The sequence below is a fragment of the Phoenix dactylifera genome, chromosome 8 (assembly GCF_051530095.1).
Source record: "Phoenix dactylifera cultivar Ajwa chromosome 8, Ajwa_hap1_PhDact_Kaust_v1.1, whole genome shotgun sequence".
Lineage (NCBI taxonomy): Eukaryota > Viridiplantae > Streptophyta > Magnoliopsida > Arecales > Arecaceae > Phoenix > Phoenix dactylifera.
This window is the reverse complement of record NC_143197.1, coordinates 15,496,716-15,785,073: the sequence shown is the minus strand read 5'-3', so window position 1 is coordinate 15,785,073 and position 288,358 is coordinate 15,496,716. Positions and strand designations below refer to the sequence as shown.

The window sequence follows — 288,358 nt, the reverse complement described above, 5'->3', positions numbered from 1 at the left end:
ATAATGCCCTTGTGTTCAATTTAGCAAAACCTTGGCCAGGATAATCCTTGTGAGGAGTCACAGGATTTGTAAAGTTGAAACATATTTTTGGATATACTGATTAAAGAGTTGACAGAACTCTGAAGTCATCCTAGGCATTTGAAGTTATAGAGATTAATTATATGGTAACCATAGTTCAAGGATTCCATAATATTGCTTTACAATTATTCGGCCCATCCGGACATCGGATACTATTGCTAGATGGTCACTTCGATTAGTACAGAAAGTCGTTCTTGTGCTACCGACTTAGGTTCGAACCTATGGGGTCACACGCATAGAAGTTTTTAGGTTGATCAAATGGCTGATCGACGATTAAGAATTGTTCAAGGGTACATCGGTCAATTCGATTGATAAATTACCCTAAGCAAAAGTTGCAGTAAAATAATTATTGAAATATTGAAGGATTAATTAGCAATTAGATTGCTAATGAACTCAATTGATTGAATGATTGAGCTTACGTTAAGCAAAATTAAATAAGATTCAATTTGGGCTACATCATGGTTTGACCTAATTAGATTAGGTTCGATTCGAGTTGATTAGACTCGACCCAATTAATCAAACTTGACCTAATTGGATTGGGCTTCACCCGAGCCTATTAAAAGTTCTTATTTGATAAGGATTCTAAGTTCAAAAATTCAAAAATTGATAAGAAGAAGAATTTCTAAATTTTAAGACCCTAACTTTTTTTCTTGGAGAAGAAAGACACCTCATCCTTATCCCTAAAATTAGTGGTGCCTCTCCGCTTTATTTTTAGCCAATTGTTGCCCAAGGTGACAACCCAAGAGGGGGGGTGAATTGGATTTTTCCAAATTTTTAGTGCTTTAAAAACTTCCTTAGTTGAGTGCGGTGGATACTTTCTTAAATTACTTCAATGAATTAAACTATAGCAAAGATGAAAGATAATGCAAGAATAATCACAAGTGAAGTCACAACACAAACACCACGATGTATAGTGGTTCGGTGCACCCCAAGGCACCTACGTCCACTTTCCAAGCGTCCCCTTGGAAATTTTACTATAATCCCTCATATTACAGTAGGATTGTTTTTTGGGCTCACAATCTAAATCTTTACAATTTGGTTTTCCGAAATCATCAACAACCTAACGTTGGTTTTGCGGGCTCACCAATAACCTACACTGTTGGTTTTTGTGGGGTCACCAACAAACCTTACAATGAATAATAGAAAAGAAGTTTAAAGCTCCTAAATGAGCAAATATAACAAATATGCACAAAAAGAAGAGAGTAGAAAATAATTGTCGCTTTGTAGATTGCTCTTCTCTTCTTTTCCAAGGTTGCTTCATTCTTCAATGAATTGGTTGAGCTCTTGAAGGCATTTGAATTCTACTCAACACACTTCTTTTAGGTTTGAACTTGAAGCAATATCCTTAACTTTCTTGGATTTTCTCTTTCTCTTGAATGCACACTTAGATTTCCACCAAGATACCTTCCTTTGATGAATAGTGGCTCTTAAATACTTCTCCAATCTCCAAAGATGACTTCCTAGCCATTAGAATGGAGAAACTAGCCGTTTATAGCCGTTGGAAGGTCAAAAAGTACTTCTGTAGAACTAGCCATTATGCTGTCAGCCGTGCTGGGGTCGACCCGAGCAAATCTGGGGTCGGCTCAAGTAACTGTTCATCAGGCTAGGGTCGGCTCAAGCTTTTCTGGGGTCGGCTCAAGTTACTGTTCATCAGGCTGGGGTCGGCTCAAGCTTTTCTGGGGTCGGCCCTCTCAGTCAATTCCAGAAAGCTGTTTTTGCAGTGGCTGAAGCTGGGATCGGCCCGAGCTTTTCTGGGGTCGATCCGAGATCTGTGCTATTTGTGCAATTTGTGCCAGAATGTGCCAAAGTATGCCAAATTGTGCCAGGGTCGTCTCCATCTCTTTTGGGGTCGACTCTAACCCTGTTTTTCTGCATCTTTAAGTTAGATTTGCATATTAAACATATAAAAAAAGTAACAACATTGCAAATCATTTCTTTCTCCTTAAGATGCTTGGCACATTAAAGTTTAAGCTCATTAAGCATGTAAATGATAGAGTTAAGCTTCAATCAAAAGAACTTGACTCTAAGGTATATTAAACTCTAAATTAGTTCTTTCCTCAAGTTCTTCCAATATAATTTGTTTTAGATGTGTTCTTGAAAGTTCTCTTAAATATATCAAGAAAAGCGTGTCAAGGATGTATTAAATCTTTCTTCCTTACTTATGTATTAGATCAATTGAATTGAAAGTATTAGTATTTTCATTTGACCTCAATGGCTTTGTAAACATCAAAATCACACTAGGATCCTCACAAATTTTTAGCATGAGGAAAGAGGAGGCGTGGGGCTATTTTCTGAAGAAATATGGTGCCTCAAACCTTCCTAAAGAGATTAGGATGAAATCCTTAATTTGTAGGGATGTATGGCGCAAAAACAGAAGATGGCATGCGACTGAAGTCGGGGCGCATGAACCCCCAATTTTTAGGGATTCAAAGTGCACCAAAAAGAGGGATATTCATCTCCTCTTAGCTGCCATATTTCACAAAATTTTTGGAATTTTTATCAGCCAAAATTCGATGGTTAAATGAGGTGTGAGGCGTGGGGGTCTTTTGGCTATAAAAGGACCCCAATGCCTAAGGTTTGGGCGTGAGAATTTTTTGAGAGACCTAAAGATTCTAAAAAATTCTGAAACCAGCTGCCTCCACTTTTCTCCTTCCTCTCCTTCATCTCCATCCTTCCTCCCTTTGAAGAAAAATCAAAGATTGAGTGCTTTGAAGGAAAAAGGATCAGCTATTGCAGCACCTCTGCATGAGCTAGCACTTTCGTGGAGGAAGATCTTCCTAGAGCTTCACGTGGACTATCCGTAGAGGGTGGATGCATGTGCGGCTACAGAAGGTGATCAAGGCATCATCAAAGTCCTCAAAGCAAAAAAGTATGAGATTTGATCTCATTAGAAATTAGGATTAGAAATCAACTAGGTTGCTAAAATTCTGCATGACTACATGTTAGACATAGAATCATGCATTCTTATTTAGGATAAATGTTTAAAATTCTGGATCTATTTTTGTTATAGAGATATTATCTCTATGCATAGGAATTAAATAGTTTAATTCATGCTTCTGCTGTAAAATTTTTAAAAATATATGCATGCAACCACTAGGGTTCCCAACAGTGGTATCAGTGCCATAGGTTCAAAGTAGTTTAAACATTTATGCCTAAAACAAGTTTTCTAATTCTAGTAAAGTAATCCGATTGAAATGATCACCAAGCCGTCCGATCATAGAAGAAAGAAGAGTTCATAACCCTCTTTTTCCATTCAATAGGATCTCTTATGGCGTGTAGGGGTGCTACTGTGATCTAATGCTTAAAGATGAACCACGAAAAGAAGATTAAAAATAGTTTTAATCTTTATAATTAAATCTAAAATTATAGATATATTTAGATTAGATCTAAAAGAGATTTTTGATTTATTTAATTGCTATTTTTATATATGAAATCAGATCTAAAAAATTAGATGCATATGATGTATGTTGTTTAGATTAAATTCATGTTAGTTTGTATATATGATATATGAACATAAACCAAATAAGATTTAAACATGAATTAAATCTGAAATCAGCATGTTTAATTGACAAACTCAGATCTCAAAATAAGTTTTAATAACTAAAAGTTTGTAATTAACATGTGATTCAAGACTTATGCAATGATCTGAAATTTTTTATAAACCTACACTTAATTGAGAATTAAGTGATCTAGAATTGTGAATTGAAATCTAATTAACATTGTATAAATCTTGGGGATATTTGGGTTAGCTCAAATCAAGTTTTAGTGAACTTAGTTAGACCTAGGGTTAAAATCAAAGATGAACTAATTGGAGTAATTGATCAAATCTAACTAAGTAGTAATTAGATTAGGTCAAAGATACTCAATCAAATACAATAGTTATACTTGATCAAGTCCATGTCTTTGATTAGACCAAATGGAACTTGATTGAGGCTCAGTGGTTGAGCCCGAGTCATTAGGATGGTCAAAATCAAAATTGATTAACTAGTCGGTGTCTAAGGTAAGTTTGGCAGTTTTGACTGGTGGTTTTTAATTGAGCGCTACTCGCATTGATTCATCTTTATCGAGTTAATGGCATATCTCTCCCACCGATCTCACTTACCTGACCAACTTGATCAATCATTTTTGATTAGATCACTTAATGATTCGAGTTGACCCATGCTTGTAAGAAAAATCAGTATGACTGATTTAGGTGCCTAAGAACTGGGTTGAATCTAGTTTCTTTTTAATCTAACTTGGTGAAGTTAGTGGGAGGATCAAGATTAACCGGTTCTTCTCTTCTCTTCTTCCTATTAAATCAAATCCTCTAAAATTATTTGGTCCCTAAAATGAAATAGTTATAGAGATAACTAGCTCAAAGCCTTCCATTAAGTTGAATGATAATGGATCCAATGGTTCGATAATCATTGGAGGTGCCACATGCCTGATGCTTATCGGCCATTGAAATTATTATCCATAATATGATGTTCCAATTGTGCTCTCTGATAGGTAATCAGGTTAGCCGAGCCACACTCGGGCCTGGCTATTTGTTAGTGAGTTACATTGAATTCTGTCATGTTAATGGTTGGACCTAACTAGAATTTTCAGTGGAGGCGCCACACGCCTGCTGAAGAGGTGCCTGGGGCAAAATTAACACTAGAAATTGTTTAGATGAAACAATTGGTTAAGAACCTACTCATTGATACACATGGATTAGCCGAGCCACACTCAGGCCTAGGGGTGGCAATCGGGTCGGGTCGAATCATAAACGGGTCGGATCACATCCAGGTCAGGTTAGAAAATCATAAATCTGAACCGAACCTGCTTATTAAATAGGTCAGAAATTACAATCTGAACCTGTCATGTTTAATAAACAGGTAATCCGACCTGACCCGTTTAACTTGTTTAATAAATAGGTAATCTGTTTGCCCAACCCGATCCAATCCGTTTAACCTGTTTGCCCAATCCGATCCGTTTAACCTATTTAGACTTGTTTAACCTGCCCAACCCGACCTGTTTAGACTTGTTTAGATTCGTTTAATCTGTTTAGACCTGTTTAACCCGTTTAACCTATTTAGACTTGTTTAATCTGCCCAACAGTTAAACGGATTAAACGGTTTAAACAGGTCAGACATCTAAAATCTGTATCCGACCTAATTAATAAACAGGTTAAACGGGTCGACCTGTTTACGACCCGAACCTGTTTAGGCCAAATCCAAACCTGTTTATGGCGGGTCGAACACAAGTCGGATTAGCGGATCGGGTCATATTTTGCCACCCTTACTTGGGCCCATATGCGATTTTGTGTATTCTAGTGCCCACTAAAGGATTAGGGTAATTCTTCAAATTGAATATAGAGGTTAACAATTTGTATAAAAAAGTGGAAGAATCTTTAGACTAAAGTCCAAGTCTTTAGGTCTAATTAATTCATATACTAATAAGGTTCATAATTTTTCTTTATGCAGAAATGGCCACAAATTTGTCGCTCTGATCCCTGTTAGATAGCGACAAGCTGACAGGACCAAACTTTAACAACTGGCTTAGAAAACTTAAGATAGTCTTAGAGCACGAACGGACTCTGAATGTTTTGATAGATCCGGCACCTGAGCAGCCCGCACCCAATGCCCGGAGAATGGTTCGAAAAATTTATCAAAAATGGCTCAGTGACCGATTCACAATCCGGTGCATCATGTTAGCTGCGATGAGCAATGAGATCAGTCGTAGATTCGAGAACGCTCAGCCCGAAGACATGCTTCAAATGTTGAACGAGTCTTTTGGCATTTCCGACGACGTTGAAAGGCATAGGACTAGTTGTGCTATTTTCAGTGCCAGAATGAAAGATGGTGCTTCAGTTACTGATCACGTACTATACATGATCGAGTTAATTGAGCACCTAAATACTTCGGATTTTTCCTGCATGATCAACTGGGAAAGGATGCGATTCTGAATTCCCTTCCAGGATCTTACCGGTCGTCCTTACTCATTATAGAATGACAAAGCCTGCAGTTAATTACCATGGATTGCTGGGATTACTGCAGACCTTTGAGAAGGACTATCAACTCCAAAAGAAGTCGGTGCATGTGGTGGGAGGATCATCGGGAGGGCGTCGTCCCTTTAAGAAAGGGAAGAAGAAAAAAATAAGAATAATAAAGTGCAACGTGCTAAGACATCTAAGCAGAGTCAGATCAAGAAGAAAGCTGACCAGAGTCATGTAGAATGCTTTTATGGCAAGAAGCAGGGACACTGGAAGAGGAACTGTCCTCAGTACATTGCCTCACTTGATCCGAACAGACCAAGCAAAAGAAAAGTACAAACAGTTGCAGATCAAGGTATTTATATGATAACACCTTGTAATTTCTCTATTTGTAATAATTCGACAGGGATATTGGATACTGGAAGTCCGTTTATCATTTACAATTCGTTGCAGGAACTTCAGATCAGTGAGAGATTTGGAGATAGCGAAAAATTTCTGAACGTTGGGGATGGAAGATCAGTTCCAATTCTAGCTTTAGGAACTCTCAAATTAGTTTTTAATTTTAATATAATTGTCTTGAGTGACTGTCACTTTTGTCCGACGTTTTTATTGAATATTATTTCTATAGGTCGTTTGGCCAAGAATAATTTTGAAATTTTAATAAAGAAGAGTTATTGTGATATCATTATGAATGATGTTACTATAATGAATGGACAATTGAGTAATGGCATTTACAGATTATCGCAATCTGTTAATATAATGTACACGTTATGTAAGCGCCCTAGAATAGATAGTGTCTCCGATGTCTACCTTTGGTATTGTAGGCTAGGTCACATTAACAAGAAAGGGATAAACATGTTAGCTTAAGAGGGTATCCTCAATGTTAATGATTGTGAATCATTGACCACCTGCGCATTCTATCTTCTTGAAAAGATGACTAAGTCACCTTTTACTAAAAAAGATGAACGAGCCAATGATATATTGAGCCTTGTACATTCTGACGTATGTGGGCCAATGAGCACAAAAGCCAGAGGTGGATATTCTTATTTCATTACGTTTACAGACGACCTATCTAGGTATGGATATGTCTATCTTATGAGACATAAGTCTGAATCATTTGAAATATTCAAACTATTTTGTAATGAAGTAGAGAAACAAACTGAAAAGAGTATTAAAACTCTTCGGTCAGACCGAAGAGGTGAATATCTCACCAGTGAGTTTATAACATATCTAGGAGAGAATGAGATCCTCTCTCAGTGGACTCCTCCTGGAACACCTCAATATAATGGAGTGTCAGAAAGGAGAAATCGAACCTTATTGGATATGGTTCGATCCATGATGGGGTATGCTAGTCTGCCAATATTTTTCTGAGGATATGCGCTCGAAATAGCTTCCTATATTCTTAATAAAGTTTCGAGTAAGTATGTGTTGAAAACACCACATGAGATGTGGACAGGGCGAAAATCGATGCTCACTCACCTTAGGGTTTGGGGGTGTCTGGCCTACGTCAAACATTTAAAAGCAGACAAACTCAAAGTTAGGTCTGATAGATGTTTTTTTGTCGGCTATCCAAAAGAAACTAAGGGTTATTATTTCTACCTTGCTGAAGAACAAAAGTTGTTCGTTAGTAATAGAGTTGTCTTCTTGGAGAAGGAACTAATGGCTCTAATGTTGAACTTGAAGAAATTCAATATGTAGAAGAATCGACACCACCCACTGAACCATTAGAACCTGATTTGACTAGATCAAGCCTAGAACCCATTATAGAAACATCCTTAAGGCGATCGGGTAGAGAACCACGTCAGCCAGATAGATACTACGGTTTCTTGGTCCGGGATGGAGATCCTATTGAGCTCGATGAAAATGATGAGGATCCGATCACCTATATGGATGCAATGCAGAGGAACGACTCTGATAAATGGCTGAAAACCATGCATTCCGAAATGGATTCCATGGAGGTCAATAATGTATGGACATTAGTTGACCCACCCGAAGGAATAAAACTCATAGGGTGCAAATGAATTTTCAAAAGAAAAAAGGGCGCAGACGGAAAGGTGGAGACCTACAAAGCTCGTTTGGTTGCCAAGGGATATCGTCAACATTATGGTATTGACTATAATGAAACATTTTCTTCCGTGGAAATGCTCAAATCTATTCGAATTGTGCTTGCGATAGTAGCACATTTTGATATGAAATCTGGCAGATGGATGTGAAAACCGCTTTCTTAAATGGAGATTTGGAAAAAGAGGTGTATATGATACAACTTGAAAGTTTTACATCTGCAGATGAATCAAAAGTATGCAAGCTTCAGAGATCCATATATGGATTAAAGCAAGCTTGTCGGAGTTGGAACATACATTTTGATAAAGTGATTAGAACGTATGGCTTCATTAAGAATGAAGAAGAACCTTGCATATATAAATGGGCTAATGGTTCAGTGATTGTATTTCTTGTTTTGTGTGTGGATGATATTCTCTTAATCGGAAATGACATCCCTGCATTACAAGGAATAAAAGTTTGGCTATCATCACAATTCTCCATGAAGGATTTGGAAGAAGCATCCTACATTTTAGGGATGAACATGGTATGCTGTACCGGTCGGTACCAGGCGTATGGTACCCGTACCGATGGGTACCGGTATCGGTACGCCAATGTCGGTACGTCTGGCATACCGCGTACCGACACTCGGTACGCCTATACTAGTGCGGCACTGGTACGAGGTTCGGTATGAAAGTCAATCCTAAGTTCTTCGGTGTTAAGCATGCTGAATTTTTTTTTTTTAAAACCATGGCTGAACCTGATCGGGTTGCCTACGTACCCCTTCATAAGGGGTATCAAGCCATACGTAGTTCTTTTTAAGTTTCAAAAATGCAGCGGAAAAATCGAATCAAACAATTTAATTCGTGCATGCTTATATGATCAAATCTAAAAATCAGCACTGTAAGAATACATAGAATTATACCAGAATTGTTTAAATAATTATACTAAAACTTTATGCATGATTCGCCATCAGATCTAAAAGTTAAACACTCTATTCCGATTAATCTTCGAATATCCATCGAATGGATTTTGAAGATAACTCCGTGAGGAGCCCCAAAGGAGGGTAAAATTTCGGGGAATCGAACCTAGACCCTGACACCAAAATAAAAGATTGATGTGGGATTAATACCTTTTATAATGGATGAAACTTGTGGATCTGATCCTTGACTTCGCAGCCACGCACACGAATGGCATCTACGAGAAGTACACGCGAAGTTCCTGGAGAGATCCAATCCTGCGGAAGTGCTAGCTTGCGCAGAATTTCTTGAGGCTGAAATTTGATCTTTCCAACGCTATCAACTTTTGATCCGCCTTCTTGGAAGAACTTGGAGGAAAGGTTTAGAGGGATTGAAGAGAACTTAGATCTAATCTAAAGACTCTTATCAGAGATCCCTAACAGCTATGGCAACATGAACTTAGTAGATGAACTAATGGCGAGTGGAAGGCTGATTTTTCTTTTCATGCACTAGGCTCCTTCCCTTTTTTTTTTCTTTCTTTCTTCCATCCTTTTAATTCGACCACTATCTGATGGAGATCCTTTTAATGTTGCTATCCCCTCTAACGTCATGCCAACCATCCCATATTTGGGGAGGATTTTGTGGGATTTTGAATTTTGAATTCAAAATTCAAGTTCATGCACCATCACATGATGAAGCTTGATCTAATCTAAACCATTCAACATGTCTTCACTTCCCTCTTTCAATTTCGAATTCCTATGCCCACAACCAGATTATAGAGTCATGTGGTGATTTTGTGGTATTTAAATTCGAAATTCAAACTTAATTAGAAGTGAGATAAAGATAAAGATGACATATGCCATGAAGAGAGAGAATTTGATCTTATCTAATTCTTTTCATGAATTTATCTCTCCATGTCACCCCATCTGATGATGAAGAAGGTCCTTGATGTGTGCCACATGTCCCATGGCACCATTAAATAAATTAAATTAATTTTTAATCATATTAAAAAATCAGTTTATGGCGCCATGCATGGATATGTGACATGTGGATTTCAAGATCCGAACAGTTTCAGATCAAACCCATTTACTTAAATTAAATCCTAACAATTAAGATGGTTCAATTATCTTGGGTTGAACCTAATCCAATTAGGTCAATCCCTAATTAAACACAAATTTAATCTAATTTAATTTGGTCAACCTAAGTCCTCTTGATTCAGACCTAATCCAATCAGGTCAAAAATCCTGATTGAGCCTAGAATTGAATCTAATTCAATTTGATTCATCCTTAGTCAAATTACTCCATCCAATTGAGTTCATTAATAATCTTGATGAGAGCACAAAAGTGCGATCTAAGTACCAATTAACTTAGCCTACTGCTAGCAAAATAATGATAAATAATAGTTGTTAACATTTATATGATTAAATATTTTATCCTTAGCACTTATTATAATTTTTATCATTATATAAATTTATCTCTTCCCAGCTGCAGAACAGAGCCCACATCAGCCCTCTTAAGGCCCGTCCGCATCTCAGGATCCGTGATCGAATCATGCCGCGATCAGGTCTTTCTCCCGTGCGTCCACGAAGCATCCAGCATCATGCGTCTCCCAGCGTCCGCGTGTGATCAGATCCACGCGTCTTCCGGATTCGTTCCCAGATCTCTCCTTGCGTCCCGACTTCAGCCATCTGAGATCGCATCCAAGATTCCAGCATTCCCCAACGATTTCATCTCCCGCATTCGTGATCATCCCAGCGTCCGCGTGTAGGTCGGCATCCCGTGATTTCAGCATCGGCGATCAAGCTTCCGTGCATGCATCCCAAAGCTCACCGGCCATCCATGGTTCAGCTCCCACGCATCCTAACCGATCCCGAGCATCTCCACGCTCCAGCACTCTTCAAGATTAAGCTTCCGAGTCCACGCCAGCATCATCCGCGTCCAGCTCTCAGCGTGATTCTCCCGCATCCATGAGCCAGCAAAGATCCCGCTTCATCCGCACGTTACCAGCTGCGATCAACTGTTCGTGATCAACCCCCCAGCTCTCGGAATTCACGATCAGATCTCCCTGATTCCCGACTTCATTCCTCGATCGGCCTTCTTCCCTTTCCATCTCAGCCGTCCACGCCCCAGCAAAGATCCTTTTCTTCCGCGCCTCGCAGCATCCCAACAAGCCTCCCGCGATGCAAGCGATCACAATCAGCTCCCGAGCGTCTCTGTGCATCCATTTGAAGAAGATCAGGATCTCACACATCTCAGGTGTTTCATCTTCAGCGTCCACGTGTAATATTCCGAATCCCATGCGCGTAACAGAGGGAATGGGGGGATGAAGTCGTATGGGAGGATATATATATATCATCATCTTCCTCGGTTGAAAGAGAGCTCTCATTCAAGAAAAACAGAGGAGCCAGCCTCAGCCGGCTATTCAAAGAAAGAAAAAAAAAAGGGGGAAACAGAGTATGCTCTGTTTCCAAAAAGAATAGAAAAAAGAAAAGAAAAAAAGGGAGTTTTCTTTTATGTTAATGGAGGGCTGATTTCTTAGGGAGGGAGATGGAGGAACCTTTGATGTATTGCTCTTTGAAGTAAACTCTAAACTTTTGCATTGAATGAATTATATTTACTGATATGTTTTTGATCCATGCATAGTTATTTCGTAGATAGCTCTTTAATGGATTATGATTATTGATATATGGATTGCTTTAGTATTTGATTCGTCGTAGATGTAGAAAGCACGACGAATGCTTAGAAATTGAGTTCATATGTTCATGAAACATATACCATGATTAGATCTATCCTACCATTCATTTTTAATCAAGAACCATAGAGTTTATTTCTTGGATGCAATATCATCAAGGGGGATTCCAGATCCCTACCATCTTTATTTTATTGAACTTTGTTTATTGCTATATTGTTCTCTGATTTTAATTTCTGAAAATCAAAACATAATTTTAATCCACAAATTTATTGAATTAATTAATCTAAAATTATATTAAATAATCTCATATATATTTCGTTCCCTGAGGATTCGACCTCGGACTTCCGAGAATTTACTACTTGTGCGATTCTCCTATACTTGGGAGATTAGTTTCGCGAAAACATTTTTGCAAACGCGTCAAATCTAATTACTAATTAATCCTCCAATAATTACTTTAATTATTTTATAGGATAATTTGCCAATCGAATTGACCAAATTATCCCTGGATGATTCTCAATCATCTATTAGCCATCTTGATCAATCAGGAAACTTCTATACATGTGACCTCATAGGTTCGAACCTAAGCCCGTAGTATAGGAACGTCTTCCTATACTAATCGATGTGACCATCTAGCAATGGTACCCGATGTCCGGATAGGCCAAATATATGCGAAGCAAATATTCTAGAATCCTAGACTATGGTTACTGTATAATTCAGTCCCTTTGACTCCTAATGCCAGGATGACTTAGAGCTCACTGTCAACCCTATTATTAGTACATTCATTATGTGATTAACTTTAAATATCCCGTGACTCCTCACTGGGATTACCCTGGCCAAGGTTTTGCTAAATTAATCACAAGACATTATCTCCTATTTATAGGAGGGGTCAATTCTATCTTGACTCATAACTGACTACGCAAGTACTTGACTGCACCCAGTGACCTTCCGTCACTGAATTAGAAATTCAGGTAGTCCAGTACCAAAGTACAGTGAGTTGCTTGCTAGTCACAGATTACGGTCTCAGGTCAGAAGGCCAAACTTATACCCATATCCACTCAAAATATCTCTTGACAGTAGAGTATTCTGGAGAGATGTACTCCTACACTTCACCTGTGTGATATATCAATGTCTCCACACTTCTTGGTTAAGAGGACAACCAACGTATATGTCACATAACGACCTAATCTCGATAATGCTATCGTCCTAGTAACAACATATCATTTGGTCGCGAACAAGTTTAAGGACTCAAAGATAAATCCTCCTTTATCATAACTTAATTCCTAAGGACTTCATCACATAAGAATTCATTTGAAAATGAAATGATGAATAATGCCAAATAACACTTTATTAATTTGTCAATTCATTTACAAAATTCAATCATCAACATGCTGACGATTGACATTTAGGATACAATTCCCAACACGGTATCGGTACGGCGAACCTTGGTGATGAAGATCTATAGAGATAGATCTAAAAAGTTGCAGTGGAATAATATGTACCAGACCAGACATGTAGCAGTGGAATCTATTATATACATAATGACATGTACCAGACCAGACATGGCATACTTACTAGGGGTAGTGAGTAGATACCAGTCTGATCCAGGTAGCAACCATTGGAAGGTTGTAAATACTATTCTTAAGTTTTTTAGAAATACTAAGGACCAGTGGCTTGTCTATGAAGATACTGATTCGAAATTAGTGGGATACACTGATTTCAATTTTCAGTCAGATCAAGATGACATCAAAAGGGTGTTGGGTTACATCTTTACCTTGAAAGGTGGTGCTGTCTGTTAGAAAAGTTCTAAGCAGTATACTGTGGCTGATTCAATGTGCGAGGTAGAGTACATTGCTGCATCCGAGCCGCCAAAGAAGCTGTATAGATGCAAAAGTTCATCTCGAGCTTGGAGTGGCACTCTCTATTGATGGTCCAATTCCACTATTCTGTGATCGCACTGGAGCCATTGCTCAAACGAAGGAACCAAAAGCACATCAGCGGACCAAGCACATTCTGCGACGATATCATCTTGTTCGAGAGATAGTATAACGAGGTGATATAGATCTTCAGAATATCGATGGAAAGAAAAATCTGGCCGACCCATTTACTAAAGTCCTCGGCACCAAAGAGTTCAACGATTACAAGTCAAAGATGGGTATACAATACTGTACCGATTGGCTTTAGTCTAAGTGAGAGTTGTTGGAAATTGTGTCCTGAAAGATAATCGTCAGCATGTTTGAGGATGATAGTGTTATTTTGATGATTAACAAGCAATTATCTAGAGTATGTTATAAGCTAAATCGATACTTCATTTATAAGTCTATTACTCTCAGTATATTTTGTATAAATTGATATAGATACATTTCATTGTTTATATGAATGAATCTAACCTTGAGATGCAGCAAAGTATGGATTGAGTCGACCCAAAGGATGATTGGGTCGACCCCGGCACATCAAGAACTCATTTGGCACACTTCTGCAAAAATGGCACAGATGAACAGTGAGTTGGGTCGACCCAAGGAAAGCATGAGTCGACCCAAACATCAAGATCCTCAAACAACTCAGAAAATGGTTCTCTGGATTTACTGAGAGGGTCGACCCAAGATGAAGTTGAGTCGACCCAAGCTTGAGTCGACCCAAAGAAAGGTTGAGTCGACCCAAGTGAAGAAAGGCTGAAATTCAAGGTTCTGAATTTTCTGAGCTGACCCAAGGTTTGGGTCGACCCAAGAAAAATGTTGAGCTGACCCAAGGTTTGGGTCGACCCAAGAAAAATATTGAGTCGACCCAAGCTTGAGTCGACCCAAACCCTGTGTGAGTCGACCCAAGCACGGGCAGAAGCATAACGGCTAGTTGTGCAGAAATGCTTTTTGGACTCCCAACGGCTATAAACGGCTAGTTTCTTCAATCCAACGGTCAGGAAGGACTATTTGGAGGTTGGAGAAGTATTTAAGAGGGAGTATTCATCAGAGGAAGTAAGATTTGGAAAATACATCAAGTGCATTCAAGAGAGAACCCTAGCAAGGCAAGCTTCATCCAAGTGCTTCATTCAAGAATCAAAAGAAAGTGGTTGAGCAAATTCAAAGAGTCATCAAGAGCTCCATTCACCCTTGAAGAGTGAAGCATCCTTGACAAAGAAGAGAGAAGTCACATCAAGCGATAAATATTCTCTAAACTCTTCTTTGTAGTTTATATTGTTTCATTTGCTCATTTAGGAGTTTAAATCTTCTTTCTTTATTTGTTAAACAAATTGTAAAGGTTGGTTGGTGAGCCCGGAAAACCAACGGAGTAGGTTGATTGGTGAACCCGGAAAACCAATTGTAAAGGTTCGTTGGTGAGCCCGTAAAACCAACAAAGGTTCGTTGGTGAGCCCGTAAAACCAACAAAGATTTTTGGTGAACCCGGAAAACCAAAGTGTAAAGGTTTTTGGATTGTGAGCCCGGAAAACAATCCAACTGTAATCCGCGGGATTATAGTGAATTCCCAAGGGGTCGCTTGGGGAGTGGACGTAGGTGCTAAGGAGAGCACCGAATCACTATACTTCTTGTTGTTTGCATTGTGATTTGTTTAAGTTCACTAACTCATCATTTAACACAAGTAAGATAGTTAAATTTAAAAGAAACCAATTCACCCCCCCCCCCCCCCTCTTGGCTTGTCACCTTGGGCAACAAGTGGTATCAGAGCAAGGTGCTCTAATAGTACTCATTGATCTCACAATCAAGAGTTAAAGATCATGACAATCCAAGTGGGATGTTCTATGAGTGAGGGACAATTAATTGATAGACCTCCACTATTTGATGGTATAAACTACACACATTGGAAAGCACGCATGCACATTTTCATTCAAGCACATGACTACGATTTATGGAGTATCATAGTCAATGGGCTACATACAAATGCTAATCATGATAAGAAAATGGCTCAGCTAAATGCAAAAGCCATGAATATTCTATATTGTGCATTGGATGATAGTGAACTTAATAGCATATCTTTTTGCATAACTGCTAAGGAAATATGGAATATGCTTGAAGTTAAATATGAATGCACTAACGTTTCTAGTGAATTTGAAACTAGTTCCGAAGAAGAAGAGTATCAAACTGAAACTGAAAATCTATGCTTTGTAGCACATGAAGATGAGGTATGTACTCGAACACAAAGTGATTTCTCATTCAAAAATCAAGTACATACTGAAGCTCAATCTGATTTTACATTTGATGAACTTCATGATGCTTTTTCTGATTTATACTTAGAATATAAGAAGCTTAGTTTAAAGAATAAAAAGCTAAATCAGAAAAATCTAACTCTTGCTGAAAGCTATGATATAACTCAGAAAAATAATAAATTACTTTCAGAAGACAATGAAAGGCTAACTAAAGAAGTTAACAAATTTAAGCCTATAGTTGAAAAAATTACTATCAGCTCTGAAAAACTGAACTTAATGATAAATAATCAAAGAGCTGAATTTGAAAGGCTGGATTAGGATATCAATCTTGGTACACACAAAAATCCCTTAATGATATATGTTACGGGGGAACTTAGCCACCATGCCCCACGTGACCGGCACGCGCGCCCAGGAAGACTACGGCTGCCCCTTGATCCAGCAATCTGACCTCGGGTCGGATATCTTCGGCTCCGCAGCCCGACCCCGAGTCGGCTGCCCCTTGATCCAGCGATCCGACCCCGAGTCGGATATCTTCGGCTCTGCAGCTCGACCCCGAGTCGGCTGCCCCTTGATCCAGCAATCCGACCCCGAGTCGGCAATCTCTGACAACAACAGACTGTTCCCCTGAGGCACGCCGCGGCCCCCTGCTCCACTACTCCCTGCAACGGCCGTATCCGGCGCTGTTCCACGATCCCATGTAACAGCCGTACAAAGCGGAGCTCCACTACGCCCTGCCATAGCCGTACCCAGCGCTGCCCCACGACGCCCTGTAACGACCATGTCAGTGGCAACCCCATCGCGCCACACGATGACCAATCCCCAAAAAAAACCCCCCAGCCTGATATATATGCGGCTGGGGGGGAAGGGGGAGGGTAAGCAAGATTTTCCAGAGTATCATCTTACCTACTACCTCTCCTTCTCCTTCGATCTTCCCTAACTTGATCGTCGGAGGGCCCCCACTACCCCGGTGGTGGTGCGAGGCTTGCTTGCAGGTTTCCCGGCGGAAGGCGGAGCGCAATCGAAGCAATTCCAAGGGAACCCCGTTCACACCGCTGTGCCAATCGTTCTTGGTTTGGACCCCCAGCAACAGTTGGCGCTAGAGGAAGGGCACCTGGATCTCAGAGCGATCGTAATGGCACGGCGAGGTGGTCGTGGAGCTTCCAATGCTTCCGGTCGCGGGGCCTCTCGCGCCTCTGGCCGGAAGGCCGCTGCATCTCCAACACACTCTCAGCAACACTCCACCTCCCCACCGCCCGTTCAGACGGTCGAAGCCGCCCAGTTCGACCAGCTAACCCAGCAGGTTCGCACCCTCGCGGAGGCGGTGCAGAATCTGCAGGGTGCGATGTCCCGGGCGCCGCAGCGGGCTCAGGAGCCGCCGCTGCCTGAGCGTTCGCCTGTCCTCCTCAACCCGCGCTCCTTCCTCTCCCATGGGGAGGAGCGCCGGCGCATGGAGGATTCTCGAGCACGCTCCATTCTGCCGGGACCTTCCCACCGGAGCTGCGCGGGGTCCGAGAGGCGGGCCCGGGCGCGTTCCCAGACCCCCCAGTCCTCGAGGAACCCGCGCTCCAGTCGGTCCCCCTCTCGCTGCTCCTTGTCTCCCACCCACCGGTCGCGCTCCCTGGACCAGCGGGTGGACGATCTCCACCGACAACTCCAGGTCCTGAAGGGCCATTCCAAAGATCCCTTCGCCGACTTAGAGATCTCCTCCCAGCCGGCGCTTGCCTCGAGGATCCTGCGGACCCCAAATCCGCCGGGGTTCAAAATGCCGGCGATCGAGCCCTATGACGGGGCGGCGGACCCGCGGGATCACGTCGAGAGTTTCAGGACCCTTATGCTCCTCCACGGAGCATCAGATCCCCTTCTCTGCAAGGCTTTCCCGGCAACCCTCCGTGGCCCGGCGAGGGCGTGGTTCGCCGGGCTGGAGGCTGACTCAATCCGGTCCTTCGACCAGTTCACTCGCCTCTTCGTCACTCATTTCGCCGTCAGTAGCCGGCGGCGACTGGTCTCCGACTTCCTCTTTGATGTCCGGCAAAACGAGGGAGAAAGCCTGCGGGATTATCTTACCCGCTTCAACAGGGCTACGCTGGAGGTCCGGAGCCTGAGTCAGGAGGTAGCTCTTTCAGCCCTGAAGCGTGGCTTCCGGAAGGGCAGACTCACCTTCTCCCTGGACAAACGCCTGCCGCGGAGCTTCCCAGAGCTGTTGTCCCGGGCGAACCAGTATGCGGACGCCGAGGAAGCGGCCGCCCACCAGAGCAAGGAGGCCGCCGAGATCCCTCCAAAGCTTGGGAAGAAAAGGCGGAAAGAGGCACGCCAGAGGAGGAGCCCGACGCCCCAGCGTCGGCGCAGAAGCCCGTCGCCGGCGAAGAACCATGGCGCCCCACGCCCTCGTTCTCCGCCCCGACGTTTCAACCGGTACACCCCTCTCCTGACTCCCCGGGCCAAGATCCTTATGGAGATCAAGGGGCGGGAGGACCTCCCGGCCCCGAGACAGATGCGGAAGATCCCTGGGAAGAGGCCCTCCCGGGCGTACTGTGAGTACCACCGAGACCACGGCCACGACACAGAAGACTGCTTCCAGCTTCGGGACGAGATCGAGGCTCTCATCCGCCGGGGGCGTCTCGGTCGATATGTGAGCGACCGACGTCCCCCCGCAGACCCGCGTTCGGCCGACCCGGCTCCTCCGGGGCCTCGGGAGCAGAATCGACCCGTTGCGGGCATGATCCACACTATCACTAGGGGCTGCCCCCGGCCCGTGAGGAACGCAGGGGGCTCGACGGAGGCGTCAGGGGCGGCCGTCGCAAAGAGGCAGAGGGTCGGCAATGTAATCACTTTTTGTGATGAGGATGTAAAGGGGGTTCAGACCCCCCACGACGACGCCATGGTGATCTCCCTCACCATGGCAAACTATGATGTAAGGCGTGTTCTTGTGGATAGTGGAAGCTCAGCTGATATCTTGTTTTACGAGGCCTTCCAAAAGCTGGGCTTGTCCAGACAGTTGTTGCACAAAATATCCACCCCCCTCATAGGATTCACCGGTGACGCTGTCCCGGTGGAAGGTGTCGTTGAGCTGCCTGTGACTGCGGGCGTCGCACCCGCAGAAGCCACGGTGCGACTCGGGTTCTTGGTCGTCCGTGTTCCCTCGGCTTACAACGCTATCCTCGGACGACCCGGGCTGAACGCCCTTCGTGCGGTGGTCTCCACGTACCACTTGCTCATGCGGTTCCCCACGACGGTCGGGATCGGGGAGGTCCGAGGTGACCAACCGACCGCACGGCAATGTTTCTTAGCGACCCTCAAAGGGAAGAAGCCCGCAGAAGCCCTAAGCGTCGAGTCCCTTGATGCCAGAGACGAGGTGGCCTTGCGGCAGGGGGAGCCGGCCGAGGGTGTGGTCGAAGTTCCCCTCGAGGAAGGCCGCCGGGACCGGGCGGTCCGGGTTGGCGCCAATCTCGACCCGGGAGCTCGGGCCCGGTTGGTGGAATTCCTCCGAGCCAATGCCGATGTATTTGCCTGGTCGGCGGCCGATGTACCTGGGATCGACCCGGAGGTCATCTCTCACACCCTCAACGTCGACCCGACCTACCGGCCAGTGAAGCAGAAGAAGAGACACTGTGCCCCGGATCGGATCCGGGTGGTCGACCAGGAGGTAGACAAACTCCTGGAGGCAGGATTCATAAGGGAGGTGAGTTACCCCGAGTGGCTGGCAAATGTCGTACTTGTCCGGAAGGCGAGCGGGAAGTGGAGGATGTGCGTCGACTATACCGACCTGAACAAGGCGTGCCCTAAGGATAGCTTTCCGCTTCCGCGGATAGACCAACTGGTCGACGCGACTTCCGGATATCAGCTGCTGTCTTTCATGGACGCCTTCTCCGGTTACAACCAGATAATGATAGCCACAGGACGAGGAGAAAACTGCCTTTATAACAGACCGGGGGCTGTACTGCTACAAGGTAATGCCCTTCGGTCTGAAGAATGCTGGCGCCACTTACCAGCGCCTCGTCAATAAAATCTTCAAAGAGCAAACGGCCGGAACATGGAGGTGTACGTGGACGATATGCTGGTGAAGAGCCGCCAGGCAGACCAGCACATCGTGGATCTGGAGGAGACTTTCACCACCTTGCGGAAGTTTCGCATGAAGCTGAACCCAGCGAAGTGCGCCTTTGGCGCTTCGGCCGGGAGGTTCCTCGGTTTCATTGTCAACCAGCGGGGTATCGAAGCCAACCCGGACAAAATCAAGGCCATCCAAGGTATGTCCCCTCCGATCAAAGTGAAGGAGGTTCAGGAGCTCGCTGGAAGGGTCGCCGCGCTCGGACGATTTGTGGCAAAATCGGCCGAACGCTGCCAACCATTCTTCAAGGTGTTAAAACGCCCGAAAGACTTCCTCTGGACGGCCGAATGTCAAGCAGCATTCGACCAGCTCAAGGAATACCAGGCGTCTCCTCCCCTGCTGTCCAAGCCGCAAGAAGGGGAGATGCTCTACCTCTTTCTGGCGGTCTCCCCAACCGCGGTCAGTGCGGTGCTGGTTCGGAAAGAGGCAAAGCTCCAGAAGCCCGTGTACTACATCAGCCGGGTCCTACGGGATGCCGAGGCGCGGTATACGAAGGCTGAAAAGATCGCCTTCGCGCTGCTGACCGCGACCAGGAGGCTCCGCCCCTATTTTCAGGCCCATTCTGTCACCCTCTTAACTGATCAGCCACTACGACAGATCCTCAGCAACCCCGAGAATGCGGGACGGCTGGTGAAGTGGGCAGTAGAACTCGGTGAGTTCGACATCCGCTACCAGCCTCGACCCGCCATCAAGGCCCAGGTGCTCGTGGACTTCCTCGCTGAGTGCACGGTGGCGGAACCTAGACCGCCGGAAATGCCCAGCCTCGACCTCCCGACCTGGACGCTTCACATCGATGGGTCGTCGAACCCCGAGGGTGGAGGGGCCGGGCTGGTCCTTACCAGTCCTGATGGAGTGATAGCCGAGTATGCCTTGAGGTTTGGATTTTCAGTGACCAACAACGAGGCGGAGTACGAGGCCCTAGTCGCGGGACTCAAACTCACCGGGGAGCTCGGCATCCGGCGTTTGAAGGTCTTCACCGACTCCCAGCTGGTGGTCGAGCAGGTCCGTGGGGAGTTCGAGGCCCGGAGCCCGACCATGCAGAACTACGTCCGGAAGGTGCAAGCACTCATTCCCGACCTCGGTAGCGTCGACCTCCAGCAGGTCCCCAGAAGCAAAAATGCCAGGGCCGACAGGTTGTCCCGCTTGGTGGGCGCAGAGGCGCACAACCTGTCGAGGGCAATCTACCTGGAGACCCTGGATGCCCCGAGCATCGGCGAGGCTGGGGCGGTGATGGCGATTGATCCGGAGCCGTCTTGGATGGACCCGCTCGTCGCCTACCTCGCCGAAGGGATCCTCCCTGAAGACAAAGATCAAGCTCGGCGACTTGTCAGGAAGTCCGCCCACTACGTACTCTATGAAGGGAGGCTGTATCGGACCTCGTTCACCGCCCCCCTCTTAAGGTGCCTCCGCCCCTTGGAGGCGGCCTACGTCCTCGGCGAAGTCCACGAGGGCGTCTGCGGATCGCACTCGGGGGCTAGGTCCTTGGCGCACAAGATCATGAGGCAAGGCTATTATTGGCCTACCTTGTTGGAGGACTCAAAGGATCACGTACGGAAATGCGACGCCTGCCAGCGCCACGCCAACGTCCAGAGAGTCCCTTCTGTCCCCTTGGCACCAATCACCGCACCCTGGCCCTTCGCACAGTGGGGAATGGATATCCTCGGACCATTCCCCGTCGCTTCCGCCCAGCGGAAATTCTTGATTGTTGCAATCGACTACTTCACCAAGTGGGTGGAGGCAGAGCCGCTGGCCACTATCACGGAGGCGCAAGTCCGGAAGTTCGTGAAGAAGAACATCATTGTCCGATTTGGGGTACCCCGGGTCCTCATCTCGGATAATGGTCGACAGTTCGACAACAAGCATTTCCGTGACTTCTGCGAGGAGTTCGGGATCGAGCATCAGTTCACATCTGTGTCGCATCCCCAAACCAACGGTGAGGCCGAGGTGACAAATCGGACAATCCTCCAAGGAATTAAGGCGCGAATCGGTCGGACGAGGCAAGCTTGGGTCGAAGAACTCGAGAACGTCCTTTGGGCGTATCGGACCACGCATCGGACCCCTACCGGGGAGACGCCTTTCGGCCTAACCTATGGCACGGAAGCGGTCGTCCCCGTGGAGCTCGGACTCCCCTCGCCCCGGGTGGCCGCGCACCGACCCGAGGCCAATTCGGAGCAGCTCCGAGGGAACCTGGACCTCTTGGAAGAAGCGAGGGAAATGGCGCAGGTCCGGATGGCGATGTATCAGCGGAGGGTGGCCCGATATTATAACTCCAAGGTCCGACCAAAACTTTTCAGAATCGGAGATCTGGTGCTAAGGCGGGCCAAAGCATCTCAACCCGCGGAAGGTGGGAAGCTGGCGCCAAATTGGGAAGGCCCGTATAGGGTTCGCTGGGTAAACCGACCTGGCTCCTACCAGTTGGAGGCACTAGATGGTCGAGAAATTTCAAGGAGCTGGAATTCCGCTAACCTGCGGGTGTATTACCAGTAGAAAGACGAAGCCAGAAAGACAGTTCAAAAAAAATATATAGTTCTTTTCATTTCAATAATTCCTGGTTACAATGGCGTGTTCGTGTGATTACAAAGAATTCCCAGAGGGGGATTGGGGAGTAAAGAAATTAAGGAAGAGGTGGGGACTCCGTGGAGCTGAAGATCTGGGATCCCGAACCCTCCGCCCGAAGCAGCTGCAATCCCACTGGCCGTGGGTGCTTCCCCCCGGAGGCGCCATCGACGCCTCACGCAAAAGACGAAGAGCCGGCGCGGACGAAGAAGAAGTTCACACTGCTTCTAGAGGAACGCCACCTCCAAGGGATATTCCGGTCCTCCCCAGGAGAAGGGGAGGAAAGGAATATAAGGGAGAAGAGCGCGAGGAGGCGTGATCCCGGATGAAGCGTCTAGCGCAGAGCTCCATGGGGAGGTGGGACTGAAAAGAGGGGGGATGTGATCCCGGATGAAACGCCTAGAGCGGAGTTCCACCGGGGAGAATCTTCCCGTTGATCCCAGATGAAACGGCTAGTTGGTGGAAGTCGCGAGGGGCGCGCCTCCCGTTCCTCCGGCAGGGACTTCCCAGCCACGTGCCGGAGAGGAGGTCCACGATCCATGGCAACCTGGACAGCTCCGGCTTGGCAGGCTCCACCGCACCTGCGCTTATATTTATAGCCAAACTGTGGCCCCCCGGTCGTTCCGATGCGGGTGGCTCCAATAAATGCGGGCACATCGAATCCGGAGCCGTTCTGGCTCTCGGGGTTTATCCCCCCACGATCTCCTAAGCGTCGTTCTCCTTAATTGCATTCTTCGTGCAGGACACTCCGGACGGCGTGTATCCCGCGGCCCACGTATCTCCGCACGCGCCCAGGCCGCATCCGCCTCGAAGAACGCGCGTATCGCGGCCGCTTAACTGGCACTCCTCGCAAGCAGCAACTGGCCGGTCCGATTTCCCAGGTAACGCCTCAATTAGCATTTAATGGCCTTCTGGTGTTCCCCAGGCGACGCTTCGAGAGGAGGAGAAACACGATCGCAGCTGGCCACGGAGAAACCCCGTCGAGCGGCAAGTGACAGGCGCGTGGCCAACGAGCGGAATTCCCCGAGGCTCGGCCCTCGGATGCCAGGCTAACCCGATGATCATCCCGGGAGCAGACTAGCCTGAAGCCCCGACCGGTCGCCTCGGCTTGCGCCAGCCTTGGCCGACCAACGAGCGGAATTCCCCGAGGCTCGGCCCTCGGATGCCAGGCTAACCCGATGATCATCCCGGGAGCAGACTAGCCTGAAGCCCCGACCGGTCGCCTCGGCTTGCGCCAGCCTTGGCCGACCAACGAGCGGAATTCCCCGAGGCTCGGCCCTCGGATGCCAGGCTAACCCGATGATCATCCTGGGAGCAGAATAGCCTGAAGCCCCGACCGGTCGCCTCGGCTTGCGCCAGCCTTGGCCGACCAACGAGCGGAATTCCCCGAGGCTCGGCCCTCGGATGCCAGGCTAACCCGATGATCATCCCGGGAGCAGACTAGCCTGAAGCCCCGACCGGTCGCCTCGGCTTGCGCCAGCCTTGGCCGACCAACGAGCGGAATTCCCCGAGGCTCGGCCCTCGGATGCCAGGCTAACCCGATGATCATCCCGGGAGCAGACTAGCCTGAAGCCCCGACCGGTCGCCTCGGCTTGCGCCAGCCTTGGCCGACCAACGAGCGGAATTCTCCGAGGCTCGGCCCTCGGATGCCAGGCTAACCCGATGATCATCCCGGGAGCAGACTAGCCTGAAGCCCCGACCGGTCGCCTCGGCTTGCGCCAGCCTTGGCCGACCAACGAGCGGAATTCCCCGAGGCTCGGCCCTCGGATGCCAGGCTAACCCGATGATCATCTCGGGAGCAGAATAGCCTGAAGCCCCGACCGGTCGCCTCGGCTTGCGCCAGCCTTGGCCGACCAGCGGAAGAATTTCTTGAGGCCTAACCCTCGGATGCCTGGCCTAGCGCCGGAAGAATTTCCTGAGGCCTAACCCTCGGATGCCTGGCCTAGCGCCGGAAGAATTTCCTGAGGCCTAACCCTCGGATGCCTGGCCTAGCGCCGGAAGAATTTCCTGAGGCCTAACCCTCGGATGCCTGGCCTAGCGCCGGAAGAATTTCCTGAGGCTTAACCCTCGGATGCCTGGCCTAGCGCCGGAAGAATTCCCTGAGGCCTAACCCTCGGATGCCTGGCCTAGCGCCGGAGGAACTTCAAGAGTCAGGAGTCGGCGAGACGCTACCAAGAGTTAAAAAGAGGAAGGACGAAAGTGAAATGAGGAAACACTTTGTTTGCATTAACTTTCGTTGCATCAGGGCCGAGACCCATACAACATGGCAAAACGCCAACATACAAAGAAAAGAACAAAGAAAAGTACAGCGAGTCAGCTTGGAGGAACCCCTGGGTCGGGAACGGCGAGCACGTCCGCGAAGGGTAGGGAGACGGTTGGAGAATCGGCAGGCAATGGCATCGGAGGGGAGTTGAGGAGGGAGACCCCACTCAGGTCAATTCCGGGGTATTTAGCGGACACCCTTGCCAGGCCTTCATCGAAGCCTAAGGCAAAGGAGTCGGACCCCGCGTCCGACATGTCACGGATGAACTCGGCGGACTGACGATAGGCCTGTACCGCCTGACGCCCGATTCCCGCGCTCTTCTCGGCCAGCGCCGCCTCCGCTCGCTCCGTAATCTGAGCTTTCGCTTCCATGACCTTCGCCACAATCCGGTCGTCCGCCTCGAAGGAGACCCTCAGCAGATCGGCCCGAGCCTCCATGTGCCTCGCCTCGGCAGCGACGCGAGCAGCCTCAGCCTCCTCCAGGCGCAAATGAAGCTCCTGGTTGCTCGCACGAGTCCCCTCCAAGGCCGACTCCAATTCGGCCAGCTTGGCTTCAAGAGATCGGGTTCGGTTGCGGGCATTGTCGGCCGACTGCTGGGCCTTCTCCCACCTCTCCCGGAAGTCGGCAGCCTTCCGGGACTGCTTTTCGGCCCGCTCCTCCGCCTTCCTGATCTCGCTTTCGAGATCCAAGGCAACCTTAAGTTGCTCCTGAGCATCCAACAGTTGCCTCTCGAGGACGGCGAAGCCGAGTGCCCGCTCTTCGGCCACCTGGAGCCTCGTTTCGAGGTCCCTGGTCGTCCTCCCCGCCGCAGCCTGGCCTCCCTCCTCTACAGCTTTCAGTCGGCTCTCGGTCCTCGCCAGAAGCCTCGCCTGTTCCTCGTGGCTCTCCTCCAGGCGGATCATATACTGGGCGAGCTAAGAGATAGGAAAAATGAGAGCGTCAGACGGGGATCAGCAGAGCCTATAAACGACGAAAGCGACCAAAAGAACACTCACCGACATGAGACAGACGCAGCTGGCAGCTCCGACTTCAGGGATCCTCATCTGCCGGACCTGCCTACGGTCCCTCTCCAGCAGCACCGTCTCGACGAGGTTTCGGGCGCCGGCGAAAGTGAAGGCCGACCCCAACTTCGCCCCGGAGCCGGACGGTGGTTCTGCAGCCTTACCCTTACCCATCGCTTGGGAGAGAGTCATGCCGACCGTGCGCGGGGCAGGGGCCGCGCCAGAAATCGACAGGGTCCCGCTCGGCCTGGGACTTGGCGCGCCCCTCCTTCTCGTATCATCCGAAGCCGACCGAGTCGAAGGTCGGGCTGGGGACCGACTGCGTCCGACCCGGCCGCCTCGGGCGCGCCCGGATGACACCTCCGGAAAAACGATAGTCTCATCACCGGAGGGCTGATACGGCGTCAACTGTCGGTCCGAGCCCGCGGCGTCCCCCTGATCGGTGGGCCCGGACCCGTCTGTCGGCGTCGGAGTCGCCTGCTGGCGGGGCTTCTTCGCCGGTGGGACCCCGCTCGGAGGAGTCCGTTTCTTCCTCCGGACCGCTTCCAGTAGGGACGCCCTACTAACAGCCATTGCCTCGTCCGACTGCATGACGTCGTCGATTTCTGCAAAAAGGACGAGATGGTTAGAAACTGAGAAACTGATGGAAAGAAGAAACGAAAGAGGAGAAAAGAGCTAAAAAAGAAGTGGTGGCGGGCTCACGGTCGGCGGGGACCGAGCTCAGACCGACATTCACCAAGGCATCCTCGGAAATAAGGCTAGCCACCGGGGGGAGCCGGCCCTCGGCAACCAACCCCCTCAAGACGGCGACGCCATCGGACTCCTCCCTCGACAACCTCGATAGGCCGATCGGGGACTTCATCAGCGTCTCCCAGGTTGTCCCGATTCCCCAAGAGGGATCTACGTCGATGAAAAAGAAACGCTCCTTCCAGCCATGAATGGAGGAAGGAGCCTCCTTGACGAGGCCGCACCCTCGCCGCGCCGCAAAGCACCACCACCCTCTGTCCCGGGGGTGGCCGTTCAGGCCATAGCATTCCCAAAAGACGTTCAGGGTGGCGGGAACCTCGTGCATGCGGCAGAGAACCTGGAAGGCCGTCAGGGTACGCCATGAGTTCGGCACCAGTTGCGTCGGCGCCACTCTTAAACCTCGAAGCACCTGCACGACTAAGTCCGAGAGGGGAAAGCGGAACCCAGCCCGAAGGATGTCCTCATTGATGGCGACCTTCCCTAGAGGAGGATGGGACATCCTCTCCTCAGGCCCCGGGAGCGTAACATTGCAGGTTTCGGGAAGGTGGTACCGGGCCACGAACCTATCTAGGTCTTCGGGGACCAGCTCCGACTGAATGCGGTCTGCTCTTACTTCGTCCATCCCTAACGGCCAGTGAATCTACGGTTAGGACGGGGTCAAGAGGGGAGAAGGGACCGGAACGACTGGGGTACACTAATACGAAAGGAGAAAGTACGGAGGGCCCTAAATTGTAGAGTGGGGCAACTCACCGGAAGGGAAGGAAGAACGGCTCCGAGAGCGTCAAAGGAGGAGCGAACGAACAGTCCGACGGCAACGACAGCAGCACAAGGGAGAAACTCGAGGATGCCTGTGAAGAGAGAGGCGGACGGGGGAGGGCCCCCGGTTAAATAGGCGGAAAGGCGGGTGACGCCTCGGTGACGCCAGAGGACGCCTGGCTGCCGAAGGTTCGTTCGCGCCCCAAAGGTGAATCGACGCCATTAAGGAAGGATGTCCGCCGAAATCCGCAGACCGCCAGATCAGCGACAACCGCCATACGCCATTAAGAAGGCGGGGAGCTCGGAGCGCACGCGCCTTTCCGAGGGATGGCGGCAATCTCGAAGCGTCACTCCCTTCACCCGTTCCCCTCCTGGTTCCAGGCTCGGAAGTGGGGGGCTACTGTTACGGGGGAACTTAGCCACCATGCCCCACGTGACCGGCACACGCGCCCAGGAAGACTACGGCTGCCCCTTGATCCAGCAATCCGACCTCGGGTCGGATATCTTCGGCTCCGCAGCCCGACCCCGAGTCGGCTGCCCCTTGATCCAGCGATCCGACCCCGAGTCGGATATCTTCGGCTCCGCAGCTCGACCCCGAGTCGGCTGCCCCTTGATCCAGCAATCCGACCCCGAGTCAGCAATCTCTGACAACAACAGACTGTTCCCCTGAGGCACGTCGCGGCCCCCTGCTCCACTACTCCCTGCAACGGCCGTATCCGGCGCTGTTCCACGATCCCCTGTAACAGCCGTACAAAGCGGAGCTCCACTACGCCCTGCCATAGCCGTACCCAGCGCTGCCCCACGACGCCCTGTAACGACCATGTCAGTGGCAACCCCATCGCGCCACACGATGACCAATTCCCAAAAAAACCCCCCAGCCTGATATATATGCGGCTGGGGGGGAAGGGGGAGGGTAAGCAAGATTTTCCAGAGTATTATCTTACCTACTACCTCTCCTTCTCCTTCGATCTTCCCTAACTTGATCGTCGGACGGCCCCCACTACCCCGGTGGTGGTGCGAGGCTTGCTTGCAGGTTTCCCGACGGAAGGCGGAGTGGTGCAAAAGTAAAACTGCTCTCCCAAGTGCAGGAGAATCGCACAAGTAATATAACTCGGGAGTCCGAGGTCGATTCCTCAGGGAACGATCTATAGATTATTAGCGTAATTTGTAGATGTAATTTTCAGTTGATTTTCAAAATTTAAAAGCAGAGGATTAATAGATAATTAAACAAAGTTCAAGAATATAGAGAAGGCTAGGGATCCGGAATCCTCCTTAACAATATTACTTTCAATAAATAAACTCGGTGATTCTTGATTAAAGATTAATAAGATAGAGTAGTTCTAATCATGGAGTATACAATCTGAAAACATGAATTAAATATCCAAGTATTTATCGTGCCGGTTACGTCTACGACAAATCAAGCATCGAAATAATCCATGCATCAATATATATAAACCATGCAAGATCTATCTAATAAATAAATATGCAAGAACCCAAAACATACCAATGGATATAAAACAATTAGAATTAAAGTTTGGAGTGTACTTGATGAAAGCAACATGACAAGGGTTCATCCATCACCCTTTGCCAAAGGTGTTAGCCTCCCATTACAAAAGCACTAGCCTTTCCCTCTCTTATTCTTTTTTTTTTTTCTTTTTCTTTTCGGAAACAGGGCATACCCTGTTTCCTTCTTTTCTTTTCCCTCAACCGCGGAGGCCGGCCGCTCCTCTTTTTCTTTCCTTCTTCAAATCGGAGCCTTCCTCCCCCCCGAATGCCCTCCTCTCTTAGCCTAGAGGGAGCTTTATAGATAGTATCCGATCCCCCCTGAGCGCACGCGGTGAAGATGGGCGGACGGAGAGGAATCTCGGACGTTGATCGCGGAAGAGGGATTCGTTGCTGGGGCGCTGCAGAAGGAAGAAACGGGTGCTGCAGAGGCGGAGGGTGTCAATCCGTGGCTGGATTTCGGGCTGGAGGTTGGCACGCGGACGCGGTTGGACGCGGTTCACGGACGCGTGATGCTGGGAGGTGATCGCAGGATGATCACGGAAGATTGCTCGCGGGGGAGAAGCTCGGACGCCGTGGATCTGAGACTCCGGACGGTCGCTGATGCTTGGGATTACGGGGAAAGAAAATGATGTGGGGTGCTGCTCGCTGGTTCCGCAGGAGAATCAAGAGGAAGAGGATGCGGTGCTTTGGGTGTTTTGGGATGCAGACTGATGCGGAAGGATGGGCTTTGGATGTTTCTGGTGCATTCCATGTGGATGGTCGCCAAGTGTCGCTCTAATATGGTCAGGCCTGGCTGCTGCCCATAATTGTGAGTTTGATAAATGATGGCGGGTTCGACTAGGATATGGTGGGATTGGGTGCGCACAGCTTGGGTTAAGCATCTTCCTGAACCAAACCTGTACCAAATGTGCATTTTATCTCTGATTTACGATAAGACTATGCGAAACACAAAATACAATTTAACTCGACGATATTATCATCATCTGTTAACAATAAGACTAATTTAAGTGGTATGTAGATCACATTTTTGTGCTCTCATCACACCCCCCAACTAGCTTATTGCTAGTCTCTAGCGATTCAGAGTAAATAATAACATGAGAGTACAAAAAGTGTTGGTCAGTTCTTTGACTTTTTATTAAAGCTAAAGACATAAAACTAAGATATGTACCCACTTTCGTAGGGCATCACGATTGCACTTAGCACGTGCAACAAGCCGTTAAACCCCTAGGTTACCCTAGTGGACGAGTGTTGTCTCGTGAAGGTTTGTAGAGATGTTACCCACAAACATCATGAATGATCTGACATGAGGTCCTAAATTCTAAGCTAATACCCATGTAATTAATATATATTTTCAAGCATGGCAACTATCAAAGCAAGGGGAAATATGAAAGTGTAGTGTGCATAAAATAGTATGACTTTCTCAGAGTACTAATACCTCCACCACAACATGGTACCGCTTGAATTTTAGGTGTACTACTCAAGTTCACAAGTGTTTACTACAGTTTATTAGAGCCTGATCCATCAAATTTTCGGAGTATCTCATGTTGTCTAAAATTGTCAAGAATAGTTCGCATAAAAAGAAGGAGCTATCAATCCCAACTAAATATCCAAAGTACACAAAGGTCCAATACAATGGAGTCAAACCAGCCATTACCACATGTCACTGGGTTCAGCCCGACCAACCCTATTCATGCTTTTTTTTTTTTTTTTTTTAACCAATGGTGATTACAATAGTCCAACCCCTTTAGGCTCTAGCAAGGTCCATGTAGCGAGTTTTCGGCCAATGACTCCTGATCCAGTTGGCTCAAGGCATTAGGTGAAACACCCCTCGGGCTTAATTACTCGAACCAGACTACGCCACGAGGTTAGACTTGTCATCTCCTCATTTTATTATTATTATTATTATTTATTTATTTATTTATTTATTTTCAAAATAGAGAAGGTAAACTAGACCACATAATGTGACTGCAACGTGACTATAGGTCAACCAAGGTCGGAACATAAGGTACTTAGATGATCTAGCCGGGGTATTCAATCTCTATCTTTATGTGAAAACCAAATCAAGAACCTTTTAGTACGGACAAGGATACTCGTACTTCTTTTACAGATATGGCTTAATAAAAATGCATTAAACAACTGTGAACTCCTGAGGCCTTCCTATAATCATTAAATACATGTGCGGGGATCTAATAATAGGTCTCTGATCAGTCATAATATGCATGTGTTCCTTGCCGTAATAGTTGCACAAACTCAATATGAAAATACATGTGCATTTGCTTAGAAAAGAAAGTAATAGAATAAATTAAATGCAAAAGCAAGTTTTTTTTTTTTTTTTTTTTTTGCAAAATATTTTCCTCCCCCCAACTTAAACATTGCATTGTCCTCAATGTAATAGATACAAGAAAACTATATATGAGAGACAGTAGAGAAAATAATATTGGAGAGAAGAGGAATACCTTGAGCTGTTGATATCTAGAAAATAAGACCTACAAAATAAGAAGAAAAATAGAAATAAAAGAAAATTTAATTCTAAATAATATATACATACCTTTGCCATCATGCTTTAGTCATAAGAAGGCTCCTCCAAGAAAAAGGAGTCATCTTCATCTGCAAAATTCTCAAGAAAAGGTTTTAATCTATGTCCATTTACCTTAAAAATTCTACCATCCCGTGGATTCTCAATCTCAACCGCCCCATGTGGAAAAATAGTTTTTATAATGTAAGGACCTGTCCATCTCGATCGCAACTTACCAGGAAACAGATGTAAGCGGAAATCATATAAAAGAACTTTTTGCAAAGGTTCAAAAGATTTTTTTAAAATTGATTTATCATGTAAGATCTTCATTCGTTCTTTGCAAATTTTAGCGTTGTCATAAGCATCTCTGCGAATCTCATTGAGCTCGTTTAATTGCAATTTTCTAGCTAGACCGGCCTCTTGTAAATCAAAATTTAATTTTCTAATTGCCCAATATGATTTATGTTCTATTTCTACGGGCAAATGACACGCTTTTCCGTAGACTAGCCGGTAGGGAGACATGCCAAGATTGGTTTTGTATGCAGTACGATAAGCCCATAATGCATCTGATAGTTTCAAGGACCAATCTTTCCGTGATGGGGTCACCGTTTTCTCTAAAATATGTTTGATCTCTCGATTGGCTAACTCTACCTGGCCACTGGTTTGCGGATGATATGGGGTAGCAATTCTATGGGTGACACCATATTTTTTCAATAAGGTTTCGAAAGGCTTATTACAAAAGTGTTTTCCACCGTCACTAATTATGATTTTAGGCATCCCAAATCGTGAAAAAATATTTTCTTGTAAAAACTTCAGGACAGGTTTGTGATCATTGGTCTTACAAGCAACAGCTTCTACCCATTTGGACACATATTCGACACCGACTAAAATGTACTCATATCTAAAAGATGGTGGGAATGGGCCCATAAAATCGATGCCCCAACAATCGAAAATTTCGATAATAGTAATGGGTTGAAGAGGCATCATTTGCCTACGAGTTAGACTTCCAATACGTTGACATGGATCACATGTTCTGCAGAACTCGTGGGCATCTTTGAACATAGTAGGCCAATAGAAACCACATTGCAAGACCTTTGCAACAGTTTTCTTAGAGGCAAAGTGTCCACCACAAGCATCAGTATGGCAGAAAGAGAGTATGCTTTGTATATCATGATCCGGTATGCATCGTCTAAAGATTTGATCATTGCAATATTTAAATAAATAGGGTTCGTCATAGTAATAATTCTTTACTTCGCGCAAGAAAATTTTTCTATCGGTCGACCCCCAATGCTCCGGCATCCGACTTGTAACAAGAAAATTTACAATATCTGCATACCATGGTATACTAGAAAGTGCAAACAACTGCTCTTCAGGGAATGAGTCCTTGATGGAAAATTGTGGCACTGAATCATGAAAAACTAGCCGTGATAAATGGTCAGCAACCACATTCTCTACTCCCTTTTTATCTTTAATAGTGATGTCAAATTCTTGGAGTAGAAGTATCCATCGTATTAAACGTGGTTTGGCCTCTTTCTTATCCAACAAATATTTTAACGCTGCATGGTCTGTGAAGATAACAATAGGAGCACCAAGGATATAAGAGCGAAATTTATCTAAGGCAAATACTACTGCAAGCAATTCCTTCTCGGTGGTAGTGTAATTCATTTGAGCATCGTTTAAGGTTTTGCTTGCATAGTAAATGACATATGGCTTATTATCCTTGCGTTGTCCTAAGACAGCTCCTATTGCATAGTCGCTAGCGTCGCACATAATCTCAAAAGGTAATGACCAATCGGGTGGTCGAACGATGGGTGCAGTGCTAAGCATAGACTTTAACTTCTCGAATGCATCTTGGCAAGTTTCAATCCAATTGAACGGTGTATCAAGGGATAGGAGATTACATAATGGTCGAGCTACGACACTAAAGTTCTTGATGAACCTCCTATAAAATCCGGCATGACCCAAAAATGATCTGACATCTCTAACCGTCTTGGGTGCAGGTAGCTTAGCAATTAAATCAGTCTTAGCTCTATCTACTTCCATGCCCTTCGATGAAACAATATGTCCTAAGACAATTCCTTTTGGCACCATGAAGTGGCATTTCTCCCAATTCAGTATCAAATTCTTTTCTATACATCGAGCTAAGACTGCTTGTAAATGTGACAAGCAATCATCAAATGAGTCACCAAAAATGGAGAAGTCATCCATGAACACTTCCAAAAATTTTTCGTTCATGTCTTCAAAAATGCTGAGCATGCATCTTTGAAATGTTGCGGGTGCATTACACAACCCAAATGGCATTCGTCGGAAAGCAAATGTGCCAAAAGGACAAGTGAAGGTAGTCTTCTCTTGATCTTCTGGTAAAATTTCAATTTGATAATATCCCGAATAGCCATCAAGAAAACAATAGAAATCATGCCCTGCAACCCTCTCCAATACTTGGTCTAGGAAGGGTAGAGGAAAGTGATCCTTTCGTGTGACTAAATTCAACTTTCGGTAGTCAACACACATGCGCCAACTCGTCGGGACACGAGTTGGAACTAGTTCACCTTGTTCATTTTCTACTACCGTCAAACCCGACTTCTTAGGAACAACTTGAGTAGGGCTTACCCACTTGCTATCGGAAATTGGATAAATAATACCCACATCAAGCAACTTGAGGACTTCTGCCTTAACCACATCTCTCATCGTAGGATTTAACCTTCGTTGCATTTGCCTTGTGGTTTTGGCATTGTCCTCCAAATATATTCGGTGCGTGCAAATTAAGGGGCTAATTCCCTTCAAGTCGGCAATAGACCACCCTAAGGCTCCCTTATGATTTTTTAGAACACCAAGTAATTTTCTTTCTTGGATATGATCAAGTTCAGACGAGATAATTACAGGAAAAGTGTCATTGAGTCCAAGAAAGGCATACTTAAGTTCCTTTGGTAAGGGTTTTAATTCGAGCTTGGGTGCTTGTTCATGGGATGGTACTATTTTCACCTCTTGCGGCGACAACTTCTCAAATTCTCCTACTTTTGGTCTCCACCCAGTGACCATCTTGATATCCAGATTATCCACAATAGGTGTGACTGACAAATCATCGTCATCGGTTCCATTAGGACACCAATCAATTAAGCTATCATTGGATGGGTCGTTAATTGCTTTAGCTAACAAATAGTCTTCTGCGATGGTTTCAACCCAATCAACCTCTTTACTCTCTTCAGAATCATTGGGTTGTTTGCACACATTAAAAATGTTCAGTTCTAAGGTCATATTACCAAAAGAAAGCTTCATGACGCCATTCCTACAATTAATCAATGCATTAGAAGTTGCAAGGAATGGACGTCCTAAAATGACCGGAATCTGAGACTGTGAGTTCGAAGCCGGATGTGTGTCCAATACAATAAAATCGACAGGAAAGTAGAACTTGTCTACTTGGACTAATACATCCTCGATAATCCCCCTTGAAATTTTAACTGACCTGTCAGCTAATTGCAAAGTGACGGAGGTTGGCTTCAACTCACCTAAACCAAGTTGCTCATATACAGAATATGGCAATAAATTCACACTCGCCCCTAAATCTAACAATGCTCGCTCTATCCTAAAGTCACCTATGATGCATGAGATGGTTGGGCAACCTGGATCTTTATATTTAGGGAGAATGTTGGGCTGCAATATAGCACTCACATTTTCAGTTAAAAATGCCTTCTTCTTAACATTTAATCGGCGTTTGACAGTACACAAGTCCTTCAAAAATTTGGCATATGAGGGTACTTGTTTGATTGCATCAAGAAGAGGTATGTTGATCTTTACTTGTTTAAAAAGCTCAAGAATTTCAGAATTAGGTTCGAGCTTATGCAACGGCTTTAACCGTTGTGGAAAAGGTGGAGGAAAAGGACATTCAACTTTCTTAGTAGAAGTTGGGACCTCAACTTCTTCTTTGTCCCTTTCATCAACTTTGGGAGCATCAGAATTAGAAGTGACCTGCGGTCTCAATGGGACGGTTTGATCAATGACTTTTCCGTTACGCAAAGTCATGATGCTCTTTGCATGTTCTGTATGCGAACTAGAGGGAGCCGTATTATTAATACCGTGCACTTGTGGGTTAGGTTGGGGTTGAGCTGGAAGCTTACCCTTCTCTTGGGTACTTAGGACGGTAGTCAACATTGACAATTGGTTCCTTATGTCTTCAAAATTTTGAGTATTTTGAGCATTGATATTAGCTTGACCTTGTAGAAAAGTTTGTATGGATTGCAAGGTATCCTCGATATTTGGCTTTTGAGAAGGTGATGGTGCATAAGTAGGATGTGCAGGTGGAGGAGCTGAATGGTGTGACTGTTGAGGATGATCGTTTCTCCATCTAAAATTTGGATGATTCTTCCAACCAGGATTATAGGTATTCGAGTATGGATCGTTATAAGGCTTTTGGTAGGAGTTCATAGCATTTGCTTGATCGTGCAAGACTTCTTTGAATGCCGGTATGGTGGGGCAATCTGTAGTGGTATGACCCGACATATCGCAGATACCACAACATTCGTTTCTAAGCTCTATAGTCTTGACAGGCTCAACCTTCCTAAGCTCAATTTTTTCTACCTTCCTAGTGAGGGCTGCCATTTTAGCATGAAGATCATCCTCAGTTCTGAGGTTGTAAAGGCCTCCCTGTACAGAGCTAGTAGGCTTAGGCAAAGACTTGTTGTTTCTATCTCCGTTATCCCAAAGTTGGGCAGTCTCAGCAAGGGAATCCAAATACTCCCATGCCTCATCAGGTTGTTTTTCTAAAAATCTACCATTGCACATGGTCTCTACAAACTGTTTCAACTGTGGAGATAAACCTTCATAAAAGAAGCTAATGGTTCTCCAAGTTTCGAATCCGTGATGAGGGCATGAGAGAAGAAGGTCTTTAAATCTTTCCCAACATTCATAAAATGTTTCATTATCTTTTTGTTGGAAATTGCTGATATGTCTTTTCAAAAAGTTGGTCCTTTGTGTGGGGAAGAACTTCTTTAAAAATTCTCTCTGCATATCTTGCCAATTTCTTATTGATCTAGGTCGCAAAGAGTTTAGCCATGTTTTGGCCTTATCCTTTAGAGAGAAAGGAAACAATGTCAACTTGAGGACATCCTCGGTGACATTTGGCACTCTAAATGTAATGCTCAATTCTTCAAAATCCTTTAAATGAAGATACGGACTTTCGGACTCTAACCCATGAAACTTGGGCAGCAATTGAATTACCCCGGGTTTGATATCAAAATGTCCTACATTATCAGGAAAAATTATGCATGAAGGCTGACTAGTCCTAGCTGGTTGTAGGTATTGTCTTAGAGTCATAACATGGGGTTCTCGTTCTCGATTGTGGTGACTCCCCGCATCTTCATTTAAATCAGCCATCTCACAAGGTGTGAGATATTGCGAAGGAATTTCAGAGGTATGTCCTAAGGGATGATCTAAAGTTGTACGACTTAATCGACCGGTGTCGTCCCTATTCCACTTTAGCATGCAAAATAATTCCCTCTTTTTTTTTCTTTCTTTTTTTTTTAAAAAAAATAAATAAATAAATATAAGTACCAACTAAAGATATCCTAAAACGACACCTTAATTCAAAAATCTATTCTCAATCAATCATGCAACAAAACATTACACCTCAATTTCTAATGTTTTTCTTAAATTTCTAGACAGCTCCTAACTGGTTTGAAGAGGACACCTAAGCTTCCAATCCGGTCTAATGAACCTAGTTGACCAGGTAAGCTCCCAGGTAAGTGGAGGGGTCACGATGCGTTCGCAAAGGTCCCACTTAAAACCCACTTGCCTCGAACAGATGAACTGTCTCCCTTATAGGGACAAAGCTTGCCTAGACATCAACTAAGCCACAGAGCAAAATTGGTGCAACTTTTGGTGGTCTTCGTCCTATTGAGCTCGAATGTCCTTAGGGGCCAACGTCTAGTTGATTTTAGTTAAGCTTGGGACATTTATGCACTGGGGTGATTTTTGGGCTAAGGACGAGTGATGAAATCCCGACCTTATCTTTTTAAATAGGTTCAGCCCTTAGAATATTTTATGTTGATGCCTTACACTATATGCAACAATCAAGAGATTTTTTTTAAATATTTTATGGCATGACATTAAATTTCATTGAATAGGTGATCAAGCAAATTATTTATTTTTTTTTTTTAAATTTTATGAGTTGAAGTCTGAAATTTGAAATTTGAATTCTAAAATTTGAAATTTAAAATTTGAAATTTTAGGTTTTCCCTCTTTTTTTTTATTAAATAATCACCCTTGATCTTTTCTTAAAGTTTTTTTTTTTTTTAATTTTCAATTAGCAACAAGGGTTAATGAGATATGATAACAATAAAATTCTGATTCTAAAAAAAAATAAATGCAAAAAATTTAAAGTAGAAAGCAGCAAGGTTTCGTATTAATCTGATGGTCTTAAAAATGTCAGAATGTCAATCAGACCGTTCAGATTATCTAACAATGTGTCTTGCACTAGCTGACCAAATTTGAGTCAAATCAGACGGCTAAGTTATATGATATCAGAGTTTGATGCAAACTGTGCAGGGAATTAAAAATAGTAGTAAAGATGCAAATTTTTTTTTTTTTTCAAAAGAAAAATACTAACTACTAAAGTAAAAATTAAATCTAAATTTATACTAATAACTCAGCCGTTCCCCGGCAACGGCGCCAAAAACTTGGTGCAAAAGTAAAACTGCTCTTCCAAGTGCAGGAGAATCGCACAAGTAATATAACTCGGGAGTCCGAGGTCGATTCCTCAGGGAACGATCTATAGATTATTAGCGTAATTTGTAGATGTAATTTTCAGTTGATTTTCAAAATTTAAAAGCAGAGGATTAATAGATAATTAAACAAAGTTCAAGAATATAGAGAAGGCTAGGGATCCGGAATCCTCCTTAACAATATTACTTTCAATAAATAAACTCGGTGATTCTTGATTAAAGATTAATAAGATAGAGTAGTTCTAATCATGGAGTATACAATCTGAAAACATGAATTAAATATCCAAGTATTTATCGTGCCGGTTACGTCTACGACAAATCAAGCATCGAAATAATTCATGCATCAATATATATAAACCATGCAAGATCTATCTAATAAATAAATATGCAAGAACCCAAAACATACCAATGGATATAAAACAATTAGAATTAAAGTTTAGAGTGTACTTGATGAAAGCAACATGACAAGGGTTCATCCATCACCCTTTGCCAAAGGTGTTAGCCTCCCATTACAAAAGCACTAGCCTTTCCCTCTCTTATTCTTTTTTTTTTTTCTTTTTCTTTTCGGAAACAGGGCATACCCTGTTTCCTTCTTTTCTTTTCCCTCAACCGCGGAGGCCGGCCGCTCCTCTTTTTCTTTCCTTCTTCAAATCGGAGCCTTCCTCCCCCCCGAATGCCCTCCTCTCTTAGCCTAGAGGGAGCTTTATAGATAGTATCCGATCCCCCCTGAGCGCACGCGGTGAAGATGGGCGGACGGAGAGGAATCTCGGACGTTGATCGCGGAAGAGGGATTCGTTGCTGGGGCGCTGCAGAAGGAAGAAACGGGTGCTGCAGAGGCGGAGGGTGTCAATCCGTGGCTGGATTTCGGGCTGGAGGTTGGCACGCGGACGCGGTTGGACGCGGTTCACGGACGCGTGATGCTGGGAGGTGATCGCAGGATGATCACGGAAGATTGCTCGCGGGGGAGAAGCTCGGACGCCGTGGATCTGAGACTCCGGACGGTCGCTGATGCTTGGGATTACGGGGAAAGAAAATGATGTGGGGTGCTGCTCGCTGGTTCCGCAGGAGAATCAAGAGGAAGAGGATGCGGTGCTTTGGGTGTTTTGGGATGCAGACTGATGCGGAAGGATGGGCTTTGGATGTTTCTGGTGCATTCCATGCGGATGGTCGCCAAGTGTCGCTCTAATATGGTCAGGCCTGGCTGCTGCCCATAATTGTGAGTTTGATAAATGATGGCGGGTTCGACTAGGATATGGTGGGATTGGGTGCGCACAGCTTGGGTTAAGCATCTTCCTGAACCAAACCTGTACCAAATGTGCATTTTATCTCTGATTTACGATAAGACTATGCGAAACACAAAATACAATTTAACTCGACGATATTATCATCATCTGTTAACAATAAGACTAATTTAAGTGGTATGTAGATCACATTTTTGTGCTCTCATCACGGAGCGCAATCGAAGCAATTCCAAGGGAACCCCGTTCACACCGCTGTGCCAATCGTTCTTGGTTTGGACCCCCAGCAACAATATATGTGTTAAATCCTCCACTATCTATCCTAAAACGGATTCTAATTTATCTGATGAACCTAATGAACAAAAACAGAAAATTAAAAATCCATCATCTACTTATATTAAATCGATGTTTGTTAAATTTAATAAGAGTATGCAGAAATACATTCCTTATAATCCTAAAATCTGCAAGCCTATGGACAAAATAGCCATTAAGAAAATATGGGTTCCAAAAGGAACAATAATAGCTAACCTACAAGGACCCAAAAGAGCTTGGGTTCCTAAGTTGAAAATCTGAATATTTTCTGTAGGTGTGTCTAGCACTCAAGGCTCCAACAAAAGATGCTAATTTAGAAATTGGGTGCTCTAGACATATATTAAAGAATGAAACTTAAAATATACTTTAGAAAAATAATTGAAATGAAAAGAATAATGAAATTAGTAATCCTTGCATCTCATCATTCTCTTTGCCTTAGTATCTAATTAAAACATAAATTGGAGGTATTAATCAATTTTGTGATATAGGTAATATTTTTAAAAAATTTAATCAAATCACTTCATTTTATAGTATGCCTTACTTACTGCTGGATAAGTTGCTAAATGATTAATCAATTTATTAAGAATAACTCTATGAATTCTCTATATGCTTGATTGAGAGTTTTTATCAATGGTATTATCTTATTGATCATAGACATGAGAATGTATACTTGGTATGCCTTTAAATATATGCACTATGAATACCAAGATTAAAGAAACCACTTTTGGCATATAAAATCAACTCATACTAGTATGGACTTAATCTCAAAAGACCTTGTCATTGGTTCACTTAGATTAATTTTTGCAAGGTCAAAGTTTGCTATGTATGTCATCTAGAAAAATAAACTAGAATCATTTCTAAATTTGAAAATATTGTTTCCACCTTTTAGCCGTTGGAAATTCTCCATAAGAACTTATTTGGATCTCTAGGATTGTGAACCTAGGAGATAAGCTCTCTAATTTTGTAATTATGGATGATTTCTCAAAGCTAATGTTGGTTTTATTCTTGGCACTTAAATTGAAATATTTTTTGCTTTGGCACAAACTTACAAAAGGTTTCAAATGAAAAAGGTTTGCAAACTGTGAAAATTCATGGCACAGCCTTGAAAACCAATTTGTTGATAAAACGGTATTGAATACAATTGTGCTTGCACCAAGAACACTATTGCATATATGGGTTATAAAAATATATAAAAAAAAAAATAGAACCTTTGTTGTGTAAGGACAATGCTTTGTGATAGCAGTTGATTAATACTATCATCACAGCTTGTCATATTATAAGGTTTCTATTAAATCTATTTTTAAAGAAAACCCCATGTGAACTCATGAAAAACAGAAAATCAAATGTTGCATACCTTCATGTTTTTCAGTTATACATATTATGTTCTCAAGAATGAAATATATGCCAAATCTGATAAAACAAGTATTTCTTTGGATATTACTCTTTAAGCAATGCATATAGAATATTCAATGAAAAGATACTAGTTGTAGAAAGATCAATTTATATTATTCTTATTAAAACTAGATCTTTTATTGAGAATATAGTTTATCACTTTGATTCTATGTAACAATCTGAATTTTGATAGAAACAACTATTTAAGATAATTTGATTAAAACTTAACTGGTATATCTTATTGATAATTATCTTAAGCAAATAGAATCTATGCTAAATTGCTTTTGAAAATAAGAAATTGGTTTGACTTTGATAAATCTTCTTATTGCCTCACATGGGTGTCCTTGAACCATATTATTTAATAAAGTTATCTCTTTAGTTCAAGTGACTTGTGCTTGCTTATATTTAGGCAATCTCTTGAGTAAAGTGACTCAAATTCAATTATTGTCATGTCTCATGTTGAGTCATCTAGTTAAGAGATATGTTGTATGAATGTTTTTGTATCCTAGAGAACCTAATGAATTGCCTTCAAGAAAAGAAAAAGATTTTGCTAATGATACAGGATTTGTGAGCAAGAAATTTCAACTTGAAGGACACCTCGATGAAAGATACAATAAACATTCCCTTGGAAACAAAAAAAAAGGAAGATTTTCTTCAGCCAAGGGTGTAAAGAATCTAAAAGGTATTTGGCTTGAAGAATGCTAAATGCACTGGTAATCTAAACTCTTCTCTTGTGAGTTAGTTGAGCAAAATCAATAGTCTGAAATTATATGGTAGCATGATTAAACCTTTAATTGCTGATCATCTTGATATCATGCTTCATTCTCATGCTAGTGATGATTGTTACATGGTGTGATTAAATTGAAGTTTACTTTTTCCTATATAATGCATAACCATGAAATACACAAGTTTATGCCTCAAATCTCTAATTCAAAATAACTTGTGATAAGCTATGAATCATTGGGCATAATGAAAATGCTGTTTGCATGATATACATTTATATGCAGCATATTAGATTAATTCTTTATTCTGCTCTTTCATGTAAATTACTTGAGAATAACAAAAAGAGGGAGATAAAGAAAAGAAAATGAACAATTATTCAAGGGAAGTAAAATCTAAGTAAAGGCAAATACTCCAATCTTTAGGAAAAGCAAAACAAGCATAATATATTTGGCACATTTGTGAGACTAATATGAACATTCCTTTGGAAGAGATAAAATCCGTAATAAATTACACTTAAACAGGGAGAGTTTGAAGTGAACATTTTAACATTTCTATATTGCTCATCATAGGGATGGTGCCAATGGGGAGGCTAGTGGTAGTACCCGGCACTATTTGACCCAACTATTCGGTGTAGGGTATATTAGGGACGGCACAAGAGGGAGGCTAGTGGTAGTACCTCGTGCCCCTTCCAACTCCACCGGATAGGGAGCAAATAGAGTATAGAGCATAAGAAGGTAAAAATGAAAGTATATAAGAAGAATCAAGTCAAATTTTTAATCACTTGAAAACACACTTTAAGGATGAAATCAGTGCAAGATTATATTTAAATAGGAGGAGTTTATTTGAAAAGAATTGATTTTGATCATTGACATGCTTGCTCTTAATATTTTAATGCATGACTTAACACATAATATATTTTGCATATGGCATGATGTCTTGAATTATGGGTTCTCAATATTTTGTAATGCTCCAATCATCTTTAAAATCTGAAAGTTGAATAAATTTGTAAAAAGGAGAAGAGAAGGATATCTCTATTTAGGCAAAATGAATTGATTTTGTTTTATCCTTCAACTTGCCTAACTTTGGTATATAATGTTCAAATTCATACCAAAACTCAACATAAATACAAATATTCTGAATATGCTCTTATATGTTTGAAATATGTGTTTTCAATCGTAATGATTTAAGATGAGCTACAATGTGAAGATACATATCTCAAATTACAACTTTGAAAGCCTCCTTGAGAATCTTTATGAAATTCAGAATCTGATTTTGTATAAAAGCTTAAACTCAATATGAATTTCTAGATAAAACTAAAGCTTAAGAAAAATAGAATAATTCTGATGCCTTGATTGCTTGCCCCGATACGCATCTGAAACATATCATTTCTTATCTTCAAAGTGTACTAATATTGGTCTGAATGATGTGTCTTTCGATGATCTTGATTGCAAACAAATATTTTTAATATATGATTTTATTTTGATATTGAAAAGATTATTGTGCTGAAAACCTTTGATTAAAAAAATTGAGTTCTATAAATATATATACTTCAATAATCATCTATATATTTTTTTTCCTCTCCTACATTATTAAAACCTTCCATCAAAATATATATGTATATATATATTATTAAAAGAGTGAATGATCTTAAGTCTAGAAATATTTCAGCTCACTCAAATGATTCTTAAAGAAAGAAAATGTAAATGCTTTTGAAAGAATTTGAGCTTCAAATGAATCATTTTCTGATTAATATTTCAGTACATTTTCTCAAAGATTAAGAGAAAGCATAACTTGTTCTTAAAAGATTAAAAAGAGTGATTGCTATAAATTTTGAATAATTCTAGATCACTCTACATTCTTGATATCATAAAGTTTCAGTTTTATTCACATTTATCATTAAAATCTGAAATTCAACAAAAGATAAGAATAATTAAAGAAGAATGCATCTTTTAAGGGGGAGCTTTAGATATTCAGTATCTTACCCTAAAGTTACCTTAATTTGATGCATACTTTGAATTTTATGGATTGATTTTGATGAACCTCCTTATATTGCAAGACTTGCTTTAATTATATAATAAGTTTATACCTTGAGATGAGTTCTATAAAGGTTGTCTTATCTCAAACCTTGAGTCTTATGAAAATAAAATATATTTTCGAGATTGACAATTTTATTGAACATTATCTTCAAATTCTAAAACTCTCAAATGGAATGATTAATTAAGGGGGAGAAAGAAAATTTCAGAGGGAGAGATCATATAGAACTTAATCATGTAAATTCACAACTAAAGATGAGAGAAAGAATACTAAATGTAAAGTGGTATTAAACTTTGTGCTTCATTGAATATCTTTTGAAAGTTGGATTTTCATCTGTACCTAATTGGTAAATCACTTGTTTTGAAAACTAAGTGAAAAGGATTCCAGTTGTCTTAGTATTGAAAATTTACTTTGGAATCCACTAATGAGCTCTTATTGGCTTGCACTTTAGTGTTTCAATCCTGAGCCAATTCATTTTAATTGATTTTGATGCTATGATCTTTAAAGGAGTAAAAGAAAGTCTTTAAGAGAGCTATAAAAGAACTTTCAAAGTCCCGAATTTTATGTATCCTACATTGCATAAATTCATATTTTGGTATCTATGCTCCAATATTTTTATATCATGAAAGAACTTTGAAATCATTAAGAATTAAGGATTCAACATAATCTTATGTTTTTCGAGTATATAAGTTTTGATCTTTATCTGCTCTTATACTATACTCAAAAAAAAAAAAATTAATTAGATTGCTCTCATGTTGCTATATACTTAATATATTAAAAAAAAAAGGTATTGGATTTTCATTCGTGCTTTCTTTGAATATTATTCTTGATACTCCTTGAAATAACTTGAAAAGGATTCCATCTACACTTGATTTCAAAACTATCTTTGGAATCTACATTTAGAGATCACTTCTGGCTTACATCCTAAATATCTCATTCCTAAAGCCAAACACATAGAAATAAGATATCATTTTATTAGGGATCATGTGCAAAATGGAAATGTATGTATTGAACCTATATGCACTGAAAAATAATTAGCCGACATATTTACAAAACCCTTGAGTGAAGATAGATTCTGCACGCTAAGGAGAGAATAAGGCAAATGTGATCCTTTTTATTGAAGAAATATAAAAGGGAGCAAGTAGTCTCATGATACATTCCTCCAATTTCTAAAAACCCATGAAACATGAGTCAAACTTGTCATCTATAGATTCCCTACTCATGTATCATTGTCCTAGAAAGAATTTATAAGGATTGGAAGCAAGGATAATTTTTAGAAGCAAAAAGGAAGAGAAAAGAAAAAATTCTGCACTTGGGTCGACCCAACCCAGAATAGGGTCGACCCAACGTTGAGTCAACCCAAGAAAATTCTTGAGTCGACCCAACGTCGGGACCCGTGAGCTATCTAGGGCACTGTTTACCCTTTGTCCTCTTCCGAAAACCCTATCCCCACTCTCAAATCTTCTCCAATCATCTCCAAACAGTAGATTACTTCAAGATCTTGGAGAAATGGGACCCAAGAGAGCCGTAGCCAAGCGATCCGGGAGAGTCTCATGATCTTGTTTAGAGCCTAGGATATGTATCTAGTTCTCATATGTATTTTGTGTTTATCATGCATCTTTAAACTTTGATTGAGGAACATTGTATTTGCTTTTGCTTTTGATATACTAAAATGTTCCTATTTTGATCAATGAAGTTTGAATGTTTGTTATTTATTGTGTCTTTTCCCATGCACCTATTTGATGATAACAAAAAGGGGGAGAAGTAAAGAAAGAGTAATAGGGGAGAAGTAAAGATAGAGTAATAAGAGGAGAAGTAAAGATAGAGTAAATAGAGTAACAAAAAAAAAGTAAAGATAGAGTAATAAGAGGAGAAGTAAAGATAGAGTAAATAGAGTAACAAAAAAAAAAAGAGGAGAAGTAAAGAAAGAAAAAGAAATAATTTGTAAAACAAATTGAAATTCATATAGGAAAGCATATACATCCAAGGGGGAGCAATTTGCAACAATGAAAATGATCAACTCAAAAATTTATATCAAATTTCAGAATTTGGCACACATAATTTCAGAATTTGGCACGCACCTTTCACACCTCGATACATAACCTGAAACTCATGTTTTATCTCAAATTTTTGGAGTTTCATCTTTAATTAATTATAAATGAAAGGGGGACTAATTCAAAAAGTCAAATTGGCAACATTTAAATGATATAGGGGGAGAATTCACTCTTATATATGAAAAGCTGAAATTCAGCAAATTAAGCCCTTTCAAAAACTGAATTTAAGATAAGTATCAATAGGCTCATACTCTTTATTTTGTAATCATCAAAAAGGGGGAGATTGAGGATGATAGTGTTATTTTGATGATTAACAAACAATTATCTAGAGTATGTTATAAGCTAAATCGATACTTCATTTATAAGTCTATTACTCTCAGTATATTTTGTATAAATTGATATAGATACATTTCATTGTTTATATGAATGAATCTAATCTTGAGATGCAGCAAAGTATGGATTGAGTCGACCCAAAGGATGATTGGGTCGACCCCGGCACATCAAGAACTCATTTGGCACACTTCTGCAAAAATGGCACAGATGAACAGTGAGTTGGGTCGACCCAAGGAAAGCATGAGTCGACCCAAACATCAAGATCCTCAAACAACTCAGAAAATGGTTCTCTGGATTTACTGAGAGGGTCGACCCAAGATGAAGTTGAGTCGACCCAAGCTTGAGTCGACCCAAAGAAAGGTTGAGTCGACCCAAGTGAAGAAAGGCTGAAATTCAAGGTTCTGAATTTTCTGAGCTGACCCAAGGTTTGGGTCGACCCAAGAAAAATGTTGAGCTGACCCAAGGTTTGGGTCGACCCAAGAAAAATGTTGAGTCGACCCAAGCTTGAGTCGACCCAAACCCTGTGTGAGTCGACCCAAGCACGGGCAGAAGCATAACGGCTAGTTGTGCAGAAATGCTTTTTGGACTCCCAACGGCTATAAACGGCTAGTTTCTTCAATCCAACGGTCAGGAAGGACTATTTGGAGGTTGGAGAAGTATTTAAGAGGGAGTATTCATCAGAGGAAGTAAGATTTGGAAAATACATCAAGTGCATTCAAGAGAGAACCCTAGCAAGGCAAGCTTCATCCAAGTGCTTCATTCAAGAATCAAAAGAAAGTGGTTGAGCAAATTCAAAGAGTCATCAAGAGCTCCATTCACCCTTGAAGAGTGAAGCATCCTTGACAAAGAAGAGAGAAGTCACATCAAGCGATAAATATTCTCTAAACTCTTCTTTGTAGTTTATATTGTTTCATTTGCTCATTTAGGAGTTTAAATCTTCTTTTTTTATTTGTTAAACAAATTGTAAAGGTTGGTTGGTGAGCCCGGAAAACCAACGGAGTAGGTTGATTGGTGAACCCGGAAAACCAATTGTAAAGGTTCATTGGTGAGCCCGTAAAATCAACAAAGGTTCGTTGGTGAGCCCGTAAAACCAACAAAGGTTTTTGGTGAACCCGGAAAACCAAAGTGTAAAGTTTTTTGGATTGTGAGCCCGGAAAACAATCCAACTGTAATCCGCGGGATTATAGTGAATTCCCAAGGGGTCGCTTGGGGAGTGGACGTAGGTGCTAAGGAGAGCACCGAACCACTATACTTCTTGTTGTTTGCATTGTGATTTGTTTAAGTTCACTAACTCATCATTTAACACAAGTAAGATAGTTAAATTTAAAAGAAACCAATTCACCCCCCCCCCCTCTTGGCTTGTCACCTTGGGCAACAATGTTGATAATTGAATTATATTTGAATTAATGAAATTAATAAAAGTTATTTGGCAATATTTCATTACATATTTTGCATCTTCGTGAACTCAAGTAATGTAATGAAGTCCTTAGGATTCTATTAAACGATAAAGAAGGATTTATCTACGAGTCCTTAAACTAGTTCGTGACCAAACGATATGCTATCACTAGGACAATAGCATTATCAAGAATAGGTCATTGTGTGCCATATACGTTGATTGTCCTCTTAACCAAGGAGTGTAGAGACACTGATATGTCATATAGGTGAACTATAGGAGTACATTTCACGGAACGTGACCAGTTCCGGAACGCTCTGCTATCAAGAGATGTTCCGAGTAAATATGGGTATAAGTATCCCTCAGACCTGATATCACAACGGTAACTTGCAAGCAACTCATTGTACTTTGGTATCGGACTATCTGAATTTCTAATTCAGTGATGGAAGGCTACTGGGTGCAGTCAAGTACTTGCAAAGTCAGTGTGTGAGTCAAGATGTAATTGACCCCTCCTGGTGACAGGAGATAATGCCCTTATGTTCAATTTAGCAAAACTTTGACCAGGGTAATCCTTGTGAGGAGTCATGAAATTTGTAAAGTTGAAACATATTTTTGGATGCACTGAATAAAAAGTTGACCAAACTCTGAAGTCATCCTAGGCATTTGGAGTCATCAGGATTAATTATACGGTAACCATAGTCCAAGAATTCCAGAATATTGCTTTGCAATTATTCGGCCTATCCGGACGTCGGGTACCATTGCTAGATGGTCACTTCGATTAGTATAGGAAGTTGTTCTTGTGCTACCGGCTTAGGTTCGAACCTATGGGGTCACACGCATAGAAGTTTCTAGGTTGATCAAATGGCTGGTCGACGATTAAGAATCGTCCAGGGGTACATCTGTAAATTTGATTGACAAATTACTCTAAGCAAAAGTTGCAGTAAAATAATTATTGAATTATTGAAGGATTAATTAGCAATTAGATTGCTAATAAACTCAATTGATTGAATGATTGAGCTTAGGTTAAGCAAAATTGAATAAGATTCAATTTAGGCTACATCAGGGTTTGACCTAATTAGATTGGGTTCGATCCGAGTTGATTAGGCTCGATCCAATTAATCGGACTTGACTAAATTAGATTGGAATTGACCCAAGCCTATTAAAAGTCCTTATTTGATAAGGATTGTAGGTTCAAAAATTCAAAAATTGATAAGAAGAAGATCCTAGCTTTCTTTCTTGGGGAGGAAAGACACCTCATCCTTATTCCTAAAATTAGCGGCGTCTCTCCTCTTTGTTTTTAGCCAACTTAAATTAATCTGGTTGTTCGGGTTAAAGGGAAGGGCCTCGTCGAAATCATCGGCTTTTTGCCCAACGCCACGGTCGTGACCCGGTTATTGAAGAGAATTTCCCAGCGGAAAGAGGAGGTGTGGGGCTATTTTTTGAAGAAATATGGCGCCTCAAACCTTCCTAAAGAGATTAGGATGAAATCCCTAATTTGTAGGGATGTATGGCGCAAAAAGAGGTGGCATGTGGCTGAAGTTGGGGCACATGAACCCCTAATTTTTAGGGATTCAAAGCACACCAAAAAGAGGGATATTCATCTCCTCTTAGCTGCCATATTTCACAGTATTTTTATCAGCCATATTCATCTCCTCTTAGGAATTTTTATCAGCCAAAATTTGTTGGCTAAATTAGGTGTGAGGCGTGGGGGTCTTTTGGCTATAAAAGGACCCTCACACCTAGGGTTTGGGCGTGAGAATTTTTTGAGAGACCTAGAGGTTCTAAAAAATTCTAAAACCAGACGCTTCCCCTCTTCTCCTTCCTCTCCTTCATCTCCATCCTTTGTCCCTTCGAAGAAAAATCAAAGGTTGAGTGCTTCGAAGGAAAAAGGATCAGCCATTGCAGCACCTCTGTGCGAGCTAGCACTCCCGCAGAGGAAGATCTTTCTAGAGCTTCGCGTAGACTATCCGTAGAGGTTGGTGATAAGTGCTGATTAATCTATAATTTAATATTCGTTTTCCAGCACTTGTCAATGTTCTTAAACGGATAACTACTTATTTTACTACAAAATAGAACAATCTTTGAAATAAATTTAAAATATGGTAAGAAGTAAATAATTCACATGTCCTCGCCTTCCGAGCATACCAGCCAGCACGTTTCAGTTCAATAACACTGGGTTCGAGCCCAATGCCCAACTAACATGCATGCACCCAAGCACTGTCCACCGTCCGTGGCTCTCCAAGTGATCTAACAGTTCAGAAATTTCCGTCTCCGCATCATGTTTCCAAACTAAGCAAAATAGGGGAGACCTTTGTTTTAAATCCATATATGCCCATTTTCACGTTAAAATAGAGCAAGAAAAAGAGTTTTTTTCCCACATGCTGAAAACACTGTTCATATGAACAGTGTTCCGAGATGACACTGTTCATATGAACAGTGTTCCGAGATGACATTGTTCTTATGAACAGTGTTAAAAAAAAAACAAATTCCTTTCACTGTTTATCTTCTTCCTCCCTGTAAGCATCACGACCGTCCACGGCGTCCTCCCGATAATCCCGAGACCAGATCCTCCGGCCCTTCTTCCGCACGTGACGCATCCGAAGCCAATCCCATCTTCCTGCGATCCGGCCTCCACCGAGAGCTCGTGATCCATTTCTTCCACCATCTCCAAGCCTGTGATTTAGCCTTCACCGCGTCCATGCCACGCCCATCAAGCCGTAATCGGCTCCTCCCAGCTCCATTCCGTCGATCTCGCGGTCATCTCCTCTTCTTCCATCCGCACGTCAACATCCCGTCGATCCAGCGGCCCGCTCCATTGATCCGGCCATCTGCAACCAATCTGGCGCTCCACGGATCACGCCCTCCTCCCGAGATCCAGCCATTTGACGCCCTCCATCCTCTTCGTCCGCGATCTGCCCTCCAGCATCACACCCCAGGAATCAGCAGCCTGTGATCGTTTCTCCCTTTCCGAATGAGCACCCTGGACGAATATAAGGAGGAGGGTGGCCATCGGCTGGAGGGGGGAGAGGGGAAGAGCTCGGTTTGGGAAGAAAATAGAGGGAAGGCTCTGTTTCGGTGAAGAGAAGAGAGAAGAGAACCGAATCAGAGAAAGAAGAAAAAGAAATAAAAAAAAAAGAGAAAGGAGTGGGGGAGAGAGAATACTTTGGTGTATTTTGGGAATAGAGGGATTTGAATGGGAGCAGAAGATTTTTATATGAAGATGGAAGGTCGTCCGGAAGCCATGCGCGGCTGAGCATCTAGTCTAGGGTTGGATGAAGCCCTAGCAATGTAACAGGGCATTTGTGGTTCTTACTTTTTTTATTTTTTTTGGAGCTCGTTTAAATTCTTATTATCAATGAAATTTTTTTTTATGATGTTTAAACTTTGAGCATGCTTTTTACGATTTATGTTTGCTAAAGTAGTCTAAGATGATCTATGCCTAGGAAGATGAGGTGTTCTACACTCTAGGTTAGTATAATTAGGTAGACACTTCATGCTATACCTAAGATGGATCTTCCTAAAACTCTTTATGCTCTTATTTTAAAAGGCTTATAGCCAATTTGCATGCCTCTCCAAAAGATAAAAAAAAAAATTAAGAACACACACCCTGATGCAATGCTATGCGGTGGACTCCAAACCCTAGATCCATTTACTTTGATAAATTCTAATTCGTACTCATAGATTAATTTAGTTAAATCAAGTTTGCAGATTCTTTTTCTTGATTTATTTTTAAAGAAAAATAACTTATTCTCCAATCTCTGTGGACCGACACCCGTAATTACTATCCTACAGGATACGTGCTATTGCATGGTTTATTTTCGAAATTAAAAGAACCGATCAATTTTTGGCGTTATTGCCGGAGATTGCTAGCATAGTTATTTTTCTTTTCATTTAAAAAAAAACTTTCAAAAATATATATATATCTAAAATAAAATAAAAATATTTTCTATTGTTGTTACTTTTCTTATCTTTTTTTTCTCTCTTACTAATTTTTAATTTTTCTTTTGATATTATTTGATCAGGAATCAAAGAGAAAATCTGGGACGATCAAAAAGGGGACTGCAAAAAAGGAATGCTGTAGAGGTTTGCTAAAAAAAAAAAATTGCTGGGAAAATTCCCTTTGGTAACCTCTAAACCTTTCTTGTTTAAATTGATTATTAGCTTGAAACTTTGTGGTGATTGTTAGATTTTAATTTCAGCAAAAGTGTGAATGCATGCTTGATACACGTACACCAATTAACCTGCACTTAGTAAGGGCAATTATCCCAACAAGATAAGAGTCGGATTTCATCACCGGACTCTTGGCCAACTTAGGTGAACTTAATCTCATATAGTGTCAGCTTAATTAAAATCAATTAGACGTTGGCTCTTAGGGACATTCGAGCTCAATAGGACGAAGATCACCAAAAGTTGCACCAATTTCGCTCTGTGGCTTAGTTGATGTCTAGGCAAGCTTTGTCCCTATAAGGGAGACAGTTCATCTGTTCGAGGCAAGTGGTTTTTAAGTGGAACCTTTGCGAACGCATCGTGGCCCCTTCACTTACCTGGGAGCTTACCTGGTCAACTTGGTTCATTAGACCGGATTGGAGGCTTAGGTGCCCTCTTCAAACCAGTAGGAGCTGTTTAGTGATTTTAGGGCGAATACAAGGATTTGATGTGTTTTTCTTTTATTGCATGTTTGACTAATCAAGTACTAGTGTATGCAAGGGAATCGTTCTAGAGTACGTGACCTATTACCTTTTGATCCTGAAATAGAACGGACCCTTAGGAATATTCGAGCTGAGATCAGAACATTAGAATCATCCCCACCTCCTAAGAGGGCTGAAGAACAACTCAAACTCCTGAGAGAGTACTTTACTCCCACCATTTACACTTCCCCATCTTGCATTCGATTACCTGAAGTAGTAGTAGTATAATATGAAATAAAGTCTAATGTGATCCAAATGCTCCCATCTTTTTATGGGCTCACCAACGAAGATCCATATAAACACTTAGATGATTTTTTGAGATTTGCACCACTGTCAAGATTCAGAACTTCACTAATGATGCTCTGAAACTTAAATTATTCCCCTTCTCCCTTAAAGATAGAGCCAAATAATGGCTGAATTCTTTAGAAGCCAATTCGATTCGTTCCTGGGATCAAATGCAACAAGAATTGCTTAAAAAATACTTTTCCATAGGAAGAACGAACCAGTTTAGACATGCCATCACGAGCTTCTTCCAAACTGAGGGAGAAAAATTTCATGAAACTTGGGAGAGATTTCGGGACCTAATCCATAAATGCCCACATCATCAAATACCTAAATGGCAGCTAGTGCAATGTTTCTATGACGGATTGACTGAACGAAACCGTCAGATAATCGATGCTACATGCAGGGGGACTTTTATGCTTCAAAATGAGCATGAAACATGGCAATTATTTGAAAATCTTAATAAAAACTCCCTCCACCATGCTTCCTGTTCTCGTCAAGCACCTCCGAATTCTCAAAGAAAAGGGACCATTTGTGAAATAAGTCATTCTAATGACCTGTCTAGCAAGGTAGATGCATTGTCCCATAAGATTGACCAACTGATGATAGGAGGACATTTCATTAACTCTTCCCAAGCACAAGTGTGTACTATCTGTTCTAGCCCATCCCATCCTATTCATGAGTGCCCCTCAGCGCCCCAATTTCCCGAACTCATTCAAAAACACATCAATGCTGCTCAAACACAGCCCAGACCGGGCAATGACCCATTTTTCAATACATATAACCCGGGATGGCGGAATCATCCAAACTTTTCTTGGAAGCAGCAAGCTTCGAATACTGCCCAACCCTACTCCCAAAATTTTCAAAACCCTCAGAATTTTCAAACCCCACAAAATATTCATCCCTACCGTCCCTCGACTCAATTTCAACACACTCCTCCTCCACCCCAAAGAAACACAGCCTTTAAGGAGAAAGTTTCACTACAGGAAACTGGACCTTTCCCGACGCTTTTTTACCGACGCTAGGATGAAGCGTCGGTAAAAATTCCACAGCTCATACATTTGCCGACGCTTTCATTTAGCGTCGGCAATTCTTAGGAATAGACGACGCTTATTAGCGTCGTCGTATTTTCCGGCCTAATACGATGCTTATAAGCGTCGCCGACGCCCCCTTAAACCCAGCGGCCGAACCCGAGCCCCCATACTTGCCCTAGCTTCTCCCGAGCCCCCCATTCTCCTCTCCGGCGCTGCCCTATAGCCTTCGTCTTTCTCGTCTCCGGCGCTGCCTTAGCCCCCATCTTCCTCCTCTCCGGCGCTGCCTTAGCCCCCATCTTCCTCCTCTCCGGCGCGGACCGTCCGACTTCTACCTCCCTCCTCTCCGGTGTCGACTAACCGACCCCAAGGTAGTTTTCTCCTCCTCCCTCCTCTCATTTCGTCTCGCTTGTTCTCCTCCTTCTCCTCCTCCTGTTGTTCGGGTGTTCGTGGGTTTTTCTCCTTCTTTAATTTGTTCGAGGTAGTCCCAATCGATCCAGGCCCGCCTCCGCCCCACCTCCGCCCCGCCTCCGCCCGAGGTATTTTCTAAAACTAGTCTGTCATGTTTCTATTGCAATTTAAGGTTCTATAGCACTTCATGTGTCCCTTCTCTCTGATTACATCTTCGCCCGAGGTAGTCAAATGATACTGACTTTATTATATGGTATTACTGGTGGATGCTTCAATTTGCCTTTAGTTATGAGCACCATATTGATGTATCTGCATGCGTAATTTTTGCTTATAAACTTTCGATCTCAAGATGGTAAAAATTAATATTGAAATCTACCTCACATTCATGTTTAGCTGACTTTGGCATGTTTATGTGAACATATGATTTGATCTAGTCCATTTGCAGGGTTTCTACTATGATGCATTCTATGATGACTTGACCTTAAATGAGGAGTATTTTGATCAAATTAAATCTCGTGCAAGCAAAGCTGCTGCGGTATGATTTTTACCCCAATATTACTCCCAATTTCCATGTTGTGTCCAAAAACTTTTCATGCATTCTGATAGTGCTTGATCTTGTTACTTGTATATAGAGCGATCCCTATTTTCAATGCTTAATAATGGAAAGCTCTCTAGGAAGGGTCTGTGACAATTTTATTTGTCAGTTGTGATATTTCTAGAGGCATTCACATGCATTATTTGATCATGTTTACATAAATAATCAAGGTAACATTGCACTAATGCATTAGATTATCCTTCGTGATAGCCTATAACTTCATGTTATAGGCTATCACGAAGGTGTAGTGTGAAACTTCGTAAATCATTTAGAAAGTATGTATCTTCACATAGTCTGCATCTTATTTTACGTAAATGATTACATTGAATTTCTGGTGTTTGAGAAGTTTCTCTTCCCCATTGTCCATGATGTTTCTGAAATCTTTATTTCTAACTAAAGTTGATATAGCTTATTGATTTCAAATGGTGCTTGGTTACATGAATACTGTTATGGTTTATATATCTTTATTTTATGTAAATGATTAAAATTTTCATAACTTTCTTATCTTTTCTAATACTTTATAGTACGTGAATTCTAAAATATACATGCTTTGAGTGGCTGTTTTGACATCCAAATTTATCAATGTTGAGTCATCATAATTTTAATTTATGTCAATGTATCAGCAGGGACACGATACAGTAAATCCTAGACCAGCAGGTATAATAATTGATCATTGTGAAAGTAATCCTTTATATGACGCATAATTGCATGTGTTTTTTCTCTGGATTCTCTGGTTTCTGTTTGCAGCTAAGAGAAAGGCTGAGGACGCGAGGATCAGGCAGAAGTATTCAGATAGGGTTTCGGTGAATATTATTGATTTTCCTGAGTTTTTTTCCCGTAATTTCTTTGTTTAATTTGCGATGCTTGTATTTCTGGTTTGGTTCCATCAGCAAGTTTATGTTAATCGAAAGGACCTGAAATTTTGTTATCTGTTATCCTGGAGAAATGTTTTTTGTTGAATAGAATTGATTTATCTTCTAGTTCATAAGGTTGGAACCTGAAAGATTGTGGGTTTTTGCTTTAGAATTGATTTCCCAATGACTTATAGCTGGATGGTCCATATAAAGTTTTGTTCCTGCTTTTTGCTTTCCCTTTGAGTGTCTGTCTACCTTCGCTATATGGATTGTTTGGTTTCCTAGTTTATTGTTAATTATTTCTTTTCTTCCTGTATTTTTCTTATTATTCGACAACATAGTAGATTTTATGTATACAATGCTAATGCTTTTATATAGTTTATTGTTAATCCGGGTTTTAAATTGCAGAAGTTCCTTAGAAAAGGTAGGTTTTGGATATTAATTTATTTGTTTAAGAAGTGGAGGTATTGTAACAGAATATTAATGTTTGTGTACTATTGTAAATAATTTGTCTTTATGGTGGAACAAAGCTTCAAAGTAGTTCACAACATCTTTTTTCTTTTTATTTTTTTCTTATCTTTTTTCCTTTTTTAAAAAAATCCTATGGAATCTCCGTGTTATCTTTTCTTGACCAATTAAATTGTAATATTAAAATTTAAATTCTCATAACTTGTAATATCCAATCTGTGCACTTGTGCTTCTGTCACATATTTGATCCATTTCACCATTTGGGCCAATATTGTGATTCTGCTCTTCAGTGTGTGTATACCTCAGTCTGATTGAACCAAGTGAGCTTGTTACTGCTATAAAATTTTAGAAATTCATCAAGGCAGGATGTTTAGAAGGCTTTCAGGCTTCGTCATTGAAAACCCATATAAGTGGTGGTTTTCTGAACTGAACAGCTTAAGTAACCTGAGTCATATTTCTGCATGGACAAAAAACATGGAGAGCTTAGAATTCAACTCTTTTACTGTTAAGGTTAAGGTTATTTAACTTTCTAAAGTCGACAGGTTAAAACCTTTTAATATCGAATGGTCTATCGCCTTTTATGGAAATTCAAATACATTTTCTGGTGGTAGTTTTCCCGTTAAGGATGCTTTTTCAAATCATAGAGTGGAAAAGTTTGACTTGTCTAACTTAGAATGGATTGAGAAGATCCCAGAGTGCCCTGTATTCTCCTCCTCCTCCCTCCTCTTCGGCGCCGTCCGAGCAGGCCTCAAGACTCGATCGAGCGGTATCCCTCCTGTCCGGAGACCTGCGTCGACCGACCGGCCTGAAGCAACGAGGTAATGCATTATGCTCTTGTATTGTTCTTTCTACGTGTGTTTCTGTTGGATTTAAATTTTGTTATTTGAGAAAGGATTGGACATCCATATTAGAATGGTTTTAAGCATATTAGAATGGCTTGTAGACAATAACCTCGGTGGTCTAGGGGTTAGGGGTGCAAATGGGTCGGGTCGGGTCGGGTCCTAGGTGACCCCGATCCGACCCGGTTTTTTGTTCGGGTCCCAATTTTGGACCCGGACCCGACCCGGTTGAAGATCGGGTTGGGTCGGGTCGGGTCCGAGTCGGGTTCGGGTCTGATTCGGGTCGGGTCCGGGTCCGATCGGGTCCAATTTTTTTGTGCTTTTGGGAAAAAATTTGGGCAAATCTAATTTGGTCATATCATAATTATGAGGTGCTGGGTGACCCATGACTTGAAAGACTTTGCAATTGAGCTCCAGTCAGAACAGATGACCCATGACTTGCTAACTAAGTCGGTCTACAAGCCAAATTTCATATCACACTATTTTTTATCTATATGACTGATTGGACGGAACTCGGTGTCTCCCAGCTCCCCTCTCACGAGGACAAAAAAAATCCCAGACCTTCTTCCAAAATCTAATTCCATTACAGAAAACTGGCACATGACCCATATTCAGTTGCAGTGTTCCCTCACTTTCTCCCTTCAAAAGTTAAAAGAAACAAAAACCAAAAAACAGAAGGAAAAAAAAAAAGGCAGCTACCGAGACACCAGAGGTCTCAACAGTGTAATAGATCGAGAGAGAATCCTGACGGGCCGACGTTCCTTTGGATTATGTGAACGTTGCTAACTTGCTATCCTCCCACACTGACCAACAGTACCACAACCCACGCCAAAAAAAAAAAAAAGAAAAAGAAAAAGAAAAAGAAAAGACTTTCTTTTGCTTTTCCTCTCTCTCTTCGGGTCCATTCGGGTCGGGTCGGGTCCGTTTGGTAAACCCAGACCCGACCCAGAAAATGATTCGGGTCCAATTTTAGGACCGACCCGGACCCGCGGGTTCTAAAATTCGGGTCGGGTCGGGTCTACACGGATCGGGTCGGGTCGGGTCACGGGTCGACCCGACCCATTTGCAGCCTTACTAGGGGTTGATAGTTGTCTAGGGGTGGTCTAGGAGTTAACTCCAGGTTCTTTCTTTTTGTGGCCCTGGTTTCTCAAACAAATGCTTGGAATGGTACTGTTTTGATGGTTTGTTTTGCTCAAATATAATGTATGGGTTAGAAACAGCATATGCTTACGTGCCAAATAGAAAAAATAACTTTTGTAGCACCTTTTTAAATAGTACTATCAAGTATGCTGATGTAAATGTATAGTTCAGTGATATGTAAGGTGTTGATCAAATTTAAGCCATCCGGGTGTTGATTGCTAATTCAAAATATAGAAGCTACTCGCTTGGTTATATTTCTATTATAGTTTCAATGGACCGAACAATGGTGAATTTCACATGGGGTATTTAGAATGGTACTCTCATGACCGATGATCCACTCCTTTACTCATAATAGAAGGTTGTCAACGATTTCTGAAGCACCAGTCATGCAATTCACTGCCTGTCAGTAGGTGAAAAACATGGTTAGAGCAACCTATTATTGCAGGTCAGTGGAGTAGATTGTCGTATAGTGGCAGTGGTAATATAGCTATATTTTCTGATAATTATGATTTATAATTCATGAATACATGACACCTGCCATCAGTTTACTTCTCTTCTGAGTTCCTTTTTTTCCTTTGATATAATTTATCTAGATAATATGTTTACGACCATGAAAACATTAAAATTTCTAGCAAGATGATGATGCCTCCATGGCAATGGAACTTTATTTAGTATAAATTTATCATTTAACCAAATATTGATTCATTTTGTGCATACCAGGTAACAATATGCCCCGAGGGAGACGATTTAGAGATGTGGAGTTCCAGCATTCTCAGGTGGGATCTACTTCTGAGCAGTCCCAGCAGTCCCAGCAGCCATGTGAGCATCAGCAGCACGAGTCAGGATCTCAGCGCGAGCCTCCTGCTGATTGCCCGGAGGATGAGCTCCGGATCCAGGGTAATTCGATTTAAAGTTCATATTTTATGTTCATATTTGTCTTCAACTTTTTAAGACATATTTTAGTTAATTTTAATAGATGGACAAGGGACGGTGAGGACGAGACGGGGACCCACTCAAGCAAAGGATGTGTGGAAGCTTCCTCCGGGTGAGAAGATCATCATCCGATGCAACGAATTGGGGCAGCCCATCAATAGAGCTGGAAGTCTACTATCAAGCTTTTTAGGATCGGTTGCACGCAAGGGTCAGCTGTGTCCACTCAACTATACGAAGTGGAATGACATGCTTCCTTCGTATAAGGTTGAGCTTCTTAGACTTATACAGGTAATGAATTGAATTTATTCTTTTTAATTCGACACCTCCTGTATATTAATTTGCTTAGTATCATAATTTTATTTTAGATGTTTAATATTATTATAACATTCTGAATCTTGTTGTAGGGTAAGTTTGTACTCCCTCCAGAGAGCCATGATTGGGTGCTAAAGTCCCTCAATCGCAAATGGAAAGAATATAAAGCAAAATTGAAGACGGACTTCAAGCGCGAAGGTATGACAGAGGAGGAGGTTGCTCGTGTGACTCCTCCTGATGTATACCCTCAGCAGTGGAGGGAGCTTGTTCATTACTGGTTTTCTGAAAGAGGACAGGTCACGTATTATGTTTCAATATCTTCTATTATCTTTATTATTAATATAGATTGCAAATATATACATTGAATCATATTATACTGTGTGCTTTTATTTTGGCAGACATATTCTAATATTGGTAGAGCTGCACGAGCATCTCAAGCAGTTCCTCATACTTCAGGTTCGAAGAGTTATGCGAGACGTAGAAATGAATTCGTAAGTTCTTTTGAAACTATTTGAAACTCTACTAACATATAGCACGTATCATGATATATAGTTTGCCCATATACTTTCTGTATGTGTAGATAGTAGAGCATGGAAGGGAGCCTGGTGAGGTAGAGTTTTATAAGATGACCCACACTCACCGAGATGGCAGCTTTGTCCGGGACGAGTCGAGAGATATAGTTGTATGTATTATGTATTCATTTTTTATTTTATCATAATTTTTTAATTAATTTTACTTCTTTTAAATTATTAATGTGACTGTTTATTTTTTTGAGAGAGATATAGGAAAGAGCTACAAATCTCATTTCAGAGCGCGTCGGGGAGTCATCATCATCCGACGCGGCCAGTCGCGTCGAGGCTCAGGTCTATGCAGAATTGATGGGCCCAGAACGTTATGGTCGCGTGAGGGGTTACGGTATCGGAGTTACCCCCACTCAGCTGTCTGCAGTGAGCCGATATACCCAAGATGCCAGACAAGGTACTAGCACTGCAGAGGTTTGTAGTTTGAAGACAGAGATGGCACAGATAAAGCAGTCATATGAGACAAGGATAGAGGAGATGAGGCAGAGTCATATGACTGATATGGCGGAGTTGAAGCAAAGCCAAGAGTTGAAGATACAATCTTTGCAGGACCAGCTTGACCATATTTCATCCTTTTTGCAGAGATTTGCTCCTCCGGTACATAACTAAATCTATTTGAATATTTTATGTAATTATAATGTATTCTTGTATGAGCGTGATGACTTTCGTATTTTTAGTTTCTAAAATATTTTTTTTTCTTGTAGGTTGATGATACTTCATCTACTCGTAGAGATGATGATGCCGACCCTTGATACATATTGTAGATTGTGTACTTAGGTATTTGACTTGTATGTTTTTAAAATTTTGGAGATTCCTTTGATTAATCTTGTATGATGATCATGAGATCTTTTTTGAGCAACATGATAAGTAGAATCTATCAAAACCTATGTGCCTTCTTCCGCTTCCCTTCATTGTTAGAATGGAATGCAACATCCATTCATTTGCTTTTCTAATTAATTGCTGTGAGTTCATTTTGAATCATATTTTATTCTATGAGCAGGTCACTTGACAGCTAGGAGTGATGTCTACAGCTTCGGGGTTGTCCTTCTTGAGCTCTTAACAGGACGCCGGTCTGTGGAGCTTAATGACAATATTGTAGAGATGATGATGCCGACCCTTGATACATATTGTAGATTGTGTACTTAGGAATTTGACTTGTATGTTTTTAGAATGTTTTTGAAGTACAATGTAATCAAATATGATAATATGAATGTAATCAAAGTTCTTGTTTGTGACTCGTATTTTGTTATATATGTGATTCAGTGTATTTGTTTCTATTGTTTTGTAAGAATTTAATGTACACAGAGTATTTAAAAATTATTGTCTTCACCTCCGATGTGCTATGAACTGATGTTTATGTACAATCCTTGATGCAATTTTGTGCTTCTACTGTTCTACTTCATGGCAGAAGTTTGAATGCTTGCTTGTTTGAGATTAACCATATCAGACTACCATTGGACCACGTAGACTTGCTTAATTTAGATATATGATTGTTTCCCTTCTTCGAATTATTATTAACTATAATTGTGTTTCATATTTTTTATGCATGTTAGGATAGTTGATCATTCTCGTTCTTCATCACCAGGAAAATGTGCAAATCGATTGCTTTCGACATCTGGCTTGCCACTGCTAACAAGACAGATGAAGGTACTTAGCTTCTAAGGATACAACTTACTGGAAGCATTCTGATACTACAAACTATTAGGGTTAAACAGGCGTTCAAACTGAATAAACAAATATTTCTGATTCAACTTAATTTTGGTGTTTGTAGAGACTGGAACTGAGTGCTGTCTGGGCACTTCTTGCAGCATTTAAAGATCCACTTTCAATTCCTCATAATGGAGCTTTTACAGACTTTGAAGGAGCTTTTGTAAAGGGTGTTGATTCTCTTTCATGGATGGCCAACAACACCAGCAAACTTTTTCCTTTACACAGTGACATGCCTCAGTGTTGGACTTTTTTCAGCACGGCTGCTTATGGAAAAAGGAATAAAGTGCCACAGGTTGACAATTTACTAATCTTTTCTTTTATTTTACAACAATTAATGGCAAGGAAAAATCCATAATCCTGCATTGTTAGTGTTTTGCGAATTTTTGAGAAATTGTAATCCCATGGTAATGTTATAGGTGTTTTCTAATGGAAATTTTCATGTTCATCAGGAGAATATCCCTAAAGTCACAGCAGAAAAAGTAAAGGAGGACTTGCTTAACGATGTAGAATTTGCTCTTGGACTGTCTAAGGGATCACTTCAGTGTCCATTTTATACACGAGTCCAATTATGGTCTGCTTCATTCTTTTCTCACAGTTGTTCATGGAAACTTTATATAAGATTGCTAAGGATTTATTGATATTATATGCTTGGTTCTCTTAGGGGTGCTGCTCTTCCAACCAACACTCCAGGGATTCCTTGTATCTTCGATCCACATGTTGCTGGTCATGATATTGGTCAGTTTCCTGGTTTGAATTCTGAAAAGCAAGTGCTTGAACCTCAGACATGGACGGTCTGATCAAAGAGATACGTTAAGGTCTTCCTCGTCAGTGAAGTCCATAGCCTCTCAGACCATCCAAATTCCATTTTGATCTATGGATGTAACGAAAGGTCAAAAAGCAGATCAAACTATGTCGCCCTGGTGATTTTCACATTAACAAGTGACAGTAAAATACATTTTCTGTGATACTAAATGATCTGACGAGATATATTGGCTGGCACCTTGAAGTGGCTATCTATGACATTTCAGTAAATCTCTTAAATGTGAGAGAGCGATTGGAATTTAAAGTCTCTCTCTCTCACACACAGATTAACAGATACTCATGACATCCATAAGCTTTGATGGAGAAATGGATAATGATCTTAATAGATGATTTAAAGCGCAGGATGAATGGTTTGACAATGGTACCTCCATCTTACTTCTAAGCAAGACAATAGCTGATAATATGATATTTAACGACGCTTTTAAGCGTCGGCCTAAAACCATAGTAACCAACCCTTCTCGCCGACGCTTATAAGCATCGGAGTCTGATAAAAGGAACGACGCTTAAAAGCGTCGGAAAAAGCAACAGGAACGTAAACTGGCACGCCTTTAACGACGCTTTTAAGCGTCGGCCTAAAACCATAGTAACCAACCCTTCTCGCCGACGCTTATAAGCGTCGGAGGCTGATAAAAGGAACGACGCTTAAAAGCGTCGGCATAGACCAACGACGCTTTTTTGACGCGTCGGGTTAAATCCGACCCACGCCCACCTGCCCGACGTCTGACCCACGCTTTGCGAAGCGTGGGCTGGGAATTCGCCGACGCTTATAAGCGTCGGTAGAGACAAAAAAAAGCGCCGGGAGTTATTCCTTCTTTTGTAGTGTTTTAAACGCCCTTCAAGGTTTGGAAATCATTACACAATTGGTGCACTCTCACACGCAATCCATCGCCAAGCTAGAATCCCAAATGGGGCAACTAGCTAATGCACTGAACAAGCGAGAGGAAGAAAAGTTTCCAAGCCAACCACTAAGTAATCCTAGGGGACAATACATGACTCAAGAAAATCAACTAAATGCAATTCATCATGAACAAGCCAATGCTTTGACTACCCTAAGGAGTGGACGTGTAGTAGACAATAAGATTGGGGAGGACAACAACAAGAAAGGTGAAGAAGAGGATAGAAATGTGTCAAATGAAAATCTAAAACCTTCTTCTTCTTCTTCTTCAGCTAGTCCACCTTCTGCCAAAACTCACACCCCAAAGGCCCCATTTTCTGAAGCTCTTAATTCACCCTCTCCCTTTGACAAAAAGGAAACTTCACTAGAGGAGATGATGGAGATTTTTAAACAAGTTAAAATCAACCTTCCACTTCTTGATGCTATTAGACAAGTTTCCTCCTATGCCAAATTTCTCAAAGACCTTTGTACCTAAAAGCGAAAATCTAGGACACATGTGCCTAGAAAGGTCCTCCTAACTGAGCAAGTGAGTTCTATTCTCCAACACAACACCCCTTCAAAATTCAAAGATCCTGGTGCTCCCACCATCTCTTGTGTCTTAGGAAATAATTTCATTGATCGAGCACTCTTAGATCTAGGGGCGAGTGTCAACCTTTTACCTTATTCAGTTTATGAGAAACTTAGGTTAGGTGAGTTAAAACCAACCTCGGTATCCCTTCAATTGGCTGATCGATCTGTAAAAACACCACGTGGAATAATTGAAGATGCTCTTGTCAAGGTAGACAAATTCTCTTTTTCAGTAGATTTCATCGTCCTTGATATGGAACAAGAACCTAATCCTAAGAAACAAATCTCCATGATCCTTGGGCGCCCCTTTTTAGCAACAGCCAATGCGTGCATCAATTGCAGAACGGAGGTAATGAACATATCATTTGGGAACATGAAGGTAAAATTAAATGTGTTCAATGCGGTCGACCAACCCGCGAGGGAAGTTGAGTGTTTTATAATGGACAAAATAGATGACCTCATAGAAGGAGATGCAAAAACTATCTCACTATGTCTGGCTGAAGACAATAAACTTAGTGCTTCTTGGGAGAACCCAATTCTCTTAGATTTCTTTAACATTGAGGACAATGTTAGGTTTAGATTTGGAGGTATTTTTAAGTATTTTTAAGCATTTTTGTGTTGTTTGCATCTCTTGCTTCGTTTTCACTTTACAATGTCAGGTTTAGGTTTGGGGGTCTTCATCTGGATTTTTATGAAAAAAGAAAAAAAACTTTTAGAAAAAAAATGGGTTCATTTTCATTCTTATAAAAATAATAATAATAATAAAATAATAATTAAAAAAAGAAAAAAAAGGGAGGTTTTAAAACCTAATTTCTATACATTAATGCGAGAATAATAAACACACAAGGTATATACAATCTAAAAAGCCCAATGACTAGTCGAAAGTAATGCAAAATTGAGTTCTTTTTATTAAGTCTCTCTTAGTGAGTTGTAAGCTAATTAATTGGAATTTCACTACACACTGGCCGACTCTTCTAAAGTCTAGGCTCGACATTATGTTGAGAGTATGGTAGCAACCTTGGACCCTGATGAATCATACTTATCTAATCCAAAAAAAAAAAATCATCAATAAAAATAGATTTAGTCAGGAACATCGAAAAGGGCTACCTATTGTCAAAGATCAAGTGGGCTTGTGATGAGGACTCCGAGCATAAGTCCGTAGGGAAGTCTTGATGCCCGACACCTTATGCCAACTGGTGTGAGAGTTGTCGACTGATTGCTCGTTACACGGAGAAATCACCACATGAGTAAAAGTGCATAATTTATATATCTTTCTTGAAAAAAAAAGTACTCCTCTATTGACCTTGAAAAAGACAATAGTGTGAAAGCCATCGTTGTAAAAATTCGAGTAAACTGGAATATTATAGATAAAGCCCGTAAGGTACTGAAGTAAACAGCCACAACTCTCGAAATCCTGCAGATAAGATGATTTTGAATCAGTGAGTAAGTCCCTTCGACCAATCCTTGGAAACTATTAATCTTAGCAATATTTTGGAGATCCGAACTCTTAGTTGATGTACGGTCCGATTTCACCGAACACTCCAGTATAAATAAGTCTTACAACTTCCTAAACGAAAACTTAATGACTTCAACTTAGATTGCATACTAACCTAGAATTTGGGCTGACTTAGTAAATAAAACCGTGTGTGCTTTGAAACTCTTATCATTTATGTATCTTAAATTAGATTTTAATAATAATAATAATAATAATAATAAGGGACTTATTTTAAGATTAAAGTTCGTGGGTATCTTTACTGAAAACTCTCACGAGACTATAACTCGTCCACTAGGGTAACCTAGGGGTTTAAAGTCTTGTTGCATATGGTAAATGCAATCGCGATGCCTATGAAAGTGAGTTAGAATTTTTTTTCTAGTTTTATTTTGCTCGAGGACTAGCAAAATGTAGGTTTGGGGGTGTGATAAGTGCGGATTAATTTATAATTTAATATTTTTTTTCAGCACTTGTCAATGTTCTTAAACGGATAACTACTTATTTTACTACAAAATAGAACAATCTTTGAAATAAATTTAAAATATGGTAAGAAGTAAATAATTCACATGTCCTAGCCTTTCGAGCGTACCAGCCAACACGTTTCAGTTCAATAACACTGGGTTCGAGCCCAATGCCCAACTGACATGCATGCACCCAAGCACTGCCCACCGTCCGTGGCTCCCCAAGTGATCCAACGGTTCAGAAATTTCCATCCCCGCATCATGTTTCCAAACTAAGCAAAATAGGGGGGATGAGGAACAGCATGAGAATAAGGAAGATCATTCTTATCTTACCAAATCAATAAAAACTCGAATTTCAATTTTGAATCAAAAAATCAAAGTAATAAAAGACCGTCGAAATACAAGACTAGCCCTCAACCGAGTACCGAGCTCGATACTACTAATGCTTGCTTTACTAAGAGCAGCACCTGCCGTGGGCTTTACTGACTAACGAGTTCTCTGACGGCACCTAAGCGGAAAGAGATAGGTTTTCTTCATCTGCCTTGGAGCCTGGAAAGAAAGAATCTCTCAATCTGCCTACTTCCTTCTCGCTACCAGCACGAGATAATTTTTTGATCCACTTGCTTTCTCGCTTGACTTGAAAACTCCACTTTTTTCTCTATTTTGCTTTTCTGACTTATATAGGATGTTTCTCGATGTGATACAGACGAGTGACGTCCGCTCTTTCTTCAAAGAGGTCAAACTCCAACCATGGGATCTAGCCTTCGCCGACTGAGAATACTTGCTGTGGGATTTAGCGGCTCCAGCCGCATTGACGATAGTCCTTCATTGCGACTTAGATTGCATGATCAAGATCAAAGTGTCCGTCCGTTCAGTGGCTAGTTGGTGTATGTAGTCCGTTCGGTAAGTTAGCCAGTCGTGATCACGCCGAGCCTGCCGAAGAACTTTCCCCCAAGTTTGTTAAACCGAAGAAAGATGCTCCTCCTCCTCCTCGTTCTAGGAGGGATATGATGGTGTACGGTATTGTCGCTCACGTGAAGAAGATCCCTGCTCTGATGAGCATTAAGGATTAGCTGCGATTCTCGTCTGGGGCTCGTCTCGTTTAGCCCTCGAAATGGCATTAGCCGAGAATGGCCTACCACGAAGGCGAGGCGCAGGAAAGGGTGAGATCTTTATTTTAAATCCATATATGCCCATTTTCACGTTAAAATAGAGCAAGAAAAAGAGTTTTTTCCCCAAATGCTGAAAACACTGTTCATATGAACAGTGTTCCGAGATGACACTGTTTATATGAACAGTGTTCCGTGAAAACACTGTTCAAATGAACACTGTTAAAAAAAAACAAATTCCTTCCACTGTTTATCTTCTTCCTCCCTGCAAGCATCACGGCATCCTCCCGACGATCCCGCGACCAGATCCTCCGGCCCTTCTTCCGCCCGTGACGCATCCGGAGCCAATCCCATCTTCCTGCGATCCGGCCTCCACCGAGAGCTCGTGATCCATTTCTTCCACCATCTCAAAGCCTATGATTCAGCCTTCACCGCGTCCATGCCACGCCCATTAAGCCGTAATCGGCTCCTCCCAGCTCCATTCCGTCGATCCTGCGTTCATCTCCTCTTCTTCCATCCGCACGTCAACATCCCGTCGATCCAGCGGCCCGCTCCATTGATCCGGCCATCTGCAACCAATCCGGCGCTCCACGGATCACGCCTTCCTCTCGAGATCCAGCCATTTGATGCCCTCCATCCTCTTCGTCCGCGATCTGCCCTCCAGCATCACGCCCTAGGAATCAGCAGCCCGTGATCATTTCTCCCTTCCCGAATGAGCACCCCGGACGAATATAAGGAGGAGGGTGGCCATCGGCTGGAGGGGGGAAGAGGGGAAGAGCTCAGTTTGGGGAGAAAACAGAGGGGAGGCTCTGTTTCGGTGAAGAGAAGAGAGAAGAGAACCGAATCAGAGAAAGAAGAAAAAGGAATTAAAAAAAAAAGAGAAAGGAGGGGGGTGGGGGGGGGGGAGAGAGAGAAAAATTTGGTGTATTTTGGGAATAGATGGATTTGAATGGGAGCGGAAGATTTTTATATGAAGATGGAAGGTCGTCCGGAAGCCATGCGCGGCTGAGCATCTAGTCTAAGGCTGGATGAAGCCCTAGCAATGTAACAGGGTATTTGTGGTTCTTACTTTTTTATTTTTTTTTGGAGCTCGTTTAAATTCTTATTATCAATGAAAAATTCTTTTATGATGTTTAAACTTTGAGCATGCTTTTTATGATTTATGTTTGCTAAAGTAGTCTAAAATGATCTATGCCTAGGAAGATGAGGTGTTCTGCACTCTAGGTTAGTATAATTAGGTAGACACTTCATGCTATACCTAAGATGGATCTTCTTAAAACTCTTTATGCTCTTATTTTAAAAGGCTTGTAGCCAATTTGCATGCCTCTCCAAAAGATAAAAAAAAAAAATTAAGAACACAGACCCTGATGGAATGCTATGCGGTGGACTCCAAACCCTAGATCCATTTACTTTGATAAATTCTAATTCGTACTCATTGATTAATTTAGTTAAATCAAGTTTGCAGATTCTTTTTCTTGATTTATTTTTAAAAAAAAATAACTTATTCTCCAATCCCTGTGGACCGACATCCGTAATCACTATCCTACAGGATACGTGCTATTGCATGGTTTATTTTCGAAATTGAAAGAACCGATCAGTCGGACGCGTATGTGGCTACAGAAGGTGATCAAGGCATCATCAAAGTCCTCAAAGCCAAAATGTATGAGATCTGATCTCATTAGAAATTAGGATTAGAAATCAACTAGGTTGCTGAAATTCTGCATGATTACATGTTAGACATAGAATCATGCATACTTGTTTAGGATAAATATTTAAAATTCTGGATCTATTTTTGTTGTAGAGATATGATCTCCAGCATGCATAGGAATTAAATAGTTTAATTTATGCTTCCGCTGTAAAATTTTTAAAAATATATACATGCGACCACTAGGGTTCCCAATATAGGGCATATAAAATTGAACATCAAGAGCGAAGCCTCCTTTTTTTTCTCTCTCACACACACTCAACAGTACAAACCCCCGCTCTAAATATACAAAGCCAAAAACCATAAGTCGAAACCTCTCTGGGTAAACGGTGTGATAGATATCTCAATAACGTTCTTTGGGAGAATACATCAGATACACGTGTTCACTTGAAGCCAAACTTCTTAAGTTTCTTTGATCTTTGATCTCATGTGGCCTTTCATCTCCCCTCTTGCGATATATTATGCATTAGGAGAAGTGGAAAAAAAAAGAACCGAATACAAAAAGCCAGACTCTAATCTTCCATTCCAAGCTACATTTTGTTTTGTTTTTTTGATTTTTGTAGAGTAGGGCCTTGCTCGCAGTAAAAAGAGAGGGGAAGTTTGGATAGAGAAAGACTTTGATTTCTCTCCGCTTCCCTTTCTTAGAAAGGCACGTGTATAGCATATGCCAAGTAATAGTCAAACATAAGGCAACAATCTTATCGATTTTAAGTTATCCAGGGATACAAAGTTGATGCATCTAAATATGCTCTAAGGTGGCATTTGGTGATCGAAATAGGATCACCAAAATGACCTTGATCATTGGTTATGCTTATCCCGAGGTAATTCGATCCTCAATGATTTAAGATCACCGCATTTAATATTCTATGTTTCAGTGATTAAATATCCCAGGAGATTCACGAGCAGCCTATTTGGTATTCTATAAAATTCATAATCACTAACCATATAATACCAAAACTATTCCTAATTTATTCCATAAAAATATATTTATTAATCCTATTACCTATTAATCTTATAAAAATATATTAATGGTTATTATAGATTTAATATTTTTATTTATACTTATAATATATTATTTTTAATACTAATATTTATTTGATTAGGTAAATATAATTAATATATTAAATATTTTTATTATATAAATATAATGTATAATAATATATTTTTATTATAATTTAAATTTATCATTGAATAATACTATGAAAATAATACGATCAACAATATATTATGATATAATATATCATAAATAAATATATATAATATTTATAATATTGATATAATATATCTTTGTTTTTGCTGGACCGAGGGATATTTTTGTTAGATGTATGCCCTAGAAGCCAATCTGGCTGACACATTATTAATTCTAGGGACATAATTTTGTACTTGACTATTTATTATTAAATAAATAAAAGGCATCTTTTTCATTCATATTGTTTATGTGTCTATGAATCGTCCAAGAAATTAATAAGATGATGATACATATTCTCAAGAGTTGAGAATTTGAGCCATGTATCATTGATGATTAATTTCTAAATGCTCCTGATCAAAGGATCATCACGAGGACGGTGATCGATCCGATCAGTGCACAGATTACTCTCCTTCTGGATGGACGAGACTTGAGTCCACAGTGTAGGGACACTGAAGTGATAGTGCAGGTGCTTGTTAGAGAACAAGGGTACTGAGCGTGACCAATACAAGAAGTCACTTGGATGTCTATCCACTCGTCAGTGACTTGTTTGATGTTGCAGTAGTGTGACTGGTCCTTTGACCTGCGGTGCTTCGGCTACTCACAGTGAGGTTATTGTAGTTTGACTGCACACATACATGGTCTCTAGCCATATGGGTCCATGCAGTGTAGATTGGCTGCAGTAAGTTCACTGTAGGAGTAGGGTATGCACCTATATGGAATCTATCGACCTTGATAGATAAGGAGAGATCCTATGTGATTTATAAGACTGAGTTCGTAAGACCTCGGCCGGGGCAGTATGCACAGTGGAGAAAGAGTTTTTCACTATCGAACTCGAGTCGAATAAATCTTGACATATGACAGACGATGGGGTTTGACGAGTTGTCCATGACCTCCGTCCTGTAGGGATCCACGATAGTAGGACTGTATCACATGTTAACTGCACCTAGAGGTTCATCATTCCATTCTGCTGGGTAGCCACTACATGCTGCTAGGTGTCACTGGTGGATGGTGGGACTCATAGGGATTATCTTGATGATCGATAAACCCTAATGAGTTGAGTTGGAATCGTTCCAACCCATTGAAAGGAGTTTTCAATGATATAGTGATAGAGATCACAATATATCTCACTACCAGTCAGAATAGAACCTATGGGGTCACACACACTAGAAGTATTGACCGATCCGATGGTTGAAATCGTGATTAGGAATCACAAGAAATCAATTTGATTGATAAGAAGTTGAAGAAGAACAAAGGGAATTAATTAATTGGACTTGAAACAAGAATCCTACTTCGGGTAGGATACCTAGAGTTCTAATTGGATTAGGACTGAGATTCCTACTTGGAATAGGATTCCTCAATCCTAATGAGATTAGGAGTTTTGAATTAAAATTGGATTCCTACTTGGAGTAGGATTCCTAGAAATCCTAATTGGATTAGGACTTCGGATTCAAATAGAGTCCTAATTAGATTAGGACTAAAATTAAACAAATCCTAATTGGATTAGGATTCCTTAAGTCTAAATTAATTATTAATCTAATGAATCAACATGACTCCTAATTGGATTAGGATTGAAGAGTTCAATTGAGTCATGGTTCATTCAAGTCCTAATTGGATTAGGACTAGCATAGATTGAACCCAATTTGGCCAATCCTAATTAGATTAGGATGAAACCATGAGAGAGGCACCTAATCCTCTTTGGAAGAGGATTAGGTTAACCAACTAAGAGGGGCATCAGCCCCTCTCCAAATGCTTGGGGCGACAAGAAGAGAGGAGCTAGGGCCGGCGCCCCCTTCTTATTTGGTAGGTTGTCATTGGAACTCCTAAAAGTTAGGAGCTCCAATCCCTTTTTAAAGAGGACTAGAGGCCGGCGCCCTAAGAGAGCTTTTCATCCTCCTCTTGCTGCCGCCACCCTCCCCTCTCCTCTCTTGGTTCAGCCGCAAGCAAAGGAAGAGCAAGGTCCAAGCGTTGGCGTCTTCCTCTTCCTCCAATCCTTCTTCCAACGCAGGGAAAAGAAAGAAGGCTGCAGAAGCTGTGTTCTTCTTCCTTGAGTTCCTTCTTCTTCTTCCTCCTCTCAAGCACTTTCAAGAGTTGAAAGAAAGAGAAGAGATCAGCCATCAAAGGAGTCTTTGCAAGGGAGCTAGCACCCCGGGAAGACAAGAAAGCTTTGATCGGTTCTCTACTTCGTGTGGATACCCGTAGAGGCCGGACGTTTGAACGGCTTCAAACGAATCCTCTTCCAAAACCACGAATTCAGATTCGCGGTGATCATCTACCCGCGCAAGGTGAAGATTTGATCTTCCTATTAGTTCTAAAAGTTTTAATTCTTACCTAATTACGAAAGGTCTCGAAACAAGCGTTCATGCGATGAACGTCGAACCCGTGCATGCCGATTCCGCTGCCATCTGAAATTTTTGAAATATCAGCGGCATGGGCGGGTTCCCAACAGTGGTATCAGAGCCTAGGCTTCGTAGATTAAGGTAAGAATTAAATATCTAAAGGCATATTAGATCTGAAAATTAAATGATCATGCATGCTGAAAAATTCTGCATGCAGATTTTTTCAGGGGTGCTGATTTTTTTACATGCTGATTTTTATGTGATAAAAAGATGATTCTAATTGCATTGTTAATGGGATTACAAAGTTTAGAATCATGATTAGCATGATCAGCGACCTATGTCATGATATAATCAGTTAGTTTTCAGATCTGAAATTATAATTGTAGCATACGGTGATGATCATAGGATTCAACCCCTTTTGGTATCAAATGTAATGACCTGCGATGTGATCTGCGATGTCATGTAATTTTTCAGATGCTTGCATGCATCTTATTTGATGTTTTGAGAGGCCTGCGTGCCTCCTAAAAGGAGATGTAAATTATTTTTATTTTTATTTTACATCTGGTTGTATTTCTGTGATGTGATGTACATCAACGATCAAGTTGAAGCAAAGGCATGAGATGAAAGGTGATCTAAGCGGTTGATGGCGATGGGATCAAGAGTTGATCAAGGATCGAATCAAGGAAGCTTGGAATCAATTCAAGAGTTGAAGACCACTTGATCGATTGATGTGCATGTGCTTGTAATACGACCTAATTAGAATCCATGATCATCACCTAGTTAAAGTTTAGCTTTAATTATTGCCGCGATTATAACTGCCTGCAATGCGCCGTTTGCATGTGATGTGAATGAGAGTCGGGTAGATAGGTCTACATATGATGTAGCAAATCCAATTGAGACCTAAATCAAAACCTCCTCAATCAAGTCGAGAGTGAACCGACATGAGCAAGTCATATTAGATTAATTGATCTAATTGGTGTCTAGGAAAGCATGAAAGGTGGTTACTTAATTAGGACCTTACTCTCTGAGTAAGGGGAGCCTCCTACCTGCTTACCTGGCCAATTGTTCGATTACCTCTTATGAAAGGCTCAAGTTGCAAACACTAAGACCTGATTAACCAATATTAAGTCAATAGGTCTTCCACTGTAGTAGAGCTGCTAAGGCCTTTCTGATGTTGACTTGTCTCGGCTGGATACAGTGGTCAAGTTGCATTGGGGGGCTGGACCTCTCTATAGACATGAGATGTTGTAGGGTAAAGGTGGGGTTGGGCACCAATAACTGTTAGGTGAGGACCCAATGACGACTTTATTCCTACGGTTATACAGTGGGCCTGACTTAACTAAGAAATGGGACCAATAATTGTTAGGTGAGGTCTTCATGGCTTAGAGACCAAGTTGCACTGCAACATGCTTGATAAGTATTGTACAAAAGTTGTACACTCATCCATCTATGTGTCACCAATAACTGTTAGGTGAGGTGGCATGTAAATCGGTGGGACCGCAGTACCCACTAGAAACCCTAGTCGTGTGGGATTTCCGTTTTCCTACCAGGGGAGTGTGAGGAATTCGAGAAAATAGTGGGAGTCACAATTTGTTCTAAAAGACCTTAGGACAGATTAGGATCAAGTACAAAAGTCTAACTAGAATCTTTACTCTCTGCAGATACAATGTCGGCTTCAAACCCTTTGACCCGTATTCTTGAGACCAACCGACTGACCGGAACCAATTACAAGGACTGGCTTAGAAATCTCAAAATAGTTTTGGACTGTGAGAAGATAGGCTATATACTCGATTCAGATATCCCCACATTACCAGCACGTCCCACTGATGTTCAGCGTGAGATGCATAAAAAGTGGTTGGACGATGACATTAGAGTAAAATGCTATATGATGGCATCTATGTCTAATGAACTCCAATGCCAGCATGAAAATATAAAGACTGCTAGGGACATACTGGCACACCTACAAGAGTTGTATGGTGAGCAGAGTCGCACAGCTCGTTTTGAAGTGTCCAAGAGGCTTTTCAAAGCGAAGATGCGCGAAGGGCAGTCTGTCCATGATCACGGTCTGACCATGATCAAGGACCTAGAGGAGCTTGAGAAGCTCGGTATGGACATGCACAAGGAATTGCAAGTGGATTTAATCCTACAGTCACTTCCTGATTCATTTGGTCAGTTTATAGTAAACTACCACATGAATAAGATTGAATGCACTAAGACTGAACTAATCAACATGTTGGTAACTGCTGAGGGAGCCTTGAAAGGTTCAAGGGGCAATGTCCTCGCTGCTGAGTTGACTTCTGGTTCCAAGAGAAAGTCTACTTGGAAGAAAAAGAAGCCTACAAAGAAGCAGAAGAAAGACAAGAAGCCAAAGAAGGAAGTTCAAAAGAAAAAGGCTAACGACAAAGGAAAATGTTTCCACTGCAATGTCGAAGGCCACTGGAAGAGAAACTGTCCTTCATACCTCGAGAGCCTGAAGAACAAGAAAGGTGACACACCTTCAGAAGGTATAGACTTGCTCATTATTGAAACTAATCTAACGGTTTCTTCTACTTCTAGTTGGGTTATAGATTCTGGTTCTAGTGCTCATTTGTGCACTACCATGCAGGGTCTAAAGGAAAGTAGAAGGCTGGCAGAAGGTGCGGTAACCCTTCGGGTTGGCAACGGGGCAAAAGTTGCTGCTGTGGCTGTGGGCACCTACCATCTGCGACTACCGTCTGGATTTAGTTTAATACTTAGAGACTGCTATTATGTACCTGTTGCTAGCAGAAATTTGATTTCTGTTTCATGTCTAGCACAGGAAGGTCATGTTTTTACATTTGACAAAGACTGCTGTTCTATTTATTTGAGAAATAAAATAGTCGCACGTGGTTTTATGATTGACAGTCTCTATCATTTACATATGGATGTATCTGTGAATGTTACCGAGCAAGATGTGAGTGCCAAAGGATCCAAAAGATCCAGGGATGAGATAAACCAAAGATATTTGTGGCACCTCAGACTTGGCCATATTGGAGAAGATAGAATGAACAAAATGGATAAAGATGGGCTCTTAGGCTCATTGACTTCCGAGTCATATCCAGTTTGCGAGTCCTGTCTTCAAGGAAAAATGGCTAGACTGCCCTTTGTAGAACATGGGGAGAGGACCACTGAAATACTTACCCTAGTACATACAGATGTATGTAGCCCATTCGATGTGCTAGCCAGGGGACGTTATTCCTACTTCATTACCTTTACCGATGATTATTCACGGTATGGGTATGTGTATCTTATGAGACACAAAGTCTGAATCTTTTGAAAAGTTCAAAGAGTTCAAGAATGAAGTAGAAAAACAAACTGGAAAACCTCTTAAGGCTCTTCGATCAGATCGGGGAGGAGAATACCTTAGTGGGGAATTCCGGGACTATCTCAAAGAAAACGGCATAGTCTCACAATGGACACCTCTGGGTACACCTCAACTCAACGGGGTGTCAGAGAGGAGAAATCGGACCCTATTGGATATGGTCAGGTCCATGATGAGCTTCACTGATTTACCTATGTTCCTTTGGGGAGATGCCTTACTCACAGCGATTTATTTATTGAATAGAGTTCCCTCTAAATCCGTTCCTACCACACCGTATGAGATATGGCATGGTAAGAAACCAAGTCTGGGTCATCTCAAGATTTGGGGATGTCCGGCCCACGTCAAGCGACTACAGGCGGACAAGTTAGAGGCTAGGACCATAAGTGCTCGTTTTATAGGATATCCTAAAGAGTCATTAGGATACAATTTTTACGTCTCAGAGGATCACAATGTGTTTGTGAGCCGTCATGCCATCTTCTTGGAAAATCAGTTTATCCTTGATAGAGGCAGTGGGAGGAAAATTGAGCTTGAAGAGAAAGTCTCTGAAAAGCAACGAGTCATGGATCCTATAGAACCCATTCATACAGAGCCAGTACACGATGTCCCTCGACCACCTCGTAGATCTAGTAGGGTCTCCCATCCTCCCGATAGATACTTAGGTATACTAGAAGAGGATACCGAGGAAATGTTCCTAGTGGGAGATAGGGATCACATACAGGATCCCAAAACCTACAACGAGGCGATATCTGATGTCGATTCTGAGAAATGGTTGGAAGCTATGAAGTCAGAGTTAGACTCCATGCATTCCAACCAAGTCTGGACCTTAGTAGACCCACCAGAAGGTATTGTACCTATTGGATGCAAATGGATCTACAAAAGGAAGATAGGTTCGGATGGAGAGGTAGAGACCTATAAGGCAAGGCTTGTGGCGAAAGGGTATAGTCAGCACGAAGGCATTGACTATCAGGAGACCTTTTCACCTGTAGCCATGCTAAAATCCATCCGAACATTGCTTGCCATTGCAGCATTTCATGATTATGAAATCTGGCAGATGGATGTGAAAACTGCTTTCCTGAATGGATATCTTGATGAAGATATCTATATGGAACAGCCTTTGGGTTTCACTTCCAGTGATGGAGATCACAAGGTCTGCAAGCTGCAAAGGTCCATCTATGGACTAAAGCAAGCATCTCGGAGTTGGAACACTCGTTTCGATGACGCAATCAAAACGTTTGATTTCATCAAAAACGAAGAGGAACCGTGTGTTTACAAAAAGGTTAGTGGGAGTGCTGTCGTTTTTCTCGTACTGTACGTAGATGACATTCTCCTGATTGGGAATGATATTCCCATGCTAACCTCGGTCAAGGTCTGGTTGTCAAAAGAATTCTCCATGAAAGACCTTGGGGAAGCATCCTATATTTTGGGAATAAAGGTCTATAGAGATAGATCTAAAAGAATGCTTGGCCTGTCACAGAAAATGTACATAGAGGAGGTGCTTAAGAGGTTCAGCATGGAAAACTCCAAGAGGGGTCTCTTACCCCTAAGGCATGGAATTCATCTCTCCAAGAAGATGTGCCCCAACACATCTGAGGAGATTCAACGCATGAGCAAGATTCCTTATGCATCGGCAATAGGAAGCCTCATGTATGCCATGCTATGTACACGACCTGATATAGCTCTTGCTGTGAGTGTCACAAGCAGATATCAGTCGAATCCAGGTGAAGAACACTGGACAGCTGTGAAGAATATTCTTAAGTACTTGAGAAGAACTAAAGATTTATTCTTGGTTTTTGGAGGATCATCAGAGTTAAAGGTAGAAGGGTACACAGATTCAGACTTCATGACTGATGTCGATGACAGGAAGTCAACATCTGGATACGTGTTCTTGTGCAATGGTGGTATGGTGAATTGGAAGAGTTCTAAACAACCGATCATTGCTGATTCTACTATGGAAGCTGAATACATCGCCGCCTCTGAAGCTGCTAAGGAAGGCTTCTGGTTCAAGAAATTCATTGCAGAGTTGGACGTGATGACATCAGATGCCATAACACTCTACTGCGATAATAATGGCGCCATAGCCCTTGCTAAGGAGCCAAGGTCTCATCAGAAGTCTAAGCATATAGAGCGGCGCTTCCATCTCATACGCGACTATGTTGAGAAGAAATATGTAGAGGTGCAGAGAGTAGACTCCGCGGATAACGTGGCAGACTCATTCACTAAGCAGCTAAGTCAGCAAAAGACTGAAGCCCACCTTGAGAAGATGGGGCTTAGATATATGACTGATTGGCTTTAGTGCAAGTGGGAGATTGTTAGATGTATGCCCTAGAAGCCAATCTGGCTGACACATTATTAATTCTAGGGACATAATTTTGTACTTGACTATTTATTATTAAATAAATAAAAGGCATCTTTTTCATTCATATTGTTTATGTGTCTATGAATCGTCCAAGAAATTAATAAGATGATGATACATATTCTCAAGAGTTGAGAATTTGAGCCATGTATCATTGATGATTAATTTCTAAATGCTCCTGATCAAAGGATCATCACGAGGACGGTGATCGATCCGATCAGTGCACAGATCACTCTCCTTCTGGATGGACGAGACTTGAGTCCACAGTGTAGGGACACTGAAGTGATAGTGCAGGTGCTTGTTAGAGAACAAGGGTACTGAGCGTGACCAATACAAGAAGTCACTTGGATGTCTATCCACTCGTCAGTGACTTGCTTGATGTTGCAGTAGTGTGACTGGTCCTTTGACCTGCGGTGCTTCGGCTACTCACAGTGAGGTTATTGTAGTTTGACTGCACACATACATGGTCTCTAGCCATATGGGTCCATGCAGTGTAGATTGGCTGCAGTAAGTTCACTGTAGGAGTAGGGTATGCACCTATATGGAATCTATCGACCTTGATAGATAAGGAGAGATCCTATGTGATTTATAAGACTGAGTTCGTAAGACCTCGGCCGGGGCAGTATGCACAGTGGAGAAAGAGTTTTTCACTATCGAACTCGAGTCGAATAAATCTTGACATATGACAGACGATGGGGTTTGACGAGTTGTCCATGACCTCCATCCTGTAGGGATCCACGATAGTAGGACTGTATCACATGTTAACTGCACCTAGAGGTTCATCATTCCATTCTGCTGGGTAGCCACTACATGCTGCTAGGTGTCACTGGTGGATGGTGGGACTCATAGGGATTATCTTGATGATCGATAAACCCTAATGAGTTGAGTTGGAATCGTTCCAACCCATTGAAAGGAGTTTTCAATGATATAGTGATAGAGATCACAATATATCTCACTACCAGTCAGAATAGAACCTATGGGGTCACACACACTAGAAGTATTGACCGATCCGATGGTTGAAATCGTGATTAGGAATCACAAGAAATCAATTTGATTGATAAGAAGTTGAAGAAGAACAAAGAGAATTAATTAATTGGACTTGAAACAAGAATCCTACTTCGGATAGGATACCTAGAGTTCTAATTGGATTAGGACTGGGATTCCTACTTGGAATAGGATTCCTCAATCCTAATGAGATTAGGAGTTTTGAATTAAAATTGGATTCCTACTTGGAGTAGGATTCCTAGAAATCCTAATTGGATTAGGACTTCGGATTCAAATAGAGTCCTAATTAGATTAGGACTAAAATTAAACAAATCCTAATTGGATTAGGATTCCTTAAGTCTAAATTAATTATTAATCTAATGAATCAACATGACTCCTAATTGGATTAGGATTGAAGAGTTCAATTGAGTCATGGTTCATTCAAGTCCTAATTGGATTAGGACTAGCATAGATTGAACCCAATTTGGCCAATCCTAATTAGATTAGGATGAAACCATGAGAGAGGCACCTAATCCTCTTTGGAAGAGGATTAGGTTAACCAACTAAGAGGGGCATCAGCCCCTCTCCAAATGCTTGGGGCGACAAGAAGAGAGGAGCTAGGGCCGGCGCCCCCTTCTTATTTGGTAGGTTGTCATTGGAACTCCTAAAAGTTAGGAGCTCCAATCCCTTTTTAAAGAGGACTAGAGGCCGGCGCCCTAAGAGAGCTTTTCATCCTCCTCTTGCTGCCGCCACCCTCCCCTCTCCTCTCTTGGTTCAGCCGCAAGCAAAGGAAGAGCAAGGTCCAAGCGTTGGCGTCTTCCTCTTCCTCCAATCCTTCTTCCAACGCAGGGAAAAGAAAGAAGGCTGCAGAAGCTGTGTTCTTCTTCCTTGAGTTCCTTCTTCTTCTTCCTCCTCTCAAGCACTTTCAAGAGTTGAAAGAAAGAGAAGAGATCAGCCATCAAAGGAGTCTTTGCAAGGGAGCTAGCACCCCGGGAAGACAAGAAAGCTTTGATCGGTTCTCTACTTCGTGTGGATACCCGTAGAGGCCGGACGTTTGAACGGCTTCAAACGAACCCTCTTCCAAAACCACGAATTCAGATTCGCGGTGATCATCTACCCGCGCAAGGTGAAGATTTGATCTTCCTATTAGTTCTAAAAGTTTTAATTCTTACCTAATTACGAAAGGTCTCGAAACAAGCGTTCATGCGATGAACGTCGAACCCGTGCATGCCGATTCCGCTGCCATCTGAAATTTTTGAAATATCAGCGGCATGGGCGGGTTTCCAACAATTTTTATTCTTAAATTTCAGTCTAAAATCACTGTCTTGGATGATCTTGGATACCTGTTGTCCAATTTCTGTCTACCTAAAAATATGCTAAACAGATCATTGTTAGAACCGACAAACAAAGTTTTAAATTAATTTTACTCTTACCTGTTCTACTCGAAGAATAGTGGTCGTAAGAGGTCGATCCACAGGAAAGCGATTGGAGTTGCATAAAAATTAAAAAGTTCACTCGAATTCGAAATCAATTTTTGAATGATAGAAGAAAAAAACTTTGAGGATGTTTGAATGATTCTTTGGGCTACCAGAGAATGTTTTCTACTTGAAATTGATAAAAAGACAGGTATTTAAATTCGAAAGGCATTTATATATTGAACTAATTGTTCGTTCGATTCCTGTCTACCTAAAAATATGCTAGACAGATCGTTGATAGAACCGACGGACAAAAGTTAAATTTAAATTTTACTCTTACCTTTCCTACTCGAAGAATAGCGGTTGTAAGAGGTCGATCCACAGGGAGGCGATTGGAGTTGCATAAAAATTAGAACGTTCACTCGGATTTGAAATCGATTTTTGAATGATAAAAGGAAAACATTATTTCGGAGATGTTGATGGATTCTCTAGTCCACCGGATTATGATTTTTAATTGAAATTAACTAGAAGACATGTACTTAGAAAAAAAGAGCATTTTTAAATTTTCATGAAATATTTATCTATTCAAAGAAAAACGTTGGTATGGATGAAAACAGTGATTAAGAAGATTAAAGCCTAGAACCTAGATTGCATGAGAGAGAATTTCATATATTGCATGAAAAGAAAAAAAATTATAGAATGTGAAAAACATAAATTAAAATTGCAAATCTAAAGCTCTTAAAATAAAACTCTCCAGTAAAATTGCAACAGAAAGAATTACAAATAAAACTCTTAATTAAAATTAAAAACAATACTGCTCTTAATTAAAATAAAACAAAAAAAGTAAAAAGAAAAAGAAGAACAACGTGCTCTGTTTGAAAACAGAGCACAACTCAAAACTCTTTTTTTTTTCTTTGGAACAGAGCTTCCCTTCCCCTGTTTCTTTGGCCCACAACCGAGCGCCTTCTTCTTCCTTGGACCAGCCCCAACCGAGCACACCTCCCTTCTTCTTCCTCCTTCTCCTCTTATAGCCGCGGACGGATGCCTGATGCGGAAGGGAGATGGCAGACGCGGTGAGGACGCGGGGAGGAGTCGATCTTGGCGTGATCCGGGCGCTGTGAGGAGCTGGATGCGGTGATCACGGGCGGAAGCTTCGTGGACGGCTGCTGGGAGGAGCTGGATGCGGTGAGATGGACGGCTGCGAGGCGGAGGAGGAGCGATCTTGGCGTGATCCGTGGAGGAGATTGACACGGATGCGGTGGATGCTGATTCGGGAAGCGGTGAGATGCGGTTCCTTGATCACAAACGGAACGAGATGCGATGCAGACGCGGTGCGAGATCGCCGGAGATTGGATCTCGGTTGGGGCTTCCTTCTTCGGATGCTGGGATTTCGGGATAATGGGATTCCGGGCGTTGCTGGCACGGTGGCTGGCACGCGGAAGGACTTCCTTCTTTGGTTGCTGGGAAGGAGCGGAAGGTGTGGCTGGCTGGCGGGCTGAGATGCTGGTTTCCTCCTTCACGGGTGGCTGGGATGGATCGCGGAAGGAAGAAACGCGGGAGAGGAGGAAATGGGGATGCTGTGGCTTGGATTCCGGAATAGGATCTGGACGCCGTGCGGGATCGCCGGATGAACGCGGACGGGCGCTTGGATCACGGAGGGGGGCGCGGACGCGGTGGCTTGGATTTTCCTTTCCCTCGTAAGATGGGAGCTGGGAGACACCAAGTTCTGTCCAATTAGTCATATAAAAAAATAGTATAATATGAAATTTGGCTTGTAGACGGGTCATCTATCCTGGCTGGAGGTCAAGTGCAATTCTTTCAAGTCATGGGTCACCCAGCACCTTATAGTTATGATATAGCCAATTTAGATTTGCCCAAAATTATTTTCCAAAGGCTCAAAAGAAATGGATCCGATTCGGACCCGAACCCGACTCGGACCCGATTTGAAGTCAAATTTGTAGTCAATGTGCATTTTATCTATAATTTATACTAATCTATGTTAAATCCAAATATAATATTAATCTAGTGAATTTATTATTATCGGTTAACAATAACACTAATTTTAGTAACATGTAGGTCGCACTTTTGTGCTCTCATCACACCCCCTAACTAGCTTATTGCTAGTCTCTAGCAATTCAGTGCGAAAATGATAAAATGAGAGAGCAAAAGTGTTATTTATTATATAAATATCCTAAGATAAATACTCACTTTCGTAGAGCATTACGATTGCACTTAGCATGTGCAACAAGCCGTTAAACCCCTAGGTTACCCTAGCGGACGAGTGTTGTCTCGTGAGGGTTTGCAGTGAAGTTACCCACAAACTTCATCAGTCAGGAATTTCCAAATTTTAACTCAAAATTTGAACAAGTATTACTGTATGAAACTAGAATTGCAAGGACAATAGAGACTTGTTGTTATCATATTTAAACAGACTCTAACTCAAGTTTCATTACACCCCATCTATCTGCTAACAAGTCAAGAATGTAGTGAGGTGCAAGATAGTATCATATAAATGAGTGGCTTTCACTTACTTCCAACATGATCACTCCAATTTTCAAGACTTTCTAGAGTTAAATGGTAATGAACACCCCGGATTTATTTATTCCTTTTTTTTTTTTTAGACTGAATGCTAAGAAGAATGACTTGTGCAATATCTAGCCTTATTAAGCTTTCTAGCTAACCCATGTAGCGAGTGTTAGGCCAATGACTCCCGATCCAGATGGCTCAGGGCACTAGGTGTAGAGACACCCTAACAGGCTTAATAACTCAAGTTAACTAGGCTTCAAGGCCAAATTAGTCACTCAGAGTTTAATCTCAATGTCCTCACCTTTTTACGCGAACACTCGCTGCTTGCCAGGCAAAAGGCCCGGTTACTCAGTGAGGAGACTTAAATTAAACTCATTATTTTATTTTATCTCTTCTTTTTTTTTTCTTTTTTTTTTCTTTTTTTTTTGGGTTAGGTTAGGGTGTTCATCACACATATAACTCTAAATTATCCCGAAGATTAAAAGTATTCATATTAGTCGTAAGTTTACATACCCCACTATTCATGTGCTTATGTGTAGGTGCTAACTCATCTTGTATCATGTTAGCAGAAGATAGGTGGGACGACAACTCAGGCTAAAACTGCTATCATATTCCTTAACTTAAAGCTATTGTCAAAGCAATTCCTACTTTATACAGCCAAAAAGATTAGATTTTGAGTTAAAAATTTGAAATCCCCTTTTTTTTTATTATTATTTTTTTTAAATTTTAATATTTTTTTAATTGCATCAAAAATATTCTCTCCCCCACACCTAAATCTAACATTGTCCTCAATGTGAAAGAAAATTTAAAACAGTAATAGGATAGAGGAGAAATTACCTGATATGGGTAGGTAAAGTGACAATAGGGGCAAAAATCACAAACCTGCAATTTTTTTTTTTTTTTGAAAATATTTACATGTTGGGTTGCCTCCCAAGAGCGCTAAGTTTTATGTCTTCAGCCAGACAAAATCTCTATTTTTTCAACCATTATCTAAGAATGGTTTTGGAAGAGTCCAAGGAAGAACAGTTGGCTGGTGACGATCTATGCTTATAAGAGGAACAGAACTAGGGGGTGCATGCTCGACCACTTCCTCAGAATGGGCAAGGTAAGCTTCTAAAGGGTCCTTATTATAAGTTTGTAAGAAAGTCTCCTGAACCAGACTTTCAATCATGTCAACTTCATTGATTTCTTTGTCGTCTGGTGGTTGTTTACTTATATTAAAGACATTAAGCTCGACTTTCATGTTGCCAAAAGATAACTTCAGCATCCCATTTCGACAGTTGATCACAGCATTTGCTGTGGCTAAGAAAGGTCTACCTAAAATTATAGGTGTGTGACTGTCTGGATGTATTGCAGGTTCAGTCTCAAGGATAACGAAGTCCACATGATAGTAAAACTCATTTACTTTCACTATTACATCCTCTACAATCCCCTTGGGGTACTTCACTGTCCTATCTGCTAAGGAAAGGGTAATATTTGTAGGCTTTAATTCCCCCAAACCTAATTTTTGGTACACATAGTAGGGAAGTAGGTTTACACTGGCTCCTAAATCTAATAGAGCTCTTTGGATGATCGTCTCTCCTATTTTTATTTCAATAGTTGGGCAACCAGGGTCTTTGAATTTTGGGGCAATCTGTTGTTGAATGAGAGATGAGGCTTGTGCAGCCATAACAGCTTGCCTAGGAATACTTGTTTTTCTTTTGACCGTGGTGAGGTCTTTCAAGAATTTTGTATAGGAGGAAATTTGTCTTATGGCATCGAGAAAAGGTATATTTATTTGAACAGTTTTAAAGACTTACCATGATTTCATCAAAGTTAGATTGTTTCTTGGAGTCCTGAAGTCTACTGGGAAAGGGAACCTTGGGTTTGTATGTTTCTATAGGTTCTTCCCTTTTTTCCGGTTTGTCCTGTTCTTGACCCCTCTTCTGAATAGGGTTCTTATCGGATTCAGATTTATTTTCTTTTTCATTTTCAGGAAGTTGGACTTTATTGTCCACTTGCTTGCCAGACCTTAAAGTGGTAATTGCCTGGACTTCATAGGTCGGATTTCCATTAGAATTGATTTGATACTGACCTATCTGACCTTGATTTTGTTGTCTACTAGGGTTAGGCACTGGTTGACTAGGTAGTTCACCTTTCTTCCTATCCCCTAGAGAGTTAGCTATTTGGCTCAGACTAACCTCAAGTTTTGCAATTGCTTGCGCATGGAATTGGTTGTCTGGGCTTGGGCTGTATTGGTCTGTTGTTGTTGCTTGATAAAATCTTGTTGTTGTTTCATCATATTAGCCATCATGGTTTCTAATTGTGAAGGTTGCTGTGGGATAGGGGCATTATAAGGCGGTACAGATGGAACCAAAGGTTGGTTCATTTGTGGTGGACCTATCCTGGGGAAGTTGTTCTGAAAACCTGGTGGACCACCTTGATGCTGAATAGGTTCATTTTGCTTATATGAGAAATTTGGGTGGAACCTATTATCAGGGTGGTAAACTGGGCTGAACGAGTTGGGAGTGGGCTTCTTAAAGGCACTATATGAATTTAGAGCATTTGCTTGCTCGGTCTTTATGTTAGGCAGACTAGGGCAGCACTCCACTAGATGCTCAGGACTGTTACACAAAACACATAAACTATATGACTCGTGATCCACTTTCATGACGGGATTTGACTCTTTGTATGAACTCGAACTAGTGGAAACAGTGAAAGCATCAAACTTTTTACTCAAGTTGTTCATTCCAGCCACCAGATTGGACATGACATTTTTGAGTTCTGGGTCTGCTTTCATTTCATAATTACCTGGTTTTCTAGACCCAAACTCATCTCTAATTACTTCCTCACCATAGCTACTCCAATTTTGGGCGTTCTCGGCTAAGTCAACAAGAAATTCATAGGCTTGATCCGGGGTTTGGTCCATGAACCTACCTTTGTGCATGGACTCAATCATGTTTCTATGTGCCGGAGGTAGTCCTTTGTAAAAGAAATGTACTAGATCAGCCTTATCAAGCCCATGGTGTGGGCATTTGACAAACAAGTCATGGAACCGTTCCCAAGTTTGGGAAAATTCCTCCTCAGATTTTTCTCTAAAAGTTCTGATGGCATCCTTAATTTTTTCAGTCTTTACCATAGGATAGAACTTAGCCATGAACTTCCTAGATAGTTGTTCCCATGATGTGATGGAATTTGAAGCTAGGGAATACAGCCATGCAGCAGCACGATCCTCTAAAGTCATGGGAAATAACCTTAATTTAATACCCTCTTCATCTAAGTTTTGATTTCTAAACGTTTGACATATTGTCAAAAATTTGTTTAGATGAATATAGGGTTGTTCACTCTCGAACCCATGAAACTTGGGTAACATGTTTATTGTTGCAGCCCGAATTTCAAATTGGGTTGCATTATTTATTGGCAATACTATACATGTAGGTGGACTAGCGGATGCAGGAGCGAATAATTCATTCAGGGTTCTAATATGTTCACCCATTGTAGAGATCGACGGTTGGTTTACAGTTTGCAGGTTATGATGAAAAGTTCTGTCAATCTCAGGATCAAATGGGGTTAACTTATCCCTTAATGACCTTCTACCATGCATACATTTTCCACAACTTAATTAGACTCAATTTTTTTAAACGAAATCCTAAAAGATAAGAAGAAGGGCTAGACCAAGATGACCACAATCAACACCACACAACAATTTGACCCTATTAGTCTTAGAGCTAAGTGAGGTTTAGTAGCTTCTTAAATCTAGTTGCACAGAGACTTATCAGGTTAAAAAATTCCTGAAATTCTCTCTAGATTAGACAGCTCCTAATCTCCCTTCCAGATTAAGCTTGAGCTTACCAGTTAAGTGATCCAGTAACCAGTGACCAGGAAAGTCCCGGGGTGTGCGGTGGTGCCAGAAGGGATACACCGATACCACAATACCCGTAACAGTTCTCACTGTTGTAAAACTTTCCTAGACATCACCAATTACTAAATTCTCACTGGAGTGGCTTTCAGCCGCTTCTTTCCAAGAGCCTAATTGAGCTCGAAAACCCTAAGGCCAACGTCTAATTTGATTTTAATTTAATTTGGCTTAGGATAAATATGCAAGGTGGTGATTTTTGGGCTAAGGACAGGTAATGACTTCCCGACCTTATCTTTTTAATGGGTTTTGCCCTTAATTACTTTATGCAAATGCTTAATACTAAATGCAGCAAATAATCAATATTTTTTTTTTTAAAGTTTATGCAATGTCATTAGGTTGTATTGATTAAATGAGCAATCAATAAATTTTTTTTATTTTTATTTTTTTATATAATTTTTTATTTTTATTTATTATTTTATTATTATTATTATTATTTTATATATAGCAATAACTTGAATGTAAACTAAACACAATTCTTATGCGTCAGTCAATCTCCGAATGCCCGTTGAATAAGCTCTGGAGATTACTCCGTGAGGAGTCCCAATAGAGGTATGATCACCTCGGGAGATTGCGCCTTATCAATTACTAACAAAAATAATATAGATTTTTTTTTTAAAATTTTTTTTAATTTTTTTTTTAATTTTTTATATATATATTTTTTTTAAAATTTAAATTTAAATTTCAAATTTCGAATTTCAGAATTCAAATTTTGAATTTAAATTTTTGAATTTTTGAATTTTGAAATATTTTTTTATATTTTATTTTTTTTTAATTTTTTTTTTCGAATTTCAAATTTTAGAATTTAATAACTACGAAATTATTAACTGAAAATAATCAAAATAATAAAAATAAAAACTTACTACCGGAGTGCGTTCACTCCGGGCATCCAAAATCCAAATTGATCTTCGTGATCGTTCTTGCTTCTCGATTTGCCTCCCCGGCAACGGCGCCAAAATTCTGTTCGTCCGATTCCTGTCTACCTAAAAATATGCTAGACAGATCGTTGTTAGAACCGACGGACAAAAGTTAAATTTAAATTTTACTCTTACCTTTCCTACTCGAAGAATAGCGGTTGTAAGAGGTCGATCCACAGGGAGGCGATTGGAGTTGCATAAAAATTAGAACGTTCACTCGGATTTGAAATCGATTTTTGAATGATAAAAGGAAAACATTATTTCGGAGATGTTGATGGATTCTCTAGTCTACCGGATTATGATTTTTAATTGAAATTAACTAGAAGACATGTACTTAGAAAAAAAGAGCATTTTTAAATTTTCATGAAATATTTAACTATTCAAAGGAAAACGTTGGTATGGATGAAAACAGTGATTAAGAAGATTAAAGCCTAGAACCTAGATTGCATGAGAGAGAATTTCATATATTGCATGAAAAGAAAAAAAATTATAGAATGTGAAAAACATAAATTAAAATTGCAAATCTAAAGCTCTTAAAATAAAACTCTCCAGTAAAATTGCAACAGAAAGAATTACAAATAAAACTCTTAATTAAAATTAAAAACAATACTGCTCTTAATTAAAATAAAACAAAAAAAGTAAAAAGAAAAAGAAGAACAACGTGCTCTGTTTGAAAACAGAGCACAACTCAAAACTCTTTTTTTTTTCTTTGGAACAGAGCTTCCCTTCCCCTGTTTCTTTGGCCCACAACCGAGCGCCTTCTTCTTCCTTGGACCAGCCCCAACCGAGCACACCTCCCTTCTTCTTCCTCCTTCTCCTCTTATAGCCGCGGACGGATGCCTGATGCGGAAGGGAGATGGCAGACGCGGTGAGGACGCGGGGAGGAGTCGATCTTGGCGTGATCCGGGCGCTGTGAGGAGCTGGATGCGGTGATCACGGGCGGAAGCTTCGTGGACGGCTGCTGGGAGGGCTGGATGCGGTGAGATGGACGGCTGCGAGGCGGAGGAGGAGCGATCTTGGCGTGATCCGTGGAGGAGATTGACACGGATGCGGTGGATGCTGATTCGGGAAGCGGTGAGATGCGGTTCCTTGATCACAAACGGAAGGAGATGCGATGCAGACGCGGTGCGAGATCGCCGGAGATTGGATCTCGGTTGGGGCTTCCTTCTTCGGATGCTGGGATTTCGGGATAATGGGATTCCGGGCGTTGCTGGCACGGTGGCTGGCACGCGGAAGGACTTCCTTCTTTGGTTGCTGGGAAGGAGCGGAAGGTGTGGCTGGCTGGCGGGCTGAGATGCTGGTTTCCTCCTTCACGGGTGGCTGGGATGGATCGCGGAAGGAAGAAACGCGGGAGAGGAGGAAATGGGGATGCTGTGGCTTGGATTCCGGAATAGGATCTGGACGCCGTGCGGGATCGCCGGATGAACGCGGACGGGCGCTTGGATCACGGAGGGGGGCGCGGACGCGGTGGCTTGGATTTTCCTTTCCCTCGTAAGATGGGAGCTGGGAGACACCAAGTTCTGTCCAATTAGTCATATAAAAAAAAATAGTATAATATGAAATTTGGCTTGTAGACGGGTCATCTATCCTGGCTGGAGGTCAAGTGCAATTCTTTCAAGTCATGGGTCACCCAGCACCTTATAGTTATGATATAGCCAATTTAGATTTGCCCAAAATTATTTTCCAAAGGCTCAAAAGAAATGGATCCGATTCGGACCCGAACCCGACTCGGACCCGATTTGAAGTCAAATTTGTAGTCAATGTGTATTTTATCTATAATTTATACTAATCTATGTTAAATCCAAATATAATATTAATCTAGTGAATTTATTATTATCGGTTAACAATAACACTAATTTTAGTAACATGTAGGTCGCACTTTTGTGCTCTCATCACTAATCAAAGAAAAGCTTTGGCATAAAATGGATGAAAATAGTGCTAGAAAAATTGCAGACTGGAATATAGATTGCATGAAAGAAGATTTAATGTATTGCAGAACAGAAATTAAAATTGCAGAATAAATACAACTTTCTACCCAAATAAACTCTCAAAAATTAAAACTCAAAACAAAACCTAAAATAAAACTAAAAATAAGAACAACATGCTCTGAAACTCAAAACATAACTTCTTAATTAAAACTTTCAATTAAAATAAAACTAAAAAAAATACATTGCTCTCATAAACTCAAACTAAAGAAAAACATTGCTCTCATAAATAAAAAAAACAAAACTCAAACAGAAAACTAAAATACTCTCTCTGTTTTTTCTTTCTTTTCTTCCCCAAAATACAGCTTCCTCCCCTGTTTCTTTGACCTCAAACCCAACCGAGCACCTCCTTCCGAAAACAGAGCTCCCCCTTTTTTCCACCTTTCCTCCTCCTCTTTTATAAATCGCCCCCACCTCTTTGGCCAGCCGATGGATCCCCTGATTTCGCATGGAGAGGAGGAGAAATGGGCGCGGGATCTCGGGAGGTGGATCCGGATGAAGAGTGCCGCGGGTGCTTGGATGCAGAGGAGGCTGGACCGACCGACGTGATCCATGGAGCTCGGACGCTTGGGATTTCAAATCTGGAAGAGATGCGGAATCCGGAAGCTTTGTGGATGCCGGATTAGAAGCGGGCGTGGGATCCTTTCTTCTCCCTTGTTTCCGCACGGGATGAAGCTGTGGATCTTTGAAACGGGCGGCCGGAATCGGTGCTGGGAGGCGCGGATCCGTGGATGATGAATACGGACGGGAACTTGGGCTGCTTCACAGGCTACTGGCAGTGACGCAGACGAACGGATCGTGCGAAAGAGGCTGGGATCACGGGAGAAGCTAGGAGGAGCCGATCATGGCTTGATGGGCGCTGGGAGATTCAAATCCGGAAGAATTTGGCTGGATGCTTACAGTCGGAAGGAGTCGCACGGGCGGCTCGCGGAACAGGCTGGGAGAATGACGTGGGTTTCCTTCTTTGGGCTACGGGAGGATGGGATGTTGATCTGGAGGAGGGCTATGCGATGCAGGGAGATTGCAGAGTCTTTGGATGCGGGGCTGATTTGGAAGGTGATCCGATGGGCGGCGCGGATGCTGGGACACGCAACGTGTTGAAGACGTGATGCTGATGATGAACCGTGGGATGGCTAGCACAATGTGGAAAATCACTCGGGGGCAAATGTGCTCGACCAGGTCATGGTAGGATTGGGCCTGCGCAATCTATACCAAATGCGCATTTAAACTTTAATTTGTAATAACCTATACCAAACGAAAATATAATATTAAACCGGTGAATTTATCATTATCAGTTAGCAATAACACTAATTTAGGTGATATGTAGATCGCACTTTTGTGCTCTCATCACACCCCCCAACTAGCTTATTACTAGTCTCTAGCAATTAACAAGCAAACGATAAAATGAGGGCACAAAAAGATGTAGTCTAACTTATGACTTTCTTTTTTTTTTTAATTGAAGCTAAATACACAAAACTAAGATATGTACCCACTTTCGTAGAGCATCACGATTGCACTTAGCACGTGCAACAAGCCTTTAAACTCCTAAGTTACCCTAGTGGACGAGTTTTGTCTCGTGAGGGTTTGCAGTGAAGTACCCACAAACTTCATCAGTCAGGGATTTTCAATGTTTAACTCGAAATTTGAGCAAGTATTATTGTATGAACTTAGAATTCCAAGGACAATAGAGACTTATTGCTATCATATTTAAGTAGACTCTAACTCAAGTTTCATTACTCCCCATCTATCTGCTAACAAGTCAAGAATGTAGTGAGGTGAAAGATAGTATCATATAAATGAGTGGCTTTCACTTACTTCCAACATGATCACTCTAATTTCTAAGACTTTCTAGAGTTAAATGATAATGAACATCCAAAATTTATCTTTTATTCAGACAGAATGCTAAGAAGAATGACTTGTGCAATATCTAGCCTTATTAAGCTTTCTAGTTAACCTATGTAGCGAGTGTTAGGCCAATGACTCCCGATCCAGATGGCTCAGGGTACTATATGTAAAGACACCCTAACAGACTTAATAACTCAAGTCAACTAGGCTCCAAGGCCAAATTAATTACTCAGAATTTAATCTCAGCCATCCTCACCTTTTTACTCGAACACTCGCTGCTTGCCAAGCAAGAGGCCCGGTTACTCAGTGAGAAGACTTAAAATAAACTCGTTTTATTTTCTTCTCTTTTTTTAAAATTTTTTTTTAATAGGGTGTTCATCACACATATAACTTTAAATTATCCAGAAGATTAAAAGTATTCATATTAGTTGTAAGTTTACATACCCCACTATTCATGTGCTTACGTGTAGGTGGTAAATCGTCTTCTATCATGTTAGCAGAAGATAGGTGGGACGAAAACTCAAGCTAGAACTGCTATCATATTCCTTAACTCAAAGCTATTGTCAAAGCAATTCCTAGTTTGTACAGCCAAAAATATTAGAATTTGAGTTAAAAGTTTGAAATCCCCCTTTTTTTATGATCTTTTTTAGTTAGAGAAATCAAAAATATTCTCACCCTTATACCTAAATCTAATATTGTGCTCAATGTTAAAGAAATTTTAAAGCAGTAATAGGACAGAGGAGAAGTTACCTGATATGGGTAGGCAAATTGACAATTGGGGCAAAAATTCCCAAACCTGCATGTTAGTAATTTATTAAATTTTATTATTATTATTATTTATTTTTGTTATTATTATTTATTATTATTATTATTATAATATATAATATTTACATGTTGGGTTGCCTCTCAAGAGCGCTAAGTTTTATATCTACAGCCAGACAAAATGTAGATTCATTTTTTTCAACCATTATCTAAGAATGGTTTTGGAAGAGTCCGAGGAAGAACAGTCAGCTGATGACGATCTATGCTCATAAAAGGAACATAATTAGGGAGCGCATGCTTGACCCCTTCCTCGGAATGGGCAAGGTAAGCCTCTAAAGGGTCCTTACTATAAGTTTGTAAGAAAGTCTCCTGGACCAGACTTTCAATCATGTCAACTTCATTGATTTCTTTATCGTCTGGTGGTTGTTTACTTATGTTGAAGACATTAAGCTCGACTTTCATGTTGCCAAAAGATAACTTCAGCATGCTATTTCGACAATTTATCACAGCATTTGCTGTGACTAAGAAAGGTCTACCTAAAATTATAGGTGTGTGACTGTCTGGATGTATTACAGGATCGGTCTCAAGGATAACGAAGTCCACAGGATAGTAAAACTCGTTTACCTTCACTATTACATCCTCTACAATCCCCTTGGGGTACTTCACTGTCCTATCTGCTAAGAAAAGGGTAATATTTGTGGGCTTTAATTCTCTCAAACCTAACTTTTGGTACATATAGTAGGTAAGTAGGTTCACACTGGCTCCTAAATCTAATAGGGCTCTCTGGATGATCGTCTCTCCTATTTTTATTTCAATGGTGGGGCAACCAGGGTCTTTGAATTTCGGGGCAATCTGCTGTTGAATGAGAGATGAGGCTTGTGCAGCCATAACAGCTTGCCTAGGAATACTGGTTTTTCTTTTGACCGTGGTGAGGTCTTTCAAGAATTTTGTATAGGAGAAAATTTGTCGTACGGCATCGAGAAAAGGTATATTTATTTGAACAGTTTTAAAGACTTTCATTATTTCATCAAAGTTAGATAGTTTCTTAGAGTCTTGAAGTCTACTGGGAAAGGAAACCTTAGGTTTGTATATTTTTATGGGTTCTTCCTTTTTTTCTGATTTAATCTTGACCCCTCTTCTGAATAGGGTTCTTATCGGATTCATTTTTATTTTCTTTTTCATGTTCAGGAAGTTGGACTTTATTGTCTACTTGCTTGCCAAACCTTAAAGTGGTAATTGCCTAGACTTCATAGGTCGGATTTCCATTAGAATCGATTTGATACTGACCTCTCTGACCTTGATTTTGTTGTCTACTAGGGTTAGGCACTGGTTGACTAGGTAGTTCACCTTTCTTCCTATCCCCTAGAGAGTTTGCTATTTGGCTCAGATCGTTGTTAGAACCAACAAACAAAGTTTTAAATTAATTTTACTCTTACCTGTTCTACTCGAAGAATAGTGGTCGTAAGAGGTCGATCCACAGGGAGGCGATTGGAGTTGCATAAAAATTAAAACGTTCACTCGGATTCGAAATCGATTTTTGAATGATAAAAGAAAAACATTACTTCGAGAATGTTTGAATGATTCTTTAGGCTACCAGAGAATATTTTCTACTTAAAATTGACAAAAAGACAGGTATTTAAATTTGAAAAGTATTTATATATTGAACTAATCAAAGAAAAACTTTGGCATAAAATGGATGAAAATAGTGCTAGGAAAATTGCAGACTGGAATATAGATTGCATGAAAGAAGATTTAATGTATTGCAGAACAGAAATTAAAATTGCAGAATAAATACAACTTTCTACCCAAATAAACTCTCAAAAATTAAAACTCAAAATAAAATCTAAAATAAAACTAAAAATAAGAACAACATGCTCTGAAACTCAAAACATAACTTCTCAATTAAAACTTTCAATTAAAATAAAACTAAAAAAAATACATTGTTCTCATAAACTCAAACTAAAGAAAAACATTGCTCTCATAAATAAAAAAAACTAAACTCAAACAGAAAACTAAAATACTCTCTCTTTTTTTTCTTATTTCTTCCCCAAAACAGAGCTTCCTCCCCTGTTTCTTTGGCCTCAAACCCAACCGAGCACCTCCTTCCGAAAATAGAGCTCCCCCCTTTTTTCCTCTTCTCCTCCTCCTCTTTTAAAGATCGCCCCCACCTTTTTGGCCAGCCGATGGATCCCCTGATTTCGCATGGAGAGGAGGAGAAACGGGCGCGGGATCTCAGGAGGTGGATCCAGATAAAGAGCGCCGCGGGTGCTTGGATGCGGAGGAAGCTGGACCGGCCGGCATGATCCATGGAGCTTGGACGCTTGGGATTTCAAATCTGGAAGAGATGCGGAATTCTGAAACTTTGTGGACGCCGGATTAGAAGCGGGCGTGGGATCCTTTCTTCTCCCTTGTTTCCGCACGGAATGAAGCTGTGGATCTTTGAAACGGGCGGCCGGTCGGTGCTGGGAGGCGTGGATCCGTGGATGATGAATACAGACGGGAACTTGGGCTGCTTCACAGGCTGCTGGCAGTGACGCGGACGAACGGATCGTGCGAAGGAGGCTGGGGTCACTGGAGAAGCTGGGAGGAGCCGATCATGGCTTGATGGGCGCTGGGAGATTCAAATCCGGAAGAATTTGGCTGGATGCTTACAGTCGGAAGGAGTCGCACGGGCGTTCGCGGAACAGGCTGGGAGAATGACGTGGGTTTCCTTCTTTGGGCTACGGGAGGATGGGATGTTGATCTGGAGGAGGGCTGTGCGATGCAGGGAGATTGCAGAGTCTTTGGATGCGGGGCTGATTTGGAAGGTGATCCGATGGACGGCGCGGATGCTGGGACATTGCAACGTGTTGAAGACGTGATGCTGATGATGAACCGTGGGATGGCTAGCACAATGTGGGAAATCACTCGGGGGCAAATGTGCTCGACCAGGTCATGGTAGGTTTGGGCCTGCGCAATTTATACCAAATGCGCATTTAAACTTTAATTTGTAATAACCTGTACCAAAAAAAAATATAATATTAAACCGGTGAATTTATCATTATCAGTTAGCAATAACACTAATTTAGGTGGTATGTAGATCGCACTTTTGTGCTCTCATCAATACCCAACCTTAAGGATAAATATCTCATCACTAGGTTAGATGGTGATTTAAGAAGTGGAGATGATTGAGAATGACTGCAACGTAGGATTACCGTGATGTAATCAATATGATGATCCCATCACCTCTATCCATATTATTCTTGGTCTTGGGATGATCATCTCATACCAAATTCCCCCTAAAGGTAATTGTAAACAACAACCACCTAAAAACTTAGCTACATCTCTTCTTCAAACTAATGAATCTTATTTGCTCCAGAAGAAAAGAGTGGAAAACGTGTCCATTTTTTTTGAATTCCATATAAATATTATATCCACATTTTATGAATTACCTTGAAAGTAAAATGAAACTTTTAAGATCTTGAAGAGGTTGAACCATGTATATTTTCACTTCTGAAATGCACTTTCGGCCGTAGAACCCACAAAATCCACAGTGCAAATCCTTTTGGTGCAAGAATAGGATGAAAGAAAGTTTTTACTTGATGTTTCTCTCTTTTGAAACACTTAAAGTTGCTCGGGCAGTATTTCGGACATGAATTGAGTTAGGAAAAAACTCAAACATGAGAGAAAGAGGAGAAAAAAAGAAACAACCCATTAGTTTCTTATCTTATCATAAATATTATTTTATTTTTGAATATTAAGTGATCTAGCCCATTATGGGCGGCCCAACCACATCCAAAACCTAACAAACGGGTAACTGGCGAGTCCGGATCCATCTTCCTTTTCGCTAACTCGCTACATTCTCGAAACTTCGTTCGTTTGCGCACTTCATACGGCCGATCCTAAACGGCGATGAAGCGTAGGTGTTCGATCGATTGAAGGGAGGGAGATGTCGAAGATGCTATCCAAGTTACGGGGTTTCTTCAGCTCCCGTACACTGGTGGGCGTTGACAAGGTCGGCAATCGCTACTTCACTCGGAAGGAGGAGATCGATGGAGCCAGTAAGCGTCCTCTCTCTCTTTCCTCTTCTTCTCTCATGTTTTTTTGGATTCTTTAGTTCGCCACCATTTGTGTAACTTCCTCAAAAGACGAGATTTTTTGAATGTTTAGCGATTTTTCCCCACAAAACCTGGATATTGCTATTTGATTCTATTTGTTGAATCTTTTGGGAAGAAATGTTGGATGATTTTGGTCGCTTAATTGTTGTGGCATGTAAATTTTTATGGTTTCGGACACAGTGGTGGTGTTTGAAATTTTCGATCGTGAATCTTTATCTGGCTTTGATAGTTGATTCTATTGATCGAGAGCATTGAACAAAATTGGGAAGGCTTGAAATAATGTTGCTGTCCTGTCTTCGCTGATTCGTCTTGGATTCTTTAGCTCACCTCCTATTGGTATTAACGCTACATGGCTTGTTCATAATTTGAATTGACGAGCTCTAAAGGTGCAGTTTTTGAGTCTTTAGTGATTTTTTTTTATAATCTGGATATTTCTATTTGGTTCTATCTCTCGAGTCTTATGGGAAAAAGTTGGATGATTTTGGTTTCTATATTGCTTATGTAAATTTTGATGGTTTCTGTCACAATGGTGGTGTTTGAAATTTTGGACCTTGAATCTTTGTCAAGAGCATTGGATAAAATTTGGATTTTTTCTTTTTGTTTTGTTTCTTCCAATGCTTTCAGGATTGATGGTAGTGTTTGGAAGGCTTGGAAAACAATGGATGTATATATTGTTATCATCTTAGTACTTGAAGTTGTGTATGAAGTATTGTTAACGGTTATCAAGCCCCGAAACATTCAAATGTGATAACTTTTTGTATGTAATGGATGTTATTTTTAACAACTGTGTTTGTGTCTTACATACAGTTTGGGTAACTTATCTGCATGTTATTTTCACTGTTATCTGTTTTGTGGGTAACTTATCCTTATTTGCATGTCATTTCCACTGAATCTGCTTTCTTCTAGTTGTGTCACTGGTATTTACCTCTCTATGGTGTGGTTGACTTTGACTTTGTATTCCTTGAAGTACTCAACAGAGCTTGGGTCATTGTTCATAGTCTGCAATCTTATTCTATATGACGGGAAGCGATGCAATCATAAAAGGCATGTAGCTTTGCGAGCGAGATTCAAAAATATAAATATACATATAGATAATAATGAATATATGATTCTAACATTTAACAATCAATTATCAATTCATGAACACAAATACAAAAATGAAATCTTTAAAATTTAAAATTATACACGGGAAAAAATATAGCATGCCCAATCAAAATTTCAAATATAATGATAAAAAGAGTAGTAGAAGAAGAAAAGAAGTGCTGTGTTTTGTGTTCATTTGAAATGGAAATGGATTGATGTTAATTTATAAGTTTGCCTGATGGGAAGTCAAGAAAATTGGGACGATGTGGGAGGTGATTGAGATAAAAATTGATAAATATCTTTGATTCAGTTTCTTTTTTATGAATGTATTTCATAAGTGCTGATGGTATTGTCTTAAAAACTACATGGATTGGTCTTTTTAGACACATTGACACTGAAAGAAAATAAATAGAAGATGAACCAGCCAACCAACTTAGAATAACATGCAGCAAAGTTTTATGCATGAGGTTGGAAGCATTTTGGTCAAAATTGAGTATTTTTTTTAGATACTGTTCTTGAAAGATCCCAAGACTCGTTTCAGAGCCTGAGCATATAAGGCGGGTGTCTCCAAATCCTGTAGACACATTTTGGGTGGAAAACAAAATCGGGGAGGAGTTTGAGCGGCGCGCGCGGGTCCCGGAATCGGCAATATCTGGCAAGAAAGCCCCGTGTTCTCTCCTCATGTGGCCCCCACGTAGGCACTGGGTGCGTAACATGCCCCGCACAGGCGGGGGTGTGACATTTGGTATCAGAGCCGAGGACGACTCTAGTTCGAGGGTGGATGAATGAAAGATCCCACATCGGGTAGACTCGTTTCAGAGCCTGGGCATATGAGGTGGGTGTCTCCAAATCTTGCAGACGCATTTTGGGTGGAAAACAAAACCGGAGAGGGGTTTGAGTGGCGTGCGCACGCGCGTGCGAGTCCCAAAATCGGACAATATCTGACAGGAAAGCCCCGTGTTCCCCCCTCATGTGGCCCCCACGTGGGCAATGGGTGCCTCAAGTGCCCGTGCAGGCGGGGGCGTGATAGTTCTTGGCTCTAATTTGATGATGGCTTGGAGTAAAGTTACTTAAAAGTAATTTTGTAATATAAACGACAATATTGTTCAGCAACAATGTCATAAACTTTTAGATAACTTCTCAATTTGCAAGATTATTAAAAGGAAAGAAAAGAAGGCTTTAAGGAATGATGAATGTGTGAGAGAGCATGAGTTGTAAATAAACAATTCATGACGATGTTGCTACCACTAGAGAGGAAATGTTGCTATTAGAAGCCTAGTATGGGAGTACCTATAGGAGGAGATCATTGTGGTGTGGAGCGGATCTGTATATTTTAACTCTATATTTTTTTGAATGCACTTTAGCTTCAACTTCAGATTATAGTGGACATATACGAGGTCGTTGAGGGCTTGAGGCGTTTCTATGATAGACGGTTCCTCTGCTTACTGTGAATGAGAAAAGAGATGGACCAGTTATGCTCATAACTACTCGACGAGACCATCTGGATGGCTAACCACCAAAAATTTTTGCTGACAGACCAAAATGAATCCACCATTTAACTGCAAAAGCATTAAAGAAAATTACAAACAAGAGAATATCATATTAGTAATTATATAATATACCTAGATTCATAGATTTCTTACTTACAATAGTTGTTGAGACTCCAAAGCTGTCATACCCTTTCGTCTGTGGAAAAGAGACATGTTATAATATGTTGATGATTGAAAACACAAGTTAACTTACACGCATGCCACTTAAGTTAACTTACCTCTTGTAAACATAAGGCCATGAATTCTAGAGTAGGCTCCATTTTCTAGATCACATTATGCATGGTGGCCATAAGTTCCTCATCCTTATCGTTTCTAGGTATAGTATACTAGAACCTCGAGTTCAGGTAGTAAGATGTCAATAGAGTTTGCTAATTGTTTTAGTACAATATTTACAAGTATAGGAGTAGTTGATGAATTGATATTTTAGATTTTTAGTATTCTTGCTTACCTACTAGATACAACTTCTTACCTATCTAGTAGTCCCACCGCTATTCCATAATATCGATATACTACCGGGTATGCTTCGGATCTACCTTCTTCATCTGAGTCTTTGTACTCTCCATTATATGATACAAGAATTTCATTTAGGGGAACCTTTCACTATCCGTGGCCCAAAGTACTTTATATAATGGCTTGATAACCTTTACTATCTTTTTGGCCTGCTGCCAGAAAGTTTGCATCATCACCAAGCTCTCCATATGGCTCCCTTAGTGCTGACCCTTGCATATCTGCTCTTTTGCCGCTTGACACTGACAAACATCTAATACAAGCTTGCTTTCCTCTCAAGGAGGCTATTAAGTGCAATATAGTTAGTAGCAAATCGTATGATAGGTGGTCTTAATATCTCCCCTCTTGAGTACTTCGCCATCAGTGATAGGACCTATATATAGTTATAAATAAATCTGGTGATGGATTGGGCTGTCTCCTTTATCTGTTGCATCTTATGAATCTTTCCAATCTCTAACAATATGAGTTTGATATAATGTGCAGCACATGGATTTAGAAAATACGTGGCCATCGCTCTATCAAGATTTTAGATTTATGTAACATCCTATCATGGATGCTGCATGTATTTTTCTCAGCTCGTGGGCATGTACGGAAGGCTACTTATTTCTCAATTTAATTCAAATTTGGGCCTATGCTTTTGTGCATGATCATGCCCAAACTTGAATAAATTGACACCAATTTAGGCCGAGAGTAACTTGCCTTTGATTGTCGAAATTGGGTTTTTCTTTTTTTTTTTAATATTTTTGTGGGATTTTTGAGGGAAGAATGAAGAGAAGAGGCATGAGAAGGCTCAGGAGCATCTCACATTCTCTCTTTTAAATGATTAAAGGGAGAGGGGGCTGAATCAACCTCGAACTGGTGCAAACTTCTTTATTTGTAGTGGTTCACACTGGTTTGGAGCCCTTTACCATTTTATTTGGGGCGGGGGGTGGGGGGGGGGACCGGGCACACTTTGCCTCAGTTCGGTTTGGTACATCCCGAACTGAGTGATTCGAGGCGAACCATTGAATAACTCTTGTGTTAAAATTACGTGTCATGTTCATTGTCTTCTTGAGGATTTTAGGGCTTCATTCGTGCCCTCATGGGTCACTTCATTCCTATCTAATGCACAGTAAAGCACATTCATTGCTTTGGCATTGAGTTGTGCCTTTCTCATGTCATGGTCATCCCAATCCTTTTCAAGTTTGGGTACAGTGACACCCTCTACATAGATGGATGGGATGTATGGTCCATTTAATATAATGGTCCACATCTCATAGTCTTGGGCTTGGATAAATATTCTCATCCTAGCCTTCCAATATGAGTAGTCGGATCCATTAAAGAATGGGGGTCTTTGGGTGGACTGACCCTCAATGTGGGAAGATCCAAATGGGGTTGTCATTTTGATCTTTTACTCTTAGGGTAGAAGAGTTTAGGCTCTGATACCACTTGTTGCCCAGATAGACAACCCAAGAGGGGGGGGTCAACTCTTGTGTTAAAATAACTCTTGATTCATACCCTTGTCTTCTTGAGGATTTTAGGGCTTTGCTGGAAAGTATCACCATTGAGGACAACAAAATCAGAAAAAGTCAAATCACTGAATAACTCTCATGTTACAATTACTTATCATAGCTCCTTTTAGTTTCAACAGTTCATTAGTTTCTGTTCATACCCTTGTCTTCTTGAGGATTTTAGGGCTTTGTTGGAAAGTATCGCCATTGTTGACCACAGAATCACAAAAAAAAAAAAGATAAGAAGATGGACTGGAGTAGGAGTAAATGTAGAAGATATACTAGTGAGTCGCGTGCACTTAATTTTCTGGTTTTATGTTCCTGTTGTTGGGACTAAAGTCTGGGAACAATTATCAAGGAGGTGCATTGCTGATCACTGCTAGGGTTGTCCTTTTTGTTGTGACATGAGCACAAAGTCAAAAGCCAAAACTAGGGAGGGAACCTAGTGAGGTGGATTTTTATGTCTTAGGGTCATTTTAGGCAAAAGATGGCTTCCCGTTAGTGTAACCTATATATCAAGTTCTATGATAAACTACGATAAACGAAATGAGTGTGAACTTGTTTCTAAGCTGTCCCTTAAAAACATATTTATATTAGAATGGACTTTAAATGGGTCTTAGGGTCAAACACCCTTTAGCATTGTAATAGGCTGTTAAACTTAACGATTGTATCCTTCTAGAACACCATTTTGAGTTTAGCATTGTTTTGTTCTGTCATATAAATATGTTGCTGGAATTTAGGATAGTCTATGAAAGAGGACTTATTAGGGTTTAGGAAGAGGACTAAATCTATATGTTGCTGGAATTTCAGGTTATGACCTGTGTTTTCAATAAAATTGAAACAGAAAACTACGTTCTTAAATAAAATAAACAATGGTTGACTGTAATCTATCCTAGGGCTTAGGATTTTAGGCCTTGACAGTGTTTTTAAGGTTTTCTACAATTGAACAATTGAAATCATATGCTCTTTTGAATTTCCCAGAAGAAATAATCTGAGATGCGTGTGATATGAAAGATCAATGGCAATAAAGGAGGTATTTTTGATGAAGAACAATTAGAAAAAACATTGATTACGTGTAGAGAAAAAATGAGAAGAGGAGAAGGAAAAAAAAGGCTAAAGGGAAGAGGAAGGATAATACTAGAGTCACTCTTGGAGCACAAGAGAAAAAACTGAAGGAGTTATCCTTTTCTTCATTAAACAATTATCCAACTCTGTTACATAAAATATTAAGATCCCAATTTATAACAAAAGAAACCCTAATAGGACTTTTGACTCCTTCAAATACCCTCAAAACATCCGGTTACTGTTCATAGGTGCTCTAGCTTGAACAGTATCATTAACGGTACTGCTACAGTAACTTGCTCATCAAGCTAACAAATAAAATCAGAAATCTTTTAATCTCAGCCACTGATTTTAAATTGCCCTTTTCATCAATAACTAAGAACATGTATAGATAAAAGGAAAATACATAGAATTGACAACTAAAATTAGTTCTAAGAAAAATCCATAAGTTGCAGCCTTAAATGCATCTAACATGATTTTGGATCTCCATCACTAAGATTACTCAATTAACATTACATTTATGAACTTCAAGTATAAAGAAAATACACTTGAAATTTATAGATGGCTTGGGATAAGACTAGTGTTTTTGTTTAGGGTCACACTTAAAACTGGAGTTTAATTAGATGAAGTTCCATTATGACCAAGATTTGCCATACCGGTCAGTTACGTCAGTATCTTACCATATCGGGCATACTGTACCGTACCAGTACACAGTCTCGTATGGTATCAACTTTCGGTATGTCTTACTGTATTGTATCGTACTGCATACCGACTCTGTAATAGGGTGGCATTGGTATGAGGTCTGATATTGAGATGACGAACCTTAATCGTGACTTTCGGTACGACCAGTGTTGTTGTTTAGAGTCACACTTATATCTTGAGTTTAATTACATGAAGTTCCATTGTCATATTTTGGTTTTAGCTTTTGGTATTACTTGTGGTTTAAAGAAGTTAACTAAGAATTTTGAAATGTATTTCAATATGAAGCCACTGGTTGATCTTATGTTATGCCCTTTGCTGTAATGAAATGCAGCCAGTGCATAGTGCAATTTCTGTATGAGGTCATCACATGTAATTTAATTATGACATCTATTATTAATGTATGTGAAAAAGAAGTAGCTTCAACTTGAATTTACTCACACAATTCCCTTTTGTTTTTCTCATTACTGTTGGAAACTAAATTCTGTTTTTCTCCTCCATAATAATGCTAGCGAAGGAGAAAAGATGGGTGATTTTCAAAGGTGAAGAGGACCCCACTTCCATTCCAGGTTAGTTTTGGAATAATTCTCTGATCATATTCTTATGCTTCTTTAAACTGAGGTTAGGTGTTGGGTTGAGTTATTGGGTGAAGTCGAACAGTGCATTGGACATATATTTATAGAAAAGTTCAATGTACTTCAATATGAAATTATTTCACTATTACCCTGCACTTAGCAAACTTAACTCCGATATCTTTGATGGTTGCAGTTGAGTGGATATGCTGGTTGAATGGCCAAAGAAAGAAAGCTCCAACTCCGGAGGCAAGAGTGTATTTAATTCCTCTCATTGAGTAATATAAATTTTGAAATTATTTTTTGAATCTTGACAAATGGCGGTTTCTTTAGTTGCAACATTTTACTTTTTTTATTAATTTTTGGCTCATTATATTCTATTAATTTGAACAACTCCAGTTTCGTTTATTTTTAGTTATAAATTATAACATTTACATTTGTCTAAACTGAGGATATTACTAGCAATACAAACCATGAAGAATTGCATCCTTGTGGGTGCTCCTCTATTCTAAATGTTGAGACCAAAATTTTCGTAATCTTTTAAAATATTGGAAGTTTAGAAATACTTTACTCTGAAGATTTCACTCCCATTATTTTTTCATACTATCTCTTCCCACTTTGATACAATTTTCGTCAACCTTATCGACAAAGAAATTAACTCAAAAATTTTCACATTTAAGACAATATGCCTTGAACACCAAAAGTCAATAATTTCTTTGGTGTACTTTGCAGAGCACTCCCTACATCTTCATGATGACATGTCAGTATCACTTAGGAATGGAACTCATCTCTAAAAGAAATCACATTTGTACCTAACACCATGTCACTTTAGTCTTATCTTTTCTACCACATTTATCTTCTACTTTGGTCTTTGTTAATGTTTAAGACTATGGTATGCCATCTTGGTAACGGGCTCTTAACCGGTGCCACTTTGTTATTGTGTTGGTACGCCTAGTACGGCGGCCAGTTCGACATACCGAGTGTCGGTACATCCCCCGTATTGCATTACTAGTACCAAACCGGTGTGGTATGGTATGCCTCGTATTGTCCGATTCGGTACAGTATGGCATACTTTGTTCAAGACCATAGAACTTTGTAGGCCGAGAATTTTTCTTTTATTGCAAGGCATGCAAACTTAGGGTTTTTCTGTACTTTTTTTTTGCATTCAGGTTAAACTTTATGATAGAAATTATGGTCTGCAGTGCCGGTAACGGGCATTGGACCGGTTGCCCGGCGGCATAGGTCAGTACCGACACAGTAGAGAAGACGAAGGAGAGGGACGAATGGGAGAGAGGAAAAGAGAGAGAGAAGGAAGAGAGAGAAAGGGAGAGAGGAAGGTGGCAGAGGGCCGTCGGAGGCTGATTTCACTTAAAAATCGCGAAATTAATAAGCGGTTAACCCCTGTTTCAAATGAAACAGGGGACCTAGCCGCGATCTTTGTCTCCTTCCCGGGTGGCAGCCTCCGCCTCCTATCCGGGCGCCGGCCTCCGCCACCCTCCTCTCTCCCTTCCTCCCCTGCTCGCTCTTTTTTCTCTCTTTCCTTCTCCTTCTTCCTTTCCAGCAACGGGTTTCATTTCCATTGCTGGAACCATCCTGGTCCGCTGCCGGGACAGCTTGGTATGACCGGAACCGCCCAATTCGAGATGGTTCCACCGACCCTGAAAAGAATCTAAGGTTTCTCGTAGGCACAAAAAATAGTGTTATTATAGTCATTATTGCTTACATTATGCTTTATTTTACATAAATAACTTATTTCCTTTCTTCTTTACAAATAGGACTAGAGCTTGCTTTTTACCTCCTTCAACTCAGTAGGAGCCATGCTATACAGAGCTTTAGAAATTAGCCCTATACCTGGTACTAGATCAATGGAGAATTCAATCTTCCTATCTATTAGCAATCCTGGCAAGTTCTCTAGATAAACATCCGAAAACTTGCACACAATAGTGATGTCTCTTAATTTTGTTTTGTTGAGTATCCCTCAAAGTAGCCAGATAACCTCAACATCCCTTCTTCAACATTCACCTGGCCTGCAAGCAAGGTATGCTATGCGGACCTATACTGGTTGTCCGATGGCATGGTTTGGTATGGTATGTGCTGTTCTGCACCAGGTTTGTACTGTTACAAGAGCCTTGTAGAGCCAACGAGGGATGGGGAGAGGGAGAAGGAAAGAGGTGAAAAAGATAAAGACAGAGGAAAGGAGGGAGAGGGAGGAAGAGAGGGAGAGATAGTGAGAGCGAGAGAGGAGAGAGAGGTGGAGGGAGGTGGAGGGAGCCCTCTGGTTCCCATGTTTCGAATGAAATAGGGACAAGAGGTGCCTTTTTTATTTTTTGAAGGGTTAAGTGAAGTTAACAAGGCTTGCCGACTTCACTTAAAGGTTCATAAAATAAAAAAAGGGCCACTGTTTTATTTTTTGAATCATTAAGTGAAGTCGGCAAGCCTTGTCAACTTCACTTAACCCTTCAAAAAATAAAAAAGGCAAGCCTTGCCGACTTCACTTAATGCTTCAAAAAATAAGAAAGGGCCCTCAACACTTGTTTCATTCGAAAGAGGGAGTCAGAGGGCTCCCTCCACCTCCCTCCACCTCCCTTCTCCACTCTTCCCCCTCCCCCTCACACTCTCCCTCCCTCTCTTTCTCTCTCTTCCTCTTTTTCCTTTTCCCTCTCTGCCTCGCCGGTTTCTTGAACTAAGGGGCAGAATCGTTCAGGTCTGCCCCCAGTACGGCTTGGTGTGCCTCAAACTAGGCGGTTCAGGGTGGTACAACATACGATGCCTGCAAGGCTGATACCACATGTGAAGGGGTAATTGTTGTACTTTTTGCAAAACTGAACTCCGGTAGATATGGAAGCTAGAAGTTCACAATCTTCTTGTGAAAATTAATCGAGGCATGATAGGAAGCGAGCCAATCCATTTCTAGTATAATATCAAAGTATCTCATTTCAAATGCCATTAGATCTGCCAACAACTCTCTATCTCCTATTTTAATAACACAAGACTTGCAAACATAAGCAGCAGCCAGGACATTACCAACCGGGGTTTCAACAGATAGCTCAATTTCTAAAGGTTCACAACTTCACGTGGTATATTATGTTTTTCAATAAAAGTAGTGCTGGTGCCAGGATCAAACAAAGCGTATGTATAAGTATTGAGTATTGGAAAGGTACCTTCCACCACAATATTAGGGGCCGGAGCATCTTGTCATGTGAGAGCATTGACTTGCCCTTGAGTCCTAGGTTTTTGTTTTTTGCCTATATTCTGTCTAGTAGAGGGGTTCTACTTGCTGATGGTTGGTCTGGCTGAGATGTTTGAGGTGTCGAGGTGGTCTGACTTTGTTGTCATCGGACATGCTGCTATTTTGTGACTTGCCTATCCACATCTGAAACAAGGACTAGTGTTCAAGGGAAATCCTTATCTGTGTGACCCCTCCCATTCCGGCATAACTCCTTTGCTGCTCTCTGGCCATGTTATGCCAGGTACCTTGCTTCTTTGATTGCCAATTTGAACTTTGTCCACCTGTAAAACTACCGGTCTGTACCTCTTCCTCTGGCTTTCCTTTTCTTTCTATCCTTGATTAAGTTCTCTTTGTATTATCAGTGCCTTGTTTACTATTTCTCTATAGGTGCTTAATTCGAATGATGCTAAACACTTTCTAATTTCTGCTCTTAAACACATTCGAACCTTATGTGCTCAACTCTCTTCATCTTCCACCAATGAAGAGGCAAATTTGGCAAGTTCACTGAACTTCGCCTTATATTAGGCCACTGTCATACCTTTTTGCATCAAAGTTATAAATTCATATTCTTTCTGTCTTTTAATGCTTGAAGGAAATAATTCTTCATAAAAAGCTTTACAAAACTTCTTCCAGGTAAATGGCTTTGTATCATGAGCATGCTTATGCTGCACCATTTTTCCTCCAATCAGATGGTTCTCCTTGTAACATATAGGAGGCGTATACTACCTTATCTTCTTCTGAGCATTTCACAACTGCAAATGCCTTCTCTATCTCACCCAACCTGTTTTCAACCTCTAAGGGTTCAGTAGTTCCCTGAAAGCTGATGGGATCACTTTCTTAAGTTCTGAGATACCCTGTGTTGCAATGACTGGGCCTCAATGCTCAGTGGTCGTTGTTACTTTTGCTGCAATAGCTGCTATTGTTGCAGTAGTTGCTACAACCATTGTTGAAATTGTTGTTGTTGCAACAATGTTGTTGAAACCACTTATGCAGCTCTAGTTGTTCTTAGAATTGTGGCTATTGTTGCTGCAACATACTAACTAAGTATCCATAAATTGGAGCATCCCAGGCTGCTGCTGGTGCTCAGTCTAGGTATCTCAAGTAGAGGTTCTGACACCCTTCTGCTGACCAGTGTCATCAGCCTGTTGATTTGAAGGTTTTCCGGTATGAGAGTCATTAGTAATATTGGCAACCTTCTTAATAGACTAGAGTGCCATTTTAACCTACACTAAAACAATAATAGAAGTTCATTATAGAGTTTCAAATTTACTAAAATTTAAGAATATGCAATGACTTATGGAATAATAGGTAATACAGGAGCATATCTAAGCATCTAATAACTACTCACCTACATTCATCCTATGTTATATCCTAAGATCTAGATTAAACCCTAAAGATTAAATTTATGCTTTTATATGACTTCAATTGTCACACCCTCGATCCCTAAATGTTAATTTAAGGGTATGACAATCACTGAATACTCGCACAAGTGGGGGTTGGCCCTATAGGTATGTAAGTTTTTTAACTTGTTAATGAATTTAACATAATTTGATAACAATATAGTTCATGCACAGGTAATAATGATGATCAAAACAACTAAACTCTAACTAAACTCTCAAGTTAAAATATATACATTCTTATGGATTACCAAAAGTTATAAATAGAGTACAACTCTAAATTTCCAATCAGTGATTGCCGAATTGACATGAACTAGACGGTTTGGTTTGTATCAAACCAAACCGACGACAAGTAGAAATGGTTCCGCGGGTTGGATTAGTTCGGCTATAACCTGCCTCACCCTTGGGTGCTTACGATGGTTTAAGAGCACCTCTCATCCCTCATTTGAGGGTTTTGATGGTTTGCGAGCCTTGACTGCCGTACGTTGCTCGCTCCCTTTCGGCTGTAGCTAGTAACCCTCCCCTCTCTCTCGCTCGCTCAGCTAGGATCATGGTTAGGGTTTAGCTTATGACCCTTCGTTTTGTCTGATTGCTCACTCCTTTTTGACACTGCTTCGTTGTCCGCTTATTTTGCTAGATCCAAAAAGCCGCCGGGAGGAGATTCACCGATAAGCCTCCTCCCTCTCTCACCTCTTCCTCTCCCTCCCTCTCTCTTTCTTTCTCTCTTTCTCCCTTTCCCCGATTTGCCCTAGAATGGTATGACATGAACTCGTACCTTATCGAACCGGTTACCACCTGGTACGATCTTCGGTACTGGTTTGGCAAACCTTGTTTCTAGTATTTTGTCTTCGGTACTGGTTTGGCAAACCTTGTTTCTAGTATTTAGTATATTTATACAAAATTCTCAAACAACACTTTAATACAAGCTGGCCCACTAGGAGTCGGACTTGCCTCTACTCGCTCTCCCCAAAAGCTGTTATTAGGCTAGTCCTTAGTTCTTAGATCTTAAAATAAATACGTCAAAATAATGAGCCTTATAGCTCAGAAATTAACAATCCACTTTATATAATTCATTCAAGCTATATAAAGTAATTTAACTCAATGATTCATACAAAGAAATTATGCATTTTTGCTAGAGTAAAATATAATATCCAATTTCATATTTTGAAACTATATTTGCGTTCAAATCATGGTACGCCGTACCAGCCGAATTGGGCGGTACGGAGCATACCATACTAGTTTGGTACCGGTATTTGGTACGGATGGCATACCGACACTCGGTATGCCAAAAAAATTCCATATCGTACCATACCAACATTGTGCTAGTGTGCAATGGTATGGGTCTGGTATCGAGACGACGAACCTTGATTCAAATATTCAATCATGGGTATCAAATAGTAGTTCCATGTTAATTCTACAATCAAAGACTATGGCCGCATTTAACCCACGTGACTAGGTCACAATACTCCATTTAACCGTTGTAGTGTAGGGCGAGACCGTATTTAACCCCTGCGGCATAAGTCACATAATGCAGCCATGCCCAAAGTCAGGAAATACACATATACATAGAATTCAAAGTATTCTTTCTCGAATATTTAAAATTTCTAAGGCAATTCAAGCATTTATAAAATAGATAAAATTTTCAAAAATTCAATTGCAAAATTGACAATGCTGTACAAACATACGACTTGGTTTTATAATAGAATATTCAACAAATATAATTTTACCTGCTTGATCCAATTATAGAAATACAACAAAATTGCACATAATGGATGAAAACCATGCAACTAATTTACAGTAATACGATGAAGAATTGGATTCATATAATTGTGGAGATTTCTTATGCAATTAAATTTGGAGTCATAATAATAGTTTGCACAATATTTGATAGGAGTTATTTTTCAGATATTTTTAATAAAATACTATAAAGTGTAGAATGTTACTTACCTAGCTGATGCCAACTACTAAGTAACCTAATCATTTCACTGGATTCCTTGGGGACCTAATAACCCAAAAATCACATATATATCAAATACGTGCCCTGCTAATATTTTCAAATTATCTCTAAAATTTTTGAAAACTCCAATTTTTGAAATAATGATTGTTCCAACATGGGGAAGCGGCTGTTATTCTAAAAGCCAGGCTGCTAACCATGCCTCCATAGTAGGGTTGGCGGAACCATCCCAAATTGGGCGGTTCTGGTCATACCGAGCCGTCTCGGCAGCGGACCAGGACGGTTCTGGCAACGAAAACGAAATCCGTTGCCGGAGGGGGAGAAGGAGAAGGAAAGAGAAAAAGAGAAAGCGAGCGGGGGAGGGAGAGGGAGAGGGAGGGAGGCCGATGGAGGGTGGCGGAGGCCAGCGGAGGGTCGTTGGAGGCCGACACCCGGGCAGTAGGCGGAGGCCGCGACCAGATCTCCTGTTTCGGCCCTCCGCTAGCCTTTGCCATCCTCTGTTGGCCTCCCTTCCTCTCTCCTCTTCTCTCTTTTCCTCTCTCCTGTTCGCCCTCTCCCTCGCCTCCTCTATTATGTTAGTACAGGTCTGACAGGGCACGACGCCGGCCTGTACTGACCTGTGCCGCTGGGAAGCCGGTCTGGTGCTCAGTACTGATAGTCAACTTTAAAGACCACGCAATAGCACGTATCTGGTAGAATAGTGATTACGGGTATCGATCCACAGGGATTGGGGTATAGTTGTTTTCTTAAAAATAAAAATATTTAAAAGGATGAATTTGTGAAGAAAATTAAATTAAGGAATTTAATAAAAAATGCAATTAAAATGATATCAGTTTGAGAGAACCTAGGGCATGGAATTCACCACTAACATCGGAACAAGGGTTATTTGTATTTTAATTTATTCTTGGATTAACATGCAAATTGGCTACAAGCCTAATAAGCATTCGAATAAAATTTTACAAAAGTAATTTAGGCATAATCCATCTTTAGTTGGCATGAAATGTCTATCCTAATCTAAGGTGGCAGCACATCGCATCTTCCTTAAGCATGAACTATCTTATTTTTACTTCAATGATCATGAAGAATAGTTGTATAAACTTCATATTTAAAATCACAGAAATTAAACATGAGATAAAAGGATATTCAATAAGATCAATTAGGTTCATACAATTCCAAGAAAAATAAAAAAAATACAAAACCCGTGTCCCTTTGTTAGGGCTGCATCCAGCCCTGGAGAGGAGATCAGGCTTCCATGCAGTGGTGGACGGCAGCAGCAGCACAGTAGCAGGCTCCCATTCCTTCCTTCTCTTCCTCCTTTGAAATATTCCCAAAATAGCCAAACTCCTCTTTCTCCTTTTATTTCTTTTCTTCCCGTGGGAACTTGTGGGATTCCGCTACTCCAGCGAAGAGATCCACCCCGGTGGGGAGAGTAGGAATGCTTTCCCAAGGAAAAACTCTCCTCCTTTTATAGACTCGGCATCCTCTCTCTCTTCTCTTCTCTGGCTATTCCGAATGGAAGGATAAGGATGTGGAGGTTCGAGTTGATCCGAGGAGAGGCTAGCTTGATTCGGAAGATGTTGCATGCGCTCCAACGTGGAAGAAGACCATGGGATATGGCCTCGGAAGATCATCCACGGATGCTGAAGGTGCTGGGAATCTGAAGGAGTTGGGATTTGATTGCATTGATCAGTTGGCTTGATCCTTCGATGCAGAGAATGATGCTCATGGCTGAGATGAAGTTGGACTGTGGGTGCCGTTGGAAAGAAGCTGATTTGATGTGCCGGAGACTCGGGCTCTGTTCGTGGATCCGAATGGCATGTATCGCAAGAGGAAACTGGATGAAGATCAATCCGGAACAAAGATTGGTTTGGAAGAAGACAAAGATGATACTCTTGTTTCAAAGCAGGGGGGATGCATTTGGTTGCCGTGAAACTCGGGAAGATGAAGCTGATCCGTGGGATATTGGATGTGGGTGATGGAAAGCTAGTTCGGTTGGGAGGAAGTGGCTCACAGGTTGCTTGATTTTCAGAGAAGATGAACTCTAGAATGCAGGGGATTTGGATAAGGAAGAGATGGATTACATCCGTGGATGAGGTGCTGGGAACGGAACTGGGAGCTGATCCCTTGAATCGCGGATGATTAGGGAGGATATGGCTCACGAACGGGATGCTGGAACTCTGTTCCGAAGTAGAGATAAGGATGCAAGGCTGGGAGATGAAGCTCGTGAAACAGGGGAGGCGTGGGTGGATGAAGGCTATCGTGAACGGGAGATACACGTAACAGGGGATTTGATGCGGTCGTGGGATGAACATAGATCACGAACGCGATCCGGAGGGAGGCTAGGACAGGTTCTGGATTTGGTTTGGAAGGAGGTTACGGCTGTGATGTGGAGCATTGGTTGCGGGAAGGAAGCTGGGGAGGCTTGGGAACGGTCGCCTGGGAAGCATGGGATCTGTTCGTGGACGTGGAATCCGGAGAAGGTTGGTTGATTCGGCTGGGAAGGAGTGAAGAGCCGTGAACTGAGATGAAGATTGGATCAACGTAATCCGGAGGGATATTGGAATTTTGCTGGGATGAAAGCATACGGTTGCTGGGATTTGAAGAAAGGATAAGGATGCAAGCGGCTGGATTGGTTCGGAAGAGGAAAGAGGCTATCGCGAGTGAGAATAATCCGGAGAAGATGGGATCTTGGCTCTATCTTGGGAGGAAGAAACGGAATGGTTGAAGTCAAATGTGGACGGCCGAATCGTGGACTTTGAATGGTCGATTGTATACGGGATGGAGTTTGTTCTGTTGGGAAGAACGCGAAGAAGACGTGGACGTGAAGTTGAGAGGGATTCACGGACGAAGAGGATCACGGGATAGGCTTGGAACCCGGAAGAAGAGGGTGTGCAATGAGAGGAAATATGGGAAGACGTTGGATTTCATTGGATTCGGTCGGAAGATGATCCTTGAATCGCAGACGATGCAGATGAAATCTGGGAGACAATGACGCTGGGACTTTGCTGGCTCTGTTCTTTGGGACAAAGTTGATTACGAGGACAGGGGAGATAAGCTGGAGGACTTGTTCTTTATCCATGGACGCGCGAAGCTAGACGTGGGAGAATTAACGTGGAGGAGGACGTGGAGCGGGATGGCTGCATTCGGCTGAGAAGGAAATCCGGAAATGTGGGATGAGCTGGCTCCAGGCTGAGGAGAGATGGATGGATGACGTGGGAAGAAGCTTTGGGATCCGTGCAACTAAGATGGTATGCTTTGAAATCTGAGAAACAAATAATTGAAGGGATTTTATTAAAATAGGAGAATTGGATCATGTGGAAAAAGAGTTAAGTGACTGAATCAGAGGGTCTTGATTTGCGGGGTGCATGTGGTTTAGGTCCAGGAATAATTCCTAATGAACTTGACTCAACCTGCATACATTAGACTCAATCAGTAAATAAGTAAAATTTGAATTACCTTTAATAATTTATTAAAATGCAATGATGAAGGTAACATTTTTTTAGTTAAATTTACAAAATATGCGGATTAAAATAATGATAAGTGTTATGAATAAGATATTAGTTTATGCATTATTTAGCACTTATCAAGTACCAACATAGCACGCTATGCTCCATAGTGTGGGAGACAGGATGCAGCATGGCAAGGCCCCCCTTTGGGGCTTAGCTTAGAGAAAAAGTGAGATTAATACAGAGAGAAGGATAGAGTGGGAAAGAAATAAAGAGAATGAGGGGGGGGGGGGGGGGCAGAGGGAACGGTACCCTCTCACCGGCTTTCTCCACACACATGAGGAGAGCGAATAGGGGAGAGAGAGAGAGAGAAATGGAGGCTGTGGGGCAGTTCTCGACTATGAAGGGGAGGAGAATAGAGTGGAGAGAGGGAAAAAGATGGGAGGATGAGGTGATGGAAGAGGGAAGGCTTGGTACCCTCTTGCCTTCTTCCTTCACACCCACTTGCAGAGAGGGTGAGAGAGAGAGAGAGAGGTATCAGTGTTGGGTGGATGCGAGAGAAAGAGGGCGTGAGAGGGCAGTGGGGTGGGACCTGGCTACAGATCATGTGAGAAATAGGGGATCCTTATGGTTGGGGAAGGGTACCGCCTCACAGGGGCCTGATGAAGGCTGGGGCCGTGGGCCAGGTATTACAAGTAAGGCATGGCAAATTGGACATAGAATAATGTATGTGGAATTATATAAATTATAGTTCTAATAAATAAAAAAAATTATATTATGGTTCATCTTCACCATGAAACATGTTATTCTTTTCAGAAATGTAGAAAAAAAAAGACAGACAAGTTTACTGTTTTCTATTTTTTGGAGCTGGAAAAGTGACTTCAGTTCCAATCACAGCAAGTTATTAGAGCTATGCTGGGTACACTCTGTGAACGAAAGGGTGACCGGAGGTACAAGTGCTTTCAAAAGTTAAATCTACATCTCAAAATCAATCTTAGATCTTGAAATCATTGGATAAGAAATCTGAATATGAAGTATATTCAAGTATAGAGCTGTCTGCACTCTGCAGTCTACATTCATGACAAGGCAACAATGATGTTTTAAAATATAATGGTGTTGCCAACTCCACAAAGAATATTTGAAGAGAATGAATTGTTGCATCTTGACATTTTCTTTTAGGCTAAAAAGCTTGAATTCTTCATTCATAACATGCCATCCTGTTACACTTTAGCAAATCTTTTTGTTTCAGAAACCATGTGCATCAAAAAAAATTACAATGAAGAAATGAAAACCATGTAGCTTGTGATGTATGTTACCCTACATATATGACTAACCGATAACATATGCTTTTTCCTATTTTTATGAGTGCATATCTTTATGTTTTTTCTTTCTTATATCTTCTGCAGGTCTCATTCTTGAGTGGATTATACCTTATTTTGTCACAGTTACTCTTAGTTGAGATTTCTCTATCAAATTTCTTCTTCTGATATAATTTATTCAACTCAGGAGATGATTGAGTTGGAGGCAAGGCGTGAACGTGTTAGACAAAATGTTGCATGTATGTATTTGCTGATCTTGATTATCATCTACTTCTGATCATGTTCCTCTGTAGTTTTTCAAATATGACAACTTTCTGGTGATAGGATCGTGAAAAAGCATCCTTTTTTTGGAGATAACAGATAGCATGACTAGCTTAGCTGGAATTTATTGATCATTATTATTCTAATTATTCTTGTTGTAAAAATTGTTGCTGTATATCAATGGACTGTGAATTGATTTCACTTTGTAGAGTGGTTTATATTGGATCATATAGATCCACTCTATAGTTCCTTTCATTGTTTATTCAATACATTATGAATAACTAGGGTTCTAGTGGCATCTATGATCCATACTGTTGACAGAATGTATGGTTATTCTATGAGAGCTAGCAATGGGCAAACTGCAATTACATTGTGATGAACATTTTAGAAAAACGGAAAACAAAGTTTGTCAGAAAATGTTAAATCACTGTCAGCTTGGTATGTATGAAATGTATGTCTCCATCACTTCTTCACATCTCTATATTACCAAATCTTATCTATTGCAGGACAGTCAAAGACAAGAAGCCATGACAACCAAACTGATGCAGGATAGGGAAAGGAATAAAAATTTCTTTGGTTTTGTAGGGCTTAAGTTACAAAGCTGAAAATATAGTCTGCTACTCAAGATTAAATTTGAGTTTTGGATAGATATGAATTAAGAAAATGACTGATTGTTGGATTTTTTAAGAAAATGGCTAACTTTTGGATTGTTTATTCTGGATGAATTGGGCCAAGAATAAGGATTTGAAAACTGAACTTTCATTAGGGATTTGAAGGAGTTTTATGGTGATACCATTAAATCATTGATCTACCTTACTTTTTTCCAGTGGACATGTTTTAGATAATTTGAAAAACCATTAAGATAAACAAGAGAAAAACAAAGGAATAAATGAAAAATTGGCTAGCGTAATCTATAATAGAGAAAATTTAGGCTTATTGATGAGAAACATGGGTAGGAAAGAGCTAAGGGTTTGTTTGGTTGGGATATGTCAGATTAAGGGATAATCTGTCAATTCCTAGGAATCATTTATCCGGGAAAATAATTGGAGAGGAAGCAATCCCTGAAGAAGTTTATGTGGATATTGAGGTTCTTGAAGGTAAACATGGCTGTGAAGTTGCTGAATTAGAAAAGCCATCCTTTCAAGTAGATATCACCTTGCCTGAAAAATGTTGAGGGCTACTTCTAATGGCTATTATTGTTCTTGCTTGATATGGATATCATGAAACTTTTGTTTTTCTTTAGGTAATTTTGCATAACTCAAGAGTGAAATGTTATGGCGGGAGTGAATGAAGAATGTGGGACTATGAGGATCATGGGCTAGTCAAGGGCAAAAGTTTAATCTATGGTTTGCCGTACCAGTCCAAAACGGGCAGTATAGGGCATACCGGCCCGAAATGAGTGGTACGGGGCATATTGTACCATACCGGTTCGATACCGGTATCTAGTACTGCACCGTATCGACACAGTGCTAGTGTGTCACCGGTATGGGGTCCGGTACTAAGACGACAAATCTTGGTTGAATTTTTTAACCTAAAAATGATGCTCATGTGTTTGAATATGTTTTTCACAAAAGTGCAATGCATTCAAATTTCAACGGACATTTATGGAAAATTATAAAGAAAGATTGTAGCATGCTGGCTCTAAAGTGGGACAAATTCTTGTGTAGTATTAGGCAAGGTCCGTCGTACCGATTGTACCGACATACTGGTGGGCGTCGGTACCGATACAATACTGAACCGAACCGGTACTGTACCGATGAAGACCAAAAAAATACTGCGCATTGTCCCGCGCGGGCGAGCTGCCCTGCGCACCTGCGTTGCCCCCGCGCGCCCATACGGATGCGGTTCCCAGCGCGGGAAACCGCACGGGCGCACTTCCTCGCACGCGGGGCGCCCGCGTTTGGCACCGGCCTGGTTCGCACTGGTACCGGCTTGTACCGTGCCCCTTCTGGGTCGGAACCGAAATTATATGCCGTAACGAACCGGTGCCGACAGGGGTCGGAACCGAAATTATACGCCATACCGAACCGGTGCCTCTCGGCACCGGTCCGATACGGACTGAACCGACCGGAACTGGTCGGTTCAGCATAGCATGGTATTAGGATAAGTTTAGATCATGCAAGAAACAAAATCTTACTCATTATAACATAAAGATGGATTATCCACCAAAAGCTCTACCGCTTTGTTATTGTAATAGATCAAGGATAAGGAATCCTATCATTCTCCTTTGCAATCATGTTATAGTTAGAAATCTGAGTCGGTAATGTATGTACAATATGGAGTTGAAAGAATAATTTCTAAATGACCAGTAATCTTAATTTCTTTGACAATTAATTTAGTATTATATTTATAGTGTATATATGCAGTATATTTACCATATTGCTGTGAACTAAGCTTAATTTCTGTATTTTGTATTTCACTTTACTTGTCATGGAGAGTAGTCTTGGAACTAGTTGTAATTGGAGTCTTCTAAAGTTTAAGTACTTGTATGGAGTCTATTTTCTAAGCATGGTTTGGACCTTGAGAGCAAGGTTCGCCACCTCGGTACTGGACCCCGTACCTGTGCGCCACCAGTATAGTGTCGGTACGGTACGGTACGAATTTTTTTGGCATAGTGAGTGTCGGTATGTCACTCGTACTGGTACGGTACGCCGCATACCAAATCAGTACGGTATGGTATGGTACGCTTCGTACCGTCCGTTTCGTACCGGTACGGCATACCATGCTTGAGAGTCTAAAGGTCATTTTGAATTGCTTCTTTGGGCCTTTCTAAAAGGTGTCAGATGTTTGTATTCAGAGAAGGGAATGGTGTAAATGTCCCCAAGTCATTAGATATGCATATGAGGTCCATTTCACTATGTAAGGAGCCCGTAAGTGAAAAATTCCAAGGGCTTATTACACCGTCGTTTCTTTGTCTATTCCAACAATGTTGAGAGCTTGAGTGTGTGAGGCCCACCAAATTTCCATAACTAACAAACACCACATGCATGGCAAGATGGGCATGCTAAAAATTAGCGAGATAGGTGGAGACCACCTCTAGCCAAAGACTCCCTTTTCTTGAACATGCAACTCAGCATCAAGACCAACTCCCAAATCTTTGTGATGATTGGCTCCACCTGGAAACCCTTCCTGCTTTTTCCTCTATCAGTAGCCGAGCTAGCCCCCAGATCAGCCCAAAATCAATCAGTAGGTGACCCTGAAAGTCCTTTTCTTGAACTCCGCGAAAATACCTGTTGAGAAAACCACCCATTAAGATAGTGGCTGAAGCCACATAAAATGCAGGTTTGTTTAAGCAGGCCATAGGCTGTCCTAGCCTAGCGTGCATCCCTATGTAGGCATGTTGTTGGGCCAGATCGATTTCAAGTACCTCCAAATCTAGATCAGATTCGAGCCCATCGTGGGTTCCATCTATGTTTTGACTAAAACTACACCCATCAACAAATTGGATTGGTTTAGGGCCATTGGGGTCATTGGTCTAGTCAAACTATGTCAGGACAAATGCCTTACCCAAGTTTGATAATCTTTGAATCATGTACAGATTAGGCCTTGGGTCCTAGGCATGTACAGTGATTTGGTAAAATTAGTTCCCTTCATTGCCTCCCCCCCGCCCGCCAAAAAAAAAAAAAAGGATTGACATAGCTTCAAAGTATAATCAGCAAAGTCTATTTGAAATGTCAAAGGGATAGAACTACACATCATGATTTGTTGAACCGTGCCGAATCGGCCTATTTAGGATGTACCGAACCAAACTAGTTGGTTACCAGCACGGTTCCTTGCATCTGTTTGAAATAGAGGGGGAGGGAGAAGGAGAGAGAGGGAAAAGAGAGGGAGGGAAGGAGGAGAGAGGAAGGGAGGGAAGGCAGGAGAGAGGGGGAGAGGGAGAGGGAGAGAGTGAGGGAGAGGGGGCTTGGAAGCCCCTCCTATTTCATTTTAAAACAGGGATCCCCTATTTCGTTTTGATTGGGGATCCTATTTATCTTTTTCTAATTTTGAATTGAAGCCAGCAAATGGTTTGCCGACTTCACTAAATCACTTGCCGACTTCAGTTCAAAAAATAAAAATAATAATGGTTCACCTTGGAACGACATGGTGTAGACCTGTACCATATTGTGCCGGTCACCGGTATGGGTATTGGACTGGTTCGGTGAACCTTATACATTATGTATCAGGTGAACTATCAATTCCTAATCTGGTCCTGGTCCACATCTGAGTTTGGTCATGTTCATAAAGAATCAGACCCATATTCTATGTTGCATTGAGTCCAGGTTGGAATCTTCTTAGTAGATCTAGAACCAGACTCATTGTTTTTCAGGTCAGTCTATGGATGTAGATTGGGTCCAGATCTGTAGTACTCATGTTGCAATGATAACCCAAATAGGTAGGCCAATAAACTATAGTCTTGTACAAGGTTCGCGGTACCGATGGTACCGACGTACCGGTCGGCTTCGGTAACGGTACGGTACCGGTGCCGAACCGAGCCGAACCGATACCGTACCGATGGGGCACATTCGGCCTGCTTTCGACCCCATCGTCGTTTTTTTTTTTGAGTTCTTTCACTTTTGGATATTTTTTTGATGTTTTTATGTTTAGGTTTAAGGTTAAAAGTAGATGATGTAACTTATTACTTCCAAATGTTTCAAATAATGAGATGAAGAACATAAAATATTTTCAAATTAAGATACAATCAATTACATATATTTAAAGCACTCTCGAATATCTAAAATCGGGTTGAGTGGCACTTTGAAAAGTGCCCCAGTGTGGCACTTTTGAAAGTGCCAGCCTCTGGCCAGCGCTGTGGCATTTTCAAAGTGCCACAGCACTGGCACTATTTTTCCGAAGCGAACCGGTGGCTCGGTTCGCACCGGTTCGAGCTCATACCGGTGCGAACCGAGCGGTTCGCACCGGTTCACACATGTACCGGTGCGAACCGAGCCGGTTCGCACCGGTACGAGGCTCAAACCAAACGGTTCCGACCCAGGTTCGCACCGGTACGAGGCTCAAACCAAACGGTTCCGACCCATATTGGGTCGGAACCGTTTTATACCCCTGTACCGGACCGGTGCGGCTCGGTACCGGTCCGGTACGGGCTGAACCGACCGGTACAGGTCGGTTCAGCAGACCTTGGTCTTGTGTCTATGTGAAATATCTCATTCTTTGTTTGATTATGTAAGTCATTTGATATATTATAAGATCCATCTATAGCTTCGTATACATTGATCACCTTGTAGTTACAAGATTTCTTGATGATATATTGTTAGGCTCAATGTCCTATGCTATATAGCATCCACTCATAAAAATTATTCTTGAATAATCATATAGACTAGTATATAGATTTGTTTATTTATTCATTTTTTATTACCTCTCATCATTTGAATTGAACAAGCCTTCTTAAATTCCTTTATATATATCACTTTTGCATAAGGTATCATAATTAACATTTGCTTCATTATCAAAGTTCTGAAGAAGAAAGAAGAAGATGAAAGAAAGTCCCTTGTTGGCGGTATTCGTCAATGCAAGACCATTAGTAAGTTTTTTTTTAAAATTTTTTAAGCTGCAGTATACATTTAATAGTTCATAGCTTTGCTGTTGAAGAAAGTCCTATCATTTTACATGCTGCAATCTCATTGTAAATTTTCATAAAATGCTTTCCTTCATCTCACTCACCCTAATTTTTATTTTCTTTATGTTGATATGAAACATTATATATGATTCTTATGGCATGTAAGAAACTTGTTTAACATATAGATCTTCTCTTAGCTCATTTGAAAATTATTGAGTTACCTATGGTCCAAAAAAGATATTGTACTCCAGTTCTTCTACTAACATGAGTCTTGTAACCTCAAATTATTTGAATTTCTCGTTGGTCAAAAAATGATATCGTGCTTCAACTCCTATGCTTGTTAATGGGGATAAAAAGGCATAACAAGAATCTATAATTTTTTTGGCATAAAACTGTAATCTTTCAACCTATATCTTAACACAAAAAGAAAAAGATTGAAAGGAATATGTTTATCCAAGAATATAATGCTGATATATGCTCAAGTATTCTAATGCCATTCAGTCAACAAGTTGATATCTCAAACCTTGCAACATTTGTAGATCAAAATCTAGCTCTGGAAGTAATTCCACATCATTTTTATGTTGAGAAGAATCAATGATAGTAAACCTTATGGGCTTTTGTGAATTTTTTTCTCTTTCTATTTTTGTTTTTTAGTTGTTAGAGATGTGATTTGTAATATCTACACTCTGTAATATTTCTGCATGGTAGAAATTTAGTGCTGGTTTATGAGGCCAAAGAGGGGATGAGAATTAAATTGGGAAATTGGAAGTTATGAAGATAAAGAGGTGATGACTATTCTTACCAACACATTACCACTATAGCTGACCAAACTCATATAGCCAACCAAATTCATGACCTAGGACTTGACTGTAAGTATACATGCTTGTGTCTAGAGGTTTTTCTAATTGGTTAGGCTGCTAGTTCTTTAGCATCATGGTATGCTAAACTGGTCGGAACCGACGGGTTCAGCCTGTACCGTATTGGTACCGGCCTCCATCGGTACGGTACAGTGGTGGAATTCGGTTTCTTGCCGTACCGGTACTGTTCGCACCGGTACAAGCCCGGTACCGGTCGAACCGCACTAGTTCGGGCTTGTACCGGTGCTTATCGCACTGGTTCGCATCGATACTCGCGGGGAAGAAGGGGGAAGAGAGGAGAAGAGAGGAGTAGAGAGGGGAAGAAGACCTCTCGCGCTACCGGCCCTCTTTCTTCCTCTCGAGCACCTCACAGGGAAGAAGAGCTCTTTTGTTCGTAGGAGAAGGGGGAAAGAGAGGAGGAGAGAGGGAAGAAGAGAGGAGGAGCTCGGGAAGAAAAGGAGGGAAAAAAAGAAAAGAAAAAAAAGAGAGAGGCCGCGGGGAGCGCGCCTGCGCACGGGGACACGGGCGCGAGTGGGGAAACACGTCCCCGACTCGTGCCCGCGCGCGGTCCACGCGCGGGAAACCGCGCGCGCGATTCCCCGCTCGGGCTTGCTGTGCGGGGCAGCGAGCCCACGCGCTGCCCCGCATGGCCGCTTTTAATGCGGCAGGGCTCGCTGCCCCGCATGGCCGCTTTTAATGCGGCAGAGTGGCATTAAATGTCATTCTGCAGCATAACGTGTCTGTGCGCGTCCGCCCTTTTTTTTTATTTTTTAGAACTGGTTCAGTACTGGTTCCAAACCAGTCCCAAACCCGTACCGGTTTTCACCGGTACGTCGGTTCGTCTAACTTTGCTTAGCATAATTATTTTCTGAAATGGGAAGTCAGTTTAGCACCTTAAGGTTCAATATTTGCTATTCTCTAATTTATATTGCTTCTTACTTTAGTCAGGCACAAGAGCCTCTATGTTTGTGCATCTAATTAGATAATTGTGGCCTGCTTGACCAAAACATTGAGCAAGGATGACAGAAATGTCTAACAAGTCAGACCATCGAGAAACATAAAAATTGATTTTCACTTATTGCATATCAATTGGAAGAAAACGTAGTCGATGAAATTAGATGTTTATGGAATATAGATTTAACTGCTGCTAAATGTAAGTTCTTTATGCATGGCGTGTATATTTTCTTAGGGTCCCACCCATTCTTCAGTTGGATCCTGACCCGTGGACTCCTTTTGCCCGCGTTTTTGTTGTTTGTCTCGTAAGCATTTCGGGATGCCCTGATGGAGGGTGAGACTCTCGTTTCAGTTAAGGCGTCATCATTTCAGGTAAGACGGGCGGAACACCTAGCAATTAGGAAAGGAAAAGAGAAAAGGTTCCATTCTTAAATCACTCACCTGCTCAGGCTGTCTTAAGCATTCAAACTTCTTCACATCAACTGTTTGTTGTTTCATTCATGATTTTATCATGCCCAACCTTACATTTGTTAGTTTTGAATGTTTAATCATCATATATTAAACCTTTTTATTCTTTTTATTAAACTAATATGCTGTTGCTATTTGATTCAACATATCTCATGCAGGATTTTCAGCATAGGAATAGCTAGACATGCCTTTTGAATTCCTTCACCTCGTGTCTCCTTCCAATTGTTCCTCGTAGTCTACTAGGCCTTGATATGGATCCTAGTCCAGTTGGCTTTATTTTCAGCAAGATTTCTGGTGCCAAGTATTTTATCAATGTGCTTGTCTATTAAAAAAAAACTATGTGCTTCATTAGGGTAATCTTGTGTTGCTTTGTAGCCTGTACTTCATGAAACCAAGTCTCAAACTCCTCAGAACCCTGAGGTGTGGTCATCATAGTTGATCAAAAGCAACATCAAACTTGAACCATTATTAGAAGAAATCATATGATCAGATTGATCATGATGAAAAATGCATCACAGGCCATAAATCTTTAACAAAATCTACTTATAAAACTTTCGGTATAGTGTATAGTATATAATACATTATATCTTCAGAGGTACAAGGAACTTAACACATCAAAGCTACTTCAAATATCACTCAACCCAAAAAAGCAACTTCAAAACACCAAGCCTTCTTCTACAAAAGGTGCACTATAATTGTCGCTAATCACTTGAAAAGGACAGTCAATGGATGAAGTGAGCTACGTACCTTTGCAAGGAAATGTTGGATTGCCCCACAGCGGCGCGACGTTCGCGGCGGAATCCGCATGCCGGGCCCGGTGCATCGCATACGCCGGAACAGGATCGGGTAGATTTCAAAATTTTTCTGAATCAAAACGATTCAGAACCCTTTTGAATTAAGATGGGGACTAAACTAAGATCTAATAATTAATTATGAATTGTTAAATACTAGAAAATCAGAAATATAAAATTTCAAATGAAGATCTCATCTTCACCTTTGTGCGGGTAGAAGAACACCGCAACCGATGATCGTGGTTTGGTTCCTTGTAGCCGCACAAACGTCCGGCCTCTACAAGTATCCACACGAGGTTGCTGAAGATCAGAGATGGGGCTTCACCGGGGTGCTAGCTCCTTGCAAAAGCCTCTCTTGGATGTCGAAGAAGAAGGAAGAAGAAATCACAAGGATCCCACCTTGTGCAGCCTTCAAAAGGAAGAAGAAAACCCTTCACCTTTTTTATTCTTTTCTCTCCCTATTTGCTGATTTAAAAATCCCCAAAAATCCTTCTTGCTGCCCCACGGCTGGGAGAAGTTCTTCTCTAAAATCTGGGACGTGGGGCTCCCTTTTATATGGTTCAAAACCCTAGGCGCCAAGGGTCCTAGTCCCACTAGGATTCCTTGGCGCCTCCCCCTTTTTTTTGCATTGGCGGGCCCCTTGATTCCTTGAATCAAGGGGCGCTGGCTCCCAGCAAAGAAGGAGAGGGGGCCACGTTCTTCCTTGCCCTCTTGGCTGCCCCCTCTTACCTATTTTGACTCCTCAAAATAGGGCATTAAGAGGGAGGCTTCATATAAGGAAAAAGGCTGAATTTAGGTAGAATTTTTGGGACTCGATCTAGCCAACTCTTGACTAGGATTTGAGTCAAATTTCTTTGGATCAGATCCAACATAATTTGACTCAATTAATCAGCAATAAAAGACTCAATTATAATCTAATTATAATTATTTAATTCTTCCATTTAACTCACTAACTCTTAGTGGGTTATTTTGTACATCAATCTTATTGACAATTGACATTGTGATTCCAAATCACAAATCGACAATCCTAATAATCAGAACCTCTAATGTGTGTGACCTCATAGGTTCTAATCTGACTGGTAATGAGACATATTGAGATCTCCATCTCAGTATCATTGAAACTCCTTTCAATGGGTTGGAACGATTCCAACTCAACTCATTAGGGTTTATCGATCATCAAGATAATCCCTATGAGTCCCACCATCCACCAGTGACACCTAGCAGCATGTAGTGGCTACCCAGCAGAATAGAATGATGAACCTCTAGGTGCAGTTGTCATGTGTTACAGTCCTTCTATCGTGGATCCCTACAAGACGGAGGTCATGGATAACTCGTCAAACCCCTTCGTCTGTCATATGTCAAAATTTATTCGACTTAAGTTCGAGAGTGGAAAACTCTTTCTCCACTGTGCATACTGCCCCGGCCGAGGTCTTACGAACTCAGTCTTATAAATCACATAGGATCTCTCCTTATCTATCAAGGTCGATAGATTCCATATAGGTGCATACCCTACTCCTACAGTGAACTTACTGCAGCCAATCTACACTGCATGGACCCATATGGCTAGAGACCATGTATGTGTGCAGTCAAACTACAATAACCTCACTGTGAGTAGCCGAAGCACCGCAGGTCAAAGGACCAGTAACACTACTGCAACATCAAGCAAGTCACTGACGAGTGGATAGACATCCAAGTGACTTCTTGTCTTGGTCACGCTCAGTACCCTTGTTCTCTAACAAGCACCTGCACTATCACTTCAGTGTCCCTACACTGTGGACTCAAGTCTCGTCCATCCAGAAGGAAAGTGATCTGTGCACTGATCGGATCGATCACCGTCCTCGTGATGATCCATTGATCAGGAGCATTTAGAAACTAATCACCAATGATACATGGCTCAAATTCTCAACTCTTGAGAATATGTATCATCATCTTATTAATTTCTTGGACGATTCATAGACACATAAACAATATGAATGAAAAGATGCCTTTTATTTATTTAATAATAAATAGTCAAGTACAAAATTATGTCCCTAAAATTAATAATGTGTCAGCCAGATTGGCTTCTAGGGCATACATCTAACAATCTCCCACTTGCACTAAAGCCAATCAGTCATATATCTAAGCCCCATCTTCTCAAGGTGGGCTTCAGTCTTTTGCTGACTTAGCTGCTTAGTGAACGGGTCTGCCACGTTATCCGCGGAGTCTACTCTCTGCACCTCGACATACTTCTTCTCAACATAGTCGCGTATGAGATGGAAGCGCCGCTCTATATGCTTGGACTTCTGATGAGACCTTGGTTCCTTAGCAAGAGCTATGGCGCCATTATTATCGCAGTAGAGTGTTATGGCATCTGATGTCATTACATCTAATTCTGCAATGAATTTCTTGAACCAGAAGCCTTCCTTAGCAGTTTCAGAGGCGGCGATGTATTCAGCTTCCATAGTAGAGTCAGCAATGATCGGTTGTTTAGAACTCTTCCAATTCACCGTACCACCATTGCACAAGAACACATATCCAGATGTTGACTTCCTATCATCGACATCAGTCATGAAGTCTGAATCTGTGTACCCTTCTACCTTTAACTCAGTTGATCCTCCAAAAATCAAGAATAAATCTTTAGTTCTTCTCAAGTACTTAAGAATATTCTTCACAGCTGTCTAGTGTTCTTCACCTGGATTCGACTGATATCTGCTTGTGACACTCACAGCAAGGGCTATATCAGGTCGTGTACATAGCATGGCATACATGAGGCTCCCTATTGCCGATGCATAGGGTATCTTGCTCATGCGTTGAATCTCTTCAGATGTGTTGGGGCACATCTTCTTGGAGAGATGAATTCCATGCCTTAGGGATAAGAGACCCCTCTTGGAGTTTTCCATGCTGAACCTCTTCAGCACCTCCTCAATGTACATCTTCTGTCAAAGGCCAAGCATCCTTTTAGATCTATCTCTATAGACCTTTATTCCCAAAATATAGGATGCTTCCCCAAAGTCTTTCATGGAGAATTTTTTTTGACAACCAGACATTGACCGAGGTTAGCATGGGAATATCATTCCCTATCAGTAGGATGTCGTCCACGTACAGTACGAGAAATACGACAGCGCTCCCACTAACCTTTTTGTAAACACACGGTTCTTCTTTGTTTTTGATGAAATCAAACGTTTTGATTGCGTCATCGAAACGAGTGTTCCAACTCCGAGATGCTTGCTTTAGTCCATAGATGGACCTTTGCAGCTTGCAGACCTTGTGATCTCCATAACTGGAAGTGAAACCCAAAGGCTGTTCCATATAGATATCTTCATCAAGATATCCATTCAGGAAAGCAGTTTTCACATCCATCTGCCAGATTTCATAATCATGAAATGCTGCAATGGCAAGCAATGTTCGGATGGATTTTAACATGGCTACAGGTAAAAAGGTCTCCTGATAGTCAATGCCTTCGTGCTGACTATACCCTTTCGTCACAAGCCTTGCCTTATAGGTCTCTACCTCTCCATCCGAACCTATCTTCCTTTTGTAGATCCATTTGCATCCAATAGGTACAATACCTTCTGGTGGGTCTACTAAGGTCCAGACTTGGTTGGAATGGATGGAGTCTAACTCTGACTTCATAGCTTCCAACCATTTCTCAGAATCGACATCAGATATCGCCTCGTTGTAGGTTTTGGGATCCTGTATGTGATCCCTATCTCCCACTAGGAACATTTCCTCGGTATCCTCTTCTAGTATACCTAAGTATCTATCGGGAGGATGGGAGACCCTACTAGATCTACGAGGTGGTCGAGGGACATCGTGTACTGGCTCTGTATGAATGGGTTCAATAGGATTCATGACTCGTTGCTTTTCAGAGACTTTCTCTTCAAGCTCAATTTTCCTCCCACTGCCTCTATCAAGGATAAACTGGTTTTCCAAGAAGATGGCATGACGGCTCACAATCACATTGTGATCCTCTGAGACGTAAAAATTGTATCCTAATGACTCTTTAGGATATCCTATAAAACGAGCACTTATGGTCCTAGCCTCTAGCTTGTCCGCCTGTAGTCTTTTGACGTAGTCCGGACATCCCCAAATCTTGAGATGACCAAGACTTGGTTTCTTACCATGCCATATCTCATATGGTGTGGTAGGAACGGATTTAGAGGGAACTCTATTCAATAAATAAATTGCTGTGAGTAAGGCATCTCCCCAAAGGAACATAGGTAAATCAGTGAAGCTCATCATGGACCTGACCATATCTAATAGGGTCCGATTCCTCCTCTCTGACACCCCGTTGAGTTGAGGTGTTCCCGGAGGTGTCCATTGTGAGACTATGCCGTTTTCTTTGAGATAGTCCCGGAATTTCCCACTAAGGTATTCTCCTCCTCGATCTGATCGAAGAGCCTTAAGAGGTTTTCCAGTTTGTTTTTCTACTTCATTCTTGAACTCTTTGAACTTTTCAAAAGATTCAGACTTGTGTCTCATAAGATACACATACCCATACCGTGAATAATCATCGGTAAAGGTAATGAAGTAAGAATAACGTTCCCTGGCTAGCACATCGAATGGGCCACATACATCTGTATGTACTAGGGTAAGTATTTCAGTGGTCCTCTCCCCATGTCCTACAAAGGGCAGTCTAGCCATTTTTCCTTGAAGACAGGACTCGCAAACTGGATATGACTCGGAAGTCAATGAGCCTAAAAGCCCATCTTTATCCATTTTGTTCATTCTGTCTTCTCCAATATGGCCAAGCCTGAGGTGCCACAAATATCTTTGGTTTATCTCATCCCTGGATCTCTTGGATCCTTTGGCACTCACTTCTTGCTCGGTAACATTCACAGATACATCCATATGTAAATGATAGAGACTGTCGATCATGAAACCACGTGCGACTATTTTATTTCTTAAATAAATAGAACAGCAGTCTTTGTCAAATGTAAAAACATGACCTTCCTGTGCTAGACATGAAACAGAAATCAAATTTCTGCTAGCAACAGGTACATAATAGCAGTCTCTAAGTAATAAACTAAAACCAGACGGTAGTCGCAGATGGTAGGTGCCCACAGCCACAGCAGCAACTTTTGCCCCGTTGCCAACCCGAAGGATTACCGCACCTTCCGCCAGCCTTCTACTTTTCTTTAGACCCTGCATGGTAGTGCACAAATGAGCACTAGAACCAGAATCTATAACCCAACTGGAAGTAGAAGAAACCGTTAGATTAGTTTCAATTATGAGCAAGTCTATACCTTCTGAAGGTGTGTCAGCCTTCTTATTCTTCAGGCTCTCGAGGTATGAAGGACAGTTCCTTTTCCAGTGGCCGTCGACATTGCAGTGGAAACATTTTCCTTTGTCATTAGCCTTTTTCTTTTGAACTTCCTTCTTTGGCTTCTTGTCTTTCTTCTGCTTCTTAGCAGGCTTCTTTTTCTTCCAAGTAGACTTTCTCTTGGAACGGAAGTCAACTCAGCAGCAAGAACATTGCCCCTTGAACCTTTCAAGGCTCCCTCAGCAGTTACCAACATATTTATCAGTTCAGTCTTAGTGCATTCAATCTTATTCATGTGGTAGTTTACTATAAACTGACCAAATGAATCAGAAAGTGACTGTAGGATCAAATCCACTTGCAATTCCTTGTGCATGTTCATTCCGAGCTTCTCAAGCTCCTCTAGGTCCTTGATCATAGTCAGACCGTGATCATGGACAGACTGCCCCTCGCGCATCTTCGCTTTGAAAAGCCTCTTGGACACTTCAAAACGAGCTGTGCGACTCTGCTCACCATACAACTCTTGCAGGTGTGTCAGTATGTCCCTAGCAGTCTTCATATTTTCATGCTGGCATTGGAGTTCATTTGACATGGATGCCATCATATAGCATTTTACTCTAATGTCATCATCCAACCACCTTTTATGCATCTCACGCTGAACATCAGTAGGACGTGTTGGTAGTGTGGGGATATCTGAATCGAGTATGTAGCCTATTTTCTCACAGTCCAAAACAATTTTGAGATTTCTAAGCGAGTCCTTGTAATTGGTTCCGGTCAGTCGGTTGGTCTCAAGAATACGGGTCAAAGGGTTTGAAGCTGACATTGTATATGCAGAGAGTAAAGATTCTAGTTAGACTTTTGTACTTGATCCTAATCTGTTCTAAGGTCTTTTAGAACAAATGTAACTCCCACTATTTTCTCGAATCCCTCACACTCCCCTGGTAGGGAAACGTAAATCCCACACGACTAGGGTTTCTAGTGGGTACTGCGGTCCCATCAATTTACATGCCACCTCACCTAACAGTTATTGGTGACACATAGATTGATGAATGTACAACTCTTGTACAATGCTTCTGAAGCATGTTGCAGTGTAACTTGGTCTCTAAGCCATGAAAACCTCACCTAACAGTTATTGGTCCCATTTCTTAGTTAAGTCAGACCCACCATATAACCGTAGGAATAAAGTCGTCATTGGGTCCTCACCTAACAGTTATTGGTGCCCAACCCCACCTTTACCCTACAACATCTCATGTCTATAGAGAGGTCCAGCCCCCCGATGCAACTTGACCACTGTGTCCAGCCGAGACAAATCAACATCAGAAAGGCCTTAGCAGCTCTACTACAGTGGAAGACCTATTGACTTAATATTGGTTAATCAGGTCTTAGTGTTTGCAACTTGAGCTCTTCATAAGAGGTAATCGAACAATTGGCCAGGTAAGCAGGTGGGAGGCTCCCCTTACTCAGAGAGTAAGGTCCTAATTAAGTAACCACCTTTAATGCTTTCCTAGACACCAATTAAATCAATTAATCTAATATGACTTGCTCATGTCGGTTCACTCTCGACTTGATTGAGGAGGTTTTAATTTAGGTCTCAATTGGGTTTGCTACATCACATGTAAACCTATCTACCCGACTCTCATTCACATCACATGCAAACGGCACATTGCAGGCAGTTATGATCGCAGCAATAATTAAAGCTAAACTTTAAATAGGTGATGATCATGGATTCTAGTTAGGTCGTATTACAAGCACATGCACGTCAATCGATCAACTGGTCTTCAACTTTTGAATTGGTTCCAAGCCTCCTTGATTCGATCCTTGACCAACTCTTGATCCAATCGCCATCAACCGCTTAGACCCCTGCTCATCTCATGCATCATCTTTGATTTGATCGTTGACGTACATCACATCACAGAAATACAACCAGATATAAAATAAAAATAAAAATAAATTACATCTCCCTTTTAGGAGGCACGCAGGCCTCTCAAAATATTAAATAAGATGCATGCAAGCATCTGCAAAATTACATGACATTACAGATCACATCGCAGGTCATTACATTCGATACCAAAAGGGTTTGAATCCTATGATCATCACCACATGCATCTCATGCATGATTTTATCTAATCTGATTTTAATTTTATTATGCAACCATCTGAGATCCAGATCATGCAATACCTTAATTTTAAACATCATAATCATATCATAATTTTAAAACTAACATCGCATGATCGATCTAACAAAATCAGCATGCTGAAAATTTTCAGCAACACGAAATTTCAGCACGCAGAATTTTTCAGCATGCATAATAATTAAAAATCAGAACTAATTCATAATTAATTAACTATTATCTTAATTGGATCCCCAAAACCATGGCTCTGATACCACTGTTGGATTGCCCCACAGCGGCGCGACGTTCGCGGCGGAATCCGCATGCCGGGCCCGGTGCATCGCATACGCCGGAACAGGATCGGGTAGATTTCAAAATTTTTCTGAATCAAAACGATTCAGAACCCTTTTGAATTAAGATGGGGACTAAACTAAGATCTAATAATTAATTATGAATTGTTAAATACTAGAAAATCAGAAATATAAAATTTCAAATGAAGATCTCATCTTCACCTTTGTGCGGGTAGAAGAACACCGCAACCGATGATCGTGGTTTGGTTCCTTGTAGCCGCACAAACGTCCGGCCTCTACAAGTATCCACACGAGGTTGCTGAAGATCAGAGATGGGGCTTCACCGGGGTGCTAGCTCCTTGCAAAAGCCTCTCTTGGATGTCGAAGAAGAAGGAAGAAGAAATCACAAGGATCCCACCTTGTGCAGCCTTCAAAAGGAAGAAGAAAACCCTTCACCTTTTTTATTCTTTTCTCTCCCTATTTGCTGATTTAAAAATCCCCAAAAATCCTTCTTGCTGCCCCACGGCTGGGAGAAGTTCTTCTCTAAAATCTGGGACGTGGGGCTCCCTTTTATATGGTTCAAAACCCTAGGCGCCAAGGGTCCTAGTCCCACTAGGATTCCTTGGCGCCTCCCCCTTTTTTTTGCATTGGCGGGCCCCTTGATTCCTTGAATCAAGGGGCGCTGGCTCCCAGCAAAGAAGGAGAGGGGGCCACGTTCTTCCTTGCCCTCTTGGCTGCCCCCTCTTACCTATTTTGACTCCTCAAAATAGGGCATTAAGAGGGAGGCTTCATATAAGGAAAAAGGCTGAATTTAGGTAGAATTTTTGGGACTCGATCTAGCCAACTCTTGACTAGGATTTGAGTCAAATTTCTTTGGATCAGATCCAACATAATTTGACTCAATTAATCAGCAATAAAAGACTCAATTATAATCTAATTATAATTATTTAATTCTTCCATTTAACTCACTAACTCTTAGTGGGTTATTTTGTACATCAATCTTATTGACAATTGACATTGTGATTCCAAATCACAAATCGACAATCCTAATAATCAGAACCTCTAATGTGTGTGACCTCATAGGTTCTAATCTGACTGGTAATGAGACATATTGAGATCTCCATCTCAGTATCATTGAAACTCCTTTCAATGGGTTGGAACGATTCCAACTCAACTCATTAGGGTTTATCGATCATCAAGATAATCCCTATGAGTCCCACCATCCACCAGTGACACCTAGCAGCATGTAGTGGCTACCCAGCAGAATAGAATGATGAACCTCTAGGTGCAGTTGTCATGTGTTACAGTCCTTCTATCGTGGATCCCTACAAGACGGAGGTCATGGATAACTCGTCAAACCCCTTCGTCTGTCATATGTCAAAATTTATTCGACTTAAGTTCGAGAGTGGAAAACTCTTTCTCCACTGTGCATACTGCCCCGGCCGAGGTCTTACGAACTCAGTCTTATAAATCACATAGGATCTCTCCTTATCTATCAAGGTCGATAGATTCCATATAGGTGCATACCCTACTCCTACAGTGAACTTACTGCAGCCAATCTACACTGCATGGACCCATATGGCTAGAGACCATGTATGTGTGCAGTCAAACTACAATAACCTCACTGTGAGTAGCCGAAGCACCGCAGGTCAAAGGACCAGTCACACTACTGCAACATCAAGCAAGTCACTGACGAGTGGATAGACATCCAAGTGACTTCTTGTCTTGGTCACGCTCAGTACCCTTGTTCTCTAACAAGCACCTGCACTATCACTTCAGTGTCCCTACACTGTGGACTCAAGTCTCGTCCATCCAGAAGGAAAGTGATCTGTGCACTGATCGGATCGATCACCGTCCTCGTGATGATCCATTGATCAGGAGCATTTAGAAACTAATCACCAATGATACATGGCTCAAATTCTCAACTCTTGAGAATATGTATCATCATCTTATTAATTTCTTGGACGATTCATAGACACATAAACAATATGAATGAAAAGATGCCTTTTATTTATTTAATAATAAATAGTCAAGTACAAAATTATGTCCCTAAAATTAATAATGTGTCAGCCAGATTGGCTTCTAGGGCATACATCTAACAGGAAACCTCTGTGATGATCAAAGAATTTAATGTTCCATTGAAGAATAAATAACTTTTAAATCATAAAGCATAAATCAAATAGAACATTGGAATGTTGAAGTGAAGGATCAGAAAGAAAAATATCTTGAAATGCCAAAATTAAAATTTTCTAATAAGTATAGAGATATTTCAAAGTGACCAAAATATTAAATTCAAAAAGCTTTGATATCACTGGTTGTTTTGTATTTTCCTACAAGGGTTCACTAATTACCCTACAATGGTACCATCTTGGAGTAGTGTCGGTAGATATGCCCGGGATGGGATGGGCTTGATGTACCGATACTCCGTACACCCCCTACTGCGTAACAGTTTGATACCAATATAATAAGGTATGCCCCAAGGTTCGCCATACCGGTACTGAACCCCGTACTGGTGCCGCACTAGCATAGGCGTACCAAGTGTTGGTACGGTACGGTACGCGGTACGTCAGGCGTACCATTAGCATAGGCGTACCGAGTGTCGGTACAACATACCATGGTATGCCCGATATGCACCAGTATGGACTGGTATGGCACACTATGCTAAAACCAATGTTTTAAATCCCTTGAGATGGGGGTGTCCCAGTTTTTTCAAGGAATAGGATGCCTTGCTATCCCACCCCATCCTGGCAGCGGTCTCGGTCAAACGTCTCAGTAAATATCCTCCGTCTCTCTCCCTTTCTTCTTCTTTTCTTTCTTTCTTCTTTCATTCCTTCTTTTCTTTCTTTTCTTCCACCTTCCTTTCTTTACCTTTTCTTCTTCTTTCTTTTTCTTATCCCTTCCTTTATTTTTTCCTTTTTCTTCTTCTTTCTCTTTCCTTTCTTCTTTCTTTCCTTCCTTTCTTTCTTTTTCTTCTCCCGTCCTTTCTTTCTTTCACTTCACATTTTTCTTTTCTTCATATTTTCTTCCTTCTTTTCCTCTTTCTTCTTCTCTCTCCGTGTGGATGGGTTTTGGGGTCCTGACCCAGCATTGGTTCCATTTTCTCACAAAAAAGGGACGGGGGATGGTCAGGATAGTTTCCATCCCGCCGAAAGTTAAAATCTTGGCTAAAACCCCTTGGTGTTACTTGGCTACTAGACACAAGTGGCAAGTGTCTAGATGTACTAAAGTATCCAACATGGCAAGTTTAAAAAATGGGACTCATGGACATGGCTAATATTTTAATTCATATACATATAATAATATTTAAATGTATTTGGGGTTTGAAAATATTTGTATTCTAGATAAATTATCAATTTTGGGCCATAATTTCATGTAAACCCATTATCCATGCTATGGGGTGAACTTTGTTTAATCCACCATGTAATTTTATGTGGTCCTGGTCTTTCACCCATGCAAGTGAGGTATCTAGTCAGCATAGAAAACTGTTTACATGCTTCTCAAAGATTATCCATTACACAATTTTTTGATGTATCCACTGTACTTCAAAATATTCCTTTGATATATTAGAACCCTTCCCTTTCATTTTTGACTTTATGGGAGGAAAATCTCAGATCTAATTGGAAGCAGAGAGAGAGCTTCTAATGTTCAAATCAGATAGCATTGTGATCAGACACCTAAATCCAAATATTATTGCCTTACTATTGGTGATGGCATGCCTGGCCCTCTCCCTCTAGCCTACCAATGACACCAACACTCTCCTCTGGGCGCACGAATTGTTCCTTCGCCCTGTGCCCTTGCTGCCTTCATGCAAGAAAGGTGTGCACCTTCTATCTTTTGTTCTCACTCATCTCCACCTCTCCCTTCTCTCTTTTGCTCTTGCTACATCTCTGCTCTCTCTATCTCTTTCTCTCTCTCCCTCCCCCTCTTTCAGACCAAAGAGCTATGTCACTGGTGTGTTCCATGCATTCCATGCTTGTCGTGTCAATGCTTGTTGTGTCGTGTCTTGTCATGTCCGTGTGGAGACATGAAAAAATTCCTAGTTTTGTCGTGCCCAGGTGACACTGCCTTGCATTCTCATTTCTGTTGCAACTATTTCAGCTATACCCTTGTTGATAATTCGAATGAGCTTCTTATTATTCTCATTGTCATGTCCTCTGATGCAACCAAGGTTTTAGAACTTTAAAAAATATCTAGGTTCAAAAACAAACAATAGGCAAATATAATCTTAAATAAAAAAGGCATGGTGAAATTCCTTATAAATGAAATCTAAACTTGAATAGGAGAGATGTAAAGATACTTATACTGCCAAGGAAATCATCCTTGTTTAATACTCTTGGTTTTTGTGAGTGGGAGATTTTGAAGATGTATTTTCTTTTCATGACCTCAATGAATTTACTACTCTTTTGATTCTAATACTTTTATTCGAACGTGTGAATGAAATGCATTGATGCTTTTTTAAGATTCCCTTTTTGTTGATCTTATTCTTCCTCTCTCTCTCACACACACACTGAAAATGCCTGTACACTCTTTCCTTTACCTCCCTAGCCTCCCACCTTAGCCTATATTTATAAGAATGTTTGGGCAGTTAAGTAGGCTATATTGATGAGTTCGATCACTAGCGTTAGATCGGTTAGGTCTATGGCTTTGCAGGTGGACTACTAGAGATACAAACAACAAACCAGAAGGCCAGCAAAGACAGCCTTATTTACATATTATCATTTAAGTAATCTATTTATTTATGATATTACTTGTAAATATGAAACTATTCCCATATGAGTTCAATAAAAATACTAAGAACTTCAAATTCTTTAAGAATAAAAAAATTGGTTGCAGCTTTAGTGCGAATTCAGCAACTTTTAAATGCGAAGAACTTTCAAAGGTATTGAGATCTCATAATTTTCATCTTACCCAACATTTATAAAACCCAAAGATTGAATACTCCAGGGCATTTCAGTTGAAATGATGCTAACAACACAATATTTCAACAGAAAGAATCTTGCTTAGATGTTACACCCACTCATTCATACATACATATGTTCATACGTACCTACATTCATGCATGCATATGTACAATAGGTACATAGGTACATAGATTCATAAGTACATAGGTACTTAAGTACGTATATTTGTATATACTAGGTATGCAGGTACATATATAGGTAATATACATGCATGCTTATGTACATGCATGCATAATTTATACATACTTTTTTCCTCGGCATATGTTGAGTTCTTGCTGTATGTATCTGTAAGCCTAAGAATCATAATATTTCATAGAAATCCTTATGATAGCAGCTGCAAATAAAGGCATGGTTTTAGGTTGTTTGACTGGTCTACTATGTTTTTTTTTTTTTTTGTGATGAAATGGGAGGTATACCCACCCAGTAATTATATTAAGCAGTAAATGATTACATGGTGGCTTAAAACCAGAACTTATATACACGAATCGGTGTAACTCTGGCTCTTCCTTCGAGATGAAGCAAGGTGTTGTGGGAGTTACACCGCACTTGAGGGGAGTTTAATGATATTAGAGCTTATAGATACAGTTTCTTCTAGCTTAACAACCACAGCAACCATTTTTACAAATGAATCAGTTTTCCAAAGAAGATTAATCCCAAGGTCCGCCGTACCGGTACCGGTCGGCGTACCGGTGGCCGGCCGGACCGGTACGGTACCGGTCCGGTCCGGTCCGTACCGGCCGGTACCGGTACCGTACCGGCCGGTATGCGGTGGTTTCAAAAACCACAGCGCGCGGCGCTGTGGTTCTAAAAAAAAAAAAAATCGTACCGGTGCGAACCGGCCGGTACGGGCTCCGAACCGGCCGGTACGGGCTCCGAACCGGCCGGTACGGGCCCGAACCGGCCGGTTCGCACCCGTACCGGCCGGTTCGGATAAAAAACCGGGATATACCGGTTTTTTATCCGTTCCGGGACCGGACCGGTACGTACCGGCCGGTACGGGCCGGTACGGCATTCCATGATTAATCCCAATTCACTTTACCTTGACTGAAGCAGCTGCTTTAGCCTCAATTTTTGTTGTGATTTCTGACATTGACTCCTTGAACCTGCCGGAATAGATAGGGATCCAACTTCTCATTAGAGCAATGCTTTGCTTCGGAACTCTTGAGTTGAGAATTATCACATATATATGTATGTATGTATGTATGCCTTCTTTTCCAACATCACATATGTATATATGTATGTACGTATGCTTGTATGCATGCATTCATGCATGTATGCTTTTATGTATGCATGTATGTAGGTATATTTATATGTCATCAATATTAAGAAGAGGCTATGTTGATGGTCAATAACTTCCAGATCCAGAGTTGAGAATTATCACATATATATGTATGTATGTATGTATGCCTTTTTTCCAACATCACATATGTATATATGTATGTACGTATGCTTGTATGCATGCATTCATGCATGTATGTAGGTATATTTATATGTCATCAATATTAAGAAGAGGCTATGTTGATGGTCAATAACTTCCAGATCCATGAACATATCATATTCCCGTTCTAAAATGTTTCAAGTTAATTAGTGCAATGTATGAAAATTGATCCATTACAATCTTTTTCGACCATTGAAATGCAGGTAAAGGTGGATCTCTAGACCTTAAAAGTTTCATTCAGCAATTTCCTGGTGCTTCCTTTGATCATAATAGAGGTAGACTCTTTCTTATTTACTGTACTTAATGCTTATTTGTTTTCCCATAGGCTTTGTTGATACATGATAATTTAATAAACATATTATGATTGTAACACAATGTACAGAGCTATATTCATGCCTGGTAATCTTTTTTTTTCATCCTATATTATTTCCCTTAATTTTTCTCTCAAAATATTATTTCCTTCAATAGATTAGATTTATTATGCATGTTTGTTCCTGAATTGGAACAAAAAATTGTCACTCTTCTAGTTAGAATATCAAAAATTAAATTGTTGTTAATTTGATTGTAACTTGTTACCAAAGATCTGAAATGCTGATTTCTTGATATGACAAGGAATGAGAATATTCTGTCATTTGAAATGGCCATGAACTGGAGCTTCTAATTTATTAGTAAAGGTTTTCTATACTAATATTTTGATTGTACAGGATTTGAGGAAGTATCTGATGAGATTGATGGTACCAAAAACAAAGACAGGTAAAATTCTAAAGCAATGAAAAATTATGGTTCCTATGTGATCCTGTATCTCAAAACTGCAAAATTTTAATTATTGCTTCAGTCATTTCTCAAATATGAAGTACCTAAGTGGAAATTGTGGAGATGATCATTAGATGCTTAATTTAGTGGGCATCAAAAGAGCTCCACTAACATAATAGCTTACTTTAATTGAATTATCATATTTTACAGAATTTAGATTTTCCAATCAACAAGACTGTTTATGTGCTTATTTATCTTGCCTACCATCTCTTGCCACATGTAATCATAATATGTATACTTTTGGTTTTAGTTAATTTACACGTACAGTTAGATACTTCATTGCATATTTTAAAACATGGAAGCATACATACAAACAAATAAGCAGCACTGTTCATATTTGTATATTGATGTTAGGTAGATATATTGAAACTCATACAATGTCTAGAGGACCAAATGCATTCAATTTAATATTTAAAAAATGAAAAGAAAGCAATTGTTGAGTTATCTGTTTAAACCAAACATCCTTGCCAAATCTCTTCATCTCACCATTAAAGATATGCCATTTCCCTCATGACTCTTTTCCTTCAACATTCCTACCACTTTTAGATATTTAAAGATTTTGCCTTGAAAATAGAATTATATCATATTTTTACCAATATGTCCAATATGTCCTGTGGACACTGATCTACACGAGGGGCCCAGGTTGAAAAGGTTTGGGACGTTTCATCCTCGGTTGAGGAGCGGTTCCCCGTTCCTTCTTCCAAACCAAAACCCAAACCCAAACCCCTGAGTCTTCCTCCCCTTCGGCGGCGCACGAAAAGGAAGATCTTGCCTTGCCCTCCCTTCAGCCACGAAGGAGCCGGACTGCATGACACCCGCTTTCTCCCAGCGGTGCCCGAAGAACAGAAAGGAGAGATCCTCTCCGTCGCCACCGCCCTTCATCAGATCCGAGGAGAGATGCCACAGCCCCTCCCCAAGCGCCCCATCGTTCTCACGCCGCTGCCGCGCGCCGGTTTCGGAGAAGAAGAAACACCATGGGACCTTTGCATTGAACCCCTGCCCCCTGCAGCGCCGAATCGGCCACCACCGCAGGTAATTCTTCCCCCCCTTCAATGCCCACAAAGAAAATCCGAATCTAACCGGATCCGAGTTAAAAAAAAAGGAGAAAAAAAACAAGAAAGAAAGAAAAAGAAAAAAAACGCATGTGACTTGTGTGTGAAAAAAAAGAAAAGAAAAAAGAAAAAAAAGAAAAAACCCTTACCTCTATTCATCTTCTAACTCTGTTCGCCCGCCGTCGCCGCCGCCCGTGAAGCGCCGCTCCACCCTAGCCGCTGCGACCGTCGCCCCTCCGGCCTCGCCGCCCCCGTCGCCATCAAGATCCGCTGCCACCCCACCTCCCGTGCTGCATCGCCGCCTTGCCGCTGCGTCGTACCGCCTCCGCGCTGCTTCGCCTTTGCCGATGCCCACCGCCGCCCCCTCTTGGCCTCCTCTACCACGAGGAGCACCGACCACCGGCCTCCGCCGGCCATGCCACCATCCCCGCCCGCCATTTCGCCTCCGCGAGCACCACCTCCCATCTCCGCCACTTGCCTTCACCCCCCCCTTTTCTCCTGCCACCGCCTACACCACCGCCATGAGGAGCACCTCCCATCTCCCATCAGACCCTCTTCCTTCTCTCCCACCCATCTGGCTCATCCCCTTCCCCCGTCCTCTCTCGGCACACCTGTTCAGATCTCCCCTGTTCCCAAACCCACTTCACCCCCACCCCGTGTCGCACTCATCCAACCCCCCACCCATGTCACATCCACCCAACCCCACCGACCCACCACAATTCCTTCCCCACCCTTTCTCACAGGCCTAACTTGTTCCTCAGGCTCGCCTTCAACCCCCACCCGTCAGGCCGCAGGCCTGTCACCACATCTAGGCCGCTATTTAGAGCCCAACACACAGGCTCGCCCACACATTGATCCGCCCCAGTTCTTTCCACGGCCCAAGCCCATGCGGCCGACCCCTTCTTCCATTTTTGGGCCCGATAGGCCCATTTTCACATTGGAATCGCTGAGCTATTGTGATCAAGCCCTATTTGCGCTAGTTGACAATCCTGCTTGCCGTGACCATGCCCTTGATCGTTGCCCCAGCACACGAGCGAGCGATTCTGGTCGTCTGCTTCACGATAGGTGATAGGTTTCTACTTTTCTTAGGCTTGTTAATGTAATTATGTTCTAGTTCTCTTGCATGATAACTATATTCTTGCAAACTTACATTCTTGTCAAAATTCGGAACATTGAACCTCTCACTTTTGAACCCGTCTTATTACCCATTAAATCTTTGTTATTAAATTAGCACACTCTAGCAACAGAACGTTTCTCAACGTCAACGACTAATTTACTTTAGGATCAGAACAACCGTAATACTTGATTGCAACCTAATTTCTTCAATTGGTTAATCTTATACTTTAACTCCGAAATAACTGAAGTAAAATCAGCAATATTTAAATTTTAAGTTACTTTTGTGAAAGCTTGCTGATTTCTGAATCATAGTAGGCTGCATTGTTAGGTTGTCCTGCATCATCTTTTAGTATCGGTTGAAATCATTATATTTGCTAGGGTTCAGTATTGACATTGCATTTCATATCATCATATATAGTGTTATCATTGCATGTCAACCCGTAGTGATAAGGAGTATTAAGTCGATCAACCTAAAGTCTCCTTAGCTACCATGGACTCCGAAGTTCTGAAATTCATCAAGGACTAGTTCGCTGCCATACAAGCTGAAAAAAAGAAATCAGACAAGAGATCTGTGAGTTCTTGCGAAACTGTAGGACCCCTAAACTGCCAATCCCTATTGCAGGCCAGTTTGAAATTGGTTTGGCCGCACCACCTATAGTTCTTCCCCATACCCCTAGAAATCTAACCCAATGTTCTAGGTGTCAACAATTCGGCCACATAGCGTCCTAATGTTCCACTAAGGCCTACCTGATTATTGAACCAGAAGCTGAAAGCCAAGAGGCCGAATATGTTGAAGAAGTCTATGAACCAAACGTAGAAGACTATGTAGACGACTTTGAAGACGAACCCACCGGATTAGAACTTGTCTAGAATGATTTCCAAAGAAAAACTATTGACCTAAGTACAAACAAACCACTCTACATCACTACGTCGAAAGAGGTAGTGAAAGATGTCGAGAGCCGATTACCCGTATGGCTCAAGTTAACAATGTGGAGTCCAACTTTGAGCACCCTGCCACCGTAGACCTGATCCTCATGATTCATCCGCATAGAGTGTTTGAGTCTGCACGGTCATTTGCATCGCATCTACAGATCAGCAAACACATTCACTCTAATAACTTAAAATATAAATTTTTTGCTGATTCGCACAAACGTTATCAAGAGCTAAGCGTAAGAGACTATGTTATGGTAAGAATTAGGTCTGAACAACTTCCTTCCGGAATGTTCAAGAAATTGCAAACTCGTAGTGCGAGTTCGTTCAAAGTCCTAAAGAAAATTAATTTGAATGCATATGTTGTGGATTTTCCTAATGACTATGGGATTAGTGCGACATTTAATATTAAAGATTCAATCTCCTACAAAAAGACAACAATCATTCATTCTGACCCCTTTGTTGACACACCTGCCCTTATTAATCATCCTGACCTGTTATCTGCTGTTGAGCCGCCGCCTCCAAGATTTTATGCATGCAAAGAACAAAAAGAACATATATTAGATGAGCAATTATGTCAACTAGGAATGGTGGATACCAACGTTACCTTGTTCAGTGGAAAGGCTGACCAAAGTCTGACGTAACGTGGATTTCTAGAGCCGAGTTGCAGCACCTTGACCCTGATCTTCTAGAGCAGTACGACAGCCTGCCAGACCTACACTCGATGGGGTCGAGTTTTTTCCACCTGGAAGGAGTTGATAGGGACATCAGAGCCCTTCATTCCGATGATCGCGCCTTCAGAGCCACTCGCTCGCGTTTGCATCAGAGATTGGCATCATTGTGGCTGGCCCTGGATTGAGTTCATTCGAATCTACATCATGTTTCTTTTATTGCGTTATTAGTTGCTTTTGTTTGAGTTGATTTAGTTGTGTTTCTGTTATTTTGGAGTCGATTTGGTTGTTGAGTCAAGTAATTGGATCAATTGATCAATGTAAGACGTAATTATAAAGGTCTAATTTTGGGTGTGATCAATTGGTTTAATAGTCTAATGTTAGTAAAGTTTAATTTGGTATGTAATCAATTACTTGACTTAGTCAATTAATTGAAGGGTCCAAGTTTGATTAGTTGTTAATTGTTTGACTTGGTCAATTCATGATGTAAGGCCTATATAAGGGCCACCCCGCTCATGAATTAGGGAAATTGATGGTTGAATAAAAAAACCCTAGCCGCCTCCTTTTTCTTCTTCTTCTTCTCTTCTTCCTCCTTTTCTTTTCTTTCTGCGTCCCTATAACCTCTTCTTTCTGCGTCTCTATAACCTCTTCTTCCTCCTCCTTCCCTTCTTCTTCCTCTTTCCCTCTTTCCCCTGCAGTGGTCCGCCATCAGCTGGATGCTGGATTTTAATGTAGTTTTCAGAATCTGCTGCCCATTTAATACGCTTAGTAACACATCTTTCTAATGAGAAGAGGGTAAAGGGGCGCAGCTGCCATCTCACAACCACTCGCATTTAATTCAAGGTAGGTGAAGAGGCAATAGATTCATCAAAGGCCTAAGAGCAAGGGAATATAATAAACGTTAAATGCAAAGCCCAACCAATTGAATAGAGATCAAAAGTGAAATCATATCTGAAATTTTAAATCAGCAAGTAACATGAATTTAACATTTCCCTACATGGTCTAAAATTTTAATTCTTATAAATGACTTAGTTGGGCGCCTTGTACAATGCAATAGGTGAAGGTACCTTCCAGGTTGAAACTTTACTTAGTGATAACTATATCCATCCATGAAGCCATGGTGAACTACACCTTGAAACAAGGCTCGTTGCTCGTAATTCTATATGTTCCAAACAATATAGCACAGTTCAAGGGTTCATTGTGGGTTAATGCTTTTAAGGTCATGTTTTGGTATACTATTCCTGCTTTTTATGTCTTGGAGAATAATCCACTTCCCATCGTCGCGGTTTCACTATTCACATATAGGCGAATCCTCGAAGGTTACTTGCAAGGTAGTACCTTGCATTTGGATCTTGGCTTCATTCAGAGTTTAGAAACTCTTTCCCTTGCATTTTATGAGCGCTATCACCTTAGGGATAGCTCATAATAATGTTGGTGCTCCTAGACTTATCGAACTATTTAAATATTGGGTTGCTACTGTTGTTGACTGTATTGGAGGCTTCAAACCATCCCCCTCAATAATTCTATAACCACTATTCTAGACAATCCCTTTGTAAGCTGAGCAGCCTAATGTATCAAATGGTAGGTTGTGTGCTTGTGGTGGCTGGGGAGTTTCATAATGGATAATGAATGGAAGGCATGCAGGAACTGTGTCCAAAATGGGCTGCTATAATATTTCAATTTTTCTGAGTATAAAATATCAATACTTCAATTTCATGCCAATAAAAGATGAAAAAATCAAGGATAAAGCTGCAAAATATCATCCATCTAGCATCATAATCTCATATCAATATCCATGTAATATAAAGATCTATAATCTCATATCATCATTCACTCAACATAATAGCATCATTCACCATCATAAGATAAAAATGCTCATATAATCACATAGTATCAGTTATAAGATAACGATGTCCACAATCACATAACATCAACCATAGAAGAAAGATATTCACCATCATATAATACAAGTTACCATACAAATATTGTCATTAATAGACAATAAACTCTTCTCTTCAGTGTTCATGGTGTACCAGTTGCAGAGCATTCATAAGGAAGTGTAGGAGGGGTGAGAGGAAGGGTGGAGAGGGTCGCCTTCTTCCTCACTTCTCTTTCTTCTCTTTGCTCCCATGCTTCATTTGGCTAGGGCAAGAAAGAACTAGATTGGCCCACACTTTATACAACCTATTGGATTGGCTGATTGTTGGGCCGGTCCAATTAGAAACCAGTCTAGTCCACTATGAAATGAATCACCCACTTTGAACACGTAGCCACCATAGCGGGTTTTAAACCATTATTTTAGCCACTTCATACCAAGTGTCAATATAGCACTGCTAGATAGTATTTAGCATACTAGTTTCTTATTGGAACCACTATAGCAGCCCTAGCAGCTGATTTTTAGAAAAATGGATCAGCCAAATCCTTTTGGGATCTCACATAATTGACTGCAATAGCATGATCTATAATTGATATCTTATATATAATGATTCATTTTCATATTTGCACTCTTTAATTGCATTTATCAATTGCTGCAAAGGTATTGGAGGTATTGGTGTTTCAATTAATAGCATATCAAGCAATGAATCTTTTAGCCACTCAACTCCTAGACATGTAGTTACAATAATTTCAGATTCTATAGTGCTGCTATGTATCACAGTTTTTCGGTAGAGTGCCAAGAAATGGCATCACCTGCTAGAGGAATACAAATCTAGTTGTAGTCTAGTATGTCACTAATCTAATTAGCATTATTTTATCCTTCCAGGCACCAGGATATGGTGTAAAATACAAGCCATAAGATATAACTTCTTAAAGATATTTTAGCACCCTTTCAATGCATTCCAATGTCGATTATTGGGATTAGTTGTGTACCTACTTATCTATTTACATCATATGCAAGATCAGCATATAATTTGTTAGAATTCCTAGTGATAGTGATCCACTTATTTGTGTGAACTTTGCTTGTGAAGCAGGTCCACTTTTTTTCTTCTTTAAATTGAATTCTTGGATCATAAGGAGTAGACACTGGTTTGCAATTGAAACAATTGAAGAATTTCTTTAGTAGTTTCTCTATGTAATTAGTTTATGACATGATAATCTCTTGAAGAGTTCTTAAAAATTTAGTGTTTAGTGTTTAGTCTGCCTTACTGAAATTTTGCTTGTTAAACTTTGAGATAGAAAGGATTTAACCATGTTTATCCCTTCAAGCTTTGTCCCAATGATTGGAATGTCATATAGAGACAAACATAAAGTCACTATTTGGTCACCAACTACTTTACCCTGAACATATTTATCAATTTTCTATATTTTAAAGCCATAAGATGGGGCAGTATTATTAAATTTCGCAAGCCATTTCTTTGGTGCTTGTTTTTGGCCATCTCAAGATCTAATTAATTTGCAAACTTTGTTTTCTTTACTGGAAATAAAATCCTTCTGGTTGGTTCATATATATTTCTTCATCTAAATTGCTTTTTAAGAATGATGTTTTGCATGCATTTGAAGAATTATTAATTTGTTAATCGAGGCCTAAGAAATAAGAATTATGGTGGTAATTCTAGCAATAGGGCATAATCAAAATGATCTACACCTGGTTTTGTGGAAAACACTTTGCAACTAAGCTAACTTTGTATTTTCCCACCAATCCATTGGAACTTAATTTCTTTTCAAAATTCATTTACCTCCTATAGTTTTACAACCTGGAGGCATATTAGTTGGTTCCCAAGTTGGGTTTCGGATAACAGGTTACATTTTGTTATTAGTTTTTTCTTTCCCTTATGGTGAAGTATTATGTCTTTTGGATTGGGTTCCTGTTGCATTCTTCATTTCCTAGGAAATCATTTTTGATTGTAAATTTTATGTTGAGATTCCAGCCAAATTTTCTTCCTCCAAATTTACCTCCTATAGTTTTACAACCTGGAGGCATATTAGTTGGTTCCCAAATTGGGTTTCGGATAACAGGTTACATTTTGTTATTAGTTTTTTCTTTCCCTTATGGTGAAGTATTATGTCTTTTGGATTGGGTTCCTGTTGCATTCTTCATTTCCTAGGAAATCATTTTTGATTGTAAATTTTATGTTGAGATTCCAGCCAAATTTTCTTCCTCCATTACTCTCACCTTTAAGCTAGCAACCTTTAGCAACCAATTATATGTTTTATTATCTTGATACACGTCAGATTTCAAATTCCAGTTTCCATCATGTAACAATATTTATATTGGAAATACTCTATCTATTTTAACTTTTTTCTTAAATTTTTGCTGCACATCAGATTTCAAATTCCAGTTTCCATCATGTATCATATTGGAAATACTCTAAATCAGATTGTTCAGCTTACACTCTGATTTCACATTGTTCTAAGAGGCCTTTGACATTGTAACGTGCATAAAGGGATACGAAGGAGCTGGTAAAAAGATTATCTCAGTTTATAAGAACCTGATTAACATCTTGCAAGGATTTTGAGGGCACATCTATATAAGTTATAATATGAAAGACCCACGATGAAAAGTGTGTATTGAGACAGGCAATCCAATTCTATTTTCTAGCAGTTCCAGAATAGCTATTGCGGTCTCCTATCTTCTATCAAAGAGGAGCATTTAGAATCGCTACATTGTTTCTTTAGAAAAGTGAATTTCAAATGGTCTTTATTCCAGGCCATATGTTTTCTATTATCATTTGTTTTATTATAGTTGCCTGTGAAGTAATATTAACAGGAGAAACTGTGTTAGAACTTAAGATCAGTGTCGCAGTATGCATTTGGGTTTATGCACTTACAGAATGACGACTTAAAGCAAAATTTTTCCAGCTAAACTGGAATATGGAGAAAGGTGCTGATAATAATGGATTTGTTTATTGAAACCTAATTTCAGGTCCTCAGAACCAACAGGATCTGGAGAATCATTCAAACCAGGGACATGGCAACCGCCAACATGAAAACCATTCTCATATGCCAGGTAATTTTAAACTAATCTGGCAATGGGTATTGAGCATTTCATTGTGAATGATGGATCTCGATACACTGCAGATCCACTCCTTTCTCTGAAAATATTTTTTGATCTGTTCCGTTGCTTGGGATGCCATTTATGATATAATGCTGAGAACCATACATCACAAGATGTCAAGTTTGTAGATTTGGACATTTGCCCTCCATTTTTGTAGGGCTAGGGTCTTTCTGAAATCTGTTTCAATTTCATGATGACATGTATGATTGCTAAAAATTATTTAGTCTTCCATTCTTCTGCATGGGATGTGACTTATGATGTAAACAGGCCTGCTCATTATATTAATGGAGAACTGGAGTGTGTAAATTTGATTGTTTGCGAGTATCATTTACAGAAGGTATATTTCATATGAAGTAGCTTATATTTGCGTAGTTGTCTGTTAAACTAAAGAACTCAACTGAAGAGTGTAACCTTTCCGTGCTTTCTGCATCAGTCAAAGAACAGGATTTGTTATGTATCTGGTAAGAAGCGAGGAGACTTTTCCTACTATGTTCTTAAACGAGCAATTCTGAGCAGTCATGTCTCCAATCATCTGTTGAAACTATATCAGCTGATATATAAATGTACTCAGCTTGAGCACACTTAGGAACTTTTTTTTTATGGAAAGCACCAGTTTTTTAATGTGATACATATCATGGAAGTTAAGTGTTCGTACTGGTTTGAAGCTGACAATCTGCAAAACTTTAGTTGTACAACCTCTATATCATCGTCACTTATCTCAAAGAGAGAAAGGGGAAAAGAAACTCAAAAGGAACTCCATCTACAGCGGCATTATATGTCAGAGACATACCATTTGTGCAGTTAGTTTAGGTAGTAGTATGCTGTTGATATGCAACTGTTGCCATGGGATGTATCTCTCTTCAATTCACTGTCTTCCTACCAGAATCAATCCAAAATCTTCAAAATCTATTAAGGTGAGTGGACACAGCCCTCTACCAGCTGCTTCATTTCGGTATTCAAATTAGAGATGCAGAGGTGCAGTCCGGAAGAGGCCTGAAGCCGTTTCCAGATTGACACATGGATACTTTTCTTCCACAGTTGATTGGTTGCCAGTGATAAGTTCTCCTGATAGATGTCAAGATGACTGATATTGTATTCTGTTTCCAATTTTCTCGTTTATCCTTCTTTCCTCTTATGGTGCTTGTGACTCAGTCTACAATAAGGTTCTTAAATCCAGTGAGATCTCAGTTCGTCTTGCTATCCGATGGGCAACATGAGATTTATCATGGGCAAGAAAGTCATGAAAAAATCAGGAAGGTCTATATGGTTAGATCTGGGCCAATGTTATGGGAATCAAGATATTGAACCTCGGCTAATGTACTAAACATGGTTCTAACATCTGTTTTTAAGTCATTAGTCCGAATGCTTTTTCTGTGAAATATTAGTTTGGATGCTTGATAATATTTAAAAGGATTATTTAGAAAATTTAGGCAGACATAATAATGACTGAGACATCCTTTTGGTTAAAATGAAACTTGAACTGATGAATGTATTGTTTTGTCTGTGCGAGTAGTATCGTATATGTGACCCTATGATACATAATGCTTCAATTTACGACATTCAAGATTTGGTATGTCAAGAGACAGACCTGGATGTTAAAGGTAAAAGGTACCAGGAGATAAGTGTTGAGTTTGTCAATCAATCCAAATAGTTTCAGTTTAACATAAAATAAGCTTGAATTATGTTTGGTTTTGACGTAATTGACCGAACTTGAACCTGATTCATAGGCAGAAGAATGAATGTCAATTGAGCGAATGACTCAGTAGAAAATTAGGACAGAGTTCAACCAAATTGGTACATAATAGCTGAACATTTTTCGGAGCATCTCAGATGCGGGCATATTGTAACCTCATTGCTACGTCGTTCTGGCAGATATTTTAAAAGGCCTTTATGCAAGTGACGAGGTATATAGCATGCCCGCACTTGAGACGCTCCGAAGAATATTCAGCTATTATATACCAATTCGCTCGAACTCATGATTATTTATAAGACTAGCTGCTAATTAGCGACTTAGACAAATGTACTAATTACAGACAAATAGGTCAAACGCATTAATTAAGAACAAGCATAAAAACAAACATAAAATTAACTATGAATATTTATCTCAGAAGAAGTGGATTAACTTGCGGTGATACAGTATTTTGCTACAGTACCTTGCTACCGTTTTGTATTCCGGCTTAGTATAAGAGGACGATGATAAACATGGAAGTAAAAATAAAATGTAAACTGCAAATATTTATCATTGAAAGTACAAACGATGCTTACAAAGATCGCAGATCTTTTTTACATTTTAACACACACCAGTAGACTTTTGTGAGGAGGACGCTCAAAACTTAATTAAGCATAAATATTTAAAGAGGAGGAGGATGTATGGATTAAGAGAGATGAAGAAGGGTTAGAGGAGTGATGATGGTTCGGATGGATGGAGATGTTGTAGAGAAGAGTTGGATGGAGAGAGAGAGTAGTGATAAGTGGAGAGAGAGAGTGGTTGAGTCGAGAATTGATGGATGGAGAGAGAGCTAGTGCGGAGTTGATGAGGTGGTTGAGACGAGGAGCGAAAGACGGAATGGTTGAGTGGAGTGCTGGTGGATAGAGGAGAGAGTGGAGGAAGTGAGAGGGGGAGAGAATACGGAGTGGAGGTGGAAGCTGCGGATGCCTGGGCTGGTTTTCTTCTTCCCATTTTGTAGATGAGTAGCAGCTTTCGCGGATTTAAATTTATTTGGAGTTCAGAGCTTGAAACGGTTTGAAATCCCAAGACAGCTTACTGTAGACATCACTTCAACCTTTTACTATAGACATCATGGTCCGGAGAGAATCTTACTATAGACATCACTTTGACGCAGAAGGCGGAAAGAGACTACAGAGGGCCTTCTTGCTGTAAGCAGACCTGGGGTCGACTTGTGATAAACTGGGATCGACTCGAGGAAGATCGGGGTCGACTCGTGACAGGTTGGGGTCAACCTTACTCAGAGAATCCAAAGAATGGGTTTTCTATTTTCCAGCTGGGGGTCGACTCAAGGATCCTTGGGATCGACTCGAGCGGAGTTAGAGTCGACTCGAGTGCTGAAGGGGTCAACTCGCTGGGCGTATCAAGGAACGGACTCGTGGTTGTTCCAGACGGGTCGACCTGAGAAGCTCGGGAGGTCGACTTGGATCGACTTTGGAGTCGACTCAAAGAAGCTGAAGTCGACTCGAGGTCGGGAGGAGTCGACTCTTTCAGAATTTCCTGAAAATTGCTGGCGGCCTGATTTCGTGGAGCTTGATCTGGGCGTGAAATCTGGAGATAAGATTATGGGATTTGGATTGTGGGAGGCGTGGGAGAAATGCTAGAGGGTGGTGGGATGATTTCAAAGGATTTAAACAAGAAGAAACTTGAATTAAAAAGGAGATAAGGAAGAGATGGTTGTGGGAGTCTCACCCAAACCAAATCAACTCAGTGGGAGGAATAGAGGAGTTTCACCCCTTTCCTTCAGCTTCTTGGCATCACACCAAGGAGGAAGAATCTCTCTTCACGAAACAAAGGGTCTATGTTGAATGAACTCAATTTTTTTCTGAATTTTATTCTTCAAACCTTCCCCTTATGTAGAGAGGGAGGCTGGGAAAAGATAAGGACTACAATTCCAAATTTAGTTGGACTCTAAACCAGATAAGGACTCTTTTTAAACCTTCAATCTCCTGATTGATCTCCTAAACAACTTACCAAATGGGCTTATCCACATGTGGAAGCCTTTTTTTTTGGCGTGAGAAGGAAAAGGATTTCAGCCGCAAGCAATTAGAATCTTCCTTGCGCATGAAGTCAATTCCTCTCCCATGGGACTCGATCCACTTGACATGTGGTTATTCCTAGTTAACCAATGACCCACTTGACACCTTGAACTCAATCTAATTAGGCGTCAAAGACACTTAACCATTGTGAATTAATTCACTTATTACAAGGACTCAACAACTTGGGACTCAATTTCCTTTGACCCAATGTTCATGGACTAAGGCGTGAGGAGGATGCTCCTGCATCAATTCCCTCCGGCTGGGAAAAGACTCGACTCCGTTGAGTTTCGTGACTGGTATAGCTCGTAGAGATCCGGGTTCAGCCGTTGGACTTCCTCCGTCTTCAACCATGAATAATCTGAAATTGGTCTGCCTTTTCATTTAACCAGAAATTTTTGATATCCTCCACGACGTGTGGACACAATTTAATCATCCAAAATGTCTTCAATGGTATCTTTAGGGACTGATCGACATGGTAGTGATTGTGGTACAGCTGGAGCATCTTCATCTTCAGCATAGTGTCCTTCGTAAAGCTGCAGGTCTTCAACATTGAAAATTGGACGAACCTGCAAGTCTTCAGGCAAATCAAGCACATATGCGTTAGGTCCCATTCATTTCAGTACCTTGAAGGGACCGGCACGACGAGGATGAAGCTTCTGAAAATTTCTGCGAAGGAAGCATTCAACACTCAATCGTATCATCACAAGGTCTCCTTTGAATTCTAGGGGACGTCGCTTCAAGTCGGCTTGTTGCTTGTAAATCTCGGTGTTGGTGATCAAACGACGTCGAACTTTTGCATGGATGTCTTGTATATGCTTAGCGAAGTCTTCGCCACCGCCACTGGTCCTTGTGTTGATGGAAAGTGGTACAAGATCAATAGGCCATCGCGGCTTCAACCTGAGAACAATCTCGAAAGGTGACAATCTTGTGGTCCGGTTGACACTATTGTTATAAGCAAACTCGGCATGAGGTAAAATCAGATCCCATGACTTCACAAGATCCCGAACCAAGCATCGAAGAAGGTTCCCAAGACTGCGGTTGACCACCTCGGTCTGCCCATCAGTTTGGGGATGATAGGCGCGGGAGAAGGAAAGACGGGTGCCAAGCTTCGCCCAAAGTATCTTCCAAAAATAGCTAACGAACTTGACATCACGATCAGATACAATAGTCTTCGGAAGTCCATGTAGACGAACCACTTCTTTTAAGAACAAATCAGCAACTCGAGATGTATCATAAGTCTTTGCATAGGGCACAAAGTGCGACATCTTTGAAAACCTGTCAACAGTGACAAAAATAGAATCATGTCCTCGTACCGTCTTGGGCAACCCAAGCACGAAGTCCATGCTGAGGTCCTCCCATGGTGAGCTCGGCAATGGTAGTGGGGAGTAGAGGCCGGCATTGGATTTTGTTCCCTTGGCTATTTGACAAGTTCGGCAATGTTTGATGATTCGGTGGACATCCTTGCGCAAGGTCGGCCAATAGAACCTGTCCTCCATCATAGCGACGGTCTTGTCACGCCCAAAGTGACCAGCAAGACCTCCTCCATGAACCTCCCGAATGATGTGGTCGCGAAGAGAGGTTTCTGGAATACATAGGTGTGTGCCATGGAAGAGAAAACCATCATGGATCAAAAAATCAGAATGCTGCCGGTGATCTCCTGCTGAAATTTCGGTGTAGATAGGCTAAAAATATGCATTAGTTGAATATAGGATATTCAGATCATTGAAGCCTGTTACTTCTGCATTCAAGAGGGTGAGAACATGTGTCTTCCGGCTAAGGGCATCAGCGACTCGATTTTCTGCACCCGATCTATGCTTCAATACAAAAGTAAATTGCTGCAGTACATCCACCCATCTTGCATGTCGTGCACTTAGCTTCTTTTGTGAATGATGTACTTTAGAGAGTCGTGATAGGTGTATGATGCGGGATGAATGTGAGGGATTTAAACATAAGGATTGTCAGTAAGTTATGTTGATTAACTAGCCTAATAGCAGCAGAAAATTCAGTCACATATGGGATAAGAAAACATTAACATGAGCATAGTAATTTCAGGACTAGTTACTCGCATGTACTAATTCATTTAGGACTTAGAAGAATGGACCGTTGTGGTTGAGAAACCACTTGATTAGGACACTTCCTTCAACAAATCAGACCTAGAGTTGAGGTTTACCAAACATTGAACTTCTGAAATTTTTCTGGAGGAGGATCCTTGATCTCACTCTCGAAGGTTGATGATTGGATGACCAAGCTTCATCTTCCGTTGCAACAGGGCCCTTTTGCTATTGGTGTGGAAGGATAATTGACCCAATGACATAGAGTACTTTAAGGACCTACAAAGAAACAAGGATTAGAACTTTGGCATGAGAGGAGAATGGAAATCACAAAAGAAAAGGGAGGCGAGAGGAGGTAGGGCAGCGGTGGATGTGGTAGTGGCTTTAGGGCCTCACGCCCAACTTGGAACAAGGGCCTCACGCCCAACCTTCTCTCAAGGTGACAAAGCAAAATTGCTAAGGAAGAAAGAAACTCTTTTTATTCATTCATCAACTGAAATTACAAGATGTCATGAGGAGGTATTTATAGACTTTCCTCATGATTTGAAATTTAAACACATAATGAATGGCGCTCCACATTTGAAGGCTTGGTTGCTAGAGATAAGGAAAGAAAGTTGGACGGCTTTAAGGGGGAGGATTTGAAAAGTTGTTGGCTCCCATTTGAAATTTTCTTGTATTTAAATTGTGGCCGACCTCTTGGACTTTGAATTTGGGTGACGTGTCAACTTGTATGAGGTGGCATGGTGATTGGTTCTTTTGATTTTGACTCTTCCATTTGGCATTATCCTCTTGGTTGAGATGATTGCTGATGTGGTGTTGAGGTGGCGTCTGGTTGAGATGATTGCTGATATGGTGTTGAGGTGGCATGACGTTGCATTGGTTTCTTTGATGAGATGATGTGGTCGGCTCCTTATGCTTGACTTCATCTTGGTTGGCGTCCTTCCATTGGTTGGAGTGGTGGTGAGGTGGCCAGCTGATGTTGATGTGGATGCCGAGGTGGTGCTCCAAGGGTGTGCAAAGGTGGTGGTAGAAACATGCAACATGTCCTGACTTGGTTTGCTTTCTGACTTATTGAGGCTTGCTTTCTGACTTATTGATTTTATTTACAGGACTCGATCAAAGCCACAGTGACCTTGAGTTAATTGATTGGAGTCTTTTCTGGATTCTGGTGCCCACACCAGTGTACATGACAAATTCTCGATGTAGGAGATAATGCTTCCAATGTTTTAGAGTTTGAACCACAGCATAAAACTCAATATCATAAGTGGAATACCTTCGCTTGGCGTCGCTGAGCTTTTCGCTGTAGAAGGCAATGGGATGACCTTCTTGGCTCAGAACTCCACCAATCCCGATGTGAGAAGCATCACAAGCGACCTCGAAGAGCTGATCAAAGTCTGGAAGTCGAAGAATTGGGGCTTGGGTTAGACGCTTCTTGATGTCTTCAAAAGCTCTAGTGGCAGTCGGCGTCCAACGAAAATTTCAGCCTTCATACAATTGGTGATTGGTGCTACTATGCTGCTGAAATTTCTTATGAACCGACGGTAGAAGGAAGCCAAGCCATGGAAGCTTCTTACTTCATGAATGTTGCAGGGTATAGACCACTCTCGAATGGCTTTAACCTTTTCTAGATCGGCAGAAACTCCCTTGGCTGAAATTATAAACCCGAGGAAAGGAACTTGTGGCTCGGCAAAGAAGCACTTCTTCAAGTTGACATATAGCTTTTCTGATCTGAGAGTGGAAGCACTTGGCGAAGATGTTGTTGATGCTCCACACGGCTACCACTGAAGATCAAAATATCATCAAAATAAACAACCACAAAACACCCAATGTACGGTTTCAGCACTTGATTCATAACCCGCATGAAAGTACTTGGCGCATTGGAGAGGCCAAAGGGCATGACCATCCATTCATAGAGGCTATCCTTGGTCTTAAATGTCGTCTTCCACTCATCTCCAAGTCTGATTTTGATCTGGTGGTAGCCACTTTGAAGGTCTAATTTGGAGAAGATGGTGGCTCTATGCAATAGATCCAGCATGTCGTCAAGCCGCGGGATCGGGAAACTACCTACTTCACTGTGATCTTGTTGATTGCTCTGCTGTCCAGCACATCCTCCATGAACCATCCTTCTTGGGAGTAAGAAGAGCCGGGACGGCACATGGACTGAGGCTCTCTCAGATGAATTCCTTGTCCAAAAGTTCTTGGACTTGGCGTTGAAGCTCCTCATGTTCTCTTGGATTCAGCCGGTATGCAGGAAGATTCAGTAAGCTTGAATCGGGCACCAAATCTATAGCATGTTGGATGTCCCTCATTGGTGGAAGCTCCTTGGGAAGGTCCTCAGGGGTTACATCAGAAAAATCATCCAATATAGACTTGAAATCAGAAGGAACAACTTCTGAAATTTCAGCCCCAACTTCCCTAGACACTAGTGCATACATTACTCCAATCTCTCGGCTACAAGTTCAAACTTTCAATTGGTTAAAACTCGTTGGATTATCAGATTTTCAAAGGTGAAATCAGTGATCCGAAAAGGTTTTAACACAACTCTTTTGTTGGCACAATATAAAGAATAACAATTGGATCGACCGTCATACTCGACACTACGGTCATACAACCATGGTCTTTTTAGAAGAAGATGGCACGCCTTCATGGGCAAAACATCGCACCATACTTCATCTCGGAAGTCCTTACCAAGTGAAAAACTGATCAAGCATCTTTGTTTAACAGGGATGGAGGAGTCTTCGATCCAACTTACTCGATACGGCTTGGGATGCGGCACCGATTTCAGATTCAGCTTTTTCAGCACTAATTCGGAAATGATGTTCATGCAGCTTTCATTTTCGATGATGAGGTTTAGAGACTTATTGGAATGCTCGACTCGAGTGTGGAAGATATTGGTTCATTTCCAATCTTCCTCCACGTTCTCCTCCTGCTTGCAACCCGCAAGAACCCGCCGTACGACGCACACAGGTAGATCTGAAGCTTCTAGTTCCACCGCAGGAGCTTCTACATCAGGTTCTTCGTTCCCTTCATTTTTCTCTTCATCAGCGGGCTGAGAGGGAGGAATAACTTCAGAGGGTCCTATGATCTCATCCTCTTCACATACCAATGCAAAACACTGGTCTCGAGTAGGACAAACAACAGCGAAGTGACCTCGCCCGCCGCACTTATAGCATTCAACAGGATTCTTTCCTTGCGGCATAGATTGTGGCATAGGACCTTTACCTTTTTCATTAGCCCCTGGAATACCTCTTTCCTGATACGTGCTTCGATTAGCAGAGGCTTCAGACCTGAAAACAAGGGCGTTACCTCGAGGAAAAGGAACTCCTCGGTTGGTGTTGTGCTCGAAAACCGTCGGGCAACTGGTGCTTACGCAAGGTGTCTTTGTCGCAGTTGCATTTCAACTCGAATGGCGAGTTGGTATACCTCCTCTAGGATGAAGATGCGCGTTGTCATTAGCTCCCTTTTGATGTCATCCCTCAGCCTGGCTCGGTACCGAGTTAGGGATTGTCGCTCTGTCTCCGTGAGGTTGATGCGGATCATCAACTCATGGAATCGGGCCGTATATTCCTCTACGGAAGAGCTTTCTTGACAAAGTCTTAGAAATTCTTCGAAGAGGATCTCCTCATAATCGAGGAAAAGAAACTTCTCCTTCAGACGAAGTTTTATCTCCTCCCAATCGTTGATAGGGGGCTATCGGAGTCGGTGAAGCTTCTCTTCAATGCTATGCCACCAAATGCGTGCTTGGCCTTTTAACTTCATCTTGACGAATCACACTTTGGTCTCATTGGGCATGCTGAACCACTCGAAATAGTCTTCGAGAGACATCAGCCAATCTTGGAAGTGGGTTGGGTCCATGCTTCCGCTGTAATCAACAACTTCTACACGAACCCGCTTCATGGCATCATCGATGTCATTGCGCTCCCGCTGATTTTGATGAACATAGGGGTTCCTGAAATTATTCCCCATATGGGAATATGAGGAGGGGGCATCCGCTGACCCCTTGGTGGTCTTTGGGGAGATAGACGCCTAGGAGAAAATGCTTTAGCATCGGGGTCTCCTCCAAATGGCACTTCTGGATTTTCAGGATACGCAGGAGCGTCATAGTTATCTTCAAGATTGTTTTGCTCGGGAAAGAGACGATCCCAAACAACTTCCATCTTTTGATTCATAGCCGCCATTTGCTAGATGAGCTCGGCCATCATCTCAGCACGTTGTTGTTCATTGTTGTATGAGCGACCACTTCTGGTACTCATGGTGACAAGGATTCGCTCTGATACCAATTGACGCAGAAGGCGGAAGGAGACTGCAGAGGGCCTTCTTGCTGTAAGCAGACCTGGGGTTGACACGTGATAAACTAGGGTTGACTCAAGGAAGATCGGGGTCGACTCGTGACAGGTTGGGGTCGACCTTACTCAAAGAATCCAGAGAACGAGTTTTCTATTTTCCAGCTGGAGGTCGACTCAAGGATCCTTGGGGTCGACTCGAGCGGAGTTGGAGTCGACTCGAGTGCTGAAGGGGCGACTCGCTGGGCGTATCAAGGAACGGACTCGTGGTTGTTCCAGACGGGTCGACCTGAGAAGCTCAGGAGGTCGACTTGGATTGACTTTGGAGTCGACTCGAAGAAGCTGGAGTCGACTCGAGGCGACGTGGAGTCGACTCGAGGTCGGGAGGAGTCGACTCTTTCAGAATTTTCTGAAAATCGCTGGCGGCCTGATTCGTGGAGCTTGATCTGGGCATGAAATCTGGAGATAAGATGATGGGATTTGGATTGTGGGAGGCGTGGGAGAAAGGTTAGAGGGTGGTGGGATGATTTCAAAGGATTTAAACAAGAAGAAACTTGAATTAAAAAGGAGATAAGGAAGAGATGGTTGTGGGAGTCTCACCAAAACCAAATCAACCCGGCGGGAGGAATAGAGGAGTCTCACCCCTTTCCTTCAGCCTCTTGGCATCACACCAAGGAGGAAGAATCTCTCTTCACGAAACAAAGGGTCTATGTTGAACGAACTCAAATTTTTTCTGAATTTTATTCTTCAAACCTTTCCCTTATATAGAGAGGAAGGCTGGAAAAAGATAAGGACTACAATTCCGAATTTAGTTGGACTCTAAACTAGATAAGGACTCTTTTTAAACCTTCAATCTTCTGATTGATCTCCTAAACAACTTACCAAATGGGCTTATCCACATGTGGAAGCCTTTTTTTTTGCATGAGAAGGAAAAGGATTTCAGCTGCAAGCAATTGGAATCTTCCTTGTGCATGAAATCGATTCCTCTCCCATGGGACTCGATCCACTTGACATGTGGTTATTCCTAGTTAACCAATGACCCACTTGACACCTTGAACTCAATCTAATTAGGCGTCAAAGACACTAAACCATTGTGAATTAATTCACTTATTACAAGGACTCAACAACCTCAGACTCAATTTCCTTTGACCCAATGTTCATGGACTAAGGCGTGAGGAGGATGCTCCTGCATCACACTTTATACTTTTTACTGTAGACATTACATCCAATTTCATATATAGTGTCGCCTTAGGTGGTCGCATCTTGTCATCATGGAATCTTGCTGTGCTGAGATTATGTTTTGTCCTGATTTTCTGTAGAGCCATTGCTCCTATTTTGGAATTTGTGGAGTTGTCACTTCCTGTCGGTCGGAATTTTATCGGTTGTTTGATAGGATCCCCAAGTTGCAGGTGTATGTGTGTGTTTTTTTTTCCCACCATTAAATTATCTAGCTTCGGAGATTCAAGCTCAATATAATTGAGATGATCTTTCGAATAAAGGTGTCCTTTAAGATAGCTATTGTATCCTGAGAAGTCTTCAGTGCCGGATAAATTGGCGATATCTTCGTCTTCTTCTTGCTTGAGGGATGGATAGTACATTACTCTTATTGGTGAAGAAGATTATCTTGGTAAAATTTTCCTATTCATTTGGCTGTGCTGTGGATAGGGCTGCTGTAGTGCTTTAATAATATATGTATTTGTATATGTCATTAAGAGGTTGAGAAAGATTTCTGAATCATCTTGAGTATAGTCCTGTATACTTCAATTTGAAGATCCATTTTTGGTATGTTAGATTCTTGCTTTTCAGATCGCGACTTACTTGTAATTCTACTTAGTGTAGGTTATGGGATCCTAATAGAACTCTTTGTAATTCTACTTAGTATGTCATAGTTCTCCGAATATGTAAAAATAATAAGAAATCATATAATAAGATAGACAACCCAGTAAGCAACGATTACTTTAATTAATTAAATAAAATATTTTTAAAAATAATAATTTATAGAAAATAAGCATATATGCAGTATTTTCATGCAAATTAAGTCTTTCTTGAAATTTAAATTTTTGTTCAAACATTTCAATTCTTTCAAATATTCAGTTCATCTTTAAATTATGACCATATTTTCTTTATGGCAAGGTCATAACACTGTCCACCTTCTTGTGGTGTGTTGTGCATCATCTTGCAGCAAAGTTCTTTAGGACCACGTATCTGATTGCAATATATCGTGTATCTTCATGCAACATAACCTTCAGGACTAATCAATTCTCAATATATTAGATTAGACCCAAATTGTGGGGTTTTTAAGATAGTCAGGTCGAAAATTCAAAATCATTATAGGGTTCCATATTTCAATTCGATAAAAATATCAGAAATGATACTATATCAAAATGAATCAATCATATTCCATAACAAGATTATACATTATCATAAAGTGAAACATCACTTTCCTTACGAGAAAAACCAAATTCCATCTCCAATCAATTTTAAAAATCTCTCTTAGTGCCTAATATTTAAAAATTATATTCTCATCAAAATTTTATCATGATTATTCTAAAAAAAATCTAAATTCCAATAGCCTCATAAGGCTGACCAAGCGGAAGTGCCCAATACTCCTGTCGATCTAATTGTAAAATTTATTTAATCATGGTTGAGCTAGGGTGAAAACAGTTTGGTAGAAATCAGAGGTGACCAAATCTAACAGTGTCAGGCAAGGGCCAAGGTGGGAGTGACATGTCATGTGACAACCATAGATCAGGATTCTCTTCACCAAGGTCGATCCAAAATCACTGAGAAGAGTCTCTTATCAGATCTAACAACTCTAGAGAGAGTAGAGAAAAAAAGTCCATGTAGAGAAAGAAAGTTCAGGTAGAGAGAAGTATAGGTGGAGAGAGAAGAAAGAGGAAGAAAGAAGAGGGAAGAGAGAGAAAGAAGAGGGAAGATAGAAAAAGGAGAGCGAGAATGTGAGAACAAAGCTTCTCTCTCTAACTAAGAAAGAGAAGAAGAGGATGGCTGTTGGTGGGGGACTAGGGGTCTGTGGACCCACGACTAGCAAATTGGCCGTCGGCAGTTGGTGGCTACAGGAGACCAACGATGCAAAACCAACCCAAAAATAGAGTTTCAAGCCTTTAAATCATGGAAATTAAGGCATCTCGGTAGCTGAAACTTTAGCCAAGGGCACAAGCCACTGTAGAGAACCAGAGGGAGACCCGGACAACTTATGTCGGCAACAAAAACAACCAGAAAACCAAAGAAGGCTAGTTTACTAAAAATTAGGGAAACAACTTTACTTTTTTTAGCCGAAATCTAGTGATCATCGACCAAAATTAGGGTTCCAAGGACCCCAAAAGAAAGAGTAGATCGAGGGAGGATGGGTCCTTACTTGGCTTCCGGCGGCGATTGGGAGCCATAGCGACGATGTAGATGGCAGCCGTTCAGCGAGGGAGCCAAAGAAAACTCGACGGTGAATTTTAATCGGAGGTTTGTTACTCTCTCCTGTGGCCGATTGTGAAGTTAGCTCTAAATAGTTATCGATTGCAATAGAAATCATAAATCCACCCTAAGGTCGGATTCCATCTGATGAATTTGGAAGGAAGAAGACTCCCATCGGGAGTCCTTTTCCCTCCTTGCACATACGCCAATTTTTTTTTGGGGGGGGCTGAAACTTTTCATCTGGGCTAGTCAAGTGGACTGGGCTAGTTCTATTCTACTAGTTATTACAGGTTCATCTTTTTGACATAAGTTTTCTGAATGAAGAACAGTGGAAATTGGTCTTTCTTTATGTCAAATTGCCATTTAAGTGTCCATGGTAGTCCTTTTTTCGCACAAAACCTCATGAGGCTAAATTCACTGAGAGTACACCTTAGATAGGGTATATAGAACTTCCTTCTGATGGGTATTTTAAAAGTTTTTGATAGTAAGGTTTAAATCATGTGAATCCAGAGGAAAGAGCTTTTCTTCGGGTTTGGATATGTAGGGATATGGAGAGTCTTTGATCGGTGGCCTGGATGGTGATGAAGGAGTTTTTAGGCTTTAAGATTGAGATGACCCGGGTGAGAGGTTTCCCTAGGAGGTGATTTCTTTAGAGAGCTTTTCTCTTTTTGACATTTTCCTGTGGCTTTTGTTGAGCTAGTGACAAATCATTGTTCAGAGGATCATACATTGAATTTTTAAAGAATTTTTATAGGGAAATCTTCTAAATTACTCTCTGCAACTTTCAAGTGATTGTGTTGTATCCTAGAGGTGATTTTCCAGGAACACAGGAGCAAATTTTTATAATGGGCGCAAATATTAAAGATAGTATTGTATACACGCCTCAAGACCCAAACTTCTTCTCGATTCATAGATAGACACATACATGCATGTACAATTTGATACATGCATATACTCATACGTACATGCAGATATACATAGATGCACACACATACATATATGCATAAACACATACATTACTATATAAATATGTACCCACATAAATATATACATAGAGACATACCCACATATACACAAACATAAATACATACATATATATATATATACAAAAATATATGCATGCATTAATGCATGCTTGCATCATACACACACGTACATGCACACATATACATATATACATACTCAAGTGGATCAAAATCGGTCACCAATCTTATGATTCAAGATCCAAATTATTTAACATGATCTACATTATAATAAATAACTAGAGACCAAATGTCATATATTTTGGTTGTAAGTAGTATCAATTATACTAGTAAAGTACTAAAATAAATAGTATCAATTATACTAGTAAAGTACATAATAGGGCATATAGATAGACTTAAATTCACCGAGTTGTAATGATTGGATAATAATAAGACATGCTATTAAAACCATCAATTTTAACACTTGTATGATGATTGCGTTAGAGGCCATCAAAGTATATGCCTCTGGTCTTTTTATAGTGTAGATTATATTCAATGGTTTAGATCCTAAATTTGGATAGTCAATTGTTGATTTTGAAAGTAGCTGGATGGATTTGCGGATCCACCTAAGCACACAATAGCGTGCATGTGAAAATGCATGTGCATGTTGAAGAAGGGCAATCACTTAATTCTTAAAACTAGCACTTTTAAGACCATAATTCCAAATGCAGAAAAATGAGAAGCTCTCTGTTCCTAGTTCTCCTATAGCTCCGAAATCTAGTACACAAACTATCACAGATTGGACTATGATTCCAAAAGCTAGTTGACATTAGCAATATAAAGCTTTGCTCAGCTATTCATACCGTTTGTGTTTGTATTTCAACCATTTGTTTTCCATGTTCCATTTTCCCCAACAAAAAACCTCTTCTTTCTCTACTTGATCAATCCATCTTTAATTTTTTTAATGCATCGTTTATCTGATTGATTAGCACTTGTTTTCTCTATTGCTCTTTTTTCTTAAATAGATGGATTTCTCCCCCCTTCACATTAGTTCCATTAAAACCTCTAAGTGATGCTTTAAGATATAATCTCCAAAGTGATACTAAAGCCTTGTCTGGATGGAGTGTTAGAAAGATAGCAAGTATTTCAGAGAGCATAATTGTTTTAGTAATTTATGCCAGGTTTTATTTGTTCTTAAAGTCTTATTCATAAATAGAATAGCCTGAGATATTGCATGTCTGGTTTTCTAACATAAGAAATAAAATTAGAGCAACTATTGATTTTGTTTTAAAATGGAAAGCTACCCTAGGCTCATTATAGTATATTCAATATTATAATATTAACCATTTTGCAATTAATATGAAGTATATAATGTAATATCATTATATAATGTAAGATAATATGCTTTAATGAAAATACTATAAAATAATTTTGCTGAATAGAATTTTAATTAATATAAATATAAAATGTGTTAATAATAGAGATGGAATTTGCTACTCTCAAGAGGATTACTCCTTTGGACTCTTAAGTAATTAATGGAACAAACAAATTCAAAATCTACACCATCAATCATAATTTATATCACTAAAAATTATTTTTAAAAACATCATATTTTTTATGCCTCATGGGAACAAAAAAAAAAATGGACGGTTTCTATTATGCTAGTATATTCACCTAATAGATCATACATATTAAAATATATATATTAAAAATCAAAAATTATCCTAAATCATAGCAAAACGTAGTCTTATATTATTATAATTGTTCATTTCTGTGTCCATATAGTGCATAGATTAGAGACCATCAAAATGTCATGTTTGATTTCTAAATATTCACGGTATAGATCATAGTAAAAGTTGTGAAACTTCAATTTGGATGTGATGTTCCATAAAAAATTTTGGAATCAAGAGAAATAGATGTTCTCTTCCCTCAAGAGGAATAAAGTCCATCTTAGAAGCATATTCTATTTGTATACTAGGAATATTATTATATGCCTATATTTTATTATATGCAAGATACAGTACAAATTAGGTACTTTAAACATATTTTCCTTGTTATTAGGTGCAACAAATACAGTACAAATTAGGAATATTAGGTACTTTATTATATGCCTATATTTTATATGTACTCTATTTGTATACTAGGAATATTAGGTACTCTATTTGTATACTAGGAATATTATTATATGCCTATATTTTATTATATGCAAGATACAGTACAAATTAGGTACTTTAAACATATTTTCCTTGTTATTAGGTGCAACAAATACAGAAATATTTCTCGTATGCCACAAATTGTATATAATATATAATATTATAAATTGCATACAATATAATTGACAATAGATATGAAGGGCATGAACTAAACATGTGTTAGAAATTACCAATATGAATAAACATGAGACTATTCAAGGTAAATATGGAATTCCCATGTCAACAAAAGAGTATAAAATGATTTGGGGAGGCATAACCTATTCGGTTCTATGCACAGATAGTGTTTAGCTGCTAGCAAATAGCCCCCTAAGGTTTCTTCAAGCTTTTGGCAATGCTAATTTCAACTCATCAAGGTTTTCTGTTACCTAAGGAACTCGATTGGTAGGGCATTGGCAGAGTTTAGTACCAAGCTAACTTCTCACAGCACATGAGAAAGATGAAAAACCATCCTTTCATCAGATGTCAAGTCTTCAATGGAGTCTTCCTTCCAACTGCAATGACAGAACGGTAAACAAGGTGGGGAGATTCATGACTTGGAAACTATCAACATAAGAGTTGTGGGAAAATAAAATAGCTAGCACCTTTATACATGATGGATCCCAAAGTCAAAGGACTATGGGGACACCAGAAAAGCTCAAAATATGAACCCATATAAGAGCTGCGGGGAAGTATGATAAAAAAATATAGACTCGATCTTCTTATATAGCATAAATCTAGGCATGTAAACAAAGTAAAAAGAAAAGAAAAAGAAAACCAGAACAGTGGACTTGTGAAATGGTCAATTGTGGTCACTCATCATAAAATTCAACTCAATCAATATACATGAACTTTTGGAATCAGAATAGTATAGATACTGGTCGTATATCAGCCTCAATTGTGCAAGAATTTACTAGCCTGGGATGCTAGGGCAATGGACTTCGCATTCGTGCTACTCATCAAATAATCCCTCTCTGCACGTCGTCTGTGTTGTCTTGCATTTTTTGCTCTCTTGGGAGTCAATCTTGCATCCCTCTCTAGATATGCAAGCCTGAACCTCTCTGCCATGGGTAGTTCAGGGGTGTCATCTAGAGAAGGGGGATCAATGGACCTCCTGGCAGCACCTGAAACAGCCCACGTTTTGGGATCAATGTCCTCAACTATAGAATGATCAAGAGCTACACTGGCTGATGCTTCAGCTGGAACTTGTAGCCCACGGAAGCCAATGGGTGATGGAACTGGGTTAATGATGATTCGAGGGCATTCAGTGGCCAAGCTCATTTTTGAATCCTCATCTATCTTAGGCTACAAAAAACAGTAGGGATGGAGTCAAATACACAAGGTGGTAATAAAAGAAGCATATCTTTGTTCATAATAGTACTGTAAATCCATCTTCATCGGTATTATCTTGGTTAAGATTCAAAGTGAAAGGACCCTTCTAGACAATCTGATTTGGTGGGTCAAAATACTTAAAGGAACATTTCAGAGGTCATCATATTTTACCAAGGTGATAAAAACATAGATAAAAACAAGATTCAAAAGACATTAACCAAGTTGACATTAGGAAGCCTGATAAAAACATAGATTCAAGTTGACAGGGGGAAGAAGGATAACCAAGGTGCTATTGATTACACAGTATATGAAAATGCAGGAGAATTAATCCAAAGTTCTGAACTGTTTTCGGGACAAGGCATATTAATTATGGTTACAGTTAACAATTCCATTAATATGTCGTAAGTATATGATGCAATATGGAGATTGTTCAATAAATGCACTTATCAGCCATTGGAAACCATAACAAGACACAAAAAATTGAAATGCAATAGGATTTTCTTTCAATTCCAAAAAAAACTAAGTTAATGCTTTGAATATGATAATAAATTGTTAATTGTTACTATCATTAGCAGACCTAAACCTATCAGCTGATGCTTGCATCTTCGCATTATGGTAATTATATATCAGAGAATGGACTTCCAATACATTGCAAATAGTGAAATTTTCTATTGCTTTAAAGCACAAGATATTTAAAACCTAATGGAACTATTATACCTATCACTCCTATGCCCCAATTAAAGTCATTAGAAGAAACTGTTTCCAAGAGAAGAAGAAATTAGCAATGAAAAAAGCATCACAGCTGCTTGTTAAAAATGACTGCATACTTGCTACTTAAAAAGAAATGACAACATACCCATACAAGCCAACGCAATGATTGTGCACCACTGCAAATGTCCATGCTATCTAATTCTTCCCATGAATCTTCTTCAACATCATTTAACTTGGGTTTCAAGAGACTCAAGCATCTACGAGCCATAAAATCACTCCTTGGGCTTCCTCTGCAATCACCGCATTTAATCTTTGTTCATATCCTGTTTAAATAATTTTAATACATAATCAAAATCAATGCTGCCACAATCCATAAAGCAGCATATCATAGGGGACTTAAAAAAATTGTTGACCCAATGGATCTGATGAGTACAAAACATTTGAGTATGATACTAATGATTTTGTAGAGTAGAAAATTTGTTTTTTAGGGAGCTCGGTGAGTTTGAAAGGTTAGAGAAGCATGAAAAAATCTAGAAGAACAAATCTTAAAGTTAGAGAAGTATTTGAAGTGTTTCGGAAGCTTTTGTAGTAGAAGAGTCGACCCTAGAACCCCAGGAGTTAACCCCAGAAAGCCAAAAGTCAAAAAAAGAAGACGGTCATTTTCAGATACTTCAAGAGCCGATCCCAAGACTTTAGAAGCCGACCCCAAGTTTTCAGGAGCCGATCCAAAAATTTCAGGAGCCAACCCCAGGATCTCAGGAGCCTAGGCATCATCTTTTATCTTTGATTTGTTCTTTTAATAATAAGCTATGCTTATTTTTAGTTCTTTTTTGTTTCTCACATCTATTTCTGCTTTTCTTACTTTTTATTCTTATTGTTTTTCTCTTTTCTTTGTTTCAGTTGCTCTTCTCATAGATCTTCTTTGTATCATTAAAAGAAAACCAGATTTTCCCTAGAAACCCAGCAAACACTTGATTTTGGTTATCCAATCACATAAACCCTTAACAACTAAACCCTAAGTTAGATCATAGCCTTACATTATCTATTCATCTAAGAACAATATTTTCCAGCTCACTTTTAACTGAAAACACCAGAACTTTAGGTTTGAGCCCTACCCTAAACCCATTTGTTTTCCTTTATTCCAATAGGCTTTCCTTTGTCACAGCTAGCATGGGTCCTCCAAGACTTACCTTCATCTAAATCCTACTAGTACCAAAGTGCGAAATCAAGCCCTCCATTGTTATGTAGTATAATCTAGAAATTTGCCCATTTTCTCATATATCTTCTCCCACCGTATTTAAATCATGGTCATAGATGGTTAAACCAAAGTTCACACCCAAGACTTAGTCATGACTTCCACCATCTAACGCCCTATGTTGCCCAAGGTGACAATCCAAGAGGGGGGGTGAATTGGGTTTTTCTAAATTTTTGGTGCTTTAAATGTTTTCTTAGTTAAGTGCAGTGGATGCTTTCTTAAATTACTTGAATGAATTAAACTAGAGTAAAGATGAAAGATAATGCAAGAATAAGCATAAGAACAAGCACAACACAAACACAACGATATATAGTGGTTCGGTGCACCCCAAGGCACCTACGTCCACTCCCCAAGCGTCCCCTTGAGAATTTTACTATAACCCCTCGGATTACAGTAGGATTGTTTTTCGGGCTCACAATCCAAAACCTTTACAATTGATTTTCCGGGATCACCAACAACCTAACTGTTGGTTTTACGGGCTTACCAACAACCTACGTTGGTTTTACGGGCTTACCAACAACTTACGTTGGTTTTACTGGCTTACCAACAAACCTTACAATAAGAATAAAGAACAAGGATCTAAAGCTCCTAAATGAGCAAATAAAACAATTATGAGCTACAAAGAAGAGTTTAGAATATAGTTATCGCTTTAATAAGGCTCTTCTCTTCTTTGTCAAGATTGCTTCACTCTTCAAGGGTTGGTGGAGCTCTTAATATCTCTTGGAATCTGCTCAACCACTTTCTTTTGGCTCTTTGAATGAAGCAATTGAATGAAGCTTGCCTTGCTAGGATTTTCTCTTGAATGCACTTGATGATTTTTAAAAGGTTGCTTCCTTTGATGAATACTCCCTCTTAAATACTTCTCCAATCTCCAAATAGACCTTCCTGACCATTGGATTGAAGAAACTAGCCGTTTATAGCCGTTGAGAGTCCAAAAAGCACTTCTGCACAACTAGCCGTTATGCTGTCAGTCGTGCTCGGGTCGACCCAACCTTTCCTAGGGTCGACTCAAACCACTGTTCATCAGACTTGGGGTCGACTCAACTTTCACTAGGGTCGACCCAACTTTCACTGGGGTCGACTCATGCTACATTGGGGTCGGTCCTCTCAGGAAACACAGAATCTTACATTTCAGCCGTTTTTCACTGGGGTCGACTCAACTCTTTTGGGTCGACTCAAGGTTCAGTGGGGTCGACTCAAGTTCCATTGGGGTCGATCCTCTCAGGAAACACAGAACCTTATATTTCAGCCGTTTTTCACTGGGGTCGACTCAACTCTTTTTGGGTCGACTCAAGGTTCAGTGGGGTCGACTCAAGTTCCATTGGGGTCGACCCTCTCAGGGATTCCAGAGACCCAGTTTTGGAATGACACAGCCTTGGGGTCGACTCATGTTCAGTTGGGGTCGACTCAAGGTGGGGTCGACTCAAGTTACATTGGGGTCGACCCTCTCAGAGATTCCAGAGACTTGTTTTCTTGAGGCTTGAAGATGGGGTTGACTCAAGCAAGCTTGGGGTCGACTCAACTACTGTTCATCCGTGCCATTTTTGCAGAAGTATGCCTGATGGTTCCATGATGTGCCGGGGTCGACTCCATCAATCTTGGGGTCGACTCATTCCACACTTTGCTGCAACTTAAGGTTAGATTCATCCGTATAATTAATGAAATATACTTCAAACAATTTTGAATGTATGCCATGGTATTGCTACATACTCTTAACAATGAAAAATACTATTGTCCCCTTAAGAGTACGTTTCACTTGAAACTTTGCCGAATTAGAATTTAGAATTCACTATCTCTTTTCTATCGCTAATTTTATCTCATTATTAATCATTAAAATACATCTTGATCTCATTCTTTTAATGTACCGAGAGTGTCGAACTCAGTAATGATGTATCAAATTAACTTGTAGTATTTACTTAGATATTCCCTCAATGGTTGTGTTAATCATCAAAATAACACTATCATCCTCAATCTCCCCCTTTTTGATGATTACAAAATATTGAGTATGAGCATATTGATACTTATCTTAAAATTAGTTTTAGAAGAGCTCAAGTTGCTGAATTTCAGCTTTTCAAATTTGAGAGTGAAGTCTTCCCCTTTTTCATCCAAAATTGTCAATTTAAACTTTTGATTTTCTCCCCTTTTCTTTTATATTTGGTTAAAGATGAAACTTCAAAAATTTGAGATAAAGCAAGAGTTTCAAGTTATGTATCGAGGTATAAGAGGTATGTGCCAAATTCTGATTTTCTCTTTATCAAATGTCTTCCCCTTAAGTGTATAATATATGTCTCTCCCTTAAGTATGCAATATATACCTTTTATATTTTCTCCCCTATTATATTTTCTCCCCTCTACTGTTTTTCTTATAGAATTTGCTTCTAGTTTCTCCCTTATATTTTCTCCCCCTTTTTGTTATCATCAAAAAGAATGAATAACAATGAAATGGATAGCATTGTAATGACAATCACAAAGATCATAACTCAAGAGAAACATTGTCTATGCCAAAAGCACTATGTTTTAGAGAAGAAATATAAACTACCACAAAGAGCAAATATAAGTCAAAACAAATACAAAGTCTGGGAGATACTTTAAGAACATACTTCATGATAATGCTTTAGAGTTAATCAGCTTTAACATAATCAACATATTTCAATCTAAGCTGATTGATATTCAATTCAAAACATAAAGCATTATGAGCAAATATTTCTTTTTCTTTTTGACAATATCAAAAAGATTGCAAAATAATAAAATATTAAGCACAAGACAATATTTCATTCATTGCATGCCAAATTATTGCAAGAATATGAATTAACTCAAGGCAATACTGTCAGGACAAGATAATAAGTATAGATCAGAGCTAATTAAGATAGTTTTAAAATTATGATTGGATCACATCAAAATCAAGGATGAAAAGTTTGGCTTTAAAAATGAGACATTTAAGATGTGAGCCAAAAGAGATCTCTAAATGTAGATTCCAAAGATAGTTTTCAAATCAAGTGTAGATGGAATCTTTTTCAAGTTATTTCAAGGAGTATCAAGAATAATATTCAAAAAAGGCACGAATGAAAATTCAACACCTCTTTTTTTTTAATATATTAAGTATATAGCAAGATGAGAGCAATCTAATTAATTTTCAAAGTATAGTATAAGAGCAGATAAAGATCAAAACTTATATACTCGAAAAACATAAGATTATGTTGAATCCTTAATTCTTAATGACTTCAAAGTTCTTTCATGATATAAAAGTATTGGGGCATAGATACCAAAACATGAATTTATGCAATATAGGATACATAAAATTCAAGGCTTTGAAAGTTCTTTTAGAGCTCTTTTAAAGACTTTATTTTACTCCTTTAAAGATCATAGCATCAAAATCAATTAAAATGAATTGGTTCAGGATTGAAACACTAAAGTGCAACCCAATAAGAACTCATAAGTATATTCGAAGATAAATTTTCGATGCTAAGATAGATGGAATTCTTTTCAATTAATTTTCAGAAACAAATGATTTACCGATGAATATAGATGAAAATTCAACTTTCAAAAGATATTCAATGAAGCACAAAGTTTAATACCACTTTACATTTAGTATTCTTTTTCTCATCTTTAGTTGTGAATTTACACGATTAAGTTCTATATGATCTCTCCCTCTGAAATTTTCTCTCCCCCTTAATTAATCATTCCATTTGAGAGTTTAGAGTTTGAAGATAATTTTCAATAAAGAGATTGAGTATTTAAAGCTCCCCCTCAAAAGATGCATTTTCTTTCAAACCTTTTTTTTTAATAATATCAAGAATATAGAGTGATCCAGAATTTTTCAAAATTTATAGCAATCACTCTTTTTAATATTTCAAGAATAAATTATATTACCTCTTATTTTTTTTTGAATATGTATGGAAATATTAATCAGAAAATAATTCTTTTGAAGCTCAAATTTCTTTCAAAAGTAATTACATTTTCTTTCCTATAAGAATTATTGAAGTGAGTTGAAATATTTTAAGCTTTAGGATCATTAACTCTCTTCTTAAAAATAGCTTTTCTTTTTAATGATAGAAGCATTTAATTATGCAGAAGTGTATATTCAAAATATTAATTTCTTAGTCATAATTTTTCAGCAATGTATATATGAAGCATGATAAATCTTTTTAATATCAAAATAACATCATATGTTTAGAAACATTTGTTCGCAATCAAGATCATTGAAAAACACATCATTTAGACCAATTTCAGTACACTTATAAGAAAAAAAATGATATGTTTCAGATGCGTATCGGAGCAAACAACCAAGATATCAAAATTAATTCTATTTTTCTTAAGCTGTAGTTTTTATCTAAGAATCATAGTAAATTATTCTCCAGCATGATGCAATCTTTGAAGCATATAATGAAAATTACAAAAATGTAAAGATATAAGCATTTTATATGGAGTTTAAACTTTTATACTAGGTCATATTCTGAATTTCATAAGAATTTTCAAGGAGGCTTTCAAAATTCATAATTTGAGATATGTATCTTCTACATTGTAGCTCATCTTAAGTCATTAACACTGAAAATACATATTTCAAGCACATCAGAGCACATTCAGAATCTTTATTTTTAATATTGAGTTTTGGTACAAATTGGAGAACATTTAACATGTATCAGAACATTATGTGCCAATGTTAGGCAAGATGAAAGATAAATCAGAATTAATTCATTCTGCCTAATTTGCAATTCAGATTGTTCTTTTGTTTTATTTTTTTTTAGCAGATATTTACTAAAATAAAATGATGTTGTTGTTGGTAGAAACATGTTTTAATTAAATTATCTAGGCATATAGCATTACAAATTGTATTTGAATAAGATCCTCAATTTATCTGAATATTGAAAACTCACAATTCAAAACACCATGCCACATGCAAAACATAGTATGCATACATTAAAGTATTAAGAACAAGTATGTCAAGGATCAAAATCAATTCTTTTCAAATAAAATTTTCTTATTTAAATACAATTTAGCACTGATTTTATCCTTACGGTGTGTTTTCAAGTGATTAAAACTTCATTTGGTTTTTCATAACCTTCTTATACATTTTCATTTATTTGTCATTCATTCCCCAAATTTTTTTTTAATTTCTTTCTTTAACTACTCAATGAACATTTTGATTATCTTCATTCATTTTTCGGTTTTACTTTTTTATGCTCTATATTCTATTTGCTCCCTATCCGGTGAAGTTGGAAAGGGCACGAGGTACTACCACTAGCCTCCCTCTTGTGTCGTCCTTAATATACCCTACACCGAATAGTTGGGTCAAATAGTGTCGGGTACTACCACTAGCCTCCCCATTGGCACCATCCCTATGATGAGCAATATAGAAAGATAAATCGTTCTCTTCAACAACAAGATATTCACTCCAAACTCTTCCTGTTTAAATATAGTTTATTACAGATTTTATCCCTTCCAAAGGAATGCTCACATAATTCTTACAAATGTGCTGAATATATTATGCTTATTTTTCTTTTACTTAAGATTGGAGTACTTAGTTTTATTATCTTAACAGATTTTTATGAGTCTTTTGATATCAATTAAATGTGATTCATTAGAATTAGTTTAATATCTTTGCATATAAGTACAAAATGAGTATACAATTTGGCCTACAAGCTGTATGATATAGTAATACAGCTTCAAACAATAAAATTACATTGCTCATCATTTTTAAACTCTACAATATGGGGTCATAGATATACCTTTCTTCATGCCAAACTTCTGTAAGAATATTCTTATGAACTTACTTTGGCCAATGAAGATCCCCTTTCTTATTTGTCTTAATTTGGAGTTCGAGAGGAAAGGTTAGTTCATCCATTTTACTCATTTCGAACTCACCCTGCATGAGCTTAGTAAAAGCTTTACATAAAGCTTCATTAGTAGCACCACAAATAATGTCATCAATATATAATTGAGCAATTATGATATCAGAAATTTTTTTTTGATACATAGTTTTATCACTATTACTTTCTATCAAAAAGTTACTTAATCTTTCATATCATGCTCTTAGTGCTTGTTTTAAATCAAATAGTGTTTTATCATGTTTGTAATAAATATTTTTCAAATATAGATGGTTATTTTTACATAAAAATTTTAATGATATAACCACACAGAAGTTCATTCTACACATTCATTTGACAAAATATAAGTCTCATAAAACAAACAAATGAAAATGGTTATCTTTGACTTCTAATCATGCAGAGATTTCATCAAGATCTATTTCATCTTTTCTGATTAATTCTTTTAGTAATCACCAATTCTTCTTAATTAAGTGTTTTTCTGAAAAACTCAATTTTGTTCCAAATATAAAAAGTTTTTATATTCTTCAATAAGATTTCAAATTTTATCCCTTTCAAAATGATTTAGTTTAACTTAACCAATTATCATCTTGTTCATTCTTCTTAATGTCTTTTAAATAGAAGCAAAATGACAAACAATATTCTCAATAAAAGATCTAGTTTTAATAAGAATAATATGAATTGATATTTCTACAACTAGTATCTTTTCATTGAATATTCTATATGCATTGCTTAAAGAGTAATATCCAAAGAAACACTTGTTTTATCAGATTTGGCATATATTTCATTCTTGAGAACATAACATGTATAACTGAAAAACATGAAGGTATGCACCATTTGATTTTCTGTTTTTGATGAGTTCACATGGGGTTTTCTTCAAAAATAGATTTAATAGAAACCTTATAATATGACAAGCTGTGATGATAACATTAATCAACTGCTATCACAAAGCATTGTCTTTACACAACAAAGGTTCTATTTTTATATTTTTATAACCCCTATATGCAATAGTATTCTTGGTGCAAAAACAATTGTATTCAATACCGTTTTCTGTGCAAACCTTATTAACAAATTGGTTTTCAAAACTGTGCCATGATACTTTCACAGTTTGCAAACCTTTTTCATTCGAAACCTTTTGTAAGTTTGTGCTAATGCAGAAAATATTTCAATTTAAGTGCCAAGAACAAAACCAATGTTAGCTTTGAGAAATTATCCACAATTACAAAATCAGAAAGCTTATCTCCTAGGTTCACAATCCTAGAGATCCAAATAAGTTCTTATGGAGAATTTTCAAAGGCTAAAAGGTGAAAACAATGTTTTCAGATTTAGAAATGATTCTAGTTTGTTTTTCTAGATGACATACATAGCAAACTTTGACCTTGCAAAAATTAATCTAAGTGAACCAATGACAAGATCTTTTGAGATTAAGTCCATACTAGTATGAGTTGATTTTATATGCCAAAACTAGTCTCTTTAATCTTGGTATTCTTAATGCATATATTTTAAAAATATACCAAGTAGACATTCTTATGTTTATGATCAATAGAAGATAATGCCATGGATAAGAACTCTCAATCAAGCATATAGAGAATTCAAAGAGTTATTCTAAGAGTATTGATTGAGCAAATTATCCATCAATTACTGAAGCATAATATAGGAAGATGGAGTGATTTGGATATATTTTCTTTTCATACCAAAAGTATCACTTATATCACAAAAATGATTAATACTAGCTACAATTTAAATATGAGAGGATGCAAGGATTACTAATTTCATTATTTCTTCCATTTTAGTCACTCTTCTTAATTACATTTTAAGTTCCATTCTTTAACACGTGTCTAGAGAACCCGTTGTCCAGATATTGGAATCTTGGGTAGCTAGACACATTTGCTAAAAATGATCAGGTTTTCAACTTAGAAACCCAAGCTCTTTTGGGTCCTTGCAGATTAGCTATAATTGTTTCTTTTGGAACCCATATTCTCTTAATAGCCATTTTGTTTATTAGTTTGCAGGTTTTAGGATTACAAGGAATGTATTTCTACATACTCTTATTAAATTTAACAAACATAGATTTAACATAAGTAGATGATGGATTTTTAATTTTCTGTTTTTGTTCATTAGGTTCATCAGATAAATTAGAATCTGTTTTAGGATAGATAGTGGAGTATTTAACACATATGTCATTAAGAAATTTTTGTGTGTACCAAGATTGATATCCTAATCCAGCCTTTTCAAATTCAGCTCTTTGATTATTTATCATTAAGTTCAGCTTTTCAGAGCTGATAGTAAATTTTTCAACTATAGGCTTAAATTTGTTAACTTCTTTAGTTAACCTTTCATTGTCTTCTGAAAGCAATTTATTATTTTTCTGAATTATATCATAGCTTTCAGCAAGAGAGATTTTTCTGATTTAGCTTTTTATTCTTTAAACTAAGCTTCTTATGTTCTAAGTATAGATCAGAAAAAGCATCATGAAGTTCATCAAATGTAAAATCAGATTGAGTTTCAGCATGTACTTCATCTTGGAATGAGAAATCACTTTGTGTTCCAATACATACCTTATCTTCATGTGCCATAAAGCATAGATTTTTAATTTCAGTTTGCTGCTCTTCTTCTTCAGAGCTAGTTTCAGATTCACTAAAAATGTTAGTGCATTCATATTTACCTTCAAGCATATTCCAGATTTTCTTAGCAGTTATGCAAAAAGATATGATATTAAGTTCACTATCATCTAATGCACAATATAGAATATTCATGGCTTTTGCATTTTGCTGAGCCATTTTCTTATCATGATTAGTGTTTGTGTGTAGCCCGTTGACTATGATACTCCATAAATCATAGTCATATGCTTGAATGAAAATGCGCATACGTACTTTCCAATGTGTGTAGTTTATACCATTAAATAACGGAGGTCGATCAATTAATTATCCATCTCCTAGGGAACTATCTATTTGAGTTATCATGATCTTTGGCTCTTTGACGGTTAGGTCAAAATCAAAAAAGGCAAGAAATTATAAAGCACCTGCTCTGATACCACTTGTTGCCCAAGGTGACAATCCAAAAGGGAGGGTGAATTGGGTTTTTCTAAATTTTTGGTGTTTTAAATGTTTTCTTAGTTAAGTGCGGTGGATGCTTTCTTAAATTACTTGAATGAATTAAACTAGAGTAAAGATGAAAGATAATGCAAGAATAAGCATAAGAACAAGCACAACACAAACACAACGATATATAGTGGTTCGGTGCACCCCAAGGTACCTACGTCCACTCCCCAAGCATCCCCTTGAGAATTTTACTATAACCCCTCGGATTACAGTAGGATTGTTTTTCGGGCTCACAATCCAAAACCTTTACAATTGATTTTCCGGGATCACCAACAACCTAACTGTTGGTTTTACGGGCTTACCAACAGCCTACGTTGGTTTTACGGGCTTACCAACAGCCTACGTTGGTTTTACGGGCTTACCAACAAACCTTACAATAAGAATAAAGAACAAGGATCTAAAGCTCCTAAATGAGTAAATAAAACAATTATGAGCTACAAAGAAGAGTTTAGAATATAGTTATCGCTTTAATAAGGCTCTTCTCTTCTTTGTCAAGATTGCTTCACTCTTCAAGGGTTGGTGGAGCTCTTAATATCTCTTGGAATCTGCTCAACCACTTTCTTTTGGCTCTTTGAATGAAGCAATTGAATGAAGCTTGCCTTGCTAGGATTTTCTCTTGAATGCACTTGATGATTTTCAAAAGGTTGCTTCCTTTGATGAATACTCCCTCTTAAATACTTCTCCAACCTCCAAATAGACATTCCTGACCGTTGGATTGAAGAAACTAGCCGTTTATAGCCGTTGGGAGTCCAAAAAGCACTTCTGCACAACTAGCCGTTATGCTGTCAGTCGTGCTCGGGTCGACCCAACCTTTCCTGGGGTCGACTCAAACCACTGTTCATCAGACTTGGGGTCGACTCAACTTTCACTGGGATCGACTCATGCTACATTGGGGTCGGCCCTCTCAGGAAACACAGAACCTTACATTTCCGCCGTTTTTCAATGAGATCGACTCAACTCTTTTTGGGTCGACTCAAGGTTCAGTGGGGTCGACTCAAGTTCCATTGGGGTCGACCCTCTCAGGAAATACAGAACCTTATATTTCAGCTGTTTTTCACTGGGGTCGACTCAACTCTTTTTGGGTCGACTCAAGTTCCATTGAGGTCGACCCTCTCAGGGATTCCAGAGACCCAGTTTTGGAATGACAGCCTTGGGGTCGACTCATGTTCAGTTGGGGTCGACTCAAGGTGGGGTCGACTCAAGTTACATTGGGGTCGACCCACTCAGAGATTCCAGAGACTTGTTTTCTTGAGGCTTGAAGATGGGGTCGACTCAAGCAAGCTTGGGGTCGACTCAACTACTGTTCATCCGTGCCATTTTTGCAGAAGTGTGCCTGATGGTTCCATGATGTGCCGGAGTCGACTCCATCAATCTTGGGGTCGACTCATTCCACACTTTACTGCAACTTAAGGTTAGATTCATCCGTATAATCAATGAAATATACTTCAAGCAATTTTGAATGTATGCCATGGTATTGCTACATACTCTTAACAATGAAAAATACTATTGTCCCCTTAAGAGTACGTTTCACTTGAAATTTTGCCGAATTAGAATTTAGAATTCACTATCTCTTTTCTATCGTTAATTTTATCTCATTATTAATCATTGAAATACATCTTGATCTCATTCTTTTAATGTACCGAGAGTGTCGAACTCAGTAATGATTTATCAAATTAACTTGTAGTATTTAATTAGATATTCCCTCAATGGTTGTGTTAATCATCAAAATAACACTATCATCCTCACCCTAGCTCACTAGTGGTTTTATAAGGTTAAGCACATACTGCTGGTCACAACACCTGGACACTTTTCTCCCTCTTGACCTCTCCTATAACAAGTCATGTATTGCCTCATATTATTCAACACATTTTTCCACCCAACAATCAGCCAGTTTTCCCTAGCATAACCTCTCTTATAGCTAGTTCATGCGTGGCCTTGCATCATTCAGCACGCTTGGCCCAAACATTCAGAAAATTTGTGTCTCAACTCACCTCTTTCTTACATGTGCTAAAACATGACTTTACATGGTTCATTTTGCCACATGGGACAGCCATTTTTTCCACATTTAACCTTCCCACCAAAGCCCACATGCAGCCGTGCACTACACTTCGCATCCAAATTCTGTCACAATTTTACTCATATATCCCACTAAAGCACACATGGCACAAATAGTTTTCGCACATCATGTCATAAGACAGCCAATTTTACACTTCCAACCCTCATCAATTTTTATCCTTCATTAACAGCTTATCCCACATATTTCATAAACAAAGGACTAAACAGTAATGAGAATAGCAAGGCCAAATATGTCCAATTCAGAAAAAATCCTTTGCTAATCCTCAAACAACATGCAGACAGTTTTGTCTTATCCTTGGCATTCAAATAGCACAATATTAAAACTAATCATTACAGATATAGAAGCACTTATTCCAAATAGAAATTAAGCATCATACCGCTTTGTCCCTAGTATTAATTGTACCTGCCTGGATAAAAACTACTTATCCCTACAAATCCATCACCTTTACAAACTAATCCTAAAAGAAGATTATATAACCTAACAAAAGGACTAAACTAAGCCCATACACTTAGAAGTGAGGGTTAAATAGTGTGTATCAATAAACCTACTTTTGTAGTGCTTTTTGAAAAGGACGTTGGTTGGCCCTACTTCACACTCCATCTTTATGCTTTGAGGTGCCTTCAAGGTGCACTCAATCCACTACACAATTCCTGAAACAATAAGAATAATAGCTTTCCAACTTGGAAAGTGTTTGAGAACAACTATTACACTTAATTCTTAAAGCATCATGCGAATGTGGATAGTAGTGCTTTATTCCAAGATAATAACGTGGCCAAAATGGTGATTGTCCTTGCCCACAATACTACAACCAAGGTCTGCTGAACCGACCTGTACCGGTCGGTTCAGCCCGTACCGGACCGGTACCGAGCCGCACCGGTCCGGTACAGGGGTATAAAACGGTTCCGACCCAATATGGGTCGGAACCGTTTGGTTTGAGCCTCGTACCGGTGCGAACCGGCTCGGTTCGCACCGGTTCAGCCGGTTCGCACCGGTACATGTGTGAACCGGTGCGAACCGCTCGGTTCGCACCGGTATGAGCGGTTCGCACCGGTTTGCTTCTGAAAAATAGTGCCAGCGCTGTGGCACTTTGAAAATGCCACAGCGCTGGCCAGAGGCTGGCACTTTCAAAAGTGCCGCACTGGGGCACTTTTCAAAGTGCCACTCAACCCGATTTTAGATATTCGAGAGTGCTTTAAATGTATGTAATTGATTGTATCTTAATTTGAAAATATTTTATGTTCTTCATCTCATTATTTGAATCATTTGGAAGTAATAAGTTGCATCATCTACTTTTAACCTTAAACCTAAACATAAAAACATCAAAAAAATATCCAAAAGTGAAAGAACTCCAAAAAAAAAAAACGACGATGGGGTCGAAACCAGGCCGAATGTGCCCCATCGGTACGGTATCGGTTCGGCTCGGTTCGGCACCGGTACCGTACCGTTACCGGAGCCGACCGGTACGTCGGTACCATCGGTACCGCGAACCTTGACTACAACTCTATTTAAAAGAGGAGCTTCATAAATAGATGATAGTAATCCAATAGCCTTATCCGATAGCATTTAAAACCCATGTAAATTAAATAGCAAAATATTCCTTAAGCACACTTTGAATTCTTGGGTCGCAACCCTTTTGTGTTCATCTCACTTTTTCAGAATGAGCATAAATATTAGAAAAGAAACATGGGTGCATCAATCCCTAATTTACGAGATCATCAAAATCACCAAATTTCAATTGGTTATTGTAAAATTAATCAGAAGCTGAAGTCTTCAAATTACACCTAAGTGTTTCTAATAACACGAGATGTGTGGGTTTCAATCAAAAAAAAATTAGGAAAAAATTTTCACTGCACTACTCCATTCCCCACTCCTATCATGTGTGGGATTGGCAGGGCAGTACATGGGGCCCCACCTGTCACCCACATGAACCATGTACCACACCAGTCCCCAAATGCCATGGGGGACTGGTTCTCTCAGCAGGGAGTGAATGGTGCTAGGAAGCAGCACTGACTAGAACCATCTATAGAATTAGTTCAAGTCTTGCATATGAGACCTGAACTGACGCTGAGTTTTTGTTTTGGAAATTGACCATTCCAGTGCTAGTAAACCCAAATGATTAAATATCAATCAATACAGATTTTAAAATATGTTCAGAGGGATGCAAAGTACTAAGAATACTGATATCAAACACAAACAAATAGATTATAATTTTACAGTTGATATCAGATGCATAAAATTAGAGGCGCCACAAATCTATATGGACTTGGAAGGCAATTCTGAAGTGGCTATATCATTGATCTGGGCAATCTCAGCGTGATATCATTGTGCCTTAAAAAAATGAGCACTATAATACTTAAAGCTGATCTCTGATTGCATGACCTGCAAACTGAATAACCTACAAAATGAGCTTAGCTTCCGCCAACTTGTCTTCCAGGTCTAGTTGAAGACCTCTCTTTCCCAAGCTGATCAGACCAGGAACACAACTAAAAAGGTCATCAAATGTTCTAAACCTTCATCAGATCAGATCAATACTCAATACATAAAGCCGACTCTCTTTTAGTTGCATAAAGCTTGTAGACTAAGATTACTTTAAGGTATGTGTTCCTCTCCTAAACAAAACATAAAATTAAAGATACTGTTTACATATGAATCATGAGGACATAAGATAGAAGATGTGAAATAAATGTGTGACATCAGAATCATAATTATTGCCACAGTACAACTGTTATACATTATGGAGTTGTAACTTGCTTGAAGCTATTGCAGATTTTAGATTGCAAATGCACAGACAGAATGAGTAACAGCCAAGCTGTGGAAAAGCAGCAACTTAAACGACTACGATAAGCATGAACTAAAAAGAATTTAACATATGACTAAAGTTCCTCATATTTATGATGGTCAGGCTGTTAATAGTTTGGAGTTGGGCTTCGCAAATCCAAATTTTTGATAAGGCCAACCAGCAGCCCAACCCAATTAAATAAAACATGGCATCCTGGCCCATGACATCCCAATGATATCACCAGAAAGCTTACCGCCTCCAAATTTGATCACAAGTCTAAAAGCATGAAGCTCAAAAAGTGAATGGTCTGATGCAATTGCTGAGTACATGGTTATTCATATTCAAAGTTTAATATTGTACTTGTGGCAGCCACATCTTGACAATTCCATAAAAGTCCAGTAAGAAAATTATTAGCCACCATGCAACAGCAAATATTGTATGTAAACAATGCATACCCGCATCTTAGTATTTCCAAGGACTGGCAATGACAAATGAGCTCCGAGACACCCGCAGCAGTAATCTTATCGCACCGGCTGCACATGAAATCAGGCATTATACAACAAACTTTAACGAAACACCAAAAAGATTATGCTTGAAGCAGATGAAACTCAAGATAATATGACAGGAGAACAAGAAAAGAGCTCAGAATGGTAATTAATATAATTTAAATATAGTAAGCACGATAAAAAGGACCTGTATGATTTCTTCCAGGATAAAAATCTCTATTTATAGATTAAGAAGCTTAGCTTTCTGTTTGTTGCAAGTGCTAAAGAGAGTCGGGCAAGAACCAGATCTCCATAACAACCATTATCGTACAGAAAACTCCATAAGTAGCCTGATATCCATATTCAACTTAACTGATTCGTAACTATCATTGGAAGATTTCCTCAGCATAAATTTCATGAATCCTTTATCCATTGACTCATTATTACTCGATCATCACCATGCAGGTTGGGTGTAGAAAACAATGCCTAATTTTCCATAGCAAAGAGTAAATTGTCACGATCCCTTCCCTTACAAATCCCCTTGAGATTTTATGTTAGACTATAAAAGGAAAAATCATACTGGATGTTCTATTTCATTATCATGCTAAAATGTCAAAAAAACTATGATCAAACTTACCAGGAGTAATGACACAGAACGGAGGTGGGTGCTGCTGAATTTTTGTGGAAGATGGCTGAAATTGGTTGAACCCAAAGGTAATTTGAGTTAGAACGTGGTAATAAAGGATTCAAGGCCTACGTTTGAGGTCTAAAACCTAAGGAGATTTATGATGAATGACGGATTGAAACAATAACAATAAAAGTGCTGCGAGTTAAAGGTAATGGAGATAACTATGGGCTGAATATAAGAGTCTCACCTATACCCAAAACCCAAAGAGTTATTCTGGCGTCTCACCAAGGAAGAAGAAGAGCCTTTGAAGTCTCACCAAAGGAGAAGAAGAAGAAGCCTCAAGCCTCTAGATCACAAGCAATTTGCAAGCCAAAATATTCTCCCTTTATTCTTCAACGTCCACCTTTTAAATAGTGGGGCGTTGGAACAAAATAAGAAATTAATCTTATGATAAAACTCAGATTAAGACTCATGACTAAACTCGTAACTAAGGTAGGATTTGACCAAGTCAAGAGACCAAGTAGGATTTGACCAAGTCAAGGGATCAAATAAGACTCCTAATCAAAGTAGGAGTGGACCAAGTCCGCTTTTTCACTACATGACGTGGACCTTTTGATGCCACTTGGCAATCAATTATATAGACTCAATTAAAATACTCAATTCAGCAAACTACAACTCAATTAAGGACTTGATTGACAAAACGAACCAAAAATCAAACCCAACTTCATGCGCATGCCTTAAGGATTGGGCGCCTTGCTCTTGCATCAATTCCCTCTTGCTGAAGAAAAACTCGACTCCGTTGAGTTACGGGCCTGATAGAACTCATAAAGATCTGGGTTCAATCGTTGAACCTCTTCGGTCTTCAACCACGAGCAATCAGAAAGGGGCCTGTTCTTCCACTTTACCAAAAATTTTTGATAACCTCCTCGGCGTGTCGACACAATCTGATCGTTGAGCATACCTTTGATCTCTTCTTTTGGGGTTGATCTTCGAGGAAGGGAAGGTACGAGAGGCGTGTCTTCAACTTCAGCATAATGTCCTTCATAAAGCTGCAACTCTTCAACATTGACAATGGGGCTAATTTAAAGATCATCAGGTAATTCCAGCACATAAGCATTAGGACCCAGTCGCTTCAATATCTTGAATGGTCCCGTTCGTCGAGGATGAAGCTTCTGATATTGTTTTTGGGAGAAACGTTTAGCTTTTAATCTCATAAGAACAAGATCACCAACCTGAAATTCCAATGGACGACGCTTTGCATCTGCTCGTTGCTTGTAGAGCTCGGTGTTGATGGCAATTCGGCGTCAAACCTCAGCATGTATGTTCTGAATATGGTGTGAAAAGTCTTCTCCGCTTTCGTTGATTCGAGTAGAAGCTTGAGGAAGAGGAAGAAGATCAATCGGTTGGCGCAATTTCAGCCCTAGAACGACATCAAAAGGAGACAAGCCAATGGTTCGGTTGATGGAGCTGTTGTAGGCGAATTCGGCGTTCGGCAAAATCAGATCCCATGATGTCACATGATCACGAACCAAGCAGCGAAGTAGATTTCCAAGGCTCTGATTCACCACTTCGGTTTGCCCATCAGTTTGAGGGTGGTAAGCGCTGGAATAAGAGAGACGTGTGCCAAGCTTTGCCCATAATGTCTTCCAAAAGTAACTGACAAACTTGACATCACGATCTAAAACTATTGTCTTGGGTAGCCCATGCAAACGAACTACCTCCCTCAAGAATAAAGCAGCCACTCGAGATGCATTATAAGTTTTCGAACAAGGCACAAAGTGCGCCATCTTTGAAAACCTATCAACAATAACAAAGATAGAGTTATGGCTGTGTACCGTCTTTGGAAGCCCTAGCACGAAGTCCATGCTAAGATCCTCCCATGGAGAACTCGGAAGGGGCAAAGGAGAGTAAAACCGGCGTTGGTCTTCGATCCTTTGGCCAACTGATAGGTACGACAAAGTTTGATGATGCGGGTGACATCCTTGCGTAGGGTCGGCCAGAAGAAGCAGTCCTCCACCATGGCAATTGTTTTGTCACGCCCAAAGTGACCAGCAAGCCCTATAGAGTTGAAACGGACCGAAATTCCATCATTTTTGACCCCAAAATAGGTTGGTTAAATTAAAAGTTTTCTTTTTAGAGGGGAAGGCTTTGACCGAGCATATCTCCCAATCCGCGAAGAATTAGATAGAGCAACAGAAAGTAAAATTGATATAGAAGTCGAGATCTACCTCCTGTAAAATTTAGTTTTTATCATAATTATTTTTAAAAAATTTTATTTTTGGAAATTTAGTCCTATTAGAACTAGAAGAGGAGTTTGACCAGAATTGTGAAAGGCAGACCTCGCTATTATTATAAACTTTGATTGTATGATCATCAATGAAAGAAAAAAAGATGTAAACCCTACTTTCCAATTTTTTTATATTTTTTTAAATTTTTGAGAATTCGAGTTCAGCAAGTTGAGAGAATTCTTCCTTCTCTCCAATTAGATCAAGCAGTTTCTTAGTTCGATGGTGCACCTTAATATTTTAAATATATAACCTCTTCATTTGGGGGCATATGTAAGAAATATAGTGATAGAAAGCAACTACCTACCACTACTTTGAACCAATGTCTGCCGAATCGGGCCGAACCGCCCGGTTTTCCTCATACTGAGCCGACACGGTGCGGAACCAAGTCAGTTCGACTGTGGGGCTAGATACCGAACCCGAACCGATCGAAACTGGTCTGAACTGGGCCCAAACTGGTTCAAACCGATGCGAATCGACAGCTCGAAACCGGTGCGAACTGGACGATCCGCACCGATTTGGACCAGTTCGGGTATGGTTCTCCCTCTCTTCTTTTTTTATATTTGTTAGGTTGGGAAGACCTAAGAATTTTCTCAGGCCTTCCGTTGAAGTCTTCTTCAAACCCTCTGGCCAAAATTATGATTCAAGACGATTCAAGGAGGATCCAACACAAAATAAAGTATGTTTCCCCTCTCCTACCTCATTTTCTTCTTTTTTTTCAAAGTAGAAAATGCCCTAAAATTTTCAATATATGGAGAGATCATGCCAAAATCAAAAACTTTATAATATGTTGTAGATCTATAGATGATCTACACAATCCTACTAAAATTTTTAATTTTCAAATTATATAATTTTAAAATTAAAAATATATTTTTGCATTAAAAATTAAAAGAATAAAATAAAATTCAAAAATGACTGTAAAATCAGAAGCTTATTTAGGGGCATGCAAGCTACTCTCCATCTAAATTTAGTGTTCATTTATTCAAATTTAGATGCGATCATGCACAGCCTAAATTTAAAAAAATTGAGAAGTAGCCTTTAATACATGCCCACAAGCTTAGAAAAATATATGTAGTATCAATGGTAGGATTCTACATAGATCTGAGTTCAAATTAATTTTCTAAAATATTTATATTTAAAAATTATTTTTTAATTTTAAAAATAATTAAAAACATATAATTAATACAAAAAATCATGAAAATTTAGTAATACATATTATATAATTCAAAAGTATTTTCTTAAATAGAAAACATATTTTTTTAATTTATGATATTTAAACATATTTAAAAATTGAAAAATTATTAAAATATATAAATAAATTAAAAAATATGCAAAATTAGTACTATGTATTAGATAAGTCAAAAATATTTTTTGAAGTAAAAATATTTCTTTTAAGCTAATAAAATTTTACTATTTCTAAATAATTAATAAACTGACATGCTTGATAAACCTATATGAATGAAACTATCAAGCAAAAAAGATTTCAAGCATGATATTAGTTGGAATCATGGGCAAATGCTCTCGGCTCGACACCATTAAAGGTGCAACTGGTGAATATAAAATTTCAGGGAGTAACCAAGTTAAAGCAACACCTCGCTGATGTTTATCCCAACAGATCTATGCCAAAAATGCCCATAGGAGATCCGACATTTGATAAAGTACCTCACTGATTTCAGAGCAGCGAAGGAGAGAGTTGCCAAGAAGATGGAGTTGGATCGCCGAGTAGCAGAGCGACCTTTCATCACTCCAGAGAGCTAGAGAAAGCATCCGCTTGAGATGATGAGGAGGCATAGATCCAGTATATCAATCAGGCAAATCTGGATGATCAGTGGCAGTAGGATTTGCATATAGGAGACAGGCTCCTCGAGGTCATTTTGGAGGACACGATGCAGCTACAGATGACCTTGCACGTAAAATAGGATCCATAAACGTATCAGGTTCCAAGTCGTATATTAGATCCTATTACCCGCATCCACATGTAGCTTATGATCTATACGGATAAGGACAGATATGGTGGCATCATCCTCCAGTAGCTACTATCTTATGCAGCCCAAAGTATCTTACGGGTCGCTATCGGCATATTCGGATGGACTCCTCCACAGTCGTATTATCAGCAAAAGAATACCTCTCAGAGCCAGAGCTTTAGTGAGAGATTCGAGAGTGGTTATAACCTAGAGTACGTTCCTTATAGGATTAGCGTACAAAACTATAATGCCGCTTGTTAGAGGAGTGGGCTGATGTGCCTCCTCATTATGCTAATGATCTAGATATCTACGACAGGCATCGCCACTCAACGAAATTTTAAATATCAGTATGTTTGTTGTACTTTAAATATATGTAATTGATTATATCATTGTATATTTGTATTTCACTAATTATTTTATGTTTTGCATCACTCTAAGACATCAAGAAGCATCATTTACATGTATTGGGATCTTAGAAACATCAAAAAACATTAGAAAACATCAAATTATACTTAAAATCATTGCAAAAGTTGAAAAAAATTGATTACCAATAAATCAAACATAAAAAATATTGAAAAAAAATTGGTGTGCCAGTTCGGAACTGGCATGCCACTGCATACTGTGTCGGTACGGTACCGTACCGAACCGAGCGTCGATCGATACAGGTCTCGGTACTGGTTCAATGGACATTGCTTTAGCATACCAATTCGGCAGACCTTGCTTTGAACCATTCTAAAGATTTCTTCTATGTTTCCTTAATGACATAAACAATTACAAAACTTTGACACACTTGTCTACTCTAGAATCATGATCACATTTTCTTTTACTATTATTTTCTCCATTCATATTTGAATTTAATCTCAAAACAAGCATTTTAAATTAATTGCAAAAATCCTCAAACAATGCTCAATCCACTACAAAAACCAATCAAATCTTGGCCCGCCATAGGAATGGAGCTATGTCATCATCAAGGGAGTTAAGGCCCCCACACAAAAATTTTCCATTATTTTGAGTTTTAGTGTGCATGGTCCTTTCTCAAGCATGGCCCCCCTCTTGCTTAAATTCCTGCTCTATTTGATTGGTTAAAAGAGAATTTAAAATTTTGTGCACCTCAGTCCATACAAATTCAATCGCCAACTCTGACAATAATTTTTTACTCAAATATAAATGTATATATAATATACATAGATACATACATATAATATTTATATTTTTTTATTTATATTACATTTTTTATTTATATTTCTTTTGCTTGGGTGCTTCAATTTTATAATTTTTTAGTCTTGCTGTATCCATATACTTGTACTTGCTTTGAGCTAGTAAGGTCGTAGGCATCAGCCCAGACCCCAAATCAAGAAAAAAAATAAATATAAGTAGAAATGCACAACATATGACCTTAGAGAATATTCTGTTTTAGCAACATATATTCAATATTTTAAAATTTTAAAGTACATGCAAGATTAGTATTAAAATTTTAGTAACAAAAATCAATAAATACAAGAAAGTAGATATAAATATATTTGTGTAGCTTCTAATAAGACTAATTTACACTAAAGGCATTTTTTTAAAGTCCATGTACATTTAAAAAATATAAAACAATAAAATCTCTAAGAAAAGTTACAAAAAACTACCGAGATCATGGAATGTTGAATAGGCCCGTACCAGCCGGTTCAGCCCATACCAAACCGGTCTGGTTCAAGCGTGGAAAACAGTTCCAATCCAAAGGGGCCGGAACCGACCAGTATAAGCTTAGTACCGGTGCAAACCGGACCGGTTCGCAAAGATACAAGCTCGGAACTGGTTTCTCTGCGCCCGCGCTGGACATTTAATGCCACAGAGTGGCATTTAATGCCTCTATGGCATTCGCGTCTGCTGGGCGCATGCGGGGAACCGTGAGCGGATGTGAGCTGGAAACCTCGCTCGTGCGCAATTCCCCGCACTCGGACTCGGAACCGTGCCCTATGCCAGCCATTTAATGCCACTGTGGCATTCTGTTGAGGACCCAGCTCAGCCACATCGCTGTGGTGGCAGGACAAGGGAGCAGTTGATGGTTATGGACGAGATTCATCCATGACATCGGCATCGTGTAGGATCCGCCCGCGTGCCAGAACTCGTGTTGAGGACCCCCGCAAACACCGCCATCGGATCCCACCACCAAGGAGAAGTCTGGGCCCAAAAGAAGCCGAAGGAGGATCATGCCAAGAGCAAGAGCAAGAGCAAAGAGCAAGGCTCGGGCCAACTCCTTTGCTTGGAGGGTTGGCCGAGCCTTGGCCAAAGCCCCATCACCCTTGGTCAAGCTCGGCCAAGACAAGCTCGGCCACGACAGCCATGTCGACACCTTAGCCACTTGATCCGTCCGCCCAGGGCCTTCCAAGGGCAACTATGTAATTGGCCCTTCTTAGGGTTGTAAGGGGGGCATATAAAAAATGTTGGGAGGAAGATTAGGGCATCTTTTTGGAGAGTATTCATCTTGTTCAACCGCCAAGGCTTTGGGGAGGCTTTGCCTCATTCTTTCGGTCCTTAGATCATTGTCTAGGACTTGGGCTAGTGTAGGATAAATCAATCCTCACTAGATTGGGCTAGCAAGAGTCGATCATAGTTCTCGTTAGATTATTCTTGTAACTTCATTTTGGGAATAGAAACAATCCAACAAACTTTCCTCTACATCATCTCTTGTGTTGATTGTTCTTCTTCAAGCCAAGGGACGGGCCAAGCTGCAGCCAGTAGACCCGCCCCTTATCTTGATTCCCTTGGCCACTTAGAGGTTGGCCCGCATCCGTACACTTTGAAGCATGGAATGCCGTACCGGCCCATACCGGCCGGTACGGGCCGGTACGTACCAGTCCGGTCCTAGACCGGTACCGGAACCACAAGAAAACCGATATTTTCCGATTTTTTAGCCGAACCGGCCGGTACGGGCTCCGTACCGGTCGAAACCGGACGGTATGGAGCCCGTACCGGCCGATACCACTTGGTTCGCACCGGTACGATTTTTTTTTTAGAACCACAGCGCCTCGCCCTGTGGTTTTTGAAACCACCGCGTACCGGCCGGTATGTACCGAACCGGACCGGTACCGTACAGGTCTGGCCGGCCACCAGTACTCCAACCGGTACCAGTACGGCGGACCTTGCTTTGAAGCATCCGCAAGAGGTGCAAGGCAAGGAGATTGGTGTGGTGGCTTGGGGCTGAAAGCCGCCCTCCAACATTGGTGCTTTCATTGAGACCTTCATTGGAAGATCTCTTCCAAGAGGTAACACCTATAAACCCAGAAATTTCAGATTTGGATTTGGGTGGGTTAAGAGCTGTAAATACTGAGCGTATTTTAGTTTGGAAAGTTTTAAATTCCTGCAAGCATCCATACATGCTGTTGTGAGTGTGGGTGGGTGCATTGGAGAGTTATTGTTTGGGATAGTGAGGAGTTTAAGTTTCTGCATACTATACAATTGCTTTTGTGAATGTGTGGACTGTTAGAGACCGAGTTGGAGGCTTGAAGGGGCTGTTTTTGCTGCTGAGGTGGGTCGGTTCATCCGTTGGGTGACGACCACAGGTCGGAAGAGGTCACAACAGTGGGCGGACACAAGTGCAAGAGCTGGAAAACAAAGTTTGCAGTGGTTGGCAACAACAGGAAAATTTTGGGTGCAGTGGACAGTATTTTGGGCAGCCGAGCCAAAGGTGTTTGAAGTTAGGTCTGAGACAGCAGCAGAAGGGACCAAAGGTGCATTGGAAGCCATGGAGTCGGGGGCCAATTCCAACACTCAACAGCAGCGGCTTGAGGCTCTAGAGGGGAGCTCAACGCAACTCAGCCGGGCATTGGAAAATCTCTCCAATACCTTGGCTTAAATGAGGAGGGAAACCAATGGGAATTTGGAGAGATTAGAAAGGAGATTGGGGGAAAGAGAAAGAAAGAGAGAGTATAGGAGGATCAATGAAGAAGAGCATTGGTCGCATGCCAGGCAGGGCCAAGTGAGGGATGAGAAGGAGAGTGATGTGGCAAGCATTCATGCTAACCACCATGGAGAGTATGGTCATGGGAGAAACATGAAGAGAGGAGGAAGAGTAGAACCCGAGGGGTTGTAGTGGAGAGATGGCTAGAGGAGGATCGGCCAAGGACAAGGTGGGGTAACCATGGTGAGGGAGATAGTGAGCCCGAAGAAGAGCCCTTCCATGCTCCAGGACCTATTAGCCGAAGAGGTTCCATGGATGGGAGGAGAGGCCGGATGGGAGATGGCTATGGGGAGTATGATACTAGGGGTTCAAGGCCTCGAGAGAAAGGCAAGCCAAAGATAGAGTTTCCAAAATTCAGCGGGGAAGACCCCTACGAGTGGATGGATAAGGCTGCACTATACTTCTATGTGTATGAGATTCCAACGGGGGATCGGGTGACATTGGCTAGTTTTCACTTGGAAGGAAGAGCAAGCCGCTGGTGGAGATGGCTTAAAACCATTTATGAGAAGGAAGAAAGAAGGCTAGGGTGGTCAGCCTTTGAGAAGGAATTCATGTCACAATGAGGTCCTTCACCGATAGTAAACCACCATAGGCAATTGGCCAAATTGAAGCAAGAGGGAAGAGTACAGACTTATATTGATGAGTTCCGACAGCTCCAAATAATGGTTAGTGGGTGGTCGGAGGAAGCTCTTCTAGGCACTTTCATTGATGGGCTAAAGCAAGGGTTGGCAAGAGAGTTGAAACTCAAACAACCGGTCAGCTTGCAAGAAGCAATGAGGATGGCAGAAATTTTGGAAGAAGGCTACCGCTCGGAGAAGCATGTGTTCAAGGCAGATTCCAGCAGCAAGAAAGATGAATCCTTGCCACCAAATACCACTTGGAAGGGCAAGGAAGGGGCTGATGGCAGCAGCAAAGGCCGAGCTAATGAAGTGAAGAAGTTGTCCCGAGAGGAGCTGCAAGTTTGTATCAACAAAGGGGCAAGGGACACCAATGTAGAAGTGGCCAAGCGTATTTGCTAGATGTTTGCAGCGAGGAAGAGGAGGAGAGGACTGAAAATTCTGATGCATGCTGTGAAAATTCTGAGCATAGAGAAGTGGCCAAGCATGGTGCTGAAAGTGATGAAGCAGAATTGTACTTGCATGCCATGTCAGGGGTGCAAAGGCCTACTACAATGAGACTTATGGCATGGGTCGGCAAGCACAAAGTTACCTTGCTAGTTGACAATGGAGCTTCCCATAACTTCATCAATTTTGGGATAGTTCAAAAGTTAGGATTGAAGGGTTCAGCAGTGGATTTATTTGAGGTAAGGATTGCAAGTGGTGAAAGGATGAAATGTGAAGAGATTGTGAGAAGAGTTCAAATGAATGTTCAAGGGGTAGGATTCAGAGTGGATCTGCATATTTTACAGCTTGTTGGACTCGAGGTGGTGTTGGGACATGCATGGCTATGGGGTTTGGGAAGAGTAGTGCAAGATTATGAGTCGATGACCATAGAGTTCGAGCTGGATGGGAGGAAAAGGAAATGGATGGCCATGAACAGCAGAGAGAAGAGGCCTTGTGAGGCCAATATGTTGGAAAAGATTGTGAGTCCGGGGCCGCAGAAATTCAAGGAGATGTTACTCGGTTATGAGCTCAAACTTGTCTACCAACCGAGCACGGAAGACAAGGGTGCTGATGCACCATCGAGACACTGAGAGGCGGCAAGTTTTGGTGACCAGGCACAGCAGAATTGGGAGAGGGTAGAGGCATATGATGAGGGACTTGCACCATACAGTTTGAGGGGTGATCTGATTTTCTGCATGAGGTATGGGTATGGGCACTTCTACAACAGCAATGATGGTGGTCATTTGGGGTGCCGCATCCATGTGAAGTATCCCTTTCATGGGAGGCAGCATAGGAAGAGGAGGAGGACACGGCATGGGCTGATCTTGTGGGGTAGGAAGCCTAAGGGTGAAGACACATGGGAGGACTATGATGTAGGGGTCCAGCAATACTCACGCTTTATCCTTGAGGACAAGGATACCTTCCAAGGGAGAAGGAATGTTGAGAACCTAGCTTAGCCACACCGTTGTGGTGGCAGGGCAAGGGAGCAGCTGATGGTTATGGATGAGGTTCATCCACGACATCGGCATCGCGTGAGATCCGCCCACGTGCCAGACCTCGTGTTGAGGACCCCCGCAAACACCGCCGTCGGATCCCACCACCAAGGAGAAGTTCGGGCCCGGAAGAAGCCGAAGGAGGATCATGCCAAGAGCAAGAGCAAGACTCGGGCCAACTCCATTGCTTGGAGGGTTGGCCGAGCCTTGGTCATAGCCCATTCACTCATGGCCGAGCCTTGGCCAAAGCCCCGTCACCCTTGGTCAAGCTTGGCCAACACAAGCTCGGCCAAGTCAAGCTCGGCTAAGACAAGCTTGGCCAAGTCAAGCTCGGCCAATACTTCTTGGACGACCTCTTAGATTCTGTCTGGTGCCACAATATTTTCCAAGATCGATCTGAAAAGTGGGTACCACCAGATTCGGATTCGTCCTGGGGATGAATGAAAGACTGCCTTCAAAACAAAAGATGCACTCTACGAATGGTTAGTCATGCCATTCGGATTAACCAACGCTCCCAGTACTTTTTCGAGGGTGATGACTCAAATATGACCTTTCTTGAACAAATTTGTTGTTGTGTACTTTGACGACATCCTCATATACAGTCGAACTCGGGAGCTCCATCTCACACATCTAAGGCAAGTTTGTGATGTCCTTAGAAAAAAAAGTTTCTTTGCAAATCCCAAGAAGTGTGCCTTTCTAACCGATCATGTCACTTTCTTAGGGTTCATTGTGTCGTCTAAGGGTGTCTCTGCTGATCCTGAGAAGGTAAGCACGATAATAGATTGGCCCGAGCCCAAGTCTCTATCGGAAGTACGTAGTTTCCATGAGTTAGCCACTTTCTACCGCCGCTTCATTAGGAGTTTTAGTTCGATAATGTCTCCTATCACAGATTGCATAAAGAAAGGAGACTTTACCTAGACAAAATCTGCATCCCAAGTGTTTAACGAAATTAAGAAAAGCATGACAGAAGCTCCGTCTTGCGCCTCTCTGATTTCACGAAGGTGTTTGAGGTTGCAGTTGATGCCTCTGGAGTTGGCATAGGTGGCGTGTTAAGCCAAGAAAGTTACTCTGTCGCATTCTTCAGTGACAAAATAAATGACAGTAGGTTATGTTACTCCACCTATGACAAGAATTCTATGCCGTGCAAGCCTTGCGACATTGGCGACACTATTTGCTACTGTGAGAGTTTATCTTATATTCGGACCACGAGGCTTTAAAATATCTCAACTTCTAAAAAAAATCGAACCATAGATACGGCCAATGAGTCGAGTTTCTCTAAGCTTATACCTTTGTCTTGAAGCACAAGGCTGGAGTTGAGAACAAAGTTGCTAACGCGCTCAGTCGACGAATCTTCCTCCTATCTCTGACGAGCACGAAAGTAATAGGCTTTGAAAGGATCAAGGAACAGTATGTCTCTTGTCCTGACTTTAGGGACATATACTTGACCGTGCGTAACGGAGTGGATCGAGAGCAGAACGATTTCTTTTTGCAAAGTAATTCTCCTTCGATCCAATCGACTGTGTATCCCTTGAACCTCAGTGAGAGATTTCTTAGTATAAAAAATACACGCTGGAGACTTTCTGGACATTTTGGGCCAGACAAGACCGTTGAAATGGTGGAGTCGTTTCTTTTGGCTAAGTCTCAAGAGAGACGTGGCTAAAATTGCCAGTCAGTGTCGTACCCAAGGTTGGACAAATCGACCAAACCGAAGTAAAGATTGGTACCGGTTCGGAACCAGCACCGAATGGTTCTGAAAAAACGCACGGACGCGTTATGCTGCAGAGTGGCATTACTCTGCCGCATTCAAACTGGCCACGCGGGGCAGCACGTGGGCTCGCTGCCCCACACGGCGAGCCCACGGGGAACCGTGCGCGATTCCCACCGCATGAAATGGGCACGGGCACGAGTCAAGGACGTGTTTTCCCACTCGCGCCTGCGTCCCCGCGCGCGGGCGCACTGCCCCACGTGCGGGCGCGCTCCCCACGGCCTCTCTTTTTTTTCTTTTCTTTTTCTTCCTCTTCTTCTCGAGCTCCTCCTCTCTTCTTCCCTCTCTCCTCTCTTCTCCTCTTTCCCCCTTCTCCCGCAAGCAAAGGAGCACTTCTTCCCCGCGAGGTGCTCGGAAGGAAAAAAGAGGCCCGGTAGCGCGAGAGGTCTTCTTTTCCTCTCTCCTCTCCCCTTCTCCATGAGTATCGGTGCAAACCGGTGCGGCTCGCACGGGTTTGGGCTTGTATCGGTGCGAACCACACCGGTACGGGCAAGAAACCGAATTCCATCGCTGTACCATACCGGTGGAGATCGGTACCGGTAAGGTATAGACTGAACCGGTCGGTTCCGACCGATTCAGCAGACCATGGTCGTACCTGTCACCTAGCTAACCACATAAACAGAATACTGGTCTGTACACTCCACTATCTGTTCCTGAGTGTCCATAGCAAGATGTCAATATGAATTTCGTGTTAGGACTTTCTCGTACTTCCATCAGGCACGATTCCATTTTTGTGGTCGTGGACCGTTTCTTAAAAATGGCTCACTTTCTCCCCTGCTCTAAAACTTCCGATGCCTCTAGAATTGCCAACTTTATTTTGATGAGGTCGTTAGACTCGATGGCCTTCATAAATCTATTGTGTTTGATAGGGACATTAAATTCATGAGTTACTTTTGGACCTTTTGGCACATGATGGGCACTAAACTGAAATTTTTCTCTGCCTACCATCCTCAAACCGATGGCCAGACTGAAGATATCAACCGTAGCCTTGAAAACCTGTTGAGATGTCTGGTAGGTGAACATGCTAGGACCTGAGATTTAGTGTTACTGACAGCTGAGTTTGTATATAACAATTCGGTCAACAAGTCCATGGCATAAGTCCATTTGAAGTAGTGCATGATTACAAACCTAGGTAGCCTATAGACCTGATCTCCATGTCTCATCAGCATAGAGTGTCTGAGTCTGCACGGTCATTTGCATTGCATCTAGATTCATTGCATCAAAAGATCAGCAAACGCATTTACTCTAATAATTTAAAATATAAATGTCTTGCTGATTCGCATAAACGTTATCAAGAGCTAAGTGTAGGAGATTATGTCATGGTAAGAATTAGGCCTGAACGACTTTCTTCCGGAATGTTCAAAAAACTGCAAGCTCGAAGTGCGAGTCCTTTCAAAGTCCTAAAGAAAATTAATTTGAATGCATATTTGTAGATCTTCCTGATGACTATGGGATTAGTGCGACATTTAATATCGAAGGTTTAATTCCCTATAAAGAGACAGCAGTTATCCCTTCTGACGCCTTTGTTGATACATCTTCCTCTGATGATAACCCTGACCCATTACCTGTTGTTGAGCTGCCACCTACAAAATTTCATCCACACAGAGAACAAATAGAACATATATTAGATGAGCAGGTTATGTCAACCAAGAACGGTGGATACCAACGTTACCTTGTTCGGTAGAAAGGCCAACCAGAGTCTGACGTGACATGAATTTCCAGAGCTAAGTTGCAACGCCTTGACCCTGACCTTCTGGACCAGTACGACAGCCGGCCAAACCTGCACTCGACGAGGTCGAGTTTTTCCCACCTAGGAGTTGATCGGGACATCAGAGCCGTTCATTTAGATGATAGAGCCATCAGAGCCATTCACTCACGTTCGCACCAGGGATTGACATCATTATGGCTAGGAGATGATCTTGAGCCACCAGTTTGAGTCAGGCTCCGGATTGGGTCCATTCGAGTCTGCGTCATTTCTAATTTATTGCATTATTAGTTGCTTTTGTTATTGCTTGAGTCGATTTGGTTAGTTGTTGAGTTAAGTAATTAGATCAATTGATCAATGTAAGACCTAATTATAAAGGTCCAATTTTGGGTGTGATCAGTTGGTTTAATGGTCCAATGTAAGTGCTTAATTGATGTGATGTAAGGTCCAATTTATAAGGGCCTAAATTTGGTACGTAGTCAACTGATTGACCTGATGTAAGGCCTATATAAAGACCACCCCTCTCAAAAATTAGGGCATTGAAGAATTGAATAAAATTAGCCTTCCTTTCTTCTTCCTCTTTTCTTCTTCCACTTCCTTCCCTATCCTACCTGCAGTGGTCCTCCATCAATCGTACCAGTCCGATAGGCGACCAGTATGCCTACAGGTATTGGTACGACGTACCTTGATCGAGATAGCTATCAGGATGAAGCAGGATGCGGCACATCCCTTTTCGTGGAAAAATCGGGACACCCCCATCCCACAAGATTTAAAACCTCATTATAAACCTAATTTCCATCTTAGAAAATGTAATAAGTTGCCATGGCTTGAATTGATAGCATAATAACCAGTAGGCACATCATCACCTCTTTTATTTTATTCTTTCCATATTTTAGTTTATTTCCTCCATCATAATTATTACCAATGTCTTCATCCATCTTTCCATTCTTTTGGATAATAAATCCAAGATATAAAAGTCAATCTACTTGCCACCGATTTTAATTATACTCTTGTCACGTCCTCTTGATTTCTAAAAATTTTATCCACATAAATCTTCCTTTAATTACAACTTATCATTTGATTTGATCCAAAACAAGGTTTTGAAAAATAATCATTTATTATCAAAAATTGTAAGATATAGCGAGATTGTTCTAAGATGTTGAGAATCAAAAATTTTGTTGATTTTCAAGAAGTGCTAACCCAATTGTTTAGCACTTTAGCATACTAATCTTTTCTCAAGTGCCAACAAATGTTAAAAAGCTAGAAGAGTTGACCAAGTAAATTTGTCTGACCATTCACCCAAGATAGTATTCTGCTCGGTCAAAATAGAAACCCATGATTGCTAACAAACTGTGCAGCTCGTTGACCCAGGCAATTCAAACACTCAAACTACCTTGAGCAAATCATACTCGCCCATCCAAGGTAAAGATTTTAGGTGGGATATGGAAGCTAAAAAGGGGGAAGCTTTTTAATCTTCGGCGGTTGAACCAAAAAGTCATGACCTGGCCATCAGTGCAGCTTAGTCTGGGTCAGCAAGTTTAGTACAATGGTCCCAAATCCCAATGCTATTATCTATTCAGGTATGTTACAAGGCGATCAAAATGTCTAATAAATCATTTTAGATACAATATATTGGTTCCTCGCACTTGCTAATTATCCCATGCTATATAACAGTACCAATCCTTGGGAGCTCTTCATCAAACATTTGCATTTTTCAGTATCTATATCATATAAGATTGTATACCGACCTTTATTCATTTCATTATTTCTTCATATTTTCTTCATAGACACAATAGATCAATGATATTGTCCATGATTTTGTATAATCCCAATTAATGATTCTTGGTGTCTTCAATGCTACGAAAATGCTGACATATCTTTGAGCCTCTTTTTCAAAATATAACTATAAGAGTTGCGAAATCTGAAAAGATAGCCTTTTTTTTTATAAACTCTTGAGCACCAAAACAATGCAAAAGAAGAAAAAAAACAAAGTTAACAGAATAAAGGTTAAATACATCTGGAATCTCTTTTACTGTTGTTGGTGCTTGGAAGATATGGATATGCAGAATATGCTCATATCCATTTCCATGATCAACATGCCTTGCGTCGGTTGAAATGGGTTCAAGAATTGACACCACCCTCTTCCTCTCCACTTCTCTACTCAAAATTTGTAAATATTGATATTCATATGTATACCGTCCTAGGATATAAATATTTTTTTGAAATTTTTCTCAAACCCCAACGTTGATGCAGATGTATCATACAGTTACCATTACAGATACCCACATAGCAGGACATGGATACTAACACATCTTAACGAAGGTTCTTTTCATCTTCATAGTCTATTTATATTTAAACTTCAGTTACATAGTTATTTGTTTATTTAAAATCCAAAGTTTTATAGATTTGGTTGATTTTTCCATCATAATTATCATATCTAACTCATTTATTATACTCTTTGGAACAAATAATTAATACTGTAAATATCTAATTTTACTCTGCATTTGCCTAAAGAAATATGGATACTTCTCATCCTTTCAATCCAAAAATATGACAAATAAAATAAAGGATATTACTACTTTACAATTCATGTGTGTTTGCTTATAACAAATGAGGATATGAATTTGAATAGTCCTCTTGATATCCCATATTGTACACACATTATGAGGTATGAAACCGACCAACGTCTGATGCTTTTTTAACCTTAATAGAAAGACTTGGTAAAATTTTTCAGAACTAATAGAATACCCAGCCCTATGATTTCTTGAAGTTGGTTTTTATATCTTTTGCTTCTCGATTTATGGTCCTTTGTTTATCATCCCTGCATTTCATGATTATTTTTCTAAAATTCCTAGCATGCCTCCAATAATTTGTTTTGAATCAAGAGCTAAAATTGGCACCCTTTGTGGGCTATCATAATTCAAAGAAATACAGATTCTTCCGTTCTTTTTTTTTTCTTTTTTTTGGATTCTAGTTTCAGAAGCAAAAGAATCTCACGTTTACTTTAAGTATTTAGAAAGAGTTGGTTTTCGAGAAGTTCAACTGCATTAAATATGTAGAGCATTGAAAAATCCTAGAACAACTAAAAATGATAATAGTTTCAACAGCGTTAAATATATAAACCATACGAAAATCCTAGACCAACTGAAAAAGCTGCAAACTGTTTAAGCTAACTTCAATAACTGAATAGCCATTCCAACAACATACCTAACATCAACAGCTTGCAAATTAGTACAAATCTTTGCCACTGTTGCCAGACCAAAATCAGTGATATCAGATCCAGAGATATCTAGGATCTCCCAAGAATGTTCAGCAAATACAATGAGGCGATCATCATTCAACAATTTTCTCCTCCTTGCAATAGCCACCATTGCCAACTGCAGGCCAATTGCAAGCTCAGAGTTTATATGTAATATTAAATTGCAGGGCTCAATTGCATCAATTGCATTAATTGCATTTTGCACATTATAACCCAGTCATCTTGGCTACATTACAGTCCCATAACTGAAACATACATGTAAGGGAAATTCAGGAATACTGTCATAGTAGATATTACGCAACAAGAGATATCAACTTGGTGGTGTCATTGTGCAAGTCAATTGACATGTGAACCTAGAACATGATAACAAGAATCTTAAAGATTCATGTAAATTAGATAGCTTATTTACGAACATTATATATCCTATTTTGAGATGCAAATAAAATGCCAATGAAGGTTCACAGTCATGACACCGAACTACATACTGGTAGGAGACCAATGTTGTACCATACCAAACCATCCCGATACACCAAAAAACTTTTTTATTTTTTATTTTCAAGATTTTTAAGATTCCTTTATTTAGTTTGAGTGGAAATAAAGTTTTGTGAGCTCCTCTTTTATGTTTAAATGTAATATACTTTAATTTTTAATGTTACATGCCTAAAGGATGGTGTGACTATATAATGTATTAAATTAACTAAGTATAAAATTGAAAATACAAAATATTTATATTAAAAATTAGACATACAACATATATGCATCTATTAAATTCCAAGTTTAGTGTTGACATCTCTCTGATGGGGGCTCACAGTCCCCAAGCCCCACACCATTGCCTTCCATTGCTTCTTGGCTTCATGCCAGGTTACAATGCTGTCGTGGACCGATTGGAAGGTAGCACCAAGGTTCTACTCGTAGGAATTGGAAGTGGCAGCAAATTCATATGCTCGGTTTGGTTGGATCATTCACTTGGATGAAAAATGAAAGCAAAGTGGCTTTTGATTCAAACTTGAATGTGAATGAACAAAATACAAATGCAGACAAATAAATCTAGTGGGCATAACAAGGCACTCGCACTAGCCTAATCTTCTAAGGATTCGGAGGGAACCCCTAATAGCCTAATCTAACAGAGGAGAAAATCCTCTTGCTAGCTCAATCTAGTGAGAATTTGATGTGGCTCTCCCTAGCCCAAGCCCTAAGGCCAACCCTCACAAGAGGATTTTACACAGATTACTTGACCCTTTGGAATATCCTGCACAATAGCCCCTCTAAGGCTATTTATAGGCTGTAAGGCTGAATGCAGTTGCTGGGATGTAGTTGCTGGACGCCCATGTTTGAATTCCGAATGCAGGCTGCTAGGCGCATTTGGCCGCGGATGGCTGCGGTTGGATTGGTTTTGCCATGGTTGGCTATGATTGGCCGCATTTGGCTATGTTTGGCTGGTTCGATCACGAGGATGGCGCGCGCAAGTCTTCTGCTACCCGGCCTAGCTCGCGCGGCTGTCGGGACCTACGCACGGTCGGATATACGGGCGCGTTCTGGCTTGAAGGAAAACTACGAGCACATGCAAGGTCGCGCACGCAGATGGCCGGGATGCGCCTTCCGTGCACCCCGGAATGCGCATACGGGCCAGCCCCGTTTGCAATGCCCTGCAATACTTTGGGTCCCTCGGGGTGGCCTTAGGCCGGATGCCCCGCTAGGTAGTAGAAAAACCTGTTGCCGGGGCCTCTGCACTGTTGTCGCCTCGCTTGCAATGCCCCTCAGTACTTTGGAACCCTCGGGGTGGCCTTTGGCCGGATGCCCCATTAAGGCAGTAGGAAAATCTTCTATCGCAGCCTGTAAGCTGTTGTCGCCCCGTTTGCAATGCCCCTCCGTACTTTGGAACCCTCGGGGTGGCCTTTGGTCGGATGCCCCGCTAGAGTAGTAGGGAAGGCTGCTACCGCGGATATGCTTGCCATGCTTGACCAAAGTATGCCAGGCCCGCAAGCGCAGATGCGTTGGCCGCTGGCCCACGAACTAGATAAGTGTGCGCGCGTGTGCGCATGCGGCTGGATGGGCGCGCAGAAGCTTGTGGGTTGCGTGCTCGATCGTTGCCTTGTTTGGCTGGTGCGGTCCGCCTCTGTGCGCGACCTGGCGCGCGATGCTGCGTGCGCGCAAACGGTTTTGTGCGATCTAGCGCCCGCTGAGCTGATGGGGTGTATTCTAGCGCGCGGGCTGGTCCTGCACGCTGTTGTTGGTGCCAATTCCGTGCACAGGCATTGGTCATGGCTTGTGTGTGCGCTTGTTTGCCTTTGATTCGTTTGGACGGCTATGGCCAGGCCGGCCTCTAGGCTCATTAGTTGCCCGATCTGGTCCCCAAATGTTGCCCAGACCTTGCCGAACTTGGTGCTATCGCGGCGCTGTTCGCGGAGGTTTCCATCAATCCCCCTCCCTTTAAGAACATTCTTGTCCTCAAGGATGAAATTCGGATACCTCTGGACTACCTCATCGTAGTCCGCCCAAGTAGCATCCTCCCTTAGCAATCTGCCCCATTGAATAAGGACTTGCCATACTTTCTGGCGAACTCGTCCGCTTCGCCGTATGCGGTACTCGAGGGCCTCGATTGGTTGAAGAAGCAATCGGCACTCCTCATCAAAGGACGGTAGTTCCTGCTTAATTAAAGTCGGGTTACCTACTTTTTCTTTCAGCCATGATACATGAAAGACTGGATGGAGTAGGGATGTGGCTGGTAGCTCCAATCGGTAGGCAACTTCTCCAATACGTTCCATTATCTTGAATGGCCCGTAAAATCTTTGCGATAGCTTGTGGCTGAACCTGTTCTTGAGTGATTTTTGTTTAAAAGGCTTTAGCTTCAGGAAGACATACTAGCCTGGCCCGAAGACATCTCTTCGACCTTGGTAGTAGTATCTTTTCATTCTCTCCTGCACCTTCCGAAGCTCCCTTCTAATATTTGCAAGGACTTCGTCCCTTGCCATCAATTCCTTCTCGACCTCATTGCTTTTGGCCGTGCCTCTCTCATAAGAAGTTAACAGTGGAGGAGGCCTCCCATAAACTAACTCAAAAGGACTCATTTTAATAGAAGAGTGATGGGAAGTGTTGTACCAGAATTCAACCCATGTAAGGTAATCTTGCCATCTTGTCTGTTGCTCATGACAAAAGCAGCGCAAATACTGCTCTAGAGTCCTGTTGGTGACCTCCGTTTGTCCATCTGTCTGCGAGTGGTATGAGGAACTGTATTTCAGCTTGCTTTCTTGCAGTATGAACAGTTCCTTCCAAAAGGTACTCATGAAGATCTTGTCTCAGTCCGTGAGGATGCTCCTCGGCACTCCATATAGCCGCACCACCATCTCCACGAATGCTTTGGCTACGGATTTGGCTGTGTAAGGATGTTTGAGGGGAATAAAATGTGCATACTTACTCAGCCGATCCACCACTACCATGATCACTTCGTAGCCCTTGCTTACCGGCAATCCCTCTACGAAGTCATGGACAAATCCTCTCAAATAAGGCTCGGTATGGGAAGTGGTTGCAACAGTCCCGAGGGTGCTCTTGGGTCATATTTGATCCTTTGGCATGTGTCACATTCGGCCACCAAAGTTTTGACTTGTTGCTTCAGTCTTTTCCAAAAGAAAAAATGCTTCACACGCAAATAGGTGAGAAGCCAAACCAAATGACCCCCTTCCTTACTGTTATAAAAGTGGTCTAAGATGCTCTTTCTCTAATTAGGGACGTCAGGAACATAAATATTACCATTGTAATAGATCAGTCCGTCCTTTAGCTGGAAGTTGGCAACACCACCCGTAGATGCTTCAATTTTCTCTTGGATCTCCTGGGCTCGAGCATCTAACTTAGTGGCTTTGCGGATTTGGCTCCAAATCCGCCAATCTGCCCCGCTGATAGCAGCACAAGTCTGCTGTCCATCTTCTTCTGCGACCTATAGAACTTGGTTGCTTTGTTTTTGGGATAGTGCATCTACAATTTTGTTCTTTTTGCCCAGCTGGTATACTATATCGTACTCAAATCCCAGCAGCTTGACAAGGAACTTCTACTGCTAAGGTGTTACAATTTTTTGGTGTAGGAGATGCTGCAATGTCTGCTGGTCTGTGATGATGGTAAAGTGCCTGCATAAGAGGTAGGGCCTCCATGCCTTCACTGCATGAACTACAGCCAGTAACTCCCTTGCATAGGTACTCCAAGCCCTCTTCCTTGGCCCCAAAGCCTTGGAGATATAGGCCAACGGTCTCTTCTCCTGCACCAGAACAGCCCCAATACCTTCGCTGCTTGCATCGGTATATACTTCAAAAGTTTTGTTGAAGCCTGGTAGGGCTAACACCTGGGTCCGCATCATGGCTGTGAGACCCTGGAATTGGGCCCGGTCCACTTGACCGGCCCAGTCCCAAGCACGTGAGGCAGCGGGATGGAAGGAATCCATCCCGAAGAAGAAGGAAGCCCTGTTTTAAGGGCTTCTTCCTCCTGCACATGAGGCAGCGGGATGGAAGGAATTCATCCCGAAGAAGGAAGCACTGTTTTTAGGGCTTCTTCCTCCTTCCATTGAGGCCACCCGAGGTAGAGCCGTCGTGCCCGAGTTCCCCTCGGGTCGGAGCTTCTTCTTCTTCGTGTTGCCGCCGAAAGAGAGAGAGAGGGCCGTTGGGTGGCCTTCTTCTTCCTTTGCCGCCGGAGAGGAAGAGAGGCGTCGGATCTACGTCGGGGCGGAGGCAAGAGTCCTCAGCCTTCCTCTCCTCTTCTCTCAGTGCTTGGCCATGATGTGTTGTGGTTTGGAGCCGGCCAATCGCCGGATTTGGGTCCAAAACGGCTTCGACATGTGAGCTCTAGCCGCCGGCATGTTCGCCGCCGCCGCCGCCGCCAGCCGCTGGGGGTGGCTGGATTTGCTCCGTCACCTCATACCACCGTCGGGGCCGGCCACCGCGGCCGCCCTTAGGTTCGACCGAGAAGAAAGGAGGCGGGGGGGTCACGGATCCCCTGTTGCGCCAAAGGAGAAGAGGGGAGTCGGGAGAGAAAAGAAGGAAGAAGAAAAAGAAAAGAAGGAAAAAGAAAAAAGAAAAGAAAAGAAAAGAAAAAATAATAATAATAATAATAAAGAGAGGGGGTGGTTTACGAGTATAAACCCGAACTTGGAGTGCTAGGCACTTCTGCAGGGTCAGCCATGGAAGTATATTAAAATTTAAGTTTTTGTATACAAATATTGTGATGAATTTTAAAAGAAGAATATGATTTTTGAATATTAGGTTCTGCGAGGAATTTGCGGAATTAATTGGATTTGTTGTGGATCGCGTTCGCAAGATAAGTAATGTAACCTCTTTACTAGATTTATCGGCAAACTATATATATTTTACGAATCGAATTATTCATGATTACGAATTTGATGCATGGGTTATATATATATTTTTAGAATATTGTATGACTCTGATTGAACGTATTTGCTTCTGATTTGGATTGTGTTTGATTGCTCTAACATTGTACCATTCGGTTTGGAACAATGAATATAATGTGAGAAAAGATAATAACATGAAATAGATTCAGACTCGCAATCGGGCTATGTTGAGGACCCTGCCAATGGGGGCTAATACGTTGGTACCACAAGAAGATTAGTCGGTGATATGACCCTACCACAGGGAACATGTGGTCATAGTTCCTGGCTGAGTTGAATCTGGTAAATTGAAATAAATTAAGATATGAACAACATTTGGTTTTGACACTACATGTCTTCATGACTGAAATATGAAATAGAGAACTAATTGAACTTCAACCTGGTTATGTTGAGGACCCCGCCAATAGGAACAGATACGTTGGCAATTGACTGTCCTGAAGGACTCACCGCAAGAAGATTAGTCGATGTTGATGACCCTGCCATAGAAAACATGTGATCATAGTCCAGGATCGACAAGATGAATTGAATATGTGAAAGAATCTCGAAACCGTGAAAAGAATCTTAAAAATTTAAGAAATATTTGACTTGTACTTTGGAACTGCATATATATTTATTTTCTACATATTATTGCTTATTTATCTAGCTAGAGTGTTCATTACCTACTGGGCTATTTAGCTCATTATACAATTTCTTGTTGTTTTACAGATTTCGAGAACTAGTCTATTAGGGTTCCAAAATGGGAGAGCGACTAGAAGGATTGTGGCACAAGTTATCTTAGATTAGGGTTATTTACGTTGATCTATTATCTTGGACATTTATTATGATTGCAGGACATTGCAAGGTTTTGTTATTTTAAGAACTAGGTTTTTGCATGTTGGTAAATTATTGTTCCGCTGCGTATTTAGAACTGTGAGACCTTATGACTTGAGTTAGTCGATGGAATAAGATTGCATTTATTCAGTTAAATTATTTTAGATTTATATAATTGAGATGTTTGGTTAAGATGTTTGCATGCTCGTGGGGAGAGTTTCCTATGGGTGTGCGGCGGTTGGCGCGACCCCCGACTCGTGATTTCGGGTCGAGAGCGTGACAATGGCCCTCTTAAGGTTATCAAAGGCCTCTCTTGCTACATCAGACCATTGGAACTCGCCCATCTTTAACATGTTGGTCAGCGGCTTTGCGATCAGCCCATAGTGTTGCACGAACTGCCGGTAGTATCCAGTCAACCCCAGTAATCCCCTTAAGGCTGAGATGTCCTTCAGTAGAGGCCAGTCGGTCATGGCCTCGATCTTCCTTTGATCAACTTGCACACCATCTCTAGAGACAATGTGCCCAAGTTACTTCAATTCTTCTTAGACGAAGGCACACTTCGAAGGCTTGATATAAAAGTGGTGCTCTTCCAAGATTTGTAGGACTCGTTTCAGGTGCTGCAACATCCATAGTTCTAGAATAGACCAAAATATCATCGAAGAAAACTATCACGAACCTTCGTAGATATGATCGAAACACTTCGTTCATAGCCGCTTGGAAAGTTGAAGGTGCATTGCACAGGCCGAACGGCATGACTAAGTATTTGTAGTGCCCTGAGTGGATATGGAAGGCTGTCTTGTGGACGACTTCTTCCCGCATCCGTATCTGATGGTACCTGACCGTCAGATCCAACCATGTGAATACTTTGCTCCATGCAACTCATCGAGCATTTCGTCCACGGTCAGGATAGGAAACCGATTCTTGATAGTTGCCTCGTTTAAGGCCCGGTAGTTGGTGCAGAAGCACCACATCCCATCTTTCTTCCTCACCAACAGGACTGGTAAAGAAAAACACTTGAACTTTGGCGGATTAGCCCTTGTTTTGACATGGTGTCCACCTGCCTTTTAATTTCATTTTTTTGGCAATGTGCGTACCGGTATGGTGGAACGTTGATGGGCCTGGATTCATCCTTCAACCTGATGGGGTGGTCGAAGGTCCGCCGAGGTGGTAGGGATGTGGGTTCCTCCAAGACGCCCCGATGTGCCTCTCCAGTAGGCGCCGAACTTGCAAAGGTAGTGCCTCCAATTCCATGCCCAGCTACGGCCGAGAGTTGGGTCTACCGAAATATTAAAAACAAAACAAGTACTTGGGGTTGTAGGCCAAGCGACTTGATGGACAAGTAACTTTAACTTGGGGGCCAAGTAACTTGATATCTAAGTTACTTAAGCACTAAGTAACCTAATGACTAAAACTTATTAAAAGATAAAATAACTACGAACTTAAGATATTAAATTTGGATTGTCAGATAATTTTGATCATGGTCTATCGTACTGCCCTGTACCGCCCAGTATGTTGCGTACCATACCATACCGAAAGAAAAGTGGTACAAAACATACCTTCAAGTTGGTACAAGCCCCGTAGCGCCCATACCGAGGCATACCGCCCCATACTAAGGCTTACCACATGTACCGAGTCGTACCATATGTACCGAGGCATACCAAGGTGTGTACAGGTCCATACCAAAATGTACCGAGATAAAAATTGAGAAAATAGTTAGAGAACTATTTCGATATAGAGGTATATACCGTATCGTACCGAATCAATAAGATACCGATACGATACCCAATACCAAGATTGCGGACCTTGATTTTGATGCTCCAACATTCTTTGTTAACATTCCTTGCAGTTGGTTGATGACTTGATTATGATGATAGATACATAGATTTTCCTTCCTTTTGCCACATTTCGCTCAAAGGGTTGAAGGGAGATTGTGCATTGTATCACATGATTCGGACCCATGACTTCAACATTAGGCAAGTTCAACTCACCCTGCTTACCCCATTTAAGATTTCAAGCAACCAATGCTTTTATAGTAAATACGAGTTTACCTAATTCCTCCCTACTTATTCTTCTAGACTCTTAAAAGTCTAGGGGAATTTTGGGGCGTTGCTTCTTCGTTGTGTGAGCTTAACCGCAAATAAAAAGGTAGATGATTACACCTGCCAACTAGTCAAATATGTTTCATGGCGAACCCCTTTCTTGCCCAGATTTTCCTTATCTTGGAATTTGGCCCAATCTTTAAAGGATTTATGGCAAGTTAACAAAATATTTTTCAGTCCATTGAGCCTTCTTAACTTTGACTGATGCTATACCCACCAAACATCATCCCTTGCACTAAGGTGCCAAGGTATCTTGGAGCCTATATGTAAGGTGCAACGCAAGATGCATGCCTTCACGAAGTAGGCACAAAATTACAAATCTATAAATTACAGTCGTTACACATAGGGCGGACATGGCATGTTCCTCCGCTTGTTTCAGATGGACAGAGACATAACTGCAACTTCAGCTGCAGCAACAGCTGATGAAGAAGAAGAAGAAGAAGAAGAAGAAGGAGAAGGTGATGATGAAGAGCAGCAGCAGCAGCAGCAACAAAAGAAAAAGATGAAGAAGGAAATAAAAGGACTTTGCTCCCCCACAGTCGCAGGGTCCATTGATGCATCTAGAACCAGGCATGCCCTATCCAAACAAGATGGAAAACACAAAGAACACAAAGAATAGGAAAGAAAATAAACAAAAAATGAGGAGGGAGGAGGAGGAGGAGGAAACACAAAAAGGGAGGACTTTAGCCCCTTGTTTCACACAGACTTCTTGTATGGATGGCTCTTTATTCTTCATATATATTTTGCATTTGACTCATATTTCAATTTTTATATTTTATACATTGAATAAATCAGAAAATTTCACAATCTGTGACTCGATGCACGATCCAATCCTATCTAACTCACTCTACAATTCACTACAATCATGATCTTAGCAACATTCAGTAGCGTGGATGCCCTTGTCCAAAGAAAACCAAAAGAAGATTACCTGGTTGATGGCTTGATGCTGCCACATAGGAGAGAGGAGAAGCCTGCCGCACCAAACCCTAGAGCTCCAGTAAGCCCCTTGGAGTTCCTCTTTTCCCCTTTTTCCCTTACCAAATCAACCATATTTCCTCTTGACTTTTCAATGCGGAGCTTTGATAAATTGCTGAGATTTATTCCCGTGGATCCAGTCAAGAGATCAGCTTTATTTAAGAAAGCGCACTTCTTTGCAACTTAAGCCTCAAAGTGCAGCTTTGAGGCTTTTTATGCACCTGTCTAAGAGGATTCTGCCTCACTACAAGGTAGGAGCTCAGGGTAGCTTCGCCTGCACCTTGTGGCTAGGCACATCTTAAGCATGCCTTTGACAACCCTAGTTATCGCAATATATCTCTTGCAAACATTTACCCTTGCAAGTGGCAAACTCTCGCACAAGCAAACACCCCCCACCCCCCCTCCCTCCCAAAACCTGTCCAGAATAAACAGGTTTCGGGATTTTTTCTAGAGGTAGGTCAATTCCAAGTCAAGCCAGAATCAACCTGATTATAACCGGTGGCTTCAGTTTTAGCCCCCCTGCCCCCTTGAACCTGATGGTTAATGATTGAACCAGTTGAGAACCACCCAGCTCCTAAACTCGGCATAGTTGATAGTTCTCTTTTTTCTCTATGTGGTTTGGTACACTGAAACGATGTAGGCTATAAAGAGTAACAAACAAAATGAGCCACCAGGCTTTGGGATGTGCAGTTGCATTTCAGCTACTTTTATCCTTGATTAGTTTATTGACTTCATGTATCCCAAATTCCTAAATTTACTGTGATTTCGATGATATATTTGAGGATAAATTTGATTTTGTTATCCGTGATCTTTGTACACCATGATTTGCTTTTTTTCATCTTATATACATATATGATTAGTAAGTGAAAAGTTAAATGGGTTGGTGGGTAGGTATGGGTTTATTTAAATCCATGTGTTGCGCATGGGTTTATTTTTTTGACCCAAACCCTGATCAACCTGAACTGAAGCCAACCCAACTGAACCCATTGCCCCCCCCAACCTTCTCTTATCCCCTACTTCTAAGTAAATATAGAAATGAGTGATTACCTAAGTCTAATTAAGCTCTTATTTATTCTATAAATCCATTGGAAATTGTTGGCAATGCCCTTGCTTGCCCCATTGTTTAATTAAAGGCTAAGATGCACTCAAGGATTGGACAACAGTACCTCCTAGTTTTAACCTACCAGCACTGTCTCAATTTACTGGCACACTTCAGTTGTTTCTAGCATTACACCTGGTTACTTTCATGCATCATATAGCATGTATTCTTCTCAAATGCTTAAACCGCTTTTTACTTTTTTCCAAGCATTATATCAGCTCATCATTTTGATGAGTACATTTGACAATCCCTATCCCGTTGACATCCTGCCATTAGGCCAATATTACTTCTGTTACATCATCCTTTCTCCTTGATGCATCTATTCAGTGGAATAACCTAAATGCTTACCATTTCTATAATCAAGGTCCGCCGTACCAGTACCGGTCGGCGTACCGGTGGCAGCCCAGACCGGTACAGTACCGGTCCCGTACCGGTTCCGAATTCAACGCTGATACACGTTGATCCCATACCGGTCCGTACCAGTTCCATACTGGTCTCATACCGGCTCTCCAACGATAAGCTAACAGTACCGGATTCCACACTGATCCGGTACCGATCCGAGGCCGTACCGGCACGGACCGGTACGGCAAACCATATCTACAATAATTCTTAACTGTACATTCTACTTGTGTTCAAGAGAGTAAGGGCTAAAGAGATTGAAGCAGTCTCTTGTACCGCATACCCATGATAAAGTGAAATTCACAGATGTCTTTTGCATAGTCTATTATAGTATTAGATGGATAATACACTATAAAGATTGAACATGCAACTTGCACATGCATGCCTAAGTGCAGTGTACAGCTCATGGCACAAGTCATTACTTACTATTTTTCTTGAATTAATACATTAAAGAAAAAAAGCATCAATCTAGCCAAGCTTTGAGTACTTAAATAAAGATGCACCAGATTACAGAGATGCCTCAATTCACCTTCCAAGACAAATTCTGCTTTCAATAAGATAATCGGTACCCTTAGAATGAAAAGGTTAGTACAATAATCACCACAATAAGTTAAAAATACCTCAACAAAAGGTTATGAGAGTACAAATCTACAATAGCTTTTAGTGCAGCTAATGCAGAAACAATAAGAGTTATTTTACAGAAACAAAACAAAATATGACGTAGTCCAAAAGTCTGGATATTGAGACTTGAATTCATTATTTCATGAAGTACCTTAATATCAGGTGGGAATCCTGTGGCAATCTCTGATATATCTGTGATGATGTCCTCAAGATGTTGCCCAAGGAATCCAAGACATAAGCTGACTAACCTTCTAGGCTTAGATTTCTTCAATGGTAAAGCTGAAATCGGTACTTCAGCAAGTTACCATAAATAAAGATATCACAATAATGTGAAGAAGAATAGATAAGAAGAATACAGGTCTTCAACTACAACTATTGACAGAGTTGTTTGGATAGGAATATATCTACTTTTAAGTAACTAAATAGCCAATCATGTTGTGAATCACATGGCGAAATATCTGATTCACGAGAATCACAGAGTTATTTCATCAAATTATCCAAATAATATATGTGGTACGCCAGGCAAACAATTAGTCAAATTTATTTTTATCAAATGCAATGACCATGCATTAGAGAAAAAAAAATGTTAAATAGAATATTAAGACTAGGATCTTGCTGATTCAGTTTACAAAATATGATATACAAGAATGCTAGCAGATGTCAGCAGTGCTGCCGAAAATATATTATTGATTCAGTTATTTTATCTTCAATGAGTGAGACTAAAACACCTCAAGGGTCTTTAGAGAGCTTGGATTAGCTTGCAACGAACCATGACTAAAATTCAATTTCACATCAGCTAGCTTACTGAGGTTAGAAATGCTAGGGCTTGGTTGAAGAGGAAAAGAGGAAAAGGAGAAGGAGAAAGGGCATCAGACCTTATCTCCCACTTTCGGCATTACATAAAAGAGTTGGCCCTCTTTCTAGAAGTATTTTTGAAAGAATAAAAAGATAAGTCAGGGTTTCATAAATTTGCAATGCTTGTATTGGAGACATTATTTGATGTTGGAAATAGAAAATTTGAGGCTGATCAATATTACTTCATTCCTTTTATACCTTTTCTTTTCCTTTTCCCTCCTTACCTTCACTTCATTCTTATTCAGGTCCTCTGATGTCCATAACCTTATTATCTTTATTCTTTACACTAGTACTAGCTCAAATTTCCTCTTCGTTATGTTGATTTATTACAATAGAATCAACCAAAAATCATTAGATATTGCTCAATCTTCTAAAGCCTAGATATATTGCTTGGAGGTCTCAAATTGGAGTCTTAAATGCCTATTATGAGTTTCATGCAGATATGAAGAATACAAAATACTGTTATGTTGAAAATTCTGCATGCACGAAACTAATTAATTTGAAAAAAAAAAAAATTTGCTCTAAGTTACTAGAGTTTCCAAGACCTTGTATTAGATTTAGAATAGTTTGACAACCAACTGGTTGCTGTTGAGAAATTTAAGCCCGCCCGCAAAAAAAATCATGGCTTAACACAAGAAACAATGGATCTGACCAATAATGAAGATTTGCCTGCACATAGTAGCAAATCAAACAATATCCATCAATTTTAGTTGATGCTCATACAATATACTAACAAAACTGATGAATAAAATAAATTCCAGAAAATAACAATGTCCAGGCCAATAAGGAAAATGAAGATAAAAGTCATTTTCAAAGAAGATGAAGATCAGAGAATCATGAGAAGATAGAAGCCAAAGACAGCAACAGTACTATGAAAAAGATAAAGAGAAAAAAGGGGGAAAACCAAGAAAGAATGATAAGCATCGTTGAGAATGGTAGGATGCCTCATCTCATCTCCCTTTCTTTGTTTCACTCTTGGAACCGGCTCCTTACTGGACTCTCACTCACTTACCCTTAGCTGATGTGTCATCTCACCTAAATTATGTCAATCTCCATAACTCTAGCTTTCTACAGATCTCACCATGTTTTAGTCTCTATCACTTATCTAAACCTCTCTAAGAATGAAAAAGTCCTTCTGATCCATGTGCACCAATCACTTGATTTGACTACTTCTAATCGATCAGGCTACACCAACATTCTAGTTCACTAAGATAAAGTTGATGGAGATTTGGATTTCAAGCTTATGCACAAAGGAAACATCATTTGATTGCCCAACCCTCAATCTTGTGGTTTGATAGCATGTCATGCTGCCAGGATTGATCCACATTGTTCAATTATATGATCATCCATGCTGCAGATTGTTTTTGCCAAAGGATTGATGGATGTTAGGAGCGGTGATCGTTTAGATTTATTTGATTTTGATTTTTTTCAAAATTTTAAATTTTAACTTAATCTTAATCTACTTAGTTGTGATTACCTTTACCTTTGTAACCAAGAGATGAGGCTTAGAGCTTTTGTTAGAGTCGAGATAAAAAATAAGAACTAAACATTCTCATCAAATAAGTATTATCTTTATATCTTTACTTCTATATAAAGGCTTGTATCTCAATTATGTAGGCATGAACATATGGCAAGAAGAAATATCTCTAGTTTCCTCTTACTGTGAGAATAATATGGTGTGATGCCTTACTTGGTTCTCTGAGATAGAACACACTCTCTCTCCCCTTCTCCATCTTCCCTTTAGTTTCTTTTTTCTTTTTTTTTGGTTTCATTTACCTCTGTTGCTGCCATATTTTCATTATAATTCCACAGCCACCCAGAAGCCTACTTCCTAATGCCTTAGTTGCTGCAGGTTTCATCTCCGCCCATTGATGGCTGAATCTGTAGCAAACCCCTTTCTCATCCTTCCTCTATACTACCTTAAACATTTACCTTCAAACCTGAAATACGAGGGCCCTATTTGGTACCTTTTTCCTATTTCTTTTTTAAATAAAAACAAAAATACGGAATCCGATACAGAGAACATGTTTAGTTATTCTGTTTTTTTTAAAACATTTTTTAAAAGTGGGTTTTCACCCCTCTCCTCCCGACCCTTCTTCCACCCAATCTCGCCCTCAACCCCATCGCCCTACCCGACTAAGCTGGCTCCCCAGGCCTCATTGGCCACCTCTCCGGCTGATGTCGAGCTACCCCTCGTCCTCGATCATGTCGCCAACCCCATCACCACTCCCTCTCCCTTGGTTGCCTCTCCACCGAATGTCAAGCTCTTTCTCATCCTTGGCCTTATCATCGGCCCCATCCCCCCTCCCTCACCCTCATCGCCGGCCACATCACAAACCCTCGTTGTTAAAAAAAAGAAAAGAAAAAAGAGTGGACCAAACATATTTTCTATTGTCAGAAATTTGAAAAAGAAAATAGAAATAGAATTCTTGTTCCAATTTTTTTTAAAAAAGAAAAGTAACAATGATGCCAAGCACAGCCTAAGCTATACATAGCCATCCTATTTACCTATCCAAGCCACATCCACAATATCATCATACCAACCCTCCTAAGAGCACCAAATCAGATCAGGGGGTGAAGCAAAACAATGGAGAAATGGCGCAATATCTAGCCTTTTATGTTCAAGGACAGCTAGCTTGGAGGTGGTATCATATTGTTAAGTAAAAGATTTTTTTGGGTCACTCCAAGGTAGATTTGGTACCTTATCTTACAGAAGCAATAGTGCATCAATGTTAATATATATTTTCTATTATTTTTTGCAATCTAGCTAGTTTCTAGTCCACAATCTTTTCTATTGTCCTAGCCATTTAAAACATTGAACCAAGGTTCGCCGAACTAACATTAGGATCCATATCGATCGGTGACCAGCATGGTATGATATAGATCCATACCCTATCGTTCCAAGGAGAACCATTATTTTTTTTTTTGAATTTTTTTGAACTGAAATCAAAAAATAAAGCTATATATTTATGCATGATGGTAAAATATCAAGCTCAATCCTTCCCAACCAAGTGAGCAAGGATCAGTAGAGGGGTTTTACATCTTTAGCAGCTGAACAGAAAAGGCTGCTCCATGTGCTCAATCAAAAACAACTTTTCAACAAAGTTAAAGAGCACAAGGTAATGTTTGCATTGGTGTCTAAGAGAAAGATTCACAAGAAGAATGTAAGAGAAACTTCAAAGAGGTTAGTGAGTTTAGTGATGTTATCCCTGAGAAGTGGCATGGTGAGGCGAAGGGGGGAAGCAAGTACTTCGCCCTTTCTTTCCATCTCCTTCCTCTGATGGTGAAACCGTGATATATCAGCTAGCCATGGACTACTGCTCCGCAAACGTCGACCCTCTAATGGCACTCCTTTGCTTAGGTCCTGTTTCGGGGCTCTTCCTCGCAATGGAAGTGGTTGATAGCTCCGGTCTTGAAAACCGGTATAGTTCTCGCTGCCGGTGCTTTATCAGATGCTGAGCCCACTAGTTCGATGCATCAAACCGCTACCTCTCCCACCCCTTCCTCCGATGCCGGCTATCGATCTGGAGAAGATGCAGGAAATACAATTGTGCCATAAAGACTAGAGTGCTAGACTGATACAGGGAATGCTTACGTTCAGGAGAGGTCCCTTTTCTACCCGACGGGTGGTAAACATGGGGGGACATCTCCACGCCATTGACCTCGTGCCTAGATCATCATTACAAAATTTGCTATGTTACAGGATGAATCCAAAAGAGCATGCTGAGTTGGAGAGACAAATAGATGATCTCTTGCATAAAGGCTTATCAGGGAAAGCCTAAGTCCATGGACTGTACCTACTCTTTTAACTCCACAAAAAGATGGTAGCTAGCATGTGTGCGGATAGCCAGACCATTAATAAGATGACCATCAAGTATAGGTTTCCTATACCTAGATATGGTGACATGTTTGACATGGTGGTAGGGTCTAAGTGGTTTTCTAATATTGATCTTAGGAGTAGGTACCATCTACATTAGACTTTGTGATGAGTAGAAAACCACCTGTAAGACCAAAGAGATGGTCTTTATGAGTGGTTGGTTATGCCTTTTGGGTTGACCGATGCACCTAGTACTTTCTTGTATGTTGTGACTTAGGTGCTCAAGCCATCCATCAAGCAATTTCTAGCAGTCTATTTTGATGATATATTCATTTACAGCAACAGCAAAGCTGAACATCTTATTCATTTGAGGAAGATGTTTCAAGTTCTTAGGCAAGAGAAGCTCTATGTAACTCTAAAGAATGATCATTTATGAGCTCTTGTATTATTTTCTCAAAGTTACAACCAACCCCGAGAAGGTCAAGGCTATCATTGATGGGCCTAAACCTTCAAATGTTCATGAGATAAGGAGATTTCATGGATTAGCTGCCTTTTGTTGCAGATTTATTCAAGTTTTAGTACCATCATGGTTCCCATCATTGACTGCATTAGGAAAGGTAAATTATGGTTAAAGGCTGCTGTGAGGGCCTTCATCTAAATTAAAAGAGGTTGACTGAATCTCCTATATTCCAGATTTTTCAAAGGCCTCCGAAGTTTCCTGTGACACCTCAGGAGTATGCATACGTCAAGTCTATATATATCTTTGCCAGTCCTCTAATACCTTGGCAAAACATAAGCATGGATTTCATTATTGGCCTTGCTAGGACTGCCATGGACATGATTCATTATTTCTGATAGTGGACATGTGTTCTAAATGGCATATTTTAATTCCTAAAAAAAAGCCGATGTTTCCCGCACTGCAAAAATATTCAGTAGGACCAAGGATCGCCGAACCGGTATCGGTAGGCGTACCGGTCGGCCACCAGACCGATTCGAACCAGTACCGAATCGATACAATTGTTCACGCATCCGAAAGCCAAAAAAAATTGGCCTATCAGTACGAGATCGGTATGGGGCTAATACGGGACCGCTACAAGGCCGATATCGGCCGGTACGGGCAGTACCAATTTTTAACGCTGAACCGGACCGGTTTGGTACACACTGAACCAGCCGGTTCACCATACCATGGGTAGGGCAATGCATAGGACCCAAAAGCATGACATCTGACCATGATGTGAAATTCAATAGTTATTTTGGAAGACATGTAAAATATTAGGAACCAAGCTCCAATTTTCTTCTATAATCATCCCCAGACAGGCAATCAACTGAAAGTAGTCAACAAGAGTGATGCAGTGTGTGGGAAGGAGAAAGATGAAGGTGGAGATGGTGGAGGGCGTCACAAGTTCTCTCTTTTTTTTTTCTTTTTTCTCTTTGGTGTGGATGTGGCTTGGAAGGGAAGGGCATGCTGAAATGTGAGAGAGAGAGAAGGAGGCGTTGTTAATTGAGTGAGGGCTTGACTAGATTGGGTGAGAGCATAGTTAGATTGAATGAGGACTTGGCTATGTTGGGTGAGGCGTGGCTAGATTAAATGAGGCGCGATTAGGCTTGATGTGGCACGATTAAATGAATGTGGCATGGCTAGATGGAAGAGTCCTAATGGCACTCAAACTCTAGGGTAGGATAGCATGAGAATGGAAAGAGATGTTGGCGTGAGAGTGGAAAGAAATGTTGGCTTGAGAGTGGAAAGAAATGTTGGCATGAGAATGGAAAGAGATGTTGGCGTGAGAGTGGAAAGAGTCCTACACTCACTAGAACTCTCAAATAGAATGGCATGGGAAGGCTAGGATAAATAAGAGAATGGGTGGAAGAGTCCCACTTCCACTCAAACTCTCAAAGGGTTGGGCGTGAGAATGGGTGAAGAGTTCCACATCACTCAAACTCTTTCCAAGGCTTGGCGTCTCACCAGAAAAAGGGAGCGTCACACTCCAAGAAGAATAAGAGATTCAACTCAAAAATTTTCAACTCTAATCTGCCGATTTATTCATCATTCCTCCTTTTATAGTGTAGGAGATCAGAAACAAACAAAAGCAACCAGCTCTTATCCGCTAGAGATAAGAAGTTTGAAATAAATCAAACTCCTTTAAACAAGGACTCACTAACACTCACTTTGAATAAGTCAAACAAACAAAGTAAAATAAAAGGACTCTCGTGACTCTAAGAGTTGGTTTGCACATGCCCTGGGTGGGTTCACGCACGCCCCTAGTTCCCATCCATCTTAATTTCCGACTTTGAATGGGTCAACAAAGGATGTACTAACAATTCAAACCTTTGAATGAGTCAATCAAACAAAACAAAACAAAGAGGACTCTTCTAACTTCACGGCAAAAAAATTCTGTACTCAATGTGGCTTCACGCACGCCCCTGGATTGGGCTCATGCACGCCCCTGGTTGGGCTTCACGGACGCCCCTAATTGGGCTCCATGCTGGCTCCACGCACGTCCTTGGTTGGGCTTCACGCACGCCCTTGATTGGGCTCCATGCTGGCTTCAGGTTGGCTTCATGCACGCCTCTGATTGGGCTCCACGCACGCCTTTGATTGAGGATGTCACGCAATGCTCCTGATTGCCATCAAAGAGTCTAGGAAATTTGCTTAGGTATCTAATTCTGAGCATGTTGATGCTTGGGATGAGATCCTACCCATGGCCATATTTGCCTACAATAGTTCAGTCAATTATTCCATCAGTCATGGGCCACTTGAGGTAGTCACTAGTTATCATCCCAGAAAACCCATTAATCTTGTTCCATTGCCTCCTAAGTCTTGACCCTCTGAACTTGCCGAATCCTTTGCTTAATACATTCATGACTTCATGGAGAAATTAGATGGAAAATATCTATTAGCAATCAATGTTAAAGTCTTTTGTAAATGTGCACCATAGTTACCAAGAGTTTTAGGAGGGAGATATGATGAAGGTAAGAATTGGGCATGAAAGGTTCCCATAAGGATCCAACAAGAAATTGCAGACAAGGAGTATGGAACCATTTTAAAATGTACAAAGGATTAAGACTAATGATTATGTTTTGGATCTTCCACCAAATATGGGCATTAGTAATGGCTATAAATGTATAATATTGAAGAACTAGTGCTCTACAAAGGAAATCTTGACCCATTTGCTACACATGTACCTTCTTCCCCACAAACCCATAGACCTGCTAATTCTTCTACCCAAGACATTCTTATTCCCTTTTCTTCTCTTAGTTCACCACCTACCACACTTTCCTTCTACTTTCAAGACGAGAGAAAAGATAGAAGAAATCATTGATGACTGGATCATTTCTACAAGCATGGGATGATACTGGAAATTCCTTGTGATATGGCATGGTGGTCAAGATTTAGATGCAACATGAATTATAGAAGCAGAACTCAGGAAGCTTAACCCAGACCTACATGAGAAACAACAAAGCCTTCATTCACTGGAAGTGAATTCCCACAAGCCGAGAGAGTTAATGGAGATTCGGATGGCAGATTTCAAGTTTAGGTGTGAAGAAAACATCGTCTAATGGTCCAACCCTTGGTCCTATGGTTTAATAGCATGTGATGAAGCCACGATTGATTTGCATCATCCGATCATTTGATCATCCATGTTGAAGATTATTTTCGTCACAAGTATGATGATAGTCTAGGCTTGATGGTAGTTTAGATTTATTTGAATTTGATTCTTAAATTTGAAATTTTAATCTTTATCTAGTTAGTTGTGATTACCTTTATCTTTGTAACTAACAAAAGAGGATTCAAGCTTTAGTTAGGATAAAAATAAGCATAAGAAGTAAGAACTAATCATTCTTATCAGCTAAGTATTATCTCTATCACTTTTATTCTATGTATAGGCTTGTACCTCACTTCTGTAGGCATAAACAAAAGAATAAAGAAATTTTTTTGATTTTGTTTTAGTGTGAGACTGACATGGTGTGATGCCTTCTTGAGTTCTATGTGAGCCAGAACCCTCCCTCGCTCTCTCTCTCTCTTCCCTTCAATTCTTTTATCCTTTTTTTGTGTTCCATTTACCTCTGCTGCTGCCTTATTTACCTATCTAAGCCACATCGACATACCTTGACTCCAGCCTTCCCAAGAGCATGGATACCTAGCATGGAGGAGGCATCATATTAAGGCAAAGATTTTTTTTGAGTCACTCCCAGGTAACTTTGGTAGCTTATCTTGTAGATGCAATAGTAGATCAACGTTAATATATATTTTCTATTATTGTCTGCACCCTAGCAAATTTTTAGCCCACAATATATCTTGCTTTCCTAGTCATTTGAAACATTGAACCAATTCCATAACGGCCTGTTTGCTGTCCTACATGAAAAATGTTTACATTTTGTGGCTGTCCAAGGACAAAATGACTTCATTAGTGTCATATGAAAAAAAACAAATTTGATGTAGATGAATAGTAGATGGACAAAGAAAATAGAAAAACAACGAAACATGTGTTTCAGTCTAGATCAACAGAACTTATGACTGTACAGAATACCAAAAAAAAGAAAAAAGAGATAATGATCTATACGTTTTATATCATCACCAAGTATCATTCCTCTTGTTCACATGCTTATAATATAAAGGCTTTGAAGGAAATTCACTTTTCACCTATTCTGAATGAATGGCAGCATCTCAGAAATCAGTAAACCTAAAAGGTAAGCCATTTGTGAAGAAATTGCCTTTTGTTCATTTTTTTTGGTTGATGCATCAATAAATTGGGAAAAAATCATAAGTAAAACAACTGAAGGACAATAAACTCTCCCTGGACAAGAAAAATCCAGAGCATGTAAAAATAATACACTTTATGATGGATATCATCAAGCATAATATTCTGAAAACAGACCCAGTAACAAAGAGTCTGGATCTTAGGAATCCTCTGGATGCAAATGAAGAGGGCAGTGGTTTGTCTTTCTTTATTTATGCATGTGAGCGTGGGGGCCTTTTTTTTCTTTTTCTATATTCTGGGATGGATGTTGATCGAGATAGATAAGAGTTAGCCTGATATAGATTCATTAAAATATTACAGACATGGTTATTAAGCCAGGAATGGTACACGCAAAAGGACAATCAGACAACACTTGCACAAGCAGATTCCGACCCTTAAAGTGGCCCGAGGAGGATTGCAGCTGGGAAAGGTTATCTATGCAAATATGTCTGCATATTCTTCCTCTTTCTTTAATAAGTAATATTCACCCCCCAAAGGACTCCGTAATAATCACAGAAATCAAAAGGCACAAGTGTAAGTTCTCAGACCCTGTATCATAAATAATAACGATGACAAGATTATCAGAGAAAACAACAGGTCCTCAAGACCCAGTGCCCAATTCAATAATCAAATATACACACAACCAAGATTTTGGATGCAAATTAAGTAGATTTTGGATCAATAGTCGAATTCCCCACAACAACCACGTCATGAAATCTAATAGAACTAATTCCAAACGAGAAAACACATTAATCTACAATAAACTCGCCAGCTAACTGATAACCACACGAAAAAAAGAGGGAAAAAATTTGCGGCAAAGCTAACTATAGCAGGAAAAAAAATTAACCGAAAAAGAACAAATTAAGAGGAATTTGGGAGGCTTACGGAACGATTTTTGAGGTAGAGGAGAAGAAGAGACGGCCTTCGGGCGTGGATTGAGTTGGAGATTTTTGAAGGACGGCGTTATTTCGGTGGCCAACGACTTCCCCTTTTCCATCTGAGGACGAGAACAGAAAGGAGAGAACAGCGAAGAAGAAACGGCGGACGGGAAGAAGGGAAAAAATACACAAGTCGGATCGAATCAATTACGATATGAGTGTGGTTCAGTATCTGGACCGGTAGCCGAACCGGTGTCATTTGGAGTTTAAGGAAAGCAGGTCAGAAATGACTCGGCGTATTAGTTTTTTTTATTTCATTTTTGGTACATCGGGATATTGTTAGTTTAGCCAGCTGGGACAGCCATGTAGAATGTAGACATTCTTTATAGCCCAATTAAAGCTGATCATCAGCGAAGCTTTAAGCCTAAACTCTATTTATTTTTAATCGGACTTCCGTAGTCCTAAATTTTATTTATTTTTAATCCAATATTAGGTATGTCAAATTTGACCATTGTTTATACCCAAACTCAGCCCATGATTAACTTTAAGCCCAACCAATCTTGGATTTGGTCCAGCCCAAAAGGTTTTACGTTGATTGAGGCCGAAGGTTTAGACACAGCAAGCGAAGCCGAGCTGGAAACTAGGCTTGTCTCATCAAAGGAATCGACTCAGGCTTGGCGATTAAAGCCCGGCCAAGTCCCATCCAACCAGAATTTTTTTTATTTTTCTTATATTATTTGTTTATATTTGATATATTTGTGTAATTAATTAATAATGATTGTTAATATGGGAATTTAATAGAATAACACTCCATTAATTTTCAACTTCTTGTTTTTGTGGACTTGGTCTGAAACATTATTTAAGGAAAACTTGTAGGGAAAAGCTAGCTAATGCCTATTGAATACGCATTCACATCCACTATGACCAACCTAATTGGAACTAGCGGCATGACCATTATGTTATGATAGTCCTAGGGGGTGCTAAACCTCCCTTAGTTGTGCCCTTAGCCTTACATTGCCTTCTATCGATAGCATTTTGAGCAAAAGAAAGAAAAAAAGTAGAAGATATAAACAAAGTAACAAATAAGAAGATAAAAACCTCCAAAAGCTTTCGGCAAATTTCCCTAAATTAATTGCATTCATGGTTTGCAGGGCACTTTATATTGTAGACTTAAAACTGCTCAGCAATGAAGAGTAAGTGAAAATAAAATAGATGAACAGTGACTCCTAATGTAAGTAGACTGTTACGATATTTAAAAAGAAAATAGGAAAAATGAGATAGCCAATCCCTAATAGATTTGGACTTCTCTCAAAAATCAAATTCGTGCTAGAAATTAATAATCCTTGTTCGATTCCAATCTAAAGAAGATTGAAAGCATTGTACCTCCCTTCATCACAAGCTTGTCAACAAAAGTTTGTCCTTAGACCTTCTAGTTGTGCACGAACATTTAAAATAACATGTTTTAATGTTGCAATTGAAACCACCAAAACCACCACCAACATGACATCATACATAGGTCTTCATTTATCATCATGATTCTACCATGCAAATGCATCATCAAATACTCTTTTCCCTTTTTTGTTTGTGAATCTTTCTTCAATAACAACCAACTTTAAGTTGATGAAATTCCTGATTTGCACGACTTGCTCTTACTGCTTCTTGAAGAGTTGATACAAAGAATTCGATGAATTGATCAAAATTTCCCTTGACCTTTGCTATGAGGATATCCTTGTTACCGCTCTACATCAATGGTTTTCCCAAAATAATTTTTTGGAGTCATGGTGCAGGACTCAAGATGCACAGAAAATGGCCACCATGATGCCAATAAATAACAAGAAAAAAGATTGGTGTATTCAGAAGCGGTGCTACGTCGATGCTGGGAGGCCACAGCCCCATAAGAGGTTCATTAATATACAACTCTTCTTGCATGTTGTGCAAACCCCCACCCCCCAACAACCCCCCTCCCCCAACCCCAATATATATATATATGGCCATAACATTTCTTAGCTTAAGGAATCACTAAAGTAGCTAGCATCTCAGACAGCCCTAGAAATCAACACAACTATCCATATAAGCTTAGTAACAAAAATTTCTCTAATGAAATTAAGGTTTGTGTTTGCTCTGAAGAGATGCATGGACTGCTACCATGACTTTCCCTCAAAATACAATGATTCTTCGACAAAATGCAACAAAGGAGGGTACTAGAACCCAAATAGTATGACCAGTCAGTCAAAATGTAGAAGAAAGAAGAGAGACCAGATTTTAGTGGCACAGAAGAATATAGAACCATCTTAAATGGAAAGTACCTCTAAAATGTTTGATAATGCCTATCATACCATTTTTCAGCATACAAAATAGTGAACTTGAATGACTCAATTTTTATAGAATCGCTAATCAGAACAGTTTTCCTTACCACAAGAGAGGACATGCACCTCCCCGGTGGAACCAATTTTGTATTGTCCCAATTTAACACTTAGCAAGTCCGAACTAAGTAATAAATTCCTTAAAATGACTTGCCATTTCCATAAAAGATAAGTCCTAGGGAAGGAATGGCCAGGTAAATTAAATTCAGAATGATCAAATGCAACATATATCAGAAGCTCTCCAGTACTAAACAGGAAAAATATGTAACAAATATTCTATTGATTGAAAGAAAATGCTATGCGGCATGTGCCATGCGCACACAAGCACCTTGAGTCCATCAACGATGGGTTGGGAACTCAGCATTCTGCAATTAATCCACCATTTATTGCAGTGATCCCTGCCATGTGGCTTCATGATTAAAAGATCAAAAATGCTTAAATCAAAAGTATCACTCAGCAAGTCACTAAGAAGCAAAGATATTAGGTGATAGACACTGCCTTTTGTGAGTGATTACTGCAGGATTGCTCTTAAAAGATTGAAATGGTAAAAGAAACAGAGCTTCCAGGAGGACCAAGGCATCCATGCATTCCACGCCAGAACACTGCACTTACATGCGGATAGTGATGACTTACTTCAAAACCCCCAAAACATAATTCAAATGTAAAGTTCAAAGAAACCAACATTAGGGCCTTGGGAACCTTCCTGTAGGCATTGTGGGGCTACTCCCTTTGCAGTAGTAAAGCGTTTCCTTTAAAAATCCAAAAGCAAGAAAAAACATTTTCCCACAAAAATTTCAAAAGGGTTCTGAAACATCTCTAGCAACTAAAAGCAGGATAAACTTGTTTAATAACGATCATCCATGCTTCATCTCCATGCATCAAGATGACAAGATCTGATAAGTAATATCTCCTTTCAGCTACTGCACCCATCCCTTAAATTGCGACCGCATGTGCAGGCATGTGTGCACGTGCGTGTGCATGCATGCGTGTATGGGTGTGTGAGAGAGAGAGAGAGCGAGCGAGCGAGAGAGAGAGAGAGAGCGAGCATAATAAATTTTAGTGGGTCTGCAAAACTACAAAAGGAATATGGATAGCTACAAGCCTATATAGATGAAATTATCAGCACGTGCGAACCAGTTCTTAGAGAAATTAATAAAAAAAGGTACAGTTAAATTTCTGTCAATTGAAACAACAGATCTAGCTGTGCATACAGAATGGAGTCTCCACTTTTCCATGCAGCAGTATTAAAATATCAGACCTGCTAGAGACACACTAGTTCCACTTGTCTTGCCTGAAATAATTTGAAGCACATATTGTGAGGTCAAATTCAGAGAGCCTCACAACAGTAGTATTATGCCACCAGCTTCACACATTGCTTTGCTTGTAAAACTTTGTATCCAGCACTTGCTTCCCGCACATAGCACAGACCCCTAAGAGGCAAAAAAGGGGTTAGAAGCATGTCATGATATATTGTGGGCAAAAAATTGAACTAGCTATGCTGGTAAAATTTTCGTAATTGAGTCTGTTAGTGCCTATTGAACAGTTATCCATGAAAAAGGCCTAACTTTTTTGTCAAGAGTTCAAATTAATCAAATGTTCTTATTGACAAAGAAACCTGTAAGCACAAAGGAGATCAACTACAAGAAGACTGCTCAAATTGTTTGAAACATGCGATCAATTTTGGCTTTGAGCTAAAGTCAGAGTCTGCAACTGGCATAGTACAGATTGAACTCCATGGAGTACCAAGCTACCGGATATAGGTGTTCTGTTATAGTAATGCAAAAGATTCTCAATGCAAAAAAAAACTAAAAACAAAAAGGTTCCAACCCAGAAAAGAAAAATATGGAAACGATAACATCAAACTTCTTGCCTTTAGAGTAAGCACAGGTATGGCAGTATTTGGCATCTTGATGTACTTGCTGTTTGCAAATGATGCACTTGGCATTTCCATAAGGGGTCCATCTGCAAATAAGAGGACAAATAATTAGAATATAGCATGAGAGATACTATTAACCAATCAGAAACAGCAACCACAGACAACTCACAATATTTTCAGATATAATAATGACAAAGTGCTGGTTGTTCAATAACTATAATTAATTATAAAAGGATAATAAAAACTAAGCAAAACCACTGATATTTGAATCTCAAAGAATTCAGAGTAACTGTCCAGAATAAAAAAGATTTTAAAACCATGGAAAAATGATAAAAGGATAACGGTGTCTGTTTTATAAAACCTACACTGCAGGTGTATAAATTCAACAATGCAAGTTCAAAAGACCACAATTCTAAGTGATAACAGTATTATCTCCAAGACCTCGTTGTTCATTAGGCATTACTGCTTTATATGAGGCATGTCATTATTTCCAGTGACAAGTCAAGAGCAATGAAACTATGAAGACAGATATAATGTAACTGATTCTCTTATGGAATGTCAGTTAAGCAGTCTAAAGAGTTCTGATGTCACCAAGAAAGAATCATCTCAAACAAATGTCTGTCTAAATCAATGTCTAGCTATTGATATACGACTTTCACAAGACATATGTACCATGTCAAGGAACTTGAGAGAGAAGCTATTCCAATATTTTGGCATTTACATGACAATCCTGTATCTATTGATATCACTTCATATCCCACCATTTTTAGTTGATATGATATCACAGAATCATACATAATAGTGCATAAATGCACAGTAGACATTGGCATATTGATATCTGATTTTTCATAAGGTCTTCCCTCCTTGATAGTTACTTCTGGTTTATTTTGTGGGTTGCAGTCAACACTGGCTGCATCATTTGGAGGGTACGTTCTTTCAGGTAAGATGCAAGGTGCCTACAGCATTTGTGCTCATCTTGTTCACAGGTAAAAGCCATGGTTAGGCTGAAATCATCTCAATTACATTGATGCACTCCCAAGAACTCAACAGGAGATGAATAACAGTATTTGCATTGAACACATTTCCAGCTATGCAATATTCATGGCCTCATCTAGATCTCCAGGAGAGACAGTGTGTCAAGAAGGTCAGTCATACATTAGAACAATGTCGTAGGCCAGCTAGCCCCATGGTCAGAACTAAAGGTTGTACATAAGGTTATACGGTTGTGTTGAGCAACAGACTGATCCAGAAATGTACAGAATACTTGTTGGATGTACTTGACTATTACGAGACCTGATATCACTCATTTTGTTGGTGCCGTTAGTCAACTTATGCGTAATCCTTGTGTTCCTCATCTTGAAGCAGTATATCGAACTATGAGATATCTAAAATGCATGCCTGGTGAAGGAACTTCAAACAGGGATCAAGGCCACCTAAAATTTTGGGGATATAAGAATGCTGGTTGGGCAGGTTCTCTCTATGATAGAAGAGGTACTTCAAGATATGTACATTTGTGGGGGGAGACTAGTTACTTGGAAAAGCAAAAAGCAGTCGGTGGCTGCTACATCTAGTGCAGAAGCAGAATATAGGGCAATTGCATTAGCTACTTGTTAGTTGATATGGTTTCATATCCTGCTTATTGAGATTGGAATTTCCATTCCTCGACCTACAATCCTAGCAATCCAATTTTTGACAAAAGGACCAAATATATTTATATAGATCTTCATTTTGCTCGAAAGAAAATTGTTACTAAAGAAATTTTCGAACCTCATGTATGATCAAATTCTTAATTTGTAGATGTACACAAGAAGGCTCTTAGGCAAGATAACTTGAAGAACATCATCATTAAGCCTGGCATGATTGATTTCTATGCTCCACCTTTAGGAATATTTATCATGTTTTCAATCTTTTTTGTCATATGTTATTGGGGCTGCCATACATTTTGGCTTATTGGGCCTTACTAAAGCTCAAATAAGTAGCCAATAGCTGGCTCCCTAGTTTCAACAAATCTGATGATGCAAAATGTCAGTACTGTAGCGGCATCCTTCTCCCTCTATTCTTCTTTCTCACACCATCTCCTTTCTCCCCTTCTCTTCCTTTTTTTTTCCTCTCATTCTTTGTTCTCCAATATTTTATCCTTTTCACTCTTTTCTGTTTTTTCGCTTAACCTGAATCTGTTACATCACCAAGCCAAAAGAATGTTGTTTTCAAGGGATAAAAGTTCTTGGAATGTCCGTCCACTAGCAATATTTTAGCAAATTGCAAGCAGATGTTTGTCTGGAAAACGCACAAGTGAGCAGTCTTTAAAGATATATTTCATTTAAAGGCTGATCTTTAGTTGAACCACCATATGACATAAAAGTAGCATACTTTCACAACTATTGGTGCTACAAAATGTCAAAAACTTCCAAATATGTTTAGTTGTTCTTAGATTTTGACACATGAATATCTGTTAACGATAAAAGATGAATAATGAAGCTGACTCAAAGAACATCATGTTGGTCATTTAGCACTATTATCAAAACATGTTGTACAAAAAATTCAAAGATTTTCATTCCCACATATCACTATTACCTTACAAAAACAAAGATTCTAAAGTTCCACTCTAATGATCCCAAAAGTCAAGCTCTCAGGCATCTATGTTACAGGTGCATATCTATGTCCCCAATCCTTTTACTCTTTAAAAATTCTCTTGTGAACCCATATCCATGCTTAAGTGCTGGCTGCAGGAACCCTTGGTGAAGTTGAAAGGTCTGGGTAACATAGCTAGGTGTCCTTTCAAGTCATTCATAAACATAAGTACAAAATAATTGCCTTGGTTTACACAACGTACAAATCAAATAAAGCAAGTTGTTTCACATATATTGCCTGCCTCCCTGGAAGAAGAGCATGATATCTTCATATTAGAAATGGGAAATTGGGTTGAAGAGATAAACCTTCAACAAGCTATTTTCTTTACACTAAGCTACATGCTACTAAAGAACTCCATGCTAAGAGTCTACAAAAAAAGAATTAAAATGGGAAGCATGCTCCTATCTTAGAATTTTAGTACACCTAAAGCAATGCCATTGCAAAAGTTAGTGTCATAATATAGTGCTTCTGGACCCTATCTGTGTCTCTTGGCCCTTCCAAGAGGGAGAACATAAGCAATTTTGGTTAGAGATAGCATAAGACTTCATGGGGACTTTACAGAGAAAACTCACCGTTTGGCATGATAAGCATTATTGAACTCATATGATCAGACAAAGGCTTTAGGAGATGCACGCACTAGCAAAAGGCTTCACTTCTTTAGCTAAGAAAGTGAAATTTTTCTTCGGAGGGATGGTGGGGAATGATCATACTTTCTAGTTTCTAGTGTAAGATGATGAGGAGATTTAAGGGCGAACCTACAAATCCAGAGAGCCCAAATGCAAAACTTCAAAAGGGTGATCCAATTTTTACCAAAAAAAAAAAAAGGTGATCCAATAAAAAAAGGAAATAAGGTTACCCAAAAGAAAATTCATTCAAGCTAGACTCCTCATATCCCCAACATGCATCCCACTACCAGAACCCAGTCCACATTTATTCTTTCTGCATCCATTCACATCATGTACTCCTAGGAAAAGAAAGACTCGAAAAGTCAAGAGTAGAAAATAAAAGTCAAGTGTAGCAAGAAACTTCAGTCGGGTTGTACACAGGTTTCTATTTCTAGTACATTACCTATTGAAGAGGATAAGTTAACATTCAACCACTTAGGGTGGTCGTACAACATTAAGTGTTTCAAATTATCAAGAATAAGATACTACAACTTTGTCAACAATTATGCCAACAAAACAAAACAACATAATAGTTTTATTGCCATATCACACATACTTTTCTTGCTTTCTCAATAACCATGCAACTACTTTCAAAATGAGAAGACAACTTCTGAGGGCATGTTTGGATGTACTTAATCCCATGAAACCATGGGATTATGACAATTTCAAGGGAATAAACCATAAGGGAACAATCCTCAAAGATACCAAAGAAAAACGGAGATTCCCTGGGGAAATAGAAATGTACTCATTTTGGCTTCTCTGTTTCCCATGTTTTGAAAGTGATGTCCATACTCCACTTCTCTGAAGAAGAACAGCATGCCATCTCATCTCAAAACACGGCAAAACCTCCTTTCTTTCTCCCAAACTATCACCCAAAGAAAAAAAAATAAAAAAACAACCTTATCGCTTTTTCTTTCATTTAGTTTTTTTTCTCACATCCTCATCAAACCAGTCCCCTCCGGCCTTTTATTTGCTATAACTGTTAATACTTCCACCTCCATCCCAGATAAAAGTCTCCTTGGTTGAGTTTGGATAGTCTCCTTGGTTGAGTTTGGATTAACATTTGGAATAAGATTGGAAACGAAAGATGAAGAAGAGGAATGGTCAAAAATAAGATTAGAAAAGGGAGAAGATGAGAAGGAGTAATGGTATCAGTTCAATCTTCGAAGGGTGCTAATTGTTGTAAAGATCACAATTTCTGACTGGAGATCGGAACAGGCCTGCTGCTAAAATATCATTGTTGCATTGTTGCAGCTCTTCTATCTTTCTTTCTTATACATTTTTCTTTCTTTTTCTTCCCAAGTATGTTGTTTTTAAGTCTATTTCTTTCTAATACTTCCTTATTACCAGAGAATTCCTTTGGATTGCCTATTTCAATATGGTATATGATTGGTTTCAGGAATGTCTCAAGGTTCAGCTGATTGCAAATGATATAACTGTAAATATGTTCCTCCTCATGTCAACACATTTTATTGTTTAGGGGGATCACACTTGTTATTTAGTACAAGCAGCACAGAAGCTTTTTCCTCTGTTCAATACAAGTGACTAAGGCCAATGTTGGTTGGTTAATTCAATCAGTTCATTGATGGTCAGCAAGTATGATGGTTCCAATGATATTCCTGAACGTATTTCATGTGCTTGGATTGAATTTCATAGCATTTTAATCTAATATGCTGTTTGTAGAATAAAAAATATTTTTTCTACAAATGGTGCGAAGGGAGGAGATAAAGCAGTACAAAAAATGGCAACAAGTGGGCCCTGCATTGTTTTCTTATCACCACCCTTTTCCATTCAGGTTATTTCTTGTTGCAAGTCCTCTTTTTTTCCTTTCTTCTATTTTCTTTTTTGATACCTAATTTCTTCCTTTATTAATTATTTCCCAAGCATCCTCTGATCCATTGACTCATCATCCACGGCTTTTTATTTTTTCTAGAGATGTTGGATGGTTAACTTACAAGAATCAGAAAAGAAGATAGAAAAGAAGAGGATTTATGACTTACAAGCATATGATATATAACTTCTTATGAAACGCATTTTCTTCTCTCTTCTGTGGTCTTTGTATCTGATTCTATTGGAAAGGATGAGGCTCATCTTCTTCATTATGTAAAATGTTATTATCAAAGAGACAAAATATTGTAATATTGATTTAATATGACCAGATAATATATATTCTATTATAATATAATAAATTATTCATTGAGTTGAAAATTTTACTTTCCTATGATAGTTTACAGCTACAGGCACAAGTTGGTAGGGTAGACCTATGATTAATCTGTACCTGTCCCAATTTAGATTTTGCCTGTACGTGCAACCTAATCAAACCTAATTCAACGCTTCACAAATTAGTTATGAAACTCAAGTGTAAATCCATAATTTAGACTCCTGTAGCAGGTCACTGCCCCACATGGGAGTGAATCAAATTGGAATCACTTTGGAGTTGGCCAAAAACTTAAATTGAAAGACTGGTTAGGAGGTAAATGTTTAAATTACACTACATTATAGTCCAATTTTCTGCTAATTTTACTTGCAATATTTTCTTTTCTATAGATTTTCCAGCAAGAGCCAAACAACAAATACCAGAAAAATACCGTGGTTAATTTTTTTTCTTGGTTTTCTTTTGTAGCATCACTCTGTTTTGACATTTTTTCGATACTATGGAAATTTTTGCCCAAACATCCAGACAAGAGCTAAACTTTTGACCAATACCTGTTTAACTCTTGTTAGGCACCATTTAACAAGCTAATTTGCAGTCTTAAGTTTGTAAACATACTAAGAGCTTTAAAAGCACTCGTGGCTCTACAGAATTGCCATGCTAAAAATATTATCAAAGAAATACTAAACTTTTGCTGGAACAACAAAGAATGTATCAGCTGCTGATGCCCTTCACTTAACCAATTTCAACAAAGCAACTTTCGCCTCCATTTCCTGCATGTCTAAATCTGTCCATTCCTTATCTATCTTCATTCAATCCAGCTCTGTCAGTTTCATACCTACTAGCTCTTTTACTATTGACAATCAACATAAAATGGATGCTATTTTCAAACTCTTGGACCTTACCTTCATCAAGCATAAAATCTCAAAGAAGTCACTGCTCTTTCTCCCACTGTTACTCTGGAAAAGTTTTGTGTTTATACTTGCACATCCAGCCAAATTAACCACAACTTCAACAAAGCAAGCTTGTCACTCTTAAACCACATTCAAAATCCATATTCAAAGCTTTGATTATCGATCTCTCTAAAGAAGCATGGAGTAGATATTTTGAATTTTTTCATATCAATTAAGTCTACATGATTTCTTCTTATCCATGCTTACAGTGTTCTATCCACCAATAGGCAATCAGTAGTACACTCCCTTAACACCCCCCCCCCAACCGCTGCCAACAAAAAAAAAACCCAAAAAAGATCCCTCAATTCTTTACCTAACTCAAGTACATCAGCAACATACTTTGAAATTCTATATGGATCCCAACTTTCCCCAAAACAATCCAACATAGAAATTTGATCCTAACAATACCAAATTCTAGCAACATCACATTTGGCGCAAAGTTACCAGAATTAGAAGCAGATGCAAAAGCAGGGAAGCAGATTAGGGCATTGAAGAAACAAGAAGCATATGTATGAATTATATTATGTATATTAATTATGAAAAAGGACTATCTATTAAGTTGTCATATTTTAAAGAACATGATATAGAGATTCAAAAAGAGATGCTTCAGTAATACAGCCTACAAACAAAGGTTGGGCCGCCAGCAAGGTCCGCTGTACCGGTATCGGTCGGCGTACCGGTGGCGGCCCGGACCGGTACAAATCGGTCCCGTACCGGTCACGTACCGGTCCGAACCGATCATGTATCGGTCCAAACCGGTCCGTACCGGTTCTCCAACAATAAACCACCGGTACCGAATTCCACGCTGATCCGATACCGGTCCCAGGCCGGACCGGTACGTACCGGCCAGTACGGACCGGTACGGCAGACCATGGCCGCCAGTGTGTGTAATATACCCATAGTAACAACTAAATCTAAAGAAAAGTTTCCTCCATCTTTTTTTTTGAATAATTTTTTTTGAGTGAAATATTTTTTCTTGAATGAAATTTCTCCGACATTCTCCAGAAATATTCACAGAGTGATGAAATTAGAATTATAAGATGATGTCATGACTATTGTTAGCTTCGCGAACATTCACCACAGCAGAAGAAGACCTTGCAAATATTATTAAAATAAAAACACAAGCCTGCCAGTGATCAAACATCTCTTACAGACCTAGAGAGCGGTGCTCCTCACTCATGCGACCTTGTAGGGATCTAGGGATCTAGGTGCTCTTCAATTTCAACTTACTAGGACCATCTTCAAAGACCACGTTATGCAAATGTCAAAGTCATTAAGTACACCGCACAGAGTTGGTGACTGATTGGATTCTTGTTCAAAAATGGTGCTTAACTGCCAATTGTAGATGCTACCTATAATTAATTAGGAGACATCTAAAAACAACAAAGTGATGAACCTTGTCTTCTTCTATGTAGTTACATTTGCTCCATTCATCACTTTCTTCAAACTCTAGATAAACAACATCTTTGCCTTTTGTTATGGGTTTATGTTGGCAAGCAGACCTTTCTAACAAACAAAAATCATGTCAATTTGGGCATTGGCCTAAAAAGCAAGGAGGTAGGCAAATCCTTTGTGAATCATTAACTTGAGAAATTATTGATTTCACTTAGGCATTGAGCATTCAGCTTGGAAGCATCGAATTTGATCACTTTAAGCCTAATGCCTAAATCAGCTCACAATTTCACCAATAAAAAAAGTCTTACTAAGTAGATACACATATAAAAAAACATAAGGCAACATATATTAAGTAGAGCCTAAAACATAGCTATCTAGAAGGAAAGTTGCATCTGAGGTTCGCCATCTCAGTACTGGATCCTGCATCAGTATCGTGCTAATACAATATCCATATGCTCGGTACGGGGGTTAGTTCGACATACAAAGACTCAGTGCGCCCCAAATCCCAAGTCTCAATTCGATACTTATATAGTATGGTATGCTTGGTATGAGGCGGTATCTTCCTTGCATCGCTCTGTTCTTAGACTTTGCACTACTCGAAGTGAAATAGACATTGAAGATTGGAAAGAAACCTTTTCAATATCTAAATCCAGTGCATTGGGCATCTTTGCACTTTTAGTATTGACTCCAGTAGTTGCACAAATATCATTTTTGAAGATAGTATCAATAAGTTTAAGCTAAAGAGCAAGCCAAAGCATAGATCCGTACAAGGTCACATGGATGAAGAACATCTATCTCAAAGTCCATAAGGGATGTTTTGTTACTGATTCGATTGATGACACATGGATAAGATGTGGTGTAACAATCTTAATTTCAAGGCATGCCGACCTCTTTGGGTAAAAATGGTTGTTCAATTGGAAAGTTCAACACAACGCCTGCAAAAATAGCTACTCATTCGAGAGAGCATGGGCAATATTACCTGAAAGCATACATTAGCTAAAAGACCTCTAGCCAACATGACTAGGAGTCGGGCTGTGATGCAGGCGGGTTGCGACTGATACATGACATTCGCAAATTCTTAGGGGAGTGCATCTCTCACCGAGCTACCCATGTCTTCCGAGAGGTTAACAGTACAGTGGACTGGGTGGCATCCTTTGCGGCGAACCACTCCGGGGTCTTTGTTTGGGATACTCACGCCGCGGTGCCAGCTTCGAGTATTTTCTCCTTCTCTCTGACCTTATGGGCTGACTCACACCCGGTTCGTGTGAGGCGCCGATGTACCAAAAAAAAAAAAAGGACCTCTAGCAAACAAAGTTCAAGCAAATGACCAACAATTCTGATCAATGGTCTGAGAGAAAAAAAAAGAATGCAATAGATATGAGAATTTTGATATGGATTTGTAGTAATGCTATGATGAAGAGTGAGCAAAGAACAGAGATATTTAGGAGTTGCAACAATTGAAGACGAAGTCGTAAAATTCATTGAAAAGGTATTGGTGTACACACTGAAGATGCGAGGAGATCCTAGAAGGAGAGAAGATCAAATCATGAGTACAGGATTGCATGATAGAGGTTGTGAGCAAGAATTTGGAAAAACATCCAATAACAGCAAAAATAAACCTTTATAGAAAGATTACATAAAGAGGATTCATAAAGCTAAATTGAAAAAATGGAGCAACAAAAGAATTTTTTATTCACTTTTTAGCCTAATCACACATATATAGGTATTAAACGCTTTGTCACGTATATCTTGATATCAACTAAAACTAAATTCACTAAGTAAAATTCAATCAAGATATGAATTGGATTGTACTATGTCAAAGTGTGATCAATCATAACCAACCTGCCCACAAATCTCTCACGCATATGAACAGACCGAAACCAGTAGCAATGCAATGGTTTAAGACCATTAGCAATCCTCAAGCGCACATCACGCATCCCTTTTTTCTGACCTTATTGATAAGACTTCTTTTGCGGGGAGGAGGGCCAAGGGCCAATCTATGGCCCTTGGATGGTGGCGATTTGGCCCTTGGATGGTGGCGACACGGCTCAAGCTCCCGAGGGAGAACCAACCGCCGCGGCCGAAGAAGACGACCGTGCCCGAACCCGTGCCCGAGTCGTCTTCGACTCGGCCGCCCTCTCCGGTGACACGCCCAACCTCGCCAGTGTCCCCGCCGGACCTCGACGGCTGGCAAAAGCCGGCGAAGGTCGCGCGCAGCCAGTCGCCACCGAAGAACCCGCCGGCCGGTGAAAGGGGGGCTGAACCCCAGACTCCCCTTCGGGAGCCTCCGAGTTGACTCGATCGACGAGTCACTCGAGGGCCTGGCCGAACAGGAGGCTCCTGGGCCCAATGTTGGACGTGGGCCGGGAGCCAGCCCGGTCCCCTTGCGGACTGACCTAGGGCCTAGTGGGGTGGGCGCAACCCACGTCCGATCCATCAAGCGGCCCAGGGTTCCTGGGCCGCTCGTGTATCTGGGTACGAGGCGGAGCAACGAGGCCCGGGCTAGTAGTGCAGGCCTCGGCCCGTTGAGAGGCACCGAGACTGGGGCCCAGACGCCCCGTGTGACCTTGACGCGGGGCCAGCAGGCCCGCCAGGGGCCGGCCGACCGCATCGCGATGGGCGGCCCAAGGATGCGTCGAGCCCGTCGGCCCAGTCCGTGCAGGCCGCGCCAGGCCCAGGCCGCCGTAGACCCAGGCCATGCTGGGCCAGGGGGAGTGGATGGCCAGCGGGACCCCTTGCAGGCCAACTCCGGTCAGGCCCACGGGGGCGCTAGCTGGGCCTTTCGGGTATAACCCACCTGGCCTGAGGCTGGACCCGGGGTTGGGGACCTCCCTGCCCCTAGGCCAGAACCTCTTTATGCAGCCGGGCATGCCGAGTGAGCCAGGTGTGTGGGGCACACATGAGGCCTAGGGGGCCCACACGGGGTTTTCCGATTCGGCTCTCTAACCTACGCATTGGGAGAGCAGCAGGGGTTTACCCTGAGTGGGACTAAGCCAAATGGGGAGACTAGCGAGGCAGGGGGCCATGAGCGAGTAGGCTGCCATATCCATATCATGTCCATATCAGATGCTGATACTCATCATGTACGTCTCAATTATGTTTCTAATACTTATGTTAAGTAATCTAATTTTCAAAATTAAGAAATGCTCCAAATACTTTTTAAATGCACCTTATATACTTCCCCAATATCTCCAAAAATGGGGGGAGGGTAGATTTTGTAATATACGATATTACTTTAAAACATGAAGTACGGAGTATGGATTATGAAATAATGACTAGCCGATGAGCTTGTAAAGTTAAAGTTATTGTATAAAGTATGGAGCATGGTCTATTGTACCATCCGATAACCGGTACGAAACTTAACTTCAAGTCGGTACAAGCCCTGCACCGCCCACACTGCCCGTACCGAGGCATACCGCATCGTATCGAGGTGAACCGAGGCGTACTGAGGTGCATACTGGTCCGTACTGAAACATACTGACTTGTATGAAAGCGTACCGAGATAAAAATTAAGAAAAATAATTAGAAAACTATTTCGGTTAAAAGTGTAACGTACCATACAGAATCGATAAGGTACCAATACGGTACCCAGTACCAAGATTGCGGACCTTGGTATGGAATTTGTTATTTTGAACCCATTATGCTTTATGTATGCCATTTTCTATCCATACCCATGCATTTATATGTATGTATGAATATATATGTATTTTATACATACAAACATATATATATATATATATATGAATATATGTATAGATACATATATATACACATACATATATATATTCCTTGATGTATCCTAGTTGTAGCGTATCCTACTTTTTCAAAATTTGTCATATTGGCTTATTTGTATCATGCTGTGGCCACATCTAATATCCATCTCCGTGCTTCATAGCTTGGATCTATAGCCAATCATGTTTCAAACTAGGAGAAAGTGGCACCTAAACTCAATTTTCCCACAATCTCACCATCCATAACATTGAAGAAAAGACTGATATTTTGGAGTTTGACATGCAATGTGTCAACCTCTTATCCAACAACTGATCTGTTGTAACAGCTTATTTTGCTATCTACCTGGCCCAACTAGTAAAAATCTGGTGGAGTCAAAATGCAAGATAAGGAAATGTGGTTACCCATGAAGCACCAGATCACCTAAAGATGAATGATCCACCAAACAGACCTCATGGTTCTTTGATTATCCATCAATCAGTGGGTTCATTAATTAGAATTGAATCTTACCTCCCACAAAGTTTCCCTCAATTCGAAACCCTAATGTATAAAACAACAACTCCAACACAAAGACTCATATACTTATTGTGCATTGTTTTCAGAATTGTAATTGGTATTAGAGCCAAGCATATATCTTGCTTGGGTGACCAATGGAATGGACTCCCAAGATAAAATGGCTACACCAAAGGGCACCACATGGAAGGAGCCAACTTATAGGATTAAAGCAAGCTACAATAGTAAAGGCCTGTTCGGTGGTAGTTCAGTACGGCCTAGAAACTAGAGAATAGGACTTGGTTGAAGAGCATAATGCTCTGTCACTTCTGCCAAGAGAAATTAGTAATACTAATTAGGAACTAAAGACACACATATATGGAGAAGAGGACACGCAGGCACGCACAGAGAGAGAGAGAGGTCATCCAAAAAATGGGTATTTTTAGGGTTCATTCAAGAGAAAGACAGCAATAACCTCTTGTATGAATGCCCAATCCTCATCTCTTCATTTATCATTTGATTAACATATATGAGGGCTGCTCAGTGCCCACTACTCTTGAATTCAGTTTGAAGAATCAGAAGCCAATAAAAACCACATCCAAACAAACAATTGAATGGATCTCACTGTATTTCAAAAAGAAACAACAAATAAATAACAATAACCACAAAACGACCGAACAGAACAAGAAAAGGGGATCTGGGGAGAAAAAAAGAAAAGTAACTTCGACGAAAGAAGAAAAGAAGAACCTGTGCTTTTTGGACAGGAGTTTGTTCTCGTTGATCTTACGGCCGCCGCTTTCGGTGGTATTGCTGGCGCCCTCCTTCCACTTGTCGGGCACGATCACCTTCGACAATTTCTTCTCGCCTGGAGGGAGGAAGAGAATAAGATACGGCGGAGGGATTGTGTGAAAAGAAAGAAACGAAAGAAACTGAACCGCTACCACTTCGAGAAGAATTAGAGGAGAAAATGCTTACACTTCTCGCACACCATTATTTGTCTCTCGGCAGTGATGTTTCCCCGCTAGGAGAAGGGAGAAGGTTGCAGAAGGAAAAGAAACCCCAAGCGACCGTGGAGGCGAAGGGAAGAAGAGAGCGAGAGAGAAAAGGGTATACGCTGCACCGCGGTGCATGCAGCACCTAGGGTGTTACTACTTCCTGCCAAATGCAGCACCTATGGTGTTGCTTCCGGCCAACGGATGGAGCCGAGCCAATTAGACCCAACTAGACCCACTGGAATATGACTCAGCCCGATCGAAATCAAAAATCATATAATCTTAGTTTTATTATAAGATTAATTTTTTATTTTATTCCAACGCCCTATCTATTTAAAGGGTGGACGTTGAAGAATAAAAACAGAATATTTTAACTTACAAATTGCTTGTGATCTAAAGGCGAGAGGCTTCTTCTTCTTCCCCTTTAGTGAGACTCCAAAGGCTCTTCTTCTTTCTTGGTGAGATGCCAGAAAAAATCCTTAGGTTTTGGGTATAGGTGAGACTCTTATATTCAGCCCATAGTTATCTCCATTACCTTCAACTCGTAGCACTTTTATTGTTATTGTTTCAATCCGTCATTCATCATAAATCCCCTTAAGTTTTAGACCTCAAACGTAGGCCTTGAATCCTTTATTATCACGTCCTAACTCAAATCATCTTTGGGCTTAACCAATTTCAGCCATCTTCCACAAAAATTCAGCAGCACCCACCTTCGTTCTGCGTCAATTGGTATCAGAGCAAAAGTCTTATACCAAAGCGTATTTCTACCTCAATTTTATAGCCATCTATTCCTCTGCAATTTCATCATGCCCCCCATCAACAATCAGCAAATTCATCACGCCATTTAAGAGTCCTCTTCCAAATAGGATTCTGCAATTTCAGCCGCATTATAGAATAACCTTTAACCCATAGTTTCACGCCCCAATCATCTGTTTTCTTCCCTTCATAATCACAAATCATCACGCCATTAGATTTAAGGAGTTCTAACACTTTAGCACTCTTAATTCCCTTCATAATCCACGCCATCCTAGAGTTCTACTTCGACTAGAATTCTGAAATTCTGCATATCCCCAAACAGCCGCCCACACCAATCATCCATCACCTATCAAAAATTCTTTTTGTTTCATCATGAGTACCTGGAGTGGACGCCCCTACAACAATGATAAACAACCAGAAGGGGACATAGCCGAAGTCCTCCAACAACTAGCTTCCCTGAACCGAAAGTTGGAGGTCCTTTGGACGCACACCTTCCACGGGCAGAACAACTCCGAGGATGATCATGGCATCCATGGTGATGCTGAAAGTTCAGATCCAGGTAACCCTGCTGCTGATGATCCTTTTCTTAGGGATCTCCCACCCCAACACCCACCTAGAGGCCCCCGAGTATCGGCACCAGCAAATCCTCACATGGGAATGCACCACGGGAACCAATATGGGCAGCATCAACACCGGGAACACAACGACTTCGACGATGGGTCCAAATGGGTACATGTTGATGTTTCTGATTACAGTGGCAACCTTGATCCAAATAACTTTCAGAATTGGTTGCTATCGCTCGAAGATTACTTCGAGTGGTACAACATGTCCACTGAACGAAAAGTTCGTTTTGTGAAGATGAAACTCAAGGGTCAAGCCCGAGTTTGGCGGCACAGCATGGAGGATAGGCTTCACCGACTTCATCAACCTCCCATCACCGATTGGGGGGAGATGAAACCCAAGTTAAGAGAGAAGTTTCTTCCCTTTGATTATGAGGAGACTCTCTTTGAGGAGTTGCTGAAACTTCGACAAGGGGGTTCTACCGTGGAGGACTACACCGCCCACTTCAACGAGTTGATGATCCGCAACAACATCATGGAGTCGGAACGTCAAACTTTGGCTCGGTACCGATTCGGGCTGAGGGAGGACATACGAAGGGAGTTGTTGACGACTCGTATCTTCAGCATGGAGGAAGCATTTCAGCTTGCCCTTCGTGTGGAGGCACAGCAGTAGCAGAGGCGTCCTACTTCTACTCCCGTTGGGCAGCGACCTCCAGAATGCAGCAACAAAAGCACCCCTTTCTCTCGAGGTACTTACACATTATAAAACTTCTACAACCGGGGTCCTAACGTAGAGCGGGGAGCTTCGAAGCCCGGTGACAAAGCCAAAAGCCCCATGCCACCAAGAGGAAATCACTCCGAATGCTACAAGTGCGGTGGTCGCGGATACTTTGCAATTGTTTGTCCTACAAAGGACCAGCGCTTCGCTTTAATTTGTGAGGAGGATGAATTCAGGGAGCGCTTTGAAATTCTCCCTCAATCCACTGATCCTAATGATGAGAAAAATGCCACTGACGATGAGGAACGAGTGGAGGAACTCGAAGGTTCAGATCTGCCCTTTTGTGTTGTTCATCGAATTCTTACAGGTTCTAGACAAGAGGAGGACGAGGGGGAGGATTGGAGACATACTAACATCTTCCATACTCGAGTGGAGCATAATAATAAGGCCATGGACCTCATTATTGACAATGGAAGCTACATGAACATCGTCTCCAACGACTTGCTAAAAAGGTTGAAGCTGAAATCGGAACCTCATCCTAAGCCTTACCGAGTAAGTTGGATTTATTGTAGGAATAAAGGGTCCGAACTTAGTCCTACATCGGATAGGTAGCGGAGAGGTCTGTTCCTTAAATGGAGAGGGGCAACCCCTTTCTCTTTAGAGGCGCCCTCTGAAGAGGGACAAAGCCATGAGGGGTGACAGCACGCGAGCGTATTAACCCACGTGACCAAACCCCAAAGCGGACAATACCAAGCGGGAGAGCTCTACCGACTGAGCTATAAAAGCGTACTCAGCATGTATCTCTACCTGTAGAGGCGCCTTTTGCGGGACAAAATCGTGCGTTGGAAAGAGACTATGAAACTCCCTTCAAAATGGACAATATCTCTAAGGAGAAGCAGTCGCTTCCGCTACCTAAGCTTGTGTGCGGACTAAGCTTCTGGGGTTCGAAGGATACCCTCGGCCTTATCAATGGTGCTTTCGTTGAAAGCCCTTGACTCCGGCACAGACTCCTCCGCTGGGGGGGCTATGTTGTGGGATTAAAAAGTCCGAACTTAGTTCCACATCGGATAGGTAGCGGAGAGGTCTGTTCCTTAAATGGAGGGAGGCAACCCCTTTCTCTTTAGAGGCGCCCCCTGAAGAGGGATAAAGCCGTGAGGGGTGATGGCACGCTAGCGTATTAACCCACGTGACCGAACCCCAAAGCGGACAATTCCAAGGGGGGAGCTCTACCGACTGGGATATGAAAGCGCACTCAGCATGTATCTCTACCTGTAGAGGCCCTTTTGCGGGGCAAAACCATGCGTTGGGAAGAGACTATGAAACCCCTTCAAAGCGGACAGGAGAAGCGACTGCCTTCGCTGCCTAAGCTTGTGTGCGGACTAAGCTTCTGGGGTTCGGAGGATGCCCTCGGCCTCATCAGGATCAATGACTCCTCTATCCCCGTCAAACAACGTTGTTTGGTTTTTTTTTCTTTGGGCAAAGAGTTTCATGATGAAGTTTGCTGCGATGTGTTGCCTATGAAGGCGTGTCACATCCTTTATGCCGCCCATGGTTATTCGATCGACCGGTGAAATATGATGGTCATATAAATTGTTATTCTTTATATTTGGGCAAAAAGAAATTTGTATTAAAGCCCCTTAAGATCTCTGATTTCAAACCTGAAACTTTGGTAAACCAAAGGATCTTGTCTATGCAGCGATTTGAAGAAATCAGCCGTGATATTGGGGTAGTGTATGCACTAGTTTCTATAGAGGTTGGGTCTGAAAATTTAGAAACTGTTCCATCTAATTTCAGATATATTTTAAATAATTTTTTTGATATAATACCTGAGGAACTTCCCAAGGAACTTCCACCCCTTCGAGACATTCAGCATGCCATTGATTTGATATCGGGTTTAAGTCTTCCCAACCTTCCTGCTTACCGGCTGAATCCAAAGGAGCATGAAGAGCTACAACGACAAGTCCAAGAGCTTTTGGAAAAAGGCTTCATCAAAGAGAGCCTTAGCCCGTGTGCCATCCCTGCCTTACTCACACCGAAGAAAGATGGAACTTGGCGCATGTGCGTGGACAGCCGAGCCTTCAACAAAATAATGGTCAAGTATCGATTCCCTATTCTCCGATTGGATGATATGCTTGATTTGTTGCATGGTTTCTCTATTTTTTCCAAGTTGGATTTAAGAAGTGGCTACCACTAGATCTGGATCAGACCCAGAGATGAGTGGAAGACCACTTTTAAGACCAACGATGGTCTTTATGAGTGGATGGTCATGCCGTTTGGCCTATCCAACGCGCCTAGCACTTTTATGCGCGTAATGACACAAGTACTAAAACCTTTTATTGGCAAATTTGTGGTTATATATTTCAACGATATTCTGATCTTCAGTCACAACCGAGAGGAGCATCAGCAGCATCTTCGACAAGTCCTTTAAGTTCTTCGTTCAGAGAAGCTTTATGTCAATCTAAAAAAATGTCCTTTTGCTGAAACTTTAGTTTCTTTCTTAGGATTCATAATTTTAGATCAAGGTGTTGCAACAGATCCGGAGAAGATTCGAGCCATCTAAGAGTGGCCAACACCATGACGTCCGGAGCTTCCACGGCCTCGCAACTTTCTATAGGCGCTTCATCCGAAATTTCAGCATCATCATGGTGCCAATCACCAACTACATGAAGGCTGGTTTGTTTCATTGGTCACCTGTAGCTATGAAGGCGTTTGAAGAGATCAAGAAAAGATTGACTCAAGCCCCTGCTCTTCGTTTTCCCAACTTTGATCAGCTCTTTGAGGTTGTGTGTGATGCCTCCTACATCGGCATTGGGGGTGTTCTAAGTCAATAAGGACATCTAGTTGCATTTTTCAGCGAGAAGCTCAATGATGCTAAAAAGAGGTACTCTACTTATGACATTGAGTTTTATGCTGTTGTTCAAACTCTCAAGCATTGGAAGCATTATCTTCTTCATCGAGAGTTTGTCCTCTACACCGACCATGGTTTGCTGAAATACATTAATTCACAAAAGAAGCTCAACGCAAGACATGCACGATCAGTTGATATGCTACAGTAATTTTCTTTTGTACTGAAACATAAATCCGATGTGGAGAATCATGTGGCTGATGCATTAAGCCGAAAGACCCATCTTCTAACCCTTTGAATGCAGAGGTTATGGGGTTTGAAGAACTCAAAAAGTTGTATGATTCAGATCCATATTTTCAGCCTATCTTCTTAGAATTTTCTGCAAAAAATCAGCAGCAGCGGCAACACTTGGATTATTCGCTACATGATGGTTATTTGTTTCGAGGTACAAGGCTTTGTGTCTCCGAAACCTCTCTTCACGATCACATCATCAGAGAGATCCATGGAGGAGGGCTTGCTGGTCACTTTGGGCGTGATAAAACAATTGCCATGGTGGAGGACCGCTTCTTCTGGCCGACCCTACGCAAGGATGTCACCTGCATCATCAAACTTTATCGTACCAGTCAGTTGGCCAAAAGATCGAGGACCAACGCCGACCTCTACTCTCCTTCGCCCCTTTCGAGTTCTTCATGGGAGGATCTTAGCATGGACTTCGTGCTAGGGCTTCCAAAGATGGTACGCGGCCATGACTCTATCTTTGTTATTGTTGATAGGTTTTCAAACATGGCGCACTTCGTGCCTTGTTCGAAAACCTATGATGCCGAGTGGCTGCTTTATTGTTGAGGGAGGTAGTTTGTTTGCATGGGCTATCCAAGATAATAGTTTCAGATCGTGATGTCAAGTTTGTCAGTTACTTTTGGAAGACATCGTGGGCAAAGCTTGGAACACATCTCTCTTATTCCAGTGCTTACCACCCTCAAACCGATAGGCAACCGAAGTGGTGAATCAGAGCCTTGGAAATCTACTTCGTTGCTTGGTTCATGATCATGTGACATCATGGGATCTGATTTTACCAAATGCCGAATTCGCCTACAACAGCTCCATCAACCGAACCATTGGCTTGTCTCCTTTTGAAGTCGTTCTAGGGCTGAAACCGCGCCAACCGATTGATCTTCTTCCTCTTCCTCAAGCTTCTACTCGAATCAGTAAAAGTGGAGAAGACTTTTCACACCATATTCAGAACATACATATTGAGGTTCGACACCTAATTGTCATCAACACCAAGCTCTACAAGCAACAAGCAGATGCAAAGCATCGTCCCTTGGAATTTCAAGTTCGTGATCTTATTCTTATGAGATTAAAAGCTGAACGTTTTCCCCAAAAATAATATCAGAAGCTTCATCCTCGATGAACGGGACCATTCAAGATATTGAAGGGATTGGGTCCTAATGCTTATGTGCCGGAATTACCTGATGATCTTCAAATCAGCCCCCCATTGTCAATGTTGAAGATTTGCAGCTTTATGAAGGACATTATGCTGAAGTTGAAGACACGCCTCTAGTACCTTTTCTTTCTCGAAGATCAACCCCAAAAGAAGAGATCGAAGATATCCTCGACGATCAAATTGTGTCGACACGCCGAGGAGGTTTTCAAAAATTTCTGATAAAGTAGAAGAACATGCCTTTTTTCGATTGCTCGTGGTTGAAGACCGAAGAGGTTCAACGATTGAACCTGGATCTTTATGAGTTCTATCAGGCCCGTAACTCGACGGAGTCGAGTTTTTCTTCAGCAGGAGGGAATTGATGCAGGAGCAAAGCGCCCAATTCTTAGGGCATGCGTATGAAGTTGGGTTTGATTTTTGGTTCATTTTGTCAATCAAGTCCTTAATCGAGTTGTAGTTTGCTGAATTGAGTCTTTTAATTGAGTCTATGTAATTAATTGTCAAGTGGCATCAAGGGGTCCATGTCATGTAGTAAAAAAAATGACTTGGTCCACTCCTACTTTGATTAGGAGTCTTATTTGATCCCTTGACTTGGTCAAATCCTACTTGGTCCCTTAACTTGGTCAAATCCTACCTTAGTTACAAGTTTAGTCATGAGTCTTAATCTGAGTTTTGTCATAAGATTAATTTTCTATTTTATTCCAACGCCCTATCTATTTAAAGGGTGAACGTTGAAGAATAAAGGTAGAATATTTTGGTTTGCAAATTGCTTGTGATCTAGAGGCGAGAGGCTTCTTCTTCTTTCCTTTGGTGAGACTCCAAAGGCTCTTCTTCTTCCTTGGTGAGATGCCGGAAAAACTCTTTGGATTTTGGGCATAGGTGAGACTCTTATATTCAGCCCATAGTTATCTCCATTACCTTCAACTCGCAGCACTTTTATTGTTATTGTTTCAATCCGTCATTCATCATAAATTCTCTTAGGTTTTAGACCTCAAACGTAGGCCTTGAATCCTTTATTACCACGTCCTAACTCAAATCACCTTTGGGTTCAACCAATTTCAGCCATCTTTCACAAAAATTCAGCAGTACCCACCTCCGTTCTGCATCATTACCTATTGAGACCTATCCAAAATTAGATTGTACTCTAGGCGTACGGATGGATCCCTAGAATTGAGGAATCCCACCGCAAGCAAGAGAACTAATCCAAGTGGGAAACCTCCTTGCTGTATGAGATCAATCCTAATTTTATTAGGATCTCATATAGCATGTGAACCACTCTTCCAAGATTCATTCAACAACTGACTAAATAAGTTTCTTACCTAATTGGACTCCACTCTTGACGTGATGATGAGGCCTAAAAAGAAGGCAATCAACCGCAAGCAAGAGACCTTGTCCAATGGAAACTCCTTCATGCCGTGTGGACCAAGTCCCAGTTTTATTTGTGATGGCATAGGGGAAGGGAAAGGCTGTGGTGCGGCCTAAAACTTGCAGCAAAATTCTTCCAATGAAAATCCCTAATGAGATGACTAGGTTATATATGCTATGAGGACGTGTTATGAAGGGTCTATGGCCTATGTTTGTGATCTAAAACTTATGAAATTTTCTGATGGAGGCAGATGAATGCAACGATGGGAATATGGTAGCAATGACAAGTAACAACGGCAATAGAAATAACTAAGAACTAAGATAACTATGGGCTGAATAGAAGAGTCTCACTTACATTCAAAACCCAAGAGGTTTCCTGGCGTCTCACCTAGGAAGAAGTAGGGTTCCTTGGCATCTCACCAACGAGGAAGAATAGAAGCCTCTCGCCTCCTCAAACTCAAGCAACTGCCAGCCAAAAGATTTCTGCCTTTATTCTTCAACGTCCACCCTTTAAATAGATGGGCATTGGAACAAAATAGGAAATTAATCTTATGACAAAACTCAAATTAAGTCTTATGACTAAACTCCTAACTAAAGTAGGATTTGACCAAGTCAAAATAAATCCTCAATCCTAAGCCTTCCATATGTGGAGACACTTGGCACTTGGATAACCTTTGACCAAGTCAAGGTTTGCTTCCTCATGGCATGTGGAAATCCACTTGGCTTTGACCCATTCAACCTATAGCGTGGTCCCTAGAATAATTCCACTTGGAATTCCAATACAAGGACTCAATTAGGTGCCACTTGGCAAACAATTACATGGACTCAATAGGAGATTCAAATTAACAAAATTACAACTCAATTTAAGACCCAAATTAACTAGACTCCTAGTTACACAAGGACTCATAACCACATAAGGACTCCTTGAATCCATGCGCCATGCTCCTGTATCAATTCTCGCTTGCTGAGAAGAACTCGACTCCATCGAGTTGGGGCTGATTTGAAGAATTTTGTTTCGGATGGGATTCGCCATTTGGTGCATGCATGGGTGCGGGTCTGATGCGTATGGGATGCGGGTTCGGTGCATGCGGGATGTGAGTCCAGGCGCACGCCGGGAGATGGTGCTGCATGCGGCTACGACGCTTAGTTGCAGCCTTGCACACGTGCTTTAAGTGTGGCATCGCATGTGGATCGGCTGGTCGTTGTTTGTTCTTCTCTTGGTTTCTCCGAAAAATCAATTTACTCTTCTTGAGATCAGATAGTTTTGCTTCTAAAATTTTAGATCCATCCTCCGCCGCAACCAATGTGAAAGTGTCTTCATCTTTATAGCTGATTTTCTCGACTCACCGCATAGACAACACCCTTTGGATTACTAAATTTTCAGGCTTAAATTCAGCAATCCGAAGTGGCTTCAGAACAATTTTCTTATGGGCATACATCAAGGAATAACAATGGGAATGTCCGTCATACTTCACCCATTGATCGTACAACTAAGGTCTTCCTAGAAGGATGTGGCACACCTTCATAGGCAGAACGTCGCACCACACATCATCATGAAAGTCCTTGCCTAGTGAGAAGCTAACTGGCACCTTTGCTTTACGGGGATGGAGGTGTCATCGATCTAACTTATCCAGTACAGCCTAGGATGCGGTTCCAATTTCAGCTTCATTCTTTTCAACAAGTCGTTTGAGATGATGTTCATGTTGCTCCCGTTGTTGATGATGAGGTTCATGGCCTTGTTGTTGTACTCGACACGGGTGTAGAAGATGTTGGTGCATCTCCAATCTACTTCCACGTCCTTCTCTTGTTTGCTACCCGTAAGGATCCTGCGAACAATGCAAATGGGCAGATTTAAGCCTTCTAGCTCCATTGTAGGTTCCTCTTCTTCGTTGCCTTCCTCCTCTTCTTCAACCTCAGTGGATTTAGGAGGAATTTCAGAGGGCTCCATGATCTCATCCTGTTGCCCAGATATGCAGCCCAAGAGGAAGGGGGTGAATTGGGTTATAAAATTTTTTTAACTAAATGCAACGGATTAATGATAATTTCAATTTGAAAGATACAAGTGCTGAACCAATGAATGAATGAGGGCAAAATTTAAAAGGCAGAAGTAGAAAGAGACAAGCACACACAAATACAGAGAATTTATAGTGGTTCAGTGTAACTCACACCTACCTCCACTCTCCAAGACTCTTGAGAATTTCACTATAACCTCCTTAATTACAGTGTGGTTGTTTTCCGAGTTCACAACCCAACTCGTTGTTTTTTGGGGATCACTCGAATCTAGTCGGTTTTCACAGGATCACCAACCAAAATTTTTATCCATTTGTTTTTCGAGATCACAAACAATCTAGTCGGTTTTCACCAGATCACAGACCAAAATCTTTATCCTTGTTGAATCAGATTCAACAACTTTCAATTCAGGTTTGGAAGAACCTTTATTAGTTTTAGAACAAATAAAAATGTTACAGCGGAGTTAAAGCTAAGTAATGAATGATGTAACAAAGTAAACAAAGCTTCAAAATATATGAAATAATAAATGTGGATGTGAAGCTTTAAAGATGGTTGTTGGCTGCAGCTGAATGTCTTGATTGTACAGCAGCAAGTCTTGTTGAATATCTCCAACGGATTTCCTCACAAAATGATTTTTCTCTTTGAAAGCTCTTTTGTGAGGATTTGATCTTTTGAAGCTTGGATTTGATTTTTGGATTTTCTCTCTTGTTCCTCTCCTGCTTTCCTTGGCGCTCCTTTGAATTTATAGGCTTCATGCTGTTCGGGAAGCATCAACTAGCTGTTGAGACCTAAGAAAATTTCGTCGAAAGTAGCCGTTGGAACAGTCGGGACAATAGGGGTCGTCCCTCCAAATTCAGGGGTCGTCCCATGTATTGAAAGGGATGACTCACTAAGCACAAGGGTCGGCTCATTCCTTCAGTTCATACTCAAATTCCTGCGTTGGCCTCAAAGGGTTGACTCTTCAATATCGGGGGTCGACTCATTTAGATAATGGGTCGAGTCTTTAGGCATAAGGGTCGGCTCATTCCTTTAGTTCATACAAAATTTCTACGTTGGCCTCAAAGGGTCGACTCTTCAATATCGGGGGTCGACTCATGTAGATAATGGCTCGACTCTTTAAGCACAAGGGTTGGCTCATCTATTTTGTCTCAAGTGGCCATTCTTCTCTGTCTTTCTTGAACTACACAGGGGTCGACTCATTTTCTGCAGGGGTTGTCGACTCATTCAGATAATGGGTCAACTCTTTAAACATAAGGGTCAGCTCATCTAACTTGTCTTAGGCGGCAATTCTTCTCTATTTTTCTTGAACTATACAGGGGTCGACTCATTTACTGCATGGGTTGACTCATTCAAATAACATACAGAATTTTTAGGGACCTTTGATTTTGTTTTTTTTTAAAATTCTTTGGAGGTTGTAAGTATCCTTTTCTTCTTGAAATTTAAACATTCACATTTAAGCCAACATAATTAGAGTGCACATTTAACTTAATTGTTTTGTGACCTTCAAAGTTCATCCTTTAGGGTTAACAATCTCTTCCTTTTTGATGATGACAAAACTATTGTGTCTAAAATTTTTTTGCAACAATATTCATAGCACTTTTTGCAATAAAGTTTAGAGTAAAACAAAAAGACATTCAGAAAATTCAGAACATGTGCATTATTGAATCTTAAAACCTTCAATATGTAAATTTAATATGAGAAAATAAATTATGCTTCTCCCCCTTTTTATTATAAGAGTTTTAGTTAAGTAGGGGTCTTAGTTTCTTTTCTTTTTAGTTCTCCCCCTATCTTTTGTCATTTGATTCTAATGGTTTTTATCAATTTTCTCCAATAAAATTCTTGATACCATTATTTCTCCAAGACAATTCTTTTTCTTCTCTCCTTTTTGAAATTCTTTTACTTCTCTCCCTTTTTGTCATCAGCAAATGGGTGAGGGGTTAGAAAATGTTCTACTTTCAGATCATTAATTAAGCATTAAGAGTTAAAGAAAATAACTGAATAGAAGATTCAGATTTGTCATTAGAGTATTAGTACAAGTATCAGTGCAGTAATTAGAGCAAGTATCAATGCCAAGATTTCGGAGCATTATTATTTTAGAATTGGTAATGCATCAGAGTATTTTAATTTGTAAATGTATCAGAGCCTTTTGATTTGTGAATGTACTAGAGCTTTAGAGACAACCAAAACATACAAATTTGAACATAAAGAATGCCGTGAAGACATAGCTTAGTGAAAATGAACGGTCATTTCATTGATAACCAAGCAATTTACAAAAGATGTTTGCATATTAAGTGAAGGTAATTGTCAAAAATGAAAGACCAAAGGATGTGAAAAACATTTGAACAAAGAGTTTCAAGTTCTGATAGGAGAAGGTATCAGTCTAGGTTAAAAGATCTAGGCTAAGAGGATGGTCCAGGTTGATTGGCTTCTTCGTCCCCCCAAAACTTGCTGATTTTGGAATCCAAAGCAGAGAGGGATGCAGTCAACTGAGAGTTCTCTTCTTTTATCTACTGCAGTGACCCGAGGAGTTTATTTCCTTGTTGCCTAGCATTGTCTTCAATAACTCTAAGAAAACAGTGGTTTCAAGTACCATTGGCGTTGTGAAAAGGAAAAGATCTCTCACTTGTGCTTTGCAGATGACCTTATGATTTTCTGTAAAGCAGATTTGGCTTCTATGTCTTTGATCGGTGATTGTCTTCAGCAATTTCGAAACTTCTCTGAACTTATACCAAATCCAGATAAGAGCAGCATGTTCATTTGTGGAGTGCCTTCCGAGCTTCGAGTGTAGCTTTTGGATATCCTCGGGTATAATGAAGGAGTTCTTCCGATTAGGTATCTTGGTGTGCCACTTATAACGACTAAGTTAAAGGCTACTGATTGTAAGGTGTTGGTGGACGGGATTATTGCCAAAACCAAGAGTTGGACTTGCGTGCTCTCTCCTTTGCAGGTAGATTACAACTAATCAAATCTATTTTGTTTTCCATCCAAGTTTATTGGTCCTCCTTATTCATCTTGCCCAAATCAATTATTAAGAAGGTGGAATCCACTTTACGCTCTTTCCTTTGAATATGTGCCATAAAGCATAGATTTGTAGTTTCTTGTTGTTGCTCTTCTTCTTCTGAGCTTGTTTTATCACTGTCACTCCAAGTGGCCATCATGGCCTTCTTCTTATGCCTTCTAGGAGCCTTCTTAAGCAAAGGGCATTCGGTTCTAAAGTGACCCGATTTCTTACACTTATAACAGGTCACCTGCTGCTCTTTTTCTTTCTCTCTACTTTGCTCTCCCTTGATCACTAGCATTTTCCTAAAGCCAGATTTCTTCTTTCTGAAAAATTTTCTAAATCTTCTTGTGATCAAGGCGATGTCTTCAGGTCCATAACTCTCGCTTTTTCATCTTCAGCTTGAGTTGACTTTAGAGCAATGGTTCTGCGCTTCTTTGACTCATTCTCTTCTAGGCTCTGTTTCATAGAAAGCTCGTGAGTCATCAATGAGCCCAAGAGTTCTTCCAGCGGGAGTGCGTTGAGGTCCTTGGCTTTTTGGATGGCAGTGACTTTTGCTTCCCAAGCTCTTGGAAGTGACTTGAGAACTTTGCGTTGAAGATCACTATTAGTATAAGATTTGCCAAGGCTTTTCAGACCATTAATAATATCAGTGAATTTAGTAAACATTTCATATATAGACTCACTGGGTTCCATTTTAAATAGTTCATATTTATGCACTAACATGTTAATTTTAGATTCTTTAACTTGGTTAGTGCCTTCATGTTAACTTCCAGCCTATCCCATATTTCTTTTGTAGATATGCAGATGGATAAGCGATTACATTCATTTGCATCTAATGAACAATATAAAACATTTATGGCTTTCGCATTCAGTTGAGCCATTTTCTTATCATGATCATCCCATTCCCCTTCAGGTTTGTGTAGTGAGATGCTATCAATAATTTTCGTTGGTGTATGCGGCCCATTGACTATGATATTCCATAGATCATAGTTGAGTGCTTGGATGAATATGCGCATGCGTGCTTTGCAATAAGTGTAGTTTGTGCCATTGAAGAGTGGTGGTCTATTTGTTGATTGTCCTTCGGCAATAAAGGCTCCTTACAGTGCTGCCATGATCTTTAACTCTTGATGGTTAGATCAAAGAAAAAGTTGAGTACCGAGCTCTAATACCACTTGTTGCCCAGATATGCAGCCCAAGAGGGGGGGTAAACTGGGTTTTAAAACTTTTTAACCAAATGCAGTGGATAAACTATAATTTTAATTTGAAAGCTAAAGGCGCTGATGCAAAGAATGAGTGATGGCAGAACTAGAGATATAAGGAGACAAGCACACACACAAACACAAAAAAATTTTAGTGTTTCGGTGCAACCCACACCTACATTCATTCCCCAGGACTCTTGAGAATTTCAGTATATGACCTTTCTGATTACAGTGCGGCTGTTTTTCGAGCTCACAACACAACTCGTTGTTTTTCTGGGATTACAATGAACTCAGTCGATTTTCATAGGTTCACGAATCAAAACCTTAACCTGTTTGTTTTTCAGAATCATAGACAATTTAGTTGGTTTTCACAGGCTCACCAACCAAAACCTTAACCCTTATTGAATTCCTTGATCATTAACTTCCAATTCAGATTTGGAAGAACCGTTATCAATTTCAGAAATAGTTGATATTGTTACAGTTGAGTTAAAGCAAAGAAATGAATGCTGTAACTAAGTACTCAAAGTAAATGAGATAATAAATGAGGATCAGAAGCTTTGAAGATGGTCGTTGGCTACAGCTGAAAGTCTTGATAGCACAGCAGCAACTAATTTTCGTTGGCTACAGAATGGATATTCCCTTTTATGGCTCTCTTGTAAGGATTTGATCATTGGAAGCTTGGGTTCTTTATTTTAGATTTTCTCTCTTGTTCCTCTCTTTCGTCTTTTTATTTCTCTTGGCGCTTCTTTGAATTTATGGGTTTCATACTGACCAGGAAGTACAAACTAGCTGTTAAAGCAAAAAACTATCCATTGGCACCCAGCAAAAATACTGTTGAAAGTAGTTGTTGAAGCTGTCGGGGTAACAAGGGTCGTCTCTCCAAGATCAGGGGTCATCTCATGTACTGAAGGAGATGGCTCACTAAGCACAAGAGTCGGCTCTTTCCCTTAATCCATACAAAATTCCTGTGCTAGCTTCAAATGGTCAACTCAACAATGGGTCGACTCATGTAGATAATAGGTCGCCTCCTTAAGAAAAAGGGTCGGCTCATTCCTTTAGTTCATATAAATTTCTTGTGCTGGCCTCAAGGGTCGACTCTTCAATGTCGGGGGTCGACTCATGTAGATATTAGGTTGACTCCTTAAACACAAGGGTCAGCTCATCTAATTGGTCTCAAGCAGTGATTCTTCTCTATTTTTCTTGAACTATACGCGGGTCTACTCCTTAAACAAAAGGGTTGGCTCACTCAGTTTACAGACAGAATTTTTAAGGTTCTTGATTTTATTTTTCTTGATTCTTTGGAGTTTGTAGGTACAATTTTCATCTTGAAATTTAAACCTTCACATTTAAGCCAACATCATTAGAGTACTTATTTAACTCAATTATTTTTGTGATCATCAAAATCCATCCTTTAGGGTTAATAAGTTTCAGATCGTGATGTCAAGTTTGCCAGTTACTTTTGGAAGACATTGTGGGTAAAGCTTGGCACACGTCTCTCTTATTCTAGCATCTACCACCCTCAAACCAATAGGCAAATCGAAGTGGTGAATCGGAGCCTTGGAAATCTACTTCGCTGCCCGGTTCATGATCATGTGACATCATAGGATCTGATTTTGCCGAACGCCGAATTTGCCTATAATAGCTCCATCAACTGAACCATTGGTTTGCCTCCTTTTGAAGTTGTTCTAGGGCTGAAACTGCGCCAACCGATTGATCTTCTTCCTCTTCCTCAAGCTTCTACTTCAATCAGCAAAAGCGGAGAAGACTTTTCACAACATATTCAAAACATACATGCCGAGGTTCGACGCCGAATCACCATCAACACCGAGCTCTACAAGCAACAAACAAATGCAATGCGTCGTCCCTTGGAATTTCAGGCCGGTGATCTTGTGCTTATGAGATTAAAAGCTGAACGTTTTCCCCAAAAACAATATCAGAAGATTCATTCTCGACGAGCAGGACCATTCAAGGTATTGAAGCGATTGGATCCTAATGCTTATGTGCTGGACTTACTTGATGATCTTCAAATCGGCCCGATTGTCAATATTGAAGATTTGCAGCTTTATGAGGGTTATTATGAAGAAATTGAAGACACACCTCTAGTACCTTCCCTTCCTCGAAGATCGGCCCCAAAAGAAGATCTCAAAGATATCCTCGATGATCAGATTGTGTCGACATGCCAAGGAGATTATCAAAAATTTCTGGTGAAGTGGAAGAACAGGCCCCTTTCCGATTGCTCGTGGTTGGAGACCGAAGAGGTTTAACGATTGAACCTAGATTTTTATGAGTTCTATTAGGCTTGTAACTCGACGGAGTCGAGTTTTTCTTTAGCAGGGGGAATTGATGCAGGAGCAAGGCGCACAATCCTTAGGGCATGCGCATGAAGTTGGGTTTGAGTCCATGTAATTGATTTTCAATTGGCATCAAGAGGTCCGCATCATGTAGTGTGAAAAGAGGACTTGGTCCACTCCTACTTTGATTAGGAGTCTTACTTGGTCCCTTGAATTGGTCAAATCCTACTTTGGTTAGGAGTCCTTTAGCCTTTAGTATTTAAGTTTAGTTATGAGTTTTAATCTGAGTTCTGCCATAAGATTAATTTCCTATTTTGTGCCAATGCCCCGTTTATTTAAAGGGTGGATGTTAAAAATAAAGGCAGAATTAATTTGGTTTTCAATTGCTCTTGCGATTTAGAGGTGAGAGGCTTCTTCTTCCCCCTTTGGTGAGACTCCAAAGGTTCCTTTCTTCCTTGGTGAGACACCAGAAAATCCTTGGGTTTAGGATAGAGGTAAGACTCTTCTATTCAGCCCATAGTTATCTTGTTACCATCAAAATCGCAGCGGCTTCCATTGATTCTACTTCCATCCGCTACCTTCTTCACGCAATAGCCCTAATCCTTTGACGCCCAAATCACCACAAAGTCCTTTATGTTTCAGATCTAAATCGCAGGCCTAATCCCTTCCTCCCACGTCCTAACCCAAAATTAGCTTTGGGTCCAACCAATTTCAGTCATCATCTACCAAAATCCAACAACCTTCCCACCCCGACTGCATCACCAGTACTTGATTGTGATCTTGTTTACTGCTCTACTGTCAATGCACATACGCCAAGAACCATCCTTTTTAGGCACAAGAAGAGCTAGAACCGCACAAGGGCTCATGCTTTCCCCTTAGCAATCAACTCGTCTACTTGCCTTTTTAACTCTTCTTGCTCCTTATGATTCTTCCTATATGCTGCCTTGTTTGGGAGACTAGCACCGGGTTTGAAATCAATGCAATGTTGTATGTCACTCATAGGTGGTAGTCCAGATGGAATTTCATCAGGAACAATGTTAGAAAATTCATGGAGCAAAGTATTCATGATAGGAGGCAACTCATGCTCCCCCTCATTCTCCTCTAGAACAACAAAGGCATAGGTTCTACAAGATTCCACTATGGCCTTTTCAACTTCAGTTTTGGAGAAAAGGTTATTTCCCTCTCCTTTAGAAGGCCTGGGACTGCTCTCTATCTTAGTAGACCCTAACACAATCATCACCACATCCTTCAAAAAGGAATACGTATTTTTGAACCCATCATGTATCACCTTTCTATCATATTGCCATAGACGACCAAGTGTGACAAGCATCCATGGGTATAACATCACAAAGAAACTCATCAGAATATTTCTTGCCAATAAAAAATGCAACAAGGCAATGCTTGTGAACCTTTACCTCATTACCCTTGCGAAGCCAAGAAAGCTTGTATGGTTGGGGATCATCTTTTGTTTTGAGCTTCAATTTCTCCAACATTGTTGCTACCGCGACATTCTCACAGCTCCCCCCATCAATGATCACATCACAGACTTTGCCATGAGAAGTGCATCGTGTATGGAAGATGTTGTTGCGAAGCCACTCGTCATCTTCTACATGTGCTGCACTCAAGCTTCTACAAACAACCAAAGATTCTCCTTGATCATCATAAACCATTTCCTCTTCTCCTACCTCCTCATCATATGTTGGTTCACCCAAATCTTTGGCTTCACCTTCATCTTCCTGTCACGGCACCTCGAATCAGGGCTGGACTGGACGCGGATCAAGGTATAAAATAGATCGGGTCGCTGGACGAGTTTGAGGTCTGACCGTGCTTTCTAGAGATTTGGGGAACTTGGAGACCAAATCTAGGCCCTAGGATCACCTAGAGAAACGTGTGAAAGATCTAGGAGGAATACCCAAGAGCATGGGGCCCGGGGCACGTGCTCCAAGGTGTGTATTGGCAAGAATACATGCTAGTTCATCATTAGGAGGAAAGCTGCTGCAACGAGTCTGATTCAGTTTTGAGGGCTTATCTCGAAGCATGTGCTGAATCCGGAAAATTGGGATGCATAGATATGTGTGCCACTGATGGAGGTACGTGGCATAAGTCTCCAGAAGGCAAGGGACACGTTTTTAACACGTTTTCTAACTGAAAGATAGATGGTTAGAAAACGTGACTGTAACACTGTTTCCACACGTTCTCACGTTGAGGGGCATTTCGGAAACTTTACAGAAATCCGTTCAAAGTACGAAAGGTGCCATATGGAAGGATTTTTCGTTCTGAATCTAACAAATCTAGTTTCATTGTAATCCGAATTCGGTTGGGGCATGAACTTGGCAGTTTCAGCTGATTGCGCAGAATCCTGCGGGAATCGGGGTTTTCCTATCTTATCTAGAATTCATCCTTATCTTGTACATGGAAAGTTGAGTTCATAAGGGACTTGTAATTGGAGGTTGCTCCTCTATAAGAGGACCCTCAAAGGGGAGGGATTGGTATCGGGTAGAGCTGGAGAGACCAGAGAGACCAGGAGAGCTTATTGTAATCAGTTGAGTGGTTATTCAATAAAGTTCTCTTCTCCTGTATTTCCTTCGTGGTATTTTCTGGTGTTGTGCTTCGCTACATTATTGTTGTTAGGCGTGACCTAAGTCATAGAGACTAGGTTTCCATACCAGGAAGGCTGATCGGTTATCTTCGGTAGACCGAGCCGTACGTTGTTGGGATCCACTCTGAAATCCCTTCGTACATGACATTCCTCCACAAGAAAAATAATTTTATGGTTAGGACAATCAGATGCAATATGACCTATATCTTGACATTTGAAGCATCAACGACAAGTAGGAGGTAGGGAACGACTAGAACCAGCTCTTGGATTTTCTGCTTTAGAAGGAATTTTTGACAAGAATGCCTTGGTGGAATTAACCTTGAATGGTCCAGCACTCCCCCAATTAAAAGGAGTGTCACGACTTATAGAGTGAAAAACTCCCTTACGATGCTCCTTCAATTGCTTCTCAACCTTAGCTGCAAGCTTGCACACGTCGTTAAAAGTCAATAAGGTTGCAATTGTCACATCATAAATTTCACCACGTAACCCGCCAAGATAATGGGCTATGGTTTGCTCCTCGGGCTCCTCAGCATCACACCGCAACATGAGATACTCAAACTCAGCAGCATAATCTTCCAGATAATTCGTTATGCTTAAAATTATGAAATTTGAGAAAAGCATCTTGCCTAGAATTATCTGGAAGAAATTTCTGTCTCAACTCCTTTCTCATCTTTTCTCATGTCACAATTTGTTTTTTCCCTTCTCACGAAATCACGAAACGCTCTTTATCCGATTCCGATGCCGCCGATGATAGCACCCCTTTTACGTGCCCTTTGCTTCTTAAGATGCTCCCACCAGATAGAGGCATGTTTCTTCAACTTAATGGCTACAATTTTCGCCTTGCGATCTTCTGGTACATTATTATATTCAAAGATATGCTCCACCATATGCAACCAATCAATGAACTCCTTAGGATGTGCCCTTTCTTCAAAATCCAGAATATCAACTTTGATGTCGAACTCTTATTGAAACACGCGACACCTTTGGGAACAATTCGATGTTGGGCTATGATCATGATGAAACAGATTGGTCTCCTCTTCCTCACCATGTGAATCTTCTTCCTCTGATTCAGGATTTGGGATATTATGTCTCAAAGTTTGAAGATGCACGAAATTTTGTTGAAGCCGCTACACCTCTCTCAGCAGTTCTTCATTTGCAGCATCATGAAGATCCCGCTCGTGGTTTGGTCCTTCAACTTCTTGCCCTCTTCGACCACGACCTCAAGTAGCTATGATAACCTGGGATGCTCTGATACCAAATGTGATGCCAAAAAAAATAGAGGGAAAAGACAACAACGAACACTCCAACACCAACCAAAAATTGGATAATAGTGGTAAACCCAAAATCCCCAAAAGAATAGCCTAGAGATACAGAACACCCAAAAGAAATAAAAACAAACGAAAGGCTTAATTGCTTAGTTCACTCAAACTCGAATTAAATACTCTCTAAAAACAAACCATAGGGCATGCCTTTATATAGGCACATTTGGAATGCTTTTTAAGCAATTACAAAAATCCAAAACTTAGGGAGAATGACAAAATGCCATAAATAGGCATTCATCGCCATAGACAATATTTCTTTTTGGCTCCTCTGTTCGAAAAGGACTCTCCTTACACACCCGTGTTACTCTCTTCCTCCTCAATCTTCCTCTTCTCCTTCTTCCTCTTCTGCACATTTTCATTTGCTCTTGAGATTGAGAGGCTTCTTCATGCGAACCCACAAGGATTAGATCTTTAGAACCCACAAACAAGATGGTATTCTAACAACCCCAAGAAAGCTAAAACCAGATTTGGATGTCCACTAGAACCCTTGAATATGATGAAACAAGGACCCAAAGTGCTGAAACACCAAAAGGTTGATCAATCCTTGATAAGTTTAGGCAGTTCAATAAAGAACATAAGAGAAAGCTTCTCTCAAATCTGAAATTTAGAACAAACTCATTGTCTTTTCATTCTCTACATGACCTCAAATATAGATACTAGTCTTGGAACACCCCTCCAAGCATGGGAAACACAAAGCATTAATTAACTATCTTGGAACATCCCTCCAAGCATGGGAAACACAAAGCATTAATTAACTACCATGGAACATACCTCCAAGCATGGGAAAAACAAAGCAACTAATGAGAAGTTTCAAATGATGAAAAGTCTTCATAAATTCGTGCAGCCCGTTAAATGAAGATAAAAATACCATGTTGAGCTCAAATTAATGAAGTTCAGGTTCAAATGAATCAGCCCATGTATGATATTCAGCAATACTTCTTCATTTATGGTAGATTTCGCCCAAGTGTCATCAACAGCTCCCATCTTCTACTTGAATCACATTGATGACTTGGTGTGAATCTTCTTGTGAATTGCTCAAGCCCAACTTTATATCTGTAGATCCACTCGAAGCTTGCCTAGCCCATATGTTTAGAACAAGCCCAATCAGAGCTTCTCTAAGTCTTTTAGCCTGGGACCTTGTAATAGGCCCACTTGGAATGTGCAAAGGATCACTTGATATACTTGACTCAGCATGTTCCTCTTGATGAGTTGCATCATTCCCCCTTTCCTCAAAAGGATTCGTCCTCGAATCATCACCTACATCAAAGGGAGAAAGATCAGCAACATTGAATGTAGCACTAATGTTATATTCACTTGGAAGATCTATCTTGTAAGCATTGTCATTGATCTTCTCAAGAACTTGAAATGGACCATCCCCTCTAGGATTCAGTTTGCACTTCCTTTGTGCTGGAAACCTCTCCTTTCTCATATGCACCCACACCCAATCACCTGGCTCAAAAACAACCTGCTTTCATCCTTTGTTAGCCTTAGATGCATATTGCTTATTTTTCTTCTCAATGTGCTGTTTAACATGTTCATGAAGTTGCTTCACCATTTCAGCTTTCTTCTTCCCATCAAGGCTAACTCTTGCATCAATTGGTAAAAGTAGCAAATCCAAAGGAGTTAGTGGATTAAAACCTTAAACTATCTCAAAAGGTGAATATGACATAGATGAATGCACAGTTCTATTATATGCAAACTCAGTGAAAGGCAAACAATCTTCCCAACTCTTCAAATTCTTTTGAATAACAGTCTAAAGCAATTGAGTTAAAGTTTGATTAACGACCTCAGTTTGACCGTCAGTCTGTGGATGATAAGCTGCAGAAAATAATAACTTAGTACCAAGCTTTCCCCACAAAACCTTCCAAAAGGAACTAAAAAACTTTACATCCCCATCAGAAACAATACTTTTAGGGACACCGTGAAGTCTCACAATTTTCTTGAAGAACAAATCAGCAATATGAGTGGCATCATCAGTTTTATGGCAAGGAATAAAATGAGCCATTTTAGAAAATCTATCAACTACCACAAATATTGAATCCTTACCTTTCTTTGATCTAGGCAGCCCTAGAATGAAGTCCATTGAGATGTCTACCCATGGTTAAAGCCTATGTGGTAAGACTCTCGATTTAGCCTTCTTACAAGTAATACATCTATCACAGATTCGTTCTACATCATGTCGTATCTTAGGCCAAAAGAAATGTTCAAGCAAGACTGCTAAGGTCTTTTTGACACCAAAGTGCCCCATTAACCCTCCCCCATGTGATTCTTTGACAAGCAATTCATGCATAGAGCATTGAAGCACAAACAACTTATTTTTCTTGAACAAATACCTATTCAACTCTATAAAATTTACCAAATGCTCCCTTTTCACAAGCAACAAACACATCAGTAAAGTTATGATCATTGGCATACAATTCCTTGACATACTCAAAACCAAGCAACCTTGCATTTAGAGAAGTAAGAAGAACATACCTTCGGGATAAGGCTTCTGCAACTATATTCTCCTTACCTTGCTTGTATTTGAAGACGTACGGAAAGGTTTCAATAAATTCCAGCCATCGAGCATGTCTTTTGTTCAACTTTTCTTGACCCTTAAGATGCTTCAAAGATTCATGATCTGTGTGAATGAAAAATTCTTTGGGCCAAAGATAGTATTGCCAAGTCTCTAACGCCCTCACAAGTGCATAAAGCTCCTTGTCGTATGTTAGGTAGTTCAAGGCTGCCCCGTTTAACTTTTCACTGAAATAAGCAATAGGCCGCATCTCCTGCATCAAAACAGCTCCTATACCAACTCCCGAGGCACCACACTCAATTTCAAAAATTTTATCAAAGTTAAGGTAACGCTAATACAGATGCAGAACATAACCTATCTTTAATAACATTAAATGCATGCTCCTATTCATTGCCCCATTTAAAACAAACAGATTTTTTAATGACTTCAGTGAGAGGTGCAGCAAGTGTGTTAAAATCCTTGACAAAATGCCTATAAAAACTAGCTAAACCATGAAAACTTCTTACCTCAGTTATGCTCTTAGGTGTTGGCCACTCTTTAATTGCCCTTACCTTCTCGTCATCAACCCCTATTCCTCGTGCACTTACAACAAAACCAAGAAAAATAACCTTGTCCATGCAAAAACTACACTTTGTATGGTTAGCATACAGTTTTTCTTTCCTTAGCACATCAAGTACACATCGTAAATGATGTATATATTCATCAAGATCTCTACTGTATACAAAAATGTCATCAAAGTATACCACAACAAACTTTCCAAAGAATGCACGCAAAACATGATTCATTAACCTCATAAAAGTGCTTGGTGCATTAGTGAGTCCAAACAGGATTACTAATCATTCATAAAGTCCATGCTTAGTTTTGAATGCAGTTTTCCACTCATCTCCTTCCCTCATCCTAATTTGATGATATCCAGACTTAAAATCGATTTTAGTGAACATACTAGATCCATGCAACTTATCTAGCATATCATCTAACCTAGGAATAGGATGGCAATACTTTACCGTTATGTTGTTCACAGCTCTGCAATCAATGCACATCCTCCATGAACCATCTTTTTTAGGAACAAAAAGTACAGGAACTATGCAAGAACTCAAACTCTTTTTAACATATCCCTTTGCCATGAGCTCTTCAACTTGCCTCTGAAGTTCCTTTGTCTCCTCCAAATTACTTCTATAGGCCGGATGGTTCGGAATGGCAGCTCCAGGAATGAGATCAATCTGATGTTCTATGCCTCTAATGGGAGGTAACCCTCTAGAAACATCCTCAGGAAACACATCCTCAAATCCCTGCAACAAAGAAGCAACAACACTAGGAAGAGAAGGATTAAGGTCATTAGCAACAAAACAAGCCTCTTTGTACACAAGTACAAACAAAGGCTGTTTAGCAAGATAAGCAACTTTCACATCACTCTCTTTTGCATAAAAACTCACCTTTCCCTTTTATTTTCTCTCCTCTTTTTCTCTTTCTTTTCTCTCCTCTCTTTCTTTTTCTTTTCTCTCTTGTGGCCTTTCTTTTTTTTTCGGCCACTTCGTTCTTTTCTTTTTGAATTTCTTTTTTTGAATTCTCAGTCTTACTAGTATTTTCACTCTCTTTCCTTTTTGAACTCTCTACCTCACTTTCTCTCTTCAACTTCAATTGGTCTTCATAGACCTGTATTGGAGTTAATTGTACAAGAGTAATCTTTTGGTTATCTTTTACAAATGTGAGAATGATAGTGTTATTTTGATGATTAACAAGCATTTAACAAGAGTATGTTATAAGTTAAATCGATACTTCATTTATAAGTTCATTACTCTCAGTATATTTGTATAAATTGATATAGATACATTTCATTGTTTATATGAATGAATCTAACCTTGAGATGCAGCAAAGTGTGGATTGAGTCGACCCAAAGGATGATTAGGTCGACCCCGGCACATCAAGAAATCATTTGGCACACTTCTGCAAAAATGGCACAGATGAACAGTGAGTTGGGTCGACCCAAGGAAAGCATGAGTCGACCCAAACATCAAGATCCTCAAACAACTCAGAAAATGGTTCTCTGGATTTACTGAGAGGGTCGACCCAAGAAGAAGTTGAGTCGACCCAAGTAAACCTTGAGTTGACCCAAAGAAAGGTTGAGTCGACCCAAGTGAAGAAAGGCTGAAATTCAAGATTCTGAATTTTCTGAAAGTTGGGTCGACCCAAGAAAAATTTGAGCTGACCCAAGGTTTGAGTCGACCCAAGAAAAGTTTGAGCTGACCCAAGGTTTGAGTCGACCCAAAGAAAGGTTGGGTCGACCCAAGGGAAGGAAGGCTGAATTTCAAGTTTCTGTGTTTTCTGAGAGGGTCGACCCAAGGAATGTTTGAGTCGACCCAAGTGAAAGTTGGGTCGACCCAAGGACAGGTTGAGCCGACCCAAACACGGGCTGAAGCATAACGGCTAGTTCTGCAGATGTACTTTTTGTCCTTTCCAAGGTGAGTAACGGCTAGTTTTTGAACTCTGACCATTGGGGCTTGTCCAAAGGATGTGGGAAGCTATTTAAAGGGGCACTATTCATCAGATAGAATAACTTTTGCAAGGAATATCAAAGAGTACACAAGAAAACAAAAGTGCCCTAATCTTCTTCATTCAAGAGCTTCATTCAAGAATCAAAGAAAGAGGTTGAGCAGATTCAAAGAGTCATCAAGAGCTCCATCCTCCCTTGAAGAGTGAAGCATCCTTGACAAAGAAGAGAGAAGCCACTTCAAAGCGATAAATATTTTCTAACTCTTCTTTGTAGTTAATATTGTTACATTTGCTCATTTAGGAGTTTGAATCTTTCTTTTTGTTTGTCAAACTATTTGTAAAGGTTGGTTGGTTAGCCCGCAAAACCAACGGGATAGGTTTTTGGTGAGCCCGGAAAACCAAAGTGTAAAGGTTCGTTGGTGAGCCCGTAAAACCAACAAAGGTTCGTTGGTGAGCCCGTAAAACCAACAAAGGTTTTTGGTGAACCCGGAAAACCAAAGTGTAAAGGTTCGTTGGTGAGCCCGTAAAACCAACAAAGGTTTTTGGATTGTGAGCCCGGAAAACAATCCAACTGTAATCCGCGGGATTATAGTGAATTCCCAAGGGGTCGCTTGGGGAGTGGACGTAGGTGCTAAGGAGAGCACCGAACCACTATATATTGTTGTGTTTGTGTTGTGCATGTGCTTACATTTATTCTTGCAATATCTTCCATCTTTGTTCTAGTTTAACTCATTCAAATAATTTAAGAAGGCATCCACCGCACTTAATTAAGAAAACTTTTAAAACACCAAAATTTAGAAGAAACCAATTCACCCCCCCCCCCCTCTTGGCTTGTCACCTTGGGCAACAAGTGGTATCAGAGCAAGGTGCTCTAATAGTACTCATTGATCTCACAATCAAGAGTTAAAGATCATGACAACCCAAGTGGGATATTCTATGAGTGAGGGACAATTAATTGATAGACCTCCACTATTTAATGGTATAAACTACACACATTGGAAAGCACGCATGCGTATTTTCATTCAAGCACATGACTACGATTTATGGTGTATCATAGTCAATGGGCTACATACAAATGCTAATCATGATAAGAAAATGGCTCAGCAAAATGCAAAAGCCATGAATATTCTATATTGTGCATTGGATGATAGTGAACTTAATAGCATATCTTTTTGCATAACTGCTAAGGAAATATGGAATATGCTTGAAGTTAAATATGAATGCACTAACGTTTCTAGTGAATTTGAAACTAGTTCCGAAGAAGAAGAGTATCAAACTGAAACTGAAAATCTAAGCTTTGTAGCACATGAAGATGAGGTATGTACTCGAACACGTGATTTCTCATTCAAAAATCAAGTACATACTGAAGCTCAATCTGATTTTACATTTGATGAACTTCATGATGCTTTTTCTGATTTATACTTAGAATACAAGAAGCTTAATTTAAAGAATAAGAAGCTTAGTTTAAAGAATAAAAAGCTAAATCTGAAAATGTCAGAAGAAAGAAATTCTACCGTTGAAATGAAAGACAAATTAAATTTTGAGAATGAACATTTAAGGTTAAATTCAGAAGAATTAATTCAGAAAAAACAGAATTTAATTAAAGAAAATCAAAACTTAAGTAAAAAGGTTAACCAACTGAAATCTTTTATTAACAAATTCACTGTAAGTTCAGAAAGATTAAAAACAATGTTTGAAAGCCAACATGCTGATTTTGATAAATCAAAACTTGACTGGACTTCTTTACTTAACAATAAACCCCTAAATAAAAAGGTAATTAATTCACCAAGCAAACCATCAAATAAGATAACTTGTTTCAAATATGAAAAGAATAGGCATAAAAACTTTACCTATTGTTTCAATACAAGCAAATCAAATGATAAAATTATTACAATTAAACAGATTTGGATTCCAAAAGGAACTATATGCACTAACTCCCAAAGACCCAAGCAAGCTTGGGTACCTAAAATGAAAAATGAGATTATCTTGCAAATGTGTCAAAGCAGCCCTTGAAACTCATGTGAAACTCTTAATTGGGTGCCATGGCACGTGACTTATAAATAAATTTTATTTCATCATTTGTGAATGTAATTTAAATTGTCATTTTATGTCTTGATATGCTTAACTTTATAAATTCAGTTAGGCTATTGAATATTTATTAAATGCCTTGTATGTATGACAAATCTTATCTACACGATCTTAGCATGAAATTTTCTAGTGCTTGCATGATGATAAGAAAACAATGAATGAATATGTATAACTTTCTCCTTCAAGTTTTCAAAATCTAAATTTTCTCTCTAGTATAAATGATTGATGCTGATTTCATGCCTTCATGTTAAAACTTCATTGAGCATAATCATTGTATCCATGATTAATATCTTTCTCTAAAATTATCTCAAATTCTACTGATTAATTGTAACATGTCATGCTTAACTTGATCATAAAAATCTTTTAAAGCATGAATATTAATTCTTTTAAACTATCACTCATAAGTCAAAATAAAATCCTAATTGCTCTAAAAGAAGATTGCTCAACTCCCTGAAACATGATTATTAGTGTTGAAAACTAAATCATAATCAAAATTTTTGATAGAAACAACTGTTTAAGATAATTTGATTAAAACTCAACTTGTATATCTTATTGATAATTATCTTAAGCAAATAGAATCTAAGCTAAATTAATTCTGAAAATAAAAAAAAAAAATTTGATTTGACCTTGATGAATCCTTCTATTGCCTCATATGCTTGTTCTTGAACCATTTTACTTAATGAAGTTATCTCTTTAGTTCAAGTGACTTGTGCTTGCTTATATTTAGGCAATCTGTTGAGTAAAGTGACTCAAATTCAATTATTATCATGTCTCATGTTGAGTCATCTAGTTAAGAAATATGTTGTATGAATATTTTTGTATCCTAGAGAACCTAATGAATTGCCTTCAAGAAAAGAAAAAGATTTAGCTAATGATACAGGATTTATGAGCAAGAAATTTCAACTTGAAGGACACCTCGATGAAAGATACAATAAACATCCCCTTGCAAACAAAAAAAAGAGAGATTTTCTTCAGCCAAGGATGTAAAGAATCTAAAAGATATTTGGCTTGAAGAATGCTAAATGCATTGGTAATCTAAACCCTTCTCTTGTGAGTTAGTTGAGCAAAATTAATAGTCTGAAATTATATGGTAGCATGATTAAACATTTAATTGCTAATCTTCTTGATATCATGCTTCATTCTCATGCTAATGATAATTGTTTCATGGTATGATTAAATTGAAGTTCACTTTTGCCTGTATAATGCATAACCATGAAATACACAAGTTTATGCCTCAAGTTTCTAATTCAAAATAACTTGTGATAAGCTATGAATCATTGGGCATAATGAAAATGCTGTTTGCATGATATATATTTATATGCAGCATATTAGATTAATTCTTTATTCTGCTCTTTCATGTAACTACTTGAAAATAACAAAAAGAGAGAGAGATAAAGGAAAAAGAAAATGAACATTGCTCAGAAGAAGTAAAAGCTAAGTAAATACTCCAATCTTAAGTAAAAGCAGCGCAAGCATAATATATTCAGCATATTTGTGAGACTTGTGTGAACATTCTTTTGGAAGGGATAAAATCCGTAATTAATTATATTTAAATAGAGAGAGTTTGGAGTGAATATCTTGTTGCTAAAGAGAACAGTTTAACATTTCTACATTGCTCATTATAGGGATGGTGCCAATGGGGAGGCTAGTGGTAGTACCCGGCACTATTTGACCCAACTATTCGGTGTAGGGCATATTAGGGACGGCACAAGAGGGAGGCTAGTGGTAGTACCTCGTGCCCCTTCCAACTCCACCGGATAGGGAGCAAATAGAATATAGAGCATAGAAAAGTAAAACCGAAAAATAAATGAAGATAATCAAAATGTTCATTGAATGGTTAAAGAAAGAAATTAAAAAATTTGGGGAATGAATGATAAATAAATAAAAATATATAAGAAGGTTGTGAAAAATCAAATGAAGTTTCAATCACTTGAAAACACACCTTAAAGATAAAATCAGTGCTAAATTGTATTTAAATAAAGGAAATTTTATTTGAAAAGAATTGATTTTGATCCATGACATGCTTGTTATGTTTTGCATACCTTGAATTATATGTTTTCAATGTTCAGTTTGAAATGCTTCATGCTTGAATAATTTGATTGAAACATGTTTCTACCAATAGCAAATTTATTTTTTTTTATGACACTCATAATTTGGAATAGGCTTTAACTTTGTATACAAGTTTTTGCTTCACCTTTGACTTCGAAATAACTTGTGCCTCAAAGCCTAATGAAAATTGTTTTTACTTGTATTCTATACTCATCAATGATATGTTGGATTTCTCTTGTACTCTCTTGATCAAAAATAAAATTTCTTATTAAATCGGTTCCAATGCTTGAATGTTTGAAAAATTACATAAAGAATTTTTCTAAAAATATTTTTGAAAGAAATTTTAGATTTGTCGTTCATGATCACCTTTGAAATCTGAAAGTTGAATATATTTATAAAAAGAAGAAGAAAAGGATACTTCTATTTTAATGAATATCTTCCAAAAAAAAGGGATAATCTGAATTTGCAAATTAGGCAGAATGAATTGATTATAATTTATCTTTCAACTTGCCTAACATTAGTACATAATGTCCTCCAATTTGTACCAAAATTCAATATGAATTACAAAGATTCTGGATGTGCTCTAATATTTTTGAAATATGTGTTTTCAATCTTAATAGTTTAAGATGAGCAACAAATGAGAAGATACATATCTCAAATTACAACCTTGAAAGCCTCCTTGAGAATCTTTATGAAATTCAGAATCTGATTTTGTATAAAAGTTTAAACTCAATATGAATTTCTAGATAAAACTACAGCTTAAGAAAAATAGAATAATTCTGATGCCTTGATTGCTTGCCCCGATACGCATCTGAAACATATCATTTCTTATCTTCAAAGTGTTCTAATATTGGTCTGAATGATGTGTCTTTCGATGATCTTGATTGCAAACAAATATTTTTAAATATGTGATTTTATTTTGATATTGAAAAGATTTATTGTACTTCATATATACATTGCTGAAAAACTTTGATTAAGAAATTGAGTTCTATAAATATATATACTTCAATGATCATCTATATGTTTTTTTTTTCTTCTCCTACATTATTAAAGACTTCTATCAAAATATATATGTATATATATTTTATTAAAAGAGTGAATGATCTTAAGTTTAGAAATATTTCAGCTCACTCAAATGATTCTTAAAAGAAAAAAAATGTAAATGCTTTTGAAAGAATTTGAGCTTCAAATGAATTATTTTCTGATTAATATTTCAGTACATTTTCTCAAAGATTAAGAGGAAGCATAACTTGTTCTTAAAAGATTAAAAAGAGTAGTTGCTATAAATTTTGAATAATTCTAGATCACTCTACATTCTTGATATCATAAAGTTTCAGTTTTATTCACGTTTATCATTAAAATCTGAAATTCAACAAAAGATAAGAATAATTAAAGAAGAATGCATCTTTTAAGGGAGAGCTTTAGATATTCAGTATCTTATCCTAAAGTTACTTTAATTTGATGCATACCTTGAATTTTATGGATTGATTTTGATGAACCTCCTTATATTGCAAGACTTGCTTTAATTATATAACAAGTTTATACCTTGAGATGAGCTCTATAAAGGTTGTCTTATCTCAAACCTTGAGTCTTATGAAAATAAGCTGAAACTTATAGAAAATATATTTTCGAGATTGACAATTTTATTGAACATTATCTTCAAATTCTAAAACTATCAAATGGAATGATTAATTAAGGGGGAGAAAGAAAATTTCAGAGGGAGAGATCATATAGAACTTAATCGTATAAATTCGCATCTAAAGATGAGACAAAGAATACTAAATGTAAAGTGGTATTAAACTTTGTGCTTCATTGAATATCTTTTGAAAGTTGGATTTCCATCTGTATTCATCGGTAAATCATTTATTTCTGAAAATTAATTGACAAGGATTCCGTCTGTCCTAGTATCAAAAATTTATCTTGGAATCTACTTATGAGTTCTTATTGGCTTGCACCTTAGTGTTTCAATCCTGAGCCAATTCATTTTAATTGATTTTGATGTTATGATCTTTAAAGGAGTAAAAGAAAGTCCTTAAGAGAGCTCTAAAAAAACTTTCAAAGCCTTGAATTTTATGTATCCTACACTGCATAAATTCATGTTTTGGTATCTATGCCCCAATACTTTTATATCATGAAAGAACTTTAAAGTCATTAAGAATTAAGGATTCAACATAATCTTATGTTTTTCAAGTATATAAGGTTTGATCTTTATTTGATCTTATACTATACTCTGAAAATTAATTAGATTGCTCTCATTTTGCTATATACTTAATATATTAAAAAAAAAATGTTGGATTTTCATCCGTGCCTTTCTTTGAATATTATTCTTGATACTCCTTGAAATAACTTGAAAAAGATTCCATCTACACTTGATTTCAAAACTATCTTTGGAATCTACATTTAGAGATCACTTCTGGCTTATATCCTAAATATCTCATTCCTAAAGCCAAACACATAGAAATAAGATATGATTTTATTAGGGATCATGTGCAAAATGGAAACATATGTATTGAGCATATATGCACTGAAAAACAATTAGCCGACATATTCACAAAACCCTTGAGTGAAGATAGATTCTGCACGCTAAGGAGAGAATTAGGTATATGTGATCCTTTTTATTGAAGAAATATAAAAGGGAGCAAGTAGTTTCATGATACATTCCTCCAATTTCTAAAAATCCATGAAACATGAGTCAAACTTGTTATCTATAGATTCCTTACTCATGTATCATTGTTCCAGAAAGAATTTATAAGGATTGGAAGCAAGAAAAATTTTTAGAAGCAAAAAGGAAGAGAAAAGAAAAATTCTGCACTTGGGTCAACCCAACCCAGAATAGGGTCGACCCAACGTTGAGTCGACCCAAGAAGTTTCTTGAGTCGACCCAACGTCGGGATCCCACTGTTAAAAGGGGGACCCGTGAGCTATCTAGGGCACTGTTTACCCTTTGTCCTCTTCCGAAAACCCTATTTTCCACTCTCAAATCTTCTCCAATCATCTCCAAACAGTAGATTACTTCAAGATCTTGGAGAAATGGGACCCGAGAGAGCCGTAGCCAAGCGATCCGAGAGAGTCTCACAATCTTGTTTAGAGACTAGGATATGTATCTAGTTCTCATATGTATTTGGTGGTTATCATGCATCTTTAAACTTTGATTGAGGAATATTGTATTTGCTTTTGCTTTTGATATACTAAAATGTTCCTATTTTGATCAATGAAGTTTGAAGTTTGGTATTTATTGCATCTTTTCCCATGTACCTATTTGATGATAACAAAAAGGGGGAGAAGTAAAGAAAGAGTAATAGGGGAGAAGTAAAGATATCTTTAGAGTAAATAGAGTAACAAAAAGGGGGAGAAGTAAAGAAAGAGTAATAAGAGGAGAAGTAAAGAAAGAAAGAGAAATAATTTGTAAAACAAATTGAAAATCATATAGGAAAGCATATACATCCAAGGGGGAGCAATTTGCAACAATGAAAATGATCAACTCAAAAATTTATATCAAATTTCAGAATTTGGCACACATAATTTCAGAATTTGGCACGCACCTTTCACACCTCGATACATAATCTGAAACTCATGTTTTATCTCAAATTTTTGGAGTTTCATCTTTAATGAATTATAAATGAAAGGGGGAGTAACTCAAAAAGTCAAATTGGCAACATTTAAATAATATAGGGGGAGACTTCACTCTTATATATGAAAAGCTGAAATTCAGCAAGTTAAGCCCTTTTCAAAAACTGATTTTAAGATAAGTATCAATAGGCTCATACTCTTTATTTTGTAATCATCAAAAAGGGGGAGATTGAGAATGATAGTGTTATTTTGATGATTAACAAGCATTTAACAAGAGTATGTTATAAGTTAAATCGATACTTCATTTATAAGTTCATTACTCTCAGTATATTTGTATAAATTGATATAGATACATTTCATTGTTTATATGAATGAATCTAACCTTGAGATGCAGCAAAGTGTGGATTGAGTCGACCCAAAGGATGATTAGGTCGACCCCGGCATATCAAGAAATCATTTGGCACACTTCTGCAAAAATGGCACAGATGAACAGTGAGTTGGGTCGACCCAAGGAAAGCATGAGTCGACCCAAACATCAAGATCCTCAAACAACTCAGAAAATGGTTCTCTGGATTTACTGAGAGGGTCGACCCAAGAAGAAGTTGAGTCGACCCAAGTAAACCTTGAGTTGACCCAAAGAAAGGTTGAGTCGACCCAAGTGAAGAAAGGCTGAAATTCAAGATTCTGAATTTTCTGAAAGTTGGGTCGACCCAAGAAAAATTTGAGCTGACCCAAGGTTTGAGTCGACCCAAGAAAAGTTTGAGCTGACCCAAGGTTTGAGTCGACCCAAAGAAAGGTTGGGTCGACCCAAGGGAAGGAAGGCTGAATTTCAAGTTTCTGTGTTTTCTGAGAGGGTCGACCCAAGGAATGTTTGAGTCGACCCAAGTGAAAGTTGGGTCGACCCAAGGACAGGTTGAGCCGACCCAAACACGGGCTGAAGCATAACGGCTAGTTCTGCAGATGTACTTTTTGTCCTTCCCAAGGTGAGTAACGGCTAGTTTTTGAACTCTGACCATTGGGGCTTGTCCAAAGGATGTGGGAAGCTATTTAAAGGGGCACTATTCATCAGATAGAATAACTTTTGCAAGGAATATCAAAGAGTACACAAGAAAACAAAAGTGCTCTAATCTTCTTCATTCAAGAGCTTCATTCAAGAATCAAAGAAAGAGGTTGAGCAGATTCAAAGAGTCATCAAGAGCTCCATCCTCCCTTGAAGAGTGAAGCATCCTTGACAAAGAAGAGAGAAGCCACTTCAAAGCGATAAATATTTTCTAACTCTTCTTTGTAGTTAATATTGTTACATTTGCTCATTTAGGAGTTTGAATCTTTCTTTTTGTTTGTCAAACTATTTGTAAAGGTTGGTTGGTTAGCCCGCAAAACCAACGGGATAGGTTTTTGGTGAGCCCGAAAAACCAAAGTGTAAAGGTTCGTTGGTGAGCCCGTAAAACCAACAAAGGTTCGTTGGTGAGCCCGGAAAACCAAAGTGTAAAGGTTCGTTGGTGAGCCCGTAAAACCAACAAAGGTTTTGGATTGTGAGCCCGGAAAACAATCCAACTGTAATCCGCGGGATTATAGTGAATTCCCAAGGGGTCGCTTGGGGAGTGGACGTAGGTGCTAAGGAGAGCACCGAACCACTATATATTGTTGTGTTTGTGTTGTGCATGTGCTTACGTTTATTCTTGCAATATCTTCCATCTTTGTTCTAGTTTAACTCATTCAAATAATTTAAGAAGGCATCCACCGCACTTAATTAAGAAAACTTTTAAAACACCAAAATTTAGAAGAAACCAATTCACCCCCCCCCCCCCCCCCTCCTGGCTTGTCACCTTGGGCAACAAAATGAGTACCTATTCTTAAACCCATCATGTATCACCTTTCTATCACATTCCCAAGGTCTCCCCAAAAGTATATGACCAGCATGCAATGGGACTACATCACACAGCACTTCATCACTATATCTACCAATTGAAAAAGCAATCAAAACTTGCTTGTTAACCTTAACTTCCCCACATTCATTCAACCACTGCAACTTGTAAGGTCTAGGGTGTTTAATGGTAGACAAGTGTAATTTCTCAACTAATGTGGTGCTTGCAACGTTTGTGCAACTTCCCCCATCTATAATCATGTTGGATACCTTATTGTTTATATGACAACGAGTATGGAAGATGTTCTCCCTTTGCTGCTCCATGTCATCTCCTTTAACTTGGGAATTCAAGGCACGTCTGGCCACAAGTGACTCTCCCTCCACTGGATATTCAACCCCATCATCACTAGCATCCTCAAGTGAAGGCATTAATTCATCACTCTCACTGTCGGTCAGCACGTCCCCATTGTCATACGTGTGCATGGTCCTTTTGTTTGGACATTGTGAAGCAATATGTCCTATTCCGAAGCACTAGAAACATTTTATATCTCTATTTCTAGAGGGTTGGGAGTCAGATTTACTTTTGTTTTTGGTGGAAGCATCATTTGTACCCTTGAGTGTTTCCGTAGGAACAACTTTGTCATCCTTCTTCCAATTCGACTTCCAAGATGAACCAGAACCCGAAGTATACTTTGCTGCCCCCTTGCATTTTAACTGCCTTTCCACCTTCGTTGCCATATGCACCATATCTTCTAACTCCACATAGTGCTGAAGCTCCACTACATTGGCTATATCCCTGTTTAACCCAGCCAGAAACCGAGCCATCGTAGCTTCTCTATCTTCTTCGATATTAGCCCTTATCATAGCAACCTCCATTTCTTTATGGTAATCCTCCATACTTTTTGAACCTTGTGTAAAGCTCTATAATTTTTGATAAATGTCCCTGTAATAATGACTAGGTATAAACCTTTTCCTCATTAAGGCCTTCATTTCCCTCTAAGTTTCTACAGGTCACTCATGATTCCTCCTCCGATTTGACACCAATTGATCCCACCATATGATTGCATAATTAGTAAACTCAATTGCTGCCAACTTCACCTTCTTTTCTTCTGAGTAGTTATGACAATCAAAAATCAATTCCACCTTTTCCTCCCACTCCAAATGAGCTTCAGGGTCATTTCTTCCTTGGAAAGAAGGTATCTTCATTTTGATGCTCCCAAGGTCCCTGTCTACCTCATCTCTGCCCTTAGGGCCATTTCTTCTATAACCCCTTCCATGCCTAGCTCCTCTAGGCCAGTTTCTACCCATTTCACAATCAGACTCATAATCCTCCTCATTCTACTTCCTGCTTCATATTCATCATCAAATTCATCCACAGGTATAGGTTCTCGCCTTGCAGGTCTTCTAGGATTAGGATTTTTATTAGGCTGCCCTCCTTGTAAATTTGCAATCACCATGTCTTGCCTATCCATCCTGTCCCTGAATTCACCGAAAACCACATGTAAACGTTCAAACTGTTGTTGCATGGCATTTATCATCAATGCCATATTTTGTGTATCTCCCTGATTAGATGTGGCTTCATCCCCATGAGACATTGTTAAAGCTGCAAGAAAATGTTAGTGAAAATAAACTTTAGACACTCCCTCAAGTAGTTACCCTCAAAAGATATCTCTCCACTCTTAGTTTTCTCTTGTAGCTCTTTAAGGAACTGATCAACTCAAACAAAGATTTACTCAACCTTGCAAAATTCAATTCAACACTTAACTTTAAGGGACAAAATCAAGAACTTTAATCAGGAAGCAATCGATCCCCAAAGGAACAATCAAATTCAATATCACTTGGGCCTGCGATTACAATGGCAAATTCCTTTCTTTTTTTTTCTTTTTTTTGAATCTGGATATATATACTTTTTTTTTTTTGCCAGATGCTTAGGAATTCAAATGAAAAAACAAAAATTGGAGCAGATGGATAAATATAGAAGCAAGATGAATTTACTCACTTGATGTTTAAGAAGAAAATACACGAAAGAGTATGATGAACAGATGAAAATAAAGGATAGTAACCTGATTTTAGGGCCGAAGCTTTGATACCAAATGATGCGAACCCACAAGGATTAGATCCTTAGAACCCACGAACAAGATGGTATTCTAACAACCTCAAGAAAGCTAAAATCAGATTTGGATGATCCACTAGAACCCTTGAATATGATGAAACAAGGACCCAAAGTGCTGAAACGCCACAAGGTTGATCAATCCTTGACAAGTTTAGGCAGTTCAATAAAGAACATAAGAGAAAGCTTCTCTCAAATCTGAAATTCAGAATAAACTCATTGTCTTTTCATTCTCTACATGACCTCAAATATAGATACTAGTCTTGGAACACCCTCAAAGCATGGAAAACACAAAGCATTAATTAACTACCTTGGAACATCCCTCCAAGTATGGGAAACACAAAGCATTAATTAACTACCTTGGAACATCCCTCCAAGCATGGAAAAGATAAAGCAACTAAATGAAGATAAAAACACAAAGTTGAGCTCAAATTAATAAAGTCCAGGTTCAAATGAATCAGCCCATGTATGATATTCAGCAAGACTTCTTCATTTATGGTAGATTTGGCCCAAGTGTCATCAACAACTCCCATCTTCTACTTGAATGACATTGATGACTTGTTGTGAATCTTCTTGTGAATTGCTCATGCCCAACTTTATATTTGTAGATCCACTCGAAGCTTGCCTACCCATATGTTTAGAACAAGCCCAATCAGAGCTTCTCTAAGTCTTTTAGCCTGGGACCTTGTAATAGGCCCACTTAGAATGTGCAAAGGATCACTTGATATACTTGACTCAGCTTGTTCCTCTTGATGAGTCGCATCACTTCTTCTTCCTTCTTTGGTGAGACCCCAGAGGTTCCTTCTTCCCAGGTGATACGCCTTACAAACCCTTGGTGAGACGCCGAGATTCTTCATCGATAGAAGCTAGAAAGGTGAGACTCCTTCTCCTTCATGCCAACATGGGTTCTTGAGCGAAGGTGAAACTCTTTCAATCAAGACCTAGTTATCTTCCTTATATCTTCCTTGCATCCATCATCAGCACGCCCTAACTCTAGTCCTAGTCCAATTATTTGCCATTTCCTTAACTTGGCTGCCATCCATAGAACCCAATCTCTTCATCATCAAGATCTTCAACAAGATCTTCAGGTTCTTTGATCAGAGCAGTTTTATATTACGGTACGCATTAGCTCATATTAGCATACACCTTCAGTTGGCAGCCTGCATCAGTCCGTCCACATCTGCATTGCATGCACCAACCGTGCGCATGAACCCACATCAGGGTGCGCAGTGGATCAGCACACATGGAGCTTTTCTATGCTGCTTTGTTTCACTTATCGACCGCCTAGGGGTCCTCCTCGACTGCTTGATTTGCATGAGCTTTTCAGCCCCAACTCCATCGAGTCGGATTCTTCTTAGCAGGAAAGAATTGATGTAGGAGCACGAGCCCAAGTCATGATGGACTTACGTCGAGTTTGGATCCTTGCTTGGGTGTGCCCGAATAACACTAGCTCTAATATTTTTAGCACCTAGTTACATTGGGTTTGAGTGTTTCAACGTCGAATTGCATTGTGTCCTTTTTGTTTGTTTGAACGTGTTGAGTCATATTGAGATTGAGTTCTTCAGTTTGGTTATGTTGAGTCAATTGGAGTTTGGGTCCCAACGCCATAAAATCACATTGAGTCCACGACGTTGACGTGTCCTTGAGTTATTACGAGTTGTTTATGTGGTCCATGTGGCGTTTGGGAAAGAGTCCTAGTTGATTTGGACTCTCTTCCATGCGTTATGAGGAGTCCTAGATTATTTGGAGTTTTGTTCATTGAGTTCATGTGTCGTTTGAAGGAGTCCTAGCTGATTTGGACTCTTAGTGCATATGTCTTTCAAGAGTCCCAGTTATTTGGGAGTCTTAGTTGGTTTAGTAGATTTGGTCAGTTGATTTCGTCCGTTGATTTTGTTAACCGATTTCGTTAGTTGATTTTGTCAAATGATTGATTTGATTTAAAAGAGTCTATGTTTAGTTAGAGTCCTAAAATTCTAGTTGTAAGAGTCCTCACATTCCCAATCTCTTACTCTATATAAAGCGGAGGTTGACGAACAAAATTGGAGAATTAATTTTGATTTTCAATTGCTCTTGAGATTGAGAGGCTTCTTCTTTCTTCTTTGGTGAGACTCCAAAGGTTCCTTCTTCCTAGGTGAGACACCTTGGAAACCCTTGGTGAGACCCCGAGGTTCTTCATCGGTAAAAACTGGAAAGGTGAGACTCCTCCTCCATTCCAACACGGGTTCTTGAGCAAAGGTGAGACTCTTTCAATCAAGACCTAGTTATCTTCCTTACATCTTCCTTGCATCCATCATCAGCACGCCCTAACTCTAGTCCTAGTCCAATTATTTGCCATTTCCTTAACTTGGCTGCCATCCATAGAAATTCAATCTCTTCATCATCATCATCTTCTTCTTCCTTCATTCTTCCATCAATGAAGACCCTAACCGCCACTTGAGAAAAATAAAAAGAGAGAGCAAAGATCAGCCCTTCCGGCCTAGTCCACCATTAAACCCCATTCCCGACTATGTCAATTGGTATCAGAGCAACCATCCCACCTCCGTTCTGCGTAAATTGGTATCAGAGCTACCATCCCACCTCCGACTGCATCAGTTGGTATCAGAGCAAATCAATCCACATGAGTACAAGACGAGGCCATTCCTACTATTATGATGCCTGCTATGATAATCCCGACTATGACAATCAATACTATCCCTACAACATCGAACGACAACAAGATGATCTGATAGATGAAGTTCAAAATCAAATGGCTGCCCTAGCATGGAAGATGGATGTTGTAGAGGCAGAACTACGATGCCGTAGCCATGTCAAACCACAAGTTGGGCGACGACCTTCAGAAAGCCGCAACAAAGGCACTCCTTCTCATGGTATTTCTCCATCCATAAGAGCTAAATTTTTTGCAAATAAGAGTGCATATCTGGAGCGAGGAATAATAAAATTCAGTGATAAAACATTGAGCTGCATGCCGCAAAGAAGAGGCAAAATCGATTGCTCCAAGTGCGATGGCCGAGGGTACCTCGCTGACATTTGTCCCACTAAAGATCGGCAGAATTTCGATGAAGATCTTGGTGCTAGTCTTGAAAATTCAGAATCATCGTCTGATGATATCCCTACCATTGAGATCCCTTCCTCTTCGCCTAAAGTCTCTCCTAAGCCCACTGAGGTTGAGGACAAGGCGAAATACAACGCGGAAGAACAATTTTCAAAGGTGAAACTAGCTGAATTTGAGCCTACTTTTGTTGATTTTTCTGATGTAACTCCAAAAGAATTGCCCAAGAAAGATAGTTCGAAAAGTTCAGCGAAGATCAAACATGAAGATGGAACCGTGTTCGCTTGTTTTCAAATTTCAGAAGAGATGCCATCAGATTTTGAGGTGAATAATCTGATTTTTAGTAAAAGCCGAAAGGAGCATTAGCGGCATCTTCAATAAGATCTTCAGGTTTTTCGATCAAAGGAGTTTTAGATTACGGTACACATTAGCTCATATAAGCATGCCCCTTCAGTTGGTAGTCCACATCAGTCCGTCCACATTAGCCTCGCGTGCACCAGCTGTGCGCATGCAACCACATTAGGGTGCACAGTGGATCAGCACACACGGAGCTTTTCCATACAACTTTGTTTCACTTATCGTCTGCCTAGGAGTCTTCCTCGACCACTTGATTTGCATGAGCTTTTCAGGCCCAACTCGATAGAGTTGAGTTCTTTTCAGCCGGAAAGAATTGATGCAGGAGCACGAGCCCGAGTCATGATGGATGTACGTCGAGTTTGGATTGTTGCTTGGGTGTGTCCAAATTACAGTGGGTCTAATATTTTCAACGCCTAGTTATATGGGGTTCGAGTGTTTCAACATCCAATTGCATTGTGTCCTTTTTGTGTGTTTGGCCATGTCAAGTCATATAGATATTGAGTCCTCCGGTTTGGTTATGTTGTGTCAATTGGAGTTTGGGTCCCAAAACCATAAAACCACATTGAGCCCATGGCGCTGAGGAATCCTTGAGTGATTAGGAGTTGTCTATTTGACCCATGTGGCGTTTTGAGAAGAGTTCTAGTTGATTTGGACTCTCTTCCATGCATCATGAGGAGTCCTAGATTATTTGGAGTTTTGTTCAGAGTCCATATGTCCTTTGAAAGAGTCCTAGCTGATTTGGACTCTTAGTCCATGTATCTTTAAAGAATCCTAGTTATTTGGGAGTCTTAGCTGGTTTAGTAGATTTGGTCAGCTGATTTCGTCAGCTGATTTCGTCAGCTGATTTCGTCAGTTGATTTCGTTAGTTGATTTCGTCAAATAATTGATTTAATTTAAAAGAGTCAATGTTTAGTTGGAGTCCTAAAATTCTAGCTGTAAGAGTCCTTACTTTGCCAATCTCTTACTCTATATAAAGGGGAGGTTGAAGAATAAAATTAGAGTATTAATTTTGGTTTTCAATTGCTCTGGAGATTGAGAGGCTTCTTCTTCCTTCTTTGGTTAGACTCCAAAGTTTCCTTCTTCCTAGGTGAGACGCCTAGGAAACCCTTGGTGAGATGCCGAGGTTCTTTATCGGTAGAAGCTGGAAAGGTGAGATGATGCGAACCCACAAGGATTAGATCCTTAGAACCCACGAACAAGATGGTATTCTAACCCCAAGAAAAAAAAACCAGATTTTTGGATGATCCACTAGAACCCTTGAATATAATGAAATAAGGACCCAAAGTGCCGGAACGCCACAAGGTTGATCAATCCTTGATAAGTTTAGGCTGTTTAATGAAGAAAATAAGAGAAAACTTCTCTCAAATATGAAATTCAGAACAAACTCATCGTTTTTCATTCTCTACATGACCTCAAATATAAATACTAGTCTTGGAACACCCCTCCAAGCATGGAAAAAATAAAGCATTAATTAACTACCTTGGAACACCCCTCCAAGCATGAAAAACACAAAACATTAATTAACTACCTTGAAACATCCCTCCAAGCATGGAAAAGACAAAGTAACTAATGAGAAGTTTCAAATGATGAGAAGTCTTCATAAATTCATGCAGCCCATTAAATGAAGATAAAAACACCATGTTGAGCTCAAATTAATGAAGTCCGGATTCAAATGAATCCACCCATATATGAAATTCAGCAAGACTTCTTCATTTACGGTAGATTTGGCCCAAGTGTCATCAAGAGCTCCAATCTTCTACTTGAATGACATTGATGGCCTCTTGTGAATTGTTCAAGCCTAGCTTTATATCTATAGATCCACTCGAAGCTTGCCTAGCCTATATGTTTAGAACAAGCCCAATCAGAGCTTCTCTAAGTCTTTTAGCCTGGGACCTTGTAATAGGCCCACTTAGAATGTGCAAAGGATCACTTGATATACTTGACTCAGCTTGTTTCTCTTGATGAGTCGCATCATTCCCATTTTCCTCAAAAGGATTCGTCCTCAAATCATCACCTATATCAAAGGGAGAAAGATCAGCAACATTGAATGTAGCACTAATGTTATACTCACCTAGGAGATCTATCTTGTAAGCATTGTCATCGATCTTCTCAAGAACTTGAAATAGACCATCCCCTCTGGGATTCAGTTTGCACTTTGTGCTAGAAACCTCTCCTTTCTCATATGCACCCACACCCAATCACCTGGCTCAAAAATAACCTGCTTTCATCCTTTGTTAGCCTTAGATTCATATTGCTCATTTTTCTTCTCAATGTGCTGCTTAACACGTTCATGAAGTTGCTTCACCATTGAGCTTTCTTCTTCCCATCAAGGCTAACTCTTGCATCAATAGGCAAAGATAGCAAATCCAAAGGAGTTAGTGGATTAAAACCATAAACTATCTCAAAAGGTGAATATACAGTAGATGAAAGGCAAACAAAATCTTTCCAACTCTTCAAATTCTTTTGAATAACAGTCTGCAGCAATTGAGTTAAAATTCGATTAATGACCTCAGTTTGACCATCAGTCTGTGGATGATAAGCTATAGAAAATAACAACTTAGTACCAAGCTTTCCCCACAAGACCTTCCAAAAGTAACTAAGAAACTTTACATCCCTATCAGAAACAATACTTTTAGGGACACCGTGAAGTCTCATAATTTCCTAGAAGAACAAATCAGCAATATAGGTGGCATCATCAGTTTTATGGCAAGAAATAAAATGAGCCATTTTAGAAAACCTATCAACTACCACAAATATTGAATCCTTACCTGTCTTTGATCTAGGCAGCCCCAGAGTGTAGTCCATTGAGATGTCTACCCATGGTTCACTAGGTACAGGCAAAGGCGTATAAAGCCCATAGGGTAAGATCCTGAATTTAGCCTTCTTACAAGTGAGACATCTGTCACAGATTCATTCTACATCACGTCGCATCCTAGGCCAAAAGAAATGTTCAAGCAAGACTGCTAAGGTCTTTTTGACGCCAAAGTGCCCCATTAACCATCCCCCATGTGATTCTTTGACAAGCAATTCACGCATAGAGCATTGAGGCACACACAACTCTATAAAATTTACCAATTTCTTCCTTTTCACAAGCAACAAACACATCAGCAAAGTCATGATCGTTGGTATACAATTCCTTGACATACTCAAAACCATGCAACCTTGCATTTAGAGAAGTAAAAAAGAACATACCTTTGGGATAAGGCGTCTGCAACTATATTCTCCTTACCTTGCTTGTATTTGATGAAGTACAGAAAGGTTTCAATAAATTCCAGCCGTCGAGCATGCCTTTTGTTCAACTTTCCTTAACCCTTAAGATGCTTCAAAGATTCATGATCTGTGTGAATGACAAATTATTTTTGGCCAAAGATAGTGTTGCCAAGTCTCTAACGCCCTCACAAGTGCAAAAAGCTCCTTGTCGTATGTTGGATAGTTCAAGGCTGCCCCGTTTAGCTTTTCACTGAAATAAGCAATAGGCCGCATCTCCTGCATCAAAACAGTTCCTATACCAACTCCCGAGGCATCACACTCAATTTCAAAAATTTTATCAAAGTTAGGTAACGCTAACACAGATGCAGAACGGATCTTTAATAACAATAAATGCATGCTCCTGTTCATTGCCCCATTTAAAACGAACAGATTTTTTAATGACTTTAGTGAGAGGTGCAGCAAGTGTGCTAAAATCCTTGACAAAACGCCTATAAAAACTAGCTAAACCATGAAAACTTCTTACCTCGGTTATGCTCTTAGGTGTTGGCCACTCTTTAATTGCCCTTCCCTTCTCGTCATCAACCTCTATTCCTCGTGCACTTACAACAAAACCAAGAAAAATAACCTTGTCCATGCAAAAACTACACTTTTTATGGTTAGCACACAGTTTTTCTTTCCTTAGCACATCAAGTCACATCGTAAATGACGTATATGTTCACCAAAATCTCTATTGTATACTAAAATTTCATCAAAGTATACCACAACAAACTTTCCAATGAATGCATGCAAAACATGATTCATTAACCTCATAAAAGTGCTCGGTGCATTAGTGAGTCCAAACGGCATTACTAACCATTCATAAAGTCCATGCTTAGTTTTGAATGCAGTTTTCCACTCATCTCCTTCCCTCATCCTAATTTGATGATATCCAGACTTCAAATCGATTTTAGTGAACATACTAGATCCATGCAACTCATCTAGCATATCATCTAACCTAGGTATAGGATGGCGACACTTTACTGTTATGTTATTCACAGCTCTGCAATCAATGCACATCCCCCATGAACCATCTTTTTTAGGAACAAGAAGTACAGAAACTGCGCAAGGACTCAAACTCTCTCTAACATATTCCTTAGCCATGAGCTCTTCAACTTGCCTCGGAAGTTCCTTTGTCTCCTCCGGATTACTTCTATAGGCTGGACGGTTCGGAATAGCAGCTCCAGGAATGAGATCAATCTGATGTTCTATGCCTCTAATGGGAGGTAACCTATTAGGAACATCCTCAGGAAACACATCCTCAAATTCCTGCAACAAAGAAACAGCAACACTAGAAAGAGAAGAGTTAAGGTCATTAGCAACAAAACAAGCCTCTTTGTACACAAGTACAAACAAAGGCTGTTTAGCAAGACAAGCAACTTTCACATCACTCGCTTTTGCATAAAAACCCACCTTTTCCTTTTTTTTCTCTCCTCTCTTTCTTTTTTTTTTCTCTCTTGTGGTCTTTCTTTTTTTTGCGCCACTTCGTTCTGTTCTTTTTGAATTCTCAGCCTTGCTAGCATTTTCACTCTCTTTTCGTTTTGAACTCTCTACCTCACTTTCTCTCTTCAACTTCAATTGGTCTTCATAGACCTGTTTTGGAGTTAATGGTACAAGAGTAACCTTTTGGTTATCTTTTACAAATGAGTACCTATTCTTAAACCTATCATGTATCACCTTTCTATCAAATTGCCAAGGTCTCCCCAAAAGTATATGACCAGCATGCATAGGAACTACATCACACAGCACTTCATCACTATATCTACCAATTGAAAAGACAATCAAAACTTGCTTGTTAACCTTAACTTCCCCGCATTCATTCAACCACCACAACTTGTGAGGTCTAGGGTCTTTAATGGTAGACAAGTGTAATTTCTCAATTAATGTAGTGCTTGCAACATTTGTGCAACTTCTCCCATCTATAATCATACTGCATACTTTATTGTTTATGTGACAACGAGTATGGAAGATGTTCTCCCTTTGCTGCTCCATGTCATCTTTTTTAACTTGGGAATTCAAGGCACGTCTGGCCACAAGTGACTCTCCCTCCACTGGATATTCAACCCCATCATCACTAGCATCCTCAAGTGAAGGGATTAATTCATCACTCTCACTGCCGGTCAGCACGTCCCCATTGTCATACATGTGCATGGTCCTTTTGTTGGGACATTGTGAAGCAATATGTCATGTTCCCAAGCACTTGAAACATTTTATTTCTCTATTTCAAGAGGGTTGGGAGTCAGATTTACCTTTGTTTTTGGTGGAAGCATCATTTGTACCCTTGAGTATTTCCGTAGGAACAACTCTGTCATCCTTCTTCCAATTCGACCTCCAAGATGAACCAGAACCCGAAGTATACTTTGCTGCCCCCTTGCGTTTTAACTGCCCTTCCACCTTTATTGCCATATGCACCATATCTTCTAACTCCACATAATGCTGAAACTCCACTACATTGGCTATATATATCTCTGTTTAACCCGACCAGAAACCGAGCAATTGTAGCTTCTCTATCTTCTTTTTTGGATAAAGGTACGTGTGTGTATATATCCAAATTGAAGAAATGACGTACAAATGCACAGGGGCATACCCCAGAAATCAAAGGCTAGGAGGGCATACCCCTCTAGCCACAATAACTAACTACACGGGGTGTGATTCCATCTCCTGCTAATAGATGGCTTCACAGTTCATGGGGATTCTCTGATGATATCTTTTGACACTCTCATCATTTTGTTCTTACAAGCTTTGTAGGGCCATCACCATGCAAACGAGTATTACGTTCCCTCCAAATGTAGTAGTCCGCAGCTGCCACCATAACCTTTGTAGTTCGACCCAAGAGTGAACGATCATCCATGTGAGAAAACCAAGAGATCGTATCCATCCATCTATGCGAGGCCCACGGAATACTACACTTGGCACAAAGAACGGACCAGATGCGCTGAGAGAATGGGCACTCAAAAAATATATGATCCACATCCTTATGCCCACCCCCACACAAAACACATTGAGCGACCTGAATAATGCCAAAGCGTATAAGCTTAGCTTGAGTATACAAGGCATCCAGGATGGCTAACCAAAGAATAAAGGACATCCTTGGAATAGCTTGGCTATGCCAAACAAGCTTCCACCAGTCTACTCTTCTATGACGCGGGCGCAACGACTCCCAAACACCACGAACAGAGAAGGAACCCTTCGGAGCATCAATCCACTGCAAGACATTCGGCCTTCTGCCATCTGGCCGGAATGAAGTAGGAGTACTACTAATGAGCTCAAGCCATGCAGGGGAGCGAGAGATAAGCCAGTGCCACTCCTGGTCGTCAATAATAGCCTCCACCTTGGCATTCTGCCTAAGGCTAGAATCATAGATAAACCTTTCCCCAAACACCTCAATAAGAAGACCAAGGGGATGCCAATGGTCAAACCAAAGTAAAATACTACTCCCATAACCCACTCGATATCTCATCTTCCATCGGACAAGGCTGCGAAGACTAAGAATCTTCCGCCAACTCCAAGAGCAATCCCTGGGGCATTTGATCTCCCAAATACTTCTGCCTCGCAAAAGATAAGAGCGAACCCAAGAAGACCAAAGAGAGTTACCGTCATCATTACAGAGAGCCCATAAGTGTTTGGTCATGGCTGCCCTATTCCAAGTCACCATGTTCTTATTGCCCAAACCCCCTTCCTCCTTAGGCAAACAAATATTGTCCCATGCTACCTTCGCACCTCTAGTGCTAAACTCACAACCCTTCTAAAGGAAAGAGCGTAAAGTGGATTCCACCTTCTTAATAATTGATTTGGGCAAGATGAATAAGGAGGACCAATAAACTTGGATGGAAAACAAAATAGATTTGATGAGTTGTAATCTATTTGCAAAGGAGAGAGCACGGCAAGTCCAACTCTTGGTTTTGGCAATAATCCGGTCTACCAACACCTTACAATCACTAGCCTTTAACTTAGTCATTATAAGTGGACCAATAAGGAAGCACTCCTTCATTATACTCGAGGATATCCAAAAGCTGCACTCGAAGCTTGAAAGGCACTCCACAAATGAACATGCTGCTCTTATCTGGATTTGGTACAAGTCCAGAGAAGTCTCGAAATTGTTGAAGACAACCACCGATCAAAGACACAGAAGCCAAATCCACTTTATAGAAAATCATAAGATCATCTGCAAAGCACAAGTGAGAGATCTTTTTCTTTTCACAACGCCAATGATACTTGAAACCACAGTCCCTTACCATATTAGCCATCAGACCCGAAAAGACTTCCATGGCTAGGACAAAAAGATAAGGTGACATAGGATCCCCTTGTCGCAAGCCCCGACCCCCAGGGAAGAATCCATGAAGTTCGCCATTAACAGAGATGGAGAAGCGAGTAGTGGAGATACACTCCGCAATCCATCTATCAACTCTATCCGAAAACCCCATAACACGTAATACAGCCAGTAAAAAATCCCACCGAACGGAGTCATATGCCTTCATTAGATCCACCTTACGAGCACATCAAGAAGAGCCATCAGAGCGATGATAGTTCCGCATTAACTCTTGGCAGAGGATAATATTATCACTAATACGTCGACACGCAACAAAGGCCTTTTGGAATGGTCCCACCAATCCCGGAAGTACCACCTTCACCCTATTTACTATGAGCTTTGCAATACAGTTGTAAACAGTGTTACAACAAGAAATTGGTCTAAAGTCCTTTACCTTGGTTTTGAACCTTAGGAATCAAAGAAAGTGTTGTAGCATTTACTTGTTTCAGAAGATGCCCGGAGGAGAAAAAAAAAATTGGATAGCCACTATGACATCAGCCCCAACTATATTCCAAGCCTTCTTAAAGAAGCCAGCACTAAAACCATCCAGGCCGGGAGCCTTGTTGTCCTTCAAACAGAACATCACCATCTTTATTTCGTCATCCGAAACAGATCGATCTAAATCCACCCTCTGAATCTCAGTGAGCCGCTTTGGAAGGACTCGCTGAAGCATGTCCTCATCAACACCCGCAACCTCATGAGAACCTAGAAGATTCTGAAAGAACTGCACAATGGTGTCACTGACCTCACCCGGAGTCCCCACCTGAGCCCCATCATCATTAGAAATAGATGTGATCTTGCTACGACTCTGAAAAAGCTTCATAGATTGGAAGAAGAACCTTGAATTCTTGTCTCCCAAATTTAGCCACTGAACCCCAGCCTTTTGCTTCAAAAAAGTTTCTTCCGCTCTGCTCAACTCCAAATAATCCTTAATGAGCCTTGACTCCTCGGTGTGAAAAGTCAAGTCAAGGGGATGACGCTGAATCATACGTTGTACCTCCTCCAAAGCCTCTTTAGCTCGCACGACTCGCCGAGGAAAATTTGCAAAGAACTCCTTATTGAACTTTTTCAACTACCCTTTCAAATGCTTCAACTTATGGCATAGTTGATACATCGGACTTCCTTTTACATCTATAGCCCAAATTGCGGATGCTCAGCCCAAAGATCAAAGAAATTAAATGGTGTTTTTCACGAAGGTAAGGCAGCAAGCCATTGGAGAATGATCCGAAACACCGGAGGGAAGAAAGTAAGCTTCAGAGCCTGAAAAGTCACGCTCCCATGTCAAATTGGCAAGGACCCGATCTAGCTTCTTCATAATAGGAGCCTTGTCCTGCCGATTAGACCACGTGAAGAGACAGCCATTCTGTCATAAATCACTTAGGCCAGATTGTAATAAACAAGTAGCAAGGTTATTCTGCCAAGAAGGCCAACTACGAGAGCCCCCAACCATCTCCTCTTGTGACTTTATAGCATTGAAGTCCCCCATGAACACCCATGGAGAAGATTCCCATCCCACACTGCGAGAAACTAAATCAGCCCACAATTCACTCCGCTTAATAGGGCAATTATCACCATACACAATCGAGACAATGAAAGAGGAATCCTTAGCAAGATCCCTAACATGCACATGCATCCCTTGGTCGGATGAATTTATAAGAACCACATCCATCTTCTGAGGATTCCAACCAATCCAAATCCGTCCATGAGAAGAAGCATTATAGTTGCACAGTAAACCCCAATTTCGAAAGATGGTGTTCGCCACCTTTTCTTTTTTCTCTCTTTAACTTTAGTTTCCACCAAACCACAAAGTGACAGTCTTTCCTTTCGAATAAGTTGCTGCACTTCTAAATGCTTGAAAGGGTCATTCAAACCCCTAACATTCCAACAGCCAATAATCATTAAAACTAAGAAAAGAGAGAGAAATCAAGCTCCATAAAGGATTACCTCCATTTACCCCCCCTCGGGGAGTAGTATTTCCACCCTTTCTTGTCCTTGCCACCTGATCCTTTCATCTTCTTTTTTTCAAGCGAGTCCTTTGCCTTAATATTGATTAGCCATAGGAGTAGTAGCACCATCAGCACAAATAGCTAGCGGTTGTGGAGTAGCTTCATCCATTTTGGGTGTATGCTCTTCAACATCATTTTCAGAAAAATAACACTCTCCCTCTTCAAATTCCACATTATCCTGAAGGTCCTCAAAAGCAATGAATGGAAGCGTGGACTTCTCATCCATCCTCTCCGAGCTAGGTGAATGTAAAACAATTGCATTAGATGGTGTTGCTTCCAATTCATGCCCACAAGGTGCTGTCAACCCTTTATTCTCACAATGAGAAGTTGAAGGTACCCCACATTCCACCGGTGACTTTCCTTTTTTACGCCTTGTAACTTCTTGCCAGTCACCTTCACTAGTAGTGGGCCTTAGGCACCACTTTGTCACCACCAGCGATCTTAGGAACCTGGCCGGTCTAAATTGATGGGCGAAGATTAGAAGTTTTCACGCAGCTGTACCCTAAGCGCCCGCCTTTGAGAACAAAAAGTAGGATGAATTTCAACGCAAACTGCTTTCTATGATGATATAAAGGGGAAGAGGTGCCGTTACGAGAACAAAGAATAGAAAACTTGCTTTGTTTTCTTCTTGGCCACCTTAGGGCAAGTGCCATTCGAATGGCTAAACACTCCACAATGTCCACATTTATGAGGCAGCCACTCAAAGTCAACAACAACACATATTTGCTCCCCATTAGGGCATTGCAAATCAAATTCCTTAATGAGATCCTCAGAAGCATCAATCTCCACATAAATCCGAACAAAACTAAGTCGCTTCCTTGCAAGGGTGATGTAATCCGCATGCAAAGGAATCCCAACAGTGCTACCCACAAAGCTTAAGCCTTGAACAGTCCAATATTCAAGTGGCACTTTGTAAAG

At 40.4% G+C, this 288,358-nt stretch overlaps 8 protein-coding genes, 1 long non-coding RNA gene and 2 other non-coding genes across 23 annotated transcripts; 6 read left to right on the top strand and 5 right to left on the bottom strand.

Annotated features, from left to right (window-relative positions):
- The first annotated feature begins 36,173 nt into the window (after positions 1-36,173).
- LOC120104836 (small nucleolar RNA R71) lies at positions 36,174-36,282 on the top strand. Its single transcript, XR_005507193.1, has one exon. It is a non-coding gene; the product is annotated as a small nucleolar RNA R71 (small nucleolar RNA).
- Positions 36,283-52,711: 16,429 nt separating this feature from the next.
- Positions 52,712-52,817, bottom strand: LOC120104837 (small nucleolar RNA R71). Its single transcript, XR_005507194.1, has one exon. It is a non-coding gene; the product is annotated as a small nucleolar RNA R71 (small nucleolar RNA).
- Positions 52,818-56,606: 3,789 nt separating this feature from the next.
- Positions 56,607-60,890, top strand: LOC148702692 (uncharacterized). Its single transcript, XM_088702906.2, has 9 exons — positions 56,607-56,666; positions 58,548-58,724; positions 58,804-59,024; positions 59,165-59,368; positions 59,471-59,563; positions 59,653-59,754; positions 59,858-60,250; positions 60,358-60,430; positions 60,800-60,890. Exons 2-8 carry the CDS (start codon positions 58,556-58,558, stop codon positions 60,403-60,405), a joined length of 1,230 nt encoding a protein of 409 aa, XP_088559032.2. The 5' UTR covers positions 56,607-56,666; positions 58,548-58,555; the 3' UTR covers positions 60,406-60,430; positions 60,800-60,890.
- Positions 60,891-61,180: 290 nt separating this feature from the next.
- On the top strand, positions 61,181-62,302 carry LOC149752991 (uncharacterized). The gene is made up of 4 exons (XM_089924812.1): positions 61,181-61,300; positions 61,425-61,655; positions 61,813-61,934; positions 62,025-62,302. Exons 1-4 carry the CDS (start codon positions 61,196-61,198, stop codon positions 62,158-62,160), a joined length of 594 nt encoding a protein of 197 aa, XP_089780938.1. The 5' UTR covers positions 61,181-61,195; the 3' UTR covers positions 62,161-62,302.
- A 33,297-nt stretch (positions 62,303-95,599) lies between these two features.
- LOC103724162 (NADH:ubiquinone oxidoreductase, 17.2kDa subunit) lies at positions 95,600-149,702 on the top strand. 13 transcript variants are annotated; one of them, XM_089924811.1, is made up of 9 exons: positions 95,600-96,001; positions 102,962-103,018; positions 103,218-103,270; positions 114,554-114,605; positions 120,083-120,151; positions 137,499-137,570; positions 138,000-138,048; positions 146,739-146,822; positions 146,894-147,219. In XM_089924811.1, the coding sequence occupies exons 1-8, from the start codon at positions 95,890-95,892 to the stop codon at positions 146,800-146,802; spliced, it is 528 nt and encodes a 175-aa protein (XP_089780937.1). In that variant the 5' UTR covers positions 95,600-95,889; the 3' UTR covers positions 146,803-146,822; positions 146,894-147,219. The 13 variants fall into 13 exon arrangements, 12 of the variants coding, with proteins under 12 accessions (XP_089780937.1, XP_088559026.2, XP_088559028.2 ...); XM_088702900.2 differs by lacking the exon at positions 146,739-146,822 and adding an exon at positions 147,304-149,667 and having other exon boundaries at positions 95,726-96,001; positions 120,050-120,151; positions 147,138-147,207; XM_088702901.2 differs by lacking the exon at positions 146,739-146,822 and adding an exon at positions 147,304-149,655 and having other exon boundaries at positions 95,728-96,001; positions 147,138-147,207.
- On the top strand, positions 139,011-146,425 carry LOC148702691 (uncharacterized). Its single transcript, XR_015968024.2, has 2 exons — positions 139,011-139,140; positions 141,864-146,425. It is a non-coding gene; the product is annotated as an uncharacterized LOC148702691 (long non-coding RNA).
- A 14,423-nt stretch (positions 149,703-164,125) lies between the features above and the next one.
- On the bottom strand, positions 164,126-220,816 carry LOC103724163 (RNI-like superfamily protein). The gene is made up of 6 exons (XM_039116670.3): positions 220,440-220,816; positions 210,295-210,422; positions 198,703-198,872; positions 181,078-181,155; positions 165,735-165,879; positions 164,126-164,851 (listed from the first exon to the last, which is right to left on the bottom strand). The coding sequence occupies exons 1-6, from the start codon at positions 220,549-220,551 to the stop codon at positions 164,441-164,443; spliced, it is 1,044 nt and encodes a 347-aa protein (XP_038972598.1). The 5' UTR covers positions 220,552-220,816; the 3' UTR covers positions 164,126-164,440.
- A 3,004-nt stretch (positions 220,817-223,820) lies between these two features.
- LOC120104833 (postsynaptic protein-like protein) lies at positions 223,821-237,827 on the bottom strand. The gene is made up of 4 exons (XM_039116671.3): positions 237,664-237,827; positions 237,436-237,553; positions 224,666-224,757; positions 223,821-224,225 (listed from the first exon to the last, which is right to left on the bottom strand). The coding sequence occupies exons 1-4, from the start codon at positions 237,677-237,679 to the stop codon at positions 224,161-224,163; spliced, it is 291 nt and encodes a 96-aa protein (XP_038972599.1). The 5' UTR covers positions 237,680-237,827; the 3' UTR covers positions 223,821-224,160.
- Positions 237,828-239,831: 2,004 nt separating this feature from the next.
- Positions 239,832-243,402, top strand: LOC148702690 (uncharacterized). Its single transcript, XM_088702094.2, has 4 exons — positions 239,832-240,266; positions 241,411-241,772; positions 242,569-242,696; positions 242,864-243,402. Exons 1-4 carry the CDS (start codon positions 239,832-239,834, stop codon positions 243,400-243,402), a joined length of 1,464 nt encoding a protein of 487 aa, XP_088558220.2.
- Positions 243,403-258,757: 15,355 nt separating this feature from the next.
- On the bottom strand, positions 258,758-273,260 carry LOC120104828 (uncharacterized). Its single transcript, XM_039116665.3, has 7 exons — positions 272,975-273,260; positions 272,373-272,881; positions 261,307-261,591; positions 260,809-260,910; positions 260,144-260,633; positions 259,340-259,425; positions 258,758-259,252 (listed from the first exon to the last, which is right to left on the bottom strand). Exons 1-7 carry the CDS (start codon positions 273,258-273,260, stop codon positions 258,758-258,760), a joined length of 2,253 nt encoding a protein of 750 aa, XP_038972593.3.
- A 10,587-nt stretch (positions 273,261-283,847) lies between these two features.
- Positions 283,848-284,756, bottom strand: LOC120104829 (uncharacterized). The gene has a single exon (XM_039116666.2). The coding sequence runs from the start codon at positions 284,754-284,756 to the stop codon at positions 283,848-283,850; it is 909 nt and encodes a 302-aa protein (XP_038972594.2).
- Between the last annotated feature and the right edge of the window lie 3,602 nt (positions 284,757-288,358).

Coding starts and splice junctions, on each gene's coding strand:
- LOC120104833 (XM_039116671.3), bottom strand. Junction 224,758..237,435: donor CTCCTGTCCAAAAAGCACAG/GTTCTTCTTTTC, acceptor TCTTATTTGCAG/ATGGACCCCTTATGGAAATG. Junction 224,226..224,665: donor TACCTGTGCTTACTCTAAAG/GCAAGAAGTTTG, acceptor TTTGCCTCTTAG/GGGTCTGTGCTATGTGCGGG.
- LOC103724162 (XM_088702900.2), top strand. CDS start 95,890: ATGTCGAAGATGCTATCCAAGTTACGGGGTTTCTTCAGCTCCCGTACA. Junction 96,002..102,961: donor GGAGGAGATCGATGGAGCCA/GTAAGCGTCCTC, acceptor TAATAATGCTAG/CGAAGGAGAAAAGATGGGTG. Junction 120,152..137,498: donor TCGTCAATGCAAGACCATTA/GTAAGTTTTTTT, acceptor ATTGAAATGCAG/GTAAAGGTGGATCTCTAGAC.
- LOC120104828 (XM_039116665.3), bottom strand. CDS start 273,260: ATGGAGGATTACCATAAAGAAATGGAGGTTGCTATGATAAGGGCTAAT. Junction 261,592..272,372: donor CTTGGGAATGTGATAGAAAG/GTGATACATGAT, acceptor TCTTTGTTGCAG/GGATTTGAGGATGTGTTTCC. Junction 259,426..260,143: donor TTGTGAAAAGGGAGCATTTG/GTAAATTTTATA, acceptor AGATAGTTTAAG/GTTTTAATCCACTAACTCCT.
- LOC103724163 (XM_039116670.3), bottom strand. CDS start 220,551: ATGGAAAAGGGGAAGTCGTTGGCCACCGAAATAACGCCGTCCTTCAAA. Junction 198,873..210,294: donor GATTCCCACCTGATATTAAG/GTACTTCATGAA, acceptor ATTGGCCTGCAG/TTGGCAATGGTGGCTATTGC. Junction 181,156..198,702: donor TTGCAAGCTGTTGATGTTAG/GTATGTTGTTGG, acceptor TTTCATGTGCAG/CCGGTGCGATAAGATTACTG.
- LOC148702692 (XM_088702906.2), top strand. CDS start 58,556: ATGCCCCGAGGGAGACGATTTAGAGATGTGGAGTTCCAGCATTCTCAG. Junction 58,725..58,803: donor GGATGAGCTCCGGATCCAGG/GTAATTCGATTT, acceptor TAATTTTAATAG/ATGGACAAGGGACGGTGAGG. Junction 59,369..59,470: donor GGTTTTCTGAAAGAGGACAG/GTCACGTATTAT, acceptor TTATTTTGGCAG/ACATATTCTAATATTGGTAG.
- LOC148702690 (XM_088702094.2), top strand. CDS start 239,832: ATGCCACCAAGAGGAAATCACTCCGAATGCTACAAGTGCGGTGGTCGC. Junction 240,267..241,410: donor CTCATCCTAAGCCTTACCGA/GTAAGTTGGATT, acceptor TTGTCTATGCAG/CGATTTGAAGAAATCAGCCG. Junction 241,773..242,568: donor AAAGATGGAACTTGGCGCAT/GTGCGTGGACAG, acceptor TGCATTTTTCAG/CGAGAAGCTCAATGATGCTA.
- LOC149752991 (XM_089924812.1), top strand. CDS start 61,196: ATGCATGTTAGGATAGTTGATCATTCTCGTTCTTCATCACCAGGAAAA. Junction 61,656..61,812: donor AAAGGAATAAAGTGCCACAG/GTTGACAATTTA, acceptor CATGTTCATCAG/GAGAATATCCCTAAAGTCAC. Junction 61,935..62,024: donor TATACACGAGTCCAATTATG/GTCTGCTTCATT, acceptor TGGTTCTCTTAG/GGGTGCTGCTCTTCCAACCA.
- LOC120104829 (XM_039116666.2), bottom strand. CDS start 284,756: ATGACCAAACACTTATGGGCTCTCTGTAATGATGACGGTAACTCTCTT.